The sequence below is a fragment of the Cyprinodon tularosa genome, unplaced genomic scaffold (genome assembly GCF_016077235.1).
Source record: "Cyprinodon tularosa strain WSP-4 unplaced genomic scaffold, ASM1607723v1 ctg105, whole genome shotgun sequence".
NCBI lineage: Eukaryota > Metazoa > Chordata > Actinopteri > Cyprinodontiformes > Cyprinodontidae > Cyprinodon > Cyprinodon tularosa.
Genome location: NW_024037838.1, coordinates 1014716 through 1221823, shown reverse-complemented (window position 1 = coordinate 1221823; position 207108 = coordinate 1014716). Strand labels below are relative to the sequence as shown.

The window sequence follows — 207108 nt, the reverse complement described above, 5'->3', positions numbered from 1 at the left end:
TTCTAATTTCAAGGAATCTTTAGTACCACAACTAAACCACATGAATAAAATTAGCGAGTAAATTGACTTAAGACAGCCTTAAGACTGTCTTAAGTCCAACTTTAAAAGAGTCAGACTCTGTCATTCTTTCAGATCTGCAAAGGAGCTGTTATAGAGCAAAAGTTTCCGTCTCCCATGGTTCAAAGCCTGGCAGATGGGACCCGAGGGAGTTGGCTGCTGGGCGACTTTAGGGTCCCATTTACCAGGCTGGAAGTTTGGAATGGAGTGAATTCCAGCACATAGGATGGACCTTGGCCACTGATGCATTTTTGATGAGAAGAATATTGTATTGTGTCCAGAAAGAGACTGGTGGCCAGTGGAAATAGCATTGGGTGGGTGTGATGTTTATACTTGCATGAGGACTCTTGCAGCACTGTTTTGAACACAGTGGTGTGAGTTTAACTACAAGTTGACCCAATTTAATCTAATCTAATCTAATTCAAATTGTACTAAGGATCCAATTGATATAATAATAATTAAGGTCCAGACAGTCACTCTCCTGTAATTCTAAATCCAATTAAAACATTAAAATATTAAGATCTAATAGGAAAACACATATCTAAGCTGTTATAAATTTAGGAATCCATTGTTATTCTTGTAAGGTTGGTCAATAGAAAAGAAAATGCCTACCAAAAATTAGGTAACTACCATCACTAGTTTTAAAAAGTGCGCTCAGACGTATTGCTTCCCCTAATGTGTCCTATTCTGGTGTATTATAATTTTTTTTTATGTTGTAAATCCATTTAAAAGTATACAATAAATTAAGACTCAGGACCTGGCGGTGCTGAGTCATAAAACTGGCCCGTCTATTCCAGTTAAGCCTGCTTGATTTTTATAAAACTCTTCAATGTAAAGCCTCTAGCTTTACTAGAACTACAGATTTTAGTCTTTATAAACATCTGTCAAGACTGAAGTCAGTAGAAAAACATCTCAAACATCAAAAATACCAGAATCACTGATTCATTAAATACCTTGATACACACAGACTCATGTTCAGAGGAGTCCAGACAAACAACCTTCTCAGTACCTTTTTTTGCTGCACAGGTTATACTATGAATAAAACTTCCTAAACTTTTAAATAATATTTTTAGAAATTTACATTATGAACAAAATTAACTGATCCAAAGTTTCTAATTTGGATTATAAATAAAAACACAATTTGAATTGACCAATAATGTTAACAGACAGATTTAAGTATCAGGCAATGTTTGCAAGCTGACCCTAATGGGATGAATCCCTTCTCATTCGTACCTTCAAGCATTTATATTAGAGCTTATCGTGATGCTCTACTGAAACCATCTATTGACTTATCACTAAAATTAAAGTTTTGAAGCAGACACATGTCTAAAACACACACTGTGGTTATTGCCTAGAGATGGAATTACTAATCCAAGCTTTAAACTACTATGATGTAATTATTGTTTTATTTGAATAACATTCAGATTTTCATTGTATGATCCCTGGAGCCCAATTTAGTTGCTTTTTATCAAATCACTAAAATTGCTTCAGTATGCAATCATTAGGTGCATTAGAGCAAAACATGTGGCGGGTGACTTGAAGTAAAATATTATTTTAATAGTTAAGTAGAAGTAGACTGAAGATAATCATGCATAACAGAGGGTAAACCTTGTATATTAAATGATACAACACAGGCTGCAATTCAGAGGGAATGTACAGAAAATTACAGCAATACCTGCTTTAAACAATTTAAAACCAGGCTTAAAAAGTTACAGAGGAGTCAGTTTGAAAAATATCACCATATGTCTGACAGAAAACATGAATACTTTCAAATTTGTAAACATAAGGAATAATAAAGCATTTATGTAGCAAGCATTTCCAGGTACACAATAAAGACCTGAACCTCAAGCACGGTTGTCAGATGTCTCTAACCAACCTATACATCCAATATTCCTGCTAAACAAAAGGTAATAACTGCTTAAATAAACTTAATTCTTTATACTGAAAGTTTCTATATCAAATATTTAACTGCATGGATAATATTATGCAACTTCATTTAGTGAAATCATACCTTAAGCTGTTTGTTTCCAGAAAACGGAGACATGCATTGGCCTGAGTTACCCGTAGTAAAGAGATGCCAAAGACACATCTGAACACATCTGAATCAAATGGTTGATTTCCCTCATCTGCCTTCAGTCATTCAGCTCTGCAGAGGCCTGGTAAGCAGCCATCCGTTGGTTGGAGGTGTGTTGGAGGTGGGATTCATCTCAATGTTGCCAGATGGTAGATCTCCATGACTAGACTTGGGAGGCTCTCTAATAGTATCCTCTTAATCACACGGTTGCATTGATTTTTAGATGTATAACTGGAATCTGAATTACCCTGTAATTAAATGTGATAAAATCGAAGAATTTTAATACATTTGCAAAACATTTATTTTTTAAATATAAGGTTAGTTTTCTGAAAGAGATTATATTCTTAATGTCAAACAATAAAAGGAAATCTAGCTGTCTTTTACATCAAATGCATGCATTCTGTTCTATGGTGTCAGTAGAAATTTGTAACAAATATCAGTTTTAATTAGTGATTAGAATAGAACAATTCCTTATTAGCTAATGCTTATTCCACTTTATTATTCTCCATAGGTGATACTTTATCAAACAAACCTTAGCTTTTGTGCAGGGGATCTATGCTGCAGTCTTCCCCCATCATTTTGCATGCCATGCATACTATAACTGCTGCTGCCTGCTTTCCCCTCTGCCGCTTTTCAGCATAGCCACCACCAAAACATCCAGCCATTGGTTTAAGGTCATCCTGAAGAAGATGTTCAAGAGTGGGAGAAATTTCTCAGTCCAGCACATGTTGGACAGCACAGATGGTGAGTGATGAGGTCCAAGCCAAGATGCCAACGTCAAATTTATTATATATTAATAAATATGCATGTTTACATTTTTAGATTTCAGTTTTCACATTATAATAACTTAATGCATTTTTAAAATCTATTTAACTATTTTTGTTCATCCTGTTCAGTGATAGAGATTATTTCAAATGAAAATGTTGAGTTTTTCTTTTTAACTGTTTTAACAAAACCATGCCAAAGTAGTCGTGACTGGCATGGATGAATCCTGTGTCAGGGCACTCTCTATATTTGAATATCTGGCCTTGGTATATTGAGCATGGCTGAGCTGAAACAGGGCTGTTTAGCACTTGTTGGCAAGGATGCTGTTGGTATGTGGTCATGTATGTTCAGACAACACTGAAGTCTATGTGTAATACTTCAGAGGTACTTAAGTGGTTATTTATTTTATGGCTAAAGGCCAAGCTTTATTGCTGGTAATGTTTTTCAGGTCTAGGATTGGCTTTAGTCTACTAGTATTACGAATACATAATTTAGCTGTTTGACTTGGCCCCTCTGGGACACCCTTTTTAAGGAGACAGGAGAAGCTGCACACTGTATGAGCACATTCACTCTCTTTCTGTTTGGATGCTTAATTATCAGGAGAAACTACCTCAGAGACCAGATCTAAGGCAACGGTGGTGATTGTCTGAAAAATCCACAGAGCCGAAACGATTAGTGTCAGAGTGATGATGCAACCCTACCATTAATCCTTGGAGATGGAGCCTTTTAAGTCAACATATCTTTGCCAGAGTTACTGAGCCATCTTGTTTAACCTCTATTAACAGAATCCAATTGAGATTCAAGACACTGTGTTGTTGTTTTTTCTTTTACAGCATCAACACTCTAAGCCAGATAGTAAAATCAAAGACGGCTTTATGCACTGGCTCACAGAAACAATGGAAGTGATTTTATGACCTACAGAAATCCTTTTTGTTGCACTGCTGTTGTGTTTTTACAGTCTGTAGAAAAACAGTTGTTTGTATGCTGCACTGACTGCCAATGCAGTGTAGCCATGTGGACTGCAGGATTTATAGCTATTTATACGGGAAATACATTTACCGGTAATTTAGATTATCAGTCAGCTGCTGGGTTATGTATTTACTCTTAACGCTTTGGCAAACCTTTTTGTGTGTGTTTATTTGGAACCTGGTTAATAAGGTGGCATTTAGTTGATGAAAGATAAAATAAAGGACCAAATGGAATAAAAGAAAGTTAGAATAAATGAATCCAATCTTCCTGTGTGCTTATTTTGGGTTGAACAAATTGATACCTAAAACTAATTTCTGTTTTTAATCACACTTTTCTTATTTTTGTTTGTCCATTATCTGCGTTTTTGCTGTTTGACTTGTAAATGAAGTGTTTGGTCACTAACGTGCTCTGGAATAAAAAATCAGAAAAGACAGTTTGAAGAGCTGAGTCTTGCGGTTGTCAAGGGAGTGGGTGAGAAGGGTTTCGTAATGTGGTCTCAGTAAGTCAGTCTGAAGTTTAGATGGGGTTTGCACTTCACAAACCCTTCCTCCTCTCACTGGTACCCGTGCTTCACCATCCATCAGTCTCTGAACCAGCAGGATGGCTAATAACCTGAACTTAATACAAAAAGACTGGACACTTAAAAACCTGCTACTGTCTTTTTCTGTCTGAAGCAAACAGAATTTTTTCATTACAATCAGTCCTGGTAAATAATAAATGATATAAAATAAATATAAAGTTTATGATTTAAATGTTAATGTAAATGAGCAGAATTATTGTTTTTTACATTATCTTGTATAAAAAATTCTTATTTGTGAACCTTTTAAGATTTTGTTACCTTACAACTTAATCTTTTGATTTATTTAATTTGGAATATATGAGATAGGTTAACTATAAAGAGGCAATCGTGTAAAACTGAATATTTTCAATTTTTCTGGAAAACAAAAAATTTGAAAACTGTCTGCTTTTAACCACTTTAAGTCAAGACGTACAAAGTCTTCATGTGTTTTTTTTTTTTGTGTGTGTGCTTTTTTTCACAATAAGCTTTGTTTAAAAAAACACTTAAAATTGAATCAGAATGAATGAAGAGGGTTTGGGAACACCAATTTACAAGCCTTACAACAGATTTTAAGTTTAGACTTAGGTCCCGAGTAGGAATATGTGATTATTTTAAATGTTCATTTAAAATTATTTTAAAATAAAATAAAAAAAATTTGATCTAAGGAAACCTATTAGAGTGCATAAAACCACTGGTTTACAGCATGTACTACCTCAGGGTAAGCTCATGTTGACAAGGAACAGTCACTTTAACTGTCATTGAATTTGGGGCAATCCTTCATAAACCAACCATGAATGTAACTGTAGAAAGGAAAACTCCTCCTCTAACTAAGGTTATGATATGTTTTGTGATGATGTACCTTGGTCTGCCTCCACAAATAATGTTGCATATACACCAAATAAAAATTTTTTTTTATCTCATCTGGTTAGAATACCTGTGTAGGACTTGTTTTTTTGGAAACATGCAAATTGGATTTCTTACCAGTTTAAATTTGCAGTGTTTAACAAATAGTTAACCTAACAACAAATCCCCCAACTTCAGCTTTGAAGCTCTGCAGCTCCTCCAGACCAACTATGGACCCTTTGGCGGTTCTCAGATCCTCCCGGTGCTGTTTAGTCACAATTATACCATATTTTCTTGACTACACACTATAAGCTGTCCTCACCAAATTTTTTTTTTTTTTTTAAACTGGAAACGTCCATATTTAAGACGGGATATAAGCCACTTATATCTACTGAAATGTCTTGCACCAAACCTGTAGGAGGAGCTCTACATATAGCCCCTTCTAATGAAAGACGGGGCTTTGTCAGCTCTTTATTTAAGCTCTGCAAGAATTTTAATGAGGCAAATAAATGTCAAAATGTGTGAATTCGGGACATTTGTTCTCAGTGGTACCTGATGCTAGCATGATCTTGTGCTAAAGGAAAATTAGCCCCTTATTCTTTCATTTCCAACTTTGACTCCTACGGCACACAGCCCCTCAGGTGGTTAGGAAGAAATCCACAGAAAAGCTGAACCTTCACTGCAAAAACAATCCAGAAATAAGTAAAAAATGGCTTAAATTAAGTATATTTAGCCTTAATTTGAGCAGGTAAATAAGATGATTTGCCAATGGAATGAGTATTTTCACTCTTAAAATAAGATAGTTAGATAATATTTACTTGAAATAAGACGATAAAATATTTTTTTCTTATTTTAAAAGGAAATTGTCTTGTTCCATTGGCAAAGTGTCTTACTTATCTCCTCAAATCAAGGAAAAACACACTTATTTTAAGAAAAAATAACTTATTGAGATTTATATTTTTTGCAGTGTTATAAGCTGTATGGTTCAAGCATGGGAAAAAAAGTAGCAGCTTATTATAGTCTGGAAAATACAGTATTTCCAAAATGATTTGGTTTCACTACCAAATTAATGAATTTAGATATTTCAGTTGAAGTCATGTCTGCAACCTTATAATGTTTAGAGTGGATAAACCTGTTTGGCCTTAACAGAGTTGAGACCTAAACTCTCAAAAGAGCAGCTACAATTCAGTTGTTTAGCTGAAGCAATTGGGCTTTGTTAACTAGTTAAGTAACTTGTCAGGACTCAGAACATTGGACCCAGAATTCAAGCAGACTGAAGTGATTTATAAACAGTGTTTATTAATTGCTCAGAGATATGCGTCTCCACAGCTAGGACTAGATGGCTGGAATCTCTATCATGTTCGTCCGTCAATACGACGAGGACTATCTATTCATCCTATGGTTGGGGAAGTTGGGGTCAAAGGGGATGGGATGGAAGGATGTTAGATGACTTGCGCTATAACTGAGGAAGAGTTGTGCAACGTCATCCTCACTCTCTCGTCTGAGACCATCTAGATCCAGTGGCAAGACAGGTCAAGACGACTGGAGACAGGGATGCAGTGGATGGCCGTGACGTCCTACTGTCACGCGCTATGCGCACCATGACGCATTGCTGGCAATCACCTTTCAGCCCATTGATCACAAGAATTCTGGATTCGGCTGTCCTCCAGACTTCACACACACTGAGTGGACAATCCCCTACAGTTGGAGATCAAGGATCAGCAACTACCACATATCATGCGGTATGCTCACAAGATAGTCACACACTCACACCTAAGGAGAATTTAGAGAAGCCAATTAACCTAACAGTCATGTTTTTGGACTGTGGGAGGAAGCTGGAGTACCCAGAGAGAACCCATGCATGCGCATCAGAGAGAAGCAAAGCTTAATGACCACGTAACTCTTACAGGGAATGATAGCGAGCGAGTGAGTTACTAACCTACTTATTAAGTTCAGTTTAAGCCCAGAGGAAGGAGTGGAATCATGCCCAATGATTTTCCACAACGAACTCTCACCTATTGGTCGAATAATATGGCACTGATGGCTGAGACCAAGAAGTTTAAATAGGAGGTGGGACAGGTGGATCTGAGGGACAATGAAACTGGGCAGAGCTAGGCAGGCCGATAAAATAAACCAATAATCCAATCATCAGTGCCAAAATCATGATTAACAAGATCATGAAATTATTGCACTGGCTTTTTATCGAAGTATCAGGATGACAGCTGTGGATTTTAGACCTTTAGTCATATATTGTAGATTTTTTACTATGCATTGCACACTGATACCTTACTTAGTGGTGGTCTGTCACCAATAAAATACTTAGAAGTTTGTTTGGACCAAATCACCCTTGTGATTACTCCACTACAATAGACCTAGACAGCATATTTTAAATCGGCCGTCACAAACTTGGGTTTTAAAGTGGGCAGTGATTTTAAATAGTAAAAGCTAAGTGCACCTGTTGTCAGATCTTGCTCTCATCAATTAACACAATTGGCAAAACTAAAACTTTTTCTTTCAAGGCAACCCTATAAATGCTATAAATGCTTTTATTTCATCTCGTTTGGATTACTGTAACAGACTCTATGTTGTTGTTTACCAGTTTTTGCTGTCTCCTCTGCAGCTTGTGCAAAACGTAGATTCTCGCCTCTTAACGGTAAGCAAAACTTTTTTGGGTTTTTTTTTGTTGTTACTTTTTTGGAAAAATATGATCATATCATGCCTGTCCTTGCTCTCCAATGGTTGCCTGGGCACTTTGGAGTTGATTTTATCACATCTAGAGATAATTCTTATTTTTTGTTTTTAATTGCTTAAATGGCCTTACCCCATCTTACCTCTCTGATCTTTTTCACCCCTACTTGCCTCCTCGGTCTCTCAGGTAAGTAGAACAGCATCTCCTGCAGGTTTTGAGGTTTAAGAGGAAGCTCAGAGCTTTCTCTATTGCTGCTACTATTTAAATGGAATAGCCTCCCACTGCACATTATGGAAGATTTTAAAACATGCCTTAAGGTCCTGTTTCTCTGACCGTGACTGAGTGGATGTGCTCTCTTCGTCCTCTGGAATGGGAGCTGGCTCGGAGCTCGTCTGCCTGGCTGTGTGTTTCCTGGACGGGGCCGCCTTTTACAGCTGCTTTTTGTGTCTCTGCTTCCGTCTCCTTGAACCCCAGTCGGCCTCGGCAGATGGCCGCTCATATTGAGCCTGGTTCTGCTGGAGGTTTCTTCCTTTTAAAAGGGAATTTTTCCTCTCCACTGTCGCTACAAGCATGCTTAGTGAGAGGGATTGTATTTGAGTCAATGAGTCAATGCAATCAACTGGTTTTCCTTAGACAGAAAACTTTGTATCAATTTGACTGTATGATCTGGTTGAACTGTAAAGTGCCTTGAGATGACATGTGTTGTGAATTTGGCGCTATATAAATAAACTGAATTGAATTGAATTGAAGACTTATTTTTATTTGCTGGCTTCTAACACTGGTAGGACTTAGTTGATTTGATCTTGTTTATTTAGCTTAAACAAATTCTTCTTAGTGCCTTGTTTTATGTTTATAAGCTGCATTTTATTCTTTTATTGTGTTTTATTATTTTTAGCTATGTTCAGCACTTTGTTTTCAGCTGTAGCTTGTTTAAAGTGCTCTGCAAATAAAGTTGATGATGATTATATTCTATTTATTTTAATTATACACAAATGATTTCATTTGCTGCTTAGATAATTAGAACATCTTCCAACATCCCGCTTGTTTAATCAAAGTTCTTTTAGTGTCTCTGTGTTTTTAAGAGTGCATGTGTGGTCAGAGAGCATTTGTAGCCAGAGTCTGTCACACAAATTCCTTTTCATTCGCTTGGAGCAGAAAGAAAGAGAGTAGGACAAAAAGGGGGTGAATGTAGGAGTGAAAGAGTGAGTCAGGGGCAGCCGGAGAGGCGGGAGGAAAGGGGGAGATGATGAAGAAAAAAAGTAGGAGACATTTGTTATTGAGTGGACAAGCACGGACAATCCCTGGCACCCAGCTTTTTGAGTGTCACGTAAACCATCCCCTTCGCTATCCCCTTTTGGTTCCATTCACTGCCTGCCACCCTCCCTCCTCGCTGCCCCACCCTGTGGCCTCTCTGCTTTGGACTTGGGAGGGTTGCTCCCTTTATAAAAACCCTGTGTGTGCATTGAGGGAGCTTATTCCCCCAGCATGGAGAGCCACAGAATCCAGTCCTCGTACAGGAAACGTTTTGGGCTTCAGGGCAGCTCCAGCTCCAGAATTGGAAGCCTGTCTTCCAACCGCCTCTCCTGGCATGGCACCCCTCGAACATTCACCCACTCCAGCCCCATGTCCAGGATCTCCCTGGGCTCTCAGAGCACGACCCTGCTGCTGGGAAGCCCAGGGGACCGGCTTGACTTCTCAGCTGACTCCTTGATGAAGGCACAGTATAAAGAAACACGTACAAATGAGAAGATGGAGATGATGGGCCTGAATGACCGCTTTGCCAGCTACATAGAGAAGGTTCGCCTACTGGAGCAGCAGAACAAAATGCTGGTGGCTGAGCTAAACCAGCTGAAGGTGAAGGAGCCCAGCAGACTGGGGGACATCTATCAGGATGAGCTGAGGGAGCTTCGACGGCAGGTGGATGGCCTCACTAATGGCAAGGCACGGCTGGAGGTTGAAAGGGACAACCTCGCTGCTGATCTGTCCACCCTAAAGCAGAGGTAATACAAGGGAAGATGGGGCCGCTGTGGGAGGAGGATCCCTGACCTTAGGCTCATTTTACTTAATGAGCCTAAGGGCAGGAATTTTACAATGGCGGGTAAAATGGCTGGTAAAATGGGTAAAATAAAAACATCAAATGTTTTTATGTGCTATTACATAAATCGAAGCATAAAGGAACCAAAAATCTAAGTTCATTTTACCAAAACTCTTTAGGTAAAAGTGACTGACATTATCTTTCAATATCAGTTTCAAAATAAACAAGGGCTTAAGTTACTTTTAAAATTGTATATCCTTATTGTTTGCATTGAAATCTATTTCAGTAATAAAAAATAAAGGAGCTGAATATCTAAAACTTTGCAACAAATTTTTGATCATTTTAATTTATTTTAAAATAAGATTCTTGGCAGCTTTACAAATACATCACACTTTGGCCTGTTGTAAAAATATTAATGTTTAGATTTCAGCACTAATTAAATCAGTTAAAATCATATGGGGTAGTTTTGATAAATGTTGGTAAAAACTTTTTTTTTGATATGGAAATTTGGTTTCAGTTGCCGAGAGCTATGGCCTGCTGGAGCTTTATTCCCTTTTTGTAAAGTTGATCCTGACTGAACCCCTCACTGCTATTGAGGGACTGTGGAGGAATGAGAGGTTGGACAATGGCGGGTCTTTACAATGGGTTCCAACAGCCAGGCAGCTGTTCCCTTTTTCTCTCCCTCTAGAATAAAATACCGACTAAAATCACCTCACCGTGCACATTTCATTTCTCTTAACATGCATGGCTGGAATCATCAAACTTTATTTTGTTTTGAAAAAACATTGATTGACAGTCTGAGGGTGGGAAGATCTACTTTGGAGCCCCCCCTGCCCTCTGACCGTGCAGCTGCTCATTCTTTGAGGGTTGCAAAAAGAATGGAGATGCTTCTGCTCAGAGAGTCAAAGGTCACTTTTCAGGTTCCCACTGATTTTTGTGAAACACTGCAGGAATTAGTACAGATGTTATGCAAAGTCTCAGTGTGTCTGGTTATGTGTCTCTGTGCGACAGATGGATCGTTGGGTGGTGTCTGTCTCTCTTCAGGTCTATCCTAATATTTATTATTTGTGTTTCTGTGTGCAATGGTGTGTATTAGAGACAGTCTGTGTATGGTACAGCCCATGGGAAAGGCTTCTGGCTGCAGATTAGAGTAAAGTGCAATGATGTGTAAACTTTCCATTCAGCTGAGTCCTATTATGCCTCTGCTGCAGGGAAGAGTGCAAAATGAAAGCTAACTCAAAGTGCTTCAATATTTTATAAGCAGTGAAAATTTTAATTCATTGACAAAAAATGACTGTGCATGTAAGATTCAGCTTATGGCTTCAACTTATAGAGGGACCTTTTACTGCAGTATTGTGCAACTGCTTCTGACTTTGATCAAATCGGAAGTGATGATGCCAAATGGAAATGACTTTCATATAATCTTTTAAAACATTTAACACTGTTGCATAAATAATCTTAAGTTATGCTGCCAGAACTTACAGCACACTGGAAGTAAATGTAGAATTATTTCATGATGGCACCTGTTGGACTAGTTAAGCAATTTAATTTGTCCTCAGGGGATCCTTAACAAAGGAATTAAAGTAAATTAAATAAAATGTGATTATTATTTTAAAAAATAATGGTCATAACAGAAAAAAAAATCCTCTGCATTGATCTACTTCACATGCTATATATTATGACACCAATACTGATTCATTTTTTTTTTTCAATCATCAGATTAAATCAGATTAAAAAACAAGGAAAATAAGCTTCAGTTATTTGGGCTAAATCTGTTTATAACAAAATTTTGAAAATAGAATTATGTTTAAAATTCTTCATACCATTTTCACTGTAAAGAAATTTTCATAATAGCAATTAAATACTGTATATTTAGCAATGGCAGGCAGTGTTTAAGGTAGAAGGGCCCTGTTCTCCATTACCCTAATACTTAGTTTCTTGTGAAAATTCTCTATTTTCAACATTTTGGCTGGGACCATTCAAGACAAAAATGTTACTTCTATTAAAGGAGAAAAACTGGAAAAAAAAATAAAAGACAACCTTATATCTAAGTTTAAGTTTACCAGAGGAATAAATAGTAAAGGGAAATCACTTTTGCGCTTTTGTTATCAGTGTTCATAGCAGAATAAAAACAGCTTTGTAAATGAAATGACAAATTCCTTTATTTTTAAAAACCTAACTTGATTATTTTGCTGTAATTGAAACATACATGTTTATCAGTGAGCAGGATATTTGTTGTGTTTCCTTCTACTAATATCACAAAATTGCCTCTTACTATATCACAAAATTAGATGGTCAGATTTGCTGCAACTCTATTCACTGATACATTTAAATAAAACTACCAATATTAGTGTTCTGCAAGCAAAGAAGAGGAAAATTAAGTGCAAATCATCAAAGATAAATAAGATAATTATTGATTAAAAGAACATTAATAAGATTTAATGTCTTAATTTTACTTTACAGACTATGGGAAGATATACTTGGTGGCAACATGGTGCATGAATTTCATTTCAGTATTTTTTTGTCCTCTTTGACAGACTGCAAGACGAGATTACTCTGCGACAGGAAACAGAAAACAGTTTGAATACATTCAGACAAGTAATTTTTTCACCTTGCATAAAAAAAGGCCTTAAATTTTACTTACCCATAATTTGTGAGAGCTAAATTTCTTTCTACCCCACCTGTTTCTTTTTTTCTTTTTTTTGCAAAGGATGTGGATGAAGCAGCTCTCAATAGAGTCCAGCTGGAGAGAAAGATTGAGGCCTTGCAGGATGAAATAAACTTCCTGAAAAAAATTCATGAGGAGGTGAGAATCTACATTAAATCCAAGATAAAACCAAAATAATGAAAGTTTTGTTTTTCCCTAACCGTTGGTATCTGAACTCTTTTCTTTCAGGAGCTGCGGGAGTTACAGGATCAGATTGTGGCACATCAGGTCCATGTTGACCTGGATGTGTCTAAACCAGACTTAACTGCTGCTCTCAGAGACATTAGGGTTCAGTATGAGAACATGGCCACCTCCAACATGCATGAAACAGAAGAGTGGTACCGATCCAAGGTTAGAAAACACACCTGTAACAGTTATTCATCTAACATGTTTGACATGCAAACCTCTGTAGAAAAGAAACATGGGAAATTTACCAGAAAAAGTAAAGTGGAACTGAACTTTTTTTTCCAGTTTGCTGACCTGACAGATGCAGCCAATCGGAATGCAGAAGCACTGCGCCAAGCTAAGCAAGACGCTAATGAATACCGACGTCAGGTCCAAGCTTTGACCTGTGATCTGGATGCTCTCCGTGGCACAGTAAGTCAAACAGATCTCTCAGGAAATGGTCTAAGGAGCATCCATGTTCATTTTACATTAAAGAATAATCACCTCTGTCTCCCTACTTCATTTGTCAAAATCTCAGATCCCAACTAAAGAAAAAATCAGCATGAATTAATCTATTGCATTCTCCAAAGGCCATGGGTTTATTAAGCAATCTGATTCTAGAATTGTCTTGTTCTGAAACCTGATCCTTCTTCTTCATAAGAACGACTCTCTGGAGCGTCAGCTTCGGGAAATGGAGGAACGCTGTGCCATGGAGACCGCCGGGTACCAGGATACAGTGAGCCGTCTGGAGGAGGAGATCCAGGCCCTGAAAGAGGAGATGGCAAGGCATCTGCAGGAGTACCAGGATCTTCTCAATGTCAAACTGGCTCTAGATATCGAGATAGCAACCTACAGAAAACTGCTAGAAGGAGAGGAAAGCAGGTGAGACACAACTTTACAAACGGGTTCTATTTAACCTAAGAAACAAACACAATGTAAAACTTTTTTTCCCTTTACCATCAGGATCACCATTCCAGTCCAGAGCTTTGCCAACCTGCAGTTTAGAGGTCAGTATCAGACAGACCTATAATGTTTTCTACTTATACTATGTATTTGGTTCTTTCAGTTTTACCAAAGAGAAAGTAATTTTATTTAAGTAAGAAGGTAAAAAGTAAAAGTTGAGCAATTTCTAATAATACTTGGTCTTAATGTTTGTAATGAGTCAGAGTTACTTGATATCTTATCTCTGCAGCCTTTCTGAAGCTTCACAGCCTAGATCCTGATTCAAGACCCATCTAGTTACATAGAATTGTTTTTTTTCTTGACATTTAAACTAATGACACTGTATTAGTAAATGCCCCCCAAAAACATTTGAAAAGATTTCCTCCTATGGGAATAAACCATATGTATCTGACAGTCATCTCTCATAGAAAATCTGCATAATGATAAAAGACTAAATACAGGAGATGAAATGTAATTCAGTACATCAAAGAAATTAATATGAATGAATATTTCTTTAAAAAAATAAAAGAGCCGTAAAGTTGCTCAGAAAGTCTAAAGAAATACAGATTGCTTGCTGTTATGTTGTAACTGACTCTGTGTCTATATAGAAAAAAGCATAGAACATGGTACTTAAAAATAGTGTATTTAAATATTATATATAGATTTTTCCCAATTAAATTATCCTATATTTATATGTATTATAGTACAACAGGTTTAGGAAGTCAAATACAATTTATCTTATCTGATTATTGTAAATATGCGGTATTTATTGTAAAGGTGTGCCTTAGTACAGATGGAAACAGTATTGCAGAAGACTGAGTTATATTCTTACATTCCCCAGTGATCTATAATGACACCTTTTACCTCTGTTTATTGGTTAGAAACCAATTTGGATACTAAAACCCCAGAGGCTCATGTGAAGAGGAGCATCCTGGTTCGAACAGTAGAGACCAGAGATGGAGAGGTAGGAGCTTGAGTATATTGCACTTCTCAGGATTTTCCTCTGGGGGGCAATGTTTAACCCCTTTTCAAATGTTTGCACACATTAATTATATTAGAGAAGTGGTGCTTTTTGCTGTTTTTCACCATTTAATTGAGTTTTTTTTTTTTTTCAGATCATCAAAGAATCAACCACTGAGCACAAAGACCTTCCTTGAGCTTCAGTTTCCTGTTTATCCTCAAACATGTCCTGAGGCTTCTGAATGAATTAATCCGTTCTCTATCCTATCAATAACTTTCCCTTTCATCTTCCCATGGTGAACTACTTTCTAATGAATCTAACTGCATGACAAGACATTGCCAAATGAAATATTGTCAGACTAGAATGCTCATTTTGGTGTTAAGACAGTCATCTTAGAAACCTGTAACTATTTCTGACAAATAAGATTCCAGTGTTTGGCCATAGGGGAGGCCTTGAAATGTAGTGTTAGTGTTCATTTAATATGTACCGTTGTGTGGAGGTTGACGTGTGGTTAAGTGAATGTGAAACATGGTGGACAGGAGGGAGGGAGTTCTTGGTCTGTTGTCACTGAAATTGGATTTAGATAAAGAACAGGAGATATAGGCTTATGTCGCTGCAGCTTTTGACAGAATGACAGCTGAATCCCAGCAGTTTTCTCTTCCACTTGTTCTGGTGCTAATTTTTTGTTTGTTTCTTTAAGGAACATCATCCATTTCTCCAATTTAAATCTTGCGCATCTGCATGTTTGTTTTGTTTAACCATATATCAAGCTAAGATTTAAGCGGAACAATTATTTTCTCTGAAAAGTAGAAATGTGCAAAATTTGCTGAATTATAAAACCTGGAATGGATAATTAAGTTACTCCTTTATCACACTGATGCGGAGTGATTCCAACAGTCTTTCACTGTGAATAATCCTAAATATCACCGGTCAAAAGAAATAGTCTCTTTTTATCAGTCAGAGGGGTTAAAAATACACCTCTTCTTCTCTGCATCAAGCATCCTTGAATGTTTCCTGATAAAGTCTACAAATTTTGGCACCCCAAAGCACCAGCACAGGCTTCTCATCATACAGACAAGATAAAGACAGACAGGGCTTGGTCAAAGGTGTGGAAGCAAATGCAACCTTTGCCCTAGAGCCACCATACCAGAGTTTCTACTCAGAAAGTGACAGAGAGTTTTTGTAGTGTTGGCCAGATAGCAGATGATGATGAAGATGGGGAGTCATAGAAGAGCTGCAGAGCTATGGCTCTATGTTTCTTATTTTGAGGGAGATGATGTTGGAGTTAGAAAGATAGAGGCACGTCAGAGCTCAAACTGTTATCCAATCCCTGCTTTAGTTGGAAAGCTCTGATGGAAACATGCTGACAGGCACTGCCGCTAACGAGAATGACGAGTCGGGTCTGTCTGTCCTCGTCACCAAGGACACCTCGTGATTCGTGCCATCTATTTTGTACCCTTGCTAAATTCCAACCTTCTCTCCTTTCTTTCTAACACTCTTTAATACATTGTCTTTCTATTTTTTTTTTTATGTTGTTTGTATTTTTTAAGAACTCTTTGCAGATTTTAGTTGAACTTTAGCTCTAAACAATTCTAACAATAAAATTTTTTCTTTGCTCGGGATGTTGCCTCCATTTTGTATTTAAATAATTCTTTCTGAAAGCTAGCTCAGGTGTTTTTTTTCCCCCTTTGATAAAAAAATGACTTCATATACAGTACCCACAATATATCAGAACTAAGTTCAGTAAAGATGAGTTTAATGTGTGCTGACAGTCAATTGCACTGTATTGGGGGAGCAGGCAGCAGCAGACAGATGGTGCTTGAAAGTGATTGGATCTGACCTTCAGGCGGACTTCAGCACCAAAAAGGTTTTCTTTATTATAAGATCATGACTTATGAGTATTCCTCTCCATTAGTAAAGAAAGCTGGACTTTAAGTGGTAAAAGTAGGATTAAAGTGTGGATATACTCGTTTTCTACTCAGGCTTGATTAAGCAAGTTGAATAAGAAGGTAGAAGGTAATTTCAGATTTGACTTTCTGGCCCAAATGTAAAATTCCTTGAGAGGTTTTCGGTCTTTGATTTCAAAAAGGCTTAGAGTTTGGAAGGACTGAGAAATGTGGGAATTTACATGTCAAGAATAATGGCATGTACTTATATAGCGCCTTTATTCAAGTTAGGAGACTTGACTAAAGCACTTTACACTACATTCATTCACCCATTCACGCACACACTCACACACTGATGGTGGCGAGCTACATCGTAGCCACAGCTGCCCTGGGGCTCACTGACAGAAGCGGGGCTGCCGTACACTGGCGCCACCGGGCCCTCTGACCACCATCAGTAGACAATGCAGGTGAAGTGTCTTGCCCAAGGACATAAGGACACTGAAAGTTGGAGTCGGGGCTTGAACCGTCAACCCTTCGATTTCTGGGCAAACTCTTACATCCAACGCCACTGTCGCCACTAAAGGACATCACTAACTGTTTCCCTCATTTATGACCAAACCCTAAACAAAATGTATTGGTTGAACTTAAAAGTTTTACTACCCTCTTAGTCTTGTTCCTTTTTTTTTGTTTAAAGAGGGCAGGTTTTTGCATAATTGTTCCAAAACATTTTTTTTAGAGTGGTTCTCTAGGCTTTTGGGAATCACTTAGTTATTCAATTATTTTCTGTGAAATTTTTTTATCTTGTCTGCGATGGACTGGCGAGTCAAGGTGTACCCTGCCCCTTGCCCGTAGACAGCTGGAAATAGGCACCAGGACCCCTCACAACCCCGCTTAGGATAAGCGTGACAGAAGATGGATGGATGGATGGATGGATGGATGGATGGATGGATGGATGGATGGATGGATGGATGGATGGATGGATGTTTTTATCTCTGGGATTTTTTTCATTTAAAACAAGTTTTAAATGCAAACAAATGAAAATTTTAAAGGAGAGCTGTAGATAGCTTTTTTGAATATTTAGTGAATTGGGTTTGACTTCGTGTAAACAAGCACACACTCTAATGCAATGTAATTCTAACAAGAACAAAATATAAATTGGGAAAAAAAACAACTGCTTGATAGCACCCGAAGATTTACAAAAAGGTTATTATAATGGAGGATTATTAAAACAGCTGTGAAATAGGCTTTTAGTCTGGTTCCAACTTGGAAGCTCAAACAATAAGTCAGCAACATTAGTCAGCTAAAGTGAAGAATTATATTTCTTGTGTAGCTACACCATGGGGAACCACCGTTTGACTGACATGCAATACATTAAGAGGAAAATAAACTGTTTATATTATTATTATTTTCTATTTTGAGTTCCAGTGATGCTCCTTGAGAACATGCAACCTTGGACAAAGAGTCATATTATCCACATTCATCAAAGGCCACAAGCTGCAGTGCTACTGAAATACATTTAAGCACAGTTTCAGTGTCTCTCCCTCACTCTTGACTGACAAAGGCAAGTCACTACAGTGTGTTTCCATTCAAAATGTTTTGACTCATTTGAAGTTCATGTAATCTTTCATTTTGTTCAGAGACTTTGAATTTTGTCTCTGAGAATAAATATTTGGGAAAAGCATAAGCAAAGACGAAAGGAGAGTTTGATTATCCAGAAGACTGACTTTTACTTCCTAGATTAATTTGCCATTTTTTCTTATTTTTCTCTTAGTTTATTATCCTTACAAGTTTGTACAATAGAATATGTAATCATGGTCACTAATTTTTAAGTGAACAACAGAAGATGGTTTTGGGGTTTTTTGACAATTGCTACAAGTGGGTTGGATGCACTGATGTATGACCTGGTGTTTGAGTATGTGTAAACTACAACATTATACTGTTAGCGAGGCTTTTATCTGGGTGATGGTGGGGGTGGGAGTAGGAGGGAGTCTCAGGTCTTGGCTGAAGGCGACCATGAGCTGAAGGAATTCCAAGCAGATAAAGCTTTGAGAGCCCAAGCCTTGATGTTTGGCCCTTTCCCCAACAGTCCTCTTCTACAACAACGGGAAGGGTCAGAGGTAATGTGATGCATATTTCTTTTATCCTTGTTATCTCTGCAGCAGGTGTGAAGTGGACACAGCTCTTGTATATGTATACACCATAGAAGTCAACTTCATTTGTTGGAAACAACATGATATGGTAATAGTTGCATTTATATTCCTTATGCAGGGTTGTACACATTCAGAGTGTTCTGGTCTCAGAAAAAGAACAACTTCCAACTAGAAAAAGCTGTTTCGGAGAAACAGCAAGTGGGAATGCTTTTGCTGAATGAAAAAAGCTGAAATTACCTGAAGAACATATGAAAATGTGATAGGAAGTCATCAGAAACTTCAAACTGCAGAAAACAATTGAATCATCTGAAAATTTTGTAGGGTAGAATCATTTGGCAGTAAAATGGCAGAAACAAACTCATCTTAAAAGCTGCACAGCCAAACCATACATGATATCAAAAATGTCTTGAATGTGGGCACTAGAAGGGTCTTAATATAATGTCTCCCAAGTTTCTAGATGAATGTGTCACATATTTTGAAGGGGGGCCACCTACTGCCCAGAAACATGTCAGACGTGTTATGAATTAGCAGCAAAGTGAAAAGCTTAATTCTTGTCCAAAAAGAGAGCAGAATGAAGCAGAAGTTCACAGTATAGGCTGAAATTTATTAAATTAGCTGAATCAGAAAAGAAATTACAAAGAAAAACTTGACTCTTATCTGGTTGCACAAAAAAGGAAAAGCTTAAGGATGGGAAGTAAAATGTTGAGGAAGATGGTATTGAATAAGTATCAAAATTTTGAAATCATATGTGGAAATGTTAAGACTTGGCAAAACAATTTGAAATGATTTAAAATGTGTCGGTTGATCAGCATAAAGAAAACAGTGTCATCCTTAGAGGATTGAAAATCTACAAACCTATGTGCAAGACTGACCATGAAAAGCAGAGGAAGGACAGAGAGAGAAGCTTATAGAAAGAGAGCTAATACCACTCAAGGAGCTGAATTTATCAAAAAAACTAACCTGCATGTTACGAGCCGCTGTGGTGATGAAAGCACTGTTGGCAGGCTTAGGCTGCATGTTACAAGGTTAGCAGATGCTTTATTACAGTGTAAATCTTAGAACCTGATTAAGAAATATGTACTGAGGTGTGTGGTCAACAGGCCTTGGTAGTGTTGGGTCATAGCTACGAGCCATATGGCACAATGAATGAGTGTGTGTAAGGAAGAGGCTTTTATTGTGTAGAGTCCTTTTAGTCTTATTTTGAAAGTCTATCATGGATATGTGTCAAGGGAAGGGTCATGGCCAGCAGTGATATGGAATCCATTTCTAAATATGAAATCCCTGGTTTTCCATGTTAATGGGTGAATAGATGCTGTATTAGAGCATAAATGGGAGACTTTTATTGTGAAATTCGCTCTGGGGTATGTTTTAAAAAGGTCCCTAGAGTCTAATAGAAACAAGCTGGTGGAGTTTGGGTCATAATGCTGAGCCATTTGCATCAATTAATACACAAGTATAATATGGAGGCTTTTATTTTGTGGGGTCACTAGAGTCTTATTTTGAAAGTCTAGCATGGTTGTGTGTTGAGAAAAGGGTCAGACCCAGCAGTGATACTTGATGACTTTCCAATCGTTAAATCACTCTTTTCCCCTGTTATTAGGGCAGTAGATGAAGTGGCAATGGGAGGCTTTTATTTTTGAAATTTGCTGTGGGATGTGTTTGAGTTTAATGTAGGGGCTTTTATTTTGTAGGGTCCCCAGAGTCTTATTTTGAAAGTTTATCAGGGTTGCATGTGAAGGGAAGGGTCATGGCCAGTAGTCATTTTTTATCCATTTCCAAATGTTAAATCAGTGTTGTCTCCCTCCATTAGATTGAAATGTGCTGTTTAAAGTGGCAGAGGTAAAATCCCTTTGAAGCTTTTGTTACCTTGACAACGCTTAACGAGCCTGTCAGTGAAAGAGAGAAAAGCGCTTCACTTTTGTTCCTTTCTTCTCAGGCATTTTTGAATGGGAAAATCAGCTCAGAACAAACGAGTGCTGAAGACAAACCGTAAATGGTATCTAAAAAATTCAGTCTAAGCGACGGCTATCCTTTGTCTCCGATTGGGGTAACTTTCATGGATGTAGCTCATTCACAACCTTAATGGGAAGGAGAAATAAAAAGGTTTGTCACACCTGCTGGTCTCATTAAATAACATGCAGCTCAATGGTAGAGCAGAGCTCTCAAAAGCAAAACTTCCCCTCTGAACAAACGAGCGGTGAGCCAAAACCACCGCTCGTTTGGTATTCAAAAAATTCTTTCACCGTTGGCGTCAGCCATCCTTTGGCTTCGACTGTGCCAAGTGTCATGTTTCTACTTAAAACTATTTGGCCACGGTGACGATGTAAAAATGTGTTTTTTCTGAGTATGAGGATTTTTCTCAGAATCAACGTTTTGCTATGCCTGAACAAGTCAGCTAAACAGCTAAACCATAAATTATATTGAAAAAATTCCTTCAATGTGCGTGCTAGAAGGGTCTGAAGATGTTCTATTCCAAGTTTCATGTTAGTACATCAAATGTTTAAGAAATGGGAGCGATACAAAAATATGTATCGTTTTGAATTTTGTCTGTGATTTTTGGAAAGTCTCTCATTGGATTTCTATTGGGGAAGTGTGGACTTCTTCGTGGTCTGGGCCAAACTGTCGGAAAACTGTAAATGCTACACAAATGAGGGTTACATTTCCTGAATCCTGACAAAAATCCCTACGTTTTGATGTAAAATTTATTTCAATTGAGTGAAAAATGAGGGAGTGAGAAGAATTTGTTCAGAAAATCCAGAACAGCTCAAAAGCTAGAGCACGCACTCTAGCAGTCAAAGAATTCCGTCTATAGACTTCCATTATAAATCTGAAAGTCTTAAAATTTTCTTTAAAAGTTTGAAGCTTCACTGAAGCAAAACTGTAAAAGTTAGCAAAAAGTTGAGTTAAACAGTAATAGCAGAAAGATACGGAAACATTTTAAAAGTTGAATGGTGTTTCTAGCTGAAAGTATGCTGAAGTAGTTAAAGGGCAAAGTACCTGAAGTTTTAGTGGAAATTTTGAAGTTTTACATGCATTTCAATGGGGCCAAAAATCGCAGAAAAAGCTGAATATCGCGAAAACTACAAAGAATATCTTTACCAAAAGTCATAGTCTCCTGAACAAGCTGAACATTTTGATACCAAATTTGTTTAAATCGACTGAAAACTGTTGAACTAGTTAAACGAAGAAAAACCTACGGAATAATAATAAATATAAACAGCAAAACAATAAGTGGGAATGCATAAGCATTCCCACTTGATTATCTTGTCATAAATATTAATTTATGGTTTTGCCCTGACAAAGAATATGATATCACGCCTTAATAAATCTTGTTTTCCTTTGGTAATTCAAAACTGTTCTTTGATTTTTAACTGTAGGGCCTACATATACATTTTGAAACAATACATATCCACCAGTGAAATTGAAAGTTCCAAATGGTGTTTAATGGTGTTGTGGTCATGTCAGCCCTCCTGTTTCTATGACGCTCGCTCCTCACACCAAGGTTCACGGAAAGGCATGTGGACTCTTTGGCTAATTTTAACCAGCATCTCATCAGGGCTGCAAAGACAAAACACAGATCAACCACCTCAACCTCTACAGCAGAAAGTGAAGCCAAATTTCCTCTGATCTCCAAACACCCCATTCAGGTTTGAAGCCATTGTGTCACAGATGCACATAACAGGCTTTTACTTTGTACAAAGTGGAACAACGGCTTTTTACAGTAAAGGTGTTGCGCTTTCCTCCAATCATTATGTGGAATAGTTTCATTTAATCAGTTTCTTTAGTGATGCATTTTTAGCATTATTTCTTCAGGCTGATATAATAACACAACATAAAACTTTTGAGATTTCAAAAGTTTGAATTTAATGATCTTTTTTTCTAATTTACAAAGAGTCAAATTGGATATTAATATACACCCCTACTACTGTAACTTGCTGAAGCGAGGTTGCTTCAGCAAGTTACACTTTACTTACATTGTTTTAGCTATTAATGTTCATAATTCTGGTTTGAAAACTGAGAACCCATTGTTCATAGTTTGATGAATACTTTCTTTATTTGCTTTCTACTGAGACTAAAGATTTTAAGATTAAAAGTCATTAAAAAAAAACCCAGAAGTAATTTCCCCATCATCTCAATGATCTGTGAATATAAACATCTGTTCTCTTTTCAAATTTTGAATAATTTTCCATTTTTTCCTGGACAGAAGCTAATTGATGAGACTGAAATATTAATATTATTATACAGCCTGTGTTTTTCTTTATACTACATTGAAATATTGCAAAGAATCCAAATGATATTCAGTCAAAGACAATGTTGAATAATTGTCGATAAAATGCCTCTTAGGTGTGAATATTATTTCATTTGGTTGGTCATAGAAACTCCTCCATCACTGCAAAAACAATCCAGAAATAAGTAAAAAATGGCTTAAATTAAGTATATTTAGCCTTAATTTGAGCAGGTAAATAAGATGATTTGCCAATGGAATGAGTATTTTCACTCTTAAAATAAGATAGTTAGATAATATTTACTTGAAATAAGACGATAAAATAGTTTTTTCTTATTTTAAAAGGAAATTGTCTTGTTCCATTGGCAAAGTGTCTTACTTACCTCCTCAAATCAAGGAAAAACACACTTATTTTAAGAAAAAATAACTTATTGAGATTTATATTTTTTGCAGTGATGGCAGCTTTTCCCAAACAACACTAATAATGTCCACAGCAAGAAGCCACTTCCCTGGTCCACCTAGCTGAGCCCAAACGTCTGTTTTGTGTTCTGTTGCTCCCCTGTTGCCAGGTATGTGTCCTCTGTTTAAGCTGAAGCAGAGCAATGAGGCATTTATTTATAAAACTGAGCTCTACGTTAAAAATCAAGATGTCAAAGCTGAATCACAATTCTTTTTTTATCTAGACAAGCCTGAGTTAAACATACACTATATTGCCAAAAGTATTTGCTCACCTGCCTTGACTCACATATGAGCTTAAGTGACATCCCGTTCCTAATCCATAGGGTTCAATATGACGTCGGTCCACCCTTTGCAGCTAGAACAGCTTCAACTCTTCTGGGAAGGCTGTCCACAAGGTTTAGGAGTGTGTTTATGGGAATTTTTGACCATTCTTCCAGAAGCGCATTTGTGAGGTCGCACACTGATGTTGGACGAGAAGGCCTGGCTCTCAGTCTCCGCTCTAATTCATCCCAAAGGTGTTCTATCGGGTTGAGGTCAGGACTCTGTGCAGGCCAGTCAAGTTCATCCACACCAGACTCTGTCATCCATGTCTTTATGGACCTTGCTTTGTGCACTGGTGCACAGTCATGTTGGAAGAGGAAGGGGCCAGCTCCAAACTGTTCCCACAAAGTTGGGAGCATGGAATTGTCCAAAATGTCTTGGTATGCTGAAGCATTCAGAGTTCCTTTCACTGGAACTAAGGGGCCAAGCCCAGCTCCTGAAAAACAACCCCACACCATAATCCCCCCTCCACCAAACTTTACACTTGGCACAATGCAGTCAGACAAGTACCGTTCTCCTGGCAACCGCCAAACCCAGACCCGTCCATCAGATTGCCAGATGGAGAAGCGCGATTCGTCACTCCAGAGAACGCGTCTCCACTGCTCTAGAGTCCAGTGGCGGCGTGCTTTACACCACCGCATCCGACGCTTTGCATTGCACTTGGTGATGTATGGCTTGGATGCAGCTGCTCGACCATGGAAACCCATTCCATGAAGCTCTCTGCGCACTGTTCTTGAGCTAATCTGAAGGCCACATGAAGTTTGGAGGTCTGTAGTGATTGACTCTGCAGAAAGTTGGCGACCTCTTCACACTATGCGCTTCAGCATCCGCTGACCCCGCTCCGTCAGTTTACGTGGCCTACCACTTCGTGGCTGAGTTGCTGTCGTTCCCAAACACTTCCATTTTCTTATAATACAGCTGACAGTTGACTGTGGAATATTTAGGAGCGAGGAAATTTCACGACTGGATTTGTTGCACAGGTGGCATCCTATCACAGTTCCACGCTGGAATTCACTGAGCTCCTGAGAGCGACCCATTCTTTCACAAATGTTTGTAAAAACAGTCTGCATGCCTAGGTGCTTGAATTTATACACCTGTGGCCATGGAAGTGATTGGAACACCTGATTCCAATAATTTGGATGGGTGAGCAAATACTTTTGGCAATATAGTGTATGTGTAACTCAGTCGGGGTGTCACTCGTATCTGGAGGTCTTCTTGTTCCTGTATGTGGAGCAGCAACTCTTTTCTCTCTGCTTCAGCCTGGTCGTAACATTTTACAACCATCCTTTGTTTTTGTTTCTGATTCAAGATTGTTTTGACAGAATTATTTCTTCTTTAGGAGCCCTTAACCAGACTCAGAGTGCCCCATAATTCAACAATCTGCTTTTGCAATAAATTTCTCTTGTAATAAAAACAAAACAGAAACAACAGCAACAAAATTATCCAATGTTTCAAATTGATCTTGTGAAACTGGAACAAATGATAAGACAGGATTACTGAGCAGTTTTTTTAAAATGTTTTTTTGTGTGCCATATGCTTATCATAAATGTGGTTGAGGACAATGTCTCAGAGGTGTGATTGCACCTACAGAGAAAGGGGATGTTTCTATTTTGAGAACTTGTGATGTGAAGTGAAGGAGAGTGGACTGATCAGGGTCTGCACTCTGTCAGTGTCAGACTACTGGAAAGTTAACCACAATGGTTTCAACAGCTGCTTGAGATTTTTCAAAATAAAATACTTTATTTGCGCAAAAAAAGTAAAAACAAAAAAGGTCCTAAAAAGCTGTCGTCAGGTCGTTCAGGTCTGTAAATGACTGTTCAGATATATAGAAATATATTTTTTAAGTTATTTTCTTCTTTTTTAATTGGTGTTGCACCGATACCAGTATCGGACAGGGCCCAATCCAGCACTAAAATGTTAGTATTAGTATCAGCGAGTACCGTCAAATAGGGCACCAATACCATTTTCAAAGCCAAAAGTTTATTCAGGTATTGTCACCCAATCCAGGTACGCAATAAAAAGTTCTACTGGATTCATTTTGTATTAGTCTTTTTTTTCCTTCTTCACAAACATAGGCAGCAGCCTGACAAAGCCAGATGGCAATTATTCTACATCCAATTAGGATGCAGTTCTTCATATAACACACATCAATGGTATCAGTATGGTATCGATAACGGCCAATACTGCACAGCCAGATAACGGTATCGGGGCCAAAAAATGGCATCAGTGCAACACTTGTTTTAATGCATGGACACCGAGTTAATACAGATATGCTCAAAAAAAAAAAAAAATAATAATGTATCCGCCAGCAGGACAATTATTGATGGTGCAGTTAACAAATTGGATTTTAAGTGTGGCAAGAAGAAAGCCAAAACATATTCTTTCTACAGATCTCAAAAAGCCATTTTAAAGCATTTACCCAGAAAGAAAGTACACTGGAGAATTTAACTCAAAAGCGGCAGTGATAGAGAAGATTGCACAGAAAAAAAAAATAGATCAGAGGCTGGGGCAAAGATTATCAAAATGTTTCAAAGCATATTTGTGTATTATAGTCTAGTTAAAGTCCAGACATAATTCTTGAGTTGGTTTGAATAAAATAATTTGCAGAAATAAAATTGGCAGAGAGAAAGAAAATGTAGATGAATGATAATTAATCAGTGCAAAGAATGCAATCTTGGATCTTCAAGACGAGGATAGTTTTATTTTGAAAGCTGAATTGGTATTTCCGTTTTGGTGAAAGTCAATTCTGCAAGGGTTGTGGGTATAGAGGAGGAGAGGATCGGTAAATCCGAACCATGGGAGCTTCTTCCTCTGCATCTTTATCGCGCATTGTTGAAATCTGAGGAAAAATGCTGCGATTTCGACTCCAGCTGAAGGCTTTTTATGCGCGCTTCAGATTCTTTTCACAACTTTCTCCAACAACAGGTTTCCTTGTTTCAACAGAGGAGTTCTGACGTTATTTATTGATTTCTTTTAAGCTGGCGCTCATAGTTTTATAGTGAACTTTTCTTAGTATTTTCTCCTCTTGCTACATCCTGCATCTGCCATCGCCCGGGCAACCAAACCTCTCCATCCCTCTGGAGCGCTTCATCTCTCAGTCGGGGAGGCAGACCAGCTCCCAGCGACAATTGCTACTTACTTGTTTAACTCCTAACGCATTAAAAATATTATTCCTTAAAGCTAACACATTTGGCTTATATGTGCGCAGTTAATATAAGCCAGGGAAGTTCATGCGTCTGGTCTCGCCAAAATGCCTGTAAGAAGAGGTCATGTTGCGCTCCAGAACACCTACTTGGATACAATCATCAAAAAATTCGACGAGAGAAGTAAGTAGAATTAAAATGAGTCAATGTATTGAAGAAAATTTAACATTTAAATATAACCCGAAATAATTTTCCCTTTGAAGCATCCTTGTTTACAATTCACACACCCTTAATATTCTGTAAACATGTTATTGTTCCAATAATTGCCTAATTGACTTTGCAATTAAATGTTGCTTTAATGTACTCTTATGGAAAAAAGACCTTTGAAAGCAAAGTCTACCCAAAGCAATATCTGTCATCATTTTAATTGAAAATGTTAAGGTTTTTTTTATTTTTTGTATTCATTAATTAATTGCATATCCCTGTTTTCTGGGATATGAGACTGTTTCCCCTTTTCAAATATCATATCTTTCAATATCTTATCCTCTTTCCTATCAGTGATGTTGACAGCCTGTGTTTGCTCATTTTATGTTTCTGTTTAAGTGCACCTGTGTGCATGTGTGTTTATTTGTGAGCACTAGTGTAATGCCCTGATCCATTAGCTTACATGTTTCCTCATGCTAAAAGGAAGAAGGAACAAGTTGGTGTAAGCTCATGTATTCAGAAAGGGAGGGAAATGCTCCCTTGCAATCAGCATGTGGAGAAAAATCATACGCTGCTTGTGTAGTTTAGTTTTGAAATTGGTTACTTTATCAGCTGTATACCTAAACCTCATATGTAGTCTTTCTTGTATTTTAAGTTCTATTTTCAGAAACACAATTTATTAAAAAGAAGAAGAAAAAAACATATTTCTTAACTATCCATGCTTTCTAAATTAGGGGAAACTGCCTCAGACCTTCAGTCTAGTCTATTTCTTTGAGGTACCTTTTGAGGAAAAAGTCTCATTATGTAATGCTTGAACCGTGTCCCTAAAAATGCGTGTGCATGTGCACGACCAGGTGAGTGCAAATGGCACGTGCAACAGTGGTGCTGCTTAGCAACGCTGTGACGATCAGTGTGAGCCCCAGATAATGACATTGGACAGGATGTGCTTTCCACCAGAGTAGCTTAGACGTTTGCTTAAAACAGGAGGGCCAAGAGAAGACCCCCACCCCCTGCTATCAGCATCAGTGTGGGCAGCAAACAGCTGGGTCCACCAAAGCTCTATTAAAAGGGCTAGCTTGAATCTGCTGAGTTTATTGTATTTACTCTTCAATAAGTTCATTTAAGTAATGTTTAAACTGTAGAGCATTGTCCCAATGAATTATTTTGTAGCATTTTATTGCTATTGTGTGTTATTATAAGTTACAAGAACATATAGCATAAAGAGTTTGAACAGTTTTGTAGCAGATGAAACTGTTCTGGAACAGTTTTTTACACAGTGATGATTAGTGATGTTGTTTGACCCCCTCCAGGAAGGGTTCATATACTGCAGAGGACACACAGCCTGTAACCTGTGCATATTAGGAAGTAGAAAGGTAGTAAACGTAAAGGAAAATGCTTGTAGTGAGCTTGTAAGCAGGATGCTGTGCAAGAGATAATTATACTGCCTTAGCCTCGCAGGTTTGGTTTATTCATGCAAATGTTAATAGACTTATTCCTTAAAAACATTAGCCTATCTAGAAATGGGTTTACACATGCAAAAAAATATTAGCAAAATATTAATGTAAATATGCCAGGCCTATCTGTAGTGATGTAACAGAGATGTACACCAAAGACAAACAGGGAGCTTGGAGCTGATGATGGTCATTTTGCCCTTTTTCATTTTGTAGTTTTGTAGTTTTAGTCATATGCTATGCAACAGTTGTGGGTATGGAGTGGAGTCATCAGCTGCCGGACATTTCATTCTAACCATCCTTCCATTCGACCCTGCCAGAGGAGCATTTCCTGCCTGCTTTCACTACTTACAAGGCAGGACAAGTTTATTTATAAAGCTTCATTCACATATTGAGTAAATTTCTCCACTGTGAGTTTAATAAAGTAAATCAATCAATCTTGCACAACAAATTCAAAGTGTTTTATTATGAAATAAGGGAACATAGATGATTACATATAAAGAAAAAGGAAATCAAAAGGCCATCAGAAAAAAACAAAGAATTAGATTAAATGAAATAAATATGCAAAAAGTTTGTTTATAGCAAATAAAAGTTAAGACATTATAAAAATTATTTTATATGGCAATACTTTAACACTTATTTGGACTAGAATAAAGTTTCTGTACAATTAAAGTTTACAGAGACTTAGTTTTTGAGCTGAGGAGAGTAACAACTAATACTGGTTCCTTTATTTTATTCTGGTTCTGATTACACTGAGTGAAGAGGTCTTGGATGACCTTGGGGGCCTATATGTTTAGTACCTGACAAGCAGCTCTTAAATGTATTTTGGCTCAAGTCTATTAGTTGCCTTACATCAACAGGATTATGAATTATAAATTATATTCTTTACAAAGGACTTAAGGATTCTAGAGTTTTAGCTGGAGTTTTAGCTGACAAATTAAGTAAACTGTCTGTATTTATATAGCACTTCAAGTCAGGAGACTTGCCCAAAAGCATTACACTACAGTCAGTCATTCACACATTAATTCATGCACACACTCACAGCTACAATGTGAGCCCTGGGGCTGACTGACAGAATCAAGGCTGCAATACACATGTGCCATCAGGCCCTCTGACCATAAATAGGTAATGCAGATGAAGTCTCTTGCTCAAGGACACAACAATTCAAGCTGGGGCTTGAACTGACATCTGACACCACTGTTGAAACACAATTAGCTAACCTGCTAAAATATATGTATATATATATTTATATGTTTTTATATTTCTCATTTTGTTAGAATCTGAGAATAAAGATCCGACAAAACCTATTTATAGATATACTTAACAAAGGTGCTAAAAATGTGATCTAAACCTACAATGAAGCATTTTTCTTAAACTGTGTTGCCTTTAGCATCGTTGTAGATTTAAAGGGTGAGACTGAACATTAGAGAAACTCCACATGGGAGTTTTGTTGGTCAGATTTATAATAACCAAATGCCTTTAAAAAAAAAAACTCTGCCAAATAAGACATAAACTTGTTTAGCATGGTACCGCACAATATGTCCGACTAAGAAAGAAGATGATTAGTAAGGAGCACTTTTGTTTTTTGTTTTGCCTCTTTGTTGATGTAAAAACATTTGTGCTAAGGTAGGGGATGGTGCTTCTGTCTTATAAGTATGAGAAGGTGGGGATATTCATTTTCAATTCAATTCAGTTTATTTATAATGCTCAGTTCACAACACGCCATCTCAAAGGATTTTACAGAAACAATTCATCCAGATCATCCAGTCAGATTGGTTCAAAGTTTTCTATGTAAGGAAAACCAGATGATTGCATCGACTTATTGACTCGACTGCAATCTCTCACAACAAGCATGGATGTAACGACAGTGGGGAGGAAACCTCCCTTATAGCAGACTAAAACTGGTCATTGGTCCAACCAGAGAGGAGCCTGATAACTAAAATATCTGCCTGCCATTCTACTTTTAGAAATTCTAGGAACCTCTAAAAAACCTGCAGATTGAGAGCAAAGTGCTCTGTTAGGAACATAAGGTACAATTAGATCTCTAAGACAGAGCATGGCCATTTAAGGGATAAATTATATGTGAGAAGGAGGATTTAAAATTCTATTCTAGATGTCACAGGAAGCCAATGAAGAGAAGGTTGGATAGGACAGATATGATCTCTCGTTTTAATTTTCATCATAACTCTAGCTGCAGCACTTTGGATCTGGCTTTTAAATACAGTTTGTGGACTTCCTGATAGTAAATACTTACAATAGTCCTACAAGTAACAAACACATGGACTAGTTTCTCAGCATCACCCCTGGACTGGATATTTTATAATTTTGGCAATATTCCACAGAAGAAAGAATGGGTGTTAAAAAATACACCAAGATTTTTACTTTATTATAAGATCAATTTAATCTCATCCAAATGAAGTGACTTAGTAATCAGCTTCTTTTTCAAAGACTCTGGTCCAAAGACTGTAACTTCTGTTTTGTCTGCATACAGGCGCAGAAAGTTAAGAGTCAACCACATTTTTATGTCATCGAGACATGCTTGTAGTCTATGTAGTGGGTTAGCTGCCCTTGGATTTATCATAAGCATAAAGCATTAATCCCATGCTGCCTAATAGTATTGCAAATTTTGAGCATACATATAGCAAATAGAATTGGCCCTTGCATTCATCCCTGTGGTACTCCACAGGTAACCATGGAGATTAAGGAAGATTTACCATTAGCATAAACAAACTAAAATCTGTCAGATAAATAAGATTTAAAGCAATCCACTGCTGTTCCTTTGATTCCAACAAAATATTCAAGTCTTTCTAAAAGAAAATTATGATCAACTGTATCAGACGCAGTACTGAGATCTAACAGGACAAGTACATACGACATTATTAGGCTTTGACAGACTAATATTAAAGGAGAAATAAGTGGGAAATTTACTCTGAAGTAGAGATGTCCCGATCCAGGTTTTTGCACTTCCGATCCGATACCGATATTGTTTTTGGACTTCCGATCCTATACCGATACTGGCCGATACCAGCCTATCCGAGCATGTATTTAAGTTTAAGTTAAAGTATTTAGCCTTAGTTGTAAGACTCATGTTGGAAAGGGTTTTAGTACTCTTGATCTAGCCAGCTAAATTAGGTGAGATTGAATAAAACACAATGCTTGGTAACAACAAACTTACCTGTTTATTAAGAGATAAACACAAACTGGACAAAATTATGAATAGCAATCTGAAATTGCACAGTGAACAGTAAAACCGTAAACAGTTAAAGGTGCAAGTATTACTGTAAGTTTTAATAAAAATGCAAAACAGGGAAACACTGGCCCAAAATAGTGGAATGGATCGTTTCAATCGGCGAAACTGGAAAAAACGGACCGGATTTTTTTTTAAAACTGGATCGGCAGTCTGGATCGGCATTTTACATGCTTTGCCAATACGCATTTTTTTGCCAATATCGGCGTGCCGATCCGATACGTGGATCGGATCGGGACAAGCCTACTCTGAAGTTAACCAAAATCGTTCTTATTTTTCACCTGGGATGGGAGGAGCATTCCTTATAAACAATATTTCCTTTCTATCAACAATGTCTCAGTCAAATCTTTCTCCTTTCAAACCAAGAGGTATGAAGCAGAGCTACATCAGCGCAGTGTATCGTCAATGTTTACCTCCTGTTTCCTGAGCCAATCATATGGGAGTTCCCAGGATAAACAAAACGGAGGTCAGCATTTGGTATTTTATATTTGCAAAAGAGCAGCAGCCTGGAAACATTGAAGTCAGCAACAGAACTGCACCAGAAATAGTTTCAAGAGTACCTAAGAAGCCTCAGCATCCTTTAGAAGTATCACCCACCCATTTACTCTGGCTGAGACGTCTTTACTAATTATCATGAATTCCGCTATGTCCTCATCTCTCTAAACTTGGCAATCTTCAAGCAACTGGTTTGTTTGTTTTTTTGTGTGTTGCACTGATTTAAAACATTAAGTGTCATTATCCCTTATTGCTCCTTTAAGGCCCAATTATAGTCTATTTCTGGCATTCCTGTAAGACTCTGTTATCCCTTTACAAGCCAGCTGATGTCGGCTATACCTTTTTTAAAAACAGACCAAGCATCAGATATTGGAGTAATTTATAATGCTGTTGAGATCCCTCCTTCCTCATCAATGACGCCCTGTTGTTCTAGAGGTTGTATCATAATGTTCTTTCGTGCATAACAAATCACTTATGCAAAGTTTGATTGTTACTTTACAAAGAGTGCAGCCACAACACCCTGCAGGTAAACAGCTCTGCATAATAATAATAATAATAATCTATTTTTATGGATTCGTTGTTGCAGCACTACTGTTAATAATCAAAGAAGCAGTGCAGTTTTTTCTTACCAACTTTGAGACCGTAATTGCATGTCTTTTCCCTTTCTCTCCCTGCCTTTTTCTTTTACTATTACAGTAAAAAAAAGACCACTTGCTACACAAAGAAAAAACCTCGATTTGATTCATTATGATGCCCGTCAAACAGGCTATAGGTAGCATAATGCTGAGGCTATTGCTGGATTGCAAAAAGTAATTAGAATAGTGAAAAAGGACAGACCGTCTGCATTCAGTTTTTTCAGCTTTTTGTCAGCAAAAATGATGATACACCAATACAACAAAGTTTTCTGACAGAAAATGACCTACAAAAGCATCAAAAGGTATTTGACTAAATTTAAAAAAGCCAAATTTAAGTTGAAGTGGTTTCCACAGTAAATGTAAACCACTTTTTGCAACTAGAAGTGGACAAATGCCCAGCTAACATTATGGCAGAAGGTCTGTGTGGATTAGGAAATATCTGGTCCTTTAAAAAAAAAACAATATGTGTCAGGGTTCGATGAAGGACCCAATATGCAGAGGCAGAGTATGATTCTTGCAGATTTATTCAAGGTGGTGGCAACAGAAGTATACAACCAGTTGTAAACGAAACAGGAAATGCATGAACCAGAACAGAAAGTAAAACAGGAGGTGATTTATAGGAGGTAATAAGACAAAGCAGCCATGAGCAACTACAGAGAAGGAGTGTATTTATTGGGGAGGAGAATACTGAACAGTGAATGGAGTATTTAACTAACAAGGAGCAGGGTTTCAAAGACAGAGTTTGAAGGTGACTGAATGGAAAGGAGAGTTGCACTAGGGGCCATTGAACAGCAACAGGGAAAGGAAACAAAAAATTACTAAGGGAAAATTAGACAACATGTAAAAAGTCTGGATAAACTAAGATAACTATAATGCCATGGGGAAACATAATCAAAAGAAAAAAGTAAACAATAAATGGTAAAAAAAAAAAAAAAAAAAAAAAAAATTAAGCAAAGACTAAATAAGTCCCAAGAGTGCTAAATTAGATGTAACTCAAAAAACACCAAAGAGGAGTTAAACTTAGAAGTAAAGAAAATCTGATAAATCTTAATGAAAAATATAAATAAATATAATTTTTGGAATAACAAAAAATAAAACCCTAAACAGAAACAAATTTCCTAAATCAAAGAGACAGTTGTACAAAAGGATTCAACAAAGGATAAAAAAAATAATAACACAGGATATAATTAATCACCTAAAGGCAAAAAGTTAAATGTAATCTAAACAAAACATGTCAAGCAGAGACAACACAATTTCAAAATTTTAACTTAAATGCTTAAAAAAAGATTTAATTATATGATTTTGTAAAAAAAAAGTGAATAAACAAAATATTATTAAAAAGTAAAATACAGTTACTATAGAGTTTTACTGTAAATAGAGACAATAAAGATGAAACTGGTTTGACTCGTTTACATAACAACAATGTAAATTTGTACAAATAAGAAAAGTTTTATGACCAATTGGATAATATCCAAATGTTGACAGGTTAAAAAGTGTAATAAACTTTTAATTTCTTATGTTACCTGAGAACAAGAGTGACACACCAGAGTTTAAATTAAAGTGACCAACTGCTCCTTGTTCAATCTCCTAAACTATGATGCTAGTAACTTTAGCACCATGGAAAATCAAACTTCATCACTTCCACATCAGCTTATTGTCATGTGAGAAGAATGAGAGATAATTCACTGAAATGGCAGAACCTTTTAGATCCAAAGCCTTGCTGGAAAAGTCATCTAGTTGCCCTTTAGTCTGATTTAATCACAACCTTTGTACAGATATTACTATTGTTAGTGTGTTTTTCCTAGAATAACTGTGCTGCTAGAATTCTACTGTTTTTGTGCTTCATTTGACCTTTCTTCCACTTTTTCAGATCGCAAGTTTCTGATTGCCAATGCACAGATGAAGAACTGTGGAATCATCTACTGCAATGAAGGCTTCTGCCAAATGTTCGGTTTCACCCGGGCTGAGATCATGCAGCAGCCATGCACCTGCCAATTCTTGGTAGGTCCTGGCACCATGAAGAGTGCCCTGGCCCAATTAGCACAAGCCCTGCTTGGGTCAGAGGAGCGTAAAGTGGAGATTCTCTACTATTCAAAGGAAGGTGAGGCACAGAAAATAAAAGGAACAATTGAAGACATAGAATAAGTAGGACGACAAAAAACTCTTTGCAGCTTTTCTTTTTTTTGTCATTTAAAATATTTTTCTTCAAATGTGCATATTGATAATAATAAAAAAGAAAACTTTTATTGATTCTAAAATGTAGTCAAATAAAAAAGTGATCGCTTTATCAAAGCATTTTTATTTTTCCTAGGTAAGATCATTTGCAAATGAATAAAATCTTTATGCAATATGATATTTAAAAAAAACTAAAGCTCAGGTTTTTTGTCGTAAAAAAATTGTTTTGCATAATCATTGTTATTATTTAGTTTGTATTAACTGCACTTTTAAAAAGACTGATTATAATTAATTTGGATTAGAAGCAAAGGTTTGTAAAAGAGAGGCATTTGCTTTACAAGTCTCAGTAGTTAAGGATAAATATTCTGAAACATTATAAAATCCTAACTGTAATCCTAATAGTAAATATTTTCAATGTATTACCTTCATAGCTGTTAAATTCTTACCTTCGCTGTAAGATTTTCACAAGGCTACCAACAGTCCTTGATTCAGAAAATTTAAATTGGTCCCTTTCAAACAATAACACAAATATGTATGTTAACCTCCTGTTACCAGACTATGTCCTTGCAAATTTTTTTCAATCAGTAACAACTTCCAGTAAAAACAACACTGTTTTTATTAGTGTATCCCGGCAGTTCTTATACCATAATAATTGCTTTAACTAATCAGAAAAAAGATTGTCACTGTTTACGGCTGGCCAAGCATTCAATTGGTCAATTTCCAGTGGTATAATATTTTTGTTGTGACTTAACTATACAGGGATGTAAAATGTAGCCTTTTTACCTCCATTAGTATATTAAGATTTGTTCCCTGTAATGTTAGGGTCTCTGGGGTTTTGCTTTTTTTCTGGTGTGAGTGAGCTACCTGTCACAGAGAGGATCTTTGCTGGTGGCTGGGCTGACCCTTGTTGTAGCACACCCGAGTGCATTTCTCAATCAAGATGTGTGTATGTAAGGATACAAAGGATCAATTCTCTTCATCTGATATTTACCCCTGATGGTATTCCAGCCAAAGACCAAAAGTCTTCTTTTGAATGTCTTTTAATGTGGACTCTGTTATTGTTCCAACCAGTGAACCTCAGTTAATCCTTGATCCTCATGGAAAAGGTCTGTGCTTTCATCACTTCTCAGTCATCATCACCTGCCTACCCACTCTCCAGCAAGGTGTCTCTTGCAAGTACCAATGCTCTCGGATCTCACTAACATTCTTCTGGAACATCAAACCCCCTACAGATCCATGCTACCTCCCCTTTATCTCTCAAATAAGCTAATCAATCATTCATGAATTGTCATCAACCAACTCCTTCCTGATCAGTCTCATTTCTCCTGTCAGATGAACTAGAAAGTTCAGTTGACTTCCTGCAGTTCTCAACATTCAGTTTTTTGTTGCTTTTTTAAGCAAAACAATAAGATTCACTGGTTTTCCATGTGAATCTGCATATAAGTCAAAAAACTACAAACCAATGTTACAGAATCATCTGGCTAGTCTGACACAGCAAAGTTTCCCTGAGGTCCTTTCACTGAACATGAATTACTTCATCCCCATGAACAGTTAATCCACTCCTTTGCTTAACGACAAAGATGTTGAAATCAAAACATAGGCAGTCTTCATAAATATTTCAGGAGCTGCTTAACAGGACCACTCACGCGGGGTCTACCCCCCTCTACACCTGGTGCGACCATTGTTCCTGAATTAACTCCTCACATAACCTCTTTTCATTTTGCCTATTTCCCCACACCTTAGCCTTGTGTGGGATGAAATTGAAAGGTGTCTTGAAATCCTGTTACAATGTTCACTCTTTTTTACTCATCCCCCCAGGTCTCTTTTGTTTGATAAGGATAAAATCTAATTTGTGATGGGATTATTGGGAAGTCGAACCCTGCAGTGGGCTGAAGTAAGATTTTGGGATGAGTTGCAATTCAACATTTCCTTTGACATGGCAAACAGACATTTGGATATATTCAGTCAGTTTCCGACATGATGCAAAATTTAAAACAGGGTAGCCAGCTGGTATCAGGCTTTACCATTGAGTTTCTAATTCTAGCAGCCCCTTCAGCCTGAAACCCTGAAGCTTTGAAGGGAGCTTTTCTTCAAGCTTTGGATGAAGCAATTAAGGATAAACAAGCATGCAGAGAGGAGTCTAAAACTCTAGAGAAAATAATCTCCATGGTTATTCACATTGACAACAGAATTTAAGATGGAACTCGGACAAAACAACGGAATAATTTACCTCTTCCCCAATCTCATTTTCCAGATCGTTCACAAGTTTCTGACTCTTCCAGGCTAGATCTAGAGCAACCTATGCAGACTAGCAGTATCCAGTTGTCAGCTGAGGAACGACAACATTGGATGAAAACTGGACTCCACTTGTATTGCGGTGAGAGTGGTCACTTAATTTCTTCATGCCTAGGCAATACTCCTGTGACCACTTAATATTTAACCTTTCTGCATTTTGGTGGCCTTATTGTGGGAAATAATGGATCAAGTCCTGGAGGTTCAGCGGTCCAAACCGGGCCCTGGCACTGGACCTCTAAATCTGGTTAATGTTCTTTCTCATATTATGTCCTGCATCATTCAATGGGCCCACACGGCAAATTCTTCTGCCATCCTGGAATCTACCGAACTCTTGCACTCCTTAAACAAAAATTCTGGTGGCCTTCGATATATATGAGGAGGTTAAAAGCTATCTTCTAGCCTGTCCAGATAATTTCCACAGCAAATGTAATCACCAGTCCCTCAGTGGTCTTCTTCAGCCATTGTCTATCCCTTAACATCCCTGGTCATGTATTGCCTTAGATCTCGTAACTGGAATACCAACATCTAAGGGTTTAACCACCATCCTCAGTATAATCTACCGCTTCTTCAAAGCTTGCCACCTCACCCCTCTTCATCGAACCCCAACCTCCCTGGAGACAGCTATGCTCCTGACTAAGCTAAGCATGTTTTTCACCTTCACGGAATCCCTTGTTAAATCATGTTGGACAGGGGTCCGCATTTATCTCCCTGGTCCAGAAGTAGTTTTGTATTTTCTTTGGGGCCAAGACTGCTCTCTGTTTAGGTTTTCATTACCAAACTAATGCTCAATCTGAATGCATGAACCAGGAACTTGAGACATCCCCCCACTACCTCTGTTCGTGACACCCATCATCATGGAATACTCAGTTGCCTATGGTCGAATATACACATAATTGTGACACTTCCTCTGCTACTGGTCTATCTCCATTTGAGTCCCATCTAGGATACCACCCTACCTTGTCTCCATCTGAAGAGCAGGACATTGCAGTTCCCTCTGTCAAACACCACATTCGCCACTACTGACGAGTCCGGAACCTGACTGTTTCTGCCTTGGACTGGTCAGCAGAAACAAATCGATGTCTGGCCGATCTGAGAAGGGTTCCTGCTCCCTCAGTCACTCTCTGTGGTTCGTTTCAACCTCTTGGATGATTTAAGGATTCATCCTGCTTTTCACGTCTCTTTTATGAAGCCTGTTCTTCCAGTCCCTTTCCACCTGCCTGAGACGTTAGTGTGCCCCTGTCCTTCAATGAGCAAAGGCGTTTGGATGCTTATCCTTGTCGCTGAGGAAGGAGTTTTCAGTATCGATTTGGAGAGTTATGGACCTGAAGAACGCTCTGGGATCCTACTTCTTTTATTTTGGACTCTGACATGGTTTGGGAATTTTGGGCTTCTCGCTCTTCCTTTTCCCTTCAGATCTTCATGGAAAAGGTCTTACTTGTGTTTTCAGTTGTCATAAACCAACTTCTTCCTGATCAGCCTGCTTTTGCACCTCGGACAACCAGAAAGTTAAACATGCTTCCTCCACTTCTCTGCTCACAGATTATTTTTGCTCTTTGTTAATAAAACGTTAACATTTACTGGTTCTCTGTGTGATTCTGCATGTGGGTCAAAAGACCAAAAACCAACAAGACATGAAAACACTGTTTAATATTTAAGGCCCTCTTTAACAGGACTTGTAATGATATTTAGGTGCCTTGAATAATCACAAAAAAAATGCAAAATGTGATAATAATGGTTAATATATAGGTAAATAACCATTAATGGGGAGACAACTGAATCAGTTGTCCGGGGCCAAAGATAGAGGTTAGGTCCTGAACCTGCCCCCTAAAAATTGTCCCATTAAAAATGTCCTATAAAAGAAAGTAACAAAACTAGTTAAAATAACTAGCAACAGAACAATAATAACTCAAACAAATTCACCTTCCATAATAAAAAACAGGAGGAGCTTAAATAGTGATACACAAAACATACACAAACCTAACTGAAACACATAAAGCAAAAACCCGTTCACTCCATAGTGTTGGCTTGGCCAGCTGTGAGTTTCTCAGCCAAGGGACTGAAGCAATTGCAAAACTCAAACAGGATACAAAATAAACAAAATCATGACAAAAATAGTGTTAACCAAAATGTTCACTCTAATTTGAAAATACAGTGTTATTTTCATAAATTCCAATAATGAAGTGGCTATGTAAATAAAATCCTATAGGAAAAGAAATTAAATTATTAATTTATAGTGGTTTTTACCACAACTGTGTGGCTGTAAATGCACCCATCAGATGCATGCAAAGTTTTTATGAAAGATTACTTCAACCTGTTGCAGTATTATTTATTTTTCTGCTTTATATGTTTTTTTTTGTTAGTTAATTAAATTTAAAAAAAGCATTTTGTTTATTTTTACAATAATGGAGGTACAATACTGTGCATGTTTGCAGGGGTTAAACAGGGAAGTAATGTAGCTAAGCATGCTACCATCTTCCAATTTACTTGTGAAAATAAAGAAAGACAACCAAGATACAGCAGAAAAATATTTGATTTAAAGATGGATAAGACTTGAACAGGACTTGAGTTCGCAATAGCAGGATCTAATGTCGCATAAATATTCAGATGTGGCTGCAGAGTTCCTTAAATGCATGAATCACCGTCCTTTAATACTAACACTAGTGAAAGCAGTGATATTCTTAGTCTTTACTGTGTAATTCCTAACAAGGTTATAAATAAATTGATAGCTGGATCGGTATAAAGAGGCTTTATTAAAATGACCCTTTGTGACTCTGCAATAATGGGGAAGATTCAAAACTTTTGCACAGTATTCTACGCATTTAGTCATGAGGCATGCAGTCTGGTGCGCTGTTGTCATGGAAATGAGTTGATTTTGCCAACTCAGATCCACAAAGCATCTATTTGTTTTGTCTCCTGCTTCCTACTGTGCTCCCAGGCTTATTGAGGGTGAAAACAAGTGAATACAACATGATTGAGAATTTAAGCTCTCACATGCTCACTATCCTTTTTAACCTCCAGACTAAAAGCCTGACTTGATTAACAGAGTTGAATGCAGGCATTCTCTGTGTATGAATAGTCCAGTGTCTGATCGGCATCAGTTTTTAACATCTATTTTTAGATCAGACTGATAACGGAGTGAACTCGGTCTTTTTGAAAGTGCGCGTAGCATTCACCGTGTCATCATCCTAATGTGCTGTTCGAAGCTCTTCTTTGACGGGGGTATAGCTCAGTGGTAGAGCATTTGACTGCAGATCAAGAGGTCCCAGGTTCAAATCCTGGTGCCCCCTTCTAATTTTAAATGATCTCTTTTATTTGCAGGAATTTGTCGACCCTGCCAGGTGGATATTGTACCTGTCAAAAACGAGGAAGGCAATGTCATAATGTTCATCCTCGACTACCAGGAGCTCATCGATCCCTCTCTCAAGAAGTCAGGCTTAAGGCAGAAGATGGCTCAAGGATGGCTTTACTGTAAACCCACTTTAAGATTTAAAGTCTTTAATTTAGCTAGATGTAATAGATATAAATCTTGCTGCTCACTTAAAGTCATGCCCACAATACCATGCCCATCTTTACTTTATGGGAAGACAGTTGTTGTTTGTAAACTTTTACAAGGTGGAGAGTTTTTTCCTAGCAAATAATATGCACACATGATAATTATCTATAGAAATTGTAATGATGATAGTGAAATATTTGTAAGATTTTCTCTCAACACAGCATTTGCCCTGTAGGTCAGAACCGCCGGCTAAAGATGAGGTTACCAGAACTTCGCTCCATGCGAAGAACTTCACTTGCCAAAGATCAGTGTGAAGGGGTTGTGGTGGATTACCTGCAGGTGATGTATTTGCATCACACGATGCAGAACTTGTAACGTTTTATTCTTCTTTGTTTGTTTCTTACTTCTCCTTATAGATGTATCAGTAAACTATGTGTATTTACAGGTGCGTTGCCTCCAACAGCAATGATAACCAATGAAAAGACAAACATTGAGACTGAGAACGAAGATTAGTTGTTTCTATAGATTTCTCCTGATTCTTTTTATATAATGTCGGTGTTTTAGATGCAAAGAGAAAAATAAATTTTTATTCGATTCATCAAGATAAAACACATACCTTTACCAACTTGGCTATATGTAAAAAAGTATATGAAAAAGTAAAGTAACTGAAACATTTTGGAAGGTTTGCATCCCGTTACTACAGGGGTAAAACCATCATAGTAATTTTAGAAAAAAAAAACATCATCCAGACAGTTAAAAACTCTCTAACCTGGAGAACATGCCTGGGTAAATAAAAGCTTTAATTCTATTTTCTAGAAAAAGAAAAAAAAAAACTGAAGGAGAAATTTTTGAACGCCAGTTTTTGGCTGGATGGTATAAAAAAATAAATTAAACAATATGAATGCAATGGAGTGGCCTAGTCAAAATTTGAAGTGATCTTAATTAATTACAGTTTTTAAACACCTTCCTATGTGGCTAATTTAAAACAAACCTTTAAAAAAGGTCCAGAATTCATTCACAGTCAGTGATGAAAAAAGATGATTTAGCAAAAAAGGAGAGCTGTTTGCAATCCAGTTATTAGATTTACTGAATAATTCGTTTTTCACACAGGTTTTTTCATAGATTTATTTCCTTAGTGATGTAATCATAATATAAACGTGAAATATTTTCATTTAGTTTGGTTATTTTTGGTGGATTTTAAGAACTGTCTGCTGGGCTCTAATATGTAAGTGTTGAAAATCATCAGTATGAGAACAAATTAAAGAGGATAATTGCTTTATCATATCGCTTTATCTACTGCTGTCCTATCCGGGTTTATTTTACTTACACAAAAACATTCTCCGCCTCCTGCTTAGTCTTTCTTTGTGCTCTGAGGATAAAACCCTTGCATGAAAGATTTACTGTCAGTATCTATTTATGACACTGAAAATGTAGTGGGCCAGTCACCCATAGCTGTCATGCTATTGCAATCTACAGACTGAATAAAAGTGACTCTGCTTTCAGTGTTAATATATTTTTACCCACTTTTTGCACCCATAAAATTGATAACATGATATATTATTATTATTTCTAGCGAAAATCTTGTATTTAAGCTCTGTGACTGCGCACACAAAATATATGCTGCTCATTCAATTTGCTATAAAGGTGCACAAAAAAGTATCTCAGCTCCAGAACTCTTATTAAAGTCAGTTTTACAACAAGTAGATATTACAATTCTATCCTATTCACCCCTTGCTTTCTGGTTAGATACACTTAATGCCCATTTAAAAAAATATTTAAATTTATGGTGTAGGGGGTGCTGAAGCTCTCCATGTTAACACCTACTTGGGCAATGTTGGCCTAGATGTTAGAGCAGTGTGCTTGTGCTCTGAGAAGGTTGCAAGTACCTGGTTTGATCCCCACAGCCTGCACTCTGGCTCCCTGAGACCCTTAACTCCATACCGCCCCCTGGGCACCACACAATGGCAGCCCACTGCTTCCCAATGCAGAGTGTATTTCCCCATTATGGGACAATAAAAGGGATTTTCATTTACTTACTGACATTCCAACAGTTAGTTGCAAAGTAAATTGTCTTCTATTTAGACTTTGTTTTATTTTCTTACTATACTGTGTCATGTCATATCTGTCAGTAGCTTAAGACTCAGACAGATGTTGGTAATTAAATCTAACATTTTGGTGGCTGAAAGACAAAGTAACATAAAGTAAATTCTTATTTTAGCCATATTGTAATTCATTACATATTAGTTTTCAGTGCATAGTAACCTCAAAAACAAGGTCTGCCTCTACTGAATGTATGTTCTTTTATTCTCTGTCTTTTACAGCCAAGTAGTGAGGAAGTCCCATTGAGGGAGTTTCGGATCCCTTCTAAGGAAAGCTGCATGCAATCTGAGACTGAGGCTTTAATTGAACAGGACTTAGATCCCCCCTCCCCTGCTGCCCAGTCCTTCACTAAACGGCGCTCCTTGCTACCAGAACGGCTGGACCCCAGCATCTCCTTCACAAGGGGGGCCTTACCTCGAAACAGCTCAAATGAGAGCGTCCGTAGCCTGAGGCGGGCCTCATCGCTGGATGACATTGACGGCATGAGAGCAGAATGGAACAGTCGACCTGGGGATACCCGAACTCACAGCAGTGAGTATCTGAAGGGAGCCTCCAGACCTTTTACTCCATTAAGAAACATTAATTGAAATCATTCCTCATATTTGTTTTCCTTAAACATACTAATGGCCTTAAGTTATATTGGGTATTTATTAAATCAACATGGTTTTATCTACTCACTAGTAAAAGAGTGCCCTGAAATTACTTTTTTTTACGTTAAAAATTTAAATTGACATTTTATGTAATTTTAGTCACTTCCATTTTAATGTGCCCAAGTGAAAACAAATAAAAATGACTTCACTAGTTCTAGTAAAGTGAGATTTATTGTATTAAATACTTTAGATTTACCAAAATGAACCTCTCTGAGGGCACAGATGTCATTGATTTTTTGTCCAATGGAGACAAAAATCAATCCTTCTGTCTTAAGGAAAGCTCTATCTTCCTTTACAAATGTTAAAATTAGTCTGCAATTTTTTTTATTTTATTTCACATCACTTTTATCTGCGTTTGAAGCTGACAATATCATCTTATCTAAAAGCTTGCCCATTTTTACATTAAGCTCTTTTAAATGCAAATGTACTTTGATAGGAATCCAATAATTTCAAACTTGTCAAAAATGCAATTTCCATCTTTGTAATTCTATTTTTCTGCTCTTTGTTGAAATTCTTTGCAGATCTTAAGCCCAGTGCTTTGAACTCCACCTCAGACTCAGATCTCATAAGACACAGAACCATCGGGCGCATTCCACAGGTCGCCCTCACATTTGGCTCAGACCGACTGAGACCTCCCTCGCCTACAGAGATTGAAATCATTGCACCCAGCAAGGTTAAAGACCGAACCCAGAATGTCACTGAAAAGGTCACTCAGGTCACACAGGTGAGAGAGAACATCATTGATTTTCCAGCAAGTGTTTAGTGTCACAGATGGTTGGTGCTACGATGAAACCCACTATTATCAGACGGTCTTGTTTGACCATGTTCATATTAGGTACGATGCCCATTATTCAGTTCTTAATACAATATATTGCCCACCTTCACATCAGATACAGCTTGAACTGATGTTTTTTTTTGTGTGTTGTTGTTGTGATTTATGCACTGGTTTTATCAGTGTCAGGTTGTGTGGCGGTTTCTAGAGCAAGAAGGAAGCTGTGGTGGTTTCTTGTAGATTTAATAAGCAAAGGTGGCAACTAGTGCAAAAGTCCACAAACAAAATACAGAAAACCAAAAACCCAGAGACATCAGGGAAAACATACATTAAGAGCAAAGAAACGAAGAGGAACAAGCAAAAAGAAACTGAAGAGGAGGAGTATATATGTCAAACAGAACAAAGACTGGAGTAATCAACTGATTGGGAGGAGGTGTGGACAGAAGAATCTAGAAGGGAGCTAAGGGGAAGGAGACTATCTCAAGAGGGCAACTGAGGGTAAAAATACAAAAGAACTCAAAGGCAAAAATCAAATCCAGAAAACAACACAATATGGAAATTAAACCAATAAACTATAAAACGCAGGAAAATGTGAATCAAAGTTTAACTGACAGCTCAAAAAGAAAACTTAAACAGAACCAAAACGTGCTGAATCATGACAATCAGATGGTTAAATTGACCCTTTTCTTGGAGGAAAATGTCTTAAGATGTCTTTAAAGAAGTTCACATTTAAAGTGGTTCAATTTTATACAGTCAGTAGACTGAGAAGGGCACTTTAGAGCCTTCACTTTTTTCAGATTTGGCCGAAGACAGGTCAACTTAGGATTTTTGTTTCCTCATGTCATTAACGTCTAGGTACATCTCAAATGTAATCTACTGGCTAATGAATAAAAACTTTCCATTCTTTTTTTTATTTCTCAAGACCATGCAGCTCCTTCAGCATTGCGTTTCTCAGTGGATGTTGTAGTTTTTCTTTGAGATAAGGTCTAATTGACCATGGCGTTGTTTCGAATTTACAGTTGTGATTTAGAATTTGAACATTGCAGTTAGCAGTCGAAGTCTAGATATGTTTTTAAACATTATAATATTTTATAAAAATAATACTCTACTGCTGATCCTGGCATAATTCTTGGATGAATGGCTTGGAGTCAAGCAACATCATTGCAGCACTGAATAAACATGTAATGGGTTACTCAGGAGTCCAGAAACTCACTGACCTTCCCTTACACAATCATATGTCAGCTTGTGTGTTTTTATGTTATACTGCCAACATTTCCAAGTTGTGCAAAATAATCATAGTCATTTAATTTTTTTCTACAATAAAAAGGGTAAACATTTGTACAGTTATTCAGTAAAAAACGGCTTCACCCAACCACTCATAATGTTTTATTTTTTTTAAAGATTTTATATTGTCATTAGTATGCCCATAAAAAGCCTCTCTGCAGGCCATCATAAGTCCTGCTCGGGTATATAAACATGAACACAAAGGTGTGTCTGATTCTCTGGTGCAGACAGCAAGAGTACTCTGATGCAGTACCAGCTCTCTGCAGATAATGACTGTTACAATTGTAATTTGTACACTTTATAAGCCACAGTAAAGGTGAAAATGTTGTGAAATGGTTTATATTGAGCTCAAGTCAGTTACATCACAATACAATGGTTTAAATTTAAAAACCACAGTTTTTCAGTTTATAAATGTCACAGTAATTAACATTTGGTAATTGAACAAGTAGCAGATTCATTTTTTGTATTTAATCTACATCTTTGAAAGAATTATCTTTATTTTTTTATTTACTATGGAATATATAAGTTTCAGAGCACTTTTCAGCTGTGCAGCTGCATTTTCTTCCCTCTAATCTCAAACATCAAACTCATCACAAACTGGTCCTACATTTGCATCCTATTTGCACTTTGATATCACCATATGTGACTGATTTATGACTGAGCGCTAGAGCCGCGATGGCAGTGAGATCTCACTTCCTCACCCAGAGAGCAAGTGTGATACTGACAGTTGGCTGTGACTCACTACAGAACAAGGATGCAATGTGTCTGTGGAAAAAGTGGCAGTAAAAACAGAAGGTCTCCTTAAAGGGTTGGCAGAGCATTTAACTTGCTAACATCAGGAGCAAGTCTTGATTTCGAATTAAGTGTTCTCTGTGACTAGCAAAGTTCAACAGTCTGTTGCCTGTTTGTCTGGTTAGTTTGGCTTCTTGATATTATTGTTATTCAATTGTTGACGCCGTTTATCACTTTTAAGTGTCCCAAGGATGTTCTTAGCTGAAACACTGCACACTGTCTACCAGATATCTCTCTCCTTAAAAAAAAATAAAAATTCCAGCAGGGATCCCCTAGTTGTTAGAAATAAACATACTTTTTTTCATCTTTTTAAACAAAAAAAACTCTTATTCATTCAATAGAAATTTATATCTAAGTTGATTATTGTCTTTATCTATGAAAACGGAGGAAAAATATTAAAGATATATAAAAAAAAGGTTTTTAAAACACTGCTCATCAACAATTTTTTAAGCCGCAGCTATAAATTTATTAAACTATTTATGTTGCAAAATTGGCATACTTTTTTTTTTTAGAATATGGATAAACAAGTTTGGTGTCATGGAACTCAACCTGACAGATGCTGTGCATCTTTAGTAATCTAAAAGAACAATAAGTAAAAAATTTACTGTAAAATTAACTAAATTAATTGCATTGATCACCTGGAATAGATGTTACATTCCCTATAAACAATCTCTCCTTTCCATCGTCAATGTAAGTAGGCACTTGAGGTATAACCTTAAGTCATAAAACTTTGATGTGGTGCTTTTTTTCTTATTGATTCTTTACTGTTGCTAAATGACTATACATGATGTTCCAAAATAGTAAATATTAGAGATGGCAGAAAGTCCTCTCTGTATTATTTTGGTCTCTAAAAGTTTAAAAACAAACCACTGAACGTTTTTCAAAACAGTGCTGTTTTTTAAGCCAAAATAAGGCGTTGTTATTGGTCCACTCTATAAAGCCTAAACTCAATTCTGACATTTTGAATTGAAAAATCTTCCTGGATGGGAAGCGAAACGTCTTCAAACTTGGGAACAAAGTCCAGTGGATTATGTTTTTATTTCTTTGGAATGACTATGACTTGGATGACTTAGAATCTTCACCAGCTTATTTTGGTTTAGACTTTTTAAATTTAACCATTGGAACTTGAAATGAAATAAGTTTTGCATGTGTACAGCTTTAAACAGCTGAACAATTGTCGTATGGTTACCTGTACCACGCGACACCACTAAAGTAATAGACCGTTCTCTCCCTCTTTATTTGTTTTGATCATGTAAACTGCTGGACAATTTTTACTAGGGCCGCAACTAATGATTATTTTGCAAATCGATTAATCTGTCAATAATTTTTGTGATTAATAAATTAATAATCGTTTAGCAAAAGGTTCCTTGAAGAAGATGTTTTACAAAATTAAACCAGATGAAACTAAAACTTTTCCCCTTGAGGAGTTCTGGATAGAGCATATTGACAAACAAAAAAAAATGTTTGATCTTAAATGCAAAGTGTTTATATATATTTTTTTTTATTTTGATTTAATTACTGCTCTAAGTGGGTCACTGTCAGAGATGGCAAAAGTTCTCACTTTCCGTACTTGAGTAAAAGTACAGATACTTGTGTTAAAAGATACTCTAGTAAAAGTGGAAGTACTGATTAAACTTCTTTACTCAAGTAAAAGTAACAAAGTACAGGCTTGTAAATTTACTTAAAGTATAAAAGTAAAAGTAGAAACCACTTTTTTCATGCCGTTGCCTACATTTTAAATGGATGTCTGCCAATAGGACTAGATCTCCGTTGTGTTCATTTTCAATCATCTCGTCGTCCATGCTACTATGCTAACACCACCGCCACCACGCTGCAATGATTTGCCGCCAATGAATACCGCCGAATCTGTCGATTCATCTTGTAGTGGTGCGTCAAATGCAACGTAGATTCCCATCCAATTAGATTGAATTTGGTATTGATGACGTGAAAAATAATAACGGTAACTCCATTGAAATGATTCAAAACTAAAGTAACGAGACAATTTTTTAAAATGTAAGGAGTAGAAAGTACAGATATTTGTGTAAAAATGTAAGGAGTAGAAGTAAAAAGTCGCCATAAAAATAAGTAGTAAAGTAAAGTAAAAATATCAGAAAAATCTACTTGAGTACAGTAACGAAGTATTTGTACTTCGTTACTTCCCATCTCTGGTCACTGTCAGCTAAAAGCATGTTTTACAGTTTCTATTCTCCATTTAACAAGTAATCGATTATTAAAATAGTTAATTATTTCAATAATCGATTAATCACTATTAATCCTTTCAGCCATAATTTTTGTTGTGAAGTTGTGTGTTGTGAAGATTTTAGCTTCTTTTGTGTATTACTTACAGTTATTTATTAAAATGGCTTTAACTAAAAGGCACAACAAATCGTATCATAACTACAATTTAAAGAAAAGAAATCAGACAAATGCCCTGATAAATTATTTAACAAATTTAGAGGACAAGATAAATGCATATCTCAGAAATGACACAACAAAATAACGGTACTTCTTGTAAGAGTTTGAATTTATGTTGTTTTCTCTTGTTACACAAAGCCGTCATCAGCTGCCTACAGGTTTTAGCAACACCAACAATGAAAGCACCAAACTGTTGATTTGATCAACTATTGTTTGCTTGTTTCTTCCATTCAGAGACAAAAAGCTTTGGCATCAGGTGTGTGTCATGTCTATATGCATGTGAAGAAGGCGTTAAGTGAGAAGGACTTGGTACTGAGTATGAGAGGTTGCATTTGGAGAGTGGGAGGGTGTGCGGGGATCACAGATTGTCTGTGAAGCTGTCTGTGGGAGTAAAAAGGGGTCCTGGTGAGATGCAGTTATGAAAGCCAGAAAAAAAGAGCTGCCGCTGTGAGGCTATCGAGCGGCATTCAGAGGCTTGATGCTGCCGATGACCTTGGCCTCTGTAACTAATGGAAATGGAGGTCAGCGTGTTTGCACTTTCTGGATCTGCACAGCTGCACCCCAGAAGCAGTCTTCATGTTGGGGATTTTTATTCTCTTGTGCAGTTTTCATTAAAAAGTGTGAGGAAGGTTTTATTTTGAATATTAGCTGTATTTTCTTTTAGATTACCTGTTTTCAGTCAGTGTAATTTAATGTGGATATTATTTGCTTTTAATCTTTTAGCAAACTTTTACTTTAGCCTGTGTTCTGTTTTATAATTGAATTGTTCTAATTGGATTTTGACTTGACACCTCTCAGAAAAAAAGAGAAATGAAAGTAAACATTGATCTTTGTCCACATCGATTTCCCTGCACAAGTCACACAGCGTGACTGATTGAGCTTTGGTTTAGAGAAACGCAAGCTCACCAGTATGATGTGGATGTGTTTGGAAGGGATGTATCATGTGTTTCTGTGGCGCCCTCTAGGTTTAAATAGATGTTGCAGCATTGCAATGACCAGAAATCAGTAGTATAACTAAATTTGGAAAAGTTATGTCTGCCATGTTGAGAGTTGTTGATAGGTCTTTAATTTTTAGTTATTTGCATCTGTTTTGTTATTTTCTTAAAATAAGATAGATATAGTCCATACAAGGACTTTTGGTGTACAGAATTCAAAATTGAATTCAAGATTGAAATAACGGCAGCTGTCCCTTTTTTGTATTTTTTATACATGCACTGGCTTTAATGATTTTAATCATGTTATCCTGAATAATATTTTCAAAAAGATTCATTGCATCTTCTCCAGATTCAGAAATGGCATTTAAAGCATGCCAGAAGACATGCAATTGTTAAATATAACCCGGTTTCTGGGTTGTTTAACTGTAATAGTCACTCATTGATGTTGGATTAATTGCAACCCAGATTGTAAAACCTTAAGCACAGCAGAAAACAGAGAGCAGAAAACTTTGCCTGTCTGCTACTACTTTAAACAGGATCCAATTTGATTTTTAGTCAAGCAATCGGTTTTCAAATAACAGTGGAGAGTGCACACTGCATGTCATCATTCAGAGAGTCAGTGGATCATTTTCTGTGTTAGAAAGAGGATCCCTTGATGAGGGCAGGGCTATGAACGGGGAGGAAGAGAACAGAAGGGAGTAAGATACAAACACATGAACAGAGACCTTCTTACTCCCATCTCTTTTTTTATTGTAGTTTGTTTTCCCTTACTTTCCTTTCTGTGGTGTGTCTCATCATGAGCTTTAAGCAGAAGCTTCAGCCTGTGAGTACTTGAGCCTTTTTTGGGTTTTATGCTCCCTGCTGTTGTCCGTCATATCTCAGGTTCCTCATTCCTAGCTACATACTGTTTGATAGTTACCATTTCCTCTTTGTCCTGTTTTTCTTTGCCGTCTTTTTAACCATCCTAACTTTGACACAATCAATGTTTCAACTTTCTTTAAAAATATATATATTTTCAAAATACTGTAAACAGACCTTGCAGCTCATTCATCTTGTTTCTGGTTTATTTTGACATGATTAAGGGGCAGAATAGATTTTATTTCATTTGTAGTGTATTAAAAAAAACTGGAAAACATCCAGACTAAAGTAAAATAATGTAAGTTACCAAACATCTTAGTGGACGGTATTTGTAATTTTAATTTGTGCCTTTAGAACTGTTGGTTTATCATTAGTTATGTCTGTAAGCTGAAAGCTATTGTGATATAGATTTTATACTTGGCGTTTATTCTGCATTTGCAGATTCATACAATCTACATTTTAGATTGTATATATTTAAGCTTGAAATTATTCAGGCCAAACATATTGTAATAATTACAGCCTGCCTTTGATCTATCCCTCTACTGAACAGAGAGCAGTTGCACGCTAACTTGTTCCCTGGTGTTCATTATGAAATAGGATGATGCTCAATATCAATAACATAAAGTTTTTTTGGTGACTGAACTTTTCCTTGCGTGTTTATGTTGTCATCACTGTGCCTGTTTTTGTGTTTAGCCACCGTGGGAGCATTTGTGTTGCATTGAAGGGACTCAGCATTTGTGTAAAGATTTATGGCATTGGAGCAAAAGAAAGAATCTATCTCTTAGAATAATAGACTTCTTCAGAGTCCTGATTATTCCCTGTAAGGCCCATACTTTATTTCTCCTCAGTGATTTTTTTTCCTGCCAAATAAGGCCAAGTACATATTTAAAGACCTTTCTGCATGTACTTGGTCCTTGAGAAGCTATTTGCTTTACTATTTCTGGTTGCTGTTTTCTTTTTTACCAGCAGAGAGAAGAGCTCTTCTTTTCCATGAACTGTTTTGCGTTGCAAAACTATTGTTTCATTTGTCACATCTGACAAAGAGTACTAATACATAAAAATGCTGTGAAATTCTATTTTCATTCTATTTAAATAAACAATTTACATCAGACATTGCTTTTAATCCCACTTAAACAGACTTAAAAGAAATAAACTCATAGACAGAAATGATCATGGACCCATAAAAAGACTGAAAATAATGTGACCAAAGTGGCATTTTAAATAATGGTGTGTCCACTAATTAGCTGGTGAAGATTCTCAGTCATCCAGGTCATAGTCTTTCCAAAAAAGTAAAAACAAAACAATCCGCTGGACTTAATTTCCAAGTTTGAAGACATTTCGCTTCCCATCCAGTAAGCTTTTTTAATACAAAAAGAAATGTCGTTTATGACATTTTTACTGTGTCAGAAAGTTTGGTCTCAGTCGTAGGTCATGGTTCTTTCAACAGAATAATGACCCAAAACACACAGCAAAAAACAGCCTAGAATGGCTAAGAGGAAAACATTGTAGTATTCCTAAGTGGCCTTCTATGAGCTCTGATTTAAATCCTTTTGAGCATCTTTGGAAGAAGCTGAAGCATGTTGTCTAAAAAAGGCACCTTTCAAACCAGACGAAAATGGAGTAATTTCCTGATGGGGAGTGGGCCAAAATACCTGCTGAGAGGAGCAGAAGTCTCAATGACAGGTACAGGAATCGTTTGATTGCAGTGATTTCCTTAAAAGGTTGCGGAGCAAAATATAACTTTTTTGTCCATGCCTGTTTAATGAGTTTATTTTTTAGATATTATTCTGTTAAAAAACAGCTGAAAATATCTTACTTTTCCTTTGCTCATTTTCATACAATATTCATTAATAATTTATTTAGTCAGATTCAGGTTATTTCTGTATCTTTTTTTTTTTTTTACGTTAAACAAGGTGTACCAACAATTTTGTCCATGTGTGCATGTTATAAGCCTCCTTGGATTTGATACCCTTAAATAAAATCTAGAGCAACAGGTGTCCTTGAATATCCAAAGCTGGAAATAACACACTTTGGGAGCAGCTTCAGGCATTGGATCACAATCCTTTCTGATGCAGCTTGAGCTATTTGCTAAAGGTGTTTCCCTACTAAGTATTTTATGACTAAATCAAAATGCATGGCATAGTTTTTAAAATTCTTAGAAAAATGTGGCAGCTTTTATGTTTTGCATCGTTCTGTCTTATGTAATCCCACTGAAATAAGTTGATTTGATGTTGTAATATGACAAAAGGTGAAAATGTTCAAGGGTTAAAAATGAAAATTATTTTGCAATGCATTGTGCAAGTGCATTCAGATATATCAATAATTAGAAATTATCAATATGTAGTTCCACCTAATGCAATTTAGCTTCAACTAGACTGAAGAAACTTTGCAGCTTTGTACTTTGTACAAATCCAACTATTCCTAAGTATCTGAATATTAGAAGAAAATTGTGTTAGAAGAAATGTACAAGAAAGCTTGCAGCTTTTTAGCTTATAATTTGGCCAAACAGAGTACCAACTTTGTTGATTTTTTCAAGTTAACTGAACTCACCTCTTTAAATGGGACCCAGTCGATACCGACGCTTACCCAGGCCGCTGATTGACAAGGCTTGAGCTGTCACATGTTCGACACCAGACAGGGAGAGAGGTTACATGTTGCACTTAGGCAGGTGAGGAAATGCTTTAAATGGAACAGTTACGAGAGCCGTTGGATGAGACTGATTTCGCACTTAGAGAGGGACCGTTTTCTAAATGATGCAGGAAAAGGGATGGTGTCCTCAAAACAAGCTGGGAGGCGGATTTGTTCCTGTTATCAAAGGCAGGATGAGAACCAGGACGCAGAGGCTCTCATTGTCGTACCGGTCAGTTTTATCTCAGTCATCGCTCACTTGCTGTTTATCACCTATTCTGTGTCGGTCTGGCTGTTGACGTATGGTTAAGAGAGGGTTTTATGTGCTTTATATGATTTAGGAGCTGATTTTTTATTTTATTTTTTTATTAAAGTGAGATGGCTGTATTAGTTTCTGGCCTTCTTGTACTTTAAAATTATTCATAATACACATGGAAGTAGCTGAATGATTCTGTCTTTCTAACATTTATTTAAAAAAATTATATTTTGGAATTCTATTGTGAAAGAATGACTCTCTTTAAAACTATATTGTTTAATTGAAGTAAAAACTTGAAAATTAAATCAGTTTTACATTTTCAAAGCTTTGTTCAAGAACGCCAACCCATTCATTAATTAAGCAAGTAGCACAAACAGGTCAGTCAATCAAAGCTGTAGGCGTGAAAAAAGGCCCATGTTTATGCATCCGAATTGTTCTCATCTACTTATGACTTTCTGCTGCAAACGCTTTAGGTACAGGTGTGAAAGAAAAACTGGGATTTTTGTGCTCTCGTCCGTCTCTCTTGATAACATATTTACGGTTTTTACTGTAAAGTGTTCCCCTTCTTTTATACAGTTTTAAATGTTCACACTGTTTAGTGCTTTGTTTATTATCATGGGACTGTGATACAACTTATGCTGTTTTGTGATTTATTTTTTTGTATTATATTTTTGCTTTACATTCATGAATGATCAGCCTTAAAGGTAGAGGTTTTGGATAATTAAAATAAGTTGTCCTCCTAATTGTCAATCATTCTGGTGATATGTTTACATAAGGCTGTCCTACTTGCTCGTCCCCATTTTAACCTACCGGTGGTGCATCTGACATAGTGGAAAAATTGCAAATCTTTGTTTAGAAAATAAGCTTATATGAGCGATACAATCAGCAACTTTTAAACAGAGCGGGCACGGGGATAAATTGGCTTTTTCTTGCATGCATTTAATAGGCATTCCCACTCGGGAGCAGGTATAGGGTTGTGCATATGCTTTATTTTATTTTTTTTAAGTAGATAGGGCGGGTCTTTTTTAAATTCGTGAAAATCTTCCACCATACCTTTAACAAAACAGTTATAAAGTCTGATCAGACAGTCAAGTAGCTCTTAATTTATGATATCAAGGAAACTGCTGTTTAATCAAATCCTATTGAATTGACAGGTTTTACAGTGTTTGTTTTTTCTACCCCCACCAAACTCAAAACAGTATAAACTTTTAGATCTGATACGGTGATATAAATTATTTAAATCAACTTCTGAATACATCACCATATCATACTGTATTTGAACTTTTTCTTGTTTTATAGGCTCCTTCCTGATTCACTTAGATAATTGTGTATGATCAACCTGAAAAAAAAAACATTGATATATTTTGATTATTAAAATTAAATCATGTTTTGTAAAATAGATTATATCCACCTTGTAACCCTTAGGTATTGTCCCTTGGCGCTGACGTGCTGCCTGAATACAAGCTCCAGGCCCCACGCATCCACAAGTGGACAATCCTTCACTACAGCCCCTTTAAAGCCGTTTGGGATTGGGTCATCCTTCTGCTGGTCATCTACACAGCCATCTTCACCCCCTACTCTGCAGCCTTCCTTCTCAGTGAGGCAGAAGAGGATGAAGGCTCTTGTGGCTACACCTGTAACCCACTTAATGTGGTCGACCTCGTGGTGGACGTCATGTTCATCGTGGACATCCTCATCAATTTTAGGACCACCTACGTCAATAGCAACGACGAGGTGGTCAGCCATCCGGGTCGCATTGCACAGCACTACTTCAAGGGCTGGTTCCTCATTGATATAGTTGCAGCCATCCCTTTTGATCTGCTCATATCCCGCTCTGGGTCACAGGAGGTGAGAAAAACAAATTTGCTTTGCTTTACCTTTTTGCTGTCTGATCTTTGTTTTCCTGCACTGGAAATAAATGTTTTCTGCAATGTCACTGGAAAAATATAATACTTTTATCCATAAAAGTTACTGAAAATATTTGTTATCCTTATTTTAAGATAATTTACTATATTCCTTTCAATGTGACTATACTGATGTATACACTTGGTGTACAGAATGAGTGGTGCATATGTGATTTGTTTGCCTTAAATAGGGAAATAGGTACAAGAAAATAACTGCTCCTCTAAAACACATCTACTTGTACCGCATATTTTAAAAAGTTTAAAATAACGAACTGTGACAATAAGGATCAAACAAGGACCCAAATTCCTCCTACCACCACACATAGTTAGGAGGATGCTAAATTAGATAAACAGTTGACTTTAAAACTCACCCAGTGCTATAAAACCGTGAGGTTAGAAATGGATGTTGTGGCCACTAAGTCTCCTTAACTACTAGACCATTTGCATAACCCAGCCAGTTATTCAAAAAGCAGTGGAAAAGTCTTTCTGTGTCACCTTTATAAAAATAGATGTGTGGATTTTTCTTTTCTTTTTTTTCACTCTCCTTGGATATTAACTAAAATCACATTTTTCTAGCTTTTTGGCAAAAGACAGTCCAGGCCTAGTGTAAGACAAAAAAAAAAGTTAATAGTATCCTAAGATATTTGAAATACGAGGGGTTTTTTTCTGTGTTAATTTTTTATAACTGCCTGGTTGCCTCTGTGAGTAAACTGCAACTTATTGTCAATTGGGCCTTTTTTTTTTAACAAAATCTTTTTACAAAACAGGTTTTTTTTTGTTTTTTATAGGTGTCTCTAAGCAAAGCATCTTTTGGGCTTACCACAACGTCTTGAATATCTTAAGGTTTCGTATGGAGCTAAACTGGGGCCATAAAGTTTATTCAAAAGTATAAACTTTATGGCCCCATACCTTTATATTTGGGTTCTGAAAAATAAATTGATCCTGAAAAATATAGGAAAAAGTTTTGCATCTGAAATGATTTTTATTTTATTTTTTTTTGCAAGAAATGTGAGGTTTGTCCTCTATTTCCAACAGCATAATTAAACCATATAACTGGAATAAATATTAGAATTCCAGGATTTACAAATAATTGTTCTAACTCATGACCTTGTTTGTACCGGCAGACTGAGCCACAGACTCAAACTACTCTGATTGGTCTACTGAAGACAGCCAGACTGCTGAGGTTAGTGCGGGTGGCCAGGAAGTTAGATCGTTACTCTGAATATGGAGCGGCCGTCCTCTTTCTCCTCATGTGCACATTTGCCCTCATCGCCCACTGGCTGGCCTGCATCTGGTATGCCATCGGCAACGTGGAGCGCACCGGCTCTGAACGCATCGGCGGCATGAAGATTGGTTGGCTTGATAACCTGGCTGACCAAATAGGGAAACACTACAACAGCAGCGACAGAACCTCAGGCCCCTCTATTAAAGACAAGTATGTTACGGCTTTATATTTCACCTTCAGCAGCTTGACCAGTGTGGGCTTTGGGAACGTCTCACCCAATACCAACCCAGAGAAAATCTTCTCCATCTGTGTCATGCTTATCGGCTGTAAGTAAAGTGTTAAAGACTCGGAAAAAAACAAGCATATATAATAAAAGTTGGTAGCACTACATAATATAGCCTGTATTTTTGGAAATTTGCTGGAACTTATAATGTACATTTTTAAAAATTACCTGGTATTTTTCTAGAAACTCTGTTGAGATTGCTGGTTATGTTCTTGGAACCTATTTGCTAGTTTTATGAAACAGGAAATTCATGAAATCTTCAGGGAATCTTCCAGCTGCTTAAATATAACTCACCAAATATATTCTTCAAACCTACATGATTTCAGACAATCAATTACACAACTTCTATCTATTATCTCTTTTTAACACACAAGGTGAGCAGAATACTGCACATAAAATCAGCATTACAGAAACATAATTAGAAAAACAATAAAAAAAAAAGTACAAAATATGACACCAGTGCTACTGAATGTTTAAAGAGAGTCTTGATAAATTGGCCTTATATACGCCAGTCAACAATGGTGTGAATGTCAGGAAGAAATTTAGTTTCAGACCCTAAGCCCAACGACTTAGAAGGCCTGATCACCCTGGTATTTGTACCTGGCTCTAGGCCCTGGCTGTTTCAAAATTTACAGTAGCTTAGACAGCTACACAGGGGGAAGAACATTAAGGGCTTTAAAAATCAATGGCTAAATTTTAAAAATCAATCCTGATTTAGAATTGGAAGCCAGAAAAAAGAGGATTCCATTTATTTGCTGTCATCTGGGATTATTGGTAAAAACAAGGTCAGCTGTATTTTGAACCAAGATGTCTGATTGGTGACTGGGAGATACAGACATAGAGTGCTTTGCAATGGTCAAATCTTCAGCTCATAGCTTTACAGGCAAGGCAAGGCAAGGCAAATTTATTTGTATAGCACAATTCAGTACAAAGACAATGCAAAGTGCTTTACATGATTAAAATATAAGAAAATAAAACAGAAAAATAAACCTGTATAAGTTCTTGGTACTTTCCTAGACTTTACATGGACCTTACTAGGTAGTAAATCTACCTACCTAACAGCAGGTAATATTGGAACTTCCAGGAAACTTGCAAGGTATAATTCTAGAACTTAATTTTCCTAATTTTAATTATATATTTAAAATGAATTAATAAAATTTTTTAATTTTACTTTTAGTTTTAATGTAAAATATCACTTACTTTTATGGGATTAACCCTTTGCTTCAATTGAACCTACGAGGTAATTATATGAAACCTTTAAGGCACTTTCCTTAAACCTTAATGTAATTTACATGGCAAGGCAAGGCAAATGTATTTGTATAGCACAATTCAGTACAAAGACAATGCAAAGTTCTTTACATGATTAAAATATGGGAAAATAAAACAGAATCAAAGCAAGAAGGAAAAAATAAATAAATAAATAAAATAAAATAAAAAATACAGAAACAAAAAAGAATATTATAAACAGTTGGACTAAAGAAAATAAAAAAGTTGAACTAATGATGTTTCAGTTGAACTGTTTAACTAGAACAGCCGAAGGCAATCCTAAACAAATGTGTTTTTAGTCTTGATTTAAAGGAACTCAGGCTTTCTGCACTTTTACAGTTTTCTGGAAGTTTGTTCCAGATAAGTGGAGCATAGGAACTAAATGCTGCTTCTCCATGTTTAAATCATAGTACCTTTTACATAGTACCCTGTATGAAAAAAGCCAGTCCAGCTGGAAGAAAACAGTGATGCGCTAGAGTAGTTCTATATATAAAGAACTACATATTTATATAAAGTTTAACAGTTATCTACACTATTAGTTCTCCTGGTTTTATGATGTTTTTCTTTGTGCCATTTTAACAACTTTTCTACAATAGCCCTTGACTGGTATTAAATGTCATTGTGATTTAATCCTCAAAAAACAACAAATTTTGTATCTGGGTCCTGTGTCCCTCGCAGCTCTAATGTATGCCAGCATATTTGGGAACGTCTCTGCTATCATTCAGAGACTGTACTCTGGCACAGCTCGATACCACACTCAGATGCTGCGGGTCAAAGAGTTCATTCGCTTCCATCAGATCCCAGGAGGCCTGAGACAAAGGCTGGAGGAGTACTTTCAGCATGCCTGGTCCTACACCAATGGCATTGACATGAATGCTGTAAGTAAAAAGCTCATAAGAGCAGAATACAATTTCTACATGGAAATCCATGAAATTCAGCCATTAGGGATTTCAAATATGTTGTCCATTGTAAGGATCCCTTTCACTGTCTGGCATCTATTGCAGCTCTTCTGTCTTTCAGTCCATTTGCTGCATTAACTTTGACATTTAGCTTGACCAATGTTTTTTTTTTTACAATGTTCCGTTCAGTTGCGCTGACCCAGTTTTCCAGCATTTGTCCTTCATGTTCGTATAAAGGATGATGCTTGTATTTTTTCACTAATGTGCTAACAATGATTCTGGGAGTATAGCTTAGTGCATTTGACTGCAGATCAATAGGTCTGCAGTTCAAATATGGGTGCCCCTTAATTATGCAGCTCTTTTACTGAATTCATTGGCCTATTTTCTGGGTAATGATGTGTATCAGAGAATGATGTGGCTAGTCACTTTAATGTGAGAAGAGAAAATCAGTGGATCTGCTATCCTGGATCGTTGCTCTTCTTTTAATCAGTCAAGCACATTGCTAATGTTTTTTTTTTATCCCGGGTTGTGTTTTATCTACCATTTTGCTCTGTTAAAGAACTTGATTTTTAATCACTGTGCCAGAAATGGGATGCAATGTCTGCCTTTTTTTTGCAGGTGTTAAAGGGCTTCCCTGAATGTCTGCAAGCTGATATCTGTCTACATCTGCATCGCAGCTTGCTGCAAAACTGCAAAGCCTTCCGAGGTGCCAACAAGGGCTGCCTGCGAGCTCTCGCCATGAGATTCAAGACCACCCATGCTCCACCGGGTGACACTCTTGTTCACAATGGGGACATCCTTACTGCCCTCTACTTCCTGTCCAGGGGTTCAATAGAGATTTTGAGGGACGATGTAGTGGTGGCCATACTGGGTGAGCTCAAAATAATCCCTTTACAAATACTGTATTTCTAAACAAGGAACTTGTATGTTTCTGTAATAACATTTTATAATGTTTCTTTTGTTTGTTTTCATTCAGCTCTTCTAGCCATAGCTCTTACTAACTTAATACTAGCATTGACGTATTAGCAGCATGGTTTGTTTTTGTGTGTTGTGCCGCCCAGAGGTGTTTGGGCACAGCTCCACTTTCATTTCCCAATTGCATTGATCATCAATAGGGCAAGCACTCAAATCCAGGCTGCATAGGTCAGTTCTTTTAAAGCCATGTTTGTGAGGACTGTTTATTTTTTCCACCTTAGACCAGGGTGGATAAGGATTGAGTGAATGTTTAGCATTTTTTCCTCACAATAACATTCATATACAATCCTTGTATCTCCAGTAGTTCCTGGTGTACCCAGTAATGATGTATATTTCCTACTTGTTTTGTAGGAAAGAATGATATCTTTGGTGAACCCAACCACATATATGGGAGGCCAGGGAAATCCAGCGCTGACGTTAGGGCTTTGACCTACTGTGACCTTCACAAGATCCTGAGGGACGACCTGCTGGAGGTGCTAGAGATGTATCCTGACTTTGCTGACACCTTCTGGAATAACTTGGAGATTACCTTTAACCTCAGAGATGTGAGTACCACTAGAGGGCAGTGATTGCCATAACATCTTTATTTTTTATTACTGATAGTGGTATCAAAAATTTATTGAGTCATTAAAAATTTTTAAAAATTAATTAATGGTGGTTTTAATGGTAAAACTCGTGAATAATTTACTTCTATTTTGCTTTCTTGTAATTTATTAAAGTTTGTTTTATCTGCAATTTTTTTCTGATCAAGTTTTACATTTTTATTAGACTTTGTCAACCCGTTCTCTTAATTTCAGCATAGTAACTGAAAATCTTTTAATTATGAATTATTCATACAAACAATATTTTTAAGTCAAGAAGTGAACCAGCTTTGTGGTGACGTAAAACATCTTAGCAGAAAAACAGTTTGTTGGTTCTTATTCAGTCTATTACCAGCACCACATCTTTAAGACGCAATTTTTTGCCTGACCAAATAAAAAAAAAGTATTGATAAAAATACTGGAAAATAGGGTCTCATCATTCTCAAAGATCATTTAACTTCATATTATTCATCATTTTGTTCAATTTGTTTAAAATTCTGCACAATAAGGTGTTATGGTCGAGTAAAAGGCCTAAACAGAAAGGATATAAAAAGACAATTACAGTCCTAACTTTAAATGTTATTTAGAAAAAGGAAAAGTGATACCTTGGGTTCAAAATAACACATTGGAATTTGGAATAAGACAAAATATGTAAAGTTGACCATAGGTCCTGCCAACAAGTGTTTTAGAAACATTGTTTAAATGCTAACCAATGGATCATTTATGTTTAAAACTACTGACTGAACTTAATATAACTCAGGTAGATAGAATAAACCAGACAACCCCGACCAGGAACTCTGAGTGTGGCTGCCGAATGACAAGACATCGGAGAAGTTCCCTAAGGCGGCGGAACCGGCCAGGTGAGTGGTATGAAGTAGATGTACTCTAATAGTTTGCCTCAAATTGTCATAAACTTTTCTTTATATCCACACAGACGGGATGGATCATGAAGACTCTTTCCCAGATCAATCATGTCTAACTATAAACCACCGGCGCGGAATGGTAGCCGGGAATCATTGGGAGGATCTTTGCAGCAGTGCTAGTGTTTGTTCTCAGTCTAGCGATGAGGAAATAAAGCAGGTGCAACACAAGGAGGAGCTTTTTGTCCAAGGACCTGACACCAGAGACTACCAACCTTCAAGAGTCAATATTCGGCCCCACTGTGGACCTTCTGCTCTAGTGGGACAGGCTGTGGATGTTAGTGCATCTCCATACTCAGGTACCAACAAGGCCTTCATCATACATTGCTTTGTAAAAGTAACACATTTCACATTTTGCAACTATAAATATGCATTTATATTTGGGTTGTATTTATTAGTTAGTTAAAAAAATAAAGCTTTTACATCCAAGGAAATCATTACCGTATATTAATGGGTTAGGGATACATCTATTAGGTGCCTGCAGGTTGTGCAAAATGCTGCAGCACAGCTCTTAAATGAAGCACTAAAGTCTAAAGCACATCATCCTTAATTTAATGTGTCTCTGTTGGTTAACTGCATATTTCAAGATGCTTTACAAAGCTCTTTTTTAAATACCATGAAGGATTGAGCCCCCTTACCTCTGTGAGCTCCTACAGCTATATATACCTGTGATCTCTCATAGGTCTGATAATCAGCTACTCCTTATAGAGCCAAAAACTTTGTGTAAACAAGAGGTAACCATGCTTTTCTTCAGGCTGTCCAAAGATGTGGAACAAACTGTTGTCATGTGTTAGACAAGCGTCATTTAAAAATCTTCTCAAAATGCACATATTTGCAAAATGATTTTTTTTTTTACTTTTTGAAAGCGTCTTTTTGTTTCTGTTATTTCTTTTTATCTAGCGCATGTTCTTTGTGTTTTAAACTCTTTTGTCTGATTCCTGTGTTTTTTATTAATAATATGTGCAACACTTTGGTTTGTCTTAAGGTTCCATACCAATAAAGAAGGTTTATAGTTTGGTACTGCTTGAAGGTTAATGTTCTTTGTAGTGTCTTCTTGCTCAGTATTGCTCAGTATTAAGCTAAATCCATGTTCTCATTGACACTGTTCCCCATATCATGATGCTATTACTCTTAGTTTTCCATTCCTTGTATGAAATATATTATCTATTTCATAATTATTTAATGGTTGAAAGTAAGTAGTGGTCTGGATTTTATTAAGGGTTAAATATTATTTGACATTGAATACAAATGCACCCATGCTTTAAAAACTGTATAATTGCTAAAATTATGGGCCTCTTTGCATTGCATCCTATACAGTATATTTGCACTGAGGTTTTAATGTGAGAAATTTCAAAAGTTTGAAGAGGTATGAATATTCTTTACAAGGCAAACCTTTCACTTCTCTATTGATTGTTGAAAAATTTAAAAATGTATTTATATGGTTAGGGATTTTATCTTTGTGCAGAGACTGCAGGGGGAGAATTGTAAGATGTAAATCTAATGCTCAGTCAAGCGTCACAGCATAATTTATTTATTCCTGTATTTTTGATCTTGCACAGCAGCGCCCCCTATCAGCATGTCAGGCTTGTATGGCTACTGGTCAGACCGCAGATCCAGCCAGCTGTCAGAAAACCAAAGAAGACATTCTGCAGTGAGAGCTGCTTTCCAGCCCTCTTTTTGTACTGAAACTCGTCCTCGAGAGCTTGAATCCAGACTGGAGCTCCTACAGTCTCAGCTAAATAGGTAATGGAAATGTTTTCCAGCTTTTGGAATTTTTAAATGAAAAGAAGGGGGCACCCAGATTTGAACCGGGGACCTCTTGATCTGCAGTCAAATGCTCTACCACTGAGCTATACCCCCAGACATGCACTAAATGGCACTTGGAGGCCTTCTAAACCGAAGTCCATCCACAGCGTTTTAATTTTTTTTGCCTTTTTGTTATTAGGTCCCATTTAAGCAACATTATCCCTTATTTCCTCCCCAGGCTGGAGAACCGCATGACTGCAGATATCAATGTGATACTGCAGCTTCTCCAGAGGCAGATGACCCCAGTACCTCCTGCCTACAGCGCTGTGTCACCTGGCACTCACCTGCCTCACCCCACCACCCTGTTTTCCTCAGGAGCCCCCACAATTCACACCGTCCCCCCGGTCCAGACAGTGCAGATAGACTGCACTTCCTCCCTGCTACAGGTATCAAAACTGCATTTTTTCCCCCCCTCTTTATGCATCATAGTCCCATTTTTCCTACATTTAAGCATATTTACATTTTAATTATAAATCAGGGCTTTGTGGTGTAAAGTAATTTACATCTATCTGGTGTTTAAAATTCTATTCCCTGCAAGGCAAAAATAAATACGTTCTCTGATCAGAAATTGGAAACATTGTTCATAAAATGAACTACATGAAAAAAAATGGGGGTCTAAGAATTCAGATGCTTTGTTTTTTATTTATGAGACAAGAATTTGGATCAGCCTAGAGAACAAAACTTTTTTTTCCCCTCTTGTGATGTCAGCCCCATAGCGCAGTGAATTTGTTGGGTGTTTATGCTGCGGACAAATAAAAATCAGCTCATGATTTGGAAGGGGGTGGAAAACTGTACACTTTTTGAATTATAGTTTTTAAATTTGAATCAATGCTTTCTAGAACAAACTTTTCCCATTTATAACTGCAAGACTTTCTTTTTCGTTTGTACCAGCTTTACATTTTTTAGAGATGGCTTTATTTTGGAAACTAGCTCAAGCTTAGTCAGATAGAGAGCAATTCTGAGCCTCCAGTTTGACGCTGCCACCACCTTCTCTTTAGGTCTATTAAAGAGTCTTGATCAGGATGATATCCATTCTTTGCTGTCACATGTAGCATTTTTTCCACATGTCCACAGCACAGCGTTTGGCAACAAAAACATTAAAATAGAATATTTAATAATTAGTTTTTACTGAATATTAGGATTCCGCTGAGTATTTCTCAACTATGAATTTATTCTTTCCAACTCTTACCTGAGCTGTGGATCTTGGCAGCATTGCAGTGAATGTCCTGACTTTTTCTCTCCCTTTTAGTTTAGATGGACACACTTTACCATGTTTGATGTTATTCCATGCTTTTTCTTTTTTGGATGAGGAGCTGTGTTTTTTGAAATGCCAAAGCTTGGAATATCATGTTATGCATTAACATAATCCTACTTCAAATATGTTCACTGTTATCTCTGACCTGTTTTTAAAACTCTTCCCAAAAAAAGCTGCATTCATTCTTAGATTTAATTACTAGTACATAAGTACTTTCCCAAGGACTGTAGCTTTTGAACAAAAAGAATGAAGCAAAGTACAGTGTGTAAAGAAACGGGGTCGAAATATAACTTACAATGGTAAAGCTTATCTTTAAGAGAGATTTGTATAAAAGACAAAATGTATTTTTAATATAACCAAAAAATGTATTAGGCTCTCACAAATTTTTATGATCTAAATTCTATCTTTTCAGAGTTCTGATTCAGACTTTAACCACAAATCTAGAGACTCCCTCTCCAGCGGTGTCCATCTCACAATTGCATCAGATGACACCATGTCCCCAGAGGCTGACCCACCTCATCTGCAGTCTGCAGACCCCTCCTCTGCTCAGTTCCTATCTCCTGATGCCCATGAAGCTCCCGGACGTCTCAGTGGAAGCCAGCGTTTTCCCTCCCTTCCAGAGAACCTCCAGACCTCCACAGAGATGCAGGAAATCCAAAGACACGTCTCTGACCCTGTCCTGCCAGGCACATAGGACAACTCGGTGCAGGCATAAAGCCATTTATCCAGATGGACCCCCTAATACACTAATTAACCTCTTCCTCTCCTTGAATGATGCTGCTGTGAAGCAGTGAAGCAAGGGATGTCAGGGTTCCTGCATCAGAGAGAGTTCAGAGTGCCTTCTGCATTGTAAAGCCTCAGAGAGTACCTCTAGGAACATGTGCAATAAAGAGGGACTGTTCCTGTCTACCAGTCTCAAATCTAGACAGTATTCACACTGATCTACACTGGATCTGAAAAACAATCTGCATCCCAGACTCAGGTTTCCATTAAGGAGGGAGAAACTAAAAGCCCTAACATGTTTGAGATATATCTTAATTCACTTTGTATAAGAATTGCACATTTAGGCTCAATCGATTAAAAAAAATGTATTTTTGTACTTAGATGCTGGTTGCAGAGAGACATAACTATAATGACTGTTAGTCAGTGTTACTGTTGAAGATGTTAAATAAAATAACTGTCTGGCACATTGTGAATGAACATTTTAATTTTCATCCCACATTTGTTGCTGTGATATAAATCAGAAGTCATTTATCAGTAATATAATCAATATAGAAAAAAGTTCCTCTGTGCATTTATAGGTCCTTCTGCCGTGTGTTTCTTTTTAGTGACATCATGCAGCCAACTGATGCCCATAGGATGTGTAAATCCAGTTGTGATTAACAGGAACAAATACATCTCTGGAGTATGCATCTTTTTCAGATATTTCTACTGAGCCTACAGGTTGTGGATGGATGGATGGATGGATGGATGGATGGATGGATGGATGGATGGATGGATGGATGGATGGATGGATGGATGGATGGATGGACGGATGGACAAACACAGGAAATCACAAAGGAAGTCTTGAAAAAAATATTTATTTTCAAACCTCTACTTTTATTTTTCCATGCTCTTAATGACTTGTTAGTTTCTGTATTTCCATGATAACCCAGTCATTGTAAGAGCCTGGAAGTCCATCTGATGGGTTACATGAGTTCACTTGAATAGGCAGCTATTCAGTCACACCCCGATGAATCATTTCTTGGGATAATTTACAACTTTGTAAATTATATGAAGTAAAATGTGATCTTTACATTAAAAATTAGTTGGACTTCTACATTTATTGTAATCCATGACTGAAATCAGTCTTACTGATTATTTTCATAATGAAGAAGACTTGCATCATAATGCTTAGCTTTGTATGCTTCCATAAAATGGACTAAAACAAAACAAAAAAGTTGTAGTCTTTAATTACAGTAATAAACATAAAGAATTAGATTATTTTAGGATAATATTTGTGAAAAGTGAGAATGGTGGAGCATTTAACTGCAGATCAAGGCATCCCCTGTTTAAACTGGGCACCTTCTGTGCTGATTACCTGCTTTTCAGATTTCTATCACTGTAAATGTGTTGTGGACTGACACACCTATAATGGCTGTATTGCTGTAAAGATTTGCTCGTCTGTCTTGACCTGCTTATGAACTTAAGTGTCATCATATTCTTAATCAATAGATTTCATTATGATGCCGAATGACATTTGATAATGGAATATTAACCTGTTTACCTACAAAATCAAAAACACAAAACCTTCCTAAAAAAAAAAAAAAAAGCATAAAATGAGCTGCTGGGAGGGTGAGCATTATAATGGTGGACTGGAGCCTTATTGTGGCAGTTAGAGGCTGCAAATTTTGAGGCACCACATACATTCTGTGGAAAGAACATGAGCAACGGTTATGGAACAATGAAGATTTTAAATATGTTATCTTAATATAGTCCAGCTAAAATCATAGGGCGATCACCCTATGAGGAGGCCAAGCTTGTAATTGTTTACCTCCTGATTCAGCGATGGTTTCCTCCAAAGAACGCAGCTTATGAGGAGTTCTGTATGCTACAATACCGTAGTTACGTTGCAACTGGTGTAGATCTTGCTCTAAACCAGCAGCCCCTGCGTTTTAGTGCATATTCACAAAGGTGAAGACTTTTCAACAAAAGGCCTAAGGCAGAAAAGTCAATTTTGTCCAAGAACATCAAGGACAGAATTAAATTAATGTCATGTGCAAAATTCCTACAAGTTCTGCCGGAGAACAGCAACAAATTAAGATTGGATCAAATCAACTAACATTTCACAACATCTAAATAAACATTTCTATCAGCCTACCATTAAACTGATTTTAGATTATATTTCTAAAAAAAAGTTAATAGTTGTCAGGGTAAAACATATGAATAATGAAGTATCTGAAAAGGAAAAAAAGCAACACAATAAACTTATGGGGAGGTTACAATTTATTAGAGCAAATTCAATATTAAACTTTATGAAAAAAACACTACAACATGAACACTTGGCTTACCAACATCTTGAGTTTGATATATTTATATATATGTACATTTGGCCTTGCAATGGCATGCTACAAGGACGAGACTGAAGACACAAAAGAGAGAAGCAGAAAGCTGTGTCACTCATTTCAAACCCCTCTAACTTAAGAAAAAAGCAACATTTTCTAAGAATAAACTTCAACAAATAGGATATCCAGGGAGCCAACTTTGCTCTGGTAGACCAAGTGTCCACTGCATCAGTGTCTGTAGCACATCAACCAAGATGACCGTTTAACATCTTAAACTCCCACATAAGGTAAACAAGACTATAAGATACTGTACAGATGCTTGATTCACCAATAATATGGTACGCATCCACAAGAAGGCTACGAGTTAATCCTACATATTATTATCTGCCACCTAGAGCAGTTTGTATCAACCCCGAACTAAAGAGATGAAATGCTTGAGATCTAAAGGGCTCAGATCATCTTACAGCTGGCTGAGGTGTATTAAAAAACCTCAACAAAAACATTGACACTTCCTACAGCTGCTGCGCAAAATAAATAAGAGCTTAAATGTGTTTATAAGAAGAGCAGATTAATGTAAACCAACTTCATGATACTCCGGCGAGTCCAGAAAGTTCACAAGAGGCCTCGCCCTGAAAGCCGGAGGACGAGGACTGGGAAAAGTTCAGATGTGAAACGTGAGACTCGTTTTCTACGGCTTTAGACACGAAGGATCTCCAGGCAGTTGTTGTAGCAGATAGCGATCCAGTCTGGCTGCGTGGAGGCCCACTGAACGTTGTTGATCTCGCCTTCAGCCGTGTAGGCCAGGATGGGGTCCTCGATGGCGCGAGGCATCTGCTGGATGTCCCAGATCAGAGCCTGATGGTCGTCGGCTAAAAGGCAGAAGGGAATACCTCATGATCCTTCCCACACTAATTCTTTTTCAGTAAAAACGTTCACTTTTAAATTGATAATTCCCGCAACATCACATGTTCTAACTTACCTGCGGTGCAGATGTGACATGAGGAGTGAGGAGCCCAGGCAATCCCGTTAACGCAGGCGCGATGGTTGTTGAGCCGGGCCACAGGAGTGCATGGCACACGAACGTCCAGAATCACCACCTGTCACACCAAAACACAAATGGAGAAAACATGTATTGCATGCATGCATTATTTTGGAGGTGGTGTGTTCAGGATGATCTATAGAGTCGATAAAGGCAATATAGGTAGTGACGAGATAGGTCTTATTTATAGGCATCAGATAATAAAAACAAATGCTGAAAACTTTTTTTATCTAAATATTCTGAGGAAAAATAAACTGAAAAGCATACTACAGCTTCCTCCCACATAAACGCTGATCTTCCACTCTGGACACTGACCTCCATCCCATCCATGGCCATCGTAGCCAGGTAGTTGGGGTCCTGTTTGTTCCAGCAGAGGCGAAGCAGCGGGTGGTGCTGAGGGTCTTCATAGATGATGGTGCTGTGCTCTAAATGTCGGAGGTCAAACATGCGGACGGATCCATCAGCGCCAACAGAGGCGAACATGTCTCGGCCTCCTCCTGCGCGGCTGAAAGCAATGTCGTAAACCTGAGGGGACAAAGAAGTGTTTCTGAACTCTGTAAAATACTCTGTTAAGTTGCCAATTATTTATTTGCTATAATAGGGCTTAATACATATGTGCTAATCAATAATGGGGACTCTTGCTTTGCTGTGTCAATCTTTGGCTTCAGATATGTTCTTAAACACCTGGACCATTTTTTTTTTTAAATGTGTCTAAATCAGGGGGTTTCTGACTCCAGGCTGCAGTAGCAAGAGTTTTGCTTCTTGAATTGACCTCGAAATTATCTCCTCCCGTCATTTGTTTGGTAAACAATTATTTGATTTTCCTCTGCTGTTTGTTACAGTTTCTTTTTGTTCTTGGGTGGGGAGGATTATCACCTTGACCTAGATCGTTTCACCGACACATGAACCACACTTTAAAACTACACTGTTTACTGGAAAAAGAATCACTGTATTAGCAACTCTGTGTGTTTGGTAAAAACACAAAGACTACTAACAATGGAGTTTTACAGTCAGACGAAGCAACGCTGAGCTTAAGCTGGGATATACCTCAGCAAACTACTGACCAAAAATTTTAAAAGAGCTTCAAAACACCCAGAGAACCATTGATTAAAAAAAGCTTTGAAAGATCAGTTAAAATGTTGCCCTTATATGACGAAATAAACAAGGACTGGTTTCAAACTCCAAACCTCTTTGTCGTGGGCAATCAGCTGAGTCTTCACGTGACCAGAAACCAAGTTAACTCGTCCCAACACCTGACCTGTCTCTAACCCCCAAATGGTACAGGTGGTGTCGATGCTGGATGTTCCTATGAGACGGAGGAAAATAACAACTCAGGATAATAATCTCATATTAAAGGATGAGATGACAGCCAAAGTGATTGTTGTCAACAGGTTTTAAAATTACAGTTTCCTACCCAACAGATTGGGATCAACTTCATTCCAGTCAAAGGAGGTGAGGGGAGCACAGAAGTCTGAGTTCTTGTTGTTGTTCAGCAGACATTCGAGGCGTGTTTCTGTGTCACTGACCTTTAAGGCAAAAAAGTACAATTTAAATGAGGATGAAAACACAACTTATAATAACAATATGATAATAATTAGCTCTTTGAATAGTAATGAATGAGTTCATAAATCTAAAAAAGACAATACAGTACAATTACAACTTAAACACATTCAAAACTTAAGTATTAATAATACATATTACATAAATTGAATAATTTATAGCGTGCGTCTGAAAGGGGGTATGAGGAAGTGAAACTTATTCAGTCATTCTATGATAAAGTTCTACAACAAACAACAATCTTACCGATTCCTATTTAACTCTTCTCATATATTCTCATATACTCCAAAAGTCCATTAACTGAGCAAATTAAATATTAATGTACACATAAACATACACATACAGATGTGACTACATGCATCTTCATTCATAGCCAACGCAGCTACAACCATCGCAAAAACATGCATTCACTTATGTACGGTGACTAAATGCACTTATTGATGTTTATTGCCCTTTTTCCAGCTCCTATCTTTTTTAAACAGTTTGAGCCTTTTCTTAAAGGGGAACACCGTTTTTTTTACATTGGCCCCTTGATTTTACGTTATTACATCATGTTCTACTCACCCATATTAGTTTTGTGTCAGTTGGAGTTGTTCCAAAGATATTTGGTTTTGTAATCCAAGTAAAGTCTTCCTATGGGCAATAAGTTGAAGGTGCAAACTAAACTGTTCATAATTTATTCTTTATGGTACGCCAGCATTCATAACATGTAGGCGAATCTCTGTCCCCCAGAAATCTGTGGTTATATTTTTTTAAAAACAAACCTGAGTGTGTATGACGTCATCCGTGCGCGCTGGCTACTATCCTGTCCGCTGAACTGCTGCTAGTTTTACTCATATGCCTGGAAGATGTCTAGTGCTACTATCACAGATGATCTCATGTCTCTAAATGGAATCGAACGATTCACATTAGCTAGCCAAATGAATAGAAGGGGTAGAGCCTAGCCGCCTGTGGCCCGGGCTGCCTGTCACAACTCCAGTCCGGCGCGCAAATGACATCATGCACACTCCGCTTTGCTTAAAAAAAAAAATATGAATATGAAAAATATAACCGTGGATGTCTGGGGGAGCGTGATTCGCCTACATGTTATGAATACTGCCGTACCATAAAGAATAAATTATGAACAGTTTAGTTTGTGCCTTCAACTCATTGCCCATAGGAAGACTAGGAAGACATTACTTGGATATTACAAAACCGAATATCTTCAGAACAGCTCCAACTGACACAAAACTAATATGGGTAAGTAGAACATGATGGAATAAAGTATAATCAAGGGCCCAATGTTTAAAAAAAAAAACAACAACGGTGTTCCCCTTTAAACGGTCACCTCGGAATCCTCTCAAGAAACAATGGTTACTTTTCTCCACAATTGTTCTTCTAAAATACATTTATCAAGTGTATTAGATTATGTTTAATTCTGTTTAATGGCAGACTAAATGTTGTTGTTTTTGTTCCGAGCAGCAATGATCAGCTAGGTAGAAATCTGGTAATGGAAAATAGGATTGTGGATATTTATCACGGTATTCAAATAGAGTTCAAAATATTGTTTTCATCACTCTAGACGTTTTTTTTTTTTAAATCAGAGATTAAAGGCGCTCATATAAAAAATGCTAATGGGTGCCTATATACTATTCAAGATGATTTTCAAATATGAACTCAAGCTCAAAATTACTTTGTTATGGATATTTCTATGGCAGAAATTTCAAGGACAACAAAGACAAAGAGAGAATTCTGTAGGTGGATGGATAATAGAAGTACAAATATTTTCTTGAAACAAAATTAACCACAAGCTTGAAGACTTTCTAACCATCACTGTTCCCAACAACCTTAATAAGTTGCTACATTCATGCTGGCTTTGCAGTTTCTATCTTAGTAAGTTAAACAACATGCTGCTGTCATTTCGCACATCTCTGATGTTGCTGCTATTTTCACATACCGGTGTGTATTACTGTAAAAATGTCCACAGGTGTATATTGATTATTCTCCAGATACACAGTATTTATATTGTGAAAAAAACTGTACAGTAAAGTATTTTCTTTAACTCAGTCTCTTATTGTTATTTTTATACACTTTTTAAGGTCCACATCTGTGTGACCACTTTTGCTAAAATCACCTGCTGCTGTAACATCACAGTATCCATATTGTGGAACAATAAAGGGAGTTTCAATTCTTCAAAAATACTTTTAGAATAAATTGCATGGTGCAGGACCCCTGTAATAAACCCAGCATTTATCTCACCCTCCATATGCGCAGGTAGTCCCCGCTTGTGGCTAACAGGTCCGGGTAAACTCCTTTGGTGTCTGGAATCCACATGATCTTGGTGGTTGGGTAAGGATGATCAAATGTGTTCCTGCAGACAAACTCTGAGCTCTCTTCTTCTAGACCAACCAGCTGAACCTGATTAAATGGAGGAGCAAACACAGGGGAAATGATTAAGACAGGATAAAAGGATGTAAGACGACTCTTAAGGGTGATAAAAATTATAAACACACGTATTATTGAAGACCAAAGCACATTAAGCAACACTGTGGTTGAAAAGGTAGTTAGCATTAACCTGGTCCTAGCTGCTAACCAAACAACGCTACGCACCTTGTTGTTGTATTCCTCCACAAAGCTCCCCAGGGCCAGCCGAAAGCGTTTGTCCGGGCGGACGCTCCAGTTCATGGCATAAACCGTCCATGGCGCTTCGTATTTATAGATTTCTTTTCTTTTACCGTGAAGAGACATCCTCTCCCAGGCTGCGGCTGTTGTCTGGGCAGCTAACCTGCTAACTAACAGCTAGAGAAGTTAAACTGTCAAAAAAAAATACAATTAACTAATTGTACTTTGGCTATTAAGTACTAAATAATCGACTGGAAAATGACTGATCGATTAAGATAACCTTAATGAAGAAAATATTTTTCTCCACTTCTGCTAACAAAGGGTAGCATTTTTTTCGTTGGGGCCACAAAAATCACCAAGTATCCGGAAATGCTATCAACTTCCGGTTTATATTTAAAAAATAAAAGCCACGGTTTAAAATGACGCGTTAAAAAGCTGTTTACTCCCAAGATTACTTATGTTTTTCCGTGCATAAAGAATAATAACCAAAGTAATAATTTCCCAAAAATACATAAAAACTTAATATTTTCATAAGAAGACTGATTTGTATCAGATGCTTTAAATATACAAAAGGCATTATTTGCATAAAATACTTTAAAATGCACCTCGCTTGCATTACAAATTGATTAGCATGGAAGTCAGGATATATTTTTGTTCTTTTTGAGAAATAAAACACGTATTTATCTTTTTTTGCTTGCTTTGAAGGGTCTTACCGGAAGTAATGACATCCTGCATGTGGTGACTCTGCAATATACGTAGTTCCCTATTATGACCACAAGAGGGCGACTGTTTACCAGTCTAGGCAGCATTCCCTTATTTAGAAGGCTGATTATTTTCGGCAGCTGCACTGATAAACTAGAGTGGACAATGATGGGTTGCTTTTTGAATATTTTTGTGTTGTTTTTTTTTTTTGTTCCTATATATTCTAAAAACACTTTACCTCGTTCTATAACTATGAAGCATTACAAATGATCCATTATTTCTCCTTATAATTTACTTTATGTACCTAAGGGGGAGCTACAGTCTCTGGTTGATGTGAACGGTTAACTAGAACATTTAAACCTATTTGAACGCCAGATATTAAAAGAAATTGCACATTAGAATGACATTTTTAAAAAGTGTTATTTTCATACTAAATATACGTCATTTTATGCCCTTAAAAGGATTTATTTTTCTATTAAATGCACACATTATAAATATTTTGTACGATTGTTACTCTAATTGTATCATTAACTCTTTGTCTGAAAAGGAAGGGAAGGCATACCTTGGCTGTGAATTGACAGCTTCCAGGAACACAGAAAACTGAATTTATAAGGTATCTGTTTCACATAGGGAAAGCAGCACTATTAAAATAGTTAAACACAGGGGGGGGAACTTGATTTTGACTATTTTATTTATATAGAAATAAGTAAATATTTCTTAAATAAAGTGTATTTACCCTTGATTTGAGTAGGTAAGTGAGATAGTTTGCCAATGGAATGAATATTCTTACTCTTAGAATAAGATAATTAGATAAAATGCTCTGGAAATAAGACAAGGCAATTGTGTTTTCTTATTTTAAATGTAAATTGTCTTGTTCTATTGGCAAAATGTCACTTTTACCTCCTCAGTTCAAGAACAAATGCACTTATTTTAAGAAGAAATGACTTATCTAGGTATTGATTTTTTCCAGTGTAGCAATTAGAAACAGTCAGTGGTTACTGATCCTTCTTGTGGTTAAATTGAGTTTTCAGCAACGATATTTTTTCCCAATAATTGCCTCTACAGTTCTTCCTTGCATTTTTCATACTTTGCTTTTTGTGAGGTTTTATTTTATCTCTGTAAAATTTTTACGATTAATTTATTTCTCATCATCTGTCATTTCCTAGACTGCTCTGGCTCAAGCTGTGCTTTGCGTATTAATGTTGCATTTTTAATGATATGTCATATTTTCGTCCAAGGATGTTTGGTATTTTCTGTTACTATTTTTCATTTATGTCTTTGTGCTATGTATACATTCCCTGCCAGGTGTGTCAACAACATTACTCAATGGATGGCAATTAATAAATCTTGATTCTTAACAATGACAAATAGTTGTAATTACTCATTTTTCTACAGCAGTTTACTATTTACATGTAAACCATAAATACGTATTTCGAGCGGTGGGTCTGTCTATGGTAGTAGTCATTAGCAGCTGTATTTCTCACTAATACCACAAGAGGGCGACAACAAACCGTTATATGTACTATTTGTTTATTATCGCTTAACTGACGTCTTTATATTACAATATTTGCAAATTTTATATAGCGGTAAATATTTAAATGTATATCGTATATTGCTTATTTAATGTGGTGTCTCTATTTTTTAGGATTTTTCTTTATTATCTAAACTTTTAGTATTCTTTGCAAAAACAGTTGAAGTTGTATATTGTTACAAAGGGAAGATAGAATTCCTCTAAAATTAGTAAATGTAAGCCTTTCTATGACAAAATTGTGTTTTTTTATAGATACATTTTTAAACGTGCATATTATTGATTCTTTCTTATTTCTCAACATCAACAAATGTCATTTTTTTACTGTGTTGCTTCACTTACTAAATTTAGTTTATTATGTACAATAACTGTGTTGTATGTTTTTATCATTCTTACAATTGGAGTTGAACTTATACCTCTGAAGAGTTACAAACCAAAACGTGGCTAATCAAATACGTTTTAAATGTTGACAACTTTTTTAATAATGCTCTTTAGTAGTAGGTATCAACAGCTATGTTGGTTTACTACAGAAGAGGATTAGGGCCACTGGAAAAAAAAAGTTAACTGATTTTTATATTTTATTTCAGTACAATATGAGAAAAAAGTCAGAATTCTGACTTTAATCTCAGCATTCCTACAGTTTTCTCAGAATTCTGACTTTTTTCCCCTCAGAATTCAGACTTTTTTCTCAGAATTTTGACTTTAATCTCATAATTCTGACTGAACAAGCTACAAACATGTTAGCAGCAAGCTGTAGCCATGTCTGTTTTAAAGACTAAACTATGTCTCTTGTTTTACAGTTTTTCTGGATTGTTTACACACATTTCTGAAAACATGGCTCGTATTCTCAGAACTCTACACACAAATCCAACAAACACACACACAACGGGTAAAACCCTTCAATTCTCCTGCAAAATGAAACTTTACATTCAAAACAGTTTTATTTCTTCACAAAAGGCCATTTTGTGTTCAGATGACACACACAAACTATCATATGAACAGACAATTAAAAAAAGCATTTAAACACTGATGTGCTCAGTGTAAAACACCATTCTCCATTCATCATAATGACTTTTTGTTCAGTGTTACACTTACTACAGACATTAAATACATAAGTGCGTTGTAAAATATTTTAGAATATTGTTTTTATACTCAGAACACACAAATATACTGTAACAAACATGTTTTATTTTTCCCACAAAACAATGTACACAGTATACATCCCAACCGACACAAAGTTGCACATACAGTGCAGAAGATTTTACTGTATACAGTTACAGTAATAATAAAAAAACAAAACAAAATAAACTATGCTGCATCCTCTCTTCTGTTTCGGTCTGGCCACAGCACCTCATCTACATCACAAGCAATGTTTTCCCTGGCTAAGCAGCGGGGGAAATATCGCCTAGCATGGCGAATCCAGCCATGAAAAGCATCAACTGCTATATCTCCACATGCGTCTTCCATAGCTTGGAAAAGGGGTATACGCGTTTCTGAATTTAGGTCGTACACTTTCCATCTCCAGGCAGAAAAAAATTCCTCAATAGGATTGAGGAATGGAGAATATGGAGGGAGATAAACAACTGAAAAGCGTGGGTGGTCAGTGAACCAGTTATGAACCAGAGCAGCCCGGTGGAAGCTTACGTTGTCCCAAATGACAACGTACCTGAGCTGCTCTGGGCCGTCTATCTGATCTGGTGGAATGAGTGTGTTGTGTAGGGTGTCCAGGAATGTGATCAGATGGGCTGTGTTGTAGGGGCCAAGGGTAGCATGGTGATGGATGATGCCATGGTGGGTCATCGCTGCACACATTGTGATGTTCCCTCCGCGCTGGCCAGGGACTTCAACAATGGCACGCTGGCCGATTATATTCCTTCCCCTCCTTCGTCTTTTTGTGAGGTTGAATCCAACCTCATCAATGAAGAAGAACTGGTGCTCCACTGCATCCACCTCCAGCTCAAGGACTCTCTGAAACACACATGACAATATCAGAAGTGGACATGGAGCGGTCACTATTGTGAAGCACAATCATTATGATTACAAAATAATAGAAATATGTATGATTTATACAATGTTGACAGTATGCATCAAGGGTGGGAATGTATAGGACGTACTTGCACATAGTTATATCGCTATTCTTTGACTCTTTCTGAATTGCGCTCAAATGGCACCCTGTAGACCTGCTTCATCCTCAGTTTATTTCTGTGCAAGACATGGTCCAGCGTTGATAAACTTACCCTATCAATATTTTGAAATATCTCATTGTTTTCTATTGTTTTTCTTTGTATTTGCCGTAAGGTAATGGCGTTATTTTCAAGAACCATGTTCATGATCTCTGTTTCCTGTTCAGGAGACAGAAGACGGCCCCGTCCACCTCTTGTTGGTAATCTTTCAGTTCTGCAATACAAAGAGTGCAATACTGTAAATACTGTGTAGAAATACATTTCCCAAATACTCGAAACACAATGTCCTACAGAACAGTCCACAGGTAATACTGTACTACTGTACTCATTGGGTACTGTATTGATATGCAGTACTGCAGTTTTGTAGTGAGAGTAGATTTCTTACCTATTCTCATTGCGGAAAGTCCGGATGATGGATGCTACAGTGTACCTGCTCAAATTTGGCTGTACTCTTTGCCCAGCCTCCCTCATTGTTAGGCCATGGTTGACCACATGGTCAACCAAAGTGGCTCGGATCTCATCAGAAATGATTGTCCTTGGCCTTCCTCGTCCTCGTCCTCCCCATCGTCCTCCTCTTACTCTCACTCCTCTGGCTCTGGCTCTTCTTCTTCTTCTTCTTATGGGATTTTATGGCGGTTGGCAGACTTGTGAATTGTGCATTACCGCCACCAACTGATATGGAGTAAAGCAAGATAACAGGAAACGATTCACCCCCCCCCCCAAAAAAAAAAAAAAAAAAAAAAAAAAAAAAAAAAAAAAAAAAAAAACCTGTGTAACTTAAACCAACATAATACTAAATCACATTTGCCCATATAATTTTAATTTACTCTAGGTCATCTTAACTCTGCCAGTTTCTGATGGTCCCATCGGTCCTCCCATCATACTTCCAACCATCTCCCAGTTCAAATCTTTAATGTCCAGATATTTTTCTGCAGCCTTCACTATTATTTTGATTTTTTCCGTTTTTTTTGTTGTCTGTGCAGTACAATTAATTACTTCTACCATGAAAAGAACAAAATTTGTCTTTTTAACAATAAGTGAGTCTTCATTAATTTTTGGAGATTTCTCTAGAGGTTTGGAATTTGCTGTGTGTTGAACTGTAGGTTTGGGTTTTTCTGACTGAGATGGGATCCTTTTTGCAGCTTCAGCGTAGGTTATTCCGAGCTCAAATTTCATTTTTTTAATTTCCTCAGACCTTTTGCTTGCTTCACAGCCGCGATAGGCAGCAGTATGTTCTCCACCACAATTACAGCATTTTATTTTAGCTTCTTTTCCACATTTTCCGTACTCATGTTCTCCTGCACACCTTCCACACCTCTGTTTCCCTTTACAAACTGCTGCAATGTGACCGAATTTTTGGCATTTGAAACATCTCAATGGTGGAGGATTGTAGATTTTGACATTATAGCTTATGTAACCGATGAATACTTTGCTTGGTAATTGCTCTTCCTCAAATTTAATTAGCACAGATAAACTGTCAGATCTTTCTCCGTTTCTTGTTGTTTTTAACCGTTTTACTTCTTTTACTTTTGCACCGCTTATGTTTTCCAGAATCTCTTTTTCAGAAATTTTTAGAGGAACTCCTCCAATGACTCCCCTGCTGATCTTTTTGTTCTCCATTAGGCTGCACTGAACTCTTATCCCGTCAATTTTGTTGATCCGTATTGCTTTGCCTTGCTGGGCGCTGTCTCTGCAGTTAATTAGCAGGTCTCCACTGTACAGAATTCTGGCACCTCTGACTTCTCCGACAAGTTTATTGATGGTTTTTGTTAAGTGAACCGGATTCCAATTTGTAAAAGAGTCTGCCTGATTAACGACTTTGAATATGACTTTGAATTCATTTTGTTGTGCTGTGGAATGTATGGAATGATCATCACTGGATTGTTCTGAACTAGATTCCCCTTGAACTGATCTCTGTTTTTTCCGCTTTTTCTCATTTTTTGATGTTGCTATCTTCCAACCTTCATTGTCACTATTTCCCTCTTCCATCCCACAAGAATCGCTTCCTGTTTCCTCACTACTCACGGCCCAAGACATTTCTCCATAAGCAGCTTCAAAACACGCGCCATGCACCAAACGACCATCCACCGACCGACCGGAGTGGCTCTAATGTTCAGTTTCGGAAAATAAAGCTGAACAAAAGCTTTACTGTTTGGGTTCACCACCAAAACTAAATCTTCTTCTTCTTCTCTTCTATTATGGCGGATCACAAGCAACTTTAAGGTACATACCGCCACCTACTGTACATGAGTGTGTAGCAGCGTTACTTGACATCTATTAGATTCTATTTTTTTAATTTTGAATTCTTAAGATACATAAACAATGCTTTCCTTAGTTTATGAATATCTGTTATGTTTCCTTCATTTCCTAATATTCCTTTAAGATTCCATTCATGCCCTATACTTCTAACTATTCTCTTTAATTTTTCCCTTTCGTGTTCATATAACTTACAGTTCATCAGTATGTGTTCTACATTTTCTTTTTCACCACATTTCTCACATTTCTCACTATTTTTCCTCCCTATTAAGTAAAGCATGTCATTTAAGTAGGTATGACCTATTCTTAATCTACTAACTATTATTTCTTCTCTTCTGTTTCTTTCATTAATGTTTCGAATTCGAACTGACTTTTGCACTTCATATAATCTTCTTCCTTTCCTATCTTCGTTCCATATTTTTTGCCATTCCTCCATTTCTTTACTTTTAATAAGTGATTTCCCTTCCCCTTTTCCAAAAGGAATTGAAATCGTTATTTCCCCCTCTAAAGCCCTTTTAGCTAATTTATCTGCCTTTTCATTGCCTTTTACTCCTTCATGTGCCGGCACCCAACAAAACCAAACATCAATGCCACCCCTATATAGTCTAAATAAAATATGATGAATTTCTAATACCAAATCTTTTCTATTATTTCCTTCTCCCTTAATACTTTCCACTACTGCTTTAGAGTCTGTGCACACCACCACCCTGATTGGTCGAATCTCCTCCACCCATTGCAAGCCTAATATAACTGCCACCATTTCTGCTGTAAATACCGACAATTGATCTGATATTCTTTTGTGAATACATTTTTTAAACTCTGGGATATATATTCCTATACCCACATAACCTTTTAGATTTTTAGAACCATCTGTATAAATTTTAAGGTAATTATTATATGTAGTTCTTAAATAAATATCAGTTTTTATCCCTATTTCATTTATATTCCAATCATTTTTCATTGTATTGATTTGCAAATCTACATTAACCTCAGGTATTAGCCATGGAGGAATAACGCTAATTGGGTTAAATTGAGCTATTTCCTTGTCTTCTAGTCTATACTTTTTAATCCATTTCCTAACCATCCATCCAAATCCATTACTTTGGAACTTCACATATTCCCAACAATTTTGCAGAATAGTTGAATTCACATGATTATCTATATTACTTTTAATTTTCATCCAATATGCTAAAGCTAATTTAATTCTCCTCATTTCAAGTGGAGTTTCCCCACTTTCAATTAATAGAGCATTAATAGGTGTTGTTTTTATTGCTCCTGTACATATTCGTAAAGCCCTACACTGTAATCTTTCTATTTTTTGTAATGATGTTTTAGCTGCTGCTCCATATATAATGCTGCCATAATCTATTATTGCTCTCATTAGAGCCCTGTATATGCTTAATAATGACTGTCTATCTGCCCCCCAATTGTTTCCAGCCACAGCCTTTAATATATTAATAACTTTTTTACATTTGGTTTCTAAGTTATCTATATGTGTTTTCCATGAGTAAGAACTGTCCAACCATAAACCTAGATATTTATATTCTGTTACTCTTTCTAAAGTCTGTCCATATAATGTTATTGTTTCTATATTAATATTTCTCTTCTTTGTGACAACCATATAGCAAGATTTGGTTGCTGATAATTTGAAACCCCATTCATAAGACCATTTTTCAACTTTACTAATTGCTTTTTTAATATTTTCTACAACATGTTTAATATTTTTCCTTTTCATCCATATGGCCCCATCATCCGCATATAGTGCAGATTTTATACATTTATCAGTTTCATAGAAAATATCATTGATCATAATATTAAATAAAATTGGACTAATTACACTACCTTGTGGTATTCCATTTTCAACATTATATTCATTTGAATAGTCATTCCCAATTTTTACTCTTATTTTTCTATTTAGTAGAAAATTTGCTATCCAATTATACATTCTCCCACCTATTCCCATCTGTTTCATTTTTATAAGTAATCCTTCTTTCCATAGTGAGTCATATGCTTTTTCTATGTCAAAAAATACTATAATCATTATTTCCTTCATTTTTAAAGCTTTCTCTATGTCATTACTGACTCTAGTTAGAGCATCTATTGTTGATCTTCCAGTTCTGAATCCACATTGATATCCATTTATTAGATTATTCTTCTCAAGATAGTATCCTAATCTATTAACCATTATTTTCTCCATCCACTGGCTCTGGCTCTGGCTCTGGCTCTGGCTCTGGCTCTGGCTCTGGCTCTGGCTCTGGCTCTGGCTCTGGCTCTGGCTCTGGCTCTGGCTCTGGCTCTGGCTCTGGCTCTGGCTCTGGCTCTGTTTACAACATTGGCCTCCATTGCTCCAAAACAGAAGAGCTCACCTGTAGCCTTTTTATGCTAAAGCTCTGATTGCTGAGTGGAAACATGTGTGTTAGGTGTTTGCCCATGTGAGGAGTCAGTGTGCATAGTAAGGAAATTAACTTTAGAGTTTTGAATAACAGTGTGTTCCTTGTGAAAACAAAAGATTTTCTTCATGACAATTGTGTGTAGAGTTTTGGAAAAAGTGTGTTTTAGAACTGCAATTTGAGTGTAAAGCAGGAATTGTGCTTGTAGTTTAGCCGAATTGGTTCAGGGGGTTGGTGCATGAGTTACATTTTGTGGTCATTGTGTTTCAAGTACCAATATTTGTGTGTAAACAATCGAGAAAAACTGTAATCACCTTCTGCTCCCATTAATGAAACAGCATCACCGGGGATCCCTCAGGCACGTAAAAAAATCACCTAATTCTGTCGTTTTCCACCAATGTTTTACTGGCCCTCCCAAGCAACTCACATGTTTGTCAGTGAAGCTGAGTGCTCCCACATCTCTTCCTTCATGGTGCCCATCTACATTAAGATCCAAAATTCTGAGATTAAATTCAGAATTCTGAGGAAAAAAAGTCAGCATTCTGAGATTAAAGTCTGAAATCTGAGAAAAAGGTCAGCATTCTGAGATTAAAGTCAGAATTCTGAGATTAAAGTCAGAATTGTGAGAGAAAAGTCTAAAATCTGAGATGAAAGTCAGAATTCTGAGAAAAAAAAAATCAGAATTCTGAGATAAAAGTAAAAAAAAAAAGATAAATAAAAGATAATGTAAAAATCAGTTAACTTTTTTTGTTTTTCAGTGGCCTTAATCCTCGTCCGTAGTTCAAACACATGCTTATATTGAAAAAATGTATGCATGTATATATATGTATGTATATATATATATATATATATATATATATATATATATATATATATATATATATATATATATATATATATATATATATATATATATATATATTTCTTCTAGATATATTTGCTACTAAAATTAACTATCCAACACTACAGAAACGTTTAAAGTGAGACAGGATTTTATTTTGAAAGGGTGTTTCCTGTGTCTGCAGGAAGTTTTAAGATTTACCATCACGTCAAGGACAGTTCCAATTTCTTACTCAGAACCAGCTCTTGCTTTATTGTTACAGCTTGTTACCAGGTAAGATAGTTGTTCACACGTCTACCGTTAAAATAATAATTTATATCCCCTGTTTTCTTAAGGAGAAAATCGATAGACGTCTGCTCAGATCTTCGGTTGTTTCACAATGAAGTTGAACACTGTTAGCATGCTAATGGTGAATGGCTAACTGTACATGAGAATTAGTGAGTAAGTGTTGGGGGATGGGTCTGGTTTGGGGGATTTAACCTACATCTTATTAACAAATTAGACATTTTTAACCACAATTCCACTAAAGTCTTTTCGAAAACTTGACGGTTTATCACTTGAACTTATAAGCTAATCACATCGGTCCTTGTTCAGATTTAGCCAATCTGTCACAATGGCTGTAAGTTTTATCGAAGGACTCCGTCCTTATTTCTATTACCCACATATGCTTTTTATTTCATATTGATTGTAAAACTTTAGTTCGGTTTTATATATATGTGTATATATATATATATATATATATATATATATATATATATATATATATATATATATATATTGTCTTTTCCACTTGGGATTTTTTTTACCACTTAATCTAGAAAGTAAATGATTATTATTGTTACTTTATGAATGACACCCTCATTTGATCAGGGTAGACTGGGTGGGTACATTTCTCCATGATCCTTCTAAATAAATGTCAAACCATTAGTTATCAGTCCTCTATCCCTAAATATTCACTCATGTTTGTTGATAAAAGTTTAAGGTTTCATCATAGTTATTATTTCACTCTACTTGGTTATCCTGTTGTAAATGTTGCTCTTGTTGGTACCATTTTTCATGCATTTGTATAGAGTGCTACAGTTTATTTTACCAGCTGCAGCAGGTTTCTGTAACTTCTCCTTTTAATTTAGAGTAAAACGGTGCATGATCCTTTTCTTTCATCACGCCTTATTTTTCTTTTATAAATGAAATGCATTGATGTTTTTTTTTTTCAAAGTCATGTATAGTTGTTTAAGACCAAATAAAAATTGTCAGTCCGTCAGTGAAGGAAACTCCTATTCTATTCCCTATTTTATCTTATTGTCTTGTTGTGTTTTTGATTGATTTTAATTCAGATTGCAATATGCGAAGCACATATCTCCTCCTGGTACCAGCACTCCTGCTCCTTCTGGCCCTTCCTGCCTCAAAAGGACGCTACAATGACGACTTTGATGACGGGGAGGACCTGGCAGAATTTGATGACAATGACTTTGCTGAGTTTGAGGACGTGAACGAGGATTTAACAGCTGAAGCAGAGACAGCCCCTCCGCCACGTGTCTCATCACCCTCCTCGCAGCCTGAAGAGGATGAAGACGAAGCCACTGTGGAACTAGAGGATGGTCAGGATGGTTTCGAAGACTCTGAGACTCAAGTATGTCCCCTTACTCTCTAATGCTTAACATTCAAATGGTGTTACTATGACTGATACCATTTGAGTATTTTGATATCTTTTCTTCTAAGGATCAAGACATATACAGCAAATATGACCAGGAGGAGTTTGAGGGAATTGGAGACATGGAGAAGACCGGCCACTCCATGAAGGACCCTCTCATAATCCACACGGTAAAACCGGTTTAAAAGTATCTGGAATATCAGTTATATTCAAGGATGTGTGCTTTTGTAGTATCTTAAGATATAAAGTATACATTCAAAATGTACTCATAGACATAGAACTGAGCTGGTTGAGCTACAGCAGTGGTTTCAGAAGGGAGGGTTAGGATTGAGATGTGGAACTGAGCACAAGGTCTTGCATGTGCAGCCATAGTAGTCTGACCGCTCAGACATCCAGATGTTTACGATCTGCTGAGTTGCAGCACGATTCATTTGTTTCTTTTGGTTTGTTTCTTTGCAGGTCCCTGCACACCTTCAAAACAGCTGGGAAAGTTACTACATGGAGATCCTGATGGTGACTGGCTTACTGTCTTACATTATGAACTACATCATTGGAAAGAACAAGAACAGCCGGCTCGCTCAGGCCTGGTTTAACTCCAATAGAGAACTTCTAGAGAGTAACTTTGCACTAGTGGGTGAGTCTTTCCCTCTCGTTGTAGAACCATTAACAACACTGCAGGATCTGTTAAACGTTTTATATTTTGTGTTATGTTTGATTGATATTATTTCAATGTAAATTAAAGGAGTTTATAGTTCTAATATAGAAGGAAATTTATACAGCGCTTTGCAAAATGTATTACTGATAGGAAGTGTTCTGTCACTCCTTACTTCAATACGCCAAATAAAATCCAACACAGGGAATTTCCTCCTGGACCCTATTTCACAAAATGTGATAAGCTATAACCCCGAATAAGTTTGGTAACTCCCTGCATATCCCAGATTTTTAGTTTCAGAAAGTCAGATAGCTGTTGTCTCCAGACAAATAATCAGGCTCTGTAAAGTAACTCGGTCGCAGGATTTCCCGAAGTTATCTTATCCATCTGTTGCACATTCGAGCTAAAATCAGATGAAAGAAACAATCAAAAACTGCATCCTTTACTGCAGGTGCCTATAGGTATTGTAGAGGAAATGCTCATTGTGCTACACACGATTAGATTCACATTTAATATGGATTCAGCTGATTTTCTTTTCTTTCTTTTTTTGCAAGAGTCAGATTTTAGCCACAGATCGCTAATATAACACGCAGATATTTCCTTGTTGTGTCATATAAGCGCTGCACTTCATTTTTATGCTGAGGACAAACTGCCAGGATTAAACTGTTACCATACAGCTCATATACCCATCAGATCCATCACAATTCCCTGAAGGCATTACTGTAATAGTATTGTCTTTTTGTTGAATATGTTTTTTGTAATCTCCATATGGCTTTATTGATATTTTTAGTTCTATTTGAGAGCAATTTGTACTCTGAGGTATCTTGCTTTGCCTTGGTGGCTGCTGTTTTCTGTGTTCCATTGATTAGGGCTCCTTATAAACTCGCGCTTACCCTGAAATCTGGGCTGACTGAACCCAGAATGATGTTAGCCAAATAATATTACCTCTTCTAAATATGACAAAGCCGACTAATTTAAATTCCACACTTTTCCTTCCACAGGGCTTTGGTCCCTTGAGCGACCGATTACTTTTCTCTGCTTAGTCAGGCTTTTGCAGGGGGGGCGGGTCGTTTAGTATTTTTACAGCCAATACTGCTGTAGTTTTTGCATTTGCATGGTTTACTGTTGTCTATATTTTAAACACAAGATAGAGTAGATGAAGAGAAGCTCTGACCTTTTTAAGGATAATAAGGTTCAGCCCCTATCTCAGCATTTTTGCTGAGAAGGACATTCAGCAGGAGTTTGAGTTGGTGAGGTGCAATGGTGGCCTCTATGTTACAATTTCAGCCAGACTGGTCACAAAATAAATACTCTGCGTACTACAAAGAAGGTACAAGGTGAAGCAAATAAGGCAGGGCTACAAGACTGCCGGACAAACCGCTGGTACAACATGGTGATGATGGTATCGCGCTATATGGGTATGCTGTTCTTAAGGAGGGACAGGGAAGAGTGTTGTTAAGAAAATGACTGCAGGTATATATGAACAGGGGTAAAATTCATCAAACACTTGGGAATGAGATGGAGGTTTATAAATAGTTGAGATCATTTTATTTTCAGCTGGTAAAATGGCCCAGTCAAAGTTCAGAACTTTGACAAATGTTTGTTCAGACACTCTTTATTTAAACATACCGAGCTTGAGCTGCTGTACAAAGGATTGACAAAAAGGCGTTAAAGTAATAAAAAAGGAATAGTTCTATTATCTCAACCCCCCCTTTCAATCTCAATATGGAACATCCTTTCTCAATGGAATCAGAGATGCAAATAAACTTAGAATAAATAACCTAAATATAACACATTTTGACAATATTTTAAGATTATCTGAAGTATTCTTTGAAGGTGCAAATAACCCAGAAATAGGAAGTAAACAATAACAAAAATATGCAATTTACACTTTAGTATTGATACCATGCCAAATTAGTATTGTATCCAGAAAGTGTTAAAACAATAAAAACAAACTTTGTGGTTCTAACGTTTAAAATGTGAATCATTTGGAGAGTAGCTGCAGTCATCAGGTAGAAGTTGTGTTTGATTGCTTTTAATCTGCATGCTAGGTGATGATGGCACCAGTAAAGAACCTGTGAGCACTGGAAAGCTGAACCAGGAGAACGAACACATCTATAATCTGTGGTGCTCTGGGCGTGTGTGCTGTGAAGGCATGCTGATTCAACTCAAGGTATCTGCACTCCGTGACATATTGTAGTTGTTATGCATCTTTCCCTGCTCGTGTTTTCTAAGTCTCCTGCTGGTTGTTGCAGTTCTTGAAGAGGCAGGATCTCCTGAACACCGTGACCAGGATGATGAGGCCCGCCTGTGACCAAGTGGTATGCATTTATCCTGCCGCAGATTTATTGAAAAGTTATCACACTCTTTGAGCAATGGATTAGTCCTAATATTTGTGTTTTTGCATGTAGCAAATCAAAGTGACTCTTAATGATGAAGACATGGACACTTTTGTCTTTGCTGTGGGTTCCAAGAAGGCCATGGCTCGGCTGCAGAAGGAGATGCAGGACTTGGTGACTACCTTCCATGTGTTTTTACCAATGTTTATTTTGTTTTATAAATTATTTCTTTTGCGTCTATAAAAATACTATCTTCTATAAATTTAAACTTTTGGTGCTTTTTGACTTTTGCATCGACTAATTCATACTTTTTGCATTGTATAGAGTGAGTTCTGCAGCGACAAGCCGAAGTCTGGAGCAAAATATGGGCTTCCAGACTCCATGGCAATACTGAGTGAGATGGGTGAAGTCACGGATGGTGTGATGGATAACAAGGTAAAGGAGTCTTGCTTCTGCACCAGTTTTTTTTCTATAAACAACATGAATCTACTGCTTTGAGTCGACTCTATAATTTAAAGTGCTGCTGTTTGGGTTGGCCTCTGGTATTTTTTTAGATGGTGCACTACATCACTAATCACGCTGACAAGATCGAGTCGATCCATTTCTCGGATCAGTTTTCTGGTCCAAAAGTTATGCAAGAGTGAGTATTTTATTTTTCTTTGCTTTTGTGACGGGTGGTTTTAATCGTTCTGCTGATGTTGTTTTTTGTGTGTTATTTAGGGAGGGTCAGCCATTAAAGCTGCCTGAGACCAAGAAGACACTACTGTTTACATTTAATGGTGACCTATTTGCTTTCCTGTTCTTTTTCAAACAAACACAATATACTAAATATTATAAGTAATTAGTTGTAATGAATGTTTCGCTTTATAGTGCCTGGCTATGGCAATACATCTCCCAAAGACATGGACTCTCTTCTCCCCCTCATGAACATGGTGATCTACAGCATTGATAAAGTCAAGAAGCTCCGTCTGAACAGAGAGGTGAGTGTTATTCAGATAGTAAGAAGCCTTAGTACTTCATTCATGGTAACCAGTTTTGACACTAACACAGATCATAATTTCTGCTGACAATTGTCAGTTCTGTCTGTCTTGTTTTGTTTCTTTTTTGGGGAGCAAAGTGATCCTTTTAAATTCAAACCAACGAGATTTTCTCTGAAATAATAAAGGAGTCAAATTGAAATCACCATCAATCTAAAAGGGGGATTACTTTGTTTATAGGAGGATCACATGTGCTTAAAATCAGCTAATTTTTTTGTTAGCTATTAGGGGTGTAAATCACACCCATCATGGCGATTCAATTAAGTGTCGATTTTCTGACACAGCGATTCGATTATTTTCGATACTCAAGAATACACCACGAAATACTTCCACACAAATGACTTGAACCTGCAAGGGGTGTGCAAGTCATCTTTTTCCTCCGCCATGTCTGTCTTGCCTACTGTTTATACAGGTGTGTGTGTGTGCAAGAAAAATGGTAGCAGTAGCGAGGTAGGAGGGCAAAATAGGATTAGCGCCACCACAGCACGGGAGTCAGAAATTACGTCCAGGAGCAAATGGATAAAAATAGATCGGAGGGAAAAAAGAATCGATACTCTTGCGGACGTGTCGTTGCATTGGATCGTCAGCCGTTTGATCGATGTATCGATACAAAACGATTATTATTTACACTCCTATTAGCTAATGGGGGAAAAAACACCCAAGACTATGGTTGCTAGCGAGCACATGCAGAGAAAACTCTCTGCAGAAGGGTTTAAGTATAAACATAGATGTCACGCTTTGTTAATGTGTTAATTAGGTTTGTTTCTTCATAACTACTTGTAAACATAATAAAACCACTTGACCAATATTTTGTTGCTTTCAAATTTTAGATGATAGTTGTTATATAGCCTGTTTGTATGTTTAGGGAAAGCAAAAAGCTGACAGAAACCGTGCACGTGTGGAGGAGAACTTCTTGAAGCAGACCCACGCTCAGCGTCAGGAAGCAGCCCAGACACGCAGAGAGGAGAAGAAGAGAGCTGAGAAGGAGAGGATCATGAATGAAGAGGATCCTGAGAGACAACGCCGTCTGGAGGTCTGGAACATTCTTCAACTTTTAGCCTTGACTGGAATCTTAAAAAAAGCACAGGCAAAATGTTTTGGTTCTTTTAGGATGTAGTGATGCAAGCTTTTTTTGTTCCCTCTTTTCTGTTTGTGATAACCTGAGTTATAATCATAAAGTCTAATAGCAAAGCTCCTGTTATTAATGATTGACTCTAACTAGTATTATTTTCTTTGTTTTTATTCAGGAAGCGGCACAGCGGCGTGAGCAGAAGAAGATTGAGAAGAAGCAAATGAAGATGAAGCAGATCAAAGTGAAAGCCATGTGAAAGACAAACAAGAGAAAAGCTTTCTAGCACATGGAAAATCAGTGCTTTGCTCAGTTTTCTTCTTCTTCATTCATTTAAACTCTACAATTTCAGCTCCATGGATACTAGACTTCTCCTGACAGACATATTGTCTCTCTGGTTGTGTCAGGCTGTGCTGTTTTTATCACGTAAAGACTGCATTATTATCAACAATGTGGACAAAACCTAAAAGCTGGGTTAACTCATTCAAATGAGTCTTTATTCATTATCAAATCAGGTTTTGATTTTTTTGTTTTTCTTGTTTGAAATGCATAAAGCCTGATTGTTTTTAGATATAAGTCACTGGAAAGGAGGACACTATTTGGTGAAAATATTCATGTATTGTTTTTAAAGGACTGAAAGCATTGCTGGGAATTCGTTTGTAATATATTAGCATCATTGTCTCTAAATGCTAATGTCAAGGAAATGTTTAATATATTGATGAAATAGGTTTCCGTCTCGCTGTTTCTAATGATTATCTGAGCAAACAATAAATGCACTGAATTCTTTAAAAGTAATATTTTTGTGTTTTGTATTTAGTTTTTTAAATAGAAATGTGAAACAATCTAAACCAGAGTAAGTTTTCATCACTCAACAAAAATGGGAAGGTTTTATGGTAAATCTGATGCGCTTGTCAGTAGTCTCACAGCTTTTGATTAAGCTGAAATGGAAATATTTGAATACAGTGCAAATCTTCGCTATTTATTGAAGAATCATTAGTTGTTTCTAACCCTAACCCATTCATGTCAGCTAAAACACAGCTTTTCTATGATATGTTTTATTTTGTCTTTTCCTAATGGTCTATGGATTTGGCCTTTTTTTTTATTTCTATAGCAACTTAAAAAAAAAGTTAAGAGAAGCCCTGCATTGCATTTCTAAAATTAACACAGTGTCATTGATCCCCTGCTTGCCAACAACTGTCACATAGCCTTTTAAAAAGCAACAGCAGTACAGGTCCTCCACCATACTAAACAGTAGTCATTGGCTGTTGGCTTCTCATTTCTTTTTTTTTTTGTTTTTTTTAATATATATTATTTGAAATTGATCTCGAATTAGTGTTACCAAAACCTCAATTTCTGTCTCATATTAAAATTCATAATTAAAATTTGCATGAATGATGGTGGGATTTAATCTTAAACCACTGCTGTTGGAGACTTGGTGATCTCAAGATGCCACTACCTTATAGGATACATTACATATTTTTACATGAAATATAAGTTGTGCCAATTTTTAGATTGGGATTTGAATCCCCATGTAAATAAAAGTTTTTTTCTTAAAGAAAAAAATCCTATGTGAAATAACGTTACCGTTGTAAATAATTAACATAAATGGTAAAAGGCTTATACTTATATAAGCTTTCGTCAAGTCAGGAGACTTGACAAAAGCTCTTTACACTACATTCAGTCATTCACTCACACACTGAGGGTGCCAAGCTTCATCGTAGCCACAGCTGCCTAGGGATTCACTGGCAGACGCCAGGCTGCCATGCACTGGCGCCACTGGGCCCTCTGACCACCATCAGTAGTATTACGTATATTTACCATTGAGCCAATCAATTTTTACTCCCTTTTTTTATGACAAGAGAACTAATAAAAATCTTATGAAACTGTGACAAAATCCTGGCTACAGTGGGGCAGTTTTAAATGGCAATTATTTATTTGATGTCTTTATTGTCAAACATCACTGATCATTGTTCTCTGAGTAAAATAAGCTGATATTAAGAAAATAGATTGAGTACTTATATTAAATAGCTTTGGTTGATTTTAATCAAATTATTAACAAAAACTAGAAGCAATTATCTTAAAGCATTTCACACAATAAAGAGACCCACTTCTTATTTATTTCGAATTCAACCCTGATTTTTTCAGTCTAATTTATAGAATAGAATAGAAAATCTCTTTATTATCCCACAATGCGGAAATTGTGGTGTTGCAGCAGAAAAAGATAATAGCAAAAGCAGTCACACAAATGTGGACCTTAAGAATTATTGTTGTGTAATTCCATCTAATACAATGTTGGCAGAATTAAACTTCTAAAGTAAACGGGAAGCTAAATACAAGAAGGGCAAGAGCAGACCATGCTTTTCAAATGAAGCTTAGGTCCTTCAGTGTTTGCAGCGAGCTGCTGTATATCTTCTATACATCTGTTGTGGAGAGTGTGATCTCTCCTGCCATCATCTGCTGGGGTTGCAACATCAGAGCAAATGACTTGGCTCAACAAATTGATAAAGATAGTTGAATTCGTTCTGGGAATTGAGAACTAAGAAGAATATCTTCAAAAGACTCCAAAACAACAAATGAGTCTTCAATCTTCTCCAGATCCTGTATATATATATATATATATATATATAATTATTATTATTTTTTCCCCCCAATAATAATATCATTGTTCAATATGGCAATGGCAATGAAACTGAATTAGGATTCATTTTAAAAGGACTGATCATGTTCAACCCAATTAACTGTGCAAATATAACTGGAAAAAATTTTCTACTTAAATATTATTTATATTTATTTGCCAAATTACAAATCAATAACCTTATAATGCTGAGTCGATTAGCTCTTTGAATGTTAAAGTTTTGTCATGGACACTCAGAATGAGGTATAGTTGTCCAGGAAACCAGTTAGAATGCATCAAATCTTCAGTTATACCTGTATGGTTCTCTGATTTTGCAGCTATTTCACCGTTACGCCTGTTGATGGCGATGTTGTCACTACTCAACACTGAAAACCATGCGAGCAGATTCAATAATAATCGTACACTTTACACGTTAAGCTTATATTCAAGCAATTGTTCTGAAAAAAAAAAAAATCAGTGTAATTTCAACTAGTGCAGCCTTCCCATTTTGGCTCCGTAACGATTGTATTTGTTTTTTGCGTGTGTATGTATAGAGGAAAGTGCTGGTAGGGAACCGCAGGGTGTATTAGCATACATTGGTGGGGAGCAGGCGAGGCGTTCAGGTTGGTTACGCGATGGCCGCTCGCTCAACAATATATGGAATTTCAAATACAAAACAATGGCTTTGGCGCTCGTAGATGGTCGTTGGCCCCTAAGCTAATTACCGCAATGATAGCGGAATTGTTTTAGCTTGTTTGATGTGCTTAATCGCGGGGTCGGAGGTGTCTTATATCTGCTTGTGACCCAGTGTTTTTCTTGTTGCTCTCGCGGGCCTATCTTCAGCTGCCTACACTATAGCGGTGGCGGATTGCTACTTTCTGATGAGCGGGTCTCCAAGAGGTGGGGGTTGAATTTTTGTTAAAGCAAAGGAAGCTTTTTAGGTTAAGTTTCGATTACATGCACACATCAAGATTGGTGCGTATTCGCAGAGGTCCTCAAGTTCAAACTTTAAACTGTTAACTTAATGTTGCTAGTTAGCATTAGCCATATGTAGCATCAGTTTACCCTAGCTAAAGCGAGAAGGTAACCATTTTTACTTGCTCAATGTTTTGGGGTTGAACGGCAACGTATAATTCTGGTCTTAAGGAATGGTTCTAAAACGCGGACAAATGCGCTAAACATTTATTCGTATTCGACGCTCGCTGGAACAATAATCGGTGTTTTTTGGTTACACGTTAGCCTCTGCTAACAGCAGGCTGCTAGCTTAAGTATCTGACCAGTGACGTAGCGGTGATCTTTGTTTTGATAGATTAACCGAATTCAACAGCAAGCTGAAGAGGATATTGAACATTTTATGTGTTTGAATGTGTTTTCTTGTAATCTATTACGACTCGAAGTCACAAATATTGATATCCCGGTAGATGTTGTGACGCAGCTTATCACAGCGTTGCAGGCTAGAGTTATTAATCTGTAAATACTGCAGCCTTTCATAACTGTCATTATTCACTTTGTATCTAGCTTGTTAAAATATTTCTCTGCATTTAGGTTTATTGCAAAGATGTGCAAGGTGTAAATCAGTAAATACAGTTTCTTAGGTTACAGGACTCCATTCACCAGTTTCTAAACGCCTAAGAAAAAGTTAAATGCTTTTTGTCCTTTTTACAGTTTTACCTCATGTTTGAACACAATTTTTTCCTATTATCTTGTATTTAAGTAGAAATGTAAATAAAGCATTTTTCATCATGCAATAATACAGTGGAATCCTGTGGGAAAAGTTTTTTTTTCATTATTTGTTGTTGTGCAGCTTGTTTAATGGTGCTTGTAGATGACTTTTTTAAGCCTGACCATTTAAGAAATATACTCATTAGCTGAGACAGTTTTAGGTATGTGAAAGAACAACGACTGCAAAAATAGAAAAATGTTTTCCAGAAAAAATATATTAGGATCGTTTCTCCCTGCAGTGTTAATCACTTTGTAAAAATGAAGTGTACATTATAAATGTATGAACTTAATAACTATGTCCAGAAAAGACCCTTTAAAGTTTGACTTTGACAATTTAGCATTATTTAGTATAATTTCTATCAGGCCATTGTTCTTCATATTTACATGAATGCTTTCCTTTTTCTTCTAAGTTATAGAATGGATCCAGACAGTGGGGCCGAAACACAAAAAGCAGTCAGTTTGCAGTGGATAAGCTACAAACTCGTCCAGGACCCAGCCATTAGGCGGGTTACACAGAAAGTCTACAGATATGATGGCGTGCATTTCAGTGTTCCAGTAAGTCTAACTGGAGTATATTTACTGTATAATGTGTGTTGCATACAGTTTTACTTTATATGTGTAACATTTTTTGCCTTTCATTTTTTAGGACTCTGGATTCCCGCCTGTGGGAGAGCTCCGGGACCCTAGACCCCGGAGGTTATGGTCTAGATATTCGGAGCTGTCCTTACCAGTGCCAAAGTTCAAGGTGGGTTTGTCACCTCCAACTTTGTTCTGCAGATCAAGTAGGCAATTAACTACTGTATAATTGCCAGGATATGGAGATTGAACTGTTCATTATAACAAAAAATGTCATAATATTGCTACTTGAAATTAAGTTTTACTCAACAAAAAAAAAAAAATCACTTTCTAAACGAATTCTACATTTTAAATTTAAGATAAGTTATATGTAGGATGCGGTGCATAACTGCATTGTTTATCTATCTATTGAGTTAGAAATTATGTTGTTTTAAGTTAGTTTATTACCAGTAGTGTTGTATAAATGTTAGGTTATTATTTGTCTTTTAGGCATGTACTCAGTGTTTGCAGTGATTAGTGGTACAACTTTTTTGTTCAGAACTTTAATGATCAGTTGCAAAACATTGTAGATGGATTAAGTCTTTTGCTTGAAGGTCACTGTTGTACATGCTTTTGTCAGTCATTTATATATTTCCTTTCCTGTCTTTCTTCACTTGTCTTCTTCGTGTTTATGATTTACACCTTTTCATCTGATCTTGTCATTTTTACCACAGCTCGATGAGTTCTACGTTGGGCCCGTACCTCTTAAAGAGGTGACTTTTGCAAGGCTCAATGACAACATTAAGGAGCCCTTCTTAGCAGAAATGTGTTCCAAGTTTGGCGAAGTGGAGGAGATGGAAATCCTATTTCATCCAAAGACCAGGAAGCACTTGGGTCTGGCCAGGGTGTTATTCACCAGCACGAGGGGAGCTAAGGACACAGTCAAACATTTGCACAACACCTCTGTCATGGGTAACATCATTCATGCTCAGCTAGATATAAAAGGTAAGCTAAAATATACATAAAGCTTTGAAGTCTCTGTTTTAGAGTCATTAGGTTGTGTTTCTGTTGTGGTGTGCTCACACTGAATCTTAATGATACCATCAGTGAGGGATTAATATTTTTTTGCCAAGTAGCGCTATGTTCAGGATTGGAGTGTGGCGTTGATGCAATGGTTGGGAACGCAACATTTGTGCGGAGGCTTTGCTCGTCGCGGGTTCGAGTCCCTGTGTGTTGACCTTTGCGCCTCTCTAATCCAATTTTTCTCTCTGCCTACTTTAAAAAACAAAATAAGATAGGCGCGCAGGTGGCGCAACGGTTAGCGCACACGACCCATGTACGGAGGCCTTAGTCCTTGATGTGGCTGACCCGGGTTTCCAAACCGACCTGTGGTCCTTTGCCCCATTTCTCTCTCCCTCTCTTATACCCCCTTTACTGTCAGCCTGCTGTCAAAATAATGAGCCACTACTGCTGCAAAAACTGAAAAAATAATTTAAATAAAATAAGATAAGGTGGCGCAAAGGACAAAATAAATAGAGCAAAACCTGGGATGGAGAATTTCACTGGAGTTGGAAAATCTTGACTTTTCTGTCGATTCTTCCTGCATGTTGTAATGTTGGCTAAATGAGTGCAGCTGAGACAAAGCTTTTTTTCAATTGAATTGGAAGATAGAAAAAATCCTATTGAAAGAGGATGAAGCAATGAATGCTCTTAAGCGGTTTGTGGATATCCTTTTTCAATTGGCGGTTTTGATTTTGCCCTGAAGGACTGTTACAATATTTACCATTCATCCTCCCCTCTTAGCTAAAGGGTTGGTTATCCTCCCGCAGCAGTGTGTCGCAGTGTGCTTGTCGCAGATATTTTTGATTTATGCCCAATATTGGTCTGCGCTCAGTGTGGTCTGCGCTATGTTATTCCACGCCACAATGCAAGAGGGACAATCACGAGCTAGCTGTGGGTCTAGATATGACCAAGGTGGTGAGGAAGTGGGGACGCGTTTGTGTGACAACGGAGGGACATGAGGGCAAAGAAGAGCGGGGATCCAGGTGGAAAATGGGTCCCAGCGTTCTCGCGCACCTCAGTCTTCTAGCTGGTCCAACTTAACGAGTCGTCTTCCACAATGGCGGTCATACAAACAAAACAAGCAAGCCGGTAAGGTACCAAACAGGAAATGTGCATAGTGTAGAGCAGATGTAGATTTGACAAATCAGGGGCCTCCTGTCTGCGGCACTGTCTGCGGTCACCTACAATTTTGGAGAGGTGTAGCAGAGCTTCTGCGAAAGGCGTGGGGCATATTTGAGTTCACTGCAACGCACACGCACCTGGTTTCTGAGTATAAATCAGACTTAAGGTTGTCTGTCAGGTGTTTCACAGTGTACTGAAGCTGTCCTCCCTGAGCTCCCAGCAGGCCACGTCCTACTGCAATCTCTGCTGGTTTCTCTCTTTAGTCTCTCGATCTGTTATCTGGCTGTCTTTAGTTCCAGAGCAGGGCACACACAGCCACCTCTGTCCAACTCGGGTGCTCTCTCTGCGCAGCCACTTGCTCTTCCCCTGCTCCTGTTAGAGCTCCAGAGCATCTCCTCACCTTATCCGTGTTGTTCGGGTGATCCTCCCCTGAAGTGGGATAACAGTTTCAGGTCGTAGTCAGACTGATGTTTGCCATAATCCAGCATATTTCCTGGAAGATCTGATGTACCAAGGGTGATGTTCGGCTTTTCATGAAAAAGGGAGAACGTTGACTTACTCAGTAAAATTTCGGATCCCGCACTTTGAGTTGACTTCGGCCGCTAGCAGATTGAATCTCCTTTTATTTGATAAGGTGGTGACATTTTTTTCCCTGTTTTACCAAATTAATTGCGGGCGAAATTTCATGCAAGTGACAGCGTGCAAATTACGTGAAAAATGATCCAAAATTGAGTTCGATCTGAACAAACCATTAATAGTCTAACAATGACAAGCATTTATCTTTCTGCAGGTCAACAGAGGCAGAAGTACTATGACCTGATTGTAAATGGGTCCTACACTCCTCAGACGGTGCCACTTGGGGGGAAGGCTTTGACAGACAGTGTTCAGTCTCAGACCCCAGCTCAGCCACAGCCTGATACGGTATGACTTCAGTTAATTTAGTAGTTAATCAGTATATGTGCTAGTTAGAAAGTTTTTATTTTGTGTTTGTTATTATTGCTATGTTTTTTCTATTAATCAAACCAGTACAAAAACTGTATATAGAAATTACGAGTCTTGATGATGCTGGTCAAATCTGAGGTAAGAAATTTGTACTTGCTCTTTAGAAGAGCACTTGTGTGACACTGTGGTGCATTTGTAGCACCAGTTACAGTTCTTTGTAATTGCGTTTTTTATTTTTTTTATTGTGAATTTTCATGAACATGAGACTTATATTTAATTTGTGGGCTGACAGTCACTTCTGTCTAGACCAGATTACACACAGAAAACGGTTTAAATATTAATTCTTCTGGAATGAATAAAGAAAACGATGCATAGAGGTCTAATTTTGAATAAAGGTGCCCAACTCTAAAATAAAGTTCAGCAATGAGTTCAGAAACAATATCGTTTAAAATAAAAACCTATTTTAGGGTATGAACTACATGCATTCAAAAATTGTGTTTGAAATAATTGTTTAAATGTCACAAAGATTGCTTGATAGTTTATTTTGTTGGTGTGACTTAATGGAAGTCTTTCTCAGGGCTGGTAAATGCTAAAGTTGGTCATTCGGGCCTCAGTAGGTACTATACTGTGTGTAGTGAAACAGTAGATATTGCATGGCAACATTTTTATAATTTAATAACTTAATTACTATTTTCTTTCTTAATTGCAGTCGGAAATCCGGCGTAGGTTTTCCAGCGAGCTTGCTGTTTTGGCAGCAGGAGTTCAAGCCCTAACCTCGGGAAATGTGACCCCATGTTCGGTTGATACCGGCTTTGGCGATCAGCGTAACGACACGCCACCTTCTTCTTTATCTGGTCCGTACACCCCAGGCTCCTCTGCTTCATCTCAGGCGGGAGGAGGAACACCTTACAGCTCAAGATCTGGGACTCCTTTTTCACAAGACTCGGGCTTCTCTGGCAGCAGGTGTTTATTTATATCCATTTTATTTTATTCATTTTATAGCCAAGTTAATCACAATAAAAGAGGTTTATGAAATTGTAATCTTCAATCAGATTATATCTGGATACAGCTTCTGATCTCTTGGTTCTTCAACTTTATTTATGATGTAAATTCTGTGTTCCAGACATCCAAACTTCAATGCAGGCTCTTTGAGCAGTGGCTACCCGCCTCAGGACATGTTGCCATCTTCATCTTCATCTTCTGCTGTCTCGTCGTCTGTTGGAGGTTTCAAAGTGTCTCGTTACCCGGATGAGCAGGATCCTTCACTTTACCACCGAGGTCGTCCTTCATTCCCCCCAACTGCATCATACCGTCCCAATGAGCCACCAGGCTATCCCCCTTATCCCAGTCTTGGAGGACCTGGCTCACACATGGCACATCACTCCTCAATGCCTCCTCCACCTATGTCCAACCAGTATGATCAGCCTCCTTTGTCAGAGCGGGAGAGGGATCGTGACCGGGAGCCAGGGGGGAGGTACGGGGCTGGAGGGGTTGCTTCCAGAAGGTCCTCTTATCATCACCAGCAAGATTCAAACTCTTCCTCAAAATACCATTCCCATCACTCCCACCATCATTCAGATCGCAGGGAAGACCGGGGTTACAGACGAGACAGTCTGGGCTCCCGGTCAGGTGACCACGGCCACCAGAGACACCGCAACCACCACCATTCTCACAACCACCACAGCAGTCGCAGAAGAAGTAGCCATGACCGGGATCGAGAACGAGACCGAGACAGTGACTACTCCAATTGCTCTGACCCCAGATATAATTCCAACTCTCACCGCTCTTCCTCTAACAGCATGTCTCCTCCCCTGTCATCTTACTCTGCTTACGCCACCTCCAAAGATCCCACCCTGACCCCTCCTCAGGGACTGGATGCTTCTTCTCGTTCAGCGGGTTCTAGTCTGGCTGAGAGAGGATCTCTGCCCTCAGTTGGTGCTGATAAAGACTACCATGCTGATCATCACAGTGCTTTGCCACCGCCGCCACCTCCTCCTCCACCACCACTCCCACCAGCCTCTGTTATTGCAGCTGCTGTTGCGGAGACACTGGATTTTAACCAGGATAGTCCTGCTCGTGAAGACCAATGGACAAAACCCAAACGCCGTCCTACCACACCACCTGTCCCGCCCAAGACTCCCCCACCTTCTTCTCCATCCCAACCTACCATTGTATCTTCCTCTAATTCTCCTTCCTCTGCCTCCCTTCCTCCCCATCTTTCCTCCTCCTCCAGCTCTCCACCACCTCCTCATCGGGATTCCTCCCCTGAGCCGGATTGTACAAATGAAAGTTTACCGTTTGTCTACCACAGCAGCAGTCTCGACTCTCGTATTGAGATGCTCCTCAAAGAACAAAAGGCTAAGTTTTCCTTCCTTGCTTCTGATGAGGAAGATGAGGAAGACAGGAAGGAGGAGAAGCAGAGGGGCAGGGAGCGTAGAATAGATGCTTCAAGGGATCAGGGACACAGGAGGGACAATGGGGAGAAGGACCATAGAAAGAAGGGGGAAAGAGACAGAGAAGGTCACAGAAGTAGAAAACGGGGTAAAGGAACAGAAGGAAGGAAGAGTCCATCTGTACTCACAGCAGGCATAAAACCCTCCTCCACTCATTCTCCCCTCGTCTTACCTCCAGAGGAACCCCCGCCCCAGGTTAACATATCTGGGACTGAAGTTTTACAGGAGTCCTCTCTCCCTGGTTCTGCTGAAACGGGGATCCGGACAGGAGCCCACACACCACCTTTTAATGGGCAGAGTCAGGTAAGATGAGGCATTTGGTAAACGGTTCACATTGTCTCACACACTAAATAACTCAGTTAAAAGTTTAATTATTTCTAAAATCTAAAGTATTTGACGTGACATAGCTTTTAAGACTATATAGTATGTTTAAATAACAGGTTAAGGGACAGTATTTACATTTTATTGCCCTTGTCAAACAATATTGCCCTTGTCAATAAATAATATTTATGAAAAAAAACTTTATGGAGATGTTATCTTAGAAAAAAATGTCTTTGATTCTATGCAACCATTATTAAAAGCTTTTCTAAGCCATAGAGAAGTTTTAAACTATTCCTAATTTCCTCAAGTTACATTGCTCAAGCCAGAGTACCTTTTACTGTTTTTGAGAGGAGTTTTATCAGTTATTCTTGCAGTCTCTTGTACTCACTGTAGTTCCCAAACATTAACCTGTGTTCTCATATAATGGAACAAACTGAACATGTGAAGGACAAAGTAAATTTTCAACCTTAAAAAAATCATGCTAAAGCAGATTAACAGTGTTGAATATTCATGTTTTTTTTTCTGTTTTACGGAAAATAAAAGCAAAAAAAAACAAAAACTTCAGAGATGGAGCATCCTTAAGGTGATCATATTCTGTATTGCAATTTTGTATTTTTTTAATCACCTTTGTGGTATTGACCTAATATTTGTTAGACCATTTCTCTGGTATACATTATTTATATATATATATATATAATATATATATATAATATATATATATATATATATATATATATATATATATATATATATATATATATATATATATATATATATATATATATATGTATGTATATGTAGGGCTGGATACCGAACATCTGTTCTTTTAAGGTACCGACCGAAATGCTTCAGTTCTACAGAGTATCGAAACATGTCTAGTGTTTCGGTACCAAGTTTCGGTGATTGGCTGTAACACTTAACGTGATTGCGTCATCCAGGAAAAATACATAGGTGGTCATGCCTACAGCCAGGGTTCATGTGTATCTGTTGTGAACTGGTTGCGAGCGTCGTGGAACCCCTTTAAAATGCCCCCCAGGTCAAAAGCGTGGCTTCACTTTATTAAGACTGATGCCAATAGTGCGCAATGCAATACATCGTGCACAGAAACAATTTAAGAGCAGAAAGTCGCTCTGTGTTTGACTGCAAGAAGAGCGGACCGCAGCCGGCGCGACCATCCTCCTCTCAGCAGCCGGTGGGCAGAGCAAAGCCAGAGCGGAGTGAATCATGCTGCTTTCACACCGGACGCAGCAAGAGCAGCAAAATCGCGTCTGCTGCTTCCTTTTTGCTGCTTGTACCAGCTTCTGACGCGCGGCTGAAGCAGCTTTGCTGCTCTGGATCTCTGACGCGCGTTGGGCGGAGCTACTCTATCCTTTCTTTGCCTTGCAGCTATATTTGCTGTGATCAGTGGAAATAAAGTAGTTTTATTGTGTTTTTAAGTGGGAAAATCCACCTGAAAACTTAATCAGTGCAGTCAGTTCATCCATATCAGCCTTCCAATATTATTTCTGTCAGAGCCGCTCAGACCCCCACATACCAGCGGTGCGCTGTCAGTAGGATCCCATTCAACGGGCTTGTTTGTCTCCTGAGAAAGCAGACATGTTAATTTTTCTAAAGAAAAACAGCTAAGTAAAAAGGTCCTCACAATGTAACAGTGAATATTACACACTGACTTGTTTGCAACTGTTCTTCTTCACTTAAATGTTTTTTTTATGTAAGGGAAAAAGGGAAAAATGTAAATGGAAAAATCAGAGCTTAAAATAAAACTCAAGATTTGTACTTTATTATGTTGTGTAATTTTCTTTTTCTTCGAATTGATATTATAAAACTGTTATCGAAATAAGTATCGTTCAGGAACCGGTATCGGTATTGGTACCGGCACCGAAAATTTTTGAACAATACCCAGCCCTATATATATATATTTTTTTTTTGTTTGTTTGTTTTTTCCCCCCCCAATAATAGTATCATTGTTCAATATGGCAATGAAACTGAATAAGGACTAATTTTGAAATTAATCCTAATTCCCAGGATTCTAAGCTCTATCCCGTCACCACTAGGCCACCACTCCTAAATATTATATATTTAGATTCAACTAAAGAAACAAAGATAGAAATAAGGAATTAATGATAGAAATGTGGTAGTGTGTGTGGAGGAAGGGGCTGCAGCGTTGGGCAGCTCAGAACTTTGAAGGATGTCCTTTTGCTCCTGCTCTATAATTCAGTAAAGAATAAGCAGAATGAGTTGCTGAGCCTGTAGTTAAATTTTGGAAAGCAATCATGTCTCAACTAGGGCTGGGCGATATAGAAAAAAAGCTTATCGATAAAAAAAAATGCATATTGATCGATATCGATAATTATTGAAAAGATTTGAAACCATATTTTATGTGCAGCTCTGCCTGGACTTTTTATAACTATAAGACTTCGAATTAAATATTTATTTAACCAACTTGTTTAACCATAACAGAATTGTTTTAAAGAAAAATAACTTAAGAGACCTGAGTTATGTTATTAAATACTGACAAAGAATAAACTAAAGTGACCAGAAAAGTGACCAAAATAAATATAACAAATAAATAAATGCCCCCCGCCGCCGCCGCCCCCCGTTTCCTGCTTTAACCTGAGTTATTACTTTGAAGTTTCTGGCCCCTCAGCATTTTTATCTCAATTGTTAGAACTACGTGGGAAACTGCCCAGAACTGAAAATATATATACATTTTCCGAAGATTCCTCGGAGGAGAGCCGCGCCGGGGCCTACACTGCTCGTACTCCTGCGGGTGTGAGCGGCTGAGATGATAAAAAAAAAAAAAAAGTTGGTTGTGTTATCAGACTTCGTTTTCACTTGTTCCCTACACATTTTACAGATGACTGTGGTTTATTTTTGGTCCGACTTGCCATAACCGAAATACTGCCAGACTGCCGAACTACAAAAACCCTTCTTTGAAACAATTTCCTCCGCCTCTCCTTGCTGCACATCTTCATGTGCTCTGTGTTGTGGTTTGAGAGGGCGGCGCTTGGTGACGGCATGCCTGGGTCCGCGATTGTGATTGGTTGGGAGGAAGCAGTGACTAGCATAAACCTACATGCTAGGCTACAATGAGAAGGAAGGAAAACTGCGTTTCTTTTTTATCGAACTTTTATCGACTCTCTTTTTTTCTATTGCGCCACACGTCTATCGATCGATATATATCGTTATTGAATTATCGCCCAGCCCTAGTCTCAACCACTCTGACCCTCCTCTGGGTACATTCTGGGTGCTCAGAGGAGTCAGAAGCAACGCAGCTCCACATATTTTTTACCACACAGGCAGAAGCACACTTCTTCGGTTGTTCCTGTGGAATATTTTCCATATGGATCCAGAACACTAAGGCGTCAGGCTATATAAAGCTTTAGAAATAAATCGGATCAAATGTAGCCTACAAGATGTTATAAACATCTTCTAGGCAGATACGATTCCAAAGTGTCTTTAGAGAAAGACACAAACGTTGAGGGGACCGAAAGCTGAGCTCCAGTGTTGTCTTGTGGAGAGGGGATCCTACGGGATGTCAAACATTTCTAAACTCCTCCATTAGTCAGGCCTTTGGTGCAAAGCAGCTAGACAGACCCACTGCAATAAAAGGGACACAGCAGCACTCTTAAACTGTGTGTGTTGCAGTTAACACAAAAGAGCTGAAGCTGTCCATCCAACCTGACAGTGTACTGCTATAAATCTTTTAGGTAAAAATGCACTGTGCATAAACTGTAATGCCAAAAATATGGAAAAAGCTAGATTATGCTAATATTGTCATGAATTCCAATAAAAGTAAAAAAAAAAAAAAAAAAGCACCTGAGTAGTACTGAGTTCCAGATATTCCAGGAGTGATGTAAAGCCCGGAACTCAACGCTACACCAGACATTTTGAATTGAGAAAGCTTTCTGGATGGGAAGTAAAACATCTTTAAACTTGGGGAAACAAAGTTCAGTGGTTTGTTTTTAACTTTTTTTGGAATGACTGACCTGGATGACGGACAATCTTCACCAGCCGTTGTCATGAATATGTTAAGCGTTTCATGTTGCAAGGATCTGTAAGAACAATCTGTTTTGTTCTCATACTAGGGAAAGTAAATCTATTTTATCTGGTTCTCTTGTTAAGAGGAAGTGAGTTTTCTTCTCTGAATGATGTTTTCACCCATTTACAAAAACATTTGGAAAGTTTCTCAAACCATAATCTCTCCCTTTTGTCAGGCATCCCCCCGTTCTTCTGGTGAAGACATGGAGATCTCAGATGATGATGAGGAAACGACTACTATCACAACCGTGACAACTCACCAGCCGTCAGTCACCTCAGGATCAACACCATCATCCTCACAAGCGGGACTTTCCCAGACAGTAGATCCCTCATCTTCTCCACCACCCATTTCTGATTCCTCACAGCACTTTGGCTCCTCCATCCATCCCGCAATCCCTTCCTACCCTCCTCATTTACCCCCTCCTCCTCCCCCTGGTTACTCCCTTCAACCCCCACCTCCACCAGGGATTCCACCTCTTCCTCACTTGGAGCTACACCCTGAGTATCCTCCGATGCCCCACCACATGTATGATTATGCCACCTCGATGGAGCTAATGAACCAATACAGTGGTGGAACCCCCATGTCCTTCCAAATGCAAACCCACATGTTAAGTCGCCTGCATCAAATGCGCATGTCTTCATCCAATGGCACTCCAGGTCCAGGTGAAGCTGCTACTGGAGATTACGCATCTTACCATCTTCACTCTATGCCACCTCCTCACACACACCATCCCTACATGGACCAAGAGGGCAGTGGTGCAGGTGCTCATTATGACCAAGACCATAGGTACATGCCTCCCCATATGTCCTATCCCTACCGTGAACCCCACAACACTCAAATACCAGGCCCCCCACCCCACAGTATACCCCCTCCCCATTCTGGCTGGCCACCGCATGTCTTACCTCCGCATTTCCAATCTTACATGCCACCACCTGGCTATGGCACCATATTGAGTGAGGAGGGAGTAGAGTACAGTGCTTCTGGGGAGGGAATGCCAATGTTGGCAGAGAATCCACACGAGGCAACGGTTCAGATGGTCCTCGCCTCTTTGATCCAGGAAATGAAGAACATTGTGCAGAGGGACCTGAACCGCAAAATGGTGGAGAATGTTGCCTTTGCCACTTTTGATGAGTGGTGGGATAGAAAAGAGACCAAGGCCAAGGTACAGGCTTGTCTTGTTAACTTAACTGCCTTGAATTTTCCTTGTTCTTTATCACTATTTCTGTTTATTGTAGAAATAAAGTATGGTGGTGCTCTTAATTCTGAATAAATTCATTAAAAGCTGCTTCCCTCACAACCTTCCAAGCCTGATTTTCCTCAGGTCTTGATCCTTTGCCTTTCTTAAATTAAATTAAATTTTGTTGATTTTAAATTTGGTAATATTTTAGAGCCAACCTTTCCAAGTTATTAAGTGCAAAGGTGATAGATTTTTGAAATAACATCAATATAACATTTTGCAGATGGCAAAAGTGAGTTAAACCTGCCTGTTATCACAGCATAAAACTAACTTTGGCATTTTGCTGTTTCCTATATTTTCAAGTATGCTCAAAATAAATAATTTGTCAAAAGTTTTGAGATCCCCAAAATGTTAAAACTCCTAGAAAAATTAAGACACCAGCTGTAAATTTGGTAGAGTTTAAATGGACATTTGAAGTAACTCTTAATATCAAAGATTTCTTTTTTAATTTGTTGAAAAAAAATTGGTTTTGAATTTTATGCAGTTTTGAGCAACTTTCCTTTCAGTAGCAAATAGATTGATGATTGTTTTACCTCTTTTATTCCATTTGGTATTTTATGTTTAAAAAGTTAATGTTTTCTTTTCCAGCCTTTCCAGACAATGGTAAGGGGAGTTTCTGCTTTACGGGATGAAGAAAAAAAAGAGGAAAAGGTCAACCGGCCTCGGGAGCCTCTTATGTCTTTGGTGGATTGGGCAAAAAGCGGGGGCCTGGAGGGATTTTCTCTGCGTGGTGCATTACGATTACCTTCCTTCAAGGTAAAAGTATCATGGTGTAAAATCTGATATTTTTTCTTTTCTCTAAATTTTATTTTTATCATGTTTTTTTCTTGTTTTTTTTACCAGTTGAAGTTACTTTCATAGAGAAAACCATGTTGATTTAAATTAGATGTGATTTTTATTTTTGTTGCATGTTGGCATTCCCAGAATTTGTGCTATTTCATATCATGGCTGCAAGCATTGCTTACCAAAACGTATTGATATTCCATAATGTAGGTGAAAAGGAAAGAACCTCAGGAGTTTGAAGAGGGAGACTTGAAGAGGCCACGACCTTCAACTCCACCTGATGATGATGGTTTGTTAATATTGCAGCTTTGAAAATAGCGTTTAACTTGATTGACCTGAAGCAAATAACTCTTGAATCTATGTGGTTCTCAGCTGCAGATGGTAGAATGTCAGAAGCAGACAGGCATGCAGCTGACAGGGACAACAAGAGGAGCAAAAAGAAGCCAAGAAGTCGTAAACCCTGGGAGCTTGACAGCGAGGGAGAGGAAACATCTGATGGCTCATCGAGTGAGAAGGTATAAGATACTAGTTATGTTATTATTGCTTTTAAAATGTAGAAATGCATACTTCATATAAGCTAGCTCCTTAATGGGAAGAAGAAAAGTACGATAAGTATTCAGTGTTAAACACCTTTTAAACATATCAAGATTTTTAGAAGTAATCCTGTTTTTTTTAGCTAGATGGCAGTATTTCACTATGACTGTTTTCATGGTCTAATAGTGCTTTTTAATCCTAGGAGGATGAAGAAGTGGAAAGTGAAAAGGAATCTGATGGTAAAGCACGACCAGTATTTATCATTGGGTTAAGACAGCAGTCAGAAAAACTAGACTTGATGTCTGTTTTCTTTCTTAGATGATGGGCTTAGTAGTGACAGTGATGATGAGAGCCTCTCTTCATCCTCTGAAGGCTCTTCCTCAGCATCATCCTCTTCATCTTCTGAAGACGATGACATAGAGGAAGGAGAACTAGCAGAGAGTGCAGCGACAGACTCTATGGATGAGTCAACAATGGACAGCACAGCTGAGAAAGAGAATGACAGGTATATTGCTTACGTATTTCGTCTTTTAAACGTGTTGTTTTATTGCTTGACATTTGGCACATTTTGTAGCTTGAATTTATTTCCCACCATCCATGTGACATTTATTTCCTATCTTAGATGTTTTATCCTTTCATAGTTTATCTAAGCAATATGTGGTTATACCACTTTAATAATATCAGCACAACTTTGTTAAAGTTTGACGGGATCATAACTAAATTAGGGACATGCTTAAAACATTTGGCCCTGTGTTTTATAAAAGTAAATCTAATTATCCCCGTAGTTCATAAAAATGCATACAAGGTTTAAATGCAAGGATACAAAATGTTTTGCTTTTAATATTTGTTTTTAAATCCTTGGTCATATTCTTGTTCTGTTTTGTAGGGAAAATATTGCTGCTGTTGCTCCAAAGTTGGACATCAAAAAAGGTTGGTCTATAGTTTTTATTTACCTTCCATAATTAGTAAGCACTTGACTCCAAAGCAGTGTGTGAAATCTAAGTACACTTGAGTTATTTTTATTTATTACTTAAGTTTGGCTCTCACTTTCTTCTCTCTATTCTCTCTCCCCTCAGGTGTTACGAAGGAAAGCAAAGCAGAAATAACAGCACCGCCTTCATCGCCACCATGCCCACGGCCCTCGTCACCAAATGCTTTTGTTCCTCCTCTCAAGAAACGAAGGAAGACTGTTTCGTTCTCGACCGATGAGAGCGAAAGTAAAACTCAACTGCCAGCGGTCTCACAATCTCTGTCACCAACGCAGCCAATAAATGAGGCTCTGCTTATTTCTGACAAGTCTACAGACTCTCAGATCCCTCTTACTCCTTCCCCTTCAAGTCGTTCTAGTCATGGAATCCAGCTTCTTCCCTTTGCTTCAAAACCAGGTGAAGGCAATGCCCTCATTGTCCCCCCACCCAATAGAACTCAAGATGCTGAGGAGTCCAAAAAGTCTCCCCTTGTTTCCTCCCAGACCACGCCTGTCAAATCCCCTGGCAAGCGGGTTGCAGGCAAAGACTCTCCCAAATCCCCCGTTCCTCCAGTTATGGTATGTCGCACTGTGCAGAACCTGCCATTGGACCATGCTTCAATGTGTAGGATGGCCTTTGAGGAGGCCCCTCCACCGCTGTCTGTCAGCAAACGGTCCAGAGGCCGAACTCGGACACCCAGCATCTCTGCATCTTCTTGTCATTCTGTCAGAGAGGATGAGGAGGAAGAGGAGGAAACTGAACAGAGGTTAAGGGTCCGAGAGCAGGCGGGAGCAACAAGCCTCCTTCAGCTGGCCTCTGCCTCGACGACTGACCTGTCTGTTCTGGCAGACGTAGCCTTAAAAATGGATCCTGAAGGTGGAGACTCAGAGGAGACTGAGACATCTGATGAAGCAGAGGAGCAGAAGATGGAAGGGGACCTATTCTCTCCAGAATCTCTGGCTTTGATTATGAGCCCAGGAGGTGTTATTGTATTTTTGGAGCACAACTACTGCAAACCTCCGGTACTCGCAATACCATCCAGTACCAGAAAACCTTCCTCCAGACAAGATTCGTCTGTCTTAGTGGCAGCAGACCTCAATTCTATTTCTGGTGTATTGGAGGCACCAGAGGAGGTTATTGGAGATGCTGTACCGTCCAAGATGGATAAAGGAGAATACTTCTCTCCAGTGGAAGGTCTTGGTGACTCTGATGATAATAGACAGGTTGCAGCTGTATCTCCATCACCAAAGAAGAAGAATTATGTTGGTAAAGGTTTAGAGCCCGAACAGGACAAAAGTGAGAAGAGGAAACGAAAAGACAAAGAAAACCTTGAGCCTCATCGCACAAAAAAGCAGGAACAGCAGCTCAGCAAGAAGCAGAGGAAGAGGAAACTAGAGGTGTGTAATTTCCAGTATATGTGCACGTTTGAATGAGTAGAGCTGTGATGTAAAATCCATGGTCTGCTTCACGTAATAGCGGCACCGATTCCTGTCATCTTTGGTTATGTCATAGAGGTATTTCCAGTTTAAACAAAAACAGAACGTGCCATGTTACACGTCAAAGCCATTTTGAAATTAGTGTAAAAAAGACAGCTGATGTGTCGTAATTTACATAGCTAGGCAGAGTAATATGTGTTTTCTAATAAGAGGCTGATTGCAGAGTAACTTTTATGGATGTTATAATACATGTAAGCTTAAAAGATACCGTATATCTTTGGCAGACATTTCATTTATCTATCTGCAAAATAATTTGTCAACGCGGCATAGAATCAGAACAGTACCAAGGTTAAATAATGTAATTTATGATTCAAGCCATCCGGCTGCTCGACATGGCATGATTTTTTTTAGAATGTACTCTTGAAATAGTTTCTTAAATAGTTTATTTACTGAAAGTGACTTTTATACAAACATTGTTTTCATTTAAAACTTCAAACCATTAAACCACCACATCTATGGAGCTCAGTGATTCCAATATCAAACGATGAGGGGATAATATCCGTTTAATCAGTCCATTTATAAAATGTCCTCTCCTCTAAATATTTGTCATTAAACGTTCTGTTATATTAATTAAAAAAGAAAGGAATACTCCTTTCTGGAGTCAAGAATCGTGACTCTAATATGGTCGCCAGCAGTCCCATTAAAAAAAAAAAAAAATGTCCCAAAAAATGTATTTAACTTTATTCATGTTCCAGTTAAATCTTTACAAAATATTTTTAGCGCAAAACAGAAGAGGCAAAAAAGTTATGTCTTTATGGAGGAATAGGACGCCTGTTCAAGAGCTGCCCTTTATTTTTCAAAGAGTTTATGCTGCAACCCAGTGACTGGCTGCTTTTGGTAGTTACCAGGCGAACGACATTTGTCTTACTTTATTGTCTCTGATGCAAACTGCAACCTCAGGATGTGTGTGGTGAGAAACGGGTATTTTCCCAAATCGTTTAAAAGTTGGCCCTGAATCCTAAGGAATGAAACTCTTTATTTTCGGGAAACAAAAACATTTGAATTAATCACGTTCTCCCACCTCTATGAGAATGGCTTAATTATAGGACCTTATTTTGTTCCAAAATGTCTGGGCCTTGGTTAAAAAGCCTCAAAAAGGTCAAGTCTGATGGTGAAAAACATCATGTTGCCTTTTTTACTGGTCTGCTCCCAGCCTAATTAAACACTTTAATTATTAAGACTGGAGATTGCGAGCCAATACTTCTTGTCCTATATTTATGTTTCATTCCTGCCAGTACTTTTCTGGAGTAAAGATTCCCATAAATACAATCCTTCACATTGTAGATGGCTTTCCAGAAGATTTAAAGCAGTTAGAGCTGCAGCAGTTAGACTGACACAAGAATCAAATGGATGCATATGACACATGAATAAATACTTAGGCAATATAGATTACCTGCAGAAAGTGAGACTATGGCATCCATCTTATCCGTATGCATCTTATCCGTTTATTTTACAAGACAATGATCTAAACAATAAGATGTTTAAAAAATGTCTCGTTGTAAAGGTCAGAACTTGAAGCGTAATTTCCCTTCATAACATCCTTGATAAATATTTAGGTAAATATTGAATACATTAATTTTGCCCTGCTTCATTAACCTTAAAGGCTTCTCATGTGACATAATTAAAGTAATCTAAGATCGCTTTGCTTTAACAGAGCCTTTTTTTTTACTCTGCAGGAGTCAGACTTTGAGGAGGATGTTGATGTTGAGGAGCTTGAGTCTGGAGAGTTATCCAGCTCCGACACGGACAATGAAGTGGTTGAAGAAGTACGGAAGAGCGAGCGTCTCTTTCTCCAGGAGGCCGGGATGACATCATCACAGCGCTGGCCGAAACCCGCACCTGAGCCACTACCTATAAAGTTTGAAAACCGCAGCAAGTTTGAGCAAATGACCATCCTGTATGACATTTGGAACTCTGGTCTGGATGGTGAAGACTTGAGCTACCTAAAGAAGACGTATGAGAAGTTATTACAGAATGACCACAGTTCTGATTGGCTAAATGACACCCACTGGGTCATTCACACTGATATCCTTTTAAATAATCTTGTTTTTGCCATAAACTTGTCTATTATATGATTGTGAAATTAGCGTGTTTAAGTGGACATATTTGATTTTTAATAAATTGTTTGTCTTTTTAAAGAAAATACGTCATTCTTCTTGACCTGTGTTCTGCACTAACCAATTTGCCGAACCCCCGTCGTAAGAAGAAGGCTAGTGACAGCCAACTTAGGGAGCACGTGACTGGATGTGCCAGGAGTGAGGGCTACTACGCTATCAGCCGCAAGGAGAAGGATGTCTACCTCGACCTGGACTTGCCTGAGCAGGTCATAAGAGAAGTTGAAAATGTGGACAGCTCGGTAAGTGTAACCTTGTTCTTGAAAGTGACATGTCTTTCCACTCAAAATGCAACAAGCTGGTCTGGGTTTCTCTTGACTTGTGCTCTTTTCCTGACAAGTTTTACTCAAAGCGGACCTTAAATTTCTGCTTAATAATTTATTTGTTTATTGATTTTTTATTTTTTATTTTTTTGAGTGCTTGCTAGCTGACTGCCATTGCGATTGGTGTAAAAATAAATCTGCAAATGAGAGAAATCTATTTAAGTAAATACAGTGGAACATCAGACATGCAAACTAGACAAATGACTAAACTCCTTTTTTTTGGCTTGTGTTTAAATATTAAGTGGTGACTGTGTGGAAAGAGGAAGAATTGTTTACACTAATCACTGTGTTGTCTGAAAGGACATTTATGAGGTTTGAACTAGAGTTTTCCTGATACAGCTTTTTCTTTTCCAACATGATACCAATATTGCAGCTTTGAGAATGAACCGATACAGACATTCACCTGATAAGATATTGGCATGAATTATGCATTCTTTTAATACTTATTTTGTACTTCTGAATGTTGGAAAAGTTTTGATCAAGTAATATTACTAAAATGAAGAACCCTATTAAACAACAAAAGGTATGAGAACAGTCAGCCCATGTAATATTAATAAATGAGATAAAGAAACTTTATACAGAAGCTGCTTTTTTTAAAGTGATCTAGTTTCCAGAACATCTTGTAGGAGATTTTTTTTTTTTTTTATTTGCAGTAGATGAAAGGTAGCTTTCTTTGTCTCTGTCATATTACTAATTCACATAAAGCCTCTTTACTAAATTGTTCTGTTAAGCCCACAAGGTTCTCCCAGATGGTGAATTTGTTAACACATTACAGATATAACATATCTTTTATATATTATATATATATATATTATATCCCACATAACTTACAGTTTACTATATCAAAATAACCCCTATGCCAAAGGATCCTATGTTTTATTTTATGTAAGTTTTTTTGGTGAAGTAGATTTTACAAAATGACATGTTCATTTTTGGCCTGCTTATTAGTTGACATTAGCTCTATTTGTTCTAAAATGTGCATGAAGTAATCAGATGTGGCTGTCTGTAAAACAGGTGGCCAACACATGTTTTGACATTTCTGAAACAAGTTCCGAAATAAACCTTTGTGGTTATTATAAGGAATTCTCTAAAAAAGCAAACCACACCAGTTTCCTAGCAAAATAGGAGACCGATCTGAATCTCACTCTTGCCCTCTCGCTAAACTTGATCAAAAAAGATTGTATGTATTTTTATATTTTCTTTTGCACAGTTTGTTTGCTGAGCCTGAGAACTGCAGCATGCAGTTCGGTTACGGCTAATGTGTGAATGCTGATTATCAATGCAAAGCCCTCTAGTCTTCTCTAAATCTAAAATCCACTCCGTTATTAAGATTAAGCCAGGGCAACTGATTTAGCAATGGCACAAGATAAAAACAAACTTGGAGGAGGTCCAACAAAGTTTTAAGATAAGCAATGCCAATGTTGGTATAAAATTAAAAAAAAGTAATAAAAAAGCTTTGATATCTTTTCCAAGTGGGAAGGAATTCAATATACCTTTATGGTGCAATATTTCTTGAGAAATAATCCAGAATTAACAAGCGATAACATGAACAACCAGAGTGAAAGCTGTTATTACAGCATGATTTAGTGGATTTGACAAGGTTCATTTCTTCTGTTGGGGCAACTTAAAGATTATAGGTTGCCTGTTACCACAATATTCCTGAGGGAGTCTTTATTAGGTTCATCTTGCTCGTGCTGGACTGTAACCCCTTTTGCCGTTAATGTTCTACGTGGAATGTAGTGAACAGACAGCCAGTTAAAGTGTTTGCTCGTATTTTAACGGTCACATCACACACTCGGCTGCTCATCTATAATGCAAATCTTTTTGCTCTTTTTTTTTTTTTTTACATTTTTCACGCAAGCATTAGTGTATGTGTGTGCTGGATTTAAAAAAAATAAGCTCATAAAACAGGCCTGGACAAAAATGATGGTACCTTTAATGTAATATTTTTTTACACATATATTGAAGTAATCTCTGCAATTAAACAATACCTGTCACTGAGACTTCTGCAATCATCAAATAGAAATTTTGGCCCACTCCTCATGTGTAAACTTCTCCAGTTTTCTGTAGTTTCAAATAGTGTCATTTCCAGACGACTTATTTCAGCTCCTTCCAAAGATGCTCTATAGCAGGCATCCCCAAACTCGGTCCTCGAGGGCCGCTGTCCTGCAGGTTTTAGAGGTTTCGCTGCTTTAGCACAGCTGATTATAATGATTGCAGTAGAGCAAAAGCCTGTTAATCAACTATCAATTAAAATCAGCTGTGCTGGAGCAGAGAAACATCTAAAACCTGCAGGACAGCGGCCCTCGAGGACCGAGTTTGGGGATGCCTGCTCTATAGGATTTAGGTCAGGGCTCATAGAAGGCCACTTCAGAATAGTCTGGTGTTTTCCTCTTAGCAAGTCTTGGCTTTTTTTTAGCTGTGTGTTTTGAGGTCATTATACTGTTACAAGACCCATGACCTGCAACTGAGACCAAGCTGTCTGACACTGTAGGGACAGTGTTCTTTACCTAATGTGCTTGATTTTTCTAGCTCAGAACATAGAGCTGACAAGGCTTGGCAAAAATTTAAATTTTTGTCTCATCTCTCCATAGCACATTTTCCGAGGAGTTTCGTGGCTTTTCAACATTTAGTCTTGAAAATACCAGTCAAGATTTTTTAATACATTTCCAGCAATGGTGTCCTCCTTTATCATCTCCCATTAAGTCTGCTTTGATGGCCCAATCTGACACTGAGGTTTTTAGAGCTTGAAGCTCAGCTTTTATCTGTTTAGACGTTTTCCTGGCCTCTGTTGGTACCATTCGTATTATCCATCTCCTATATCTGTCATCAGTTTTCCTCCTGCGGCCACATCCAGGGAGGTTGGCTACAGTCCCACATTTCTGAATGATAAATGCAGCTGCAGTCATAGGAACATCAAGGAGCTTGCTAGCTTGCAGCTATTATTTCCTTTGTAATCTTCTGAGACGAGTTATTCCTTCATTCCTCTGGTTCATGTTGAGTGTGGTAGACACCATGTCATCAAACAGCCCAGTGACTACTTGTAGCCTTATATATTTTTTTTATATTTTGTCCAGGCCTGTGTCTTGAGTTTGTCTTGATTGAAAAGCAACGTCAGACTTTCATTTCTTTGTGTTGATGGTATATTTTTTTATTATTTCTAAGAATATTTTAGATGTTTTATTCATTAAACAAGTGGTACCAAGACCCTTGAAAGCTAACCCAGACCTGATTTAGATTCAAGTTGGACTGTAGTAAAAAAAAAAAAACATGCCAACATTGGATCAATATTTTCAAATAAACAAAGGCTTGAGATTTTCTAAGATATACATCCTGTTGGATTTCTTAATATTTGCTTGGAGTAATTAAGTAATTAGGTCTTTTTTCAACATTTAGCAGGATGTTCTTGTACTACAGCTGCTAAAAGAGTTTTTATAATAAATCCTGTATTATTACTGAGTTGTTCCCATCTAGTTACAGTTATCGGTTTCCCCGAGGTCCACAAAAGCATCACATCTGCACAGAACAAAATATTACAAACAATTACCATATCTGCAACACTAACCAGTGATTAATTTCAAATCGACATACTTTGAGGTTAAACGACAGACGACTACAAAAAGGTATCATGTTTCTTTGGTAGCAGTAGCAACAGAATGGCAAAGATGCCGTTGGGGAATTTTCCTACATATTGGCTACCCTCCTTATCCCAACCACTCAAACGTTTTCGTTTTAAAACCCACATTTCCTCTTTTAATTGAATTTCGAATTGTATTTTTCTAGATAAAGATAAGCTTTTAGAGACCTACACTACGTAGCTATTTGAGAACATGTTGCTACATCTGAACAATGAGTGCATCCTGGTTTACGCTTATGAGTACAAAAGCAGTCAAAAAACTGAAAATGTTTTATTTATTCTCCAAATAATAGGCTCAAACATCAGACCTATGTTACAGGTTAAGCTTGGTGTTTTTCATAAAATTGGTATTTTAATTGTGTCCCATGGAATGGATAAGGCAGTCCTCATGTCATGTTGTGACATAGAATATGAGAATGCAAACCTCGTTCTAAGTAAGTAAAGAAGTAACCCTCTTTCTAAGTAAGTAAAGGAGCCTGAGGCTAGACAAATGAAAATCCTAGGTTAATCTCTTTTACAGACGTTTTCCACAGCAGAGATCCTCTTTACTGAGGCTGGCTTTTACTGAGGTTTAACATTTTTGCAAATGTTTTCTGTTTTTTTTTACGAATCTTGAAAGCAAATTTTGCATCAGTTTTATGGTTTTTCAAATCTTTTTGTGGGAGGTTTTGAATTTTTTACAGCTTAGCAAGATGAAACGCCCATCGTTTGCAAAGAAGACCCCAGATCCTACCTATCTGAAGATGTAGCTTTTTTAATTAAAGGAATAGTACACCCAAAACATGATTAGCCTTCATTTTCTACTCACCCCCATGCTGAACAACACTCTGGAGTATTTTTTGATATCTCAAATGCATCTGGAGATCTGGGAGGCTTCTTGCTGTCTGCTGACATTCAAATAATGGAGGTCCATGGTGACCGAGACAGAAAGGTCCATAAAAGTCCACAAAAAACGTGTCAATATTCCTCCATACTGCTCGTCCAATGTATTCCAAGTGTCCTGAGTGGGTAGCATCCAGAATTTACTCGAAACGAAGTCATTTAGAATGTTTTTAGAGCATAAACAGTAGTGTATAGAATTTCCTGAAAGCGCGCACATGCGCGTTCACGACGCTACGGAAGCCGGCACAACAAACCAGATGAAAGTGGGCATTCAGCGTCTGCTCTGCCAATAATGCAAGCGTAGAAGAAGAAATGTGCTGTTTACCTGTGCAAAGAAAGAAACAACGAAAGAAAAATGTCTGAGGACTTCAGTGTTGAGGAAGAGCATGAGTTCTTTGCCGAGCTGAATGCGCTGGTTTGGTCTGCCGGCTTCCGTAGCGTCGTGAACGGAGGAATATTGACACGTTTTTGTGGACTTTTATGGACCTTTCTGTCTCGGGCACAATAGACCTCCATTATTTGAATGTCAGCAGACAGCAAGAAGCCTCCCAGATCTCCAGATGCATTTGAGATATCAAAAAAGTACTCCAGAGTGTTGTTCAGCATGGGGGTGAGTAGAAAATGAAGGCTAATCATGTTTTGGGTGTACTATTCCTTTAACTTGTTTTGTTATAATAGTTTTCATTTTTAGAGTCTTCAAATTATTTTTAAGACATAGAAAAGGAATGGTATCGACAATGTTTTCAAATAGAAAAACTTTTCACCTCTTTCCTTTCTGTAGTTGTGTTGATGTAGTTTTTCCTGATATTATGTTACCAAGCAATTTTGACACTACAGAAACTATCCACATGAAGTGGATTGTTTTATTTTCCATTTAAAGCTGTATCCCAGGTTGAATTACTTCTGTTATGATTAACTCATAGTGAACTGAGTCAGGATGAGGGTTCCAGTGTATAAATTCTTTCAACTGGTTCTGTTGTTCTAGCTTATATCACATTTGAGTGGAATTGTTTTGTAATGGCAGGGATGACTCACTGTCACCATAGAGGAAAAACACGGAATTAAGTTCTGGAAAAACAATTGGGGAAAACTTTTATTTCCTATTGACAGTTTGAGTGCTTCTGAATACATTGGTTTCCTCGTTTTAGACTATTGTGTACAAACACGTTATTTAGCACTACAGTCTATTGATTGTAATTCTGGGAGGTTCTCAATGTTCTAACATGTGTCTGTTGTGACTATGGCAGCCATTAGACAAGCCTCTTCTCCCCCTCTACTCCTTCAATGCACTAATATTCTTGAAATGCATTTTCTTTTTGTTAGATTGGAAGTGTGAGAGAATTTCAATGTCGTTATGAAAAAAGTTGAATGAAAAAGAAGTATATATTTAATGTGATGTTTCTTATCTAGGGGCTCTATGACTTGTTTGCATGTTGATGCTTTTAAGTCATACTGGTTTTTTTATTCATAAAATTGCTGCTCCAAGGTAAATCTTTTCACCTATTAGACTTTTAGTTTCCAAAGAAATTCTACTGTTTTGAATGTTAGAGTTCTGTGAATTTCATTACACAATGCCTTTACTGCACAAGCACAAATTAGTGGTACAGGTGCTGGTCATAAAATTAGAATATCATGAAAAAGTAGATTGATTTCAGTAATTCCATTTAAAAAGTGAAACTTGTATATTATATTCATACATTACATACAAACTCATATATTTCAGATGTTTATTTTGTTTAATTTTGATGATTACAAATGACAAAAAATGAAAATCTCAAATTCATCATATCAGAAAATTAGAATATTACTGAAGACCAATAAAAACAAAGGATTTATAGAAATGTTGGCCAACTGAAAAGTATGAACATGAAAAGTATGAGCATGTACAGCACTCAGTATTTAGTTGGGCCTCCTTTGGCCTGTATTACTGCAGCAATGCGGCGTGGCATGGAGTCGATCAGTCTGTGGCACTGCTCAGGTGTTATGATAGCCCAGGTTGCTCTAATAGTGGCTTTTAGCTCTTCTGAATTGTTGGGTCTGGTGTATTGCATCTTCTTCTTCACAATACCCCATAGATTTTCTATGGGGTTAAGGTCAGGAGAGTTTGCTGGCCAATTAAGAACAGGGATACCATGGTCCTTCAACCAGGTACTGGTAGCTTTGGCACTGTGTGCAGGTGCCAAGTCCTGTTGGAAAATGAAATCTGCATCTCCAAAAAGTTGGTCAGCTGCAGGAAGCATGAAGTGCTCTAAAACTTCCTGGTATGTGGCTGCGTTGACCCTGGACCTCAGAAAACACAATGGACCAACACCAGCAGATGACATGGCACCCCAAACCATCACTGACTGTGGAAACTTTACACTGGACTTCAAGCAACGTGGATGAAGTGCCTCTCTTCTTTTCCTCCAGACTCTGGGACCTTGATTTCCAAAGGAAATGCAAAATTTACTTTCATCAGAGAACATGACTTTGGACCACTCACCAGCAGTCCAGTCCTGTTTCTCTTTAGCCCAGGCAAGACGCTTCTGACGCTGTCTGTGGTTCAAGAGTGGCTTGACACAAGGAATGCGACAGCAGAAACCCATGTCTTTCATACGTCTGTGTGTGGTGGTTCTTGAAGCACTCACTCCAGCTGCAGTCCACTCTTTGTGAATCTCCCCCACATTTTTGAAGGGGTTTTGTTTCACAATCCTCTCCAGGGTGCGGTTATCTCTCTTGCTTGTACACTTTTTTCGACCACATCTTTTCCTTCCCTTCGCCTCTCTATTAATGTGCTTGGACACTGAGCTCTGTGAACAGCCAGCCTCTTTAGCGATGACCTTTTGTGTCTTGCCCTCCTTGTGCAAGGTGTCGATGGTCGTCTTTTGGACAACTGTTAAGTCAGCAGTCTTCCCCATGATTGTGTAGCCTATAGAACTAGACTGAAAGACCATTTAAAGGCTTTTGCAGGTGGTTTGAGTTAATTAGCTGATTAGAGTGTGGCACCAGGGGCCATCAATTTTGAACCTTTTCACAATATTCTAATTTTCTGATATGATGAATTTGAGATTTTCATTTGTTGTCATTTCTAATCATCAAAATTAAACAAAATAAACATCTGAAATATATGAGTTTGTATGTAATGTATGAATATAATATACAAGTTTCACTTTTTAAATGGAATTACTGAAATCAATCTACTTTTTCATGATATTCTAATTTTATGACCAGCACCTGTATTTGTTTGGGTGTGTGACAGGAACATGCACCGCAGGATTGTGAGGCATTTAACTGAACTCGAGATGCAATGCCACAGGATTTGGAAACGCATTAGTTATCAGCTGATATTTGGCTTTAGTTTTGTTGAATTCAAATGGTCTGATTAGAAAAGCAGACAGGCTTTGGCTGCATGCTTTGGAGCAGACATCAACTGGTTTGTGTTGGACTTAAGACATGCACATTCAAAATATAAGTTTTAGAGCACTGTGTAGGTTTTTATTTAATACAATGACCGATACAAATTTATTTTCCTCATCATGAAATTGACCTATAAATAAAGATGCATATTTTGTTTTGGTTACTTTAAAGTATGTCCAAATATATAGTAAACGGTCTGCACTTTCCTAATTGTCTTCATTTTGGTGTTTGTGTTTTGCTTTATTTTTCCTTTAGTATGTGCCCTTATTAGTGTTTGAGTCCCTATACAGTTTTAGAATTAAATACTTGGATTAATTCACAAATCAGGCTTAAATGCGAGGCAACTGGACTTTCACTCAATTTTTCAGAAGACGTTTCACGCCTATCCAGAAGTCTCTGTTAATTCTGTTAGCTCGCACAAGAATAGAGACCAGTTGCCTCCAATTTAAGACGTTTTGTGGTTGCCATGACTTGGATTACTGATACTCTGATCAAGCATTTTGTTTAATCTTCAATATGTTTAACTTGCGTAGAAAAAAACTAGAATAGAATAATTTTTGCACTTGTTGGCAGCACCGTAATGGAATGTAGGCCTTACTATTTTTAGCTTAGTTTACATTGCGGGAAATAAAAAGGAAACTTCCTTCCATTGCACATATATTTCCTGCCCTCATGCATTCTGGTATTGCATAAAATGAGGTTTGCCTATGCTCAAAATGTTGCAAAACCAGGTCAAGGTGCATGGCGGTATCAGTGTTGTAGAACTCAAGGCCAAAATCATAATTGTTTCAATTCAGGGACATGTTTTTATTAAAGCTGTTTTGTTTCCCAACAGGGAGCTAATCGAGTGCTATCAGAAAGGCGCTCAGAGCAGCGCCGACTCCTCACCGTCATTGGAACCACAGCTGTCATGGACTCTGACCTACTTAAATTAAATCAGCTTAAGGTACAGCCAGTCATAGTATCTCATTACATATTACACATATAGCTGCATGGTAAAACGCATGTAACATTTTTCATCATGTAGTTGGTTATTCTAAATGGCTACCTATTCCTCTGTTAAATTCTTTCACAGATTGTAGCAACAGGCCTTCTGCGTCATGCCCTGTTTCTTGTGGTTCAAAGTAAAGTCAGGCCAGGGTGTTCTCAGACATGACACCATGTTAAACATTCATAAAGAAGAATTGACTTGTTTCTCTTTAATGAGCAACTCCCTTAAAAAGGGGAATGTTCTCTGGGTGTGGAGCATTTTAGCTGCAAATCTTTTTAAAGCAGCAATAGAAGTGGAACAAAAAAATGTTTCAATAAACTTTACGGCGCTTGTATGAACATTTTTAATGTTATGATGAGTCTAAGATGTGTTGCAGTGCATTTGTGAATTGTTCTTAATGAATGCATCAAAAAAAAAAAATTAACATTCACATGGAAGCCACGTTACTTACTTTTGAAATAAAAGTCTGTTGTTTTTATTTCCACCTCATTCTTCTTTCTGTCCAGTTCCGAAAGAAGAAGCTCCGTTTCGGTCGTAGCCGGATCCACGAATGGGGCCTGTTTGCCATGGAGCCCATCGCCGCTGATGAGATGGTCATAGAGTACGTCGGTCAAAACATCAGACAGGTAGAACTTCTTTCTGTTTAACTTCTGATCACTTTGCATTCATTACAACATGGTTAACTAAATAAAACAATTAAATTTACTTATTAGAAAAAGATGTATATTTTTTGGAATTTCATACACACAAAATTTGTAAAAATTTCCATAAAATCAATCAAGTTGTATTGATAAGTCTCCAGTTGAATTTAGGTTTTTCTTTGGCTGCTTTTAAAAAAATTGCATTTATCCTTCTTTAAGCCTCTACATATTGAGCTTTTACTTATTGAAGCATTTAAAGGCTTCCTAAATGAAGACATGAAACACTCTTATCTACTCCTAACAAAAAACTTTGCAAACAATAAACTGGACCTTTGACTTGCTCTTGTTCCAAAGACATTCCTAACTACTACTTTGTTTACTCACAAATGAAATGATACCCACCTTGGCAAACAATTTAATGTAAAATTACATGGTAAATCTTGGTCAGCACATAATGTTTATATGCAAAAAAACTCATCCAGACCTTTAGAAAGTCTGGAGCAGGGGTCACCAACGCGGTGCCCGTGGGTACCAAGGGGCCCTCAAAACCTTCTGAAAACAGCAACTCAGCACTGGGCTAAGTTTGAAATTCTATTTTATTCTGTGACTTCTTTTCAATAATTTATAGAGCATTTCATCATAGTAATCATATAGGGCATTTTAGCATTTATAGAGATTTTAAAATTATAATGTTTAAAGGAAAATTAGAAATTAAAAGTTAACAATAAAAATGTGTTTAATTTGGATGAAGTTTAGGTGAACGTTGACCCCTCTTGTTCATAGGTCAGTATTGGTAGCCTTTCCTATGATTCAATAGCCATCAAGTAGCCCTCAGCCTTGAAATGGTTGGTGACCCCTGGTCTGGAGAATTGATAAATCCATATTTAAAATGTCTTCATAAGGTTTGCAAGACCCTCCAGCTCATTGGTTGCAGAGCTTTAAAAAAAAAAGAGCTCTTTAGAATCTCTTAGAAAAATGTTTGTGTTTTTTACTCTGTTTATGACCTTGTATTATCTGACTTGTTGGTGCAGATGGTGGCTGATAACAGGGAGAAGCGGTATGCTCAGCAAGGCATCGGGAGCAGCTACTTGTTTAGAGTGGACCACGACACAATAATAGATGCCACAAAATGTGGCAACCTGGCGCGATTCATCAATCATTGCTGCACTGTGAGTTTTGATCAACATTGGTGTAAACCAGAAATGTTTTTACAATTGTTTTGAGCTGTCGCCCTCATACCTATCTTCTTTCCCTTAGCCAAACTGCTACGCCAAGGTTATCACCATAGAGTCCCAGAAGAAGATTGTGATCTACTCGAAGCAGCCTATCGCTGTTAATGAAGAAATCACCTATGACTATAAATTCCCCTTGGAGGAGAACAAGATCCCTTGCCTGTGTGGAACAGAGAACTGTCGGGGGACGCTCAACTAGTGAAAGCACTTCCCTTTTGTTCTTGCCAACGGCTGGGCCGAGCTGGATGCCATCCTGCTCATTGAAACAACTTGAAACAAAGACCCCGTCTAAAGTCTCTCCTCTTTTCCTGGATGGCCTCAGTAGTCCCCACAATAAGTAGGAAACTGTGTTGCACACATTTGCACTTTTCATGCACACTCTTCATTGACGTTAATGCCCCTTTTATTTGGGTTTGTATTGGAGGCGGTCCTAATCAGTGGATTCTTTGTGGCAGTATTGTCGTTCTCCCGTGAACAAGTCATGAAAGGTTTTTTTTTTGTTTCCGTGCCAGCGTTCGTTTAATAGACAATAACACACAGGTCATTTATTTTCCTTTGTCAGATCACATTTTTTTAATATATCCAGAGATTTTTTCCTCTCGTGTCAGAGCCCCTCTTTTTCCACGTCCCTACACAAACGCACAGGAATACCAGATGAATTCAGGGTTTTTAAAATAGCTTCTAATGAGCGCACTTTTAGAATGAAAAAAACTTCTTTAAAAAAAGTTTTCAGTTATGCAAGATTTCTGAGTGTGATAGTTTTGAATCTTTTCCAACCATTTGAATACTCCCGGAGTAATTAATAGCATTGTTATTTTGTTGTTTGCATAGAGGATTTTACAATGACTTTCTCCTCAGTGGCTTTTTGATTCAACCAGCTTTGTTGAACTACTGTCTCCGTGTCCCCCATGTTCTGTGCATTAACCCTCTGATTTGCAGCAATCTTGTGTCGCCTAAAAGTGTTATTTTTCAGAGTAGCTGTTACTTGTAGGGTCAGCAAAACAAAATTGTTTTCTTTGTCTTTTTTTGTGCTCAATATAGACACTGATGTACTTGCTTTTAACTGCTTAAATAGATCATTATTTGTGGCATTCTTGTAATTTCTGCATTTCTTCTATTTGGAGGTTATGTAGTTCTCCTAAGGTTTGTAAAGGGTTATTTGCATTGAGCGCCCATTTAGGGAGTGTTAGCTGTTGGAAAGGTTATTTAGACATTCTCAGTCCCCTCTCAACCTAATGCTATGCTTGAATCTGCTCCACAGGTTCTCTAAACCAGATGGTCTGTTTTCTGTCCAGGATTAGCATATTTTAACTGTTCCCACATTTAGCTGAACTACAAAAGCAACTGCAGACAAAAATATTTGTATTCAGGGTTCCTATACCGTCTTGAAAATCTAGAATTTCCTTTCTAGGTCTGGTTGTGTCTGGAGAAAAAAGACCAGACCATTCAACAGAAAAAATATCAGATTTTTCCTTACTTTTTCTCTTCTAAAGTTCTAAAGTTGATTCATTTTTAAAACAAAATTATTTTACCTATCAATATTTATGACTTGCTACATAAAAGCACACCTAAGAAAAAGACAATTTCAATACATTTTAGACTTTAGGCAACTTCCAACTTTGGCTGAAAAAGACATTTAATGTGATTTACTTAACTTTCACCAAACTTTCAGTTCTTTAATTTTATTGATAACTTGTAAGAGTTTAAACTTGTTGAAGGGTACTGTATTTCATATGTGGCTAAAACAAGACCTACACTCTTGAAATGAAGAATGTATAATACCAGCCGTGAATAGCTTGTATTCAAAGCCCCAGAATTTGATCAAAACTGCATAAGTTCACAAATCTGAGCATGGTAAATAATTTCTAAATAGAAATAGCATTGGAACACTGTACTTAAAGACAGCTGTCTCCTAGCCTTTAAAAGCAGTAAAATAAGCAAACAATGCAGGTTTAAAGCATGGCAGTATGTCTTTCTTGTTTCTTTACAATATATTTTTTTAACTCTTCACTTCTTGTGTCAGTAGTTGGCAAAATATTTTTATTAGCATTTTCTTTACTAGCTTAAAAAAGTTGTGATGATGCATAAGTTTAGTTTCCTAATAAGGTCCAATATCTTCAAAGAAAACTGGAACGTTTCCCCCCCACTTCTACAGAATTCACTAGTATTTATTTAGCTGGGTGTGTAGCTGCAAGTCAAAACCTAACATCCTTTACTGAAATGTAATATTCTGATAAGGCAAGCAAATGTCTTTTATCAAATCTGACTGCAGCGCGTTTCTGTGCCAGGTGCTTGTATGGCTGTGTTTATGCTGGATGAGTGAGTGTTACACTGCAGACCATGGGGCTCTCCTGTGTTAACTCTTTCCCCAACAACTCTGACCGTCCAAAGTTTAACTTCAATGTTCAAACTTTTAATTGGACTCCTTTTGTTTTTGTGTTTTCCTCACAACCAGAAAATTGTGTGCTATAATGCTTGTTGCAATGAAAGCCTTTCCATATAAAACAAGACTATTTACTACAGGATAAAAAGGAAAAAAAAAATGGAAGAAGTTCATGTAAATATTGTAGAGATGTTTGTTTCTTGTAGAAACAAACAGATTCCAGGATGTAAATATGTTGTTTCTTTTTCTCTCTCCATGAGGAGGAAACATGTACATACCTTTCATTCATTTATTTTTTATTGTTTTTTTTTTCCTTTTGATTTGATTATTTTAATATTATTTGCAATATTTCTCTTGTATCAATGCGTTGAACCCTTTATTAATGGTGCATTAAAAATATTTTTTAAATAAAAAAGAAAATTTGATGTTTTTACTTAAATAACTTCAGCAAACATTAACTTGTCTTCACATTTTTTTTCTTTTTTTAAATGAAAACGGGAAGTGGAAGGGAGTGCTGCGTTCTCTGCACAGATGTTGACCTCAGCTGGAAAGGCCCTGCATCAAGTTCACACATGTTTTTACGGCATTGAAATTCTGACCATTTTTTTGTTGTTTTTTTTTTCTTCCCAGAAGTGCATGCATAACCAGGAAACGTAAGATTTTAAGGTGAAGGTATGATAAAAGATGATACGTACTTTTCCATTTACGGACTGCCAGGAATTATACACAGGCTTCTTTTTCAGAAAATCTAATTATCTAATCAGCTTAACTAACCAATGTATATTTGGGAATAATTTCTACCCGTTTATGATTGTGTTGCATTCATGTTAATGTGAAGTTTTGACTCCCCAAAAATGACCAAACTTCTAAAACCGTAATTATTTTGGGTAAGCTACTCGGGAAGCATTACATTCCTTTCTATAGCCGTATCCAGTGACTTTAATTCTTGCTTCTCTCCTCTTAGCTGACACCATTTACCTTTAAACAGTTCCTCCTGACTTCAAATGACCTGCTGATAGTGTGTAATGGCCTTGACAGAGTTCAAGGTCTCCATGTTTGCAAAGGCCTCATGGTTTCTTTTTTTTTTTTTTTTTACAGGAAATCCATCTACAGTCAATTGAAGTGGCAACTTTCTGACTTTAAAAAAACACTAAAAGAAATCAAGAAGAAAAAAAAAGTAGTCGTAGAGGGAAAAGTGCAAACTAAATGGGAAGAGTGTTAAAGGTAGCATACTGGTGGACCAAGAAAAACATTCAAAGTTCAGGACAGAACACTTAAAGCAATATGTCTTAAACATGAAAGGCACAATGAAACAAGAACAAATTTGAACAAACAAAGAACAAACTTGATTCAATGTTTGTGACTGAACTGTTAGAAACCACCTAAAGGATGGAGGATATACATGTAGAGAAGCTCACTGTAAGCCATCATTAATACCTAAATGGAAGAAAAGAAGTTGTGGACTGATAACTGGAATAAAAGCCATTTAGTGATTAATTGTGGATCTCCAATGCGCAACATTATGATGCTGAAACTTTTGTTAGGACAGTTTCTGAAATTTATAAACACTGTCTAAATAGACATCAAAATTTCTACAGTCATTGACGAATTGGTGTAAGCGATGGGTAACTAAATGACATTTTCAATAAATCCACAAGTTTACAATGACATTTTGGTCATTGTTGTTATCCATCAATTGAAATTCTGTATTGGGATGGTTCAATCATTTTTCAGCAAGATAATGCGTCTTGTTGAAAGGTTCCTTAAGGAAAGACACAGTCAATTTGAAGACCTGCAAATAGTCCAGATCTCAATCCAACTGAAAATCTGGGAACATGAAGAAAATGAACAATGTCAAGGCTCCAAACTTCAACGATCTGACAAAAGCAATCCGAGAAAGTAGGACCCAAATCGATGAAGACGGTAATTTATTCACTCCATGCCTCAGAGGCTGCAAGCACTTAAATAAGTCAGAAGTGGTACGACAAAGTGGTGTGTCAGTGTCCTGTTGTTTTTTTCTTTTTTAGGATTCTGGGTTTTCTTTCTCAGAATTGGGTAATTCCATAATCTTCCATCTGCTTGAGCTAAAACAAACTGATGTTGACTATCAACATGTTTTTTTTCCCCCTGCTATCTTTAATGTTTCTTATAGGAGAAGTTGCCATTTAGAATGACTGTAGTTCTATGTTATGTATGTGATCTTGTTTTCTACAACAGTAAACTGAATGAACATCCTATGAGACTGGCGAAACCATCATTTTTGCCAGAAGTTGTATTATCAGTCAAGAAAAAATTGTTAAATAGGTATTTAAATATTAAGGTTTTTTGTCAATCATATAGATATAACATTAGCTGCTGATTGAAAGCCATCACTCTGGTCATTGTCTTAAAAAAGGCTACTAAATTTATATCTACATTTACCTTGACTCTGAATGAAATAGCTGTTCTTACCTCAAGGGTTATCAATTAGCTTAAATTATTTTGAATGAAGAAAATTATTGCAAGGTGTTTTTTTTGTTTTTTTTTTTGTTTATCCAGTTAACAAATAATTTCCATTCCCGAAACTACTTTTTCTGTATATTGCAAAACATGATATGAGACTTAGTTTGATTTGGATCGGTTTTAATGGTTAATGTGTGGATAAATTATATAGTACAAATGCACTTGAACGTTTATTTTGAATTCAATTAAATAAGAATAGCCTGCCAAAACTTGGGAGTAAAATATGTTTGAACTACTGTGAGATATGACATATGGAGGACATATTTCCATAGCTGTACCTGAACGCAGCATGTTTAGTTTGGGGTGGGTGGGAAATCCCCTCATCAACGGGATTCCACCGATTTCATCGGAGGTATCGAGTTTGGTATCGTTTGGTGCTACGGGTATCCACTTGGACGTTAGGTAATTTTTTCCCCCCATTGTGAGTCATGTTAACATATTGCTTATTTGTTTATTTTGTTTTTTTATTTCAGCTAAACTGTACAGTATAATCCAGAGAAGCTACTCACTGCTAGTTTAATGTATATAAATAATATAAAGTGCTGGTACGACCCATTGCTATTTTACCACTGTAATACCAGTAAAAAAAACATTGATCTTCCAAAAACGCAAGAGTTGAGTCACCTATAGAATGTTTAGGTGTTACATATAAATGTTGCGCTACAGAACACTGCATTGCGCAATTGGTTCCGCTGGAAATTTCCATCTGCTCAGGATTTGTTCGTTCGGTACATCATGTTTCTATAGTAGCGATAGAGAATAACCAGATTTTTGCGTTTTTTTTTTTTTGTTTGTTTTTTACGAATACAACACTACAAACATGAAGAGATTATTTAAGAGCGTGATTTAAGTGAACCTTGCCCCACGCCAAAATGTAAAGATTGGGATCCAGTTATTCTAATCTTTTTTTTTTTTTCTCTCTTATTGTTATTACACTGTCACAAGTACAGAGCAACGAAATTAAGTCTGCATTCAACCCATCCCCTTGGGGAGCAGTGTGTGGTTAGGTGTCTTTGCTCAGAGTGGCAGTCTGTGGGAGTGGGGCTTGAACTGAGAGTATCAGGATTCCAAGCTCCAGGGGCGTGCACACATAGACACTAGGTGGTGCTAAAGCACTAGGAAGTTTGCCCTCTATCAAAGAAAATGCCCTTTTGAAACTCGTTTTTTTTTTTTTTTTTTTATTAATATTATTAAGATTTTACTGAGGTCGGTTTTGAAATTATCTTTTGAAAACCTGAGCCATTAAAAACGACTGAAACAATGCCCCGAAATGACCGACCTACTTGCGCACAAACGACCCTCTCTCTCTTCCTTTGTCACGTGAACTCGCTCGGTCGCCCGCAGGGCATGCCAGATGCGCAGCATCATAGCAGTTTTCAGATAGCAGGAACGGTCGCTGACAGGCTGCTTCTCCCGTGCCCCATTAGCCAGGTAATATACAGATCAAGCAGAATCATTTTGTTGTGCATTAAAATGTCTCATTCAGCAGCACCAAACACGCATTTTGCCGACTGGTCACCAGATAAACTAGTTGTCTCCTTGTAAGATGCTATTTTACTTTTTATGTTTTGTATCCATATTTTTTATCTTAAGTGTATACATTAGTCTATTTTATTGCATGACGTATACCCACAGTTTTTAGATATTTTTATAATTTTATTTACCTATTCCATATTATATGTTTCATGTTGCACGATTGTACCATAAAAAAATCCTAGTTTGTGAACTCCTTCACTAACAATGGCAATAAACCTGATTCAGATTCTGAAAGTTTTACACTGTAGCCCAAGTCAATGACAGATAACGTGAGGACGACCACATAGGCTACAAATAATTTTGGTAGAGTTTGCAATTGCAAATACGGAAGAGGATTAGGGCCACTGAAAAAAAAAAAAAAAGTTAACTGATTTTTAAATTTTATTTCAGTTTAGTATGGGAAAAAAGTCAGAATGCTGACTTTAATCTCATAATTCTAACTTTTTCTCATAATTCTGACTTTTTGCTGAGAATTCTGACTTTTTGCTCAGTATTCTGACTTTAATCTCAGAATTCTGACAATAAAAAAGTCAGAATTCTGACTTTTTTCCCATGTTAAACTGAAATAAAATTTAAAAATCAGTTAACTTTTTTTTTTTTCAGTGGCCCTAATCCTCTTCTCTACAAATCTATGTGTTAAGACAAACGTTTTCTGTTGTATAGGTTTTGTTAGGCAACATAAATTAACACATCTCTTTATTGTCTTAATTGTATATTGATTTAGTAATTGCAGCACAATACCAAGAAAGGAGGGTTAATCATATTGAAAAATCTTAAAAGCTGTTCACATTTTATTTTTAAGTGGTTTGTGCAGCAGGTATTAAAATAGCTATTATTTTGTAGGCTACCATAAGTCATATCCACGTGACAAGACTTCCAGTCATGTTGCCCTAATAGCCCATTATTTAAACTAATGTGGCATATTTTTTAAAGCTATTATTATTATTATTATTATTATTATTATTATTATCATCATTATTATCATTATTATTGTCATGATGGTTATTATTAATATATTGTAGCCAGTCACAGCAGGGAAGCTCTATACCATCAACATCTACCAGGACAGGAGATGAGGAAGAGTTCAGGGAAGACACAGAAACAGAAAAAGACCAGGATGAGGGAGAACAGATGGGTGAGGGAAAACAGGGAGATGAGCCAGATGAAAGAAGTATGCTTTAGTCTGTTCTGTTGGTGATGTGACTTTTTTCCATTGAAAAATCACGTTTAGAGAATGTTACAAATAAAAGTCAAATTTCATTCAACATGCGTTTATTTTTTTTTATAATTGTTACACATGCGCTAAAAAGTGCCCTCCCCCCCCTCCTGAGCACCTGCCCCCCAAAATGTCTGTGCACGCCTCTGCCAAGCTCCATGCCCTAACCACTAGGCCTGTTATGACATGTAAGGTGACACAATAACTTGATTCTTTTAGTGTTAGTTTTTTTTTTATTTTCTGTTTCAGTATCACTACGATCACTACAAACACTCAACATGACTCACACAGAATAGCTTGGTATTCATTTGTCACATGATATACAATGTATAACGTGCTTCCATCAGCATTACAAATGCTAGATTTACTGGTCATCTTCACAGTTATCTATAATAAACAAAAAACACCTTTAATGGGAAAATATAAACCAGTAAATGCATTCATATTTTTTAATCTTTACTTGTCAACATATCTTCCCAACATAGAAAGAAAAGCTCCCATAGATTGTTTATTTTCATATTGGAGTGTTTGCTTTAAATCTTAACCCTTCTTACATTCTAGCCTGTCCTCCCTTCACATTTTATTCTACCAACTTTTCTGCTATTTCATCTAATGATAATGTCAACAAACAGCATACTGGAGAGGCGTTTAGCCATTTGATTCAGGTGAGATGAAAAAAGACTCGGTTCCAGGCTTTATATTATTATTTTTTATGTATTTATGTTTTGTGAAATTGTCTAAGAGGGGCTCAGTACAAGTGTATACAAAATGACAAAATACATCTAAGTCAATATATACAGAGACGCAGATAAATGCTGGTGCCGTAGTCAGGGCAACTGCTTGGTTTATTTTTTCCCCCCCAACTTCCTTGTAGAAACCACGCCCATTTTCTGTTTCCTATATAACCGCTCTTCTAGCTTCGGCTTTCAATCGTACTTCAGCAGCTCTCACCTGCATAATGACAGAAAGCAAACGAACTCTCGTCTATTTGATCACCGGAGGCTGCGGTTTCCTCGGAAAGCATCTGCTTGATGTTTTGATAGAGAAGGAGAAAGAGCTGGCGGAGGTGCGGGTGTTTGACAAACACATAGACCGGAGCTTTAGCGAGCGGAGAGGCGCAGGTAAGGTTTTTTTTCACCGTTACACTGCTCAGTATTTTCTGCTTAGGTTGCTGATATGCGGTTTAAAAATATCTTTTGGGTTTTCATTCTGGAGAACATTTAAGCTACTCTGAGGTGTTTTTAAGTCTAATATGCTCTAGAATGAAGGCTGCTGAAATTATTACATTACTGTAACTAAAATTCATCCTTTTGTAAATTTAAATATCCCTATTTTTATTATGTTTACATTTTAAATACATATTTTCCTTTTTAAATAAAAAACAACATTAAAATTCTATAAATTTTATTGCATATTATTGGTCCATAGGGACCTTATTATGATTTAGATTAATATTTCTCTCAAAACTTCCTGTTTCAAAGTGGTAGTTTTTTCCTATCCAATTAAAATGACAGCCATGGAAAGTCTGCAGCTTTAGTTTCCTTACTAAATTATTTAGCACTTAACCTCTGTGCTTGGCTTTCTGTGGACTCCCTTAATATTCTATTTAAAGTGCTTATAATTAAGGTAAATTACCTTTTTAGCTGGATCAATGCACCAATCAGTGGATTTTTTTTTTATGTTCATGTTAATCAGGTATTATGAGATGGAACTAAAGCTTGGGGTGTGTTGTTTCAATGCCATTCATCAATAGATCAGAGTTGAGCCAAAACCATTGAGAAATGCCTCTGTGAGCCCTGTGTTAAGGCTGTTAAGGAAAGGAAAAAGGAGAATTTTCAAACTGGCTTAAACTGGTCAATGGTTTCATTTGTAGTTACACAGCAATAGCTCCTATGTGCAAAGGTTTAAAGTCTAGTTGATTTTTTTTTCTGCTTACATGACTATCAGCATTTAGAGGAAGGGACATGAGGGCAAAGATAAACCAGGAGTTCAAGAGCTTTTAAAATGATAACCTCTCTTTGCTTTGCTATCAGACTAATAGAGTTCCAAGAAGTGTGAGGTTAAAGTTTTTTTGTCATTTAAAGGGACAGCAGATATCAAACCTAAAAAAAAAAAAAAAACCTGTGAAAATTGTTCTAAGAAAAGAACATGTACAGGATTTCTGATCAGAAAAATAACAATGAACAAAAGAACCCGTGTAAAAAAAAACATAATGAGGCTCAATTAATCCAAACTGAAATAGTTTATTTTTTTCAATGCTTCTCAACTTTTACATGTTTGGGTTTTTGAGTACAGTGGTGGCGCCTCGCCTTGTGCGTCGCACTGGTAGATAATGATTTGCTTATAAGTAACCCTCTATGAACTTGCATGTGAATAAACCTATTTGACTTTATTGAGATTTGACAGAAATCCGCTTTAGTTCTGACTCTTTGCAGATTATCGGATAGCTTTAGCCTCTGAGGTCCTTATATCTGGATTTACACCAATTAATCTGAATTTATGGCAAATTAATCACCACTAAACGAATCCATCACTGTTATTTAATGGACTGAACATGGCATTAATTTTTCTTAATTGAGCACTAATGTGTTGCCACAATTAACCCTCTTTTAATGGTGAGTTTGTCAGAGATTCCTTATCTTGTCTAATTTAGGGATTTTTCAAAAGAAAATATCAGGTCTTATGTCAAGAAGTATAACTGCTCATATCTTCCTGCCCAATATTTTGTTTCCTTCTATATAATAATGGGTTGATTATATACATGTTGTTTCTTTCCTGTTTCTAACACAGATGATGTGAAAGTGACTACCCTCCAAGGAGACATCACAGATTACAGCAGCGTGTTGGTGGCCACCCGGGGGGCTGATGTCGTTATCCATGCTGCCAGCCTGGTGGATGTTTGGCACAAAATTCCGGAGGCCACGATCTACTCTGTCAACGTTACAGGTACGCCCTGGAGAGATATGGGTTTGAGTGAAGACAGGAAAGAGGAAACGATGAGAAATAAATTCTGAGGAAATCCACACCTGCGAGTTATTTTCCCAGGCTGGATCTTGTTTCTTAACTTCAAAGTGGATCAGGAAGTTAGACAATTATTTTTTTTTTTTATACTCATTTCCTGAAAACTGGGATGTGACTGATTCAATGTTCAAGGTCCAGATTTGATTTATGCTTCCCAAAGTTTTTCCATCAGAGGATTGATAAGGATTTTCTGGGGAACAGTGTCAAGGCATGTCTTAGATGCTTTTACCTTTCTACCCACCCAGTTTCAAAGGAATCAAATATTTCAGCGTCGGTTAAAAAAAATTATAAAGTGTTGGCATTCAAAGCTGCATGGAAGTTTATTTTAGCTGTGAAAAGCCTGACTGTTTAGACTTTGTCATGTTCCTGAAACTTGAAAGAGCTTACAGTCACAGAGCCACCATTTAGGGGGTAAAAATAAACCCATTCATTTGCCAATACACTCAGGTTTCAGCCTGTTGGCATAATTTCAGGTCTTGGTTAATTTCCCAAACTCAGATAAAAACATCAAGTGGATTTCCTAAGAAAGAAGGTGTACAATATGTGATAATTGAATTATGATAGGATTTATTTGATAGGAAAGATTTGAGGCCAATGCATACAAAAACACACGAAGAGGCACTGGAACCAGAAAGTTTAGGCTTCTTTAAACATTTAGTCTGTTTTTTGTCCTTTTCCAAAGTGTTGGTCTGTGTTTCTGAGTTTGGTTCCAACAAAATGCCCTGCACACAATAGTTTGTATTATTTTGCAGCCTTATCTTGGAAAACAGATGTCTGAAAATATCCCACAGACATCTTTGATCAATTGAGCAGCATTTTTTTGTTTCTAAAATAAAATAATAAAAGTAGGCACTCTGGGTCTGAATTTAAACAACAGATTCCTCATTAATAAAATAAATTGTATAACTTTAGATATTTTAGATTGATTCTCTTTAGCTTTTTGGGTGGACTCTGTGTTTGGCTGGGATCAGATAGTACTGAGTCAACAATTAGGACACCGGAGACTTTTGCTCTCTGTTGGCTGACGCTGCTGCATGCCTTTTTGTGTGCCTCAGTCCACAAAACCTGCAGAGGATGACGCAGCACATGGAGCCTGAGTTGATTATTTAGAGGATTCATTCCAAACAGCTGATTGTTCCATTATTCATGACAGCACAAAGGGAAGCTTTCTTTCTTTCTGAACTTTATTTTATAAGAGAAATTGGCTCCACCTGGTCTCACTTCCAGTTCTGTGTCAAGAATGACAAAAATTCAGAGAATCTGCTCTGGGCCAACAGAGGTTCTGCTTCAGGATCCCCTCTTTCCAGACTTTTGTCTCCCAGATTTATAAATTAGTCATGCAATGACATTCAGAACCTTTGTCTACCTCAAACTCTCAAGACATGCTGTTTTAATTTATTTTGGTTTGAGGCGAAAAACCGATAAAGAAATAATGGATTTAACTGTCCCATCTCTTTCTCTATTTTTTCATAACTTTGGTTGTGTTATTGCAAATGGCATACCATTTGGTTGGCTGATGTGTTTTTCAGTCGTTTTTCAGTTTCCTTTTCAGGCTGAATAGAACAAAATGTTTTCTTCTTTTTTAGACCCCCATTCAATATAATGCAATTCAATAAAAATAAATAAATTTAAAAAAGAGTTTTTAAATCTTTAAATTGTTGTTTTTGCTTGTTTCGTATAGGTAGATATGGAATAAAATTTAGGAAAATTAAGATTTTTTAAAATTGATTTGGGAATAATATTAAATGAATTCAATGAAACAACACAAAAGGCTCTTTTTACTGTAGTATCTTTTAGAAGTTCTATTTGCTCCCAAGTGACACAAAAATTACCTACAGTGCCCTTAAATATTGACTGACTGTTATCTGCTGCTGAAAAACTAAAGTATGGACAAATTAACATTTGAGCTGGGGAACCATCCATCTACTTGGAATCTGAATCCAATTTAATATTTCCAAATGACAAAAAGATCATATAAAATGAGGTTTCCTGTTTCCACTTATCATTCCTTGAGTTCTTTTCAATGGAGGTCCACATTTAATTGGTGCAAAAGTGGTAGGGAGCCTTTGATATGAGCCCATGTGGATCCAATACTCTTGTTTAAAACATGTTTACACAATCCTTGTGCATTATTTACTGGGTGTACAGTGACACAAGCACAGTCCAATTTAAAAAGTCGCAATGGATGTAATTTATTTTAATGCTAAGGGAAAATTAAGCTTTCTTTTTAAGGCATCCAGTTTCACCCGTGTAGATTCACAAGAAACAGAGAACCAGTTTTTGATGTTGAACGTTTTTTTTTTTTCCTGTCATCTCAGGAACGGAGAATGTGATCAAAGCGTGCGTGGAATGTGGCGTTGAGCGCCTTGTCTACACAAGCAGCATGGAAGTGATTGGACCCAACCTCAATGGAGATCACTTCAAGAGGTAAAATTCATTTTTCCGAATTAACAACAGCATATTTCCTCTTTGAGGTTCTTTTTTTTCCCTGCAAACTAAGCAACCACCTGTTGTTAATTTAGGCTCCACTTTGTCAGATAGTTTGGCCCCATCCCTTCCTGCTTCTCTATGGGAATCAACAGTAGTTCATCAACATGAAGGCTGCAGATAATGATTGAAACTGGATAGATTGAGTTGCTGATAAGGTTTTCAGGGATACTTAAAATTTTATTTAGGGAACAAATCTGTATAAAAAACAAAACAGCTTTTGTTTTACTTCCTTGTCATATCACCATAGTAGCGCCCCACTATGAGAGTCTGATCAAAAAGACATTTAGCGTTGCTGTAGACCCAGTCTGTGTCTTGGATCTCAAACATGCCTCGGTATTCATCAGAATTTAGAGTATAAACAGAACCATCACTCATGCTTTATTATTATTATTATAAGCATTCCCCATCACAGACAATCATCAGCTCACTTTTATAATGATGTCTGTCGACCTTGTCTAGACTAAACATTCTGAGTTTGAATGTTGGTGCATCAAAGAATAAAGGTTACATCAACATCCCACTTCATTCAAAATGACTAATTTGTAATAGCATGCTGTCTAAAGACATCTGTGCTGTTTTTGTGAGTGGTATTCTTTAGTAATCATCCAACCACAGACGCGCACACATAATTAGAGACGCAGAGCCCGAGTCGTGCTGATGCTAGTTAAAACCATATGATTATTTCCCATTTATGCCCTGTCTAATCCTGTTTATTTTGGAAAGAACACACACAGTCATTGTTTGATGAGGAGTTTGAGTCTCAACAAAGGGAATCTGACTACGGTACTCTGGAGTTTTATTACACATTAATACATTTAGAGCCTAGGTTAAGCTGATTATACGTGCAAAATATGATTTGTGTTTTTTTGTTGTTGCTTCCAAAACAATTCATCCAAAGGCAAGGCTGCAAGTTATGTGGAGCAAAAAGTAGCTTTACCCCTTTAAATTGAAAAGTATTGTTTATTAAGCAAATAAATGCGATGCATAGAAAGTAAATGAAGGCATCTGCTGATGAGGGGATGCTTGGATTTTTACATGATCAGCTTTTTTTAAATATCATGTCTCATTGTCTGACCTTCCAGTTCGTTTGGTCTAAAACATGAGGCACTCTATATAACAATACAGCAGAAATATTGCTGTTATCGAGAAAAAAAAAAAAAACTGGATCCAAGAGCAATAGTTGGCATTATCTGTTTATTTGACATGGTCTCTGGATTTCCGAGTGTGCTGATTTAGGTGAACCTTTACATGAACTGTATTGTGTTAAGGTGAGATCATAACAATAAAACTGATTTATTGCTTTTTTTCAAGTTGAAGCAAATTTGGAATATTGATATGGGATGTAGGAAACTTCAGTCAAGACTTGCTGTGGCAAACCTCAGCAATGCTTCTGCTGAAAGAGCTGCTGTCTGCTCCAAGTGTTGTCTTTGCCTAATGGCATGTATAGCACTGCGGCATCACAAAATAACTTCTCCCTCTGATAGAGTTACAACATGAAGTCATTGTGTAAGAATGAAGCTTGAGTTGCTTTTGTAAGAGAGATGTGCTCACTTTACGTAGATAAAAATTCTGAGAAAATTAAACCTGCGAAATTCTGCATAGAATTGTAAAACATTATATTATTGTTATATCAACACATTTTTGTTTTTTGCAATTTCTTTAGAACACATTCTTTTGATTTGGGCAGAAGGTCAAGGAAACTCTATCTGCTTATGTTACATTTTCTATGTATAAATGTGGATTATCTTTTCCTCTGTCAAAATTCCAGCAACTCCCACCTTAACGAGAAACATATTTTGGCTTCATTATTTGTATTTTTTATGCTATGACGCATTAAAATTACTTTCTACTCCATGTTAAAAAAAATTATCTTTCTTTGCAGAGGCAATGAAGACACAAAGTATGAAATCAAGCACACTATGGCCTATCCCAAGAGTAAGACAAAGGCAGAGAAAATGATCCTGGAGGCCAATGGCAGAAAGGTAATACTGGTAAAAACTTTTTATGGACTTTTAACCACTTATTTGCAGGGCATATTTATTTGAAACAGCCCATTTGGGAAATTGAGATTATGATGCATCATAGTAAATACATTTTTTAAACTTTAATAGAACTATGTAGGGAAGTTTCTCCATATCCCCGCAACATGCTGTTATGCTAAACTCCATACAGCTGTAGTATATTTATTGGCTGTCAAACTTGGTTTGGTTTAAACGTGAAGTCTTTAGTGCTGGGTGGAAGGCAACTGTACATTCTCAGTTTTGAGTGAAAGTCCAGTTGCCTTCCAGCTGGGGGGCGGGAGCTTGTGCAATGTCTTTGCCACAGAATGCCAGGCTCCCTCCCTTATTGCTTCATTGCAAAGTGTTTTCAGCAGTTTGCAATCCAAACAATAAATCTTTACGCTGAGCTATCTGGGGTTGTCTCTGTTTTTCTACTATTTGGTTGAAGCCATTACAGTTTCCTGACAGGTTCTTTTTTTTGTTTTTTGTTTCTCCTCAGGTGAGGGGGGGGAAGTGTTTATACACCTGCTCACTAAGACCGACGGGGATCTATGGCGAAGGTCACCAACTAATGAAGGACTTCTACAACCTGGCTGCAGAACGGGGAGGCCTTGTTATTGGGGGTATCCCAGATCACATTGAACATGGGCGTGTCTATGCAGGTAAAAACATCAACATTTCAAAAAATGAAAGCTACTTTTAAGAGACAAGTTTGTTGTATTTCTTGCATACGCTACAAATCAAGCTTAAGTCAACGTTTTAAGGCAGGATACTCAGGGTAAATAGATTTCAAGGCACAACATGTTAAGATCAAATCAGACCAGAGCTAAAAGCAGAAGCATGTAACACCCACACTTCCTTCATGTTTCTCAGAAAGTTTTACATATTTGTATCTGATAATTATCAAATTCATGCAGGGTCACACTTAGACTCTAAAACACCTGCTCCAAGCATGTACAGGAAGCAAAGCAGAGAGATGCTTCACATAATTACATAACAGCCAGAACACGGTTGCTTTGCTTATTAACCTTCTCATTAAAGAGCCAGTATATATCTCTTCTTGTTGGGCTTATCTCGTCTTTAGAAATGTACACATTTTTCTCTGCCGTTATTTGTATAAAAATATTATCACCGTCTCTGCTAATGCTGCAGTAGGGCTCTCCACCATGGTACAAAGCAAGAGATATCCAAAATCCAAAACTTGGTTAGTTGTAACAACATGTGCCCTTCACAAACCTGGTTCTTATGGAAGGCCAGGTGGAAACAAGTTTAAAAGCTGCAGGATGCATAGAAAACATTAGAGAACAGGATCTTCTCAGATCAGACTCAAACTTAACTTGTCCTAGCGAGGGAAAGCTGGTGGGAGATAGTTCAGCAGGATAGCAAATCTAGACATCCAGCCAGAGCTAGGTTGAGAACAGGAAAAAACTCCTCTCCTTTTTATTTATATACCACCTAAAAATACAACTCTGCTTCAACATCAAAACAGCATCCATATATAAAAGCTGCGGGTCACTACCCCGCTAAAGCCTAGAGTTTAAAAACCCTTGATTGTTTTCCAGGCTCTTATCCAATCTGACTGCGTTTGAGTCTTTTTCCAAAGAAGTTGTTAAATATTACAGTCGGGCAGCAAAGCTGGTAGACACATTAGCGAAAAAAAACTTTTAACTTTCATCCATTTTTATCATATTTAAATTTGAATGATACATTTTAATATATGTTCATTAATTATTTAACTACATTATGCCACTCCAGTGTACTTTTTTTCAGTCAGCACAATGAAAAGTGATATATGAATAAACTTGCCTTGACTTGTAGCTTTAATTGTAGTGAAAGGTTGTTCTTGACTGAAATTACTCAGGGGAGCTAATTACAAAGGCACAACACACTGTACTGTACTTAATTTAGATATTTTAATCCATGGTATGAGCAACCACCTTAGAGACTATAAAAAAAATCTCCACCCTAACTGGATATCTTTTGCAGAGCTTCATGGCATTAATTTAATTGTCCTAATTCTGTTTGTGTTACCAGGTAACGTCGCTTGGATGCATGTCCTTGCAGCTCGAGCCCTGAGAGGGAATCCTGGGAAAGTTGGTGGTGAAGCTTTTTTCTGCTACGATGACTCCCCCTATAAAAGCTACGAGGACTTCAACATGACATTGCTGTCTGAGTTCAACTTTCGGAAGGTCCGCATGCCTGCAATCGTTCTGTTGTTCCTGGCCATCTTAAATGATTTTCTTCGCTGGATACTGAGTCCAGTATACAACTACACACCACTGCTTAACCGATATACGCTGGCTGTAGCCAGCACCACCTTCACAGTGCAAACGGACAAAGCACAGAGATATTTCCAGTACCAGCCCCTCTATGATTGGAATCAGTGTTTAGCACGTACACAAACGTGGATCAGAACTTTTCCGTCTAAACCAAAGAACTGTTAGTATTTCCTCAACCACCACAGCGTTTTCAGACCCCAATTCTGCAGGCAAGCAGGATCCAGATCAAGAACGACTTGCTGCTCATTAAAATACTGTGAGCTATAAAAGGCAGTGAGAGCATTTTTAGTCGCTCGTATCAAATCATAAATCACATCTTAATCACAAGAAATGACCTATTCTGGCTCTTTCATCTGTAGTTAATAACTAGATACATACAAAAATATATGTCTAGTGCCTTGTTACCATGGAGATTAAATATAGCACAATTTACGGAAATGGTTATTTTTGTAACTGTGACTCGTGTCCGTCGATCTCATCTAGTTACAACCATGTCTTTACCTTCTAGTACTGCATGTCTTTAAACATATTAAAGAACAGAATATGTAAAATATATGTTAAAAGGAAAAGCAATATGCAGTTCAGAAATGCAACTATGACCAGTGGCTTTTAAAGCTGCTTTATAGACATGAGCGTTTCAAAATTAGACTCCTTTTCTCAGAAAGGGTTTCATTCTTAAGAAAGTATGTTCCATCTGCAAGTCAAAGAGGTTGGTCTGAGCTATTGTATCAGCTATTTTGTCAACTATTGTATTTAAAGAGCAATACACTTCATGGTAAGCTAAAAAAAAAACAACAAAAAACATGAACCCATGTAGCATTAAAATGATCTCCTTATGCATTGACTTAACAAATAGAAGTCTGTAACCTCAAGTTTTGTCAAAAGGAAAAACCTGTGTAAATAGAAATATTTGTATAATATTAAAATGTTATTTAATTGTAATAATTTTATGACTGCAAATAAAAAATATTTATTCTTCATGAGCTTTGTTTTCAACTTATATTTCCTTGACTAGGTGGAGATGTTTTGTATTTTTTCTGAATTATATAACACCTGGAAACGGTGTTTTTCTTTCTGTTTTTGTTTTATTTTGTCTGTGAGAGTGTTTGTCTCCACATGCATCACGTTTCCTTAACACTCAATAACTGGTAACTCTGGAAACCAAGCGCTGTTTACATATACTCATATGGAACAGGGCCACTCCCTTTTTATTCTTGTGCGAGCGTGCCATTGAAGCGCCAGCCGGATTACATTTGTTTGACGAAACCAAAGGGAGTCCCTGGTCAGCATGACTATTCAAATGGAATGTTTTTGGAGTATCCCGTGTTTCCGAGATTTCCATATCAATTGTAACCAAAAACAGTAAAGTCTGAAAGGGTGGGACAAAAGTGGCAATCCCAAGATTTGAGATGGGGACTCGTTAAGATCAAAATGTGAGCACATGTATATGCGTATGTATACATATATATGTGTATATATATATATATATATATATATATATTTATGCTATATATATATATATATATATATATATATATATATATATATATATATATATATATATATATATATATATAGCAGCGGCAGATATTCTTTCATGTAAACCATAGAATATCTTTCTATGGTTTACGTTCAAAAATGTAAACCAAAAAAGAGAGATAGAAAATGGATTTCTGGGTGCTACCTCTGCAAGTAAGCAGGGTTAAAATCTAGTTCTGCGTTATACAAAAAAAACCCCCAAAAAACATTAATATAACGATGCCTTATTCCTTTAATTTGTTTTATTAAAAACACTTTTATACTTTAACCAACTATAAATACCATTTTTATTTCTGAGTGTTTCGCTAGCAAAATCCAAATATGTGGTTTGGAATGATTCATGTAAATCACCCAATATTTGGAAAAAAAAAAAAACGTTTTTTTTTAGTACTAGATTTTTTTTAATGGAAAATACTGACTCAGTTTTAGTGAAATAAAGTCAAAGTAAGGTCTTCTGAAGCAAATTTGGTTTATGTAAGTTCTCAACAAATGTCATCTCAAGGGACTTTACAAGTAAAATAGGTCGGACTCATGCATACACTAGCATACACTTATACACATTCATAACATATTCCGATCACATAGAAAATGACTTTGCATGTAATACTGTCTAACCTGCTCCTAAATTACCAAGTCTTATCCATTTTTCCTGTCTAAGAAATAATATAAATGTTTGTACAGAAAGCCACGGGTACAGTAGATCTACAGGGTAAGATTCAGAGTTTACAGAGTCTCTGCAGCACATTTAGTTATTCTGCCCAAAAAATAGGCAAGGCAGATGTTCAGGTCATTGCTCTTTTATTGAAACCAACAGGGACAAAATAATATTGTGTAATTTCTTGAATCAACTTGTGTTTTAGTTTATGTTTAACCTAAAAAGGTCTCCATAGGGTTGGAATTCTGAGTTGGAGCAGTAGCACCATCTAGTGGTAAAAAAATAAATAAATAAATAAATATATATATATATATATATATATATATATGTATATATATATATATATATATATATATATATATATATATATATATATATATATATATATATATATATATGTATATATATATATATATATATATGTATATATATATATATATATATGTATATATATGTATATATATATATATATATATGTATATATATGTATATATATATATATATATATGTATATATATGTATATATATATATATATATATGTATATATATGTATATATATATATATATATATATATATATATGTATATATATGTATATATATATATATATATATATATGTATATATATGTATATATATATATATATATATGTATATATATGTATATATATATATATATATATATATATATGTATATATATGTATATATATATATATATGTATATATATATATATATATGTATATATATATATATATATATATATATATATATATATATATATATATATATATATATATATGTATATGTATATATATGTATATATATATATATATATATATATGTATATGTATATATATGTATATATATATATATATATATATGTATATATATGTATATATATATATATATATATATATATATATATATATATATATATATATGTATATATATATATATATATAAATAAGAAAAAGTGCTTTGAGGGAATACCCCAGCCGCTAATTTATTGATTGGTTTAATCAAACGATCGCTCCGCTATCGCATGTTTTAGTCAATTGATCAATTACACGACAACAAATGCCGATTTTGTTTCAATAATCGAATGGGTCAACCTTCAAAGTGTTTGTAGCAACTGGGAAGGAAGACCACTATGCGTGTGCGTGCCCGTCAACATTGACGAGAACGCGCACGTAGCTGTCAGTAGGAAATACTGTTCGTGTTGGATGGTTGCACCCCTGCGCCTCTACTAGGATATATTAATGACACCTTTGTTTTTTCCGATTCAGGATGTAAACGCCTTATTTGAATTTTGGCATCAATTTCGTAGCAATTCGGAAAGCCATTCTGATGCATTTAGCTAGCCAGGCTAAGTGAAACGGGATACCAATAGCATTAATGCTAATAGCTAAATAAGGCTAAAATAAGCTAAGTTAGCAGGACGGTTGCTGTCTTCTAACTGTTCGCTTCGTCTAGCAGCTCCTATCCTGGTTTGTCCTTATCGCGTTGTCTGTACACAGAGCAGTTGTGCAGAACCGGAGCTGTGGCGGGGAAAGGTGGCTACAGGAACCCCCTGGCTATCCAGGCGGACGGACCGCAGTGACACGCCGGTTGTTGGTGAGTTGAAACGCGGGGGTAGAGTTAGAGCTGACCGGGGCACTGGGCAGGGCGAGGCCGTGGACGCTGCTCGCTCAGGGCCCTTTCAGGCAATGCGGGTGTTAACTATTAGTAAACCATTAGCTCTGAATCGGGAAGTTGAGTCGCTTCGGCCTTCAGAGAGGATATGACAACAAAGACGCCGATGCTATTTGGTGCTGAAGCACCTTACCGCTAAGCTGCGTGGTGGCAACCACAACATACATGAAGCTGCTTTATCAGCACATTGCTGGATCACCATGGTTGTCCGGACGCTGTGTTTAGGTTACTTGCTTATGCACTGCTTTATTTATAGCCAAATAATTTTTGCTTGTTGCAAATTATATCCATTTATTAATTATTTTGTCTAAAGCATTCAGGTCTTGAGTATAGAGGAGTATAAAAGAGTAAAAAACCCATTCATACTAGTTTGATTTCTGAGCATTTTGCAATGGCTATTGTGGTTTCCAATTGATCTATTTTATCTCTTTAAAAAAAATGTAATGACATAAAATCCAGCAGAATAATTTCCCTAGAAGTTAAAATGCAGAGTTTAGTAAAATGATTTGTTCATTGTTCCCAGAATGATTTAAGAGTTTTGCATAGAATTTACTTTACTCGGACTACCGGTACTTACTCCTTCTTGGATGCACCTAAATTTCCCCCAACCTCTCTTAAATATTGTAAACAAATCATTTACTTGTACTTAATTGAATAGTACTCAAAGTGCCACCTGGCAAAATTGAGTCCCTTTGATTCGATTAGTTTTTAAAAAAAATCAATCTCATTAGCCTTTATCAAAAAAGCTTTTCTAAAGCATTTCTTTAAATAAAACATTTAAGCAAAAGTAAATAGATAACCTTTTATTCTCTACTATGTAACTTGGATTATTCTAGGTGGTAACTAATTTCATCTTTCCTAGGAATGTTTCTGTAACTTAATTTCAGTCCATTGCTAAATTCAGGAGAAAATAAAACAAATACAAATCAAGCACTATCTTCTATCTAATGTATAACATTTTATATGAGGTTCTATAGTGGACAACACCAGAGGGAAAACAGACAAAGGGGTTGTCTGTAGACCTCCCAAGACTGGAATAAGTCTTAAGCATAAATGTTATGATAGATTTAAAAAATCTAAGCCACACTGTCCAACAAACTCTGTCCCCGCTGTGATTTTAAAATAAAAGGAGTTTTAGGCAAACAGGAACTTCCATGGATCTGTCAGCCCAACCATACAAAGAATCATGTGCTCACTAAGACTGAGCTCCAGTGTTTTATGAGTGGAGATTGGAGAACCTACCAGAAGGTCAACCATTGCTAATGCATTCTGCTATCAGCCCTGTTAGAGTTGCCCTTTACTAAAAGATACTTGATAGCCTGCTTAAGTTTTGGTCAAAAAGAATGATTTTGATCAGAACAATAACCCGAAGACACTAAAACATAACGTATTTTCCTTGTACACTATTTGATATGTCTGTAGAAAAGCATAAACTGCTCATAATCTGGCAAATACTATTTCCAAATATGTTGGTGGCAGCATCATGCTGTGATGTTGGTTGCTGTTAATGTAACAACCAATTCTCATCAAGGGTAACATGACAGCAGCCAAATATTCTGTAAGAAAACCTGCTCCAAAGTCCTCAGGAACTAAGACGTAATGATGTTCAACTAGGTGTAGAGTATCTGTAGCCTGGGTGCCAGTCAGAACTTAGCCCCGCCCACAAGGTTTGAGTTCGGGGAAGTTCGGTCTGGCTCTGCTCCATAGTAGTGCGAGTATTATCGCCCACTGTCAGGCGATCCAATCAAATTGTCAGGGCGGACTTTATACGATGATGGACAGATGATCAAGAGTAACGTAATCAACCACGTGACCAAAGCGCGCTTGGGTGACAACAATAATGGCTGCCGCTGGAGAGTTTGGGTGAGTAGATTCTGCTATTACGTCTGTTCTAGAAGATATCGACAGCAAATTAATTTTAAAAGACGAACAGAGAAACGCGATCAAGTCTCATCTTCTTATTCTAGGCGTGAAACTGCACGCTTTGCCTCGCTTAACATACGTCACGCACTCCGTTGCTCTTATTGGTTGTAGGTCTATCCAATTGAGTGCAGAGGCATTTTTTTTCCTGGTTCGTTCGAAACACGCCCCATAATCACAGCTCTATGGAGCAGTATCAGACTCATATTCTGACTAGAATTGAGTCGGACTACGTCAGGCTAGAGTATCTGACCATGCTGTTCATCTAACCTGAAAGAGATTGATAGTATCTGTAGAGAAGAATGGAAGAGAATACCCTTAAATACCCTTTCTTTTCTTTCTTTTTGTGATACAACCTTTCTATTAATACATTTTTAATGCATAAGAGCTGCTGCCTTAATATTTCCAATAAAATCAAAACCAAATAGATAGATTTGAGGCACAGTATTTTTGACTTGATATTCTTAATGGACTTGTAAAAGAAGAAAATATTGGGTTGGTTTTGATAATCCTTTATTTTGGGTGTTATTTGTCAAAAATAGTATTCTGCTATTAATACTTATTACCACTCTGTTCTGTCAGTCGGGTATTTTCCAATAATATTGAACCATTTGAACCATTTCTTAGCATATAGAGAAAGAAATATTTTAGACCTTTTTTTTCTTGCTTTCCGCAGTGTCCTAGTAATTTGATTTTGTGTGTTGTTTTATTAGGTTATTTATATTGATTTGTTTATGACTTTTGAATCAAAATTCCATTTTAAGTCAAGCAGATTTTGAATGAAATCTCATAAGATATGACCCCTGCACTCTATCTAGGTTGCCAGGAAATCACAGATTTGACATCATATCAATCTGTGAGCATAAAGTTTGTTTCCAGTCTTCAACCTCAGCTGTAATGTTTCCTCAAAGGCTTAATTCATCTAACTTTTATTATACTTATTTTTGAAAATCGTTTTCGTCCATTATTAAATAACACTTACATGGTATATAGTGATTGTAATGGTAAGTCCAGCTTTGAGTTTTGCTCCTCACAGAACATAATGGCTACATAGATTAAAGTAGCTCATCCAGCTGTTGGTTGTGCTTTTAGAAAAAAAATGTTTTAACAGGAAGCTCGACCAGCTCACTTATGATTTTAGTGTAAATCTTGAGCAGAAATGAATAATTTATTTCATTAAACCAGATTGCAAAACAAACTAGTTAAGTTTGAAGATATTGCTGAAATATTGCAGAGCTTCTAAAGGTGGTGGTTATAAAGCCTTTAAAAAAATGTTTTTACATATTGAACTCCTTGCATGTTGCAATTGACATTTCTAATTCTTAGATTTAAAAGAGCAAGATGGAGTTTTATTTAGATTATTTTCATATCTTATTATTGACTAATTTATTAATTTATATCTTTCTTTACCACTTAGATGCTCCTTCAGACCAATGTAACAGTTTGGCTTGTTTACTTTTTAATGGTAATACCCCATCTTTATTTTCTCTTTAATTCTCATAGAGAAATTAGATTGGAACGATGGCCGAGCTTTCCACCTTGTCTCCTTCCCCACCACCACTTGGGGAACCAGCTGCGGCTCCATCTGTCGCTCCACCAGTGTTACCTGCTTCTAGCAGCCCCGGGTCTGCTGTGGAGGTGCCTGTACCTAAGTCTTCCCTCTACAACAACAAAGCTTTGACCGGAAACATTTCTTCAGTACTTTCATTAAGTTCATCCTTGATTGCTCAGCCTCCTAAAAGTTCCACTAAACCCACTGTAGACGCCACTGTACCATTATTGACACCAGAAGCTGCTCCTAAAACAGAGGAGCCTGTAGGAAATAAACAAGAGCCTGCCACCAGTGACCAAACTGCTCCAGATCTCTCGAATACTGATGTTAAAGAACTGGCAGCTCAGACAAAAGCTCTAGATGAATCATTATCTCCCGACTTAAATCCTGGTCCTAATCTCTCCCCAAATGTCCATGTTTCCTCTAACTCAATCCCCGTCGACATTGCTGCGCCTCAAACAAGTTCGGATATCATCCCAACACCTGCTCTTCCAACAGCAAGAGTAGAGGAGAAACCTCAGCCACCACCACAATCACAAAAACCTCAAAATGAGTCACCTTTTCTGTCCCCAAAGCATGTTCCTTTGAGCGATACTACACCGACCAGAGCAGCACCACATAGCCCAACTCTTCCTGTGATCCAAGAGCCAGCTGCCCCACTACCAAACCCCAAAATGGCCCCTGACAACCTAAGCTATCTGGACTCAGCCAGCCTGATGTCTGGGACACTGGAGTCCCTGTCTGGATTGGGAGAGGACGGGAGCTCTCTGGGCTCAGACTCTGAGATCAATGGCCTAACCATGAGACGCACTGATAAATATGGATTCCTGGGTGGGACTCAGTACAGCGAAGGAGCGTAAGTCACAAACTTATCACTACCACTCCCAGCTGTCAGGAAATAATACTGTTCATATGTTCTCCTGTTTTCTGTGTCACATATTCTGAAGCAAACATCAACTCTAGCTGAGTCATGTTCCCTTTGGACACCTGATCAGTGCTATAAGATATGAGCTGTGAAAAAGTATTTCCCCCTCTATAGAGCTATTCTATTTCAGCTTTTTAGTCACATCATAGAGTTTCAGATTATCACACAGATTTTAACATCAGATAAAAATGATTTTGGTGACGCAAAAGCCAGTTCACAAATGATGATATGATTTATAAAAGGAAAAATAATCAGAAACAATCTGGTTCTGAGTGAAAAGGTAAACTGATTAATTTAATCTTTTTTATTTTTTTTTATTTAAATGATGCATGTAGAATTAAGAAAATATATAAATGGACTAGGGCTGGGCGATAAGAAGATACATATCGTACGGACGATAGAAAAGTGTCTATCGTGCTAATTCTATTCTAGCGTTTCTATCGTTTCTAACACAATTGTATCTTGTATTCAAGCAAATATTTCCCTTGGTAGACTACGACGAACGTATTAGTGTAGCCATGTAGCCTACACACAGCTATCTTGATAAACAAGATTTTTTATTATTTTTCTTAATCCACAAAGAAGCGCCGTCCTGTGGTTTTGCAACATGACGCTTCTTTACGGCTTTTGACTCACACGCGGGTTTGCAACATGCTTTACGTTACTTAACTCATGAGAGATGGAGACGCAGGAGGCAGAAGTATTAAACCCAAACAAACAGAGACAGCTACGCAGGCAACCCAAGGTGAAGAAATTTTACCAATAAGAGGGCGCACATCTGTGATTTGGTTACATTTTGGATTTAAGAAGTCCAACACGGAGCAGACCACGCTCATTTGCAAACTATGCTACAAGACTGTTCCCTTACCCAACACGACAAACCTCTTCTATGACCTAATGAAGAACCACGGTAATTTAATTTAAGTACCCGTAGGATATTGAAAAAATGTGAAGGATACTGTGGCCCTACCTCCGCCTCATCTTATGCATATATATTGCTGCACTACTTTTTTTGTTTCTAATTTGTGACAGTTCTATAAATGTCACTTCAAAATAAAGTTGAAAAAGTAAGCAATTATATTGTTTTTTTCATATTTTTCAGAGATTTGCTGAAAATGTACTTAATTGGGGCGTATTGCGATATATATCGTTATTGTGATATAAAATAGTCCATATCGTGATATATGATTTTTTTACATATCGCCCAGCACTAAAATGGACCCTGTCTGACCCAACAAAGTAGGTTAAAAGATCAAAACATCATCCTTAGATCTGAAGAAATTTAAGAACAGATGAGAGCTTTTGTCACTGGCATCTATCAGTCAGCAAAGGTTATTTCTAAGGATTTGGTTCTCAAATGGACCACTTTAAGGGCTATTATCCACTAATGTGCAAGAGACATGATGGTGGTGAATCTTCTTAGGCAGAAAAAAAAGTTACTCGATGATCACTTGGACTCCTCCCCCAGTAGGTCATACTCAGAACATATTAAGTACCGCAGGCATCTCTCCCACTGGCGAGTTAAGCATTGAGTGCAGAATAAATGTTCAAGATGGCAGAATAAAACAAATGCATAGCAGAAATGATTTTGTTCGCTTTCAAACAATGTGTTGATAATGTTGCAGAGTGTTAGAGTACCTTGTTTTTTTTGGTGTCTCAGTGTGGATACTCATTGGCATGTCTCAGACTCTGCCATTACCTACCTGACACACGACTTCACCTCATTACTAGAATGAGATGTGGCCTGAAAATAAACATGCTGTTTATGCTGAAAAACTAGTAATTGTCATAGAGTCAAATCCTCCAGAGCAGTGTAGAAAGTAGTGGCCCGTTATCATAAGCCCTTGATGGAAGTTGTTGCTGCCAATTCTGGAACAGGTACTTATTAGCCTGAAGGGGGAATTATGTTTAAACACAGGTCCAAGTGAGCTTGGATGTCTTTTTTCGCTTCTTTGAAGGAAATCAGTTTTTGAACACTCATTTTTGTCTGATATTAAAATGTAGCTGATGGTCTAAAAGAATAAATTGTCAAAAAAAAAAATCAGTCATGGGTTAAATGCTTTTTCACTGCGCTTAGCTAAGAGCATGATGCGGAACATAATTCCTTTTATCATCCATTCATTCAAACGGAATTCTGTTCATTTTAGCTCGTAGAGAACATCTTTGCGTTTCTGCATCAGCTTGACTTTCTGCGCTTCTTTTTATTCTGGTGCACTAAACATATCTCTGTCCTTTATCTCTCCTTGGTCTGACTCAAATAGTGCTGAGAGCACTTTTGTGACTCAGTGTGTACTGACTGTCTGTCTGTGGTAAAACCTCCCCCCCACTAACACACACACACACACACCCATCAGCTTTCTTCCTATTATTTGGTCAGATTGGCTTCTGCTTATCTAACGCGCTAATTGCACTTCCACTGATAAGTAATTCTGGTTCTTTTGAGTTAAAGTTTCTGCTCTTAATGAGCTGCTCATCACTAACTCGTTTTAACAGGCAATTCCAAATGAATGTGAATATTGTAAAGAATAATCAATATTCAATATTTTTTTTCCTTTTTTGAAGATGTAACTTATATCTAACACAGGTTCAATACGCATAGAGTCTATAATTTTAAGCTTTTGTTTCTTGTATTTTTGATTATAATGGCTTACAAATTAAGCCAGGCATACACTGTGCGATTTTTTTTTTTCAATCGTTACACGCAGCTGCAGCTCATACTGGACGGCAATGTTTGTGCAGCACGGTGCACTGATGCGATCTACCTGCTCACACTGTAAAAACCACTTCAGATTCAGCTCCGCAGTGAGATGGAGCTACTCTGACTCATCTATCTGGAAGCCAAACAATTAGAAGAGGAATAGGAAGCTCACTAGAGTGAACCGCTCTGCCTTGGGAATTTGTGCAATTTTGTGCTAAAAGCCCTAAAAACAAAAGGCGACGAAGTATTTGGATAAAGACATGGCTGAGCAAATGTGGCTACTACGGTCTGACAATTTTATAGAAAGAACTCCATTTCACTCACACCCCCACCATGCTTCTGTGTTTTCATCTTAGAGGAAGAGGAAAAAGAAGAATCCTTGTATGCGCATGTTCACTGAGCGATTTGCCCACGACGGTGGGGAGACAATCAAACATGTTTGATTTTCTCCCATCCTCACGATTCCTGATCGGGAGGTGGTCGTGAGAGGCTGATCACCACTCGTTACCCCCGTACACTACACGATGTATGACGAACGATCAGGCTGAAAGTCGGCCCGATCGGAAAATTCTCGCACAACTGGAAAGTCGGCCCGAAAAGGGCAAAAAAATCGCACAGTGTAAGCCTGGCTTTATAAAAACCCCATGTAAATGTAACAGTCACTAACTTCACACACAAGGAGGGTATGCCAGAAAAGTTAATTAGTAAAGTGACTGGTTTTCAAATGGCTTCCTCATGTTGGTAAAGATGCACAAACAGCAGCGATAATGACGGCCGTGAGAAATCATGACAGTGACAAAAAGTTGAAAGGCTGTCGAGCAATATTCATGTCAGGATTGGAGGGATCTTCATAAAGAGTCGACTGAGGCTGGATTCAGCACAGCCATCTTACTCACTGTATCAATCCTTTTGCTCACTTTTGCTTTGTGGTCCAAAATCTTTTTTATTTTTCACTTTAAGGTTAAGTTTGCTTGTTTGAAATTAAGGTCCCAGGTCCCAGAGTCTGGAGGAAGGATTGGAGGATTAGAATCCCTGCTGCTTTAACACCAGGGTGAAGTTTGCACAGCCAGTGATGATTTGAAGGGTCATATCATCTACAGGTTTTGCCCCACTGGGTTTTCTAAAGTCCACATTGGACATACAGTCCAATTTAGAGCACTTTTTTTTTCTGCCGACCAGCTTTATGGAGATGCTGATTTCATATTCCAGTGAGACTTGGCACCTGCCAACACTCCTGAAGTTGTTATCTTACTGTGTTGAATGGGCCATTAAATAGGCCTGAAATGGACCATGTTAAAAACCCGAAGAGTAACATAGATGTACTGAGGTTTGTTATAAGAGCAACTAGGGTTTTGTTGCACCCTTAGCAAAACCACAGACTGATTTCCTTCATGCCATGCTGCACTGATGCAGTAATTCATGCAAACGGTGCCAAATCAAGTGTTGAATTCATAGATAAAGACATACTTTTATGAAGCCTAAAATCTTTGTTAAACAAGTATTCCTCTTTTATCTTACATAATATGTTAAATAAAATTTTTACGGGATATTGAATCCGGGGTTTTTATAAAAAATTTAAATCCTCAAACGATTAAAAGCTTTACATTTTTCAGTCTGTGGAGAATCTAACCTTCCACTTTCTGAAATAAGTAAAACAAAATGGTTTTTTTTTTCTCCATACATCATAATTGTAGGAATGAATCCCTCTGAATGTATCTATTTATTAATGTTTTCAAGGCTGCACTTTAAAATATGAAATTGTCTAGAGCTGTTCTAAACGAAATTTCTATTTATTTACACTTGTGTACACAAAAAGACATAATAAATCTAAGTCTCTAAGCCTAAGACATTAAGTTGTGTGACAGAGAACATTGTACCATTTGTCAATTAAAAATGAAATCATTCTTTTTTATTACCAACTATTTCAGCGATAAGAAAATTCAAGTCGAAGTTGCAAGGCAAAGGGAGATGAAATGGTTGGATATGTTTTGCCACTGGGACAAATGGGTCAAACATCGCTTTCAGAAGGTATGCAATGGGAATTGTTGAGTAGGATTTATATGGGATTCAAAAGTAAGGCCTTTTGTGTCTTGGATTGGTCGTACTTCACAGTGTCTCTATGAACTACAGGTGAAGCTGCGCTGCAGGAAGGGAATTCCATCTTCACTCCGGTCCAAAGCCTGGCAGTTACTGTCTGACAGCCAGAAGCTGCTCGAAGAAAACCCTGGGAAATTTGAGGTAAAGGGAATCATGTCCTCTTTTTTTTATTTTTTTATTGGAATAACTCTAAAATGGAAACCTTTAGATTTGTATAAATTTTAGAAATTCGAAACTCTTGAAATTATTATGATTATTCTTAAAGCTGCATCATCTAGTCAGACGGTGTGCACAATATCAGTATTGGAATAAAGAAGACAGAAATAAATAGCATTGAATTGTGAAGCTATTCATGCTTTATGCTGTTTGTTTAACAAACAGAAACGATTTTGGAAAGCCTTAAGATGCCTGGATAAAGTCTACCTACTGATTTGTTTTTATTGCAAAAGCAGCTGCTATACCCAAATGCAAGTTTTACTACGAATCCTTGCTGCAGGGATGGAAATGATGAATTAATTTATTCAATATAAGCTGGATAGACTCCTGACTGTCCTGGATCAATGTTTGTAAGGAACCCAAAGTTCCTAACAGTACAGTATTTATATATGTTTTCCACTTCATGTTGTCACTCTGAAATTTGCCATTGTTATTGCATGTTTTGATGTCATGCTGCTCTAATTATTTTTGATTAATACAATTTGATTAAAACCTTTAAAGTAGTGGCTCAGTAGAGCATTTTTAAATCTAGCTGTACTAAATGGTTGCAGACACAAACCAAAGAAGGTGTAAGCTCCTTATCAGGACTTGTAATCCTCTCTAAGGGCTGTTTTTTGTCCTGGTCAGAAGGTTTAATCCTTATTATTCCAAGAAACTATTTTCTTTTTAACTTAACTATGTTAAACATTTATGTCTGGAACCTGATGTAGAATTTCTCAACACGATTTCGAGCATTTAAGACCATAAACATGGAAGATTATGGTTTAAGTCTAAAGAGAGTCTATACTGAATCTAACCTTGATAATTCTTGTTTTTCCTAATTATTTTTACTGCAGGAGCTGGAGAGAGAACCAGGTGAGGCTAAATGGCTGGATATCATAGAGAAAGATCTTCATCGGCAGTTCCCTTTCCACGAGATGTTTGCTGCACGTGGAGGACATGGGTAAATTTCCAACATTAAACTTACATATTTAATTAATAAGGAACATGTTTCCCTTATGGTAACACATTTGTATTGAAAGTGATTCGTAAACATTAAGAAAGCGTTTTTGTTATCCAGTATGGTGGAAAATTTCACCTTTTGACCTCAGGACTCGTGATTTGACAATCATTCATCCCAAATGTATTCGCTTTTACAGACAACAAGATTTGTACCGAATCCTGAAGGCCTACACTGTCTATCGGCCTGATGAGGGTTACTGTCAGGCCCAGGCTCCAGTGGCTGCAGTGCTTCTCATGCACATGCCTGCAGAGGTGAGAGCTTCACCAAACCATTATTTATGTAAAGATTCTGTTAATTCTGCAAACTAGTAAAATTAATAATGCCTTTTGAAATGTTCATAGGTTAAGTTACCCAGAAGTTGTTACCCTTGTTAAAGCAATATGATTTATAATTTTATTTGACCTGTCAAAAGTTTCTGCGCTGAAGGAAATCTAGGAGATTTTAGGACATTTTACAACCAGAACCACCATTGTATTATTTGATGTGAGGGATTAAAACAAAAAGGTCAAAATGAAGGAAAAAGAACAAGCTTGATTGAAAATCTTTCCACCGACATCTTAGTAGATTTATGTCGTGTCTTTCAGCCGTTTGAACGCATGCTAAAGCACCCATGGTTGGGGTTGCTATATTTCTTAAAGTTGAACTATTTTCCCCTGTATCAAGCTTTGCTATCCAAACAGCTTTTGTCCCAAACAAACCTCAACATTGCTCCTCCAATCAGCTTTGACTAGCTTCCCTATCCCTGCAGAAGAAAAGCATCCCCACACCACAAAGCTTTCACTGCAATGTTTCATTATGAGGATGCTGAGATTTAGGTGTGGTGTTGGTTTTCAGTTACGCTTAGCTTTTCTGACTCATTTAACTTGATGACCCCTTAAAATTCTCTGCAGCTGTTAGATCTAGTTACACATATATGTTCCCCATTGAATCATGAGGTAAGGGGGTTGGTACAGAGTCTTAATTTATGTACCTTTCACAGTTATGTACTTCATTTGGTTGCACTCTTACCTAAAAGTGACGTTTGTCACTGTGGCATAATGTGTGAAGTTTCAAGCATTCCAACATGATGCAAGACAAAAGGACAGGAAGATTAGTTCATGTTATTGTGTCATATCCATAAAAATTGTCCTCTGCACTCACTCCTTGTTTAGTCAGAAATTGTATCATAATGATTTTTGGTGTCTACTTTGCGCCCACTCAGCTTACACGTGACGGAAGAGCGTGGGCACAGTGGAAAAAACAACCAGGCATGGCAGAAGGAACTCATAACGTAGTTCCCTATACAGATTTTTGAATAATACAAGAGCAAGGAATATGAGCTTTCACTGTCATATTTTGCATCCTTTTTAAAGAAATATATATGTGCACATATTAAATCTAACCTTTTTTCCGTTTTTGTGGTTGCTTTTGACGATAATTAGACGGGAAATGGACAGAAAGGGAAGGGGAAGAATTACCAGAAAAGTCGCAGTGTTAGGACTCCAGATGGTTACGTTGATAAATGTTAGCTTCTGTTTATGGTTCAAACTCTGCCCCTTAGCCAACCATCCACCCTAATCTTTTTTTAGCAAGTTATTTGTTATTTAAGGATGCAGAATATTAATAATAAGTATATAAAGATTTATCAAAACTTAGAAATAAAATGTGAATGCACCCTATATGTTTTTCCATGGTGAGCCTTTTTGTAATCCTTAAATGATGCCATTTATGGTTATTTGACAGCAAGCCTTTTGGTGCCTCGTCCAGATTTGCGAAAAGTATCTTCCTGGCTATTACAGCGCCGGGCTGGTGAGTGATTCAAACAATCTGTTTTTCTTCTTTGAGCTTCTCAGGGTGACTGATGATCCCTTTCATTCCGTTAGGAAGCGATTCAGCTGGATGGCGAGATCTTTTTCTCTCTTCTCCGACGTACATGTCCTATGGCATACCGCCATCTTAAGAAGTTCAAGATTGATCCAATCCTGTACATGACGGAGTGGTTCATGTGCATATTCTCACGCACCTTACCGTGGTCCTCTGTTCTGCGTGTCTGGGACATGTTTTTCTGTGAAGGTATAGTTCATTTTTAGCGCTAAACAAAGGAAATAACAGTGTTGTAAAAAGAAATTGATTAATTTATTCAGATTTAATCTTTTTTTTAATGTTTTTGTCCCAGTTTCATTCTTTGAGGTAATTAAATAAAATAAATGAAGGACAAAGATAACCAAAGTAAAAACAAATTCAATTTCATTTTTTTAAAGAGAAATGGCTTTTCAATCCAAACTGGTTTAATGTTAAAATTTCCACCATGTTAGATCATGGATTAGCTGGGATTAATATTAAATCCAATCCAGTTTTCCTAACAACACACAATCCTAAACATTACTTGACTGGAGACCACATGAATATAATGTCTCCAAAAACAAGAAAAAAAGCTAAGAAATGTTACATTTACCCTGATCTAAAGTAATTCAAGAATACTTATAAAAAGATTTGTTGACATTTTCATTCGGGATAATGGTTAAAATCTGTTATTATAGCTGTTCTGATGATCCCAAATATTTCTGTGGACTGGCGGAACAGAAGTGGAATTTTCTAGAATACCTGATGCATTGGATTTTTAAAAAGAACAACAACATATCTGAAATAGAACATCATATTTGGAGTCCGTCTTTGTGGAGCTGCTTTAGAATCAGGAGGGCGTCCTCGAATAATGGGAACATTAGTTCTGTTCTCTGCCAAGAATCTCCGAAAGAAGGATGTCCAGTCAACAGTTAGTCACCTATTTTCTGCTTAACATACAAAAATAAAGAAATTGGAAATAAGATTAACTGAAATGTAAAATATTGCTGTGTATTTACAAGTTTTTTTTTTGTGTTTAGAAAAGGATTTGCTTGTGCAGTGGGATGTGTGGAGGAGTTATGCAATATTTTTCAGTATTGTTTTGTTTACTTATTGGTTTGAAAGTATCATCACACTTGCTGTGAGGATAAACAATAATCTCTGTTATCCTCAGAATAGACAATAAGTAGGCGTCAGTTGAGCTTGAGAGGAAAAGGCTGTGCTGTTGCTCTTCTGTTCTAAACTTCACCAGGTTAATGGGTTTGATATCTAATACTTTCTTCCCAATCACTTCAAGTCTTAGTCTTATTAGTGTGCTTTAGTAAAAGAAAATAAGTTTAAATAATATTTCTAAGCATTGAGCGTGAACTGGATATCACTTTCTCTGCAAATAGGTAATTTTGTCCTGCATTGTTACTGAAAGTACAAGAAAGGACACAGCATACCGATCTGGGTCCCTCTACTCAGCACATATTGGATTTTCAATCTGGAGGCTTTTTTTACCAAATTCCCTGAGGATTTGTGATGTCATTTTGGGCTCTTTTTATTGTTCTATTTTAAATCTATTGATAAATTCTTGAAATTTTTTTTATCTTTAATCACTGCAGTAAACCATTAGCTGCCACCTTTATCTCTTGGCCATCTTTATCTCCCCTTTCTTCAACCTCAGACAAGGGTTTAGCTGTTACCTATTACCACATCGCTTTGATGTTTTATCTGTTGTTTTGTATTAACAAGGTCAGTTCTTTCAAAGCTCAGCAAGTGTTAGAATTCTGTTTTATGATAAACTGTACACGATATTGAAAAGAGGTCCATAGTGTAGAAACCCAGCATTTAAGGTTTTATAAACTTGAGTTATACAGCTGGACAACGAAAGCACACCCAACAAATCTACTTTTAAATGAATATATAGAATCTAAAGAGAGAAATAAATCAAATTCAGGATCTGGGATGGCCTATTCAAATGTAAACTTGAGAGGCTGTGGCATGACCCATGTGATCATGGGACCAGAAGTTAATTTTCATTACAATAAGGTTGGTTTCTTCAGCAAAAAAAGATTAAATGATGATTTGAAATCTTTTCTATGAAGTCATCTTTGTCTGATATGCATATTTATAACAGCTGGAAATTGTTTAAGATTTAAGTTTGCTTTTATTTTGTGTCCTTTGTTTAGTAAAACTGTATTCTTTAACTCCTTGGCTCTAGGAGTGAAGATAGTATTTCGTGTGGGCTTGGTGCTGCTGAAGCAGATGCTGGGCTCTGTAGATAAGCTCCGGGAACTGCAGGGCATGTACGAGACCATGGAGCGCCTCAGAAACATCTCACCCGATACTATCCTAGAGGACATACTTGTACAGGAGGTCAGTTTGAACTTTACAGGTTTGGTTCTGTTTTCACACACAGACTCGAGTTATGAGTCATTTTGCCATATAGAACCCAGTCTCAAACGTTTTACTTCCCTCTTTGTCTTGCTTGTTTGTGGATCCACAGATCATAACGCTCCCAGTGACGGACGCGCTCATTGAGAAGGAATGCAACATTCAGGTGAGGAAATGGAGGGAGTCTAGAGGGGAGCTGACCCACCAGCCAGGCCGCCGGCTCCACGGAACAAGAGACATCTATGAGTACAAGCGACGGGCTTCTGCCATCAGCTCAGGAGGGAGCTTTTCTTTCCTCGGAAGCCCAGCGCCACCCCCTGGACCCCTGCGAGCCTCTTCCAGCCTCCTCTCCCTCCCTGGCTTCCGTAAATCTCGGGCTCCTTTCCACTCCCAGCCTAAAAAAAGCTCCTTCTCCGGGCCTGCAGGGTTGGAAGGTTTTCCTCCCTACTCTCCTCCGGCTCTTGTCTCAAGCCAAAAACCACCTATTCCTCCAGGAGCAGGTCAGAAGGCGTCAGCACCACATGTTCAAAGCCCATTAGTTGGTGGCTCAGTTGGATCATCCCACGGGCCAGCTCCAGCTTCAGAGAGCACCTCCGCACAAAGCCAAGCGGCGCCTCCGGCACCCGCACAAAGCACACCTCCGCCTAACACACTGTCCCCCTCCCCTAAGATCGTCTCGGAGCAGATCACTCCCACCATCCCTTCTCCTACTGCTAACAACGCCCCTTTGCAACCAGAGCCCTCAAAAGAAGCAGCATCATCAGCGTCTGGAGAGGAAGAAGGGAAGAAAAAGAAGAAAAGCAAAGAAGATAAAAAGAAGGAAAAGGAAGATGAGAAGAAAAAGCTCAAAGAAAAGAAGGAGAAGGAAAAGCTTGAGAGGGAAAGGGCCAAGAAAGAAAAGGAGAGGCTAGAAAAGGAGAAAAGGAAAGGGGGCAAGAAGAAGGACAAAGGGGTTGCAGAGGCAGAAGAGAAGAACGGAGCTACAGCAGCGAGAGAATCAACCTAGTTTCTTCACCCAGTCATTTCATGATAATGAAAAGGGAAGATGGGAGAAAAAACAGGTCAAAAGAACAAAAGAGCTTCTGAAACGGTGATCAATTTCAAATCTGGGATGATTTCCTGTATGTTGCATCATTTTGGAGACTTTATATGTATCAAGGACTATGATGGAGACGACTGGATTGTTGTTTTAAAAGCACCTTGAGGTGTATTTAACTCTCTAAATGCTTTTTGTTTCCCTCACTTTGAGTTTTATTGACGTTGGATGCATTTTTATAACTGGAGCACAGACTTTCAATTGTTTTTTTGTTTTTTTCGCTGAAAAGCGTACATTCATTACTTTCTTTTTATTCTTTCTCAAGACTGATGGCAGAATTTAAAGAAACATGAGGGATGGGGTAGAAGCTGTAACATAGTACTTGATATTAATTTAAATTAAAACTTAGCCGCAGCTCACAGGGTTAACACTCCATGTTTTCTCTCAAGTCTTACCTGTGGAAAGGTTTAACTGGATCCATGGGGAAAATAAAGCAGCCATCTCAAATCGGGGCACTGAAGACAAACAAAAAAGGCTTTTTATGATGTTGAGGATATATTTATTGTCTTAGTAAATGTGTATGAGAGTGTGTGTGTGTGTGTGTGCGCCTTAGTAGAGTAGTGAAATGTGTCAATGTTCAGTGTGCGGTCCACTGCAGCCTGCTTTCTCTGTGTAATTTCAAACTAATGTCGAATCATTGCTGCAGTTCTTCCCAAAACATTAATTTATTCTTTAGTACAGATCTGATGGCTGATGAATACAGTGCCGCTCAGAACCCTTCGTTTCAGCCATTAATTGTTTCTGAGGGAAAATATGTATACAACAAGCAACTGCCAGGTAGTAAAAGAAAAAGAATACTTTGCAAAAAAGCTCATGTGATTTGGATTTAAGATTAACACACAGGCTCAGATATAAATACTCCACTAATATGTTTTCATGTTATATTTGCATGTTGCAGAGAACTTTTTTTTTTTTTTGCGACTCCTCTTATAGTTGTGCCTGGATTTTTGACCAGTTGAGGTAATAGTTAGCTTGTAGGAATGGGCCCTTTTTTTATTTAAAGCATAGTCCAGTTATTCTAATCAGGATTAAATCAGCTAAATGTTAGCCTGGATTATTCATTCCAAAATCAATTTGAATCTGTTTTCTAGTTTTAGATTTGAGATGGAATTAAGGTCTTTGAATATGGTCCAACTCCATTATTCCATCAGATCTCTCCAATGCACCAATACCACTGATGGTAGTGTGATGCTTCCAATAACATGCTTGACAGATGATTAATTGTACTTCTGTTTCAAAGCCTCAACTTGTTAATCCAGTCATTTTTGCATGATCATTTAGACATTTGGCTTGTCCAATTGTCTCTCTGAATGTTTGGTTCCAGTTTAAAGGCATGGATTTCAGAGCTGCAGCTTCTTTTTTGATAGCCCTGTTAGATTATGTCATCGTGGACAGTGACACTATCATCATCTTAAGGGTTATGATGGCCGACTGGATACTCCCCGAGTACTACTTGACCATAATCCATTCATTTAAAGGAATTCCCTCTTGCAAACTGGTTTTGGAGTTGGTAACGCTGGCTAACAATAAGCTTCCCAGTTAAAAATGTTTGGACTATGCTTTAAAGTTGAGTTTGTGATATAAAATTAGCCACTCAAAGGAGTCTAGCATTTATTTTGAGATGATTGGTTAAATATCTAAACAGAGTTAAGGGAGGAACTTGTCAAGACTTCAAACACCAAATGGTTTACTCTGCAGCTGGCTGTGGAGCATTTACCCAATAATTATAAATATAAAAAAAGATAAAATCTAGGCATCTAATTATCTATCATTATTTCTTTTTAAGTTGTGCATGTTTCCTCAGCCTGTCGAGGGTAGAGCTGCAAAGCTCAAAATGAATAACGTATCCCGATGAGAGTATGTAAACTTCTGAGCAGCACTGTAAAAACAAGGGCGATTAGAGCAGATGGAGGCACCATACAGTGATAGACGTTTTTAAATGGTGTTTCTGATCAGTGGTAAAATGATTAAGGATGATTTTGTGCTTTATTTCAGGCTTATATAAAAAGTGAAGTGTTTTCGACACCTTAGGTTAAACCAGGCATCCTCAAAGTCGGTCCTCGAGGGCCGCTGTCCTGCAGGTTTTGGAGGTTTCTCTGCTTTAGCACAGCTGATTATGACGACTGAAGTTGAGCAACAGCCTGTCAATCAGCTTTCAATTAAAATCAGCTGTGTTGGAGCAGGGAAACCTCTAAAACCTGCAGGACATTGGCCCTCGAGGACCGACTTTGGGGATGCCTGGGTTAAACCAATGTCCTTAAGCTAGTATTAATTATAATCCACTCATTTTATCCAATCGATTTTCAATATTTCTTAACCTAAATTCATTAACCAATGAGACTGTGAGTCTAGGTACATTAGAACAATGAAGGATGATTTTGCACTTGCACCATTGAAGTTATTAATTTATCAGTTTGGAAATCTCTGCCTTGAGGACCTGTAGGAAGGTACCAGGTTTGCCAATGTAGCGTTACCGTCTAACCTTGACCCGTATGGGCGTATTTATGTACAAAGGGGTTTATTTAATCAAATATAGTATATTATTAATTATTTTCATCTGACTATTTTTCTAAGAGGGATAGACACCTGGTGGACTGGAACGCTGATCAGCTGCAAAGTGTAGCAGCAGGAGGATCTTCTTTTGCACATCATATCCTCTGCTTTTACATGTCAAACTTGATGCATTTCTTTGCTTTTATTTAATTTTACACTTTGTTGGTTTCGGTCGAATTTTGTTCACAAGTCTCCAGGCCATCGTCATACAGTATTAAAGAGTTTAAAGGAAACAAACGGGCCACCTTCAGAACAAAGTGATACATTTGCTTCTTCGTACTGTAGCACATGTCAAAAAGTGTTTCATGGTTTTGAAGCGGCCCTTGAGATCCTCAGTGTGCCTGTTTCAGCAGTTTGTTTTAGCATTCATAATGAGTCTAACACTCTAATCTATTTACACTCAGTGTTTTGTACTGTAACATTTCTGCATACATTCAATGGCACCGAACCCTGTCATTATATGAAAAGTAGTGCCGGAAAATTGGTGTGAAATCATTTGGTGGCAAACGAAAGAACATTGACTCTGTAACTGTACTGTTTGGTAGTTGTTTAGTTGGTCTATCATGTAATTGTGTTTAACATGTCCTCCTTATGCATTGTTTTCCCCACTTTCATTCTCCTTCAAATCTCACACAATCCTACTTTGATCATAGATGCATATTAGTGTAACCCAACCACATCTATGCAAACCTCCTTCCATTATGACTGTTGATGTGTGCCGTGGCAGCAGCACTGATTTAATCTGCTGGAGGGGGGAAAATTGTGCTTCAGTAGTTTTTCCTGTGTAATTTCAGACGTTTCATGAGCAATACCTCCTCACAGCTCATGGCTTCTTAGACATCTCCTTTGTTTAGAAAGTGAAGGATGTGATGAAAATGAATCTAACAGTATTGTTAGATTCAGAACTTCGCTCTGCCACATCGAGGATAAGTAAAAACAATAAAATCTATCCTCTTCTGCGTTTCTCCATTAATGTTGAAGCTGCTTGTTATGCTTCGTTTGGGAATAACTCCACTCATGCAAGTACTTAAAGTGTTTCTCACCATGCCGTTACATCCGTTTGTGTCTTTTAAGTTTACATGTTTTTTCTCTGGCAAAAGTAAAATGAAATCATAGCTAAAAAAATAATTCATTCCTTCAAATTGAAAACTGATGTATTTATAATTAATGACAATAATGACAGTTGTGATGAGTAATAAACCGTAATATATTAAGTCATCAGGGTGTGTGGGTTTTTTTTCTTCCTCGATATGAGCAGTGATGAGGAATCATAAGACTAGGATAGATTACAAGAGATATTTATATATTGAAACAAGAAAAAGCAGCTTTTGTTTCTCATTGATTTAAGAGGGGTTAGAGGATTACAAACTAGAATGAAGATTTTCAAGGAGGGAATATCAATGTATAGTTAAGTGACAGTGAACTGAGGAAGAGCCAGAGGTGGCATGGATGAAGATGTTAATTTTCTCTTTATGAGTGATTATGATGATAGATAGGATCAGGGATGAGTACATTAGACCCCTAGGGGGTCCACAGAGGTACTGCATGAAGGTCGCGAAAGTTTTGGTTGATTAAAATTTCCACTTATTGAAATGTCTTTAAATCTACATTAAAATGAAACTAAAACTGTAGTAAACAGATAAATGCATGCAGAAGATGTCTTTCAATCATCAATGCACACATTCAGCGACACAAAGGAGCTCTTTCAAGCTGGACACAGTTTCATTCACAACACCTGTCCCATCAACCAGGAATGAGAATCAGAAATACCTTAATAACCACAGGGCGACATTACTTTTGTTGCATGACCCAATCTGTAATAGAGTGACTATAGGACCAGTTTGATATCACAATTTCAATAATTAGTGGGTCCCCGCTCCATCTCGCCATCAGTTTGGCGGTCCTTGGCCCTGGAAGACCCCTGCATTAGAGGGTTAACTCATTAGGAAGATGAAGCAAAACTGAGATGGATTTGACATGTAGAAAAAAAAAGGATAGTGAGTACATAAGTGGACGGATATTGAGACTGGAGGCTGCCAGATAAAGCCAAGGGGAAGATTTATAGAGGAAAAAACAAAAAAACTCTATTTTTTTAATCTTTAAGTATCTTGTCAATTGAAAGAGAAATTAACGTTGTTCATGTTATGCAGAAGACAAAGTGTGTATGGCAGCCTGATGCTACAGGATGTCCTTAACCCCCTATATTTGATGCAGAATCATCTCCAAAGGTTCTAGAGTAGTCCCCAGAGCAACCAGCCTTTATTTGATTAAATCACAAACTAGTATTTTCTGTGGCTATCAAAATATATATTGTTTAATTCCAGCCTCCCGTCACATGTTGAAGTGTCACAGGAGAGAAAAATCTTGTGATGCAGATGTTGGTTAATATTATGATGTGACGGAGATAATAGCTGCTTCTTTTCTTTCCTCACTTTTTAATACGCACTTCCATCACTGCATGGCCTTCCACATTTTGGAAATGCCCTTTTTTCCTGGTGTTAGTATTTTCTTCTATTAGATTCTCCACAAATAAATATGTAATAATGTTTGATGCAACATAACCCTTGAAATATATAGGCGAGCAATTATTTTGCTCTGAGCAGTCCTTTTTAAGTGTAGCACACGTGGATATTAAAATGATATATGGCACAGCCTTCTATCAGTATAATTTTAGCAAAAAATCTGAGAAGATGAAAAGGCTTAATGCTATTAAATATTTTAAATCCTTTTACAGTAAAACTTTTTTTTCTCTTAAATGCTGTTTGGAATAGGCTGGAGGGGCTGAAAATAAATGAATATAAAAACTAGCACATCTTTTATCAGTAAATTTAAATTAAATATTTTTCTACTGAAAAGATTATTCCTGAGCTCTAATTTTTTAAATTATTTCTCAGTAATTCTTTTAAGGTTTTATCCTTCAAGATGTAAAAATGACAGTTTAAAATGAGATTTGATTTAATATGTAGATAGTCTATAGTGTTATTCTTAATTTTCTTTTCTATTCTAAATAGACTTATTTTAATAATGAATTGTTGTGCTCTTAGAGAGGAATAGTTGGCAGGTCAGGTCATTTAAGTTTCTACCGTGCCTTACAGAGCCACTGAACAAGCACACATTGTAAAAAAGCAAAGTGGTTTTATTCACATTTTTGTCCCTTTATTCATTACAGAGGAAAGGCATTGAAGGTTAGTTACTGGATCTCAGACCGCTTATGGAAAACAAGATGATTCAACGAAAGCAGGAAGGAGTGGAGGGAAGGAAAACGAAGACGTTAATGTTTTCTTTCGTCCCGTTCTCCCCATTCCTTCAGCTGGTTATTTTCACTTTTCAAGAAAGAAAAAACTGGCATCGCTTTAAGGATGCAACCTTAAATACTCTCACTCCTCTCACTGCTTACAAGCAAAAGGACGTTCTCATACTTTAGAATAAAGTCCTCATGATTGGCAAGCCCCTCTTAAATAACCTGTTCTCCTCTCAGATACTGAGGGAAAGGCTGAGGTGATGAGGCAGACAAGAGTGAAAAGGAAACAAAAGAGGTGGTTTGAGTAAATCTTGATGTTGGAAATGATGTTACAGGATAATTTTATTGGAAAAGAAATCATCCCTATTCCCAATAAGCAAACATAGACACCCCATGGGCATCAACCGTGCCAAGTCTTTGGTTTGAACATGAATGGTTGAGCTTGTGGGTTTACACAGAAGGTGAGCAGGAAGGAAGAAGATGAAAGAAAAGGGGGAAGGTAGAAAGCAGAGGGATAACTGTCTTTCACGTCTCTTTGAGTTCTCTTTACTCCTCCTTCTCCTCTCCGTGTGTGATGACGTAGCAGATGTTCTTGTAGTCTACGTTGCCGGCCACATCTGGGGGGAAGGCGGCCCACATTCTCTTGATCTGCAGAGGAAAGTCAGTCCTTCAAATACACCTTATCAGACAGTAAATACAGATCCACAGCATTTATTATGAAAATAGAGAATTTTGAATTCCCATTAACAAGTCTAAAAAAAAACTATTATAGTTCAGTTTAACTGTTTGCTGGATGTTCAGCAAATTATGTAATATTAGACAGGGCTCATACTTTAACATGTCCGGTTGTTGGAAAACTGTCACTGAAAAAGATTTGGTTGTTTACATTACATGTCCTCCTGGGTGAACAAAGGCCTGCTAAACATGTTTTATGGTCAGATGAGTGAAGAGTTGAGCTTTTTTTTCATGCTGAAAGGAGGCTTTTTTAGAGAAGTTGAGGTGCTGACCACTGTTACAATGTGTCAAGCACGGATGTGGCAGTATTTGGCTGGGGACTTGTTTCACAGCAGTGTTACTGGTGCACTGCAAAAAAGGAGTGAGGTAATGAAGATTTATATCCTTCTTTAATATGACTGTTTTCTACAAAAATATAACCATAATTATATCAAAAGCTTATTAATGGCTGCAAAGAGCCTCAGGCCAAGTTCAAATTCTCAGAGGGAGGTTAAACCAATTACCACGTATTTATATCTATATTTTAGACCCAATTCTTGTTTTTATAATAAACTAAAATGCTTTTATATAACTATCTCACCATAAAGCATTCTCATTAAAAGCACCAAATGAACATGTCATCAGTAGGAATGATGAGCGCTCATGATAACCTCATGTCTGGCATGTTTTATCAACCGACATGACTGAGTACAAGCAGTGAGCTTACGTCATCTGCGGAGAACCTGTCGCACTGAGTGGTCAGGAGCTCCTCAAGGCTGCAAGAGACAAAACAATGTAATGAAAGATTTAAAATGTTTTCTTTTTGTGTAGAAATGCATAGTGGGTAAAAAAAAAAAAAAAAGAGGGGTTCTCACAATTCCTTCTTGATGCTTCCGGTACCCTCAGGGTCCAGGACTTTGAAGGCAGAGAGAATAACATCCTCGGGATCAGCGCCTGATAAGAAAAAAAGGGTTTAACTTGTTCTGCAAAGTCTGAAGCAGCGCGCCAAATGTTTTGCCCGTTTTTGTCCCACCAAAAAAAAAAACGGGCACCCACCCTTCAGCTTCTCTCCAAACATGGTAAGGAAGACGGTGAAGTTGATTGGGCCGCTGGCCTCCTTGATCATGGCCTCCAGCTCCTCATTCTTCACGTTCAGTTGACCTTTATAGAGGAAATAAGAGAATTAGAAAAAGAGGCCATAGTAAAAAAGCCACACTGGTATCTGTCTGTGTTTAAATAACAGCTCACCCATTGAGGCCAGCACGTCTCTGAGGTCGTCTTTGCTGATGATGCCGTCTCTGTTCTGGTCAATGATTGTGAAGGCCTGCAAAGCCGAGAATTAGTTTACTACTTGGACACAAAAAGAGCTCTTGATTCAAAATGATTTGCACGCCAAAGTTTCAATGCATTTTAATTGTATTTTGTATAATATACGTAACCAGAGAGCAAGGACTGGGCAATTGCTGGGTTGAAGAAAGAATATTTTTTTGTACTACATTCTTTTTACATTGATGATAAGATCTACTGTGACTAAATTACTTTAGAATTAGCTAATTAGAAAACAGAGTCAAGAATTTGGCCCGATTTCAAAACTACAAACATATGGTCCTCCAGCTATACAAGGGTTTAACCACCAAGAGAGCTGTAAGACAAATGACAGGGCAAAGAGGGTCAACGATCTGTCCTTTATGGAAAAGAAGCCAAAGTAACAAGTCATATGGAGAAAAAGAAGGAGCACTGTTCACTCAAATTTGGTTAATTATAGATACCCTACATTCAATCTGAGAATTTAAGCAACATTTTCTTACATCTAGATTTGAGGTGCTTACATAACCCAAAATGCCTTACAGTTGTTATTTAAGCAAAATGGGTTTTTTTTCTTTCATTTGTTGAATAGAAAAAATATCTTCCTTTCACTTTACAGTCATGTTCCGCTTTTTGTTTTTCTATAAAAAACAACCAAATGAATTAGCAGGTTTGAATAGGTTTGAAGCGCTTGGCTTCCTAACTCAATTGTGTTTAAAGTTGCAGTGGGGAAGTAACTTTCACAGAGGCTCCACCCAAAATGTCAGACTTGGCCTTGATGATTCGAGAGAGGACTGAACCCTGAGTCTTTTCTTACAAGTTAATTTGGGAAAGTATCATGGGGAACAGCTGCCCAAACCCTCCACGGTGTGCCAGTGTAACTTAAGAAACCTCTCAGGCCTGAACTTAGCAACCAACCTTCTTCTTCACCCTCTGGGTTCGCTTTTCTATTTCTTACCCTTCCTCTTTTACACACAGAGACGCTCACCCAGGCTGTTTATGTGCTGATAGCTGCACATGCTTGCCTCTGGTGGGTACCTTTCCATCTCTGGAACGTGCTAAGATCATCGCAATCATCACACCATATTTCCATTTAGTGCCACTCAAGAAGCCTGGATCGTTTGTCACAGAAGGTATGTTTTCCATTTTGGACTTGAGCGGCATCTTCATCCGATCTGCCAACAGCAGTTCTTATTTCCAATCTCTATCACTCATTTTCCTAAATACACTGAGTCAATTTAGTGTAACTTGATGCTAAATCTTTCTAAAAATATTGCAAACCAGACACCTCAATTAGTGCTGTTTGTTTCTGTACTTGAACGTGGGGCTACAGTCATTCTGTTTGTCTTGGCCAGCTGTAACAGAAAGCTATGAGATGTTTGAATACCAGCTGAGCAGGAGGTCAAAGGTTGGGCAAAATATGGAGAGCTTGAAATGCTGCGACAATTTCAGTGCTTCATTTAATGACATTCACCTGCTTATTAATCTGTCAGGGGAGCAGAGGAGGCATGCAAGTCAGCAACTGTTGTGAAAACGGATCAGATAGCAGCTAAATCTGATGGCAAATAAATTCAAACGCATTTGATTTAAATCATACAACACATTTTTTTCTTTTTTTTATGTGTGTGATTCAAATACATTTTGCTTGGTTAAAACATTACCTCTTTGTACTCCTGAATCTGGCTCTGCTCAAACATGGAGAACACATTAGAGGAGCCGCCATCTCCTGCTGCTGCCCTCCTCTTGGCCTTCTTTGGTGCCTGGATGGAAAGCACAGAAACCATTTAAAATACTAATAAGAAGTTACCACCACTCATTCATTTGATTCTTTACCAAAACAATCCAGCAAAAAAATATTTTCCTCTTATTTAAAATGTTTAAAAATTCAAAACAATTCCTTGGTTTCTTTTTTTTTAACTTAACTCTTCAAAAAAACGGTAAAGCACCCAAAGCTTAAATTAGAAACTGCTTTAAAGATCTAAATTACTCTTCACATTAGAATTCCTTGGAGAGAATTGCATGTTTGAACCACAAATATTAAGACGGATTATTGTCTGTTAGCATCTTCATATTAGTTTTGGTTCTCATATCAATAGCTACGGCATGCAATATACAAGTAGATAAAGTATACTATGGTGGACAAGAGATTCAGCAGATAAGAGCATTAACAAACATTAATTATCCTTAAAATAAATGAAAATAAAAATTTATTTAAATAATTAAACTCAAAATCAATATAAAATTGAGAAAAATCAAAGTAAATCCAAAGTTGTTGTTGAATTCCTATCCAGATATGTCCTTCAGCAGAGCACAGGATGCAGGAACCCCGGTACTCACCATCTTGAGATGCTGAGGGTGGAGGTTTGGATGATCAAGTAAGAACAGAAATTGTGAAGCCGCGTTGCACCTATATTCCCGGGGGCTTATATACCCCTCCTTAGGCGTGTCTATCTTTAGCCTCAGCTTCAATTTTGGATGGCGATATAAGAGAGATAGAGAGAGAGAGGTCGGTGGTAAAGGGATGGGAAAAGCTAAGGAGACAGAATGGCGGAACAGCTATCACCTTACAGCAGATCAAAAATAGACCCAAGAGTCTTGGAATTAAGTAAACCCGATAGCTGCGGGACTATGCACTCCCACGTGGACTAATAAGGATATTCAGAACATAGATGCTTAGTTGGATCATTGGACACTGCCCCCCCTCCTCCAACTGCTTAAAGAAAGATACAGTGGCCACTCTCTGGCTTTATTTTTGGTTTGTGATCCACGTTGAGATTTTATATTTTATGCACTTAGGGACTGATGCAGCTTTTGGCCTGCATATGCAGAGCTTGACTGTCTTTATGAAGCGGAGATTTTCCCACACAAGAAATGACAACATGGTCTTCTGCAGGAGCACATATGCATTGCAGCATTAAGATTTTCCTTATGAAAATAAATTAAAACAACAAAAAGAAAAATTATGATTAAAAAAAATATTTAAAGCTCATTAAGAACATGGATTTTTTTTAATTAGCATGTATTTCTGATTTTATATCGAAGTGTTTACATATTTCTATGAAACTTCCCTTTCCTTATTTAAAAACTATCTAGTAAATATAAGCTCTGTATTAAGATAACAGTTCAGCAGTTAGATTACATTTTTTTCCCCACCTTTGTAAGCAAGAACTGGATAATTCAAAACTATTGCTATATTCAGCTTCAACATTACCCTTACTGCCATAATGTAAGTTTGATCATTTGTGATGACAAATAAATCAAAATAAGAAAAGTGTGTTAGGGTAATAAAGATTTAAGTATAAAACCATGTAAAAGCCTTGTAGAATGCTTTCAAGTGGAAAACTTTAGGCAGAATATTAAAAGAAATAAATTCTTGACATGCACTAATTATGATGAAGAACTTTATTTTGTTTAATCTTTTGCGTCCGACAAAAATTAATGCAAACATTTTTTATTTTCAACAGAAAGTCTTCAGGTTTAAATGAACCAAAACAAGTGTCACCGCTGTAAAATATGGTCTCGTTCTTCTCTGCAAAGGTGTGTTTGGATATGAAGACTTCCCCACCTGTTGCCCCCTCCTCTTTGCTCCGTCTAGCCTTCATATCCCCCCACCCCCTACTTAAACAGGCGATTACTTAGCAGTGCAGGGGCTGCAGACCCTCCCTCTGTGCGGAATATAAAAGGGACAGCTGAGGGTAACCAGAATAGCAAAATAAACTTGATTGTCTGCCAGCAATTTCACCCGACAGCAAAATGTTTTTTGAAGGTTTTTACATCCACAGTGACCACAGAGATAATCTGTTTTTAATCTCATTTCCTACTTGTTTAAAACTGCTTCATATTATGTTTTATTCCTTTTGTGGTTTCTTGAATATGTGTTATTCCACTGATATCTTTCTAAACAACATGATGGGCCATGTCTCTGTTCTTCACTGGTTTTAGCTCCTGCTGTAATTTAGATTAACCAGTGTGGTGTTGGAAATCCTGTCAGTCACCCAGCCGCTTCTGCTAATATGAAGATGTCACATAATGTTGGGTCACCGTGGCAAGCAGGAAAATGAGCTGTCAATAAGATATATTTATATAGCCATTATATAGTAGGATTTTGTTTTTCACAAAACAAGTCTAAAGGAATGAGGGAAAAGTCTTTTAAAGCAGTAATCTAGGAGAATGTGATTAAAATCAGTTGTCTGACTATAATACATCTTTATGAAAACTAAGAAACAGTGAAGCTTTAGTTGATGGCTTCATAGTTCTACAAGCGGATGATTAAAAAAAAAACACCCAATGCAAGACTATGAATTGAGGATGTGTTGAGCAAAGGGGGTTAAAGAAGAAAGACAAACACTGGGAAGATTACAGAGAATTATCATCCTGCAGTGAGAGGATGGAGGGACATAGTAGGATGCTTGTTTTAGCAATTGTTGTGCACAAAATTATAAGATGATAACTTTTTACTTACATGTTTTTAAAATACCTTCAAAAAATACTGACTGGGCCTTTTTGATCCTGTGTTTACCTAAGTGACATTTCTATTCAAGAAAAGCTTTAGAAAAGAGCATTTTAGGGAAAAATGTAACTTTATGTCTAACTTTTGTTGACCTGATCATCTATATGAGGGGTTACCTACCTTTTTAAGGCTGAGGGCTACTTCATGGGTACTTAGTCATAGGAAGGGCTACCAGTACTGTTCTATTAACTTGATGGGTCAGTGATTGCCTAAACTTCACAGATAAATAACATATTTTTATTGTTTTATTTTATTTCTAACCTTCTTTTAGATATTGTAATTTTAAAATCTCTATTAATGGTTATATGCTCTATCTGATTAATATGATAAGATGCTCGATAAATCATTAAAAACAGAGATCAACAGAATAAAATACATTGCATGCTTGGTGGTGGTGCATGCTTCTTATTTTACAGATCCTTTGTGCAATTTATGCTGAACAGTAAGATTATCATACCAATATTTGCATACTGTAGGAGAAGAACAGGATTATTGCAAACAGAAACCTGGGACTGGATTTAAACATACAACCTAATTGGTTTAAGGTGAAAATGCTAAAAATATTGCCGCTTAAATTTTTTATCTGATTATCATCTATTGTGTTTTTTTTTTCTTTCTTTCACAAAAAAAAGAAATGTTCCTCTTATTGCATTTTTCAGTTTACATGTTAGAAATGTTAGAAACTAGGTATTGTTTATTTAATGCTTGGATATTCTTTACATGCAATGTAAAAATAACATCTTTAAAAACAGAGAGGGAAAAAAACAAAACCCCAGACTTCTCATAGACGTATAAACCGGACGCTTCATTATTTCAAAATGTTTACATCCGACATTAATGAGTGTTTCCATACAGATGTGTGCTTACTACAGAGGCTGCTGCTGTAAGCTGACACCTCCCTCCAGTCCTCTAAAACCATCAATCACTTTCTAGACGATTGGTATGTCTCTCTTTAGGGCCTGGAATGTAAAGAAGCTCCCAGGTTGACCTATGGGGAAGACTGACGGAGAGAAGAGAGGGGACATCCGGATTTATTACACCATGTTCAGCTTTTACTTAGATGACTCAGCAGTATCAGTGACTCACAAAACTATACACATTTTACACACTACAGTCATGTTTTTTTTATGAATCAATCCAAAACATATTTCTATAAATAAACATTGACATATATCCTTTCCAATTTGAGTGAAGGCTTTACAGTGACCCAGTTCTTGACACTTCCCTTGGTTTGATTCCCATGTCTGCATTTGGTTTCTGTCATGATCTTTGGATATAAGATTTTCCTTTTTGTCATTACTTCTCTTAGTTATTCTGTCCTATAAGGTATTACCAAAAATAATTTTTTTTCTCTCTGCTGATTATATCTAAAGATGTTGTTTTCCTCTGATTATCACAACAGCTTCCATTTTCATTCTCCAGACTTCCATATTTAAAGTGTAACTCACCCCCAAATCCAAAATTTTAAACAGTGTAAACTGGATCTTTAAAGGTGCTCCTTTAGTGTTACTGTGCATCCTTTTACACAATCTTGTGACATTTTTATTTCCGCAATATTTGTCTAGAAATTACCTCATCGCTGTCAAAGGGGTTAAACTGTGGCTATTTCAATTTAATTCCCTTATTGGTTCAAACCACTAATTCGTCACCATGGGTAGTTTGGATAAAAAGGCTGCCTGCTCAGACATAGGCCTACCCAGAATATCATCCTGTCCTCTGCTGCCTCAGCAGTGCCATCTTGAGGCATCGCTGAGTCATTGCCTTGAACCAGGTAGCTCAAAATGATAAGGCTTTGGCACTCTGGGCTCCCAAAAAATTTCCCCAACCTCCAGTAATGAGGGAGATGAAATTTACTCCATTTTAAAAGATCTATCGATGGCATAACCACTAAACCAGCATCCTTCTGCTCACTTATGCTTCATGGCTAATTGTCCTGACCACCCATCCCTCCACTTCGCTCAAGTCCCCCACCCATCGCTACCTCTCCAGATCTCTTGACACTGACCAATTACATGGCATTTTTCAAAACTTGTCTCTGGGTGGAGTTATGCTATTAGACCGGGATGAATTCCACTTTAAGTTCACTGTTGGCTATTGTTCCCTTTAGACTTTCCGTTATTCTCCTAGTTTTATTGCTGCCGACTCTACTTGTGCTTTATGAGCTGTTCTCCTCTTCATTATGCTCATCCCACGATCCTGACAGTAAGTGAATGTTCTCCATGTAGATGAATGGCTTTTACGCTTGGTATGTCATGATTTTAATCAAGAGCTCGGACCCACATGCAGAAAACTAATACAGAGAGACCAGGGGAAAGTTTAACAGGTTTATTGAGAAGATTGTGATGAATCCAGTGAAGCTCTGAACACTGCTAAACCGGAACTGGAAAGTGAGGGGAAGACACTGCGGTTAGTTCAGGCTCAGTGGGAAATTTGATTCTCGAACTTGAAGAGGAGAAATAGATTTCAGACTCACGTTTCCAGAAAATGGCTGACTCTTTGACTCCAGTAGGTGTGGGGTGTTCCAATGTTTGTCTCATTCGATGGAGGGTGGACAGGGTTTACCCAGAATGTGGTTGTTTGTAGGTGAACGGAGAAGCTGACTGCCACTTAGATTTCCTGCGGTACTTGAACGGGTTGCTCAGAGAGAAGCCCCAGACATTCCTTGGGGAAATGGGTTGATCAGAATCACATCCTTGAATCCTTAGCTCAGCTTGATTCTCAGAAGATCCTTCCAGGGGAGAGAAGGTCCAAAACATCCAGTTGCAGGATGACTTCCTGCCGAGAGGCAAAGACAAAACAACAAGGTTAAAACTCAGATAGACAAAAACTCAGTTTGACTCAGCAAAACTCAGCTTGGCTAGAGTACCCAAAACTGGCAAACACTCTGGCATCAAGGTAGTGGCAGTCAGCAGCTTAAGAGCACTCCGTTAACGAGGTAACCCTTGTGAGGAGGTGAACCAGGACCAGGCGCCACCTGGTGGAGGAAGGAAGACAAACACACAAAACACAAACCACACAGACAGGAGTCCTAACATGGTAAAGCTCAAAAAATTACTCTAAGATTAACTGGGCATGCTATGTTAACCTTAGGTGTGAATGTGTGAGTGAATGGTTGTTAGTTCTGTGTCTCTGTTACCCTAAGATACAGTGAAAACCGGCCACAGTGTACCCGCCTCATCTGATGACCACTGGAGGTTAAAGTGTAGACCATAGACAGACAAAAAGATTTTTAGAACAAAAAATAAAATGTACTACTAAAAGAAAAATGCAAGTAGTATTTACCTAATTGAAGAAATGGGCAATTCCTGTAGATAAATACCTCAATTGTAAAACCATTAAATTTAACTGAGATTGACTTTTGCCAGAAGCTCAGTCTTTGTCTCACTTCATCGAAGAATAAAGGTTTAGTTAAAGTCCAAGCAGAGTGATGCAAACTTTCCATATCTGATCTTAGCATGATAATTTCTAAGAAAGCAAACTTTATGGCTTCAAGATGTTTGTTGCAATTCTTTAAGTTTAGAAGGTTTTTTCTTATGTCTCTCACCATCCTGTGGCTGTCCATGGTGGCAGGACAAATATGGGCCTATGTCTAGACCTATGATATGTGTCTAAAAAAAGGTAGTCTGTGTTATATTTGACCCTAGAAACGGGAAGTCACTGGTAAATGATCATGAGCTCATCGAAACTCTGCTTAACATAAAAAAGGGTGGGATTTCATAAAAGTTTTCATTTTTTTATTTGCATTCATTTAAAAAGGGCTATTAAACATACCTATCTTCGTGGCAAATGGGACTTTCTTGAAAGCCTTTTTGTTTTCAGTTTTCTTTAAAGTGAATAAACTATCAAAATCAAGGGTGTAATTATTCTGCACCAGAGTAAAACTACTAAAATAAAACATTGATTTATTTTAACATATTTTAGTCATCTTTGCTGGGATCCGTCTTGATCATTACTTTGCTTACATCTTCTTTATAGTAGAATACTGGGATCCTGCTTCAACATAGTGACTGAATAACATTGTGGTTTTACTCCTGGAAAACAGGAAGCCATGGTGTAAAAATGAAAATAAATAAATAGAATAAACAATAGAAATAGATCAATTTCAAAACTAAGTTAACTGTTTAGTTGGATACATTTCATAGGAATGATTAGTGCCACTTGTGATTTTACTTTTTGTCTCTTAATTTGGGACGTTTTGCCTTATTGAATTAACACAGTTGAATCAGGGTTGTATTTCAGATTATTCATTATTCATTAACTTAGAATACTGTTACTTGAAAACACAAATTTTAACTGAATGGTTAAAAAAACCTAGGTGAGGTTTAAAACTTTTTCGCAGTGCTGTAACAGGCCTTTAATATATACACTAGCAGCTTAGTTAGTTCTCATTTTTAATTAGTCAGGGTTAACCACGTCTGTGTTTAACTTCCGTAGCAACACTGTTTCATTTAAATAAAGTTTGTGTTTCCTGCATGTTACTCTTCACACAGAATCAAAATGTTATGGTGTAATTGTGTTGATAAAGAAAGAAATACTCTAAACAGAAGCTGCATTTAGTGGTTCTATATTTCCCTTATCTTGTCCCTGCAGCTCCATCTGCTGGTCTCCACCTTCCATGGAACGTCAGCAAGCTTTTCTAAAGTTAGTCCAAAATGCCACCTTTAGCTGCATTTCCCCAAATGATTTCCTCACAGCTTTAGGTAAGGGCTCAGTTAATCTCTATACAGCTCAAACACTTTCAATTAAAAACATATTGTTTGCTTTTTGAAAAACAGATAAGAAATAAATACTTTTTGCCAATAATGTCTCCATCTTCTTTTTGTTTTTAAATAATTTTTTTGCCTCAAACTTTGGACCTTTGACATGCAAGCGTCAGTTATTTATGGACAAAAGCAATAGCAACTTCATGGAATAATCTATCTTGGTCCTGAATGACGATATGTGAATGGGATGGTATTACTATCGTATAGTGGTGCCATTAGGCAACAGCAGTTGAAAAAAAATTGCGTTACCACAACAGAAATAATTTACTCCAGTCAGTTGCTGGGGCACCTGACAGTCAAAACAGTAACTTATGATCATGATTTTAGTTTTTATTTTCCCAAACAACTTATTATGCAATTGGCTTTCAACTCAATTGGTAATAAAATTATGGATCAATCAAAAAATTTGCAGAAGTATTTTTGAACATCCAAACATACTTAACACTGCTTGGTAAATACTGCAAAGAAAGAACAGAGAAGACACATTTAACCTGCCTTTAAAGAGGTGCAAATGCACCAAACACACTTTCTGCTTCCTATATCTAACAAACACAGCTATGCAAACACATCACATCACATCAGCCCTTTCATACATCTAGTAAATGTTTTAAACTGTTTAACACTGAACATAAAATGGGTATCACAGCATAAACCAATGAAAGTCTGCACAGTAAAACTCAATGCTTCAGTTAAGGTTTAGTTCCTGTTTGACACTCGTGAATAACTTATATCAGTTCCCTTTAAAAAGGTTTCAGTCCTTTTTCCATTTTTTTTTTAGCCCAGATCGATAAGATCTTTTTCACTGTGGTTCTCCTCTGTTTGTCGACTCCTCAGCCACTCTTCTCTTGCATTTTGAACCTCCTTGCCATAATAGGCATGCAGTTTGCTAAACTCCACCAGTGGATCGGACCCCACCAAGGGCCATTCGCCATATAGCGGTGCAGGCCCGTTAAGTGGTGTCACATAAGCATTTCTCCTCGGCCATTTCTTCGGGGACTTTTTACCTGCCACTTTAGTTGGTAGTGAGCGTGGCGGTAAAGCAGCAGTGGCGCTGAAGCTTCTTCCCTCCCTGACCACTGCTGAGGGGCCAAGGGTCGGTACCAGCAGGCTGTTTGTTGGTGGACTAAGGGATTTGAAAGAGGAGCTGGGGACATTAGATTCTTGTTGCTGTTTAGCCTCTGCAGAAAAAAGAAAACATAATTAAAAAGTGTTGCTCTAAGCTTTTTAGAGGGATATTTTAGCATGTAGTAAGGGATTTATTATTTTCCCATATCTGCACAATATTGAAAACAATGAGAATCTTTAACATAATCCCTGGACATTCCTGTGTAGTCCTGTAAAAAAAAAAAAGTACCCTTATAAATAACGAAATAAAGCTGAATATAGCTGACATTTTTCATGATGTCCTTTGTTGGGGGTGTTGTAATTACCATGCAAACCTTACTTTGCTCATGTCGCAAAAACCTACCAGTCCTGTTTAATATCAGGCAACAACTGCATCTCTATACTGCGAAAACAATCTAGAAAATAAGTAAGGCATTCTTAAAATAAGGTGTATTTACCCTTGATTTAAGTAGTTAAATAAGATGATTGCCAATTGAATTAGTATTTTTACTCTTAAAATAAGATAATTAGATAACATTGCATTAAAATAAGACAATGCAATTCTTTTTTCTTATTTTAAATGTAAATTTATCTTTGGCCATCTCACTTCCTCAAGACAAAATGCACTTATTTTAAGAAAATAAAAACGTATTTAGATTTCTTTTTTTTTTTTGAGTGTGTGTTGTAAAATAGCACAAGTAAAATACTAATCAGGCCTCAAATTAATCTAAAAAATATAGTCAGCATGTTATTTATTTATTATTTTTTTTACAAGGCAGCCATATTAAATAATAGTCAACACTGGCAGAAAACCTTGTTTTGGTCTTTCGTAGTTGTGATTCTATTTCCTGAGGGATGATCCAGATAATATTACAAAATTAAACCTGAAATATTCCTACTTCTTAGATCAAATTAATAGCATGACTTATTTCCAGCTTTGGAAAATCAACTTAACATCTCCCGATGCTGTTGGAAATCCAATATGGCTGCATTAGACATAACAAGTTGTGATATCTGCACTACTAAGCTTTTCTTTTTGCACTTTGCCAGTTCGTGCAACATTAAATTGTTTGCACACATAAAACTATACATCTATAATTTATGAGTGAAAAGGAAAAATGGTATTTTGCAAATAAGCTTGCAAGGGCTGATATCTTGTAGCTTGACCTTACTGTTAAACTAAAAGCAAACAAAACAAAAAACAACAATAAATCCTGTCATAGTTACAACTTGGACTCTGACTGCTAATAAAAAAAAAATCCTGATATTTTAAATGGGGAACCTGCATATTTGGATCATTGACTAGCAATGACTGAAGGAGGTAATTATGCTTAAGATATCAAACTGGAAAAGTCTAAAGACCAAAATAAATATATATTTTTATTAAAACTATTTATTTTTTATGAATAAAAAAAGAAACAGTGAAGAGAGGGATTGAAATAATACAGCAAAAATGACCCATAAAAAAATCAATAACCTACATAAAGTTCTGACGCACCTTCATACTGCCTCTCCAGGTCTCTCAGCAGACAGGACAGATAACAGTGGCTGGCAAGGAACAACGCTTTCATCCAGCGCCCCTGAGTCTGAGCATCTCCTGCAGCAAACCTGTAGGATTTAAATCCAGCTCCAAACTCCAGGGAGAAGGGAAAATACCCATCAGACTCCAACATCTGAACTGTGCACCCCTCCAACACGATGACACCCATAAGGTGTCGATCAGCAGGACGCTCCTGGTAGAAGAGCAGGTTAGCTTTCAGGACAAACCACCGTCGATAATAGGTACCATTTCTCTCCTTCTGTGAAAAAAGAGAAAAATAAAGGAAAAATGTTTTTCATATGATTAAAAGCTGATTGGAGGTTTGAATTTGATTGTATTCCAGAACCTTTTTATAGAGATATCCCTCCTTATCCACCGGAGAGGTGCACGATAGAAAATGGGTCAGAATCTTCTCATGGAGCTTCATCCTGGCTCCTAAAAGACAGAAAGTGTGCTTCCATTTGATGTATTTGTAGCAGACAACACTATTGGTTTTCAACCCAGAGATGGTTTGAATTATAAAAAATTAATTTTTAATACATTAAGCTTACACATGTCTGGTAAAAGTCAGAACTATTTAATGATTATCAAATAAATAAAAGTTTTCCCAATTCTGAAAAGTAAAGAGTCAGATATTGCAATTAGTCTCAACATTGTTTGGGGAACTCTGTTTTTAAGAATGGTTGCTTATTATTTTATTTTGTGTAAATATTTTTTTAAATAAAAATGTGTCATCTGATCAGTTTTGATCAGATACCGACTTTATTTTAGCCTAAATGAGTAGGCCTTATATGCAGATGTCAGCGATTCACAGTGATATAATAAAATGGGCTTTTAGTAACTGGGAGAATTGAACAATGGATTTTTATTTTGTAAATTGTCGGTACAGGCATTAACTGTGCAAAATTTAACTGGGCCTTAAACCTCATTGTAGAAAATCACAACAGTCGACTATATTATATATAAAACTATAAAACAACAATGAAAATCCCATCATCTACACTGATACTGTATATGACAGCTATATAATAGCATCTAAAAATATTACTGCATTATTGAATATTGCATTATTTATATATAAGCTCAGACTATTTGCTGCATCCTAGTCAGCACATGAGCACACAGCTGTGGTTTATACGTGTATATGGATACAGACATATACACATATATACCTAGTGTCTCTGCCCTAAGCTGATGGATGGCATTATGTTGAGGAAAGATCTGATGAAAAAATGCTTACAATACTGTTTTGTGATTTATTTTATATTAATAGGGATATTGGTGAAATCTGTGGATACATTGACCCATACATGCACTACTGTATATTTACAAATGTATTGCTCACCCATTCAAATGATTAGAATCAGGTTTTCCAATCACTTTTATGGTCACAGGTGCATAAATCAAGCACCTAGACATGCAGAGCATAGTTAGAAATATTTGTGAAAGAATAGGACACTTTTAGGAGCAAAATAAATTCCATTGTGGAACTGTGACAGGAAGCCACCTGTGCAACAAATCCAGCTGTTAAATGTCCTCCCTTGATATTCCACAGTCTGCTCTCAGCTGTATCATATGTAATTGGAAGTGTTTGGGAACAGCAGCAACTCAAGCCACGAAATGTCAAGTTAAATAAACTGAGGGTGACGGTCAGTCTATGCTGACCGTGTTATTGGAGGGCAAATATAATTTGAGCGAAAAGGCCCAATTTTTGAAAGCAAGTAAAAATAAAAAGTTTAAACCACAATGTTTTTGTCTAAAAATGAGATGAAGGTTTAAATCAGTCTTTAATAGAAAAGCATTTCTGTGTGAGGTTTTTTGCATTTGGAACTGCAGAGCTATAGAATACATGCCAAACACTACAAAAAATAGAAATTTAAGTGTATTTTTCTTGAAATAAGTGTACTTTTACTTAATTTGAGCAGGTAAGTATGATAGTTTGCCAATGGAATGAGATTTAAGAGGTTTAAAATTAAAAAAGACCCAATTACCTTAATTCATAATCTATTATTATATATCTGTTTTAAGGAGAAACATACTAATTCAGTCTGCTCTCAGCTGTATCATATGTAATTGGAAGTGTTTGGGAACAGCAGCAACTCAAGCAACGAAATGTCAGGTTAAATAAACTGAGGGTGACGGTCAGTCTATGCTGAAGCCATAATGCAAAGATGTAGCCAACTTCTGCAGTCAATCACTGCACACCTCTAACTTTCATGTGACCTTCAGATTAGCTCAAGAACAGGGAGCTTCGTGGAATAGGTTTCCATGTCCAAGCAGCCTCATCCAGGCCATACATCACTAAGTGCAATGCAGAGAGTCGATGCAGTGGTGTAAAGCACGACTGTCACAGCATTCTGCCAAATGTAAATATTTCTGGAATGGGGGTTATGTGTGTGTTTTTTTTTTTTTTTTTGGGAGCTGTGCTTGGCTCAGAATGCCTCTGTATACAGAAACATTTTGCATCAGAGCACAAAGAAAGGTCCATAAAGGCATGGATGGCAGAGTCTGACGTGGATGAAGCGGACTGTCCTGGACTCAACCTGATAGAAAACCTTAGGGATGAATTAGAGCGAAAACTCAGAGTCAGGCCTTCTCGTCCAACATCAGTGTGTCACCTCACAAATGCACTTCTGGCAGAATGGTCAAATAATCCCAAAGACACACTCCTACACCTTGGGGAAAGATTTCCCAGAAGAGCTGAAGCTGTTCTAGCTGCAAAGGGTGGACTGACGTCATATTGAACCCCCATGGATTAACAATGGGATTAACAGCTCAAATGTGAGTCAAGGCAGATGAAAGAATACTTTTGGCAATATTGTGTCTTTAAAAATTGAAAGCTGATAAATTCTTAAAGGAAAAAAAATATCTGGTAAAGCACATTGATAATTTCCCAACTTTGACAAGACGCATCTTTTTAAACTCTTAAAGTGAAATAAAGATTTTGCAACCATTCCCTGCTGAAACTGCCTCAAGTTGCCCCATACATTTAAAGTGTTCCACACTGAATATTTTCAAACACAATTTATAAGTACTGTTTTTTTTTATTCCCCATATCTACATATTGTTAACAATGTTGTGCCTTGATGAAAAAAAAACCCAACCCGTTAATCTAAGCTTTTATTGCTTTGCTTCATTTCTACAATAAATTAAAAAGTAACATATTTGCTCTTTTTTATTCTCTTCCTTTAGTTTTTATTATGATCGTCATGTTAAATGTTTGATTTATGAAACATTTTGTGTTTCTACAACCCTATCTATAAGTTTCAAATCACTTTGATTTTCTTTCTTTTGCTCCCACAGAAACTTCAATTTCTCCTTTAAAAATGTGTTCCCTATTAGTAGCTGATGTTTATTTGATTTAATCTTTAGTTTATTTTGAACTTGTCTGCAATTTTAGTCATACTTTCCCACCCCCTGTTCATGACTATGTCATTAAAGGATAATTTGAAGGATTTAAAGGGACAAATTAATAGTAAACATATACGTTCACACCAATATATATGCAGGTTTTGCTTATTTTTAAGATTCTAACCAAATCCATTTCTTTTTACAAGCACTAAAGCACGTCTAACTTAATCTGATTAAATGCTATAATGTTTCAACTGTTAAAACTGGGATGTAAAAAAAAAAAAAAAAAAAAACATATGCTGCAAGTTGGTATATTTTTGTATATATATATATTTATTCAGAACATATGTCCAAATAAAATCTACATCCAATGTACAATGGGGTCTTTTTTTCTTATTTTTGGAACCTCAAAAGAACAAAAAGGGACAACCAAAAACAACCCCTCCCACTCTCTCTATGTCGCAACACATGTACATGGTAGTAGTATTATATTAAGCATTAACCATATTTTTGAAAGGTCAGAATTAAGAAAAAAGGGCACAACAAAAATATTGGAATAATTGAAACACGGTTAAGATCAATACTGATCAGTCTTCAGGTCTAATCTGGTTAGAATGTCCAAGAAGGGACTCCATATCCGGTCAAATTTAGCCAATGTCCAACATACCAAATGGAGAATTTTTTCAGGAGTTTAGTATAACAATAGTTTGTTGATCCAATGTTTGTTGTTAGGAGGCTCCATAGATTTCCAGTTTTGAAGTATACACTTTTTTGCAAGCAGGTATATTTGATAAAAATATATGTTTTGAACACAACAGAAAATAAAGGAATATCTAGATTAGCCCCAATTTATTCATCAAAGCACATGTTGCAATTCCCTCTGTGTATTTTATTTAACTAAAATGTGTTAGAGACATTATTGTCGATTTGGTAGAAAAATAATTTCCATTGTGAGGAATTTATTGACTAAGAAAAACAACCTAGATATTTCAGCCAATCACCTGTCAGATCCAGTCAAGTTAAACTGTTTGATTTCAGCCAGGCACTGATTGATTTGTCCATCATTATTAATAAGTCAATAAGCAGCAGCAGCTGTGCAACACTTTGTAACCACATTAAAACACTCCTACCTCTGTGTTCCTAATGGATACAAACAGAACATTCTAGGGAGAAATAACTGTCTTCACACTTTAGAAGTACAAGGATAAAAATATTAATCTAATTCTCATTTTCCTTAGTATGGCCACTTAGTCTGCTTAGACTATAGAGAGAAAAGGATAAACAGTGAGTCAGACTTACCTCTGCCGGCGCTGAATCTCTCACGGGGTCAACTTCAGCTGTCTCAGACTCTATACGCTGAATTATATTGCTTTTTTTGCTTCATCCTGTCGCTAATAAAGTTCAAACCAGTTGTTTTAACCTGGCTCCTTCAACCTAACCAGAGTACAGTTGAATATATAGTTTCAGGTTACTAACACTGGTTCTCTCATAGGGACAAGGGGACGGCGTTGAAATATAAATAACCCGACCCACTTCCTGGTAACAATACCCTGACACATTATATTCTCTGTTGAGTCTGCTATGAGCTGATGGGGTTGAACGCAGCTGAATGAAGTCACAGAAAAAAAGGACTTATGATTAGAAGTGTTACCTGGAAGTGAGATACTGAAATGGAGATCTGGTATCTGATGTGCCCCTCTCTGCTCTCTCTCACTTCCTCATCTAAGTTTATTTATGCTACATGTAGGAGGTTGATTCTTCAGGGAAGATAACAGAGCTCTTTTCAGATGTGTTAATATTTATATATGCTGTAAGCAAGATGTCAGACATTTATTGACCTCAAGAAAATATGGCTAACATCCCTCAGCCTGCTGAATCTAATTTTGACGGTCACTCATCCTTTATATAGTTCAGGATCTCAAGGGATTTTGTTAAGACATCAGGACTTGCACAGAAGAATTGGCCATATTGGCCATATTTCGACACAATTTATCATTATCTCACTTTTATCACGTAAATGAAAGAAGAAGAAGCCAAAGATTAGCCCCATGTATCAGGGATCCATTATACTGTTGTCAAATTGGCCTTAAAAACGATATTGGCCTATTTCTAACGCACTGCATCAGATTAAACTAAACCTTCCCAAGTTTTTTTTTTTTTATTTAGAACTCTTTACACCCTTATAGCAGGAATAAAAACTCAAAACATCTAATTGAATTTTGCTCTGTAGCAAACGTAATTTTGTTTTCATAAATTCAGCAGTCAAAATGGTTCAAACCAGCTAATAATCATTGGTGATGTTAAGCATCATAAAATACATTTTATTAAAAAAACTAAGTAAGTATGAAGGTGATGACACATAAATGAGCAAACTTGAACAAGCTCTAGATAGATAGACAGACAGACAGACAGACAGACAGACAGACAGACAGACAGACAGACAGACAGACAGACAGACAGACAGACAGACAGATAGATAGATAGATAGATAGATAGCAGAAATGACTAAAACAGAAATCCCCAATAAAACAGAATAGGTTTTTAAATATTCAGAATGTTGGTGGACATATATATTTATATTCCAAGTATGACAAGTCTAAACACAGAGGCTGTTACATGGTTCTGAATCAAGGTGATTACAGTGTATGAAACAAACTAAATAATTTAGAAAAATTGAAGTAAACAATGAATTTACCCCTTTCTTAGCAGCTACATTTGAAACAAAAATAAAACAAAAATTACACAGATTACTTATTTTAAAGAGTTTGTATGCAACCTAATCAAACCCAGTATCTAATCAGTCTAGCATTTGTTTCTTTCCAGATGTCCTGATCAGATGGCAACATAGATAGGTAAATAAAATAATAAACTCAAGCATAAATAATCAATTTCAATATACAGTATAATAATCGAGTCCAATATTTTTTTCAAATGTTAGTATTTAAATATTGATTTTGAAGATTATTTTAATCTTGTGTCTAAATTCTTTAGAAGAGGATAAATTACCCTTTATCTGAGTGAGCCTTGGAGAGTGTATGGAAGCAAATCGTTACCATATTTCAAATGAAAAGGCATTTTCAGAAATACTTTTTTATTTTAAGAATGTGGCTGCATTGTTTGACTCAGAAATAAAAGACCGTGCTTTTTCATTTTTAAATTTTACATTTCAAATTGAATGTTGGTATGTATTTGCTGGGCTACATTTTGAAAAATAAATCTGAAATGTCTTTTTAATTTTAATTAAGTAAAAAGATGAGCAGTCTTGAAGAAGAAAATGCAAACAGGATTATTGATTACTAATTTCATTTATTAGTCAAACAATGCAGCCACATTCTTAAAATAAAAAAAGAATTTCTGGAAATGCTTTTTTATTTTAAAATTTTACATTTCAAACTGAATTTTGTATGTCTTTGCTGAGATACATTTTGAAAAATAAATCTCAGCTGTCTTTTTCTTTTTCCTTTTAATTAAGTAAAATGATGAGCGATGTTAAAGAAGAAAATGAAGATGCAAACAGGATTATTGATTAGTAATTTAATTTATGAGTCAAACAATGCAGCCACATTCTTAAAATGAAAAAGCATTTCTGGAAAAGCTTTTTCATTTGAAATATGGTGACGATTTGCTTCCACAGAAGTGAAGTTCTATCAGTTTATTAAAAAGGAAAAAAAAAAAGAAAAAAAATGTAGTTTACTTCCACTCCTCTCCAGAGGGCGGCGATAGTAACTCAGCACTTTATTGTTGAAGTTGTTAGAATGTAACGAAGAGGAGCCAAACCGACCGCGGCTAGAATTGTTTTCAGCAGGTTACCTTTTCCTACATATTTTAAAATTTGTCCCCAACATGTGAACCGCATTATATCTGCCGTTTAAATTCTTGTTATGTATTAATCGCTGAAAAGTGTTGAAATTTATCTTCACATATGTCCCATGCGTTGTGTGGTTTTTAGCTAACATAGTAGCATCAGGCTGAATCGTGTTTGTTATAAAAGGACTTAAAATGTTTCCATTTACATCTAAGATATCCTGTAGTGACTAAAGTCCTTCCTTATCTCCTTTCCTAGCGCCATGTCGAAAAGGAAAGTGAGATTTGAGGACGGGAACGGAGAAATTGACCTGGAAGATGACGGCCTGAAGAAAAAGGTGCTTATTTTCTCTAATTTACATTCAGAGTTTTGAATGAGTCTTAAGCTGAAAACATTCCTCTATAAAGCGGGATAAGTCATTAAGGAATTTAGAGCAGATACTTAAACAATATAGTTCTTAAAGCTACAGTAAAAAACCAGTTGTCAGTTAATTAAAGTAATCCTAAACATGTTTATAGGGCTCGGGATCCACGTTGCATTGTGGGACGTCGCGGTCATATTGACGGCTACGCAAACGTAAACATAGCTCTGATACAACGCTGTTGTTGAAAGAAGAGACGTAGAAGTAGAGAGAACAAATATGTTAAAATCCCGAAAAAGATCTGGAATTTACCAGGACACATTAAATAGAGAAGTCACGGACCGGTATGTTGACAAAATCAGCATTATTAATAATTTGGATCCATATGAAGTTCCAAACAATGAGTGGAGCACCGATGAGTGAGCGTCTATACTTCAAAACAGTTCTGAAGCTACAAGTCCTTGGAGTCTCATATGCAGTTCATGAATGGATGGGTTCAGGAGCTGCAGATCATAAAGGCAGCAAACAGTGGGAACACAGTAATCCGTACGAAGGTAAGCTGTGATCAGACGGGCTCTGGAACCTGCTAGTTTAGCAACTGCTAACCGCTAATGCTAACAACCACTCACACATGTAATGTACTTTTAACTAGCTGCTATGTGTTTCAAAGGTGTAGTTAGTAACGTTAACTGCCAACCCTCCGGGTTTCTCACGTATTTGAGCCTTTTCCCGCTGCCATTTTTATTATTTTCCCGTTAAAGATCCCAACTTTGAAGGAAAGAAACAAAGTAGGCTATAAAATAAAACCGTGCATCTTCAACTTACCAGAATGAAAATGCAGGGGACACACTCTCAATGACATTGGAATACTGTGGAAAGTCTTACAGCCGTGATCCAAGCTATTTATCTCTGACGCTTGGTCTCCGTGGTTGCGCCTCCAGGCAGGAAAGCGGTGGAAAGTTAACCCATTTTCTATGTTTTTCCCATGGCGACCAGTGTTGAGCTGTTACAGCCCACAATACAGCAACGGTTTACCATGGTTGAAATCAAGTTAAGGTGAAATTAATCAAATTAAAACACGGCTGAGAAGGAGTACAGTATGCGGTAGTCATAGGCAGTAGTCTGAGCCGCGGTGAAAGAGGCCGTCAAGATGGCAGCAACGCAAAGTGCTTATAATGTGGGGAAGTGTAAATTCTAGTGTTGCTGCGATGCCATTTTTTGGCCCTGATACCCGATACCTGGCTGTGCAGTATCGGTCGATACCGATACCATAATAATGTAAAATAATTGCCATCATGGCTTTGTCAAGCTGCTGCCTACCTTTGTGAAGCAGGAAAAAATCTAATACAAAGTGAACTTTTTATTGCCTACCAGGAGTGGGTGACAATAGTTGAATAAACTTATGGCTCTCAAAATGGTATCGGTGCCCTATTTGTTGGTACTCGCCGATACCAATACCACCATTTTAGGGCAGTATCGGGGCCCCCTCCGATACTGGTATCGGTATCGGTGCAACACTAGTAAATTCAATGAAAATCGACTATCCAGCCAAAAGTTTTCTGCATGGCTAAAAACAGTACCAGGTGCTGTATATGAAGAATGGCTTATTTTCGCCAAGAAGTCATTCAAGCTGGGCATGATGGGGCTCAAAGCTGTGGAGTCAGACATGTGAAGAATGAAAAACAAAGCGCTAAAATCAAGTTACAGAGGAGCAGCAGCTATTTATCAGTTCTTTTCCACCCTTGTCTCTGCAAAGCCTCTACATCAGGGGTAACCAATTAAAAATCAGCGGGGTCCGAATAAAGAAAATCATCAACCAGTAAAGGTGCGGAGACATTTTAAATTATTATCTGTTACTTTAAACAGAATTTAACACTGAAATAAAATGAGGTGTTTATGCATCCATGTTATACATTGACTTTTTACATTAAAAAATTTAAAATCTAAAGTGTTTAAGTAGAGAACAACAATTTTTTAGTTTGGTATATAGACAATTTCCTGATTCACACATTTTATAAAACACCTGAACTGACCATTTGTTTTTTTTCTTTTTTATGGCTTAATAAGAGAGACGGAGGCTTTAGGCTGCCCTGCAAGGATTTAAACCTGGGTTTTATTGGCGACAAAGCCATTCTCAAGCACATATAAATGTGATAATTTTGAGCCTGGATCGATATTAATTTTTGATTATGGTCATGGTGGAGAATCCTGCTTCACAGCAGTAGGTTGGGCCAAACATAGTTAAAATGTGCAGGGTCATCTTTGAGCACGACATTTCACTTTTCTGTCACCAGTTCACCGCAGTTCTTCCAGCAGTCCACACTTTCTTTTACTTTTTCTCATCCTCTTCTCCTTTCCCATCGCTAGGCTTGCCACAGGTTTGCCTGCTGTGTCTAAAAATAGCTAGCAGCAGCTGCTCTGATTGACTAATTTGTATCACATGTAGTCTGGTCCCAGAACTCTGGAGGGATTTACCGTAAAAACAGGAGTAGCGTGCTTCTCCTGTTTGTACAGTAGACACTGTCGTCTGACAACATGCTGTAATTTAATGCTTAAAATCAGGTTAGGTCCGAATTAGTCATCAGGTGGGTCCGGATCCGGACCGGTGTTCGCAAATCTGTGACCTCTGCTCTACAGCCATCTCTCAGGTAAAAAGAAAAAAAAAGCACCAGTAGCACCAAATCTCCGGATAATGTTTGGGTGGTTCGCCAACAATGAAAGCAGAGCTATTATGGACTCTGAGTAGGGATCAAAACAAAGTTTGTGAATCCCATTTATTAGTTGTTAAAAATATATGTTATTAGTGTGTTTTTAGCTTTCTTCCTATATGGAAAGTTTTTTCAAAATTGTAAACATTTCTACTTGGCCAGAAAGTAATGGTTTCGTTAAAACAAGCGTCAGGTTAAATTTGACGCAACCAGGTTTTCTTGTGTTTATTGTGAAATTGTTCTATTTTAGTTTTATTTCAAGGGGCAAAAAAAGTCTTAAGTCTTGAATTTAACTTGCGTTATGTTTTAGGAACCCTGGAGCATCACTGACGTTGGGACAAAATGCTTTATTTTTTTTTTTTTTTATGCAACGTGAACATTTCCTGGCCATTTTTCAGAGAAATGCTATTGATAAAGCTGCCCTCACAAACTGCTGACCTGTGGTTTTGGACATGAGCAAACAAGCTAAAAAGAAGGCAAACTGAATTGCATGATTAGTTGGGAAGAAAAAAAAAATCAACTTCTTACATTTAATGCTAACTAACAAAAGGGGGATAGATGTCCACTATAATAATCCATTTGAAGAGTTTAATATTGTGTTTTAGAGCCCACGTAATACTTAATCATAGATAAATTCATCTGTTATCCCATAGCCTCAGATAATACACTTGTTTATTTTTGTTTTAGATCTCAGTGTAATATGGGCAGATACAAGCGATGTACCAGGGTATTAATATGAACACTTAATTTGGTGTATGTATATATATATATATATATATATATATATATATATATGAAAAGCTTAAATTTTATTTAACAGCTTACAGTATCAGTTGGACTAGAATCCTGAGATGGGATGAGATTAATATGATTCCATGCAAAGATGCCTTTTCCAATCCACTCCTGCAAACTGAACCTCAGCCTGGCTCTGTTTTGTTTTTTCTGCTTAATATTCCTGCTTCTTCTCCTCTTCCATCCCTTTCTCCTCATCCTGTCCTATAGAACAAACCAATATTGTATGATCCCAATTATCCCTATTATAAAAACCCTCAACGAAAAGATAATGTTTGCACAGAAATTTGTGATTGATGCTGATGATGAGTTTTAATTATGTCAGATTAAATTAAGGGTTCATTACCACATGTTTTGCTCCTGAGAGTTTAATAATAATGCCGCGCATGCTCTCCTTAAGCTCTGAGGAAGTCAGAGCAGACCAAGACAGGAGGAACAGTGGAGGATGTAGGCTTTGCTTTGTGCAGGCAGTTGCTTATTGGTCGCTTATTGGTTTAGATAGCTTGGGATTGATTTCCACTGTTATATTAAGGATAACGCCTAAAGCTTAAAGAATAAAACAGGTTAATGTGATTATTGGAATGTTTTGAAGACATAAACACCTGAATAATATTTGATTAAATAGTTTATTCGTTGTCTTTGTTTTGGGACATGTGAAGCACAAACTGCTTGCTCGCTTTCTCATTGGTTTGGCTGCAAATGTGAGAAAACTTTGACCAGGGCATTTCATTTTAGGCTTGTCCCGATCCGATCCACGTATCGGATCGGGACGCCGATATTGGCAAAAAAACGCGTATCGGCAAAGCATGTAAAATGCCGATCCAGACTGCCGAAAAAGTAAAAAAAAAAAAATCCGGTCCGTATTTTCCAGTTTCGCCGATTGAAACGATCCACGTCCACTATTTTGCGCCAGTGTTCCCCTGTTTTGCATTTTTATTAAAACTTACAGTAATACTTGCACCTTTAACTGTTTACGATTTTACTGCTCACTGTGCAATTTCAGATTGCTATTCGTAATTTTGTCCAGTTTGTGTTTATCTCTTAATAAACAGGTAAGTTTGTTGTTACCAAGCATTGTGTTTTATTTAATCTCATCTAATTTAGCTGGCTAGATGTTATCAAGAGTACTAAAACCCTTTTCAACATGAGTCTTACAACTAAGGCTAAATACTTTAACTTAAACTTAAATACATGCTCGGATAGGCTGGTATCGGCCAGTATCGGTATCGGATCGGAAGTCCAAAAACAAAATCGGTATCGGATCGGAAGTGCAAAAACCTGGATCGGGACATTTCTATTTCATTTTAATTACTTTCCTAACTGGTTATAAGAAAAATCCCATCTTTCACTTGCACAGTATTTCGAAAAATAAGAGATTTCCTTTCCCAGGTGGCACACAGAAAAAGTAATTGAATTTCTTACTTCATGTCTGGACTGATGTATTTTTTCCTATGAAGACACCCTGAACAAATTTAGTAAAAACTGCTGCCCCTAATGGAATAAGAACAAAAATCATATATCAGTTTTTTTTACTTTGTTTAATATTCTTCAATATTGGCTGCTAAGGTATTTGACAAAATATTCCTCCTACATTGGAAGCTTCTTTATGATCAAGCTCCGTTGTATATAAAAGATCTGACTATTCCACTGAAATACTTTTAGTAATAGAAGAGCTAATTTTGATAGCAGGTTTGATAGAAGAGCTAACGAATGCTAACCATGTTTACGGTTATAGTTAATTAGTTATTGGACCACCTTGTTCATCAAAAGCAAAGGTTATACAATTATCTGCTCTGTGTATTATGTGACTAAAATTGATAAAAATAATAAACCTATAATGCTGATTTTAGCGGTACAGATACTTTGTTGTAGACGTAAGAAAGCATAGTGAATGCCTAGATGACTGTTCTTGTTAAACTTTTAATGATATGTTTTGTAATATTTATATTTGTCAAGAAACAAATTAATCCTCAGTTGTATCAAACATGAAAACTAATGAGAAGATGAAGCCGAATATAAAGAAAAAACACTTAATCATCTTCATTGTGATGATCCTTCCTAAACTTAAGTCATTTAATATGCATAAAATGTGCAATGAGTTTTTCTAGTTAAAGTGATGGTTTATTGGAGAGTGTCTATTAAAAGACATTAAAATGAGTAATCAAAAAAATAATTGCTGGATAAATGGATAACTAAAATAGTTAACTGCAGCAGATGGATGGAGGCGTGGATGTCCATACATTAAACAGGCTAATCAAAAAATAGTTAAAAGGGTGCCAGAGTTGATTTAAATACATTTAGAATAAAGGAAGAAATGTATACGTTGTGTTCTTCCATTAAGGTTTATATCTTCTACAAGTGTTTAATGTTTCCTCTAAGAATGCTCATTTTTATTGTGTTTTTAAGTTTGTTTCTGCTTATTGCATCTACGTTCTAAGCCAGGTGTATCAACAGAATGTCATCACGGTTACATAATGACAATAAAGAGGATTGATTGTTTAAAACTTTTGCTTACTAACCTGGCTTAGAATGCTAACCCCTTTTGCTGTAATAATAAAGCTGGTGTGTGGCTGCATTTATTTAGGGACATGTCTAAACTTAGCTTGAAGTAACGGGAACCTGAATGTCTGATTGACTCAATGCCAAATCTTTTACAGCCGATTGAAGCTATTAGTGTTACATATTGCATGTTAAAGGAATTTCAAATTGCTGCACTTGACTAAACACTGGAAATGTGATACTGCTGCTTGCACTGGAAAGAAAACCAAAATCTAGATGTAATTTTTTTTTAAATAAGTGCATTTTTTGAATTGAGGAGGTAAGTGAGACACTTTTTCCAATGGAACAAGACAATTGACATTTTAAATAAGAAAAAAACTATTGCATTGTCTTATGTCAAGTGCATATTATCTAATTACCTTTTTTTAAGAGTTGAAATACTAATTCTATTAGCAAATCATCTTATTTACCCACTCAAATAAAGAGTAAATACATTTCATTTAAGAAATGTTGACTTATTTCTAGATTATTTTTGCAGTGTATTTATGGGTGTGGAAAAGACTACGATCTTGAAACATGAATGTAAAGCAAAACAGTTAAAACCGCTCTTTTCTGATTACTTAACGTATTACCTATTTTACGTTTCTTTTTTTTGTGCTGTGCAGCATTTTGCTTGAATTTAACTGGTTTTAAATGTTCTTTATAAATAAGAAGACCAAAATGTTTTGCTTCTATAAAATACCCTGCTTATTAAATCTTTTCTTTAGCCACATCTAAAAGTTCTTTATAGTGACAAGGCTTCATAAGCCAGGTAGGAGATGGAATCACCTCATGCTTTGTGACTCTTTAGAGCATACCTTAGCGGTAGAACTGCAGAAACTGGTTTCTTCTAATTAAGATGTGAAACCACAAAACATAAGGTTAATGTTTGTGATGGTTTTTGACCTTGTTTTTTTCTTCCACTCTTAAACTAGAACTTCGAGGCGGTCAGTGGACCAGGCTCCAGATTCAAGGGTAAACACTCGCTCGACAGTGATGAGGAGGATGAGGGGGACGGCGCAGAGAACAGCAAATACAATATTCTTGACACTGATGATGTGGAGGGTGAGTCTTCTTCAAATAATTACTTGCATCTTCACATTTTGTCATGTTGCTGTAATAAGTGTTAGTGTGCTGGTTTGGGTTTCTATGCGGTAGAGCAAAACTAAGTGTTAATGTAGGTAAAGGAAAACAGGAAATGGTACTCCACATTTCTAATAGAAGACACTATTTTTTTTATGTTTTATTAGTGGAAAAACATGAGAGTAAAATTTGTCTTCTGCATTTAACCCATCTGTTTGGTATTATTGGGCCTAGGAAGGTTCTAAGGCCAAGGGTCTGGATTTTGACCCAAATTTTAAGGATGGCGTTACTCAAAAAAGCTGCATATGAACCCGTGGTAACTCTGGCATGACTGCAGAGATGCAGAGCTCAGGTGTTTGGATAATTCGCCTTGAAAAGTTTAAGTGATGGAACAATAAAGCCATTGTTTAAATAAATACTTTAGACGCCCAGTTATCCACAACCCATGTAAGGAACACAGAAATGTTTAAAGAGGCCAGAAGTGAACCTTGTAGTCTATGTGCCAGATATTATGTGTGACGGAAAGCACTGCATATTACCGTGAAGATATAACTAGTGGTAACACATGAGAGCGGCATCATCTTTCTGTGAAGGAGCTTTTCATCAGCAGGGACAGGGAAGCTACTAAGGATCATATGGTAAAGAAACATTTTAGAGGCTCCAAAAAAGACTTTGACAGAGGCTCAATTTTTACAGGGAAAAATACCACCAGAGCCACAGTATAATGGTTTGGATCAAACATTCACTTGCTGAAACAGCCTAGTCAAAGTCCAAAGCTAAAGCCCACGAAGAATCTGACAAGACTTGAAAGTAATGTTCCAGAATGCTTCGCACAGTATTTTAAAGGACTTTATGTCTAAAAAATTGTTAAAAAAAACAGAATCATTTTATCCCCTTCTCCATAATTAACTGCTTTGTGTCACTCTTTTTTTATTTTACCAATATAAAGTTTTTGGTGGCATCTGGAATAAAAAAAAAAAAAACTTTTGCAAGACACTTTTCTTCTTTAAATAATATCAGCTTGTTACCTAGCTTAAAAAGTAAGTTAGTTTTTTCTTGTTTTGTAATTCCAACTTTAATTTTTCTTTTTTCTTTTTAGGCCAAGAAGGGGCAACAATTGACTACGATGAAGGAGTATCCATTACTCCTTTTAACCTGGAGGAGGAGATGCAAGAAGGACACTTTGACTCTGAGGGAAACTATTTCATCAAAAAGGAAACACAGATTAGAGACAACTGGCTTGACAACATAGACTGGGTATTTACATAAAAAAAAAACAGAAACATTTTGTTTTATAAGCAATTTGCAGCACGTAATAAACAAATTTTCTTGTAGGTGAAAATAAAGGAGCAACCTTTTAAGAAAAAGAAGAAAGGCCTTGGAGCCAAACGAAAACGCAGAGCTGGTGACGAGGATGAAGCTGAGGAAGAAAAGCAGAGAGAAGAGCAGCAGGCCGACCAAGAAGAAGAGGAGGAAGAGGAGATGGAGCCTGCAGAGGATCCGCTGGCTTCCTACACACAGCAGCAGCTCACCAAAGCTGTGATCGAGATGTTGCAACCCGGGGAAACAGTCGCCACTGCTCTCCGGAGGTTAGGAGGCCTGAGTGGGCGAAAGAAGGCGAAGCTGAGGGAAGAGAAAGAGCCCACAGAGGAGTCTAAAAGGGACACGGAAAAGCTTGACAGGCTCACCGCCTTAGCAGACAGACTGGTTGGATCCGGGATGTTCGAAATATATCAACAAACTTATGAAAAATTAGCCTACATGATGAAAAGCATGACCAGCAAGAGGCCGGCGGTGGAGCAGGAAAGAGGCGGGGATGATGGCGATGAGGAACAAGATGAGCTCGACATGTTTGGTGATAAATTTGACGAGAAGGTCGGCGACAAATCTGAAAGCAAAGATGAGCAGGACAATAGAGGTTCTCATGTCTTACATTTTTATGTTTACCTTTATTTTTTATCAAATCTGCTTGGTTTAATTCAATGATTTCTGTTTTACAGTGAGTGATGAAGTCATGTGGGAGTACAAATGGGAGAATGAGGAAAAGTCAGAAATCTACGGACCCTTCACCAGCGAACAGATGCAGGTAATTCATTTAATACCTAAAAGCAAAATATTTAAAGTGTTTGTATTTGGATTTTTTCCAGATGTGAGTACTTTCTGCCATTAAATTCAGATTACATCTTAAGAATAAACAAGTCTTTGGGGTAATACATAAAAATACAAAATAAATAAGCAATCAGACTTTTGTCCTATATGCCTGTTCCAAATATCTTGAAAGCTGACAAGGTTTACTAGATTATAGAGTGGTTAGCTTCCCCTTCATTTAACCCCCACTCAGACCTTGTGTGTTTTAATCTTCTTAATGTGTGTTTTTCCAGGGTTGGGTGGATGAAGGTTACTTCAGCACCGGCGTCTACTGCAGGAGGGTGGATCAGGGAGAATCCCAGTTCTATAACTCAAAAAGGATCGATTTTGACCTCTACACATGAATCATGCCCCATCATGAAAATCACCGCCAGTTTCCTGTGTTCTGCGTTTCCTGATTATGGGCTTTCTTCAATCTTTACTTCTGGGAATTTAGTGTAAAAAAAATATGGATTGTTTTAACCCTGCCTTTTGTTTTCTCCAAGTTGTTTTTAAATAAAAACAAATTCAACACGTATGGTGTCAATGTTTGTGTAGATTTAAACAAGTTTAACATCTCATGTGTGTTTAAGTATATTTAAGATATTGATTTAAAAAAATCCCAATGACAGAAAATCTCCATCAGCTATTTAATATCACAAAACATGCAAATCCAGTTAACAAAATACCTTCAGTATGGTTTAAATTAGTATTACCATAATAAAGAAACTTTTGTATGATAGTCTACTTACTTTAGAATAAAGATAAATTGTGCCCTCGCATAAAAAAGTTCACACTTCCAACATCACAAGGCAACAGATCAGTTTGAGAACCTTCGAATGATTCCACATTAATCTCAGATTTTGATTCCAGTTCATCCTTCATGTTTGCATGTGGTACAGCTTCAGGAAAAACATGGAAGTAAATTTAATAATGTTTGATATATGACACTATTAAAAAATGTTGGCAGTAACTGAAGACCAGGACAGACTAAAAAGAAACTTGAAATTCAAAACATGCGTGTGATTTAATTTATCCACATAGAAAAATTATTCTATTTTTTTTTTTCTTCTGTGCATTTTATTCTACAAAAGACACCAGCTAATTCATATTTTAACAAGTCTTTTGGTCTTTGCTTATTTTCTTCTACTTTCACCCCTGGAAAATAACATATCTTTAAAGTTGACTGCAGCACTATAATGGCAGCTGATTTCTCACCCAACAATGGCAAAAAAATGATTGATGCCATTTTAAATATTTGGAAGATAGAATTTACTGTTGGTCATATGATGCGACAAATTGTTTAGCTTACTATTATCTTTTTTTTAATCTAAAATGCACAGCTAAAAAAATTTAGATAATGTCTGGAAGTTATTTAGAAAGAATAGATAATAAAAATGTTGGTGCTTTTCTCTTTCTATTTTTCCATATATTATAATATAATGGAGGAGATTGAAAAAAAAAAAGCAGCTTTCATGCGTTTCCAGTCGCATACCTGATTGGCTGCTCTCAATGACGTCCACAACTAACACTCCCTTGTTGGTCAGATTTCGATTAGGCGTTTCAGGCGGAATAGAACTCGCGCTCCGATTGGCTAGTTCAGCTTGTCTGGTAGTTAGTTGTAAAAAAACGGATACATTAGCGACTCGCTGCAGGGCGCCGTCCATCCGTCCGTCCGGCATGTCTTGTTTACAGATGGTTTGGGATACAGACCCAAGGTCCAGTTGAAGGCTATAGGTGAGTTTATTTAACGATGTTAAGTTACATTTGATAAGACCAAGAAAATAAGATACACTCCCGCTTATTATTCAGACGTCATAAAAAAAGCCAGGAGAAATGACAGTTCCCGGCTACGACTACTACCTGGTGCAAACCTGCTGCTGATAGGGGTAGCAGAACCATGATGGAGTCACAGGAAACAATCCCTTAATCAAGTTAAAAGTAATTTATACATTGCAATTAAAATGTAGCGTAATTGTTTTTCTCATGCTATGGATAACTTAGCCTACAATTAAAAGTTTGTAATTAAGAAAATCCCTTCCAGGAAATAGACCACGCTGAATTTCGACCACTTCGTTCGACTGACAACGTTCAGTGAAATATTGCTGTATTATCACAGTTTTCGCAGTTTATTTAAGACTTTTTTATGGATTTTTAAGAACGCTGTTTCAGCTGATAGGACCTTGATAACTTTTTATCGACCATAGCTCGCTTAAGTCATCCAACATTTAACAAGACTTAAGTTTAAAACAAAACATCCATTGTTTATTTCTTCTTATGTACTTTTCAGTTGTAGTTATGGAGAGCTTTTACTAATACATAGAAGATTTAACTGGATTGCAGAGTTTCTTCCTTCCACCCCACCCCGAAAACAAGTGGGAATGAAGTAATAAAATTTGAAAATAAATTATTGATTAAGAAACTTGGATCAAAGTTTATTAAACATAATTGTCCTACTATTTGAGCCTTTTCCATCGCAATGGGTGAGGCTAATTATATGATATGGGCTGTTATTTTGCAAAGTTAATGCTCTTTTTTTAAGTGACTGAAAGTAATTTAAAAAGTAGCTTTTTCCCCATTTAAATGCTTTTAAATTTTTAGTTTAATTTGATCCCTTTTATATTTTGTGTGCGTCTACCTATGCTGATGCATGTTCTCTTACTTTCCATTTTCCAAACAGCTTCTAATGGATTATTTTGAAGTTCAGAAATGCTTGGTCTGAGACTTGCTGTCATTCAAAGCTGAATTACAGTGCATTTAAGTTACTTTAAGTTCAGCAGATTTTTTTACCTGTAGCTGACTTATAGATCTGAGGTACAAGTATAACACTCTTATGGTGGATTCTCTTTGTCTTCACATGTTGGATTTAACCGTTTCTAGGTGGAAATGTGCGGAGAATGCTCTGGAAAGTCTGCTGGTCAAATCCAGTATGGCTGCTTTGTTTATAAAATAAAGTTAAAGATACTGATATAAATAATTAGCTTCAGATCATTTGTATCCAATTAAGCAAGAGGTCACAGACATTGTATAGTAGTGAGCAGTTGGCTAATCTTATGGACACCTGTCCCGGTAGAGTAGACTATAGATCTCAAGGATGTATGTTTGAGAATTCTGATTTAGAATAATACTCTACTGGTGCCTGAGCTCTGATTTCTGAGATAATGTTTTAGTGCCAATGTTTTAATGTTGTTTATTTAAACCATATTCTGTTCTTTTGATTTTAGAAAAAAACTCCCATCCCTGCGAAAGAAAAGTGAGAAACATATCAACAATATCACCTCTCTTTGTAACATTATTTTTTGTTCAAATGTTATATCCTGCATGGTTTTCTTTTTGTTGTTGTTGTTTTTCCTTTACTCGTGACTTACAGAGACTGTCAGGAACAGGAAAAGACTGAGTGAAAGGGATGTTGACTTTTCCCTCTGACTCGCTCTCCCAAATAGTTTTTCCAATGGATGAAGATGCTATTCCCCCAATTCCTGTCTGTAGTGCACCTCCCCTCAGTGAACCTCCATCACCCGTCCTCCCCCTTTCCTCAATCACCCCCAGGTATAGTTGCTCTTGCACCTTTTTGTATCATTTTTTTTTTTTCTCCTCATATATTTTGTGACGTTCACATAGCAGCCTGAAGTGACTCGAATAAGAATTTTATTATTATTTTTTGCCCATATGCGACCTGTATCGTTTAATCTATTGCTAAATTAGTTGATGATTTCAATAAATTGATTAATCTGATTAGTTGTTTCAGCCCTAGACTTTTTTTTTCAAATGCAACCTGTGACTGAACGGCCAGGTTGCGTTGATCTGAGCTGAAGGTCATTAATACTCAACGAAGTTCACTATTCTGCATCTTGCTAGACAGAAGTGGCAAGAAAAACAACAACCATGGCGGACGATAATGCAGAGAGCAGTCTTTATTTTCAACTTTCTTGAAAAGCTTGTTTTGTTAAAGCTCTAGGTTGGGAAAGAAATGAAAGATTGCAAGATGCACTCTAGCACTACTATCCATCTTTACTTCTGTAAACACAGAACATGCTCGCTCGTGACATGGACACTTAAGTTGTGTGAATGAAGTTCATACAGGAGATCACATGCAAGTCACATATATTTGGAAATGTGAACAACCATGCCAAACAATCAGATAAAAAAAATAAATAAATCAGAATTTAGTGTTAAGGGCTACAGTGTGAATGCAGCCTAAGTAGTACTGATAGGCAATTGGGTTATTACAATGTTTTAGTAGTTCATTCGTTTCATGCAGGATCGCTATGGGCCAGATTTAATTACAAATTGATGCAAATGCGTCCACATTGTGTAATGTGCTTAACTTTAAGATGTTTAGTCTTTTTAAAGCAATTATGTGCAACTTTTGACCTGAGTATTATCATTATTTGAAGTAAATGAAATGATTGTTCAGGTCATTCAGCACATGGTGTGTAATGATGCCCTTTGTGGGCTGCCATTCTCTAAAACTCGGCTAAGTAACTTGAGACAGTCGATTCTCACTAAATGAGACGTGACTTAAAGTGCCGCTTTACAATTGTCTGAGCTCCCTCTTAAACACGATAGCTAACTATGCTAAAAGTTGTTATGCAGCAATACAGATATGATGGATAACTGTCAACCAGTTTTTAAGTTGTTTCGGAGGAATTTCCCATGTTTTCTTTGCAGTTTTTGTGATTTGGCCAAAAATATTGTTTTTTTAACCTATTTTTTCTGTTGTTGATTGATGGTTCTGACAGTGATCCGCTACATGTTTAGATTCAATTACTTTATTTACTCCTTTTTAAAACCCTTTATCTAGTTGAATATCTTGCTTGTAAAATCTATTAGCCCACTTAATTTAACCAGGTAGGGTCTATTTAACTGATATTGATCTTAAATGTAAGTTAGTAAGTTCTTGGGTTAGGATGCTGTAATTTGATGTAAATTCATAAATTTACAAGGGAAGGTATTGCATTTTTAACTGAATATTTTTTTCACCCTGTGTGTTCCCCATGTATGATTAAAATTATATTTAAACATGCAAAGTTTGCAATTTTGTTTGGACTGTAGATGAACTTTTACTACAAACCTTTTCTGTTTTTTGTTTTTCTTCCACTTTTGTAAGAAAAAAATTCTTCTTAATTGTACTTATAGCTTTGGAAATGATGGTCCATCTAGACAAAGGAGGAGGGGTTGCATTCAAGAAATCAGAGCCAGAACTCAGAAAAGGCTGGAAAGCGCAGACATCAAAGCTGCCCAGAACCAACCTGAAACAAATCCGTCCTCAACAAAGAAGCAAAGGGAGAGCACAAATATGGTAGTGGATCAAGTTATGACTCATTAATAGAATGACTATGAGTTGATTACATTCTGTTTTAAATCTTTTGGTCTTCGTCTGTCGTAGGTGCAAGCATCACAGTCAAATCTACTTGGAGTTGGAAAGACTCATGTACATGAGAAACCAAACAAGGTTAGTTTTCTTTCTTTCCGTTCTCTTGGAGAGAGCAGCCGATTTGGAAGTAATTAGTTCTGTATAATTTGTCATTATTAAAGCTGTGTGTGGTTGTGTGCAGATAGATGTGTGAAGGTTAATGGAGTGATTTAATCCTCCTTCACGGTCTGCTGCATCCGACACAAACAAGCAACCGGGTGTCTAATCTGACCTACTAACACACACTCCTGATATTACAGAATGAACTGCATATCTATTGACCTAATTTTCACTGTGAAACAAATGTTAGACGTCTTCTAAAATCAAGTGCTTCACAACATATGTTTGTTCCAAATTTTATGAGTTGATTTATAAATATAAGTAGATGTGCTTTTTATTTTTATGTCAAATATCAAAAGCTGGTGAGAAATTTGTATTACAGTCATCAGGGGAATTATTGTCCTAATGTTTTAGGGCTTCCAGTGATTTAAAATGTGTCGTTCAGAGCCAAGTATTTGATAACAAAGCTCAAAACGATAGTTTTGTGCAAAAGTTTATTGTAAAAAAAATAAATCAAAGGATAAAATTATGGTGGTCAAACTTAAGAACATCAAGCTATTAAGTCCTCTCTGGGTCGATCTAGGATATAAATCGATCCATTCAGGCTGCATTTGTTAAACTGCACACCAACTAGATGAAGTAACTGGCCTTTCCTCTAGAGTTTCTAGAGGGGATTGCAGCCAGTGTCTGAAATATCAGCACCTGCAGCTACCTTAAATTTTGTGAGCAGTGGCACCAAAAAAGCTATTTTACTGAGCTTCATTGTTGGTCTGTTCAATTCACTGGAGAAGCAGCATTTTGGATAATTATTATTTATTACAGATATATTAGTAACAGACCAATAATCTACTATATAGTAAATAAAAGCATATATCAGTTTTCTCTTTCCTTTTTTGACAGGAAATGTTTTATTTTTGCATTGTTTTTCAAGGACATAGTAAGCTTGAAGAGGCTTTTTACATTTTTTATTTGATTTTAAGGAATTTGTATTCAACAAACTGAGGTTTCTTGAATGGTCTGTGGTCTTTAGCTGATGTGCATTTGCATTTTTGGGACCAAAACGGTGATGTATGTCTTATCTGCATTAAGCTGGAAGAAAGTCACATCTGATCCTCATTGATATTGACCTGAAGACTGTAGGGGGCTTTAGACATTTTGCCACATGGATATAAGCTTGTTATCAGCAGATATTTGGTGAGGGAGATGTGATGTAAACCAGAGAGTTATTTTTGAATTGAAACAAACGTAGCCAAAGAGTGGGCCCTTGAGGAACTCCTCAACTGATTTTTGTCAACATAGATTTATGATTACTTGATTACTAAAAGATACCATGAACAATCAAATGCCACAAACTGGAATATAGAATTCAGATTGAGCAGCACAGAAATAACGTGTTTAATTTTTTATAGAAATAACAAATCTACACAGAATATTATTCTATTTAAACTCTTCTTCCTGAATATCTATGTTCCAAGCATGGTCCATAAAATATCCTATTGGTTGAGGCCAGTGCCGTCTCAGAATCTTAATGGTCCCATTGTTCATTCAGAAACCAGTTCTTATACAGATTTTGAATCATCATTTGGTTGAAAAAGCCTGCTTTGCCATGTTTTTCCACCGTCAGACCCACAGAACCACTTTCAGATGACTGAAGTTGATTGCAGAGGATCAGGACAAGTTTTCCATTGTAACCCTGTTATTATTGAAAATGGCATGTCTGGAAGAAACATGTTAGCCTCAATTTGAGTGTTTAGGCAAATGGATGTTAATAAATGTCTATAGGGGTGCATGTGGATCTAAGAAAATAAATCCTGTACTCGTACTAATGTACCAATTGTTTTAGAAGATTCCCGAAGTTGTTTAAGTAATCCACATTAAGAATATACATTTCCATAATATGCTAATATGCTGATGAAGATTCTCAGTTATCCAGGTCATAGTCATTCTGTAAAGGTTTAAAAAACAACCCACTGGACTTGGTTTCCAAGGTTTGACATTTGAATTGAGAAAGCTTCCTGGAGGGGAAGCGAAACGTCTTCAAACCTTGGAAACCAAGTCCAGTGGATAGTTTTTTTTTAAACCTTTACGGAATAATATGCTAATGTTAACTCATCCTGATGACATGGACCAAACCAACTGAAAAAATATGCATTTTATTTGCAGGTTGGATTTTCTATCAGTTTTACAGCGGAGCACCAAAATGAGTAAGTAAACATACTTGGAATGTTTATTCTTAAGTTTTCCTACCAAACAAAGTTTATTTCATGATGTACTGTTTGCAAAGCAGCTCTGATTCGTTGCCTTTGTTTTTTTTGTTTCCCTTTAATTATTTATAGGCTGAAGAACTCAAATGACCCAGAAAATGAGGCCGATGTCTCTCCTTTGGAAGATGTCTTGGAACCATTGCAAGAACAGATACCACAAAATCCTGATGTGACTAAAGCTGACGTGGACACATGTCGGGATTTAACAGGTGGTGACCTTAGTAAAGACACCTCTGTCTCAAGGGGATGGGTGATCGTCCCGTTTTTTGAGTCCCTAAAATCAAAGATGACCAGCTTCACTGAGATTGTGATGACTCCAGTTAAACTCTTCAGAGCCAGTAGTCCTCCACCACCCACGGTTAAGGAGCTGGAGGTCAAAGGAGAAACTGATGTCAATGAATCCGAGCAATGCAATAAGTTTAGTTCAGAAGCACAATTTCTTACCAGCCAGCATGGCCTCATTGACTCCTCAGAAACAAAGAGTGCTGCAAATATTGCACCCAAATATGCTAAAAGACTGATGTTTGATGATTCAGTATGTAGGACTGAACAGCATTTAGAAGATGCAATAAGTGAAAAAGGTACACCCGTACCTGATGTAGTGCCTTTGGTGCATGATTCCTTAACCTGCATAGATTCTGAAGGAGTTGCTGAACTTTGGGGATCCTCCGTCCTGTTACAACCTTCATCCAAAGTATGTGCCTCAAATGAATCAAGCTTAAAAGTTTACTCTGCTGTGGAGGATCCGAAAGGCAAACTGTCCAGTTTAAAACCACTCTTGAGACAAGATACAGGAAATGGATATGAATCAGTGGAGGATGACTCTGCGGACAGAAATCGACTGATTAAACTACAGCTCAACAGTGACGAGACTGCTAATTTAGAAGGTTGCAGCCTGGTTCGACAAAGCCTCAGCACAAATAGAAGCCCACTGAAGCCTTCTGTAGATACAGAGCAGATGGAGTGCCAACAAATCCCTGAGATGCATTCAGTGTCAAACCTCGCACTAGCCAAGAGGGGGCTGAAGCACAACTGTGCTTCTCAACAAACTCTAGATAGGAAAAACAAGGCACTGCCTGTGGATGTCTATGGATTGCAGGGGACAAGAGCTCCCAGAAAGAGGGTTGCAGTCATGCACAGTATTGCAGGTGTAGAGGAAACTCTAAAACCTGACGACAAAAGACGGGCTGTGTCAACAAGAGCAAACACAAAAGGAAAAAACGAACAGGACAACAGGATGGTTTGCTTATTGGATGACAGTATTAGTGAGTCACACCATTCAAAGTCTAAAAAAGCAAAGCTTAGTAGTCCACGCAAAAGACTGCAAACAAAAACAACTCTTAGTAAATTTGATGTAAGCAGTGCTGATATTATGAATGTTGAGACTGCCGTGCCTATCCCCCCTGCTAAACATGTGAAAAGGCAATTATCTGTAGTCCTTGTACGCCCTGCAATGAAGGACCTCCAGCACTTAAGCAAGTGTGGGAATACGAATACGAAGCCGTTAAAACGCAAAACGCCAAATCACAAAAGTTTAGAAGCTGAATCTGAGAGAATTTTGGTGCCTGTCTCGTTGCTTGATGGACTGGAACCTATGAACACAGACAATAACTCCGCTCTAAGTGATCAAAGAGAAGATGCATCAACCAGAGGAGCACAGGAACCATCTAAAAGGCTCAAGAACAGTCTGCGAAGTGCTGTTAAGCTCTCAGTCTTAGCTGAAACTCAAGAGAAAATCAAAGACAGCCAGCTAAACAGTTGCAGAGGTAAAACATCTGAAGTCGGAGTATTTTTGGGAATGAAACCTGAAAATAATCTCCAACAACCAAATTTGAAACTTCCTCTACGCTATTCCGGACGGTTGAATAAGGAGGATAGAGTTGTTACAGAAAAGAAACGGAAGAGTTCAGCTTCCATGGCAGCTCAGAATTTTCTCAAAGACTCAAAGACTGAATTCAGCAGCTGTAGTCCTAACCCGAAGATCAGACATGTTAACACTAGGCAACGAAGAACAGATAACCAAAGAAGGAGATGCAGGGTTTTGCATAACAGGACTTGTAAAACTGAAGAGGAATCCAGATCTATCACGGTGGAGGATGCAGATCTGGCTTCCTCACATGTTCACGCATCACAAGATAACTTTTCAAGGCGACTCTTACGCAGCTACTCATGCCCAGACATCCTCATCCTCCATTCTGATGAATCACCCTGGACTTCTTCTCCACATTCACCACATCACAGGGCTCATGCATCTCACCACTACCATCATCACCACGGCCATTTGAATTCCCACGCTCAGAGGTCCCTTAGACGGGAACGTCGGCACACAGTTTCCAGTGTGGAGGTGGAGAGGGAGATTGCCCCTCTCTGTCTTCGGAAAGAGGTGTACCCATCAAGAAGATCTGCCTCTTGCGAATCCATGACCCATCACCTGTCACCTACTCACACACATTCCCATTGCAGCTCCCTCACCGCTCTTGCCTCCTGCTTCCTCTCAAGCCCTCTGGCTTTCCTTTCCAAAAAATTTGAATGCAGGGGAACTGCTACCAGCCCCAATACTTCTTGCCGTGTTCCCTCGCCACCCCCCTTCCTCTTCATGTTCCACCACGTGGCATTCTCCAGGTTTAACTCTAGGATCTAAAGCTGCTACTGTTTTGGAATCCAGCAGCAGGTAGGAGTTCTTACAGTGATTTATTTCGTTACGCTTTTCTGATATGTTGTTCTGATATAAACCGTATTACTTCAAAGTGAGAATCCGGCAGCGTACGAGACGGAGAGGAGGCAGCAAAGCGAAGAGGAGGATTATGGCGAAGACACCAGCTCCTCCGGTCAGGAGTTTGAAGATGCTGGGTTGAGAGAGGAAAAAGCTCTGTCTGACTCTGAGATTAAAGTATGTATGCTCTTTTAATACCTACATAGTTATAATTTCCTTTAAAGTTGAATTGCACATGTACCAGTAAAATTAATTCCGGTCACTCCATTGGCTCTTAAAAGTTTACACACATCTGTGTAAACGATTAAGATCATGAAAAATACCATCCAAACTTTGTCCTTCTTGACAATGAGATGCTTTTTTTGTTACAATTAATTTAGAAAACAAATTTTTTTTGCAGAAAATATGATTAAAATGTTAAATATGTTTGTGAT

General features: G+C 37.2%; 11 protein-coding genes and 2 non-coding genes across 23 annotated transcripts; 9 read left to right on the top strand and 4 right to left on the bottom strand.

Moving 5' to 3' along the window:
• Positions 1–9409: 9409 nt before the first annotated feature.
• LOC119783383 (glial fibrillary acidic protein) lies at positions 9410–16324 on the top strand. Its single transcript, XM_038284884.1, has 9 exons — positions 9410–9956; positions 12529–12589; positions 12702–12797; positions 12888–13049; positions 13170–13295; positions 13525–13745; positions 13827–13870; positions 14687–14769; positions 14921–16324. Exons 1-9 carry the CDS (start codon positions 9442–9444, stop codon positions 14960–14962), a joined length of 1350 nt encoding a protein of 449 aa, XP_038140812.1. The 5' UTR covers positions 9410–9441; the 3' UTR covers positions 14963–16324.
• A 10250-nt stretch (positions 16325–26574) lies between these two features.
• On the top strand, positions 26575–66234 carry kcnh6a (potassium voltage-gated channel, subfamily H (eag-related), member 6a). Of its 3 annotated transcripts, none has more exons than XM_038284855.1 (16): positions 26575–27133; positions 34853–35083; positions 40771–40920; positions 41181–41284; positions 43267–43576; positions 44217–44419; positions 55061–55483; positions 56661–57090; positions 58992–59191; positions 59831–60083; positions 60539–60732; positions 61529–61628; positions 61703–61987; positions 63248–63431; positions 63673–63880; positions 65162–66233. In XM_038284855.1, the coding sequence occupies exons 1-16, from the start codon at positions 27058–27060 to the stop codon at positions 65441–65443; spliced, it is 3633 nt and encodes a 1210-aa protein (XP_038140783.1). In that variant the 5' UTR covers positions 26575–27057; the 3' UTR covers positions 65444–66233. The 3 variants fall into 3 exon arrangements, with proteins under 3 accessions (XP_038140783.1, XP_038140800.1, XP_038140791.1); XM_038284872.1 differs by having other exon boundaries at positions 27058–27133; positions 63251–63431; positions 65162–66234; XM_038284863.1 differs by having other exon boundaries at positions 27058–27133; positions 56664–57090; positions 65162–65443.
• Positions 40668–40739, top strand: trnac-gca. The gene has a single exon. It is a non-coding gene; the product is annotated as a tRNA-Cys (tRNA).
• Positions 63477–63548, bottom strand: trnac-gca. The gene has a single exon. It is a non-coding gene; the product is annotated as a tRNA-Cys (tRNA).
• A 1482-nt stretch (positions 66235–67716) lies between the features above and the next one.
• Positions 67717–73359, bottom strand: dcaf7 (ddb1 and cul4 associated factor 7). Its single transcript, XM_038284843.1, has 7 exons — positions 72979–73359; positions 72628–72786; positions 70247–70358; positions 70020–70138; positions 69148–69357; positions 68773–68890; positions 67717–68662 (listed from the first exon to the last, which is right to left on the bottom strand). Exons 1-7 carry the CDS (start codon positions 73114–73116, stop codon positions 68490–68492), a joined length of 1029 nt encoding a protein of 342 aa, XP_038140771.1. The 5' UTR covers positions 73117–73359; the 3' UTR covers positions 67717–68489.
• A 9685-nt stretch (positions 73360–83044) lies between these two features.
• On the top strand, positions 83045–90433 carry ccdc47 (coiled-coil domain containing 47). Its single transcript, XM_038284831.1, has 13 exons — positions 83045–83163; positions 84225–84520; positions 84610–84711; positions 85001–85175; positions 87245–87366; positions 87449–87514; positions 87605–87706; positions 87857–87967; positions 88087–88172; positions 88253–88311; positions 88403–88512; positions 89435–89602; positions 89817–90433. The coding sequence occupies exons 2-13, from the start codon at positions 84233–84235 to the stop codon at positions 89895–89897; spliced, it is 1470 nt and encodes a 489-aa protein (XP_038140759.1). The 5' UTR covers positions 83045–83163; positions 84225–84232; the 3' UTR covers positions 89898–90433.
• A 2304-nt stretch (positions 90434–92737) lies between these two features.
• On the top strand, positions 92738–125222 carry setd1a (SET domain containing 1A, histone lysine methyltransferase). 5 transcript variants are annotated; one of them, XM_038284799.1, is made up of 21 exons: positions 92738–92875; positions 94385–94529; positions 94621–94719; positions 95264–95534; positions 97504–97634; positions 98365–98618; positions 98779–100411; positions 104647–105633; positions 106297–106464; positions 106702–106780; positions 106864–107006; positions 107228–107264; positions 107344–107530; positions 107912–107955; positions 108102–109390; positions 111166–111514; positions 111664–111845; positions 120677–120787; positions 121339–121458; positions 122505–122642; positions 122731–122904. In XM_038284799.1, the coding sequence occupies exons 2-21, from the start codon at positions 94392–94394 to the stop codon at positions 122902–122904; spliced, it is 6534 nt and encodes a 2177-aa protein (XP_038140727.1). In that variant the 5' UTR covers positions 92738–92875; positions 94385–94391. The 5 variants fall into 5 exon arrangements, with proteins under 5 accessions (XP_038140727.1, XP_038140745.1, XP_038140737.1 ...); XM_038284817.1 differs by having other exon boundaries at positions 92860–92875; positions 94391–94529; XM_038284809.1 differs by lacking the exon at positions 92738–92875 and adding an exon at positions 92882–93152 and having other exon boundaries at positions 94391–94529.
• A 6038-nt stretch (positions 125223–131260) lies between these two features.
• hsd3b7 (hydroxy-delta-5-steroid dehydrogenase, 3 beta- and steroid delta-isomerase) lies at positions 131261–140554 on the top strand. Its single transcript, XM_038284783.1, has 6 exons — positions 131261–131463; positions 133133–133288; positions 135682–135790; positions 137736–137835; positions 138353–138515; positions 139888–140554. The coding sequence occupies exons 1-6, from the start codon at positions 131301–131303 to the stop codon at positions 140295–140297; spliced, it is 1101 nt and encodes a 366-aa protein (XP_038140711.1). The 5' UTR covers positions 131261–131300; the 3' UTR covers positions 140298–140554.
• A 2953-nt stretch (positions 140555–143507) lies between these two features.
• LOC119783313 (TBC1 domain family member 10A-like) lies at positions 143508–160742 on the top strand. The gene is made up of 10 exons (XM_038284770.1): positions 143508–143941; positions 147443–148347; positions 153043–153142; positions 153245–153352; positions 154264–154370; positions 154567–154681; positions 156153–156218; positions 156293–156482; positions 158458–158612; positions 158743–160742. Exons 2-10 carry the CDS (start codon positions 147461–147463, stop codon positions 159634–159636), a joined length of 2622 nt encoding a protein of 873 aa, XP_038140698.1. The 5' UTR covers positions 143508–143941; positions 147443–147460; the 3' UTR covers positions 159637–160742.
• A 4655-nt stretch (positions 160743–165397) lies between these two features.
• mylpfa (myosin light chain, phosphorylatable, fast skeletal muscle a) lies at positions 165398–170023 on the bottom strand. Its single transcript, XM_038284761.1, has 7 exons — positions 169877–170023; positions 169201–169299; positions 167483–167558; positions 167291–167395; positions 167110–167188; positions 166962–167010; positions 165398–166168 (listed from the first exon to the last, which is right to left on the bottom strand). Exons 1-7 carry the CDS (start codon positions 169877–169879, stop codon positions 166067–166069), a joined length of 513 nt encoding a protein of 170 aa, XP_038140689.1. The 5' UTR covers positions 169880–170023; the 3' UTR covers positions 165398–166066.
• Positions 170024–174690: 4667 nt separating this feature from the next.
• Positions 174691–184328, bottom strand: zgc:153733 (uncharacterized protein LOC556313 homolog). 3 transcript variants are annotated; one of them, XM_038284748.1, is made up of 5 exons: positions 184107–184328; positions 179803–179891; positions 179415–179715; positions 177817–177990; positions 174691–174824 (listed from the first exon to the last, which is right to left on the bottom strand). In XM_038284748.1, the coding sequence occupies exons 2-5, from the start codon at positions 179881–179883 to the stop codon at positions 174751–174753; spliced, it is 630 nt and encodes a 209-aa protein (XP_038140676.1). In that variant the 5' UTR covers positions 179884–179891; positions 184107–184328; the 3' UTR covers positions 174691–174750. The 3 variants fall into 3 exon arrangements, with proteins under 3 accessions (XP_038140676.1, XP_038140667.1, XP_038140658.1); XM_038284739.1 differs by lacking the exon at positions 174691–174824 and having other exon boundaries at positions 177128–177990; positions 179415–179712; positions 184107–184325; XM_038284730.1 differs by lacking the exon at positions 174691–174824 and having other exon boundaries at positions 177128–177990; positions 184107–184323.
• Positions 184329–186521: 2193 nt separating this feature from the next.
• Positions 186522–196755, top strand: cd2bp2 (CD2 (cytoplasmic tail) binding protein 2). Its single transcript, XM_038284719.1, has 7 exons — positions 186522–186612; positions 186871–186949; positions 193947–194076; positions 195194–195351; positions 195430–196012; positions 196095–196180; positions 196476–196755. Exons 2-7 carry the CDS (start codon positions 186875–186877, stop codon positions 196584–196586), a joined length of 1143 nt encoding a protein of 380 aa, XP_038140647.1. The 5' UTR covers positions 186522–186612; positions 186871–186874; the 3' UTR covers positions 196587–196755.
• Positions 196756–197834: 1079 nt separating this feature from the next.
• prr14 (proline rich 14) lies at positions 197835–206851 on the top strand. Of its 3 annotated transcripts, none has more exons than XM_038284692.1 (8): positions 197835–197958; positions 199446–199474; positions 199665–199770; positions 201361–201523; positions 201611–201676; positions 203861–203901; positions 204034–206632; positions 206710–206851. In XM_038284692.1, exons 3-7 carry the CDS (start codon positions 199673–199675, stop codon positions 206600–206602), a joined length of 2937 nt encoding a protein of 978 aa, XP_038140620.1. In that variant the 5' UTR covers positions 197835–197958; positions 199446–199474; positions 199665–199672; the 3' UTR covers positions 206603–206632; positions 206710–206851. The 3 variants fall into 3 exon arrangements, with proteins under 3 accessions (XP_038140620.1, XP_038140611.1, XP_038140628.1); XM_038284683.1 differs by having other exon boundaries at positions 197847–197958; positions 199592–199770; XM_038284700.1 differs by lacking the exon at positions 199665–199770 and having other exon boundaries at positions 197847–197958.
• The last annotated feature ends 257 nt before the right edge of the window (positions 206852–207108 follow it).

Excerpts from the sequence above, each read along its gene's own strand:
- LOC119783383 (XM_038284884.1), top strand. The coding sequence starts at position 9,442 with ATGGAGAGCCACAGAATCCAGTCCTCGTACAGGAAACGTTTTGGGCTT. Across the intron at positions 12,590-12,701 it reads GTTTGAATACATTCAGACAA|GATGTGGATGAAGCAGCTCT; the intron begins GTAATTTTTTCA and ends TTTTTTGCAAAG. Across the intron at positions 13,871-14,686 it reads TGCCAACCTGCAGTTTAGAG|AAACCAATTTGGATACTAAA; the intron begins GTCAGTATCAGA and ends TTTATTGGTTAG.
- kcnh6a (XM_038284855.1), top strand. The coding sequence starts at position 27,058 with ATGCCTGTAAGAAGAGGTCATGTTGCGCTCCAGAACACCTACTTGGAT. Across the intron at positions 44,420-55,060 it reads AGGTCACTCAGGTCACACAG|GTATTGTCCCTTGGCGCTGA; the intron begins GTGAGAGAGAAC and ends TGTAACCCTTAG. Across the intron at positions 59,192-59,830 it reads ATGGCATTGACATGAATGCT|GTGTTAAAGGGCTTCCCTGA; the intron begins GTAAGTAAAAAG and ends TTTTTTTTGCAG.
- dcaf7 (XM_038284843.1), bottom strand. The coding sequence starts at position 73,116 with ATGTCTCTTCACGGTAAAAGAAAAGAAATCTATAAATACGAAGCGCCA. Across the intron at positions 72,787-72,978 it reads TGGAGGAATACAACAACAAG|GTTCAGCTGGTTGGTCTAGA; the intron begins GTGCGTAGCGTT and ends CCATTTAATCAG. Across the intron at positions 70,139-70,246 it reads AGTTGATCCCAATCTGTTGG|GAACATCCAGCATCGACACC; the intron begins GTAGGAAACTGT and ends TCCGTCTCATAG.
- ccdc47 (XM_038284831.1), top strand. The coding sequence starts at position 84,233 with ATGCGAAGCACATATCTCCTCCTGGTACCAGCACTCCTGCTCCTTCTG. Across the intron at positions 87,968-88,086 it reads ATGGTGTGATGGATAACAAG|ATGGTGCACTACATCACTAA; the intron begins GTAAAGGAGTCT and ends GTATTTTTTTAG. Across the intron at positions 88,312-88,402 it reads ACTACTGTTTACATTTAATG|TGCCTGGCTATGGCAATACA; the intron begins GTGACCTATTTG and ends TTCGCTTTATAG.
- setd1a (XM_038284822.1), top strand. The coding sequence starts at position 94,392 with ATGGATCCAGACAGTGGGGCCGAAACACAAAAAGCAGTCAGTTTGCAG. Across the intron at positions 94,720-95,263 it reads TACCAGTGCCAAAGTTCAAG|CTCGATGAGTTCTACGTTGG; the intron begins GTGGGTTTGTCA and ends TTTTTACCACAG. Across the intron at positions 111,846-120,676 it reads TTGAAAATGTGGACAGCTCG|GGAGCTAATCGAGTGCTATC; the intron begins GTAAGTGTAACC and ends GTTTCCCAACAG.
- hsd3b7 (XM_038284783.1), top strand. The coding sequence starts at position 131,301 with ATGACAGAAAGCAAACGAACTCTCGTCTATTTGATCACCGGAGGCTGC. Across the intron at positions 131,464-133,132 it reads TAGCGAGCGGAGAGGCGCAG|ATGATGTGAAAGTGACTACC; the intron begins GTAAGGTTTTTT and ends TTTCTAACACAG. Across the intron at positions 138,516-139,887 it reads ACATGGGCGTGTCTATGCAG|GTAACGTCGCTTGGATGCAT; the intron begins GTAAAAACATCA and ends TTGTGTTACCAG.
- LOC119783313 (XM_038284770.1), top strand. The coding sequence starts at position 147,461 with ATGGCCGAGCTTTCCACCTTGTCTCCTTCCCCACCACCACTTGGGGAA. Across the intron at positions 148,348-153,042 it reads ACTCAGTACAGCGAAGGAGC|CGATAAGAAAATTCAAGTCG; the intron begins GTAAGTCACAAA and ends CAACTATTTCAG. Across the intron at positions 156,483-158,457 it reads GGACATGTTTTTCTGTGAAG|GAGTGAAGATAGTATTTCGT; the intron begins GTATAGTTCATT and ends CCTTGGCTCTAG.
- mylpfa (XM_038284761.1), bottom strand. Across the intron at positions 167,559-169,200 it reads AGATTCAGGAGTACAAAGAG|GCCTTCACAATCATTGACCA; the intron begins GTAATGTTTTAA and ends TCGGCTTTGCAG. Across the intron at positions 166,169-166,961 it reads ACAGGTTCTCCGCAGATGAC|ATCAAGAGAATGTGGGCCGC; the intron begins GTAAGCTCACTG and ends TTTCCTCTGCAG.
- zgc:153733 (XM_038284730.1), bottom strand. The coding sequence starts at position 179,883 with ATGAAGCTCCATGAGAAGATTCTGACCCATTTTCTATCGTGCACCTCT. Across the intron at positions 179,716-179,802 it reads AGGGATATCTCTATAAAAAG|AAGGAGAGAAATGGTACCTA; the intron begins GTTCTGGAATAC and ends CTTTTTTCACAG. Across the intron at positions 177,991-179,414 it reads CCTGGAGAGGCAGTATGAAG|AGGCTAAACAGCAACAAGAA; the intron begins GTGCGTCAGAAC and ends TTTTTTCTGCAG.
- cd2bp2 (XM_038284719.1), top strand. The coding sequence starts at position 186,875 with ATGTCGAAAAGGAAAGTGAGATTTGAGGACGGGAACGGAGAAATTGAC. Across the intron at positions 194,077-195,193 it reads TGACACTGATGATGTGGAGG|GCCAAGAAGGGGCAACAATT; the intron begins GTGAGTCTTCTT and ends TTTTCTTTTTAG. Across the intron at positions 196,013-196,094 it reads AGATGAGCAGGACAATAGAG|TGAGTGATGAAGTCATGTGG; the intron begins GTTCTCATGTCT and ends TCTGTTTTACAG.
- prr14 (XM_038284683.1), top strand. The coding sequence starts at position 199,628 with ATGTTGACTTTTCCCTCTGACTCGCTCTCCCAAATAGTTTTTCCAATG. Across the intron at positions 199,771-201,360 it reads CTTTCCTCAATCACCCCCAG|CTTTGGAAATGATGGTCCAT; the intron begins GTATAGTTGCTC and ends TTGTACTTATAG. Across the intron at positions 201,677-203,860 it reads TACATGAGAAACCAAACAAG|GTTGGATTTTCTATCAGTTT; the intron begins GTTAGTTTTCTT and ends TTTTATTTGCAG.